This window comes from Hesperophylax consimilis, chromosome 1 (assembly GCF_061612785.1).
Source record: "Hesperophylax consimilis isolate HC1 chromosome 1, BYU_Hcon_1.0, whole genome shotgun sequence".
NCBI lineage: Eukaryota > Metazoa > Arthropoda > Insecta > Trichoptera > Limnephilidae > Hesperophylax > Hesperophylax consimilis.
In genome coordinates this window covers 6,039,096-6,280,381 of record NC_142836.1, presented here as the reverse complement: position 1 = coordinate 6,280,381, position 241,286 = coordinate 6,039,096, and the positions used below count along the sequence as shown (strand labels likewise).

The window sequence follows — 241,286 nt, the reverse complement described above, 5'->3', positions numbered from 1 at the left end:
CGATAGTATTGCCCATTGTAAAAATAGTGAGAATAATAATTTATTTGCGAAAACATTTTGCTTATAGATATGAAATCCATCTCGCAATGAATGAAAAAAGTTCACAATAATTAAATCCAATCGAATGGTGTAATTATTGAAGATTGAAATTCTTTAAATGTAATTTATTTTCGGCATTTAAGAAGTGGTATCGTGGTGCCTATCGAGTGGCAACACTATCGATCCGCCAGAGGGCGGGGTCTGACGAGCTGCTCGGAGCGCGAGGCACTTTCAAGCCGGGAACCGCGACGGCATTATCCGCGTCCCTGAAGCGTGTAGTGTTTACGTTCATCGAGTGGTGTATGCAGTATAATAATTTATATATCCAGTGAAAAGTGAATATCGATTCAACGAGTGACGCTTTGTGAAAATAACTCGGTGTAAATGAAGTGTTGTTAAAATGTGTTATTCAAAGTTGAGTGCAAAATTGATTTTTGCCACGTAGTGACGCGGAACGAGTAAATAATTCCTAATGTGGAGTTCACAGCAAGATGGTTAGAGAGACTCGGCACCTGTGGGTCGGAAATTTGCCCGATAATATTCGTGAGGATCGAATAAGAGAACATTTTAAACGGTAATTATACGGCGAGGTTCGGCTTGAGTTCGATCCCGCTCTTTTGCATTTTACTATATTTTCTTTCAGGTACTAAAGTTACTCTAAGTTTGATTCGTTGACAATATTATGTAAGCAGAATTAACATGTTTTGAAAAAGTTGGAAGAATTTTTGGTTGCTCGAGTGTCGTGTCCAATCGATGGAAACTTCGCTCTAACGTTGCCAAGCTAGCTTTCGACGAAATCCAATACATATACCGACGTTGGACTTTATTTTAGTTTGGGTCTTGCAGAACCTTCACTCATAAACTGTATTCATAATGCTAACATGTTTAATTTCATCGAACATTTCTTCATTTATGTGCCATTAAAAACAACACTGAATAATAAATACGTAGGACAGAGTAACAAAATTACAGGTTTTATTCATTAATAAATAACGTATTCGATATCGAAACTCTGCATTGAATTTGAATATTAATCTATCTATCATCTCATAACGAATCTCACTACTGAATTGGAATTCTCGCCCCAAGTAAGAATATTATATTATTAGTATGTAAGAAGGCAACATTGTAGCGCACAAGTACATGATCTGTACAGCGTTGCAAGTTCTGAGTCTGGTCCGTAGAGCTGAAGCCAAGCTGCTTGCCTCTCGGCGTGGAACTAGCTAGCGTTCTGCCTGACGCCCGCCATACTAAATTTACTGAATTTTTTCATCATCCGCTCTGTTAAATAATTTGAAAGAGTTCGCCTTCTGGCACAAAAAATCTCGAATAAAATGCACAACAATTATTTCAGAAACAAAAGCGCTAAAGTGCTCGAAATTTTCGCTCACCTTTCTATATAGCGTTGCCATCGTATGTGGTTTTGTGTTTGACGTATTCGCAATAAATCGTAGTGTAATATTCTTTATCTACATTGATTGACGTATATTCTGTTTTTTTACTCGCACGGAATCTCGAAATTCGACTGGTTTTGTAAACCCGCTATCGATTGAAACAAATCGATGTTGCCAGTGGAAAATTTAATTAATTTTCGTTACATGCATTTTGAAATTGGGACCTAATGATAACCTACGTTGTCGTAATGTAGTCGAGTAAGTCAAGTAAAATAGTATGGACGTTGCCAAGCGTACGCACAACAATGTCTCGGAAGCCATACAAGGATTCGTCATTTCTACGAAAACAGAACCTTGGCTTTAAACGTGGTAACTTCTACCTACTACTGCTTACTTCGACCACGTTTGAAAGCACTATGTAGGGTAAATACCATTTTCGTAGTTAAACTAGATCCGTGTCAAAGCCAAAGCACAATTTGATTGACATATTTTTTCGATTTACGAAAATATCGTTCGAATTACAAAATGTTGATAACTTCCCTTGCGTTGTTGTGTATTTTCGTGTCATTGTCTCCCTTTGAATTGCGAACTCCCCTCATATTAAACTGCCATCAATATTTCCGAGGGAAGGGCTAAATAAACCCTAGGTCTGCTGGTCGCAAACAACAATAATATTACACGAACAAAATACAACCGACACGTAGGTACTAACCACGTAGGTACTAACCACCAGAATATATAGACTTGGGTATTCAAGAGAAGTTGAGCTCTGAACTTTGGATGAAAATAAGAATACAAGCGATTTCGTTTGAAAGCGTAAATGTTTCGTATTATAATATTTTCTTTCGTATTCTATCTACCTTCACTTAAAAATAATAAAAATCTTTTGAAATTCGAGTACACGAACACGATTTCGTTAGTCATCTTATTTATAATCGTCAGAATTCACAAAAAATGTCTCGCTATTAAATTTGGAACAAAGAACATGAAACGATACTTCTCCAGTTTCCAATGTACCGTTTATCCATCCAGTTTTTCTCCATTCAAATTCGCTCTGTAAAAAAATATTGATTGACTCTGTACTAGGTTTTACAGGCGTTTGGGCTGCAAAACAGTTTAAATTGAAAATATAAAACGCCTGTAGATAGACACGGAAATGTTATTGTTGACTGCTTTTATTGCGATGAAATCAATCATAAAATCATCTTAAATTAAGAACCTAGGTATTTTTGTGCGAATCCAATCGAACATAAATCGAATTCTGAAATAGAAAAATAAAGAAATGAAAATTTTAAAAGAAGCTAACCGTTGAAAAGTACCTACCTACATACATAAATCTTGTTCTAAATTTGAAAGTTTATTTACAAGTACATACGTACCTCCGCACATACTAAATAGGTTATGAAATCCAGCAAATATAATTTATGTATTCCGTCTGTGGTAATTTATTCTCCCTTCGATCTGTTCATTGTCCCTGTTGAAGGTTATTTATTGCTTACTCTGCGAGCGTTGGAACTTGAGACGAATTAACTGCCTCAGCTTCAGATCTATGCCAAGGCAGATCGAAATCGTAATTCACGATTATCATTATCGAACTAAACCCGTCGTCGCACGGGTCTGTAAACTTACCGACCCGCGTGACGACAGGCTCACTCTGTCACTAATTGAAACATCTAATAGTGATAGATTTTGCAATCATTTAAAGGACGTACAAGGAATACCCCACGCACTTTTAATTTGACTACTGACAGTGAAAGCGAGAGACGCGTGGTTGGTTATTTCTCTTATTCGTTACTAGCTGATGTCTACCCGGCGTTGCTCTATTCTTCTCTACTTTCAATTAATATAATATCCATGAATTATATGTATATACATATAAACCTCCCCGAAGAAATTCTCCAAATGATCCTATCGAACTCCGTTGCATAGTTTAGAAGAACTAAGCGCACAAACAGGCAGACGCGGATAGTGACTTTGTTTTATACTATTTATACATCGAAAAACAACACAGCTTTGTTTAGAAATCAAATAAATTTGTCCTCTTCCCTTCCTTTTGTAAAAATCTGATCAGAAAGTGTTGGTAGGGACCGTTATTAGTTTTTAGTATCGGGTAATCTAACTTCCTCGTAGCGGTGAAACTAAACCGCATTCAATCGAATAAAGACCTCGCGCTTATTTGTTTTGATTGTATATTTTGTTTATTTCCTCGGGTTTTAAAAATTGTATTTTGAAGGTAAGCAAGTAAGTACATTCGTAATAAAATAAATTATAAATGGATTATAGATAGCGCCTTTTTAGGGGAAAATCACCCCGTGGGCCTTGCAAAGGTTTTGCAATAATTTTGAATGACGAAAATCGGAAGAAACAACACGAGAAGTCGTAATTTTCACATAAGGTAGGTGACACATTACGCTATACGCATTATGGCTTAGCCTTTTTCCGCATATCGCTCGCCATACACTATCAATGGGAATGTATGGCGAGCAATATGCTGAATTAGGCCACGCCACAAAAAAATATAGCGTGTTCTGTCACAGGCTTAATGTAGACCGGTGTTAGTCCGTGTTTTTTTTAAATATTTAGTACAGGATATTATATACATTTGAAAAATGTTTTGTCTGTCCAAACCAGGAGAAATTCCCGTTTTAGGACAACAAAATTTAAATAAATTGACTTACATATTTTGTACAGCTAAAGATTTTTAAAAAGAGAAGAAAGGGAGAGAAATAATAAAAAAAATTAAAACATAAAGAGTTGATGTTTGAATATTATCAGTCTATTTTGGTGTATTTATCTTGTGTAATTGATTTCCCCGTTATTTTTACACATTTCCATGTTTTTACAGTGTCCACGTAACATTTGTATGACCACGTAACGTTCTTATTATTCAACGGATTCTGTAGATGAATTTGTCAAGCATTTGTCCAAAATAAAAACGTATATTATTTCCTTACCAACATTTACCTGCTAACACAACATGGTGGTATTCACCTCATTCAACATGGCGGGGCATTACGTAATGGCTTCTCGAATATTTGCATAGATAAACTGAAAAGAATGCAATAATTAGTCACAGGCACGCCTGCCAAAGAAACCTTTTATGCATAATAATATCCCCCATTTTTGTGTTTTAAATTCTTCCATAACGTGTTAAGACTTGAATTTATTCTACGGCTTTTAAATGCCTCAGTGTTTTTTTTTTCTCAGGATAATAAAAATAGCCTCGTACTTTTAGGCGCCATTACTTTTTTTTTAAATTTTATACTGATTTGAACGAAAACTGTCATGTCAAAAATGTCGCCAAATTACTTAAGACTTTCGTATTTGACAATGTTGATCAATTTCTCTAAAACGAAGGAAAACTTCGGACAAACAGACGCGCCCGTTACACACTATCGGCTTATGAATTCAATTATTCACGTAATCAATAAAATGTATTTTTTGTAGCGATATCACACGAAACGTTCGTGATTCGTAGTCTTCAAAATACACTTACAAGTAGGTACTTAGTTTAAAAATACAAGAGATTTTTTATTTGTGGTTATTTTTTCACGTTTCAGAATTTTGAATGAATACGTATTCTTTTCCATGTGACTGACCCTCGTGGTCGCATAACAGAATTTTGCACTATTGTTTTGAAGGTAATCGCCGAGTTGCATCGAAATCCGTGTTCTGAAGTTGAAGTACCTATTTCGTAGAACAAATGCCGCTAACGGTAATTCACACAGACCGGTACTCGTATGCTGCTCCACAGTTATGTAACAAGTAATAATAATATTATTTTGCCATCCCAAGTTATCCGGTTTCAACGAGGCGAAATAATGGAGTGTTTTACGCAAACATCGGAATTTTCCCTGGAAATTGGAGCAAAAAATTATTAGTGTTTTTTTTTTCTTGTTCATCTCAAGGGCACTTTTCTGTAGATAGAGACACGTTATTTGTTTTGGAAAAAGCGATGCTATTTTTAAAGAAATTTCGTAAATTGTACAAGTTTTGCATTTGTTAAAATGCCTTTATAAAGTGTTTATTCTGACTGAATTATATCATTGGTAAATGTTTCCCTACGACTTCCGTTTTTAATCGCATTTTTCTGACTGAATTATATCATTGGTAATTTTTTCCCTTCGACTACCGTTTTTAATACGCATTTAAAAAAGAAACATTTGATTCAAATTAATAATAACCATATTATTTATAAATATAATTATTTAAAATTGCCAGCGTAACAAAATATTGTGGCTTAAATAACAAACTAACAGTCACGCCGTTTCCCCGCAGGGGTAGGTAGAGAGGACGGACCGCCAAACAATTCGGTCTTGGCACACACTTCTTGCCTTATTCACATTCATACATACTCTTCTATTATTCTGACATAAGTATGTGATTAACTTGGTCGTGCCATGTCTTCCTCGGGCGTCCCCGATTTCTGCTACCATTAACATTTGGTTTCACTGTTAATTTTAACGTGAAGCGGTACCCGTTCGTGTAATTATAAATGTTGCTTGAAAATGTTGTTTTGAAAAAGATTCGGATATTAATTAATTATCGGCTTTAATTTGTACAAATTATTTATAAAGAAATAAAGAATGAACGAAATGGTCTATAGGTATTTCATAATATCGAAAAAACACAATGTAATTCTTAATCTCTTGACAGGGCTGCATGACGTAAGTTTATTATTTTGTTAATTAGGAGATTGTTATGAATTTGGCAGTAGTACATAAATACTATAATACAGCGTCGTGGATTATAAAGTAGGCTCAAACACTCAGCCACTTGGTCCGCGCGGCCAGAGAGCTCAACAAACACGACACAGGTCCACTCCAGCACAGGGGGCCTGGGGGGCAAGCGAGTAAACACACCATCCGTACACCGCCCGTCAGCCCGTCGTGAGGTGTGTGCATTGACTGCTTCTACATCAACTTTAGAACCAAACTCTGCAGTAAACAACGTAGGATAAGCGATTGTATATTCAACGCATATTTTAAGTAAGTACATTCCTTGATTTTTCCTAATCAGAGAACCTTTTTAATCCATGGTCCCAGCCCAAAATAAATGGCCACTATTGGGTACAGAATGTGGGCTGCCCGCAGCGCCTACCCTTTTCACGGGGTAGCGTTCTACAGTGCATACCTTTCGCTGGGTCCAGCAAAACTGAGTGGACCCGTTTTACACGGCAGCTGATATCTCTGTTTGCGTCACTTTCAGTGAAAATTCATCAAAATTATCGACTTGCAGGGTAGGAACTGACTAGAATAAACTTATTACTTTACTAATTCCGTGAGTGAAAGTGAGTTCGCCTGAATATAAACACGGTTTACACTCACGGAAAATATCTGTGATCTCATGGTGGGAAAACCTACTTTCCATGGACGTGTAAGATCAATATTTTCCTCGCTCTGCAAGTTCTAATCGAATTATCCTTATTCTTCGTTGGCTCTCTTCGTTCTCTCCTTATTCTGGTCGGCCCGTTGAGAAGGTGAAGTCGTTTTTTGTTTTTACAGAAACGTAAAACTACCAAAAACATATTACAAGCAAGTAAAATTCTAACCTTTTCTTTTTTACCTAGTAGTAAAGTTACCCCTCAGGTGCTGATTTGGTATTCAATTTTATAATTTAGGCTTAACTATATAAATGTACGAAGATCGTCCTCAGCTTTATTTTGTATTTGATATTTTTCATAATAATTTGTACAAATTAGCGATACCACGATTGCCTCAAATAATATTGTATAAAATTGGAATCTCGCCTCCGTATTTTTTATGAGCTAATTTTGACGAAAATTAACGACCAGTATATTTTTTTAGGATTGTTTATCCTTTTAAAACAGATATTATTTCGTTAGTTTTTTTTACGCATTGTATAATATAATGTAGTAGCGTATCTATGTATACATTTAAATATTCCAATCGTAAAAATATTTTCGCGTTTGATGTAGCCGTGTCTGCCCTCGAGGCGTGGATGTCTGAGGTGCTGCAATTTCTAGAGGTGGTGTAGAGACTGTGAAGTGGAGATGTTTTAGCATTCGAGTCTTCGTGTGCTTTGTGAAGGAGTGTTAGGTATCGATAGAAGGCGGGGGAGTGGGGGGGTTGAGACGAGACCCGGTATAATAATAACGTGTAGGTACCTAGGATATATAGGCATAGATCGTCCGTAATAAACTAGAGTGAAGCCGAAGCTACAAGCCTGCTACGTGAGCACCTTGTTCGGCAACACCGCCCCCTACCACCCACCTCCCGTTCCTCTCTCCGTCTCTTTTTCCCTCGCCACTCAACTCTCCCGTCTCCTCTGAACCGAAATTTAACCGGTCCACCTCGCCGTACTCTCGGGCCTTTAATTTCACAGAATCATTTTCCCCCGTCATTATGTAGGTACCTAAGTTTTTTCCTTTCTTTCGAGATAAATAGACTTTACCTGAAGTTATTTTCATCTCTCTGTTTCACGGATTTATCCTTAGTAACACGAAAATCGTTGCCTTGTACAATAGAACTTCAAATTTAATAAGCATTTTGCTGGCTTGGTCGACCGAATAGCCAGAGTTTTGTTTCTACAGGTTCATGACTTGATTCAGCATCTTAAATTGAAATTCTGTGTATGTGCTATACATCATAATTAATAATATGTTACTATCAACGACATTAAGACGTGATCCAAATAAATGTACAAAAAAACCACCTCGATATACAGGAGTAGCTCCTCGCCTCTTTCCTCTCGCGAGATGCGATCTTTGGCCGCCAGTCTCCTCTCAGTACTCTTGTTCTGTAGCACAATGCCATTGAAATGTTCAATTGCACAATGGAGTATCTTCTTCGACCATTGAATTATTCTCGGTTGGACTTTGAACATTCATCTATTTCGTTTTGCCTGAGATAGGTAGAATTCTTATTTTATGTCTTCGTAAATTGCTGGATTGATATTTCTTTTGAAGAATGCTAATATTGGCAGAGCCTTAGAATAACACTAGGTAAACATCATTTTTCCTTCATGACGTACATCATACAAATGTTCGTCTCTTCCTCGATCATTAAAATCATGGACAATTAAAACGCATTGCTTAATTTGTAATTATTTAGACTATTATGCTGCGTATACATCCGCGAGCGGAACTGCCGAACTGAACCTCAACTTATGGGAAAGAAACGAAGCAACCGCAAATGGTGGGAAACGCCGCTTGCAGTCGATTCGTTCTTTTCCCGTAATTCGTGGTACGGTTCGCAAATGTATACGTCAAATGTTGTGATATCTTGAACCTACCTTAGAAAAAAGGTATCAGATTTTTTCTTTTGGAATATTATTATAAATTATTTCACTCACGAATACATTGCCCCTCTGGGAAATCTAAAGATGTATTACCAGTAAACAGTATATTTTAATTACTTTTCTTTTGTGATGTGGGGATGTCTCCTTGAATCTTATAACGTTTTTGTCTCCATGCAGTGCTTGTCTTAGCTTTTTATCAATTTTAATTCTAAGAAAACGCATGATTGCAGTGTTATCAAAGTGCGCAACGTGGTTCGTGGTCGCCGACTGCTGCCTGGCTTGCTGTATCACCATCTTGTCGGATAGGAGCTCGCTATCTGCACACTTGCCTTGTGACCTGTTATGTAAATGTATTCAGCGGTGGCACTTGCCCGCCACATTATGCCATCTGCCCCGGGTCTACCTTTGTCGTGACGCCTGTATTTCAATTCTTGGCGGGCCACGACACTATTGCTATTGAGTATTCACTGATGCGGAGTGCGGACACCTCATCTCATCAGGCATGCATTCGCCGGGCTCAGACCTCGTCACGTGTCGGGATTTAACAGTTTCATCGTGTCCAAAAGAGATATACATTATACATTCTAACGATCACACATTCAGAAATTTCTAGATGCAAAGTTTGTAATTTGGGATATGTTTCTTATTGTATCGTCTTCCAATAAGTGGAGTTCTAACAATATAATATTATGCACAGCGTGTAAAGGATGATCCATTGGATATGCTGGATTTAATTTTGTAATTAAATTTGTAATGTGTTTTAACATTAACAAGACATTGTTCTTTTGTAAAAACCTCAAAACCAGCAGATGACAACTGTCAAACATTAGAGTGGCCAAATTATATACAAAAAAAAAATGGAGGGAAATTTAAATCCGGCGTTCCCGGTGAACCACCCTTTACTGTGGTTCAACTCTAATTACTAGTGTATCTGTACATTACATTTATAATTTATTTGTTCTTGTAGAACTACATTAACTGTAAACCTGAGCACCATTAAATTGTAACTTAGTGGACTTAAAGCAATCACGAGCTATTCCATTTGACTTACGTGAAGAGAACATAAGTATGTAACACATATTTAGCGACTCACTGAGGCCTTTATACAGACCACAAGTTGAACCGTTTGAAATTCGATGAGTTGTTGTTTGCGGTTGTTTCCAGCCTATCTCGCCAAGCTCTATGGAGCGAACGAAGCTCGAAGATTCGCCACGCAGCTGTTTCTCGTAACTTCCATCCAGAACAGAGAAGAGGACGTGCCATTTGGTGTCGGTTTTGACGCCGCCCTATCTCTTTGTGTACCGCCTGGCAACACCAGGCGGCGAATTATTTATTAATAGTTTATCCTCTGAACCTATCCGTCCAGACTGTAACCAAATCATCTCAAACAATCCACACAGTAACATCATGCACTTGCTTACATAATATTATTAACTAGGCTCGTCGTACGTCCAGATTGTCCGAACTTTGATTTTTGATGTACCTTATTTAATACATTTTTTTTTCTTAATCTTATCCCAATTTCAAGCATTTTATTCCCTGTGGGAGTATCGTTATTCAGATTATACGTAATATATTTATGTTTTAGCGTATAGTACTATTTTATCTAGAGACTTCAGAATAAATTAATGCAAATCTTGCAAGCGGGAATTAACCCACTTCCCGACATCCCATCGAGCTAAAATTCATCAGATAGGCTCGTCGTCGATGAAAGTGCATTCTCTGAAATCGAATGAAATTACAGCAGTTAATACACAAAATAATTGTTGGACCTACCCGATCGGTATTTGGCGAGGCTGGTAGAATTTTCGAGTCCAGTTCCAGGATAAGAAGATTCAATACTCATTCAAACCATTTTAAGGTATAAAAGACATTTTAAAATATATGTATTCTACTAAAAATAACTGTTTTTTTTACGAGATTATTATTTTTATCATCAATATTGACATATATGTTTCTCTTGTTAATTATTTAACAATACGTATATATCAATCCCTTAACTTAAAACAAAATATGAGTCATTCCACTCACTGAATTAAATAAGGAATGCCTTCTTCTTATTTACAGCGTCACATTATATACTGTAATATTTCTGTAGCTCATGTCGATTCAATGTCTTCAATAAAAGATCTTCACTTCTCGAAAGAAGTGCCCACTTTTGTAGGTAATAAACCACTCCAAGACGCGTCCAATAAATCCAGGTCAAAAGCCAGTTCACTACATAACTTCTGCGACTAAAGTCACTTGAGCATCGGTTTATATTATTTCCAACCTGGAGCGACCTCTGGTATATAAACTAAGATACGCCGAACATGAAATGTATCGACATTTCATTGTAAAGACGCATAGGTGACTTTGTATTGTTTGCTGTGTATTCTATCGCCTGATCCCAAGGTTAGATAATAATAATAATAATTGGATAATTTGTAGAGCGCCGTTTTTGTGAAAAATCACCTCAAGGGCGCTACAATGACTCCTAAATAACGTGAAATACCAACGGTCGCTTCAAGGTTCTGTTTTAAGTTTGACATCTGAACAATTCGCTGGCAATGCTTACGCGTAATGTAAAGTATTTTAATTTTGAACTCCTTGCTATATTTACTAAAATATTTCGTACTTATACATTTTCATCTGACTTTTAGTTAAATGGCGATTTGATCTGACGTTTGTCGAAATTTCAAAATATTGTCTAACGTAGTTCCGGAAATAATCGTGATGTAAACAAAGTCTATACAAATATCCAATCGCGTTAATAATATTTATCCCATCACACTTTTATAATATACAGAGTAAATAATATCCTAGGTCTGTTTCTATTTTACGTCTGAAGTACACGTAAGTACTAGCAACATGCATACATGATATTATGGAATCTTTGTTTGATTTTGGAAGGACCTTATTTTTATTGAAATAAATTTACCTCGCAATGACAACACCACCACACAGGCTTTAGAACAATTCGGTCCATAATTATTTATCTGTATGTCTTGCCTGTGCCCAGATCGTGGGAGGACTGGTCTACGTGGGCCGTGTGGATGTGGATAGGTTCCGAGAGGCGTTTCCGTACAGCACGCGTCGGTATACGCAAATTATTGTTATTGTAAATTTTCCTCGGCATATAAAACATGAGTATTATGTGTGATTCACACAGCTGAATTTGCGATCATTTCATCCGTAGGTATCTTTCTATAATTTGATCTTCGAAGATTTTTTTTATTCATATGATCATTCACCGTGAATGGTGTCCATATATAATTTAATTGCTGCTTGTACGTGGTGTTTGAATAATCGGAAGTTGTCTTGTTGAATTTTGGTTCAACCGTTCCATTTGCAGACTGGTCCGCTCCTTGAAGTCATTATTCATCGCTTCCTACTCCCTTTCTTCTTTCTCTTCTTCCACCCGAAAACCACCTAGTAAACTCTTATTAATCTAATTCCGCTGTAAAGCGGGTTGCAGACCAAGAGCTAAGCTAAGTTAGTTTAGCTTAGCTCGCGTAGCTGAGGTGATTCTCCATACTTGTGTGCTTACCGCAAACTATGTAAGCTAAGCTATGTGAACTACCCGAAATATGCGAAGCTAAGTTAGTTGTGTATGCCGGCCGATGCTAACTGAGCTAAGCTGGCTCGCCCGCCTCACCCCTCGCGCTCCCCTTTGGCTCCTTTCGTTAGTGTTGTCCATCCGCTAAATCAACACTACAAGATGATAGTGATACCTTTCATAATTTTAATTATCAATAACTTCGCTTTTTATTTTTTAATATTAAGTTACAAAATACACATCTCTCATAAATAAACGTAACATATTGTTTTACTGACCTCAAACAAATGGCCAACCTTTCTTCAGGAGTTATAGCTTTTCGATAGTTAATATCTTGTTTTATAATATCCCCGATAATCAATGATAACAACTCATAAAACTGTGCTCTAGAAACACGATAATACATCTGAAAGTGTTCATCATCCAATTCGTAAAATAAAGTTCCAAACTCTCCACTTGTTGGCCGACATTCGATGTGTTGACTTATATAAAGTCTGGAATTGTGTCTCTTCTTTAGGTAAGAATACGTCAATATTAACATTCTTTTCCTATGTTCAATATAATCATCATCAGAACTTTCTCCGTCGATCATTTTAACTTCCCGTAGTGACACGTCCGTCGGGCTGAACTACTTGCACAACACTGACTTAGCTTTCGCTTAGTTGTTGATGTGCACGCGAACAAATTTCTAGTTAACTATAGCTGGCTTAGCTTAGCTGACTTAGCTTAGCTCCACCATAGCTTAGCTTTTGGTCTGCAACCGGCTTAAGCGTCCGACGCAAACCTTATAATAAAACATTTTTTCCTGCATTTTACACCCAACTGTGTATTCTTGATATTAAAAAGCTTAAACTTGATAAAAACAATGTGTTCAGTGTTCATCACCCCACTCATTGGCCTTCGATGTTTTTTTTTGTTGTTGTCCATCTATAAACTGTATATCTTTATAACGTTATTTAACAATACGAGTTTCCGAGAGCTGAGCAATCAAATTGAAGTCATTCAATAAACTAATTTCCAAGAAATTTTCTTAAAAATATATCCATCACGTTGCCATATCTCCTTGTTCCCACCATTTCACTTAATCTCCTGTTAGTTTTCAACAATAAGATATACAAAATAAAATATCGTCTAAAAATCTGTTAATCGGTGCAAATAATGACGACCATTATATTCAGTGAGTTGCAGAAAATAAAATTCACATGGACATCAGTTAGCGCTGGCAATATTTTACATAAGTCAGCTACGCTCTAAGTTGTTATTGATCTATTTTATCTCAGTGTCAGCCATCGCAAAGGTTCCCAAAAACTCCTACTGCGCATTACGCTGTCGATAATAATCGGATAAAGGTTTTACTGGCCGTAATACCAAAAGGCTATGCGTGGGTGCCGGTTATATGCCTTCTCGACCTACCGATGTTACAACTGCCTGCTTTGTGTGTACAGTATACGGTATAGGGACTACGGGAGCAGGCACCAGATACCCAATACATATACATATTGTGTGTTATACGAATACTTTCTATAGCGAAGGTTCACGTTTCAATTGAAATTGGGATCCGGGCAGAAGGCAAAGCCGGCTTATAATACCGATGAAAAAGAAGAAACGAGTGTATAAAACAATATCGGTCCAATTCTATAAGCATCCATTCGACGTTCAAAGATTAATTTAGATTTGGTATAAAATATATTTTATTTTGAATGTAAATTATTATACTGGGCCGAAATATAACGTTTCAGTATTTGATGTGATTGATAGAAATGTCGTAATGAGACGATATGTACGTGTGGTAAAACCACGAATATTCGAAAGGAAAACGCTATGAACAAGGTTATGAAAGGGACGCTAGATGGTTTAAACGTGTTGAGAAAATGGACGGAGTTCTGCGTAAATAAAATAATATGACAATGCAGACATGATACGGAGTGAATCGGTTGGGTCAGTATAAAAAACTATGTAGGAATGTGAATAAAGCAAGTAATGCTTACCGAAGTAAGTTCTGACATTTCATTATCTGCCCTGTGGAAAATTGTGTAATGATGTTGATAAGTTGTGGAATGATTTGCTGGTCCCTGTTTCCTCCCACTCTTAACCCAGGTCCACTACATCCTTTCCTCAAAAAACCCTCCACACGGCATCTAGACCCTGAGAAAAATTATTACCCTCGGGTTCTGCCTTGTGGAGTTAATTTAAAAAAATAGTTCAGTTAGTAAATTTAAAAGGTGGTATCCAGTTTTCTCCCGTCTTTGTGGTTTGTATTGATTTATCTGTACTTAAAAAAATCCCACATTTCCCAAGTATTCTGAATTCCCCTTCTGTGTTTTTTTATCTCAATTCAAATCGATCAATCTTATCTTATCGCGCGGCTCAGAGTCTAATCAATATTGTAACTTTTTGCTGCTTGAATGGCGACTGGTTTGACGATAGTGGAATACTTGTGTGTGTTGGTGCACCACGTAATCCTTCCAATCTCCAATCTCCCCGAAACTTTCCAGTAAACCCTGCTACAGCTAGGTGCTAGTGCCGAGGAGACTCCCCATCTGCGAGCGTCCCCTCCCGCCCACGCAAAAAGAGAACCGATTCCAATATGAGAAGTAAAAAGTAAAGATAAGCCTTAGTATATAGCAGAAATCTGTTCTCTAAAACAGCAAAAACTCTAGAATGGAGCGCTTTGACGCCATCCAATTCGCATAGCTTTTTCATCGACGTAACTCTAAACCTTGCACGTCATTTCCATTTTGTGTTATGGAGTTGAACAAAGTTCACTCGAATGCAAAAATATGACCAAGTATATAGCAGAAATCTGTTCTCTAAAACAGCAAAAACTCTAGAATGGAGCGCTTTGACGCCATCCAATTCGCATAGCTTTTTCATCGACGTAACTCTAAACCTTGCACGTCATTTCCATTTTGTGTTATGGAGTTGAACAAAGTTCACTCGAATGCAAAAATATGACCAACTGTTTATTTTAAATAAAAAAATATTTTTACTTTGATTAAAAATGTGGTGAATAAAAAGTTATTTATTTAATTTAAATTAAAAGAAGTTATTTTGCAGTTATTGAAGAAGTAATTATTTATTGTTTATCTCATATTTTTCAAAAAGAGTTTATACACTCTGGCAAAGCCGACAAAAGCTAGAGTCTGAAATACAATCCATGTCATCCCGGTGAGAGTTCACCATTAGAACCAAAACATGTGACTAGATATAAATAGCTAGGCTAGATGTATATCTTTCCCACTTTATCATCACAACTATCCTCAAAAAGAGGTTGCCATAGTCCGCCTGGCTTTGGGAAGTTCGGTCAAAAGTATTCAACGAAAGCGACATAAAATAATATCGAAGTATGTAGGTATACCGTATTTATTTATACGCCTAAAAAGGCTTTTACATGAAATCATAAGTTTATAAATGCACATGAGAACATTTGTACTATATAGGAATTAATAATAATGTAAGTAGGAAAAAAATAAGTATATTAATTAACATTCAAATGTGATGCTAAAATGATACAAATGAGATTATAAAAAAATAAGAATTCATTCAAAAATAATAAAATAAAAATACAACAGAAATACTAATGTAATAGTAAGATTCATTGTATAAGTTCAATAATTTCAACTTTTTATTTCAGTAATCCTGCGAGTTAATACCTGCATTCCCAATTTCTACCCATTTATAATTAAGTTCATAAAAACCGACATAGTTTTTAAGTTCCTAAAAATGAAATGTTATTTTTGAATATAATATTTATACATGTGTAATGCCGAAACAATTAATTATATGAAATTCCGTCGATAGAAATAAATCGCTAAGCTCCGAAAAATATTAAAAACACCTTTTGTTCTGTTATTAATATGTTATAGGTATGAAAAAATTCATAGTGTATCTTTAAATACAACTATATTTTTGCTCTATTTCAAACGAGTCTTGTTTTATTGAATATTATCACCATTTTCGCTTAATTATTATCGTTTTTTTATATTAGCGCTCTCCCTCTAACATTCGTATTTAAATATCTCCTTTTCAAACCATCTTTGAACGCTTACTACGCAGCCTTAAGGGAAAATATTCTTTAATGTTAAGCCTCTAACAAACCACGCGAATAGGCTTGGCCTATTTCAGCATATCGCTTAATAAATTCCCATTGGTAGTGTATGGCAAGCGATATGCTGAAATTATTATTTCTCCTTTCGAACCGTTTCGTACAGCTTCTGTTATAATAATAACGTTGTTTCAGGAACAGATTCACCTTCTAATACACAATCATCATTTACCAACATTGGTTGGTGAGATTATTCTAATATATCTTCGTGTCTGTACCACATGAAACACGAATTAAGTCTGAAATTTAAGATGTTAGCCTTGCCTTGATGTTTGCCGTCTAAAAGTTACATGAACGACGCTCTGAAGCGATTGTAACGTATAGATCTGATTTGCTTTTTCCAAGTTTGTTTGAATATTTATTGTTCGACATTGAAGTATTACATATACCTAGATCCGTTCTGCTTATAGGTACCAAGGCTGTAAGTCTGTAAAGCTAGGATGAGGCATCAGGTCTATTGTGGGATATAGCTCCACGGGAGATAATAAAGTGAACAGAGGCCGTGAACTATTACATATTACATATTACACTATTACCGTGTGCATAGTGCTTGCTGATTGCTCATTTTACTTGCAACTCCTTATAAAAAGTTTTTAGTCGTTCGTGTCTTGAAATCATTAACTGGTAAAAAGCTATGTTGTGACGTAATCATATATTATATTTTGTTTGACTTGCTAGCTAAATTCATTGATACATTGATTGTGAAATTTATAAATTGCAACAGCATATATTCGTAATCTATTTAATGGTTCATGGGGTGATGTGTGTTCAGGATACGCCTACCCACCAGTTGCGTGGCGTGCCAGAACGGGAGAGGCCTTTTTGGTCAGACCCTTTGACCACTCCAACTGGTCTCAAACCCATCGCCTTGCGCCGCAGTGGGGGATATATTTATACGTCAGTCACTCCTGGACACACTGATTCCTTCCCACCTCATACCCTTTTCCTTTCCAGAACTTCCTCTCCTTCTTTTCCTTAAAAAATACCCTCTAAACAGCATCCCTAAAGATGATATAGGCCCTGAGGAAAATAATTTCCCTCAGGGTCTAAGTCATCTTTGTGGATGATCCTGTGTGGGGTTAATGTAAAAAAACGGTTATTTTACATAGTCAGGATTAAATAAATCACAGTCGTCATAACTGTCAATACGAATTGATCTTTAGGGCAAGTCAGGTAAGAACTAGCGCTATAATAATGTGAGGCTAGGGTAAGGTTTATACGTTATAGCAAATTAGTTAACTTGCGTGTAATGTATTTACTCCTTTTACACGAATTGTATTAGCTAGTTTGAAAAAGTTGAACTCTCTGCAAATATGCTTTTTGTTTTTAAAAAATCCTTCATTTTCAAAAGTATAATCGTGTGAAATTTCAACCGATTTAATTATACTGCTGTCTCCCACACCGTGATACTGGTTAAACATAATATATAGATCAGCAGGTACACGCAGGTCGCAGGGTTGTCACTTTCTCCTTGGGGGCGTGCTGCTCGCGTCCGCCCGCACCCTGGGCAGCCCCCGCCGCGCGCCCATGGATCGATCCGCCCTCCCCCGCTCTCCGCCCGCGGTCCGGGCACCAGTCCTCCGCCCTCCACCCAGAGCGCCCTCCGCAGCAAGCTATAAGACCTACGTCCCTTCTATATTTGGAACGGGCTATGCGATGGTACTTGCTACTTCTGTTGTGGCAGTATAGCAGACAGTACGGTGTACGTGCATCGAGAAACTCCCAACTCGATGCTGCTATTTGAGATCTTCGTGGCTTTCGGCATTATTAGTAGAATGTAGCCAATAAACATATTTAGGACTAGACTGAGTAGAATGTAGCCAATAAACATATTTAGGACTAGACTGAGTAGAATGTAGCCAATAAACATATTTAGGACACAATTTACGCGTTTTAAACGCTATAAATGTGTTCACGTGAAAATTACAAAAAAATAGTAAGTTTTGTTGAGCAGAAATTATTTTGGAAAAAAACTAATAACTCTCGTTCATGTCATATCTAACAAAAAAATCATTTTCATTATCATTAAAATAAGAGTAATTAGAAAATCTAAAATAGCTTTAAATTTATACAGGCCAAATAATAAGATTTTCGATTTATTTTTTGTTGAACAAGAAAGATAAATGATAAAGCTAAAAATCTTCAAACGAAGTGCATTCTACGACTATTGTATGTACTGCTGTAAAGCAGCGCGCTTGAAATGGATCAATGAAGTTCGTTTAAAAATTGCCAATTATTTTATTATGATTGTCCGATAGTTTAATGTTCATGGCTTTCCTCGTATGTTTCTTCTATAATGTGTTTTTATATTTGTCTGTGATAAAAACTCAAGCCGTCTTACCCATAATAGGGGATAAGTACGGGTTAGTATAAAACGTTACTCAAAATAAAAGAAAAACTTTTAAAAAATATATATCAGAAAGATTAAAAACTATTCATATTGATTACAAAAAAAATGATTGACACCACTGATATGTGTCTTGTACTAGAGAGTCGCTGTAGAATTTGTTGAGAAAATATAGTGAAAAAAATTGTTCTCTCTAAAACTCTAATATTTCAAATCGTATTTCAAACAAGAATTTATACTAAAATTGGTGAATAATAATATATCTTTCTCTAAAATATTTACATCTCTTAGTTTTTCCTTAAATATGTTTTCTTCTTTTTTTATCTTTCTTATTTCTTATGTTTTATTACACATATTATTATAGTTTGTTTTACAACATGCTATTTTTCTACATCTTAATATTGTTAGTAAATTTGTATGTTTTATTTTGTATTTATTTAATTACATTTCGTTTTACAAAATGCTATTTCTGTACATCTTAAGGCGATGCACTACGTAGTAATGCAAAATCATGTGTTTTTGGTTTGAAAATTTGGTCACCTAGAAATGTTTCAGATGCTTTAATTAAATACTGCGAGTAGAATACATATTGGCCTTTAAAATAATCGAGTATTTTTTAGATAAGTCTTTTTATAAGCCCAGAAAAAAATAATGTATAAGGCCTATGAAAACTGCTTTAAAGTTCAAAATCTCCTACTTACGAACCCATTTTCGGTTATGATTTTATTTTATAATGTTGCAAATTAAGTTATTTATAAAATGATCGGATAAAAAAATATTTATGCCTGAACATCCACAAAATAAAATAAAAGGCACTTTTTGGCCATGTTTTTTTCTTGCATAAATCAAAACAGGCGGATGGTATTAAACGGGAATTTAAACCTTATCGCCATCTACGTAAGGGGTGTTATATGACAGCGGCTCGTTTTAAAATATTACATGACGTGGTGCATCGCCTTAACATTGTAATTTATAGAATTATGACTACCATAATACTGGCATGAGCCCCTAGTACGGTGATTGTAACGAACACAAAAAAATGTAATCAATTAAATTTTATGAATAAAGAAACAAAAAAATACACAGGAATAGGTACTTATTATGATAGCAGTAAGACGGTAATGGTTTAACACTTGCCAGATACGCAGTATTTTTACGACCAACGCGTCCGTCCTGCCTTCAGTATTATTATAATGTTTATATTGTTATATGGATTTAACGATCTCGTGCAGTTTGCATAGTGCAATCTTTACCTGGTGAAGCTGCAATCTGCAATTCTTCACTATTCGTGCTGTTTACTCGGCACGTCATGAATCATGACGAGCTGCAGTAAATAATATTTCTATCACCTGACTTAGAATAAACCTACACTATTGACATGCCGATAACCGGTCGCCGGAAAACTATCAATATTACGACAATCAGGAAAAAAACTATACAAATCTGTAAGTATGTATGTAATATTATTATTAGTTATGCCACGATTCCTTTCAGACGATTACGGATTCGATTATTCAATCAACAACATTACGATTATGTGAATTTTGTAGAATAAAACGTCGATTTGTTTTATTAATAAAAACATCAGTGAAATTATGTACTGATATTATGAAAATATTTTCAAATCCCTGGAGGGATAACAGAGAATTCCATGTAGGTATTAGGTTTCTGTTGCAATTTTTTAATTCCGCAACAATATTTTTCGGCTTGAAGTAGATACTGTGCGTGTACAGGACAGAAACACTCGTAGGAAAAAAAATCACGTTTGTAACATCATTTTAATATTATTTTTTAGAATACGTTGAGATCGGCGATTGTGATAAAACCGTGTTTTACAATGCATCCTTACCGCTATCTTGTCTCTATAGTTATCGATAGATATATCACTAATTAGTAACGCCTTAAAACTGATAAACAACCATTTATATATGACAAGAGAGAGAGGGGTAAACGGTTGTTTATTAGTTGATTAAAATTTAAAACACATTTATTAGTAAGGCCCTTTGTTTCGAATTTTTTATTCTGCCTTCGTCATAAATCGAGTACAAAGTGCTTACATGATAAATTACAAAATATTCCCACTCCCTCCTTTTGAATGTATGACTTGATTATAGAAGAAAATAGCTGATGTTTATGCACTTTGTTTTTCCGACGAATACGCTGCGGTATTTAGTGGTGAGTTGAGTTGTGAGCGAGTGCCGGTGTGTTGTGTTGATGTTCGGCGCTCGTGTACGAGATGTTTTTAGTTCATGGAATGAACTATAGACCCATAGAAAAGTGACCAGTCCAGCCAGGCGTGCGGATATAATGCTACGTGCTGTGTCCTCGGTACTGCACTGTACTGCCCAATTATCGACGTCAGTTCGCTCCCTTAGCACCAGTACTCCTGTTCATTAGAGACCGTGGCTCTTTATTCAATCCAATTTAAAGGAAAATGAAACGCGAGGCGTCCGTGTGCGGACAAGTGTCGCGTTGTTCCAATCACAAATCGGTAGAGTCGGCTCGCTGTCTCAGGTGTGTGGGCACAGGTGCCAGTGTGATGAAGTCATGAAATAATGATGAAATCTAGGGGCAATTTAACAGTGTGATAAAGATGACGTTGAAATCTTTTACAGCTAGAAAATAAATATTAAAGATAGATAGCGATAGATATCATTTCGATGAAAAAAAGAAAAACGGATTCATCGAGTTCTTGACAGTGCGATGAAATGTTAAATTTGTGTAATTTTGATTGTGGCTCCAGACAAACAAAAAGTAAAATAATGTAAGGTTGCATCAATTTTAATTTTTTACTCTCAAACGTGATAAATTTACTACACTATGTATTACCCTTCTCATAAGAATGATCTTTTTTATGTGTAATACCGCACTGAAGTTCCAACCCCCTCGAGGCAATGAGACTATGGCATCCCCAATTGAGGTATGTTGTGAGGCTGAAGGCAGCGGGGAGGGGAAGAGGAAGGTGGGGAATTTACCTGCCTGTTCAGATATGGTTACCAAAGACGGCTAAAGCTTATTTAAGCAACGTTTCAATTCTGAATGGTGGTCTTTTAAAGAAGAATAACTTTGTGGATAATGGTTTAAATACTCTTGCAACACACATATTCACATGCAATGATAATACTTCGTTTCGCGAATCTCGTTCTATTCGCGATTCTAATTTAGGTAGAACTAAATGAACGTTTTAATTAAAAGTAAACACTTTTTATTACGTAATAGGTACACAGTGAAACAGTACATTTTTCTCACCCACGCATTATTTTATTCCCTACGAATGTATGTGAACTGTGTTAGGCGGTATTTACCTTTTTCTGTCGTCAAAGACCAGAGTCCAAAGTTCAAATGACTACTTAGCAGGTGTTCAAGTAATCACGCTGTTTTGTCGAATATCTCATCACATTGCTGTATATTATAAGGCGGTAAAAACATAAATTCGTCAAATAGCTGGCCAGGTGAACCATGAACTATTTAACTGAACTACTAAGACGTTGTCGGAACTATAAGTATAACTATGCATATTAATTAAATTATTTTGTCGTTTGTGTAATGTTCATCAGCAGGCTTTCCAAACATGCGCGTATTTCAGATCGTCTTCACTTACTCGAGTGTCACTTTAAATTCAAGGTGTTTATACGCAATGCAATATTCATTTTCCAATTATTTTTGCCGCGTTCATAAAACTTGCTGTAGTCGAAAAAGTATGGAATGTATCGGGAGCATCTCCTATCCTTATCCTATATTCCTCCTCCTAAGTTCGCCGGTTAAATCTCGGCGTGCGCAAGTAAATTTTATTTGATGAATTTATGTTATTACATTTTTGTTATTTGTCTTTGAGGTGTTATGCCGTGTTGCGCTAACTCCTTATTTAGCCAACGTCTGCACACATCTGCCCTGATGATGGACACTGTAACGTTGGCTAAAGAAGGAGTTAGCACAACACAGCATAATACCCCAAAAAACAAATAACAAAAATACTTTTGGCCGTGAAAATCTCAAATCATATTTTATGTTAATACAATTTATTAATTAAACATAACATTCGGTATACTTTCGGCACGTTCCGGAATGGATGATACTCTCAGTATTCTGAATTGAAACGTGTTTGGTGATCAGATCTGAAAAAGGTACTCCCTCACCTTCCTCTTCTCCATCTCCTTCCCCTCCCCACTACCGTGAACCTTACAACATACCCCAATTGGGGATGCCATACGGTTGGGTTCATTTGGGACTTGTGCGGTATTCACATAAAAAAATCAGAAACTTTTTAGCTTAACTTGACTGATTAACTTCGTATGCAAAGATCTTTGTTTTTCTAACAAACCAATTATACATATAATTGGTTTGTTTCTTACAAATAAATAAGTCATTATATTAAACATTCATTAGTATATCATAATATCATTTTGCTGAAACTGATAACGCAGGAGGTAAATAAATACGTAAATAATGTTTATTTTTCATTCCTACCCGTGTAAAGTTGTTCATCGCGAATAATGAAAATTATATAACCAGTTTGTTTCTTTGTGAGATTTCTCCTCGCCATGTAATTCGATAATGTCAATCCAGTCAGTGGGATTTGATTAAAAATGTTGGTAAGTCGAACTACCTACTTCGGGTCAGGTGTCTCGTGCATTTTGCTTTGCAGTGTGCGGTGGAAACTCGGAATAGCAATGCAATCATAGTCAGTTTCAAAACCAATTGATGCAAGTGCTTCAGAACATTGCTAACAATAGATGTTGTATGAACGCGGAACTTTTACTTCGATTGTTCATCCCCAATAATTGGATTATTTCAAGCTGAGGCGGCTGTAATGAGAATGTTGCGTCAGATCGCAAGACATGTGGCCACAGGTATCTGCGTTCTTATAAATGGAAAAATTGTTGATGCTTTGTTTATCGACGGTATCTCGAATCCCCGTGTGATAATAGCGTAGATTATATAACTTATATTCCATACATATTTTAGTAATCTGTATTAAAAAGAAACTGAAAACTATAGAAACACTTTTTTTAAATATTTAGCTTAAGGCGATGCCATCGTAGTAATGCAAAATCATGTGTTTTTGGTTTGAAAATTTGGTCCCCTAGAAATGTTTCAGATGCTTTAATTAAATACTGCGAGTAGAATACATCTTGGCCTTTGAAATAATCGAGTATTTTTTCGATAAGTCTTTTTATAAGCCCAGAAAAAATAATGTAAAGGCCTATGAAAACTCCTTTAAAGTTAAAAATCTCCTACTTACGAACCCATTTTCGGTTATGATTTTATTGAATAATGTGGCAAATTAAGTTATTTATAAAATGATCGAAAAAAAATAAATATTTACGCCTGAACATCCACAAAATAAAATAAAAGGCACTTTTTGTTCATGTTTTTTTCTTGCATAAATCAAAACAGGCGGATGGTGTTAAGCGGGAATTTAAACCATATCGCCATCTACGTAAGGGTTGTTATTGATAGCGGCTCAATTTAAAATATTACACGACGTAGTACATCGCCTTAACTAAACTCGTGCACAACACATTACTTATATTTTATTGCTTTATGTTTAAAATGTTTATTTTCATGTGGGTATCGGCCGTCAAAAATTAGACAGGAATAACAAACCCATTTATTACAAAATATACACATCTTGGCGAGCAAAAATAAACGCTTAAGTACATAAATGTGATTTAATGATTTTTCTTATTGAATATTTTTATTTAAAAACTCACTTCAGTCAAAAACGAGTTAAACCCCTAGAACCATAGAGATAGATACAATATTAAAAATAATTATGTGCATTTAGCGGTAAGACTAAAAGACAACTCAGAATCCGCGTCGATAGTTAGTAAGTATGTATGTAGAGTTTTGTCATCGCATTTAAATTTCAATAAACCATCGACATTCAAATTGATCAGGGAAAGGGAAACAAACCAAGTTCACATAGCGCGGGAGGCGGCGTGACCATCTTGCTTTCTGTGATTTGTCAAGAAATGAATCTGACAGTATACAGGCAACTCGCATTTTAATATTACTATTCAGTCCTCGAAAATAAAATCTGCTTATGAATTACTAGTCCTTTTTACAATGGCGCACACATTGCGTAAAAAAACTTAACACCGAGTAAACGATAGTTCAGGCTAGTTCCAAAATTGTGCTGTGCAGTAAAAGTTTGCTTTATGTTATCGAACTTTACTTTTCTACACAGGGCATGGTTATTTCGATGTGCATTCTCGGCTGTCAATATACGACTGACGTCGTAGTTTATTCAATGTTGGTGCCAAAAATATGGTCACGTGGTTTGCCTCCAGCTCGTCGAAATTATAAATATTTATTGTTAGAGCAAAACTAACAATTTGGATGCTTATGAATAAATGTGATGTATTAATTCTGCCTTTCGTAGTCGGTTTAGTAGGTTCACCTTTAAACTCGTTAAAATATTATGTTTACATACATTTATTAGGATTCACATATAGAATATTTTCTCACAATTTAACCAAAGTTTCAGCTCTTCCACCTCAACAATATTTATTTTCTCTAGATAGAATGTACACGATCCGCTATTTGTTTTGTTTGTAAATTACCCTAATAGGGACACGGCTTACGGTCGCAATTAATTTGCACATTTATTTCTACACCAACGGGCACTCGCTAACAATCGCTGGAGTCGCACTATCTCTCAAAAGCAGCAACTGTAGTATCTTATTGCATGTAGAGATTGAAATGTGCTTATTTAAAAGTAATAAGAACAGCGTATACACACTTATTCTTCTTTCGTATGGTGGGGGGTCAGAGGAGAACATCTAGCTTAATGAGCCAGTCTAGGGCCTCTGGGGTCGCCTAGTGGATCTCATTAATCCCGCCGGGGAATGAATGCAGCGGGCATTCTTTGACCAAATGTTTGGTGGTCTTCACCGCACCGCTTTCACACGGCGCCGACTCTTGAAGGCCCCACATGCAGATCATATGGTTACAACCCCAGTGGGAGGACCTTATCCTATAGGTGGCGTACCACAGTTTACGAGGAAGTGAAAATCCAGGCGGTCTCTCAGTGGGGTGGTGCACGAGATGGTACACGTCGGCCGATTGCCACTTAGGTTTCGATCTATCTTCTGGAGTGAGAGGTATTCGGAAGAGCCCCTCTCCTTCCATCGAGAAGGGTTTTCGGGACTACATCATTGTGCAAAGGTATTGCGTTTTTTTGTATCGCCTTGTATTCCCTCAGTGTTGCAATCTCTCGTCTGATATTTGGCGGGTTATAATTTGCAGGGAGTACAGGGAGCCAAAGGAGTGGTGTAGATTTGATATTCCCGCTGATGGTTCGCATTGTGGCATTAAGTCGACCATGGAAGTGACGGCGCTTCTAGCCCATACTCGATCACAGCTGTTGAGAAAACCAGGGCAATGGATGCGTTTCTTAGGGTTGCAACCCCAGCTAGTTCCAGCGAGCTTATTGACTAATTTGAGCCTTATCCTGTTTTTTTTTTGCTCGCTGGTTGCATGTGTTGGCGGTAGTCAGGCTCCTGTCCAAAGTAACTCCCAGAGTACTCCCAAAAATAATAATTTAACGTAGGGCAGTTAAATTATTATTTTTTAAATTTAGAAATACGTTTAGCATTATTTATTATTTCAAATTCCGTATACACGAAGGTTTTAATTATACGTATTATATTATTTATTGTATTCAGCGTAATGTTAAATTCAGTTTAATATTATCGTAAGTAATTACCGATTATTTTGTGTTCTCTTTTATGGAAAAAAGGGGTTCGCAGAAAAAACGAAATATTAAACTTAATTTCTATTCCGTTATTTTGTGGGCGTAATATCGCTTGATAAATACTTCCAAAAGTAGAAAAAATCGGACGGTAGTCAATTACAAGGTGACATTATAAAATACATGAAAACATCTCTCAAATTATTTTGCTGTCGTATCATCAAAAAAATATAAACACTGAGGAATGTTAATTCATTTATAAATTCACACTAAAGCATGGACAGATTTTTTGTATTTCGGTATTATGCACCTATATTAGATAATTATCATGTTCAATTTCTCCTGGTGAGTAATGGAATGTTTGTCTCTTGCATTCATGTTTTCACCTTGGTTAGAATTATATCCAAATAATATTCCTCTCTGACGCTACGTAGCCCTTTGAATCAATATCCTTCCGAAGTACCGGCTGAGTAGTGAGTAGCCTTCCAGCCTACCGGGCACCTGCACAGCTGTATCGAGTGTGTTGAGCGCCAACCTACGGCCCGGCGAGTTGATATAGTTGCGAGGGCTCGCAACTCGCAAGGAGTGACTCACCCGTCCTTGTGAACCATATTGATCTACGCCGGTTCCCGCTTTTTCATTATCACCACTGATTAGCTCCACCAGCGGCCGGCGGTTTTTGCCACAGCCGGATACCGTAAACACGGAACAATTGCTTTTTTAAATTCAAGTTCGACTCTCGGTCTGATCGCCACTTCTTGTCGCCAACTTCGTCTGGTAACTGCCATTTCTTAGTTTTTTTAGATTCGACTAATAAGCGTGGCGGTTTGTAGTTTGTACTGCGTCAATAATAACAACTAACAGCACTTCAAGACTGGAAGTCGATTAGAACCGAATCGTGAACTAGTGATGGGCAAAATCGAGACAACCATTACGAAATAAACGATTAAAGTGAATTTGATTACTAATTTTATTTCGAAACATTTCTAAATATTCCAAATTCAAACGTGTTTCGTTATTGACCCCCTCGCAAGATTCCAAGTGGAGTATTCGAAGAATGTTTGAATGATTCGAAAACAATCGACCGTAGTCCTCGCTATCGTCAATCGCCGATAAAGTCGCATTATCGCGATGCTTTTAGTAAACTTAACACCTTGATTGTGTACTTGGTCCACAAATTATCTATTGTTAACTTGGTGCTTATCTGTCGATAAATTTTTTACTCAATATTCTTGCCTTATGTGAATTTGCTTCGCATCACAGATAACAATGCCCATTTATATTTTATTATTTTTCTGACTTGCAATCTTTACTCATTTTTTAAAAGTTTTAAAGACGAATTGAACTATTCCCTTACGGTAATTATTTGTATTACGATATTGGTAAAATTTTGTGTTTAATTTGTAAAAATTCAATAGTATAAATATATTCCCACGTCTGGACTAAAACTACTGATACTACCCGTAAATCAACTTTTATTGAATTAAATTGCACTACCCAAGCAATATTCTTTACGATTACACAACTCGCAAAACTGACTGTCGTTTCTACATTGAAAATCATCAACACCAAATCTCGTTTCTCCTCCGATGTCAAGTAGGTATTGTCGTTAAAATAACCCGCCCAATATGCACGCAACATCATCGGCATTGTAATGGCCGCATTTTTAATACCCGAATATACTTTCGCCGGCGCGTAATGACTACTTACCAAACACCCTTTTGAACATGTCCATTGTTTCTCCCCCTGCTATTTGGGTACCACGGCTGTCTGAGTGCCCCCCCTCACGAGACATGCCCGTCACACGAGTGATGTAGTTGCAACAGACACCATCGCACCGAGCGATCCCTGCACCCGGAGACTCCCCTGAATACCCTCGCTTGGTATGCTGTTATCAGCCGGGTGTCTTCCATAATAACTGCGTGTTACATCACGGTATAATTTTTGTTTACGTGCAGCTTTGCACATATTTTCGTATACATACTATCTTATAGTTTCCTTCGATTTGTGTTAGATGCAAATCGCAGACGTTGTTGAAATGATAGATGCCTGCGTATTCTGACGTGTATTTGTTTTGAGCAGATATCCCAGACGTAGCTCTTCCTAAAACCCACAAGATTCACCCTTGGATTTATAATAGTATAGACCATTTCGTTGCATACAAAGTAGTCTAATAATTATTAGGGGGATAAATCGATGCCCGAAGAAAGACAAGAATATGAGTCATGCGTCCTTTCCACTGGACTATCAACCAACGACTAGAATACATTGTTGCTTTTATTGGTACGAAAAGTATGCTTGGTTGCACTAACTTGCCTTACGGTCTGAATGCAGCTTTAGTTGGTTTATTTCTAGTTTTAAACATTTCAAGTGTATCGGCGCCGGTTTTGATCCTAAGAAGTCCTTTATGCGTTATTTTGAAGTTGTCGTGTTTCAGTTCCGAGAATGTTCCCTTCCCTTTGCGTGCTTTTGTTTCAGAAAAAGAACCATTAAATTTAAAATGAAGCTTGACATTTTAGGTTCAGGCGTGGCTAAAGTCTCTCCGACTTGGTCAGCCAAGCGTGAACCTCGCAGGAACGACTTTTTACAACATTTTATACCTACTTATATTTTTACATTATAATGAACTTTCAGTAAATTTTTGACATTAATCCTTGTGGTGATTGACAAATCCCACGAAGAAGAATGCTTCCAGAACACATTTTTTCATTTTGTTGATTTTTTTTTCTTTTGGCGCTCTTTTATGTTTTATTTTTATGGCGGGAAGTTCAGTTCACAGGCCTTTCTTTCGTTTGTGATGTCTCTTTTCAACGCGATGTAAACTATAATATCGTATGAAAATGGCAGAAGGTATTCATTATTTTCACTTATAGGTTATACAAAGGGAAATGTTTGGTTAACAATGGTTTTAAGTAAATTTTCTTCTTAAAAAAATCGAAACCGTGAAATTGTTTTTGTAAGAAAATTTACAAACTGGGTTCTTTACGTTTGCAACACTTAGAAATGAATTAGACTTATTTCTAAATTAGTCTACAACAATAACCCGATAGGATAAAGGGGATATCTCTCCATATTAAATTGTATTATCAAAATATATTAAAGAAAACTCTCAATTATATTTATTTATTTTTTTCATGTTCTCCATAAAACGGTTATACACCAATATATCATGGAGAAGATTACAAATTAAAAAGTTTACAGAGGCAGTTTTACTATTTTGTGACATGTGTTAAAAGATAGTTACTGAATTGTCTGTAGGTGAATAGTAGGTATGAATACCTACACATAAAATATCGTTGTCTTTTTTGTCCCTCGTAAAATTTGATGTGTGTGGTTTATGTATTCCCTTTTCACCTGATATTTTACTCCTTCAAGAGAATTGAAAGCCTTGATGAATTAATTTACGACCTGTTTGTTGGCTTTTTGTGTTCGTGTCCATTGTAGGTACGTCCTGTAGGAAATGTATAGAATATTGTAGAATAGCGCTTGGTTAGGTTGGTTGGTTGGAACTCGCCCTTTAGCAGGTATCCCTTGCAAAATGCCTTTCTTAGATCACGTATCGGCTAAAATTACCAACCTGTTCCGATACAAATGTTTCATTATCAACTTTCAGGTAAAATCGTATGTTTCCACAAGTTGTATGCCCTTGAAGAGAATTTATAAACATAATACGTACGTGTTATTTTATTGTAACATTTATGCCTCATGTGTGTTCGTATACTCCGTATTAGAATTATTTCTTAGAAAAAAACTTTGAATATGTGAAGAACTTCTAACTTTGCGTCGAGCAATATGTTTATTTGTGTACCCCGTCTCATTTCGTAAATATTCATAACATTTTTGTGTCGATTTAAGAAATTTCTATTTGTAAGGCGCCATCTAATAATAAACCATAACGGAATGCTTCTATTTTGATTAATCGAATTAAGCGTAGTTTGAAGAAAGTTTGCACAAACTCCAACTGAACAGCGGTGTTTTAGTGTATAAAACATTTTACATAACTTCCTTGCATAAAAACGTCAGCCGGCGATCAATCCACCGTGGCGTCGTTTCGGCAACGTCGCCCGCAATCCGCGCTGGAGGTTTGTTTGAAGCGCGGCCGGCAACGCCGCATCGACCTATACCTAGCGCCGTGTTTATATAACGCGAATACACTGGCGAGGCTGACGCACACTGCCACACCAACACCAACACCAACACTCGGCTGATAGTAAATAGCCGGGGTGCCCGCCAGCCAGGTCCGTGGAGCGACCTCACCTACACTATCACAATCTTCTATGCTACAGGGTCATCCAAACAAATGTGGTGCTTTATTTATAAGTATTATAACCTACCGTACCTAGTTTTATGCTCGTTCCGATATAACTCTGTTGATGTGAACGCTATAGTATACTGCAGAACATTTCGTTTGTATGTGTTCCTGGGTAATTATATACACTTTTTTCAGCTTTTGAGAATACGTAGGTGCTTACTATGTAATGTGTTGGTATAAGATGATTCTGGCGTTCGGACGTCTGCGCCGTTGTCAGATGAGTTTTTTGTTGTATATTATTCATTATTTATTTCGGTTGGCCGCCGCAGTTTCTGGTCCGACGAGAAGAGCCATCTCGGAACAGTCAACAGCCACTGACGAATACCATCTATTCTCTCTTCTGTCTGCTTTATCAGCAGATCAGCACAAACAAACAAACCATAAATATACCGCTTTTGTTGTTTTCCCGCTTTTCCCCCAATCTCATTTCTTTACAGTATTATTTGTTTGGCACTTGTTATACTGATGGAATGCGATAGCGCTACAATTCTGTTATGTTCCTGCAATTACGTACCTACATATTTTAAAAGGATTTCTATACCATGTATTTATTAACATAGCGTATTTAATCATTCTCAGCCTCGGGTAGGTAACTATTTAAACAGTTAATAATAATAAAAAAATATATGAAACTTTTCACATTCTCTACAATTTTTGTTTTATTAATTTTCATAATAATAATATTTGTATGATATGTATAGCACAGTTTTTGAGCAAAATCGCCCCAAGGGCGCTATACAATTATATAATACATTTGTACAATGATCTAAAATAATAATTGGCTAATTTATATAGCGCCGTTTTCGTTAAAAATCACCCCAGGGCGCTGGTTATTACTAACTATACTATTTTAATACATATGTATATTGTATTCGATAAATCGTAATATTTCGTGGTTGCCACAGTAAAGGTGTATTATATTATAATCTATATGTTATTATAACGATTTCAACTTTGTATTTCTGAGAGACCATTTTATAACTTTCCCCTATTAGAATCTCTTATGTTTGCTACGATATGTTTTTATTGAACATTTTGATGTTGATATGTTTCTAAAATGGTTTTTTTGTTGTTTGTTCGAGTCTATCGCTTACCACTTACTACATTTTCCTATCAATAATACCATTGCCCAGAAATGTCCAAAATTAGTTCTGCGCACAGTGACAAATTTGAAGCCGACTGGCGCACAGTAATAATTTTTACTTAACGGTCCCGAGTCTAATCTCCGAATGGCAACGTGGCATTACAACTTGTCCTCACACACACTACGGCAGACTTACACAACACATACAGCTTCTCAATTGGGCTCACTACTCGAACGTACACCAGCGAGGTTTTTACCACCCGACGGACGCACACACTCCCACATTATTCACGCCGCTGTACCGGGTGAAACCGACTATCGATAAAATGTTTTCATTATAAACATTCTCATACAACGCACTCGATTTAGTTTATAATTAATGTTTATTGCAATAACTGATTAGATAGTTATATGTAATGTGCATTTTAGTGTAAGTTTATCTTAATATTATGAGTTTGATAGCTAATATTATATTTCATAAATTATTTTTTAAATTATTATCATTTGTAAAAGCTCTTAGATCGTTTCCCCTCGATCTATGCAATCAATAATTTATTGTTCAATTCCCGTCAGCGGCATGTTTTTTTTCTCGGAAGATTTTTCAATATTTATATAGGTGTTTCAAGCTAATAATTTTTGCTTAAAAATAAAATACTATCCTTTGTACAATACATAAAAAAACCTTGTCTCTTAAAACAGTAGTTTATCAGTTAAATTAATAATTTTCTTTTTACTTTTAATTTTTATTTGTTTATTTATCTTCGTTATATCAAATAAACTATGTAGGTATCTATTGGTGAAGAATTGTCTATTTTCGAACCACCCATCTTGGGCCTGTGAAAGTTTACTTTACTTTCCTAATTTATAAATTTTAAAATTTAATAACTTAAAGATAATCTATATGAATTAATCTACTAATCTGAATAGGTACGTATAATGCTTTAGTAAACAAAATCTTACAAAATTTAAAGTGTAACTCCATTCTTCAGATCAGCGGATAAATACTTAACACAGTATAGTAGAAATCCAGTAATAATTATTGATTCAGAATGGTACTCCTTATGTAAAACGGCGCTAATATTATCATTATCATTAAAAGTACAAATAGATGGTAGGTTGTTTACGTTTCGCAGGTTTGTGATCGCCGTGTATTTAGTGACTGCGGGTTGTAGCGTATTGTATACACACACTAGCGATGTGCCTCATACTAGTGTGAGTGTCCCGCTGCTTCGGCCTAAGGAAATCTGGCAACGTCGCGGGCCTGGGATCGATGCTCACAGTGCTGTACCCAACGAGTATAATAATAATATTACATAGGAACCTACCTACCTACTCGTAAATTATTATTATTTTGTACATAAGTACTTATATGGTTTATTTTCTAGCGGGAAAAACATGGCATTACACCAGTGATGTTTGAGGTTATATTATTATATTGTAATATGCGGACGCTTTTTTATCGTCATAAAATACCATTATTTTTGTTCGGCCCGGCGTCGTTGGGGCGATTATGTAACGAATTATTTTACATTTGCAACTAATTATACCACAATCTCCATGTTGTTCGTTTTTTATGGACACGCTATTAGCTTGTTTCGTCCAAATTAGATGAGTGGAACGGCCAGATATTTAGATGAATTCTATGTATAGACCCTCGGCGCATTAACTTATTTCTTAACTTTGAGCACAAGGACTAAAGCGATAGGAATCTTCTTATTTCGAGTCCTAAGTCACTGCTTACCGAAATCAGATTATCATAAATTTTGATATTAATCTTAAGTTAGCTCACATCGTCGTGTGTGCCTAATAATTTTAAATATGTATATACATATATATATAACATTATTTGGCATACGTAATATATCATTAAATATATATTTTTTTAACTTTAAACATTAACGTAAAAAACATCAATATTTGAGGTAGACATGATTTTTTAATTCCTTTTTAAATTAATATTTTCAATCTCATTTATTTCATTCGGGATTTGGTTGAAGTTGGACGGCCTGGTACAAAGAGATTTCAGGGTACTTGATTTCTTCTGTTGTTGGCAATCTAATTTTCTTTGCATTTCTTCTCGTTTCCGTGTATCTATGTGATTGTAATTTATTTTTCTTTTCATTTCCTCAGACATCAGATCAGCCCTATGTTAATTTTATGTATAAATAAATTCATTCAAGTGTATAGTTTGCTTCACTATCATAAAATTTAGCTCTTTTAACAAATAATTATGTCTTATCTATATGTATACGGGTACGAATATATTTATATTCCCCGTTTCTAATGATTCGTTTATTGTTCTCCTATTACAGGGAATGCATCTTTTAAAATTTGAATAGTGATTCCATTTTGGCTGGGCTTGATTTGTGATGTTGGACAGTATGTTTTTGATGAAATATTCACTTTTTGTAACCTTTATAAGTTTTGAGTACTGTGTTTCGGACTAAATCTATTTCAATGGTCGATATCCTTCGTAATTTTTGGTATTTTATATGACATATCTCGTTCTTATTGTATTTGTCCTATTTTTTGGAATACCATTGATTATTGGTTTTAACTACTAGACTTTGTTCCGGTATTATTTTATTCATTGCATATTTCATATTGTTTACTTTTTTGTAAAATTCTAAGTTATTTACTTCTTTCCAACCTTGAATCAATAATTCCTGAATCATTTTTACGTTCATCGTATCTTTTCAGATTTTTTCTGTTTACCACTTTTTGTATTTTTGTTATTTTCATTTTTGCCATAACTACTAGACATTAATGATCTGTTATTTTAGGTGTAATAATATTTTTACATTTAAATAATGTTCATTTGATAAAACAAGATGTATGAGGTACAGGTTTGTGTTATCCTGATTTATTGTTTCAGTCCTATAATGTTAATGATGTTTTTTTTTCATACAAGTTTCTTTTACATTTCATATATTAAAGTCTCCAATAATTACATTGAGATCAATTTCTTTTAGGTAATTTGAACACCAATTTTCAAAATAATTCAGCAACGTTTACTTGCTAAGGGAGTGATAAATAATACCTTTTTTTTTACTTCAAAATGGTTTTATGAATTTAGTGAACTGGTGTAATGTTTTCTTTTATTTGATCAATTTGTAAACAAGTTTAGCAATGTTATTATGACGAATAAAATGACCTAGACACTTTCCAATTACATTGAAAGACGCACAACATCCGTCTCAGTCTGAACGTAGTTTGATTTTGGTTGGCTGGTCTGAATTCTGTATGTCATCTATCCAGACTTAGCGCTTTGCTTTGATAACCTTCTGTCTGGCTGCAGTTGGATGACATTCTAGACATTTTAATTTATTTGTTGCGTTGCTGTTTCCATACAAAACGACAGTTTAATATTTTATCCAAAATAAACGCTCGTAAAGAGTTATGGATAATTCAAACGCAATGTACCTACCGATATCTGACGTCTTTTAAGTTTTTATTTACGAATTTAAAATATACCATTCAATTCAATTTGCGTCATATATTCTCCTTACACTCCTTTCTGTATTATAGAAAAAAAATATGTAGATGGTATTTTGTGGCTAATTTTTGGAAAGAATTTTCCATCGTATTTCTTTCTGTGCATTCATTATTACTTAACATTTAATAAAAGAACCTAAGTTATGCAATCTGTAATAACATAAATAAGTGAAGTTATTATTTGAGTCTGCATTGCGAACAAATAAAAAAGCAAAGCAATCTAACGATGCCCCTAAACGTTTATTTGATTAATTTGCCTTTGCTTCACCGTAGTTTTCTAAATTACTTTTTTAGATTGTAGATTAAGGCTGACAAATGACTCGCGATGTTCTGCTCTCTTCTGGTCTTCCTCGTCTGCTTCCCACTTCTCTTTTTCTCTGCCCGTTTTAACCATGAAACCAGTTTTTACTGCCCCCGCCGTCACCCTCCTCTTCCTGCCTCTGTTCCCCTGGTACTCCGGTATGGGTACTGGTACAGTCGTGACTCGTGACGGCAGTTCACGGATTGTCCGAACCCGCCGATCTATCACGACTGATCTATTGACATTTCCGAGTGATCAGGAAGACTGGAGAATAGAATGACCTTACTCTAATTTGCCGGCCATTTGTTTTCTTGCAATCTTAATGCCATTGTGAGCAACAAACATTACAATGTACAATCTTACAAAACTTACGAAAACCATTGCATAACCAACAATGAAACACAAAATTACAGCAAAAGGAACCATTATATTATATATAGAAATTACCTTAATACTCTTATAAAAAAATGCAAACAACAGTACTATTCTGAACAACTCCAAAAAGCACAAAACGACTCACGAAAAACATGGAACATCATAAATGAGATCTCAAACAGGAAACAAAAGGATCACAAAATTCCCCAAAAAATTGTAACCGAACATAATATAATCTTAGAGAATGCTGAAGATATTGCAAACAATTTCAATCACTTTTTCACAAACATTGCATCTACCCTAATAGACAATAACCCTTCTCTTAGCTTACACTCTCAGAATGTATTCTCAGACTATTTAGAGACTAAAAATTCTACCTCTGAACTATCTGAATTCATGGAAATTACAGAAGTTGAAATCTCAAACCATATTGATAACATAAGCGTTAGGTCTGCAAATGGTCCTGATAACTTAAGTAATGCTACAATTAAATCCATAAAACAACATATAATCAAACCACTACATCTTATATTTAACGCATGTATCACTAAGAGTATTTTCCCGGATTTATTTAAATTTGCGAATATCATTCCAATACACAAATCAGGACCTCGATGTAAAACAGACAACTACAGACCAATCACCTTAACTTCTCAATTGTCCAAGATATTAGAAAAATGTATAAAAAAACGAATCATCGATTTTCTGGAATCTCATGCACTCCTATCAGCTAACCAATATGGCTTTAGAACCAAACTCGGCACTGACGATGCTATATTTAATTTAACCAATAGAATTTATTCTAACCTAGACTCAAATATTAAAACCCTAACAATTTTTTTAGATTTGAAGAAAGCCTTTGACACAGTCAACCATAGTACTCTCTTAAATAAAATATCCAACATTGGAATTAAAAATAAATGTCTCATGCTTTTACAAAATTACATTTCGAATCGACAACAATGTACAAAAATTGGAATGTGTTTGAGCAATTTTGATACAGTAAAACACGGTGTTCCACAAGGGACTGTATTAGGGCCGCTACTATTTTTAATCTATATAAATGATTTATGTAACATTGTTATACCTGGTAATATTTTCTCATTTGCTGACGATACTGCAATAACAGTCCAAGGAAATACATGGGAAGACACAACTAATAAGGCTAACAAATGTATTACTATTGTCAAAGAGTGGCTAGATAGAAACCTTCTTACTTTAAATTATGAAAAAACTCTCTGTATTCCTTTCTATAACACACTGAAGTCAGCTCCCAAAACTAATCTTAATTTAAGATTTCATAATGTAAATTGTAACCCTAACGCATGCTCAAACTGTAAAGAGATGAAATCAGGAAAAAATATTAAGTACTTAGGTGTAACCATAGATTCTCAACTAAAATGGACCAGCCATATAGAAAAAACTGTTAACAAACTGAGATATTTAAATTATATTTTTAAAAGAATGTGTAATATAGTTAATATAAAAACCATAAAATTAGTTTATGATGCACTAGTTCATTCATCTATTTCCTATGGAATAATTGGTTGGGGAGGAAGTTACAATAATCATCTCAAACCATTAGAAATTGCCCAAAAATCAATAATTAAGATTATGTACCAGAAAAGTAAATCTTATCCCTCCAAACAATTGTTTAGGGAAACCGATATTTTGGACCTTAGACAAACCTATAGTTTTCAATGTCTTAAATTTATCTACAAGCACCCAAACAATTTTATTAAAAATTCTAATCGTTCCAGTCGAAGATGTGGCGCCTGTGAGTATGTTGTACCCCACTGTAAAACTAGACAGGCCCAGAGACACATTAGTTTTATTGCTCCAAAAATCTATAATTCAGTATGTTCAACCCTTAAAGAGACCACTCGTCAAAATCTTCATTCATATAAAAAATATATCAAAACTTGGCTCAAAACAGCCAAAATAGAATTTTTTTTCTTATAAGTTATTAACAAAGCCATTAATTATACTTACAACTAATTAGCTTTAAGAGTAGATATATAATAAAGTCTGCTATGTGTTTGTTGTATCAATTAATACTTGTTGTACCAATTAATATTCATTGAGCACTTAAATATTTTTGGAATTTTAGTAAAAGTAACTGAAATTACGGTAAAATCAATCACCATGTACAATATTTTATTTTTATTTAAACCACTGTTTTAAATATCCACATACAAATAATAATGCCCACGCACAGGCCTCGCCTTTGTGGGATTTTTTTTGTTACTCTCTTTTATTTTTTGTTATTATGTATGTACCTGTATATATATGTATCAAAAAAAAATTTCAATAAAAAAAATAAAAAAAATGTCACTGTGGTACGATTTCTAATAATGTATTATGTTACAAAAGCTTTTTCTGATGTATGTTCGTACCCACACGCTTTTTTCCATCTGCTCGGTCAATATTTCCTGCTGTGATGTTGTTCATTTCATTCCATCATTTCGTATTCAACGATTATCTCTTGCGAGCGACTTGTAAATGGATATATTCTAGTTTCTTCACAGTGAATTGCAATTCTTTATTCTCAATTAATCGATTCCACATATTGTTCAATCTATTACGATTGTGTCAGGAATCAATTGAAAGGTAATAATCTACAAATATTTTAATGTCCTAGACACAGTATGGATGTTATAGTGTCACAATTTTAATAATGGCTACATTTCAAATCTATTTAATGGCTTCGAAAATATTATGCTTATATTATACTTATACTCATATATCGTACTCGGTGCGCATAAAGCCTTATTGTCTTGTTTTGAAAGCCGCAACAAATTGTGTTTGGTGGAAGTTAGATAGAGTTTTGACAAGTTTTAGGATATATTATTATATTATGTAAATAGTGAAACAATCAATTTGAACCACTTTTACTAAAAAAATACTACATTAGATTATTTTAGATTTTTTCCTCGCCATCATTGACACACTTTCAATTACGGAAATGGTTAGTAACGAATATTCTTATTTTAAGTTTTACTAGTTCTTAATGTTGGCATTTTTCGTTAATAGTCGCCATCAATATCGATATGTATGAAGACCTACTTTGCGAATACGTGTCATTTCTTAGAATATGTCTAAGAAATGACACGTATTCGCTTATTTTAAATTTCGTTAGTTCTTAATGTTGGCATTTTTCGTTAATAGTCGCCATCAATATCGATATGTATGAAGACCTACTTTGCGAATATGTGTCATTTCTTAGAATATGTCTCAAAATTGGTCGAGATTACTTGACGAGGTCTTTAATAATGAGAAATTTGTACCTACTCCCTTTTCCCATGGCCCGGAGGATTTCCAAGCCTTTAAGCTCAGAAACACTCCCCGGATTTATTTAGTATTTTTTTCTGAATATTCTCAGTCCCTTAGCATCTGCCTAATGACATGTTTTGTCGGTCGTTAGGCCCTAACTTCGGTATTCTTCTGCGTTATTATTTTGTGTTATTCCGGTATTCTTGTTGTTTGTGTATCTTTCCATCATCAGATTTTTTAAAAAAACAACAACTATGCGGCAAGTGCCAAGTGTACTTTAGACCTGCCATGTTATTACGATCATTCCAAGAATACTCGGATGACTATTGAAAAGTGCTCACACCAGGTAATAATAATTTAGATTAAACTGTTTTTTAAAAACTCCCACCTGTCGTCTTTATGGATACTATGATAACTAGGCGACCACATAAATATTCAGACAAGTTTTGTTTTGTTAGTCCCCGAAGGGATTCTTTTGGATTTCAGAATTGCAGCGCCACGGTAGCCTTTCTGCTCTCGCGTTCTTACAATCGACCTCCTTTTGTGGTGGCACGTAAATAAAAAAAAATAGGCCATTTGACCTGGCCCCTACCGTAGCGCGTAAACCGCAAAATGTATTTTCTAGTTGTTTCTTAACATTTGCAATTTCACGCACCACAATAATTGTATTTGTTATTTTATATTCATTTTTCAACGTGTGTCCTCTTTATTATTATCTGTTATCCCAAATTGTACTAAATTGTATAGAAAATGAATGGAACTTAATTGGCTTATCATATGTTAATTTCACAATGTAATTATATTACAAATAACTGTTAGATTCCTATTTAGGAAAATATGAATAATTTATATAATAATACACGGTGTCCGGAAACTCGTAGTACAAGCGGGAAACTGGAGAATCTACACCACATGGGGAACCCAAAAAAACATAAAGTTTTTTGATTTGAGCATTTTCAAAAAAAAAAAAAAAAACCAAAAAAAAATATTTTTCGGCTATTTTAGGGTTAAAGTTTTTTCTGGTGTTTAGGGTTGAATAACAGATGTTTTAACCCTGCAGAGCAGAAATATTTTATGATTACACCGGGTTAAATGAAGGGTGATTTCAAAATAATGCTTCAAATCCGAGTTTCTTCATTTGTTTTGCTTTCAAATAGTTTTAATTAGTTGGGTACTTTGATCTTCAGTAATAATTTATAAGAATTTGATTGAAAAAAAAAAAAAAAAAAATCAACTTCAAACTCGATTTACTCGATAACGAAAGCACAAATAAAAAAAAATATACTACAAAATCGACTCCAAATGTGATGTAGATTCACCAGTTTCCCCCTTGTACTACGAGTTTCCGGACACCCTGTATATATACTAATTTATATTTATTATAAAATAAAAATTAAATAACACCGATCCAGTATTTCAAATGTATGCATTTTTATATTTTATTAAGATAACACTAATCGGAAATTTCTGCATTGTACCGCAATGTTCATGACACCTATCCCATATTTCTTCATTGTATCACAATTTTGATGATACCTTTCCTAATTGTCTTACCATCTTAATGACTTCCAGCCCACATTTTTCTGCATTGTTGTACCATTGATGACATCTATCCTAAATTTCTGCATTTTATCATCTTGATGATAACACATACCCTATCCATAATTTCAGTACTGTACCGTGTTGTAAGTTGTATTTTTGAAATATTCGGGCACCCGCTGAGGACGCCCCCGCGAGGAATAATTTAGCAAGTGCCCTGATTCAGCACGTGCCACTCCACCCGTCCCTTTCCTGAATGTTTGGATCTCTGGAATTGAATATGAAATCTACCCACTCGCATAATAGAAAACACGACTGGACGCCCGAGGGTTGCTAGAGCAAGAGAGAACGAAAAAGGGTTATTGGGGTCGCGGAAAACTAATTTATTTCAAAGCATCAACAGAAAACATACTATTTTTTGTACCTTAGTAAGCTTTCTTGAGATGGGTTCTCACAAAAGGGCGCTGTATAAATTGTGCATTTATTTAGTAATTTATTTTCTCATCTTGATTTACTAGGATTTATTTTTTTGAAAGTTTGAAAATAAAGCACCAAAAGCATCTTTAAATGAACCTCTACATACGATGTATTATACCGAATGTCTTTTTCTATCCAGTAAAATGTATCAGTTTCCCTTTAAAATGTTCTTACAAATAAACTGTTAGTTCGATGACACCGTGATAGACTATTTATTCCCATATCCGACAGCCCTGCGAGTAAGACGTTAGTGGTAATCGGAAGGATTGAGCTCGAAACTCACATTTGTTACCGCTACTCCCCTTTTCCGGAAGAATTTATTAAGAGAGGTGTCATGATAATATGTCAGTAATCTTATCGATTAGAGTACAGCTACTTAACGAAAAAAATATTATCAATGTAAAATTGGTTAGAATATGTTTTGGGTCTTTATATGCTTTATTGTATTAACAATAGTGTAGTTTTGTGAAGTTTTTAACAGTCAATGTGCACTTCAGTTCACCTTGGGTCACAGTGTCACAGACCAACTCATACAATATTGACTTTTGAGAGATGACGTGTGTGTTTATCCATTTATCCAAATACTTACTCAGCGGAGACATTCGAGGTTTCCTAGCAACCAACCCGGATCACATTATCAGTACCGGATCTAGGGGGTGCAAAAAGGTTTTACGTCCCTGGCGGCAACTTCAACCTTGAAATTTTCCAAACCTAAAATAAAAAATATATACATAGAGGGGGGTGATTCTACATGGTTTTAGAAGTAAAGATGATAACTTTTTTCGAAATTCCAATGTTTTTAAGTTTAAAAGTTGAATTATTTGTATGAGAAAATAAATATTCTTTCATGGAAAAACATTTTTGTATGGTAAAATAAACATTAAAATTTCTAATTACTCCTATCATCATTTAGAATCACCTCCCGCAGTCAGCGGACTTTATCCCCGGACACCCAAATATTGGGCAACTTTATTCCAATTTTTTTTACCTAAATTCATCCACCGATTATTATTCATGATTGGTTACCACCATCGCCATCGTCCCGCTTCTATACTTCTATGTTTGTATATTCATGCAATGCAATTGTTCGTGTAGTGGTGAAACACGAGGCTACTTCAGGTTGTACCGCTATACTATCTACATGACCCATCTGACAATGGCTATTTACTGAGGATAGCGCGGTGCATGAGAGTCGAAGAAGCGGGATGGTAATGTGTTATTTAACCACTTGACCATGTTTATAGTAAGTAGTACTTATGTAGTAGATGTTCAGTATCATCCTGGTGGAAGGGCACCATTCGGAATTAACATAGTCTTTATCTAGGGCCCATATCTGAACTGTACTGAATACTAGAGGCTAGACCAAAGGATTCTTTGCCCCCACCGCGTATAAAGAGAGCAGTCGAAATTTTTAATACGCCCAAGTTCAACCCAATTATTGCTATTAATTTTGTACGAAATCTTTTGGAGTTTTATGAAACGGGAACCTTTCTATTGTAGCAAATGTATATCTCAATAACAAAATCGCTGAATTATCTATAGTGTTTATAATAAAGCAAATACGCTTATCGCCCAAAATCATATTAAAAACGCCCCCTAAGGACTTGTAACTTAAATCTACCACAGACTGGTATTTTGCCCGGGTTGGGAATCACATGGCTAGACCGTTCTAAGTTCATTTTATCAAATATCCCCGCAAAGACAGCGTTTTTAAAATAAATTTCCGGGCTTTACGCAGAGTTTTTAGAAATCAGATATTAATTTTCCTTTATTTTTGGCCGTCGAATGTCCAAAATTTTATCGAGAAATTAAAAAATCTGCTTTAAGGGTTGGGGAAAGAGGGTGGGGATGGTTTTCGAAATCTCTTGTAGACTTTCCCCCATTTTGAAGGTCAAATGTCCAAAATATTTAATCAATTTCTGAATCAAACTATAGGTTTGTATTCTCTCGACTATCATACTAGTCTCTTGCCCGTATCAAGGTACTCGCACATAAGTTGTTTTTTTATTTAGATAATGCTAATATGGAGATATGCAATATTGATAAGCGCCTTCATAAATGAATTTCTGATATGATAAGACGAGTAATAGAGTGAGTAGAGGAATGTGGATTGTTACGTTATTGTCGATATTATACAGGATGTTAAGGGACGTATTTGACTTACCAGTGATTCCTGACATTATTTGGAGTAAAAAATGGGAATGAAATTTTGGTCTCCGGTGACTTTGTTATGTTTTTTTTCTAAAAAAATCAGTAGGAATTGGACAGCTAGGGTCAAAGTGAGGGGTTGCACTGTTACTCGGCCGAGTGACCAGTGTCGACATGTGGAAGAATTAAAAAAAAGTTTTTTAAATAAAAAAACTTGAAATATTTAAAAAAAAAACCTCAAAAAAGTCACCGGAGACCAAAATTTCATTTGCATTTATTACTCCAAATAATGTCAGGAATCACTGCAAGCAAGCAAGTACGTAAAGTATCGTACCTAACGAAACATACTGGTTTCGATTTTTTTCCATCTTTCTAAAAACACGAATATTTGTGGATGCGACGTTATTTCGGTCGATAGCTCAATTATTGACTACCTTCTAAAGTTGTTGGGAGCTTCGTTACAGCCTCTTCAGTTCTGTGTAATTCATTCGAAACATCGTTCGTATGTCCAACACAATTTGAAAAATAATTTTATATCGTATATCGACTTCCAGGTATCTGCATTTAGCATGCTCGACAACGCGTTGAAAGGTGTCAACGACAATTACCATTCTAGCGAACCCTTTGCAGCTCAACATGAGGTGGACATTGACAGTAATGCCAGTAATTTATCAATTATATAGGTGTTCTTTGTTGTGATTACTTTATAGCGTTGGCATTTCAATTTCCGTCAGTGACAGAGAGGATATTATAATAATGGCCCATAGGCGTCAGATATATTTTATTTTCTGATTGAAATTACTTGCTGTGGTCATGTTTATATAATTTGCTGCTTGCGGTCCATGCACGATGCTACACGACATTCATAATGTCCTGGTATCGTAAAAGACCGTTCTGAATATTGAAAATATTCTATCATAGGTATAATGCATATGGCTTGCAATAGAATTGCACTAATGCGTAGGATTTAACTTACAAAAACGACGTTGTATGTTAACTCGCGGTCAGAATTATGTAAATATTAGAGGTTTTTAGGTGTATTAAATAATTAAACACAGCAAAGAGTGACTATGCAAATTTGATTGAGATCGGTCAAAGGATTGTATTTAGAAACAGCGGGAACGGCGGAGATAAATACATTCGATTTTATACAGATGATATAGGTAGGTAATGCCGTTGTCGTTCGCGCCCACATTGCTTGCACCTGATGAGTCGGTGCCCGTTGAGGCGGGTGAATGGACAAATTTTACAAGTATAATTATTATTTCCCCAACCGCTTGGCCTCGATTGAGAATCTATTAATCATGTTCTAATAATACGGTTAAAACCTTTGACGTCGAATGACACGAATAGGCACCATTGCGTTTTAATAATAATTGAGAGCACAATTTATAAATTTTAAAACAACATCTCGTCTATTTTAAAGCAAACTTGCGGATAAACATCTTTTTTTAATTATTTACGAGGCCGATAAATTTGATTTTTTTATAAAGCTTTTCTGGAATTACTTTCAAATCGTTCAAAAATTTAGATAATGCATTCATAACGTGTATTCATATTAAATTAGGTAGAAATTCCACTCTTCAAGCGGCCTCGGCTCTTTGTTGCTTTCAACGAATCTTTCTAATTTAGGCAATTTTGATATCTTGATACCTTTTGGCTTGGACATCGACTTGGGACGGGCTAATCCCTAGGTTCACACAATGATCAATGATTAACAGTATTTAAACTGATAATTCCTTCACAAATTTTAATTGGATATATTTTTTTACGATACTGGTTTTACAGTTTTGCATTCTTTGTGACTACTTTAAACCCGTTTCTGTGCTCTGAAGAGTCAATCTAGCAAATTTTAATTAGTTACTGGAAGAGTTTCATTATTATTACTTTACGGTGTGATCGACACTTCGAAGTATTTGCTCTAACTGCTTGCAACTGACAGGTGCCCGTTATGTCCGAAATGTCGATATTTGGACAGCGTCTGCGTCTGTATATCGTCCTATCCCATAAATTATGTTCACATACGCTGCACATGTGCTGAAAGCCTATCGTAATTTTTCAATATTTTTGTGACGAGCTCTCAATTATGGCCGTCATTAATTAGTTAACTGTGGCGGCTGGTGAATTTACATTTTTTCAAGTCTTGTTGCGCGCCTCCTGGTTCCCGAAAATCTTCTTTCATGTTTATGAAAGTGATTATTTGTCGGTTATTACGGTTGATATTATAATTGTTCTTTAGTTGTGCAGTTGCTGCCGCAATTTGTGTGAGCAACGCAGCGCGACTGGTTTCTACGCTCGCCCCCATTTTGGTTGGAATCGAACAAAAACACAGGAAATTTCTTTGTTTCCAGCCTTATGCACTTCGTCGGTCGCTTCAGGCTTCATCCCAACCACAAACCATTTTATTCCACTCCATTCCGTAAAAAAATATGTGTGGTATTAGTGTACTTTATGTTCTGATTAGAATTCTTTCACTGAGGCTGAGAGTATTTTCCACTCTTGATTTTCCGGGTTTTGAAACCGTGATCTCTGGACCCGGAGGCAAGCAACTCTCTTTACGGAGGTCACCAATTACTATTTATCTTAAAAGATAAGAAGTTAATGTAGGGCATGTTTCTTCTATCTTTCCTTAGTGTGGAACGCACCAATAAATTATCGTATAGCAATCTAATTTCCTACAATGTTGGCCTCCGGGAAGTGATCCTATAGCAAACGGAAATCGTAAAATATGTTTGCATTCTAGTCCTGCCCCCCCAGATACCCCTGTTTTTTTTCAGACGCATTTGTATTTCCAATAAACATTATTATTTTTAGAACAACTTGTGGACCTTGGCCCGTGCATGGATCCATGGTTATCGCCCAATAACATTAATCTAATAACACTCATTGCTGAACTTGATGAATTGTGTCTGTAAGTAAACACAGTTTGCAGTCCGCTACCAGGACAGGCATTTAACACAAGCAGGTGCACTGGAAGTAAAGATTATTTACCGATGCTTGTTATGTTTGAACATGAACTATAGCATTTTCTGCCTATAAATGTAATATTAGTGGCACTGCCACCTTGCTCATATTATTATTAATATATTTTGCATACGTCTACCATATACGAAAAGCTCATAACTTTTGTTGAAGAACTACTAGTACTTATAATGTTCCAGATGCGAGGCAGTTGCCGGAAGCTTTCAGAATATTCATTTGAATAACCTAGTTATAAGTTAGGATGTTTATGCTATGTAAACACCACTGTATAAGTTTTTTGTAGAAGAGCATCCCAGAATATGCATGTATCTAATTAGCGTTATATAAATTAATGGTTTTTATTATCTGGCAACATAGTATAAATTTCATCAATGCCTTCAAGTAAAATGAATAATAACATTTATGTACCTGTTCATATTTCATGATTTAAACCGTAACTATCCTAACCTAACGGAATTTCATCACAAATTTCCGTATATATCCAAACCTTATTGATGTAAGCGTTTTAATACATTTTAGTTGATACATTAAATCGAAATACAGTAGTATTATTACGTTTCCTAATATGTATGTATGCAATAAACAATAACTGTCAGATTGTGAAGTGTTGCTAATTGCTGATAACTTGTGACAATGGTCTAGTAGCTGGAGATTAAACACGCCAGAACCTATTTATAATTACATTATGTACTTGTTCCTAATCGTATTGGCCTTAATATTTTTTATTGCAATTCCAGTTGTGTGCCTGTCCTTTTCTTATATATGTTTAATATACGTTTTCATAATAATTATAGCGGTCCCAGCTGCATTTAACGAATATTTCAAATATGTATTAATAAATCACCGTTATTTAATCTGCTTCTCCTTACGTTTTATTGCTTAGGACGGGTTGTTTCGGAGAATCTGAACAATTCATCAAATTTCAACGTTCATTTTCAAGTTCTGTGAAAGACTTTTTCAAGTTCTGTTTTTATTTCAGTTTTGTCAAGCAACTAGCCTACAATGATATAAAAACAGAACTTGAATAAGTCTTTCACAGAACCCGGAAATGAATGTTGAAATTTGTTGAATTGTTCAAATTTTCCGAAACAACCCGTCCTTAGTCTCATTGTCTGCTCATTCTACCTACCGCATTGAAACTTAGTTATTGCAATTGGCGTGAAATGAACACACTTTACGATTAAATTATCATCACGATTTCTGCTTAAATCTGCTACTACTTCCCAGAACGGTGACCCAAGTAGAAAATATTATGTTTTATTAATGCAAAAAAAAGACATGATTTTTTTCCTTTGTAGTCAAATTTTCGAGGAAACAATGTTTATTTTTTTTTTTTCATTACAGAAACCACCAAATTAAGTGCTTTGACAGTTCAACTTTTCGTTTTAGGACAGCCAAATTTGAATATTAATGAAATAAGAAGTTGATTAATTATTATAACATACAAAAAATCAATCAATACTTAATTTGACCACTTTAATTGTTTAAAAAACCAACATGCTTTGTAAGCAATACTCACTTTTTCCTGGTAAACATAAAAGTTTTTTTACTTTACCTACTTAAAAAAAAGTTTTAAGAAGTTAGCAATGCTTACGAAACAAGTTGATTTTTAAATAATAAAAGTATTTTTTCCAAGGTTTGGATTAATTTGTAACTAAAATAAGTTTGCTGTGTTTGAAGAAATATTATAATATAAATGTTACAGGATAGATTTAAACCTTAATATAAAATTTTTATATCATTTTATCTATAAACGTATTACTCTCTTATACTGAGAATCGACTACTTGGAAATACCCCTGAAGGGCAAAAGCCAAATTATGATAATTATATTCTGTTAAAATCTATTGCTATACCATTGGCTGCGTATTGTAAGTTTGTGTCTCTGTTGATCTAATTGAGTGTAGGCGGCTGGCAGATAAGCCTCGGCGGCGTGACTCGTCCCCGCAAGGTTGGTCCACGAGAGATCAACGCCTGAACTCATTGCCTGAGATCACAACGCAGCCTCACTCATCTCGCATCGTTTATTTATCTCGCTTCTATTCACGCGGAGCGGTGCAATGTTCAGTGTTCGCCAGACTGTGATGCGGTCAGACTTTGAGGGTTTCCGAGAATGAAGACTTTGTGGAGTAATTGGTGCTCCGCCCTTTGAGCTGCATAAAGGGATTATTTTCTTGAAGGAATTTATCGGGCGTGGTCAACACAGAAGCACGACAATTATATTATACAGTGCTATCAGCAAATTTCTACAGCTCTGCACGATTGATTTTCTTCATTGTTTCAAGCGCAGAAAAAGTATAATGTTTGTAACAAATTCGTACTTTGCTGGTTGAGGGACAGTCTTATTTTCACCCATAGGCAAAAAACTTTCGATCAATACTAAACTTGTGTCTAACAGACTGTTAGGTTGTTGGTTTATTATAGTTAGTCGTCCCTATGTATTGAGACTGTCCCGACAAAACCCGTCCTGATTTAAAATCCAGCACAGTGCAGCAATGCTGTTTACTAACGAATAGTCGAAAGCTATTGCGCCTGTTTTACTTCCGTATTTTGGGATTTTAATAAATTTCAGTTTAATTTCAGTTTAATTTAATCACTCCCTAGTCACTTACTACAACTCTGTTAATATAGTAAGGGCGTGATAATAATGATACATATTCTACACGTTCTTGATCACAATATGGCTGTTTAGATACGGGAACTTGTAAAGATACCGCATGTGGGGAAACAACGTGCGCCTTGACTTGTTAAGTTTTTTGTTTTCAGTATGTAAGGATTCCGCATCCTGTTAGTTCAACCGAATGCACTGTAATGCGTTACTGCAGATACAAACATTTTTAGCGTCTGGTTCACACAACAAAGACAAGAATGTCGAGATTTCAATCCATATTTGCCATTGTTATTGCCGGTTCAATATCCTCAGTTGAATGTATCACGTTATTGGCCTTCTTTGGCTGAGAGGTATACCAGCGTCTTTTCGAACTTTGGCCGCACAGACATAGCTAAATCGTCTCATTTCTACATATTAATGCATTACGTCACCTAGAACCAAGCAAGAAGGTGGCGTGTTCTTGAAATAATGCTAGCAAATTATCTCTTGAATCTCAACTATTTAGAAGAGCTCCTCCAAATCTAACCGTTTATCTTTTGTCCACTGACGCATGTTATTCCGGCGTGTAATTTTCCTTATTCATTCAATCTTTCACTGTTCCTTCGTGACCAATCTGATAACGTTCATAGGCTGTTAAGTTTCCTTCAGCTTATGCACGCCGCCTTGATTTGAGTCTCATTCTCAAAGTATTACTGCCGAGTAACTGCTGCAGTTTAAAAACGGAAAATATATTAGCAGATTGTGGTAATATCTTCGTCTGCGCGAAACTCAAAGATAAAAATGCTTCCATCATACTCCTAATAAGAAATTTAAAACGCGCTCAGCTCTCCGCTATGGTTGCGAACCTCCCGTGTCGAAAATACTCTAAAAACGCCAAACATTTTACTCTTATAAATAAGGCTTTAAAAGAAGGCAGAGGGAATAAAGCTCACCCAAAAATATGTCTACATATTTAGTTTCCGATACAGAAGTTTTCTTTCCCTAAAGCGGCGCTGCTTATGATTTACGTTATTTTTATATATATTTTTACTTTTTATTATTTTTATAAGCAGGTAATTAATGATATTTCTAGTAATGTTAAGCTTTGTGACACGTTCGTTTAGTTTCAAAAGTTTTGGTATCCCTTTGTGCTACCACCTTCCTGCCAACAGAAAGGAGACCGCCTTTGTCTTGATTCATTCTGTAGTCTGGTTGTGGTTGTCGTTTGTGGATTCAGCATTACATTACACGTAGAAAATAATATGTATACCGAGGCCACAGTGGTTAAGTTACCCGGGGACGTGGGCGGGTGAACGCTGTATGATAGAGCCAGCTTTGGCGTTCGAAGTATGGGCCACGCATATCGGATCATTGTCCGATGTCAGATATCACGGACATCAGTCGGTTACAAGCGCTCGCCGGGCACAGGTCTCCGGCGATAACTTAAAAATGCCGACATGCACGCTAAGTTGTACAAGTCGTACTGGAAAATATAGAGAAAGCAATGGTATAACCTTTCTTCGGTAAGTAGGGTTTTGCCGTAATCAGTAGTCGTGTAAATTGACTAATTAATGTTAAAAACTCGTGGAACATTTGAATGGCGGCGCGCGCCCGCAGCACAGTGGGCTGAAAATAGCCTTTCATAGACATAGAGACTTGAATTTTCAAGGGTATTTTTTTTGGCTAGAAATGGATTCTGCTGATCATTACTATGCTATAAAATTTCGTACGAAGCAATTGCGTGTACAAATGAAGGAGTTATCATTTTTTTAAGAAAAATTTGTATGGCACTGACATTAAAAATGAGGCTATCTCTGGAATCACAAGGTTGGCCATTCTATCCTTACACACAGATATACTACTATTTATTTGTATTTTTTTGACATACTTCGTATTGTGGCGCAACTTGCGATTTTTTTTTTAATCCTTAAAGTTCCGGAGAGGCTATCGGGAAATAACTCCCTTCAGGACCTAAGCCATCTTTGGGGATGTTGTGTGGAGAGTCTTTAGGAAACTAAGGAGAGGAAGTTCTGGGAAGGAAAAAGGTATGAGGGGTGGGTAGGAATCTGGGATTCAGTATGAATCCATTCCTCCCACTGCAGTGCAAGCGATGATCAGAGAGAGTCCTGCTGGAGAAGTCAAAGGGTCTCCCTCAACCAGTCCACGCAGTTAGTGGACAGTCACATCTGTCTTCAAGACCCGGACAAACCTCTCCCCATGAACCCGGACACCCCTGCTAAGTCACCAAACATAGCGAACCACTTGGGGTGGCCTATGGCAGAGGTGTTGGTTATCCAATAAATCGTTCCCGGGCGGCGCTACCCACACCCTCCTCCCAAATTGAATAGTATCTAAATGGATTTCGTTGAGTTTACCCGTTGTCTAATTTGAAAGCTGTTTTGTTTTCTAAAACTTTTTATGCGATGTGATTGTGGTGCATGGTAGACCGGTTGTAATCATTTTACTGCCTTCGCTATATATTTGTATGCAATTGCTATACCAACGCAAGTCAACACAACTTTTTGAGTTAATTAAATAAACACCAGTTTTACGCTTTCTTTACGTTCAATTCGAACAATGAATGAAATAAAAATTGTATGTATGCGTGCGTGAATTCATCTTTAACTTCAACATAAAGGGAAAAAAACACCCTGATCCCTAGCACCATCTCAAAGCTTATAGAATTTACTCTCGTTGGAGGCACAAAGAAAAATATTCCGAGCTGTGTTTGTTTTGTTCAAATCGACATCTGGAATTTTCACTGAGATACATTGATTACAATGAGATTATTGACAAGTTGGCAGTCAATTTGTTAGTATTTATCAAAATATCAATAAAATTTGAACAGCACCGAGGGAAATAAATCTACCCTCTGTATACGTTAAATAAATGTCATTGGACCGTCCCATCATGTATATGTTCGTAAAAATCCTACCATTTAATAATCTGTTTGTTATTCTTAACAGCAGCCAAATTTGGCAGCAGTGAGTATTAAAACGCTTCATGTGCAGCCTGATAATATAGAATTGTGCTCGTTAATCCAGCGACTGGGTGGCCATATGAATCGGGAAATAGTACATCAGGCTATTTTTTATTTTGGTCCTGTGAATGTCTGTTAAATAGAAAAGCGCTAATTTTAGTATTATTATTTTTACCAATGGACAGAAAAATATAACCCCCTTTTTCAAGTAATAGAGAAACTTATTCATATACAATACCCAGCATTCATTTCAAAATATCGGGCCAAAGTGTAGAATACTTTTAAAATCTGTTTTCATCGCGGAATTTGAATTTGTTTTCATTTGCCAGCCAGCCCACCTTCAATAAACTTTTGATTTAGATGACTTAAACAACTGCTGTATGAACCTTAAAATGTTTTTTTAAACCTTTCCTCTCCGCTCGACGTTGAGAAACATCAATCAAACCCAGTGTTTTCATTATGGAGGTCATTAAACCACACACGACTCTTGCGTTGGTCGGCGTTTCTTCACATATGATTTATTTGGTGTTGGTATAATATTTTATCGTAATTGATCATTGGACCTTGGACCCTGTTGACTAAATCGACGATTGCAACATGCAGTTATGCGAGATGACAATGTCGCCGAGATGTTGTTAGCGATGTTGTAATTTGTTTACTTAGATAAAGCTATAGCATAATTATTAGTTTCATCAAGCTTTTAAGATTAAATACATGCAACTCTAGTTCTCCGCATTAAAGTCAATTAAAGTTACCTCTGGGCAGTCTTAAATCAAGGTCTATCGATGAATGTTGCTCTCAGATCCTCGTGCCATTTAAACAATCGTACAAAATCATGCTATTTAAAGTACAATTTAACAAACGTAGACAATATTGCAAATAGACTGGTTATAAAGTTATACATGTAAATGTGCGGAATTTATGGATACTGAATAAACAAAATTATACAGTACTAAAGGTTTGAAGTCGATAAATAAAATAAAAATTGATTTCTGCAAAATAAACATGAAAACAACGAATTTCTGTACCGAAAACTCTTGGAGGTTTATAAGTCTGTAACGGCTAATTTTAAGATAATTACGATTAAAATCGAGGTGTATATTTTGAGGGTCTTTCTATGCAGCTTTTTCCAGTCACAGTCAACTCACTTGTAATGAATCATACCAACTTGTATGATTCAAACAAACACTGAACCGTATTTAAAAAAATAAAATGTTTTTTCGTTCTTGACGTGTTAGTTTTATATCGTCGCGAGAAGTGCATTTATTCTCACAGTTCGGAGTGGAGTAAGATTTGTGCTAAAGAAAACCATTATTTTCGCATTAACGTCCATTTCGTCTCGCTTATGGGATTCTGAGATTCGTTATGTAAGATATTCTAGGGAAAGCTAAGAAGAACAACGATGCAATTTTCTGCATGTTTCGTCGTTATCACCATCATCATTATTATCTATCGGTTCCGATGAGGATTGTTGCTGAAGAGCCTGATCGTGGCTTCCTTCCTAATTCTTTTGTCTTTTTCCGCCTCTTCCTTTCTGTAGCTCCTGTGGTGTCCCTTTCATTCTTCCATGAGCTCCACCACCTGAGACATGTATATTGGTTGCTGCTTGTTCCCAAGAGTCGACATTTTTATTTAATATTTGGACGTTAACCGTTATTATATACACGAGTTATGTTTCTTTTGGCTGCCGTTTGAGCGTTATCGCCCGATTCAGTTTTGAGTACAATTTCCGCTTTGGCAATCCATTTTTAAGCATTTTGATAACCTGCCCAGCCCAACACGTGATAGTTAGTAGCTTCAACTCTCAGATTGATTCAATGTGTAGATTGGCTTTGTGCTAGTTTATTTTCTCTTTTACTCTTTGGACAGCATCATATTTTTTTTGTAACACGGTACAGTATTTCGCAAACTACAAAAAACATAATGAACGTTGATCAAGTCGTATTTATGTGTGTTGGTAGTAGTAGACTAGTAGGTACGTCCAGAATTCACAATACAGTGTTGGTAATACGCCTCGAGTCGTTGCGAGCAGATGCATTGAGGCAATACGAGTGCAGTGTACAGTTCGCGGTATATTGTGTTCACGAAGGCCGTTTTACCGTTACCAAGTAGTCGTCAAGACTCGAGACTATTAACTCTTGCGAAGATATGGCACAACTCTACACATTATACATACATACATACTGGCTAAGGATAATCGTATGCAGACAGGCTTGGAACAGATGTACGCTTTTAAACATTTAAATGATAATAAATTTTACATGTCGCTATATAAGTAAATATTAATTATTGAAGTAGTGATTAATAATATAATCAAATAATGTTTCTACCAAGTCACTCTAAAAGTACCAAACAATGCAGCCATGTTTAAGTTACATTTTTATTTTTTTATTATTCCGACTTTATCCTCCTAACCCTTCCACACACTTTTCCAAAAATGATCATCTAGTCAGTCCACATTATGCAAGTGCATTATACAAGAACAGCACGTCAAATCATCAGGAAATGGGAAAATAATTCACCGACTCCAGATATTTTCATATCAGAGGGTTCGGATCGGTAGAACTTCTAATTAGACCTATAAATCCTACTGATCCATCAATATAAATATAAAAAAAATCTTTAGTAATCCTACATGTATTTAAAATGACTGATTTTTGCATTTTAAATATAAATTCTTTGACAGATCTAATACGCCTAAATTTTGAATGAGAGAGCTAGGTATAATGCCATTAGCCGAAACAGAAGGTAATATTTTTATAGTCTGAGAATGCCAAATTCTTTTAATCTCATTCCCTAAATCTGTGTATTTTCTTATTTATTCAGAAACAATTTTTTTAATATTACAGGAATTTGGAATAGCGATATCAACGATATAAGTTATTTTTTTTAATTTTGCCAAGTAAAACTATATCGGGTCTATTATGACAATTTTAATTTTATTATTCATCAATATTTACAAGGTACAATAACTTTTATTTTAATATAGTATTTCTGATTAAAATAATTATATTTTCATTTACGAGTAATTACAGTATTTACGAGTAATTAAATTTACAGTAATTAACACAATAATAAACATTTTCCCGGGAAGAGACAGGAAAGACGAACATTGATTTTTTAACGTCCTCTAAATTCCAGATAGCAAAGCTGTGTAAATTTCATGTCGCCAGAGTTCAACAGAGCTTTTTTCTGTGTCAGACGAACGGATTTCTGCTTTGTAGATAACTTAGTTTTACCTACAGACTAGACCGAGGAAGACATGGCACGACCAAGTGAATCAGATCTTGAGTCGGGCCATGTCAAGAGTCGGAACAATAGAAGAGTATATTATATTATATATTCTCCTGATATTCAACTCTATAACAAAATCCCGAAGGAAATTGCTGTGATAGAAAATATTAATAAGTTCAAAAATGAATTAAGAAAATATGTCTATCTCAATTATTAATGTTTCTTTTTTTGTGAATTTATTGAAATATTTAAAGAAAGATTATGTTTGCCAAACAATGTACATGTTTATATGTTTATAAAACTATTAGCACACACGAAGATGTGAGCTAACTTAAGATTAATAAATAAAATAAGTATGTATGAGTCGATGTATGAATGTGAATGAGGCAAGGAGTGTGTGCCAAGACCGAGTTGTTTGGCGGTCCGTCCTCTCTGCCTACCCCTGCGGGGAAACGGCGTGATGGTTAGTTAGTTAGTTAGTTAAGACCTGTACAAGAAAAAGTCTATTTCTGTCGCAGTTTAACAGCATTATTTAGATTGCTTCTTTGACGTTTAATTTCCGATAAATAATAATGTTTTTGGGTTGAGATTAGATCACAATTATCTCTAGTCAGTAGCTAACGTACATTACACCGGACACTGTGACCAGTGACTGGTAACTGGTCACTGGTAACTAGCAACTAGCACTGGTGACGGGTGACCCGACCCGACTTGGAGGTTATCTCGGCACACCAGATACTACAAACACTTTCTGCTGTTCTGCATGCATACTCCCAACTCAAGTCTGAGTTAAGTTTTAATGAAATATTTTAGGTGTCGTTGAAATATGCTCGACAATGGCAAGGGCATTGTTTAAAATATAATGGTCTTTAACGGTTTTATTTTATTAACAATTTATAGACCGAGTACCCTGAGATTGAACGATAATAGATGAAATATATAATTTCATGATCGTATTCATAATTTCTCATTGTCATCTATTTGTTTATTTATTGCATCTCACTACACATAAATCACGTTTTTTTCTCATATAAATATATATATCACTGGGACTAATCCTGTATCGAGGTTAACAATTTACATTTGAGTTAAGCTAACATAGAGTAATCACAAACATAGAGTAATCACAAACATAAAGTAATACAACATACAAATACAAAATATTTTAAAAAAAAGATGAGTTACCAGATGTGTAATTTGACAGTATATTGTAACAATATTTGAAACTTAACTACTTATTAATCATTATTCCCAAGAAGAAACAAGTAGATAATAAAGATAGCTAGGGTGACGTTCAGTTTTTAGCAAATGGGACTTATATAAAATCTTATTATTTAAGAAAGTACAAGGATGAAAAAATATTAAGACAATTGTCTGTCAATACAAAAATTTTAATTAAGTTTTTAAAATTTAACTAAGGAATTGGTAGACTTAATATGATTTGGTAGAATCAATTAGAATTAATAAGTGGTGCCTGATATAAATATTTCCTTTGACCAAGATAAGTTTTAGTATGTACCGCCTCAAAGTTCAATGTAGAGCCAATTCTAGTTGCACGCGTTTTTTATGTTCTTTCAGCAAATTTAATATTGATAAAAAATCGACAAAGTATTTGAGTGATATATAGCTATTTTATACACATAACATTACATTCCTTATAATGTAGGTTGGATGGACGAAAGATTTTTTTTGTACATAACTTGGATCAATTTTTGAGTAACATTTTGTGGTTCAACATTGGACTTGAACTTGATCCCCAGCATACTATGTTATAAGAAATTCGAGATTGGACTAAGGCAAAAGACAGTTTTTAATTTTTCTTTGTCCAATTGTGTCGAAGATCTTTAAAAATAAATGTAAGTCTCCTGATATTCTTCTAGTGGTCATTTATATATTATAATATACAAAAAATAGTGTCCGTAGTTGTTTTTTTTGTATTAGGTGCTAATCTACGGATTATTTCAGAGATTGCTAAAATTTTGCACACTTGACCTTCACAACAAGAGGAAGGTCAATGTGTACATGCTATTTTGAAAACCCATCCCCTTTTCCCACCACTTAAGGCAGAATTTTGGCACTCCTTGATGAAATTTTGCACGCTCGGCGACGCCGGGAGTTAGTCGTTCATAAAAGTGCTTTCAAACACCGGTGGTCTAAAGATTTAAAAGACGCAGATTCTACGCATTTATTGATACTCGTAGGTACCTACAGTCTTGGAAAAGATTTTGTACTGTCGGCGATTGGGTACATAAAATAAGATTTTATATTCACTTGCAATATATGAATTTATCATTGGTGTTTATGAAATCAAAATCAGGCTTTAGAAATGCTAAAATGTATCGTATGTTTAAGATTGTTGTAACTTTCGGTTACGGTGCATCGTAATCCACTGTAAATCACTGCAAGCATTAAATTGGAACGGACTTTTTAATCGTTCTTTTTGTCGTTTGACAACAACACGACAAAGAAATTTAGTTTATCGGGGTCAGAACAACAACAAATAACGATTTCCTGCTCGTGCTAACTGCTCGCCAGACGGGCCACCGAATAATGTATCTCTCGATTCACCATGTCGGTTAGTTGTTGAGTAAAGTGAGCCCCGAGCAGGGTCCGCCCACCACCGCACAGCGTGAAGTGTAGAAAGTTCGGCACAACGCACTCACTGGGCTTGACATCATTTCCATGCTGAGGCCTGCTTCTCTGTTTGACTCGGACGATCTTCAGATCTGCTAGTTTTATGGTGTTTACGATATCGTCAAAGATCTCAGATATGAAAACCACACTCAAGGTGATGAGATAACTAGTAAACTGCGTATTATAATAACTTGCGTCTTCAAACAAACTGTGCACAAAATTGGTGTATTCTTTTAATCTCTCTTGAATCTTTAGAAAATGTACTTAGATAGGATCGACATGGTTTGCTGCTAACGTCTGAACAAAGACTAGCATTTTCCTTGAAATAATCTTTAGAGACTATTCTTTTACCCTATTTTAAGAAGTGTTTGTGTATCTCCAAGGTAAAAAAGACAACGAATCGTGGAAGAAAGACTTTATCGTATTATTTTTGCTTTTGTATTTCGTTGCATCAAACAATTCACATGTTATGTGCAATTCTTCGTGCAATCTTTTATTGTCTAGGTGCAGTATTAGGCATTAGGGTTGGCAGACGACAAACACGATTGACCTGACATTTAGCACGAATGGCAAAGTCGTGCTAACCTTTCGTACCAACCTGCCATTTTCGATTTAAGTCGCTTACGAAATTTGCTAAATCTTCTTAGTGGTGTGATTGTGTACCTACCCAAAGACCGTAACTATTCTTTGTTCTTCGACTACTTACCTGCCTTTCGATCGCCCCGGGCTGCGCGTTGTCCTCCTTGGTCTTTTTTGTTATTGCTAATTCACGATAGGTATTAATTTATTGCCCAATCTAAAAGCATTTGAATTGAGACGTTGCTTCCGCCAGAGTATATTACGTTGTGTCAAGTAACTGTGTCTCTACTAACAACTGACCGCTGGCCAAACGAGTTCTATCTCATATTAATATTTTCACAGCATCTATCATTAGTCCGACGCTAGGCTTAGCGATTTGGAAACGAGCACCTACGAATGTACGAGTATTCGCGAGGTTGGTGAGCGTGGTACGTACGCATGTGTGTAACCTAGAAAAGCCAGTAAAACTTCGAGGTTCGATGTACTCTGGGCGAAATTGTTTTCCCCGACCGTACCTACCGCGACTCAACGCTCACAACAAACCGAGAGACAGATATTGCGTCATATTCCACTTCTTGGCCTTATAGGAGCAGAGCTGCCGTGTCTAACACTATTCTTATGTATTATGATAATACGTTGTGTGGAGTGTGGATCAGAGTGCAGACTGTTGAGAACAGAGAGCGGGGAACAACACAAACCAGTCTTCATTTTTATCAACCAGTTTCGAGTGTTTTTACTCGACTTTGTATCGGCTCCGCTGTGCACGCTGGTATCTATAAGATAATATGGTCTGGTGACCATACTCCGGGAACATTGGGACATGATTTATATAGAGCCGTTTTGGATTTTGTCGGCTCCTATTGAACATGATACTATTCGTGTTTAATGGTTGATGAGTAATATAGATTGTGACAGGACAGAAGGAATGCTTTTTCAGAAATAACGGATTTTATTGCATTTGCTGTGACATTCAAGCGTGTTTCCAAGTTTACATAAATTGCTTTCCATTTTCAAATTCATCATATTTTCGATACTCAATCCCGATAAGGCAATAAGAAGTTAAATGCTAATTGAATTATAATTTGGCAGTTTTGTCGCAAAAGGCACTAGGCCAGAGATCTGCCAAAAGTTATTATAATTTTAATTTTTTATTAACGGATTACTGTCCAATTATACAATTCATATACTGATGATAAAAAATAAAGTTACAGAAGAGGAACAGTACATACATAATAAATTAATCAAATTATTCCTTAGAACTGGCAATAGGCCTAGCTAGGATCTAATGTCGACCTGACAAGACATTATAACACTTGTACACATTTTACTAAAAACAATATAAAATTCATTTTCCACGATATTGAAAAATTGTTCCGTTTGATTGAAACATTATAATATTTACTATATAACTACTTTTGTATATAGCCTTACCGTCATCAGTTCTGGGCCTCAATTCGAGTGGTTCGACCCACTCGTTATTCGAGTGCAATGACTTTCGACGATTGGCGTATGCAAGTATGCACATTCGAAGAGAGTCGAGAATAAGAAAATCTATGTACTTTCGACGGCGACCGCGAGCGGCCTGGATTGGAGAATTGATACCCGGGTCTATACTGTAACTAAGAAAAAACTTATGTTGTTGCTCAAATCATATATTCGATCAGAAATTGCTTCTCTATCGGCTCGACAATTACTGATGTATGTTTTTGTGCAATTTGTCCTAGCTATAATATTCAGGTAAGTTAGTTTTTCCTCCTTACCATTCTCTTCTTACATTTCTACTCATTCTCAGTTCACGTTATAATATTCTGTATACCGTGTTATTATTGGATTATGGTCTAAGTCTAAACAAATGTAATTTAAAAAAAAAGCAAAGAGTAAAGTAAAAATTGTAGATTATTCTTTCTTCGATCGATTCAATACAATAGAAAATATTTATGGAACTGGTTAGGATCCTCTTCAATTATATTTTGTTTTCCTTATTTATGTATACCTAGACCAAACTCAAGAACTAGTTCTCTTCATTGGTGTAGAAATACAAAAAAAAATTTTTTTTTTACTATTTTGTTATTATGCCATTCACTATGTATAATAGGTATATTTTAATCATTACACGGGAAGCACGCATAATAAAATAAATACATTTCTAGATACTTTTAATGTTTTTATTTGATTTCCGCTTCAGTTTATTTGTGGTTTCCTTTCAATTCGTCCGTGAACTCGGCTAAACAAACCCAAAAGAAACCTACTATGATAATCTCAGAATGAATGATATAAAGCTGTGCGAGAGATTGATAAGAATTAGTTGGTCACCCGATTGAAAACACCGCCAACTTGCTATACATCGGTAGTTTTATACAATCGAGCACGTTATTCGATTTATACGAAGTTTAAATGAAACGTAACATCGTGTTTTCCTATTGGCGTCTCGTTCTCTCCCACTGAATAGCAGTCGGCCCCGCTCTGGCGGTTAGTCTTTTCTTGTTACATTCGGTTCAGCAACTTTCAAACAGGGAAGGCATATTCTGATCGCATGGGTTTTGTTTTTGATGTGATCTTATTTTTCTCGGAACAAGTGAAGGAAGGGCTGTCTCAGAAGAACGGCTTTTTATTTAAATTATCAATAATTAAAAGAGCATAATATATGCATGGCAATATTGGTTATAGGTTGCCTCGGTAGATTAGTAGAAGGTCGGCTATAACCATTTTTGTTGTGATTTCGCAAGCTATTTCATATTTTGTGTTGTTATGTTTTTTTCTTATAATATGATTCGTTTTAGCCCGTTTTTACTGGGTTTAGTGAGATACGCCTTGCGTCGCGCGCTTTGCAGTCAATTTTGATATTTATCTAAGCGATGTGCAGAAATCAAGGTTCCGCTAAATGATTCTGCATTCAATCCGCGTACTCGCTCCTCTATAATGCTTTTAGTAATGTTTAAATTCACGTAATGACCATCTTTCCGTCTTCGTCTTTTGCGTTGGTTGCGCAACCGGCAGGAGGCATACGTATGTCGCTAGCTCGCCTGCCGCTTGTCGAGCAACTTTCCAGAGTAGTAATAAAATATGGGCGACTCCGGTTTTTTGGCCGGCGGCCAACCAACACACTAGCCGGGCTGCGCAGGGCGGCGAACGACTGCCAAGGCGGGACGATTACACAGAAAGGTGCGATTAACTTCACAGCATCCAGGTTGTGTACGAGCGGGGGAAGTGAACAGTTTATCAAAGTGTCGAGATAGCAGATACTGCTGGCTGGATTCTGAAACGCTGCGGCGCTAAAGGTAGGAGGGATACAGGACAGGTATATACAATTGCGCAGCGGTCTGTGGAAACCTGGCGACACTTCGTTACTTGGATGCTCGGCTTCCTGAACACGGTCTTTTCAGTCGTATTCGGATACTCGTTGGCTCCTCTTCTGGTGAACGCACCACACGGTCCTCGATTCACGCTCTGGCCGTTTGAGATGCCTTCGAGTTACAGAGCTAATGATTTCATAACTTAGAAACTTAAGCTTTGATGGGCAATCTGAGCCTGCACGGTGCGACATTAACATAGTATCTGTTTCATCACATTGTATTGAATACTACTTATCTGGTTCCATCGTCGGAACGCCTATTGTGAACATCGAACATAAAGAAACTGTTGTAACCTCGATTCACCGCTACTTGGCCATAACCGACCTTATTCTTAAAGATTTTAACTTATGTATGAATAATTTATGCCCAAAACGTTTTTTGTTTGTTCATGCAAGTGGGTCGTTTCATTATTGAACAAAAGGCCTTTGGCCACGACGTTAGGTAAATATTGAAATAACGACACGTTTCCAATACAGACTTCATAAAGTTCATACAAGCACACAAAAGTTTGTTCCAATGGTTTCGAATCGTCAAATTTTCATAAATCGTCTACGGAATATGCTTATTCTGCTTTTACGTTACATCAACGTGCAGATGGTTATACAAAAAAATGATAAGCTATGAATATCACATTATATTCAAGTCTAATGTAAGCAAGAATACATAACATGTTATCCTTCTTCACCTGAAGTGCGTAGAACGTAGATAACCTTCACATACGTATTTTATAGCAGTCACCGATCTACGGAGACACCGGTTTCTTGGCACACGAGTAAAGAAAGATTATCATGGCATACTAAAGATCATTCACATTAAATGAAACTTTTAATTTTATACTCCTGGCTCAATCTTACTCATCTGGCTTCAAGCTCATCAATGATCGACTGTTAGACCAGTTCTTTGGGCACCAGTAGATAAAGGTTGATCATTGTGCCCAAAAGATGAATGCTGATGAAGGAATGCTCTAACCTTTTCTACCTGACTATTGTGTCGTTCCATGGCCTGTATATAGACAAGGTGTGTTGTGTGGTAGTGCTGAGTGCTATGTTTGGTGGTGTGGGGTTGTCCTTGATAAGGTGAAATCCGAGGGCGAACTGTCCAACAGACAGCCAGCCGTAGTCTTCATCCTACAATAATAATTACGTGCCTCGCTCCGAGATAATAATGTAACCACAATGAATCTGCGTGCTGTTATAGCCGCTGCTACATCGTACCTACGTATTGCTGTACCTGCGTGCGCTATTACAACGTTGTCGCTTTTAAATTAATCTTACAACTGATTACTATTATCATTTGATTAAAACACAAAGTTAGGTTGATGTTCTCCATCTATATTCAACGGTTAAATATCACAATTTGAGGTTTCTCTCAGTAAGTTATTGCACCGTATTTAGTTGAATATTGTGAGTGTTTTAGTACTCTATACAGGCAGGTGAAACCTCCCCATACAGAGTACGCCGTACGGTGGAAGTACCCGTGCACTGCGCACTGTGCACTGCGAGGTGAAAGCTGCCATACTCTACGTACTACACGTCATGTAGAGCTTCCCAGTCCTTTGGGCGAGGTGAAATTTCACTGACTCACCATTTCTTTGCTGTAGGTACAACAAAAAAAAGAAATGTTTTTAAGACAAGTATTATGCGAAGGTAGCCAAACAGGTATGTAAATAAACAGCCAAGATTAAAAATATAATTACATATTGATAAAAAAAGCCCACAGATAAGCATGAAAATTATGTTTGAATGATAATAATTAGAGATAAAGAAGTATTTTGATATTTTTTCTAGTGATTTCAACCGAAGCAGACTCTTCCCATTTAAATAATTTATTTTCAAAACTAAGTAACCATGACGCCGTTTCTCTGCTGGGGTAGACAGAGAGGACGGACCGCTAACCAACTCTCTTGACACACACTCCTTGCCTCATTCACATTCATACAGTTTCTTCTATTATTCTTGATATGGCCCGTCTCAAGCATCTGATTCATTTGATCGTGCCATGTCTTCCTCTGGCGTCCCCCACTTCTTCTACCACTCACATTTGCGTCATATATCCTCCTTACACCCCGTTCTTCGTTCATTCGCTCTACATGCCCAAACCATCTAAGCGTCCTTTTCTCAATCTTATTCATTACGCTTATATCAGCCTTGCATTATTTGCGGATCTCTCACATTTCTCACACGATCATACATGGATGTACCGCACATACGCTATTTATTTTAATAACAATTCTATTTGGTACGATTCATTTTACTGTCCATCGCATTCATTAAATGGCTATAAGGTGGAATGGTGTAATTAATCGAAATATAATACAGAGGAGAATCGTATTATTTGAATAGCAATTGGCGAGCATAAGGTGTATATTCCATTGTACATTGTAGTATGCAAGGCAATCTGCTCCTAATTTGTTTTTGAAAATGGTTTCTTTTCGATAGCTCGATATTTTTGACGATGATTTAGCAAAAAATGTATGTATAATTATTTTTTTTGTAGTTTTCGAAAGAACATATTTCTACTAGATATGATTACTAATTCATACATACATTCACACATACAACAGACGCATTGTTTATTTGTTCTAATAATCTCGTTAATAACTGCAGTTTTGGGCTCTGTTAAGTTTATCCTGCTATTTATTACTTTATTTTGGCTATGTGTGTTTTAAATACACAACTGATAAACAACACTCGTATCGTAAATTGTGGTTTATCAGTTGTGTAAAATAAGTTATCTGAAATTTAAAACTACTACAAGCTTTATAAATTTGACACGGTTTGATTCATATTCATATTTAGGTACCTATGTAGAGTTGTTCATAATTGTAGATAAACCTACAAATAATAATTTTAGAGTGGAAGTGCGCTTGCTTCTAATAATTGACTACCTATTACCCACCAGGTAGCTATGCTTATACACACTTTTATGTTTTCTCTTGGCAGGCAATTTAATTCTACCATTCCTCATTTAGAAGATCCATATTTACAAAGCCACCGGTAAAAGACCAGACAAGGTTAATAATAACATGGCATTTATATATAGAGCAGTTTAGTGTCATTTCACTTCAAGTGCGCATAACTCAGACATTTTACTATGCATAAAAGTGATAAATTGAGTGAGGGGTTAGTTTTAGTACTACCAACTTTAATTTTAATTGAGATTGAGTCGGTGTTTTAATTTTTCTAGAAATATATAGGTATAATACGACTCGGTTTCAGTTTGTATGCATCCTTTTTTCGTGGTCCGGAGCGCTCAGCGCTCGCCCGGTTCGCCTTTCTCAGTTCCCAAGTTCCCAGGGCTATGGATTGTCCGTGTAATTTAGTTGGTTGGGCGGCCCGAAGCCCCGTAGGCATGGCTGCTGACGTCATCCGTTACTAGCGCCCTCCCGCTCGCACTCGCACTCCCCCGTCCGCCTAAGCTCCCCCCGTCTCTCTCTAAAACCCGAAATCCACTGGTGTGTGTCGCGTGATGTGTATCGCTCGGAGATCTCTCGATTGTGGCCCGAAACGCAAAAGTATGAGTGGGCCTTATTGTATCGTATGACTGTGGGTGTGTGTGTATGATGTGTATGGCTGAATTTGTATGCATATGTGTGTATATGTATGTATAGTAATGCGCACTTTCGTGTATATTTTTACTCAAATCCGCAATAGTTGACTAGCTTATTTTTAAAGAATGTTGTTTTAGTCTTTGAGAGACAGCCATCAACAGTATTTAACTTGTCACATAACACAGTAGACAGTTCTGTCCAACACAAACACTATTCACTGTTCAGAATTACACCAGCTTTGGCCATAAATACATCAAATTCATTTGTCTTGACAGGGTTTACAGGATCACGTGTATTTCATTATACTTATATCTACATACACTCGAAAAATATCACAGGGCAGGTAGGCACACGTTAAAGCCATACCTACATACTAAAACATATTTGGAGTTCTAGCGTTAAGTGTTCATTTATATCAACTTGTGTTCAGTGAAACTTAGTAAGGGAAATGTTATATAGGTATCTATCTATATTTGCCGCATCAGATGTTATGAACGAATTCCATTTCCTCTCCTCTATCTCGCAAATCCTAAATAACAACTACCGCGTATTAGTAAACCCAAATGAATGCCTCACTTAAACAAACTTTTCGACAGGAAACATTTATAGAAATGAATTATATTCATATATTATGTGATTAATGGAAATAATGTTACGAACAAATGGTTCAAATGGAAGGGCACTGTTCGGTTTGGTATAGAGATTGAGTCATTTGTGCATAATACAGAGGTACCTACTAGTTTTTTTTATAAATTGTGATGTCAAGTTGCTGTTTTTCAATAAATCTTTAAATGTTGACTCAGTACCCGGACTTAGTTCGCTAAGGCATTCAAACAACGACATGTTTGACGATAATAGTTAGAAACGCGTCATAGTAATATAAATATTCACTAATTTCGTGAACAAACAATGCATTTTCAACTAAGCTACTTACCTATAATGAATTGCGAATTCGATTACCGAATAACTTTTAGGGAAAGCTATTTTTTATGTGAATTTTATTACTTTCGATTTTTTACATCCAATGTATGTATAAAATTTGAAATACCTCCATTATACATATAGAATTCCGTTCACACTGTCGATATTTTAGAAAATAAGTATGTAGGTACTACGATAAATTGCATTCTACGTGTGCACATTCGTCAGGTCAACAAGGTACACGAAATAATTAGTGTAATTTCACATTCTGTCTGGCTGTATTTTAAAATGGAAATTAGTTTTTTTTTTAGTGCGCTGTTGCCTTTGTACGTAATAATAATATGCACATCTGTGTATATGTACCCAGTGAGCGCTTACAACGTTGTACAGGCTACTATTATAGGTAGGTACACGCTTACAGCTAGCAGCCTGCTGCTACCAGGCTCGCATACATTCGGGGAGGTTGGTTGGTTGGCTGGTTGCTGGCGGCCGCGGGCACACACACTTCAACAGCGGCGCGGCACGTACACTCACCACCACCGCACCACTCACTCCGGCAGACGGGAGACCCGGCAACGCCGCGGGCCTAGCTCACTCAGACCAGGGGAAAACTGGGAAGCCTGGCAATTATAATCAAATTATTGCTTTTTACCGCACGTACGATGAGCGCTATTAGGTGAAACGCTCGTTATTTCGAGTGTTTGATAATCGTCGCAACCAACCAAAATGATAATCCCATCCGTGTGTGAATTGTAATGAAATGATCCATCTTCAGCCGTGGAGCACAACGAATACAATACGTCCGATGCGATGGGCGGCGTTCTATGTTCCATGTTTTTGGCAGGTCGCACGGGTCCAAATGCGTAGTTTTGTCGATAAGTCCAGGTACTTGACGGCGATAAGATGATAAATCGATATATTTCACATTGAGGTATAGCTTAATAACCATTTAAGATTCGTTTTTCACTCAGCCGTGCCCAGAGACGTTAGCGCGGCCGCCGCGCAGTCGGCAATATGGCGGCCCGCTCCCGGCCCCTGCCCCCTGTACCCCCTCTCCTATTTTTAGTGTTGGCCGACCTGTTTCCCCCCCCGGCGCCCCGCGATGGCAGATAGATGTACCTCCCTCCCCGACCCCCGACACTCGGTGGATGTACTATGTACTGCGGCCACCTATTTACTAATGTACAGTGTACACTGTACAGCTCTACTCTCTAGCTATCTGCTATAGCTATAGTAATAGTAGTATGTATACTGTACTGCCGAGTTGGTTGCTCGCTGCCGACGCAGACTGCGACGTTGCCTCGCTACCAATGGCCGACGTGAAATCGGCATTTTATCATTTTTGACACGGCGGATGTACGTTTTACGACGGTCGATGGAATTGAGTAGTTGTGAAACTCGCTGAAATGTTTATACCTTTTCGTACGTCAATAAAATTGTGCTGTTATTTTGCCCTTGTAATATATTATTATTTTACCATTAACTATAATAATGATTCGTACATTCAGATCTCCGAGACGAGAGCCTGGATTAGCAGTTGCTGCTCGACACGTTATGAGAAGTATTTTTTGATTTTGTGGTCCTAGATTTTCGGGATGGTTATAGGTATATAATAATGTAAAATACAATCAATCATTGTTTATAATCCTCATGTACAGTTTCACAAAGGGTATCAGAATGTTCGAATTTCGTATTCCCCTAATATTTTGAGAATCGACATGTTCATATAAATAATAATAATAATATTTGGCTAATTTATAGAGCACCTTTTTCGTGAAAAATCATCTCAAGGGCCCTATACAATAATATTTATTAAATAATTAATACTAGAACTACTGACTTCTGTATACATAATTAAGTTTCCATTTCGATATGAACGATGTCAATTAGGATGAATACAATGTAAATTAGGATGTGTACAGAAAAATATGTCTTTAATAAACCAATTCGAAATGTTTTAATTAGATACTTACTATGTACCCTTATTAACGTGATTTATTTCGATTGCTTATTAATCAATCATCGCGAACGTCGATTATAACTTATAATCATCGATAATTATTAGGAACCATAAAGGAGTTTTGTAAAATTTAAAGCAGAGTTAAGTTTGCAGTTCTCGGCAATATGACAGGTTGCCTACTTACTGAATATAAACTAAAGAAGAATACAAGAAATGTGATGTTGGCGTGTTTCGTAACCTAAATTTCCATAAAAACTGTGTTACATTATGAAATTCAAATGGGATGTCTATATACGATGTTAGGCAAATGTAAGAGTACAGCGCATGCGAAATGGGCTAGAACCATAAGGTTCTAAGTCAGCGGTGACACCGGTTGTCATTCAAATCTACATGGAAGACATTTCTAGATAGCGTGAATTATCTATTCAGTGGGTGCTAGTGTTTGGAAACGTGACGACTTCAATGAACCCTTCCCGCCGCGCTCCGCTCGCAGCGCACAACACTTCCAGGGATTCTCGGTATTATTTTACGTAATGAAATTGTTTGAGAGCGTAACCGACCACGTGACCGTAGATAGTGCCTACCTAGAATAATGAAGGTTTGTTTTTTTAAATACGAATGTTACGGAAAGTCGGTGTTTGTTGCCAATTGCCAGGCCGGCGGCGGCGGCTTTGGGCGGCGTTGACGTCATCCCCGCCAATCCATCACTTTCACGTAGGCGCTCACCGCCTAGCGCCTAATCCAACCGGCCTTCTGAACTAGGAGGAAGTGAGGAATGGCTTCACAATGCCGCAAGGCCAACTCAGATGTTGTGTTTGGAAATGAAACGAGTTGACCATGGCAGCAAACAGTTAGAAAATCAACGGAAATCCTACTAAAACATTGCCATCAACAATTTCACAAACAAACATGACATGCGTTTGTTTCATTGTAGCAGAACTACATAATAATATCGACACCGGAAAGACAAAGGGGCGTAAGCGGCAATTAAGTCGAAAATGAGTTAAATATACAGTTTTCATCAGAAAAAAAGTTCTAATCAAAACAGTATGATTAACTCATTTTTGCCTAAATTGTCGCTTAAGCCCTTTTTCCTTTCCTTTTTGTCTATTAGTTTTAAACAATTGTATTTTACTTTTGAAAGGCCTGACGATTTTTAAAAGATTTTTACCCACAAAAGATGGAATAAATTATAAAAATAAATATAAAATCATCTATTTTATTTATTTAATTTATTCTTATTTAGGTATATTAATTCACCCTTATTATAATTTTTTTTTGATTTACCGCTATTGTAATAAATTATTGGTACCCTTTATTTTCTTTATTTTTATAATTTATTTTATTTATTCAAAAAATAGTTTTTAACATAAAAAACATAATCTGTACATCTCCCTAGGGCATTCCTGTGTCAAAATGTGCGGCTTTACAATTACATCATTTTAAAAAATACATATAGGTAAACATAATATAATAATTAAATTAAATTTAAACCCACAAAAGAAAAGTTAATGACACTGTTGTGTCGAGACCGGTAGCAAAAATAAACAAAAATGTTAGTAACAAATGTACGAAAAATAAAACATAATGTCTACAAAAGAAACATTGGGAAGTACGTTTATAGTAAGTTGGCAACAATAATATTCTTCTGTAAACTAAAGTACAAGGTACCTGTGCTGGCTTATCTGACACAAGCATAGGTTAACATGCTAAAGATTACAAGATGGATTGTAATAAATAATAAGAAAAAAAAAACTTTTTTTTGTTAAATAGATAAATAATAACAGATAGGTATATAAGTAAATGACAATAATAAATAGTATGTAAGTAAATAAATAAATTAGGTAGATAATAATTAAAGTAAATAATAATAACAATCACCATTTGATCTCTGGTGAGTTGACATATTGTTTTGTATTTATTATGCTTATATAGGGTTTTCCAATAAGAGGTGTCATTTTATTATGTATATGTATAAATTAAATTTTTATTTATTTTATATACATAAACACACACTTGCCACAAACTACACATCACTTCTTTTATTTTATTATGTATATAAATTAAAAATGACAGCTTCAATTCAAAATAACACCTCTTATTGGAAAACCCTATATAATGCACTTGCATAATGTGGATTGACTAGATGATCATTTGTGGAAAAGTGTGTGGAAGGGTTTAGTTTTTCCTTTGGGGGATATTTAACCCGGACATAAAGTCGGAAAAAAAGTAATGACAACAAAAAGTAAATAATAATAACAGAAAGAAATTTAACAAGTATATAAGTACATATGTAATAACTTAATATGGATTGTATCGAAACAGAGCTTCCACACGGATTTATGATATAAGCGACAATATGGGTGATCCAAAATCATTACTCTCAGCTAGTACAGAGATTTTGACCATTTTCTTGAATAAATTTAACGTACCTATAGTTTTTATATTTTCACCAAGCATATTATATAGCAACGGAGCTTTATATGAAAAACTCCTTTGTCCAAAGAATGTTCTGGTATATACCGGCTGATACATTAAAGAACAATTGAAAATTTATGATTTACTATGACTTCATAATATCTTAAATTGTGTTTAATTTTACATCACGTGTTTATAAACAAGTAGGTAATTAAATATGATAAATGATAAGTCAAGTTTATGATTATTGATTTAATCATAATTAATTATAAGAAATGTATTGTTGAATTGCAGGCTACTGATAAGTTGCTGATATGATGATGACTCATTGATAAAATAATTTGATATGTATGCCCAAGTACTTGTTAAGAACATACCCTTTGGAACTATATATTGGATAAGGATAACCAACACCCCTGCCATAGGTCGCCCTAAGTGGTTCGTAACGTTTGGTGACTTAGCAGGGGTGCTCGGGTTCACAGGGTGAGGTTTGTCTAGGTCTTTGTGGCGGATGCTACCCACCCCTCATTCATTTTTCCTTACCAGAACTTCCTTTCCATAAAAAGACCCTCCACACAGCATCCCCAAATATGACATAGCCCCCGAGGGAATGCTAATGTGAAAAAAAAGAATTGTTAGTTATTATAATGTAATAAAGGTGCGGATACATTTGCGACCAGAAACGCGAACTATCGGAAGATTGCTTTGAAATATTTATTTATTTATTTATTTGGTACATTATTTTGTTACAATTTACGTTTTCCAGTAATGTAGGCCTCACTGGGTGGCTTGCCCGTGCTAAGGCCTTAATTTTATAATATGAAAATCTAATCTACATATTACATTTAAAGAGAAGATAGTAAATTTGAAAAGAAAATAATAAATTTAAAATTAAAAATACGAAATACATAATAATACATTTAAAATTAAAAAATAATACAACGAAAATAATCTTGTGTGTTTGTGAGTGATGTGTGTTTATGTTGGTTTTGTGTGTTACGTGTAGGTTTTATTTTTATTTTATGCTATGACATTTTGGTAATATGGTCTTTTTTGTTCTTTAATCCATTTTGTAATTTTGTGTGTGAATTTATTTTTATTTTCCTCAATTTTAATTTCAAGTTTTAAACTGTTGAAAGCTTTTATAGCATGGTATTGGTAGTGTCTTTGTCCAAAGCTTGAATTTACTGTCGGAGTTTTTATGTTTTCTTTGTACGCTTGTCTAACTGGTCTGTTAGTGCTATTTTGTGTATGTTGAAATTATTTTTTTTTGTCAAAATTGTAGTTTAGTAGTGTTTTAACGTATAATTGGCGTATATCTAGTACGTCACAGCTGTTGAATATTTGGTCTGTATCAGTCAGTCTATGTTTTTTGAGTATTACCTTTAAGATCGTTTTCTGTGCGGTTTCTATGTAATTGATAGCCGAGTTTGTTGCTCCTCCCCAAGCAATAATTCCATATTCTATTATTGATTGGCAAAGTGCAAAATATATTGTTTTCAATTGTTTTATTTTATATATGTTTCTTATGTTTAGGAAAATGTGTATTGTTTTGAGAAGTTTATTTGTGATTTGTTTGATGTGAGGTATCCGTCTAAGGTTATGGTCAATTACGATTCCTAGATACTTTATTTGTTCTGTTTTTTCTAGAGGAGGGCAATCGCAGATGTTGGTGTTTAAACTTTCGTGTATTTTTATGGTGTTTGTGTTGTTTTTTGGCTGTCCCGTGCTATTTATACTGTATGTTGTGAATTTTGTCTTTGATATGTTAAGTGTAAGTATGTTTGAGTCTAGCCATATTGACACAACGTTGCATTCAAATATGCGTGTGTTTTATCTTAGCTACAACACTCTTGAGGTGATTTTGCGCCAAAACGGCGCTATACAAATACAAACATTATTATTATATGGATGACAAGTCACACCTGTGACAGGTAAAAACATGTTTTTTTTTTCAAAACAGTACCATCTGTTGGAAGTAAAAGCAAGACGCGCTATTTCTCTCTATCTGCACAGACAGACTGAGCCACAGCAATGCGGTCACGTGGTGCAGCTACTTTTGAAATACGAATTAAATTAACATGCTAGACGGGACTAACCCCGTGTATTAGCTAACGAAGCTTATATAAGTTCTCGTTTTTGATTATGCTCATCTCATAGAACAAATTAATATATTACGACGTAATTATTATTATTATTGTTTGTCTCGTCCTACGCAAATAATATATGAAAACTAGATAGAAAATGGTTGCGAATCGAGGTCAACAAGAACTTCACAGATAGTTTTATTATAATATTTTAATATAACGTCTGAATATAACGTCTGAATATCTACGTATGTACATGAATATTGTTTATTCTAGAAAGAAGATTAAATTTCTGTTCTGATGTTTTGAATAACGAACGTTCAAGAACCCCACTCTCTGATGATAATTCCGCTGAACTATGGTCGTATGGCGAACTAGAGATAAACGTTTGGACGTTGGCAGTGTTGCCAATGCAAATCATTATATTTGTATTGTCTCGTGGAGATAAGAGCAATTTAATATCATAATCCCCCTACTTAACTGTGAATGTCACATTCAAAAATTTATTTCACTATCACAGACGTGTCGTCTTTGTTTTCATTTCACTTCTACAAGTGGCAGTGTTTTTGTGCGGGAGAAAAACGTTAAAAATTTATCTTTTTCAGAAATTACATATACTTGGACACGTATGAAACTTTTATTTAGATAATTGGGGCAACCCACCACATTTAGAAATTTTGGTTAAATAATAATTGAACGTTCTTCTGAATGCTCTGATCGGAATATTCCGTTAGTATTCAAGCAAAATTCACGTTGGGAGTTCACAGTGATTAGTAACAACGTTTTCCTTTGGACATCAAAATCGACATTGTCCGATACCCGATAAATTAATTTAAATAAGATTATTTGAAGTATTTTTCGACTATTAGATTCAGATGCGTAATCAAGCAGAACTCACAGGGGGACTGAATTAAAAAGTTATATATTAAAAATATATTCGACGTTGTCAGTATCTGAGTGATTAATTCGAAAAATCATTCGATTAAAATGTTTAGAATACTTTCTTTCGATAATGCCCATCACGAACTAATTAATTCCTTGAGTTGGAGGTAGAATAACATCTACAGTGCGCACTCACAATCTAATCGATTTCTTACTGATTTGTTACTGATTGCTTACAATTGTAATGGGCGTACCTAAGTCACAAAAGTCAAGGAATACTATCAGAGAACTTACTACTGTTCCGATTTCCGACAACAATCCCTCACTGAAAACAATCAATGACCTCATCTGTGTTGCGTATGTATAAAAGTTGTATAGGTTTTATATGAACGACTGTACGTAGAGTCAAAACTAAACAACTTACAACCCGACTCCTCAAAATATCGACAGAAAGGCTACCGTATAGGATATTGGTAAGTAATTCTTAAAAGAATACATAAAATTGTCCGAATTACACAGGGCTGGTAAAACGCATTTAATGCAAGTATGGGGAAGAGACTGGGTTTGCAATGAACCTCAGCCATCGCGATCGACGAACGCAAGATATAGTAGCCTGTTGTAGGCGTGTTGAAGGGCACGATGATTATGTGGAGCGAAAATGTCAGTTGTTTTGGTCAGAAATCATTAATAAATACATTTTCAACAGGTTTGTATGTCATCATAATCATCAACGACTGTTTATACCTACTTTTCTACACCCGGAGAAAACTTACTGATTAAAATATTGCTAATTTATTAAGAATCTCTTCAAATTATTCGTAATCCGGTTAAAAATGTGATTGCAGGCCTTTATCGGATGATTTGATAGGTTTTCTAACAAACTTTCAGTAAAACAAGAATGTGTTATTGTGCATGAACATGTGTTTAGATATATTAGGAATGTAGTAAAAGTTTAATAGGAAACAGCCTGCAATCCCGTTTTGAAACGGATTTTAATAAATCAGCAATACTCACTTTTGTCCGTGCAGTCACAACTATTCATTGGCCTCTAGTAGGCTGTGAATAACCTTATATTAATTGAATTTATTTCCATTAAGTCATCTTACATTATAACAGTGCCTAGAGATGCCTGTCGTTAGGCAATGCCAAATTAAATAATTGTCATAAATAGGTTGAGGTCATTACTGGCAAAAATCTGGTTTATGATTATTGTCATTTTAATGATTAGGACGATATTTTTCAGAATTATTGTAATTTTAAAGATTAGGATATAGTTATGAATTATGACCAATCTACGGGATTTGATGTTCTAAGACGTATGAAAACAACATTTAATGATGACGCGATGAAAACTTATTTGTACCAGCAAATCGTTAAGAGGACACGTTTGAATGTGTTTGTTCACATCAATAGTATCGAAAGTTTTTTTGACTAGTCTGGAACTCCCGCCCGCTGTCCCCTCTTACCCCGTAAATGCATAAATAAAATAATGTAAATGTATAAACATAATCAATGAATAAATAAAAGCCAATGTACTGGGTGCACAGCGATGTTTATTAATTCCTTTTAAATTTAGATTCGCGATTCAATTCACCAACGTTCTTTTTATGTTTTTTATTCTTTAGCTTCCAAAAAAATAAGTTATTATTAATTTTTTTTTGATCCATACATTTTTGATACACCACTACACAATCGATGGTCTCTTTAAAATCATTTGCCTGCACACGACGATAATGTTTGTATTTGTAAAAAGCTGGCACGTCATAATTTACAATATAAACACTAAACTTTATGGTTGTATTGTGGATATTTTTCGTATTTAATTACTTGACACTTTTAACTGCTACAGTAGCTTGCCAACAGTTAATTAATGTTTTTTTATGCATATTATTCTCTTTAAGAGCATCAAACCCACTGTACACGTACTTGCAATATCCGAAACCTGGTTGGAAGATGGTGAGGAGTGCTTCTTCAACATCGACGGCTACCAAAGTACATTTGCGTCTCGCACCAATGAAAGAGGAGGAGGGGTGATTCTCTACACACACCATTCACTAAATGCTACAACTATCGAAAAACATTGTAGTGAAAATTCTTTCTTAGGAATTAATATCCGTAATAGAAATTTTAAACCGTTAAATATTTATGTTATATACAGAAAGCCTACCTCAAACATTAACGAATTCTTAATGTATCTTGAATCTATTTTAAATAACTGTAGAAATGATACCCTTATCTTTGGTGACTTCAACATTGACATTCTTCAAAAAAATAATACATCTCTTAAGTACATCAACACGCTAGACTCATACAACTGTTTCATATGTAACACATCCTATCCTACACGAGTAACAGATACCTCTACTTCTCTAATAGACCATATCATCTCAAACAGACAAAATATTTCCTCAACTACTGCAAATATAGATGCCTACCTAAGTGATCATAACATTTTGATATTAGATTACCAAAACAGCTTGAAACATCACACTAATAATAGAATACATTCTTTTTCAAACAACACCAAAACCGATAAAAACATGTTAAAAACATATTTAGAATCCCACAACTTTCCACACGAAACCACCAGTAATGCCAATGAAAACTATAATAATTTTAATGAATACATCAAAACAGTAATAAAATCATCCCAACATAAATCTGAGTTACGCATAGGAGACCAACGGAGGGGTAATACTCCATGGTTTGATGCAAAATTAAATGCACTTATCAAACAGCGCAACAATGCGTTTAAACTCTGGAAAAAAAATCAGCAAAGTGATATATTCACAGCACTGAGAAATAAAACAAGAAATCAAGTTACCAACTATAGAAGATATGCTAAAACCAAATACTACACGACTATATTTAAAGAAAACCTGCGTAATCCGCGACAGACATGGAAAATAATAAATGCAATTCTAACAAATAGCTCGACACCCCAGAAAGATGAAATTGAATGTCTTCTCATTAAGAATGAAGAAATAACATGCCCAACACAGATAGCTTCAACTTTTAACAACTTCTTTATATCATTATTTTTCGGAATAACTTATTGAGTAAAACCTCAAATTATAATATTTAAATATTGAAGACAATATTAGTGATTTTTAAACGCAAATCTGAAACAGAAAAATCAGAAAAGGAAACGGTCACATCTGGGACACGAACCCAGGACCCTTGTCTTTCCGGGACAATACTCTACCAACTGCGCTAATGGGACCCTATCCTCATCGGTCACTTTTAACTGTATCATACTTCGAATAAGAACTACCAACGTTGTCTTCATTTTCCCAGATGTGACCGTTTCCTTTTCTGATTTTTCTGTTTCAGATTTGCGTTTAAAAATCACTAATATTGTCTTCAATATTCTTCTTTATATCAGTTGGGGAAAACTTAGCAGCCACAATTGCATCATATCCAGATGATTCTATCACTATAAACACGGATCAAAAAGCAATCCAGTCCTTATACATGGCCAAAACAAATAAAACAGAAGTTCTCAGTATCATCTCTCAACTAAAGTCTAATGCATCTCCAGGTTTAGATGGAATTACACCAGTGTACCTGAACTTTTGCAAAGATATATTAGCTGACCACCTTGTTTTTCTTATTAATCAATCCCTGGATAGTGGAATCTTCCCAGATCAACTAAAGATAGCAAAAATAATTCCGATTTACAAAGATGATTGCAAAAAAAATCCTTCTAATTATCGTCCTATATCCATCCTATCTGTCGTCTCTAAAGTTTTTGAAAAGGTTATTAAGCTTAGGCTCACTAAATATCTCTTATCAAACAATTTACTCGCATCCCAACAGTATGGATTCAGAAACCAATCTAACACAAAATGTGCTGCCTTCGATTTTGTATACGCCCTCCAAAAGCATATAGACCAGGGTAAGCATGCTGCAGGCTTATTTATAGATTTAAAAAAGGCATTCGATACGGTTGACCATGGGATACTACTAAAGAAGCTAGAACACCTAGGCATAGTAGGCACTCCCCTGAAGTTACTGTGTAGCTACCTCTCTAATCGACACTGTCAGACCTTTGTTGGAAAAGGGACAAGCAACATGGGAACGATAAAATGTGGCGTGCCTCAGGGCTCCGTACTTGGACCATTGCTATTTTTAATATACATAAATGATATTGCTAAATGGGGACTTAAGGGTACAATACAACTCTATGCAGATGACACAGTGATTCTTTATCACAATAATGATTTAAACGAACTTGAAAAGGAAATGGAAAGGGATATAGCTTGCCTGGCAAACTGGCTGCGATTAAACAAACTTAGCCTAAACATAAAAAAAACACATTACATACTGTTTGCAAATAAAAAAAATGTAAGTCTTAATATAAGTCTTGATAATAACCGCCTTGAAAGGGTTGATGTTACAAAATATCTTGGCCTTTTCATTGATTCACAACTCTCATGGAATCACCAATTTAAACATGTTCTATCCAAAATTACTCCTATAACTGGTGTTTTATATAGACTTCGCGGGTTACTTCCTCCCTCTCTATTAAAATCGATTTACCATGCTATGATTCACTCACATCTAATATATCTCGCCGGAATCTGGGGATTTGCTACAAAAAAAATGATTTCAGAAGTCCAAGTCGTCCAAAATAGAGCCCTGCGAAATATTTTCAGTCTACCTTGGGACACACATGTCAAAGACATCTACAGAAACACCCAAATACTTCCTTTTAATACCATTCCCACTTTTGAAATAACGAAAACTATATTACAAGTAATTCAACACTCGGCACATTCCAACACTACACTCTATTACAATTGCGACGTACACCAACACAACACAAGAAATCACAACAAACTTCATATACCAAAAATCAAATCAACAAAATATGGACTAAGATCCCTAGAATACATAGCTCACACAAAATATAATCAACTACCCAACGAGATCAAATGTGCAAGTCAATGTAAAAAGACCCAAACTAACATGCTCAAACTTCAACTTATTAATGACTATCTGAAATAATAATGTTGTGTATGTCCCATCATATGTCCATTTAATACATACAACTATATGTTTCATGTAATGCGTATCATTCCCGCAATGAGTTTATTAACTCCTGGGAGTACAATGCTTTATATAATATACTATATTCTGTATTGTATACTTTTAATAAATAAATAAAAAAATACCAGGGTTTAATTTCCGAAGCTAGTATTAGAAATAAAGTGAGTACAACAAGAATATTCTATTAAATGGGAAATTAATAGTTTAACCGTCCTAATACCGCATACCAAGAACGAAATAACCAAATACCTAAATTTAATTTTTATTTTATTGGAAATTGACATCTCGTTTTTATTTTAAAAATTGATTTGAATTTGATTTTTAGTTGTATTCGTAATAATATGGTATATTGTGGTGTTTTAAGTTACATCGAAAACCCGTCAATTATCGTGTTGGTGTATTAGGTACTGTAATAAATTATTTTATACAATTTCAAACGTTTGTACATAGTAGGGTAATCGCTTGAAGTTATCGTAAGTGTCAAACTAACAGTCAAACGTCAATCAATAATTTATTATTATTTAAGTTTGTTTTCGCATTATTTTAGGTAATATTTTTACTAAATTAATTCTGTACCTAATATTATGTTAATACCGAATAAAAAACTACAAATATGATATCACATTCTTTTAGCAAATCAGGGTTGATTTGTTTTAAAAGAATTGATAAAATGTATAAGACGCCGCTCGTCTAACTCTGGTGGAAGTACAACCAGATGTGTTAGTAAGACAAGAGGTCGAATTCTCGAGTAGGTATCTTTTTAGTGATTTCTCATTTCCACGGCCGTTCCACTGGGCTGGTGATGGATCGAGGACTCCAATTTCCTGATGAATATCGCATTTCATGCACTGCGTAGATAAAGGCACACCGATACGTAGTTTCTTCTTCGAGACCTACTCGATCTATGATTTCCATAATAAATGGTAACTCAACGTTTATGTTACTGCATTACGATATTTTAGCCCAAGTGCCCTTTACTCTAAAAGCCCGCCCTACAAATATCTATAACTTCTTTTCCTGTGTGCTTTATTTAACATTAAGATGTTTACGGTATGTTATTAATACGTTAATCAAACCATGCACCATCGTTCATTTTATATAAGGGGCTAAATGCTAAAAGTGTCCATGTCAAATTTGTAGATTGCACTGGAAAGAAAATTGTTAATCGATTTCTTGACGTCAAAAACATCGAAAAAATATTTTAATTTCTATTTGATAGTTTGAAATTTCATCAATTTAAAGCACCAGACAGTATTCATAGCATTCAAATAAGGGAAGTTTTAGAGAACTGTTTGGTACCTAAATCAAGTAACCAAATACTGACGTAGGCACTTCTAGATTTGCAAAACTGTATTTTTACCAAGAATATAGTTTTGACTCTGCTGTATGATTTTTGAGCATGATGTGCTGCGAGTTATTGAAGACATTATATTCAAGGCGTGTGTGTTTATAACCCCTTACAACTTGTCGTGTAAGTTTAATGAAAACGATTGTGGAAAGAATGATTAGATCGTTCCGGTTGCCTACAGTGGATGGACATGGACGAAGAAAGTTAACTCGCAGGAAATAAATATGATGACGTGGTTATTTAAGATAATCTATTATTTGAGGTGGTCCATATAAAGACAGTCAAATATTTGAGATATTTAAAAAAAAATACTGGTGTATTATGCCAGCACAGGGTGTGTGGATATCTTTCTACACCCCACCCTTCAATGATAAGGTGCCAGGGTTTTAATAGTTAGTCATTTTTAGACGATCGCATCATTTTTCTAGTTGGGAGGGTTTAATAATTACATTTAGTAATGTATTTGGTATTACCAAACTGATGGTTATTGCAGGTACTTACCTAAAATCAGACTAATGGCCACTAGCCAGTCTGCCGAACCTTCTAGCGCCAACCGCATATTGCCGTGGGCGTGTCAGTCGTTAATACACACAACTAAGGGGCCAACCACAACACCGCATAACTTCATAGACATTATGCGCTCACCGTGCAAAAATTCGCGTAAAGTTTTCATTTTAGGGTGTGGTTTGGTGGTTTTTATACTTGGTAAATAAAGTATATTTCGTATCCCAACTACTTTGGCTCCAATCACAAAACGATGCCCAAGGAAGAATTCAGTCTCAAGACTGAAATATCTGTCAAGTGTGGAGCTGAGGTCATAAGATTGAGGAGTGAATGGTTTTGTAGCATCGGCAGCACACTCGCCAGGTTGATTTTACACATTCACAATAATGTCCCAATTGATGCTGGTCGATGTGAATACTCTGAATAGTAACACTAATAGTGCTGAAAGAATTGTTTCTTGATTCGTGATCTGGACCAATTGCTGATACATAATTTGGTTTTTAATAATCGCCGATTGTCGAGATTTGTATTAATAAATTATTATTAATTGAGATTCGTTTCTTCAGATTGGTACTCCTTTCACATACCAAAAGGCATGTGAATAGATTATACGCACTAGAAATGCCTGCCATGTAGATTTTAATGGAAACCAATGTCGCCACTGACTCATTACCTTTTGGTTCTAGCGTGTTTACCACCGCGGTCTTACGCCATTTGCGGTTGATTCGTTCCTTTCCCATAATTCGAGGCTCGTGTTTCTGCTTGCAAATGTATTAGCGCCATAACAAACACTTGCCTTAAATCGGATATCGCCATCCCATCTGATTATAAAACATAGTTTCATATTGAAAATTTAAGGCCCGATTGTGTTCTTCTTTATTCTGTAGTTGTATTATGAATTAATAATAATCCTTGAACCCTCTGAAGCGTGGTCCATGTTCCGTCAATCACAATCTGGCCTCCGAATAAGACAGCAAACTAATCGATCTAAAACACATGTTATTCTGTGATTTTTTTCGTTATTCATTACACGTCCCGCCAACACCTTGTCCAATGTTCAAAATATATTACGAAACACCTACACGAATTTATTTTCGTAATTACGTATCCGTCAAAAACACCACATTGCATCATCTAGAGTGATCAGGTGTACATAAGTTTTTTCGTCGGAGCGTTAGTTGCACGGTTCTGTGTTGAATGTGAATGGACGGCGATCATTTTTATTTTTCTGTCGGCACTAGATAAATTATTTTAGCATTAGTGTTTTGTATACTGCCGTACAAACCACAGAGGGGGTATCTAAATATTCGATAATACTGAGATCTTGAATAGATTTTTAACAGCAATTTGTAACATTTTTGTGTCACTAATTATTTTTATAAAAAGGTCTTTTTTTAATTTTTGCTATTAAAAAAAGTTTTTTTCCACTCTTTTAATGTAAAGCATTATAACAGTATCTATTGAACAATAATTGATAAATTTAACGAATACTATAATATACATAATATGAATGATAACTTACGTGATTTAAAAAAAAAATATAGGATAGTATGGCGTACAAATGTACAGAATTCTTAACTCAAGATACACATCAGAACAAAAACTATGCTTTCTGGAGGCATATCAAACCAAATCACACCATTAGCGATAACTGTAGTAATAGTCATTTTGGATATTGATTTAGTAAATTAACTGTACAAATCACAACTGCGCCCCAATGTTGAATCGGGTAGCCACCTCTGGTCTGGTTCCCCGAAATACCTGAAATACCCTCCTGTCACGTAGATCGTTTCTGAGAAAGGTTGTAACTGAGGTGTCGGAATGTCAAAATTATTTGTCTATTAAAACAAAACCTCAAAAATATCTACTGAAGGTTGACCACTATAGTGCTAATCAAAGCAGTGTGTGAGTCACACCCATAGGTATTACATGATGATTAACGAGCTCAGGTTCGCTTCGGTGCCGTGTCAAAATGCACCACATTGTAATGTATCATGCATGTAGTTTGTACATTTCTTTTATAGTGCTGTATTGTATGCTCGGCGAGGCACTCCGTCTTGCGGACTCTATTTGTAACAGAGTTACGTTGATTAATAATGCTCCACAGTTGTAAGAATCCTAGTTCAAGCGAGTTCACCCGTGAACTAAAAAAAGTGCAACACAAAAACCAACGGTACACTATATTATTTTATTAATAATAATAATTCTAATAAAAAACACGTCTTTAAAACGATACAAGAGGCTTCTGTAGCTGGACAGAAAGCCTTCATGACGAATGCCTTTGGTGGCTTTAGGATGTGTATAATGAACTGAAGGGAAACTTTAGGGAGGCGATTTTTTTGCCATCCTTGCTCTAAAATGATTCACAATGTTTCTCATTTGAATTATATTTATTCAGTGGATTCAAAATCAAGTAAAACATTTACATCCGATCTCAGTTTAAAGCTCTGTGCACAAATACTATTTAGAACGAGACTGCATCCTCGTATATACACCACTTTAATAAGACCTGTTCGCATGATAAAGTACATAAAATTTTACATTTAATAATGTTCCACCGCAAAGTAACTAATTTCCTAAACACAAATATTTTGTTTTTTGCTCTGTGCAATGTGAATACATTTCCATTGCGACACAATCCGCAGAATAATTGAATAATTCGCCGCTTACAAGTGGGTAAGTTTGTGCAACCAAGTTTCAGCATGCAATTAGTAATTAGATGATTATCTTTGGGCATAATAATGCACGGTGTGGTTGGTTGCTAATCATGGGCAGGTGATATAAATCTTCATGTTATCCCATTTCCGCATCCGAGTGACGGCGTTGTCTCGAGGTTAATTATTATTTTACAGTTTATTACCGGTTTATTCGTTCGCGACAAAACACACAGCTAATACGCTTTTATTTCACGGGTTGCATCTGATGCCCCGCGCTATGCCTGCCTTATCGGTTCTTTAAAACGCTTAAATTTATGTACAAGCCTTAGTGGTACTTCGAAACATCGAAATGCTTAAATTTATGTACAAGCCTTAGTGGTGCTTCGAAGCATCGAAATGCTTAAATTTATGTACAAGCCTTAGTGGTGCTTCGAAGCATCGAAATGCTTAAATTTATGTACAAGCCTTAGTGGTGCTTCAAAACATCGAAATGCTTAAATTTATGTACAAGCCTTAGTGGTGCTTCAAAACATCGAAATGCTTAAATTTATGTACAAGCCTTAGTGGTGCTTCAAAACATCGAAATGCTTAAATTTATGTACAAGCCTCAGTGGTTAAATTTATGTGCATTTATACCATTTCTAATCATCTGAACAATAATCATTTCAGTTGATTAGAATGGCATTTGAATAATTAAATGTTTCGTTTATCTGTAAAAAAAGTATTAAAAAGTTGCTTATTTTATGTACATAGAGAAAACTAAGAACCAAGGCAGGTTGAATAGATTTTATCTTAGTAACTTGTAGGTATTATTAGCTACAAGAGTAAAGCGCACCTGTAGTAGAACATCACTTATAATAAATGGATGATTATCCATTTATTATAATTGTGGCATTATAGAAATAATATTTTCTAAATAGCGTCGTGTTTGTGAAATTAACCTGGAAGATATAACCTACATTAGTAGTTGTTGTTATTGCGGGATCTTTAATTTGTATATTATGTGTGCTTTTCAGACACTTAGCGTCCATGTTTTATTGTATTCGCTTTTTTAATTACTAATAAATCACCCCCGAAAAACGAATCTGTACTGACTTCGCTATAAGAATCCATTCTGCATGATGGAGCAACTTATTTTCCTATATTTTATTTTCTCATATTTTGTTGGGTCATGTTTGATAATAATATATCTTTATGAAATTTGCAATTAGAACTATAACTAAGAATACGTGTTAAGTGTCCTTAGTGTACATTTGTTTATAAACTAGGTAGCAAATAGAATTAACAACAGAAAATAATAATATAAAAACAATAGGTAGTATGTAACAAATTGAAAAATTTGAGGTTTCTCATAACTGCCTCATCAGGCTAGCCTGTGTTGAGGCAGTCATTTTAAAAGTTAATTTAGATACATATGAATATACCTACACTTATATTATAATATAATCGCTCAGTATTTTTGTGATTAATCATTTCGAATTTGGATGAGGGCACCGGTAAAGGCCCTATTATTACTTTTGATCCAAATTATTATGTTCTTTTTGAAATTTGTTTGAGTATCACATTTTTTAATGTTCTTTGGAAGAGTATTGTACAATCTTGTTGCAATGTACCTATAAATTCTTTGATCGAAAGTAGTATGCATTACAGGAATTTGTAGTAAATCTTTGTTATTGTTTCGAGTACAGTGAGTATTTAAACTTTTTGTGTAGTATGTTTGTGTATAGGTGCGTGAGTTATCTTTACACACTCATATCCATTCTCGTGTTGGTCATCTTTTAATGTCTCATACTAAGTATACGATGTTGTTTGTTCCCAGGTATGGCCGAGTCCAGAACGTCAAACTGCTGGCGAAGGGCTTGGCGGGCGGCGCGACGGGGGCGGGCGCCATGGGTGGCGAGGCCGGGGGCGGGGGCAGCTCGGGGTCGGGGCTGTGCGCGGCCGTGGCCTTCATGGACATCAAGTCCGCCGCCAAGGCGCACATGGCCGAGCACACGCTGGACGAGCGGCCGCTCACCACGGTGTACTACGAGCCCGCGGCCATACCATCGTCCGCCTCGGCTGGCAGCTCTCCGGCTGGCTCGGGCTACTCGGCCAGCTCGGGCTCCGTGAACTCGGCGCCGCAGCCTCGCTTCGCGGCCCACGGGTGAGGATATATTCATTTAACAACCGACTTCCTCTACCCTTACCCTTGCCTTATCCTGAACCCAACCGTGGACACACATTTTCATACCAATGTCAAAATGCCTCTTGCGCTTTCTACTGGCTCCATTACTGTTTTGGCCGTTAAACACCAATTACATAATATTATGTTGAATTTCACCGAGTCCCAAGAAACGGCAAGTATTTTACGTTTTCCTCAGTTTAGTCAAATCTCTCATCTAGAAACGATATTAAATTTAATGTTACACTCGTATTTACCTTATTTTTCTTAGAAAATTTTGGGTTGACATTATTTCTCACACGTTGCGGTGTCATCTCAAGTCTCCTTATTTGACACTTTTGTTCTTTAAATTTCTGAAAGATTACTTATTCCATCACTCCAAATGAACAAAAATTATCTCTTGAAATCCGCTTCTAGAATCAAATCAACCGACAAACATCGTTCTCCATTCTTTACTCCCGAAGAATGATGGAAGAATTTCTTTCCATATTATTTCCGTTCAAACATAAAATACGATACGAATGAGGTTCTGTGCATTCGTTTTTTGGACTCCGGGAAATGGAAACCAATTTTCAGTCCCGCTTCCTGAATAGAAAATCGCTTTTCACACATCTCTAAAGTAGAAAACCATTTTATTTTAATCCTCATCGAAAACTTATGTTACCTGCTTCTCTGGAGAGGTACCTTCAAGGGGACTTTTCGTCGTATAATAAATATAAGGAAAAAATATTTTAAATTTATTCTGAAAAACATTTTTCGATAAGTTAGAAACCCGCCGACCTCTTTTTTTAGTTCCATCAATTTAAAAAAATATATTTTTAAGGATTCCTCATTAAATGGCTAATTTAATTAGCTTTCTCTTCTTTTAATTAATTATTGGGTATGTATTTTATTTTTCTGAAACACTGGTCAAAGTAACGTTTCCGTAATCGGAATGTTCAGGATATTTTTTTTATCTTTTCATGAGCCATCTAATTGGCTATAGAATGTTCAGCAAACCACCTTTATTTAGTACATAGAATCTGTCGCCCAAGAATTAATGTCAACCTTCAATTTATTTTAAGTATCGCATTTGACTGTTGATTATGTCAAATTTCGTCTTATTTTAAAATATTTGGTCAAAATGGCATTGGATATGTGTTGTTCCTGTTTGGTATTTTTATAATATATGTTTTTTATGTATGTGTGCAAAATTAAAGCAATCAAGTGTTCTAGCAATGGGAAAACAGTTTTTAATAAGTGTTTCGGATAAACGTATTGTGATCTACGATGAAAAACAAAACGATGAAAAGAAGTAAAAAGAAGTGCTGTGCGATAATGTTAATTAATGAACCGTGTTTAATTGAAAAGACGAGTATGGGGTTTGGGGTGAGAGGGTTGTGATAGGGGTGCGGGTGCGGGTGCGGGTGGGGAGTGAGGGGTGTAGGGATGGGCGGGGGCGGGCGGTGCGCCGGTGCACCGGGCGGCCGATCGATGCAACCAGCTCCCGCCGCCCTAGGATATGCAGTGTGCCTTGGATTGCAGTGCCTGTCGGATTACTTCCTCGCTCGTGCTTAAAGCATTCTATGCAACAATTCTAGAGTCAGTGGTTAATGGTGATGGCGATGGCAGTAAGCCCGCCAGCCCGCCAGCCCGCCAGCCCGCCCGGCCTACTACGGATGATACGTGGATGAGTGTTTAGGCGGATAGTGCGAGTGCTAGTGCTAGTGGTAGGCTAAAGGCTAGGGTAGGTAGGCAGCTAGGCGCTGTGAATGTCGACGGCCTAACAAGTGGGGGTAGTGATTCATAAATAATACCCCGGTGCCGTGAACCGTACACCATCAACCGCGAAGTGCCGTGTTTTCCCATTGCGCGTAAATATACAGTGATTTTAACACCAAGTGATTGCTAAATAAAGCCTTTGGATAACAAGGCAAGGTAGGTGGCATGATTATTTACAATAAACCATCGAGGAAACGTTCCGAGACTATTCTATTTCTTAACCATTTTTTCCACAGGTAGTTTACTTGATGTTTAATTACTTGCACCATAACATATATTGATATTTTTTCGACAAACATCTGTTAGACAAACATTTTCATCAATATGTTTTTATACATTTACTTGTTTCTTTAAGTTTTAGGTAAATTATGCAAGACGATATTATCTCAATGTTTGTGTTCCTATAACATAATGTGGCCGATACCTCAACATGATATTATTATGTAAGGAGAGCCTTACGGACTACGTTCCTAGGAAGGTTTATGTAATTCAATCGATACGTCTCTGAATAATTGAACTCCTCTTTGGAGCTCATTCCACACGTAGTCCATACCACGGATACGCCATTTATTTAGACTAGTAACTATGATAAATTCATTTTTCTGTCAAATAAAAATAATATTAACTTGAATTTTTTTTAAATTCGATAAATAGTATTTAGTAACATAGTACAAAAATAGTATTTAGTTCATACATTTTTGGTTTTTTCATATATCTTTAATCTCAAGTGACCTACCAGGTTAATATTGTACTGTATATTATTTCCATGTATAGTTAGTAATAACATAGTAGAAATGTATTATATACTTGTACAGCGCCCTTGAGGTGATTTTGCACAAAAACGGCGCTATAAAAATCATCCAAATACTAAATATTATATATATTAATACTATTTATTATCTTTACATATAAGGCATCTTTTTTAAAGTGGAGACGTTAATAAAATCCCCTTTTCTATAGTTGTAAGATATTATACAAAAGTATATATATATATATATTTTTTTTTCAAATTGTATAGAATTTGATGCATGAAAGCTGTTTCATGTTGATGAATATTGTATATTTATCTATTTTTTTACCTATGGTAGAACATATTAAGTTGTATAATGATTATAAGTTAAATACACAATTTGATGTATGGAATTTGGGTATACTTAGAAATATGAAAATATTTTCTCTATTCGGTAGATCATTATCGAGGAACTCGTTTATTTCCCCCCGTCAATAAGGGTTTCAAAACTATTCTATTTATTTTTATTATAAAAAAATGATATTACTAGAATTTTATTAGTTAACTATTCGCAAACGTATTGACGCAAAATATTTCTGGAAATGCCAGCAATGCAGCTTGTCCGCATGTTCTACCATATTCTCTTTGAATATGTAAGTGCGTTCATTTCCTCACGTAATAACGAATATAATTTTGATTATGTAATATTTATGAGTTTGGTGGTTTTTATTATATTAGGTATTGTAGTAAGCGTAATGAGTAAGATTAAGAAAGGGACGCTTAGATGGTTTGGGCATGTAGAGCGAATGAGCGAAGATAGGAGTGTAAGGAGGATATATGATGCAAATGTGAATGGTAGCAGAAGTCGGGGACGCCCGAGTAAGACATGGCACGATCAAGTGAATCAGATACTCGAGTCGGGCCATGTCAAGAGTCAGAATAATAGAAGAGTATGTATGAGACGATGTATGAATGTGAATGAGGCAAGAAGTGTGTGCCAATACCGAGTTGTTTGGCGGTCCGTCCTCTCTGCCTACCCCTGCGGGGAAACGGCGTGATGGTTAGTTAGTATTGTAAAAAAAAGGTGTTTCTGAAAATTTCGTAACAACTTGTGCCAGCGCCCAACGTCTGTATTGAATCACTAATCAGATATTAATAATATTTTTTAAAAGTATATTCCTAGAGCTTCGTTTTCCAGAAATATTTTCCACCAGTTCAATACGTAATATAATTATTTTACCGTCTGCCTTCTGACGTCAATCGAATACGCTTCACGATATTCTTTAATATATACCGTGGCATAATCATAAATCTTAAAAATATATATCGAAACTCCAGTTTCAGTCGGGCGCGCCAGATGTGATTGAAATTGAATTCAAATAGGCCTACTCTAAACACGGGATGTTGTTGGTCGCACTGATTGATAATTGAAAGCATAACATGCTAATTTAATAATACATCATGGATAAGGGACATATCACTTTTACCTTACATGTTCACAATTTTTGGACTAATTACTATTAAATGACTAATTATCATGCTTAGAGTGCCACTGTTGCATGATATAGGATACAGAGCTAGAAAATAACTTAGGACGGTTTGTTTCACAGACTTTTAATCGAATTCATCAAATTTCCATGTTAACTTTCAAGTTCTGTAAAAGTTCTATTTAATTAATTTAATTCTGTTATTATTTCAGTTTTGTGAAGCAACTGGCCCATAATGATATATATTTCGAAGTTAATTTTCAAGTTCTAATCAAATTTTGTTTTTATATATACATATAGAATATAGAACTTGAATATTAACTTTGAAAATTCGATGAATTGTTTAATTTCTTTGAAACAACTGGACCTTTAAGTTAATATACCTTAAATTTATTTACTTACATTAAACGGAGCGTTACATATTTATAACTTTTATCACATGTTTACAATTAAAGTCGCGAGGTGTGAAAAGGTTTAGATATGTGGGGTAAATTATCTACGTAGATTGAAAAATGAAATTTCCACGACAATATAAAAGCACATGAATTTGCTGAAATCTTCGACCATCAATCAACCTTTCCGCGTTGAGCTGTGGATTGCTAATTGGCGGCCCTTGTCCACCCGAATCCGATAATTCTCCATAATACACTATGTCATCAACCCATTTTGTTTGTGAGTGGCCTCTCTGTATCTATCATTAGAACATAGTCCCTCCGAGATAGTCCCTTGAGTGGCGATTATGCACTTATACTGGCGTATATTCCTCGTTTTTGGTTTTAAGAATGTGGTTAGTGGAAAGTCTAGCAAAAGCGACACGCCCTGAAGGTTCAGAGTTGAAGGTTCGGAAAATATAGCTGCTTACTATCGGATGGGCGTAAGTTTATAATCGGTGCTGGTGTTTGGAGCAAATTTAAATTACGTAATAAGAATTTATAGTACAATTCTAACCTGCGAATTAACTACGTAATGTGTAAACTTTTATTTATACGGATTTTCTCGAATACGTTTTACCGTTGAAAATTGCAGTCGATCTTGTTACGTAAATAAATAAACCTTCACAATGTCGGATTATCGACTGCGTTACTAGTATTTGTTCCTATCCGGAGTTGAAGCTATGATATTCCTTCGCGTGATATCATGCTGGCCACTGACCGCTAGAGATAGAAAACCCGGGAATCATCGGGGTTTTGATTCAATTGTTATTATCTGGGTCAGGCAAAATGTCAAGGATTTTATAAGATCTATTTTTTCTAATTTTTATTTTGCGATTTTCAGTAAAATAATACATTTTCATGTCTCGAAATTGATTTTCGTCTGAAATTCTACATACCCATATTTCTCATACTGTTCATTCGTAATAAGTTTTCACCGATTTTGAAAATAAACTATCCTTAATCCTATTGACACTGTTGTACCTAAAGGTGGGTACTTAATTACGCCTAATTTAAATCCCTTCTTTGGTGAATTTCACAGACATATGAATATATAGACTAGAAATTAAAGGTGAGGGGTAAAATCAACTGTTGAAGAACGAAGGGGGTAAAGCTGACTGTGATTCGTCAATAAATCAATCTGACAGTATATAGGCATCTCGCATTTTAATATCACCATTTAGTTCTTAAAAGTAAAATCTGCTTTTGAATGAATAGACATTTTTACATGGGAGCGCAAATTACTCGCCACGTTATGAACAAATTTGCGAAGTCTAAATTCGGCAAAAAAAATTCTTCTATTTTCAGAGTCGAATATTTTGTTTGCGTATTTAGTTAAGACACTTTTATAAGTGTTCATAATTTACTTCCCAGTAACAACGATGCGCACACTTGGGAATCGCTATATTCGACCAATGTTGGAGGGTTGTCACAACCGCTATGCTCCTATTAATAATAAAATATTGAAATCTTTAAGAAAGAAAAGTAAAACAACTAAAAAAACAAATGAAATTATATACACACAGTTTTTACCAGCGATTCCTAAGAGTATTTGGAGTAAAAATTTGGACATCATTTTGCCTTCTGATGACATTTTTTCAATTAAAAACAAAAAACATGACTTTCTATCACACATCGCTACTCCGTATAACCTAGCGCATTACGTGATATGCACTCCTTCTCGTTCCAGCAGTACCGTACAAACGAAACAAGCGCGTACCTAACATGTGGTACCTAAAGCGCAAAAGGCAAAGGCACATCCCTGATTCTTATGCAAACGGCTTTGTATTTTGCGTCCAGATGTATCTCGATGTGATAGTATATGTTTCTACAACTGATCCATATTATACGATGTGAATAAGCTTAAAATAATGCTTACATATGGAATGTAATACGACAATTGGGTTTATTCTCTTTTTCACATCTATTTTTACAAGTTTTCATATCACAAGCCACCATTTTGCCGTGTTATTTCGTAAAATGCCTCGACCATAGCTCGACGCTAGTTCGAACAAGAATGATGACGTCACATTCTCAAGATTCACGGGAAGCCATACGCGAGCCCAGCCGGCTCCAATGGAACCGGTATGGGGAGTGGGGAATAATACGCTTTTAATCACTTAGGGCAGGTCTACTAATATTCATATGTCTATGGTAAATTTGTATGTACCTACATACCTGTAGAATGTTATATAAAAGGGCCAACATATAAATGAAAAAGGAGTACTGGCACAGCCCTCCTGGGCGGAGTGAGTCGCAGGTTGACCTGGTTTCTCCCACGTGTATCGATCTCCTGCATTGTATCGTTCCGCTTCCTCTTCTCGCTTCTATTTTTATATTCGGAATTTATATTTAATGGCGGGCAGCAGCCACGTCTAGTGACAACCTGATACTAAGACACCCACGATTAAAACAAAACGATCGAGTGTTACCTAAATCGTGTGTGCTTAGTGCTCTTTACTTTGTAAATAAATAATGATTGATTGAACTGGAAAAAACCTATAAGAAATGTAGGAATTTTTATTTATTTTATATTAAAATTATTCAATTTAGCACGTTCCATTATATTGTGGATTTCTTTAGAACTGTGAAATTGTTAGAACTTAATTATTTGATTCTGGGTTAGTTATATCGTCAAACTCGTTTCCAACATAATGTTTTATGACATTAGTGCACGACAGATGAAAATCTACTTTATTTATCGAAAACATATTTCAACTCGATCGCTCAATATTTGAGCATTCACTTGCTCCCAAGTTTCTAGTAAGTATAAAAATGGGTCACGATATGTTAAGGTTTTATTATTTAATTAATGCGTTTGGGTATTCGGATTGAAAATGATAGTTTCGTAATTAATGGACTTAATTTCGACTGAAAAGGCAGAAGGAGCCAACCCACGATTAGAATCTTTTTCAGTAGTCTTCCCCTGCTTATTGCTTTAAAACGCATCGAGGTAAATATAATGAATATCATGTCATTAAATATTCCCGCTTGACATTCAATTCCAAATAGATTTAGCTGTGTTTGAACGTATCCCAAAGTGAAATACTGCTTTTGAAAGCAAATAAAAAATTAATATTACAAACGGACATTTGCAGTTATTTTTTTAATTTTGATCTTAAACATAGCTAAAGTTTTAAAATTCGCTTACCGATAGTTTTTTCTTGTGAACTTTATTTACCACTTTATACGAAACAAAAAAAAAACATTCACTCAGACGTAGGTTATTGTCACTTCAGTTTTTATGTTTTGTATAAAAATAATTTTTCACTTGTAGCAAACACTTTGTGGGTATGCATAATTATAATAATTAAAATAAAATAACTTTGTTTGAGTACCACTTTATTGTATATATTTATAACCAACCGGTTTCAGTTCAACCCGAACTTCAACCAAAGACCAGTTCAACCATCAGCATATATTATTAACCATCATATTAACCCTGATGAAGATGCTTGGCGGTTTTCTGTTTTTAGAATTTTCAAAGAAAAAACTTGGTGTTCTCTCTTTCTAAATCTGTTAAAATACGCGTGACCATAATAGAAAGGGAGATAGAACTAGTTTTATGAGGAAGTGTCATTTGGTGACATATATTATAGAACTACATAACCCTGTGGTTAAATAGAAAATCTCCTCGAGAACTTTTAATAAAATTAGATTATAGTTTAGATGAAGCAATAAATAATATGAATAGAAACTAATAAGTTACATATACATAATTAGTATTTTTATATAATAATTTGTGCATTAAGAGTTACAAACGGCAGTTAGTTAATAAATGGGATAGTTACATTCTCTCCTTCCTGATAATTTGACAGCTGCTTGAGAATGCTTATTATTTCTCAACGACTATTAAAAACTATTGAGTTTTGTGAGCTGTATGATTATGTATAATACCTTGGTGTAAAATGCACTTAAAATATTTCAAGCATCGATGTATTATGAATTATAAAACCTTAACCCCCCTATTTAATTATATAAAAAAATATTTAATATTTACGCGTTTTTGAGATTTTTTTTAAAAATAGATGTTTGTTCTTCCTCCCTTCTCACACGGCAATGACTAAATAATTTTATTGCGTAAAAATGAATATTTTGTTATCTTTTCGTTATGTACTTCGAAGTAATACCCTCGCACTAAGCGATAAGCGATAACATTTTTTTCCACAAACCGGAATGGCCTTCCCATTACCGTGATGTGTTGTTATCTTTATCGAACGCTACTGTAATATTATTTCATGTTTGTTGGCGTTTATTTTTAACAATTGATTTTTTCTAAAATGGCTTTTTGGCCTGCTTAAATCAATTCATTAAAAATACAATTTTTAATTGATTTATTTTTTGCGCTATTTTATTAGATTAAAAGAACATAATTTCGGTAATCGTTTCAAATGACAGCTCTGAAAGATTTGTAAGTTCCTGAACGATTGGAGATTACGGTTAACATAACTGTATTAAACGGGAGTCCGCACAAGACTTTAGATTTGGGCGCCGGTTCCAAACCGTGTCTTCAACCGATGAGAATGCTCCTTTACGGCCGATGATGATGATAGTAGTGTAAATTGATGAAAAATCTGCCTCCCGCACCCAGTGCTTGGTGAATGTTGGGTACTGGGTGTGCTTTCGTCTCTGCTCGCTCCTGGCGTTGGCGGTTTTCCAGAGTAGCCGGCTGATCTTGAGGAGGTAACGCCAGAAGGTTTGGAACAGAAGACTTGGCGAGGTGAGGCAGATGGTGGGCAGGAGTCACTTGTAGATAATAAAACGCTTGGTTTCGGTGGTAAAGATGAACTAATTTTTATTTTTTATGTGGCTGCTTATATGCAATAAGCATGACTCGCACCCGACATTGGGCTGTGAGTCAAAAAGTGGTGGGGGATTCTATCCGCGCCAGTAATGTGTTTATATGCCCCGGCAAAATGTCGCATATTCATTTTGCCGGTAGCATAGCCGAAGGTAGACGCTTAAATTTGCGAGTTTGAAAATATTTTGAAGGCTTACATGAATAACAATTACATAGTTTAAATGCATAGTAGTTATAAGAATGTGTATCTTGACAACTAGATTTTTAGTTTGCCAAGATACGACAAAAATAAGAAAAGTTTGTAAATAAAAGTGTAAAAATGATCTTGAAGCGATCAAATTTGTAAAATATTGTTAAGTTGGTATTTTTCTCAGGTCCCCTGTAACATAGCGCTCAGAAAGAGATAAGATTCACTATGCTACGAGTTTCCTGGATTTTTGTACACGCAAAAAAGGTAAAAAAATATTGTACAAACATGGTTATACATATATGTGAAAAACAGCTTTTTTTTAATATCTCCTCAGTGGCAGCACAAAGCAAATTGTGTTTATTTAACTACCGCTGAGGAGATGTACAAGTAAAATATAGACATTTGCAACATTTAAAAATTGATTTTTCCTAGTAAATTTTACATAGTAAAATGTTGAACATCGATCCGCTCGGCACAGATAAACGCGCGATGCGGTATCGACGCCGTTCGGAGACAAACTTTTCAGGCCGCCTTGGCCGAAAATTGGAACAAAATGACCAGTGGCGGGGAGTGGTGATTTCGCCAGTGGCGTGGGGTAGGCACATTTTATAAATGTAAAACATATTTTTATGAAATTAAATGATTTGGCCAACTACGTCCGTTACAATAACGATTACTAAATCAATAATCTCACATCTACGATAATTCTGTATATGTTTCGGAAAATTAGAAAATAATTCAAATTTTTTTTATTGTATTTTTTTAGGTTCCCGTCTTACGTTTTCATGTTTTTCCCCCAATTTTTCACCTCTGATTCGCTGAGGGACATGGTATTCTTTTATTTCTGTGGGTGTGGCTGATATATTTAGTTTCCCTGTTACCAAAATAAGCAGTTATCTGGTCCTGACAGTTCATGACAAACATTTCTTAGCAGGACATATAACACACAAGTATGTACCTACTGATTACAAAAAATTGAGTGTATCGCGCGTTTATTATGGTTAAACTCTGTACTACATATCCGAATTTACTTATAAATTATTTAAAAACAAAAGTTTATTTTTGAGAGTGTGAAGATTGTTTTGCTTTTCGAAAAAATATCAACCGTCTTCCAAATAAGCTTCAATAATCAATTTAATTAAAAATGCAGGTACGAATCTTTAAATAGTATAGAACAAATTCGCTACCCGCGTCTGTCTATGCGCTTAGTTCTTCTAAACTACGCAACGGATTTTGACAAGGTTTTCACTATCATTTAGAGAATTTCATGAATACTATATTTATAGAATGTAGAGAAAAGTCGATGTTTTGTAATTAAGTCGTAAACATAATTTTCGGGCGCTTACTTTGCTAACATAACTTTGCTAACATAACTTTGCTACCCCAAACCATGCATAAGTCTTCGACCAACGCCGGGTCCATATCAGCTAGTTTTAACATAATTCTGACAAAATTAAGATGTAAGGATAAATTAGGATCGTAAATATATTTTAGTGTTTTTTTTTTAAATAAAGTAAACAATGAAGTGATTTGGGGCAAGTTACTGACATTTCACCCCGTGTGCTTTTTTATATTAGTTAAACCTATTTTGTTTAATTCATACATTTGCCTAACTAACTTAGGAGTGCTCTGCTTGCTTTAATTTACACGTAATTTATGTAATTACATAATATTAATATTCACCAAACCACGCAGATGTCTTAGAGATATTGTAAACACCACGAGACTAGATTAAAATAATGAATTTACAAACAATAGCGAAATAAGCCCAAGCCCAGTAAATATTGAAGTTTAACTTGGGTAATATGAACACAGTCTCATTATTATTTTTTTATATGAAGAATAGCGGTTCTTCCAACGAACATTAAAAAAGTGAACATTGAAGAAAATAACGAGATTTAGCTCTATTTGATTCGGCTATTATGGAAAAAAAAATAAGGCTACAAGAGACGGCTTAGGAATTCTAAGTAAGAATTATAATGTACATTTGAGTAGGCAGTAAGAGCATTATTGAAAATGATACGCCCATGGAGAAATACGATCCTTGTTAGTACTTCGCGGAGATTGGGCTTATTATTTACGCGATGTTACATTCTATCAGTAAATAAGATTCGGTTTAGACGGATGAATTTTGGTTGCCAACAGGTTTGTGAGCAGTCTATCCCATGTTTAAAGTTAATTATGTCATTATTATTTTGTATTACTAAAAGAAGCACGTATTATAATTATTAACCCGAAGATTTATATTATAGACATTTTCACTAGGTAAGCATAGTATATTTCTACCATTCTGCTAACGATAGCACTATTTCATTCTAGCCAGATATGTTCGACTAATTGGTTAGCAGAGTTATGGAGATCTGCTGTCCTCAAAAGTAAAGGTGTCGTTAACTCTTGTCGGCCTCAATATAATAGTACATGTATTATACTGTTCCCGAAGCAATTCTCTGCAGTTCTTTGAATTTGATTCTTTCGGGACAAGCCCGTAACAGCTGTCCCTTTTCATGTTTCTCTTCAAGAAGTAAATGGTTTTTGTGACTTTATTATTTTATATTTTTTTATCCTGTCTGGAACCCACATTATAATACAGATATATAAGCTGTTGAAAGAATACAAAACAAATTCTCACGTTTTATTAATTTTAAAATGGGTATTCCTTCAATTATGTTGAACTACAACACTCTGTTAAATTATATGAATATGCTCAAATTGTCAGAGAGAAGAATTTTAACTGACTTGGTATTTCTATATAAAATGCTAAATGATTTAGTTGATAGTTCGGTATTGCTAGAATTGATAAGCTCCCGGATTCCACAACGTCAGAGTCCGAGACATCTTCCATTTATCTTTAAACAAATTTAAAATGTTGTTAATGAAGCTATTCAATTATGTACAATAAATAATGTATATTTCTTAATATTCATATGTAAAAGCCCCGAAAAAGGGTGTTAATTAATTAATAAATAAATATGAGAAATTAACTAAACATCACGCCATTTCCCTGTAGGGGTTAAGCGAGAGGATGAAACGCCACACCCGTATCCGGGCATTTGTCCTTTATTTGTCCACATCATTACATATTTTCTTTATATATTATTCACATTATTAAGTATTCTCACAGATGACTCAAGGACCATATTTCTACTGCGTTAATTATACTTTCGTTTCTCTCCCCAATTACATTTATTCCATGATTCCACAGCCTTTCATTAGGGTTAGTATCGGAACTCCGTTGAGGTTTGCTAGTCTCGCCTTTTTTAACAAATTTTCGCTCGTGACTCAGTCGCAATGCCAAACCTTTCAAGTCCACGCTGTCGATTCAAATTCATTAAAACAACGAGCAAAAGACCTTTGAACGCTGCGGCGTAAGGCTTCGCACCGAAGGTTGTTGGCTGAATACTCGTTCATTAAAATTATTTGTTTCGTTTCTCAATCAACAAGAGTGTGTGGGAACATTGTTATGTTTAGGTAGCTATTATTTTTTTAGCAGAACGTCACTATGTCGGTGGGCCGAGCTTGTGATTTGTTTACTGCTCACTGTGTACTGATCGCTGCTCGGTAGCCCGGGGTATTGACGCTCTTACTTGGCTGTTGCATAATGAATTCTGTGTGAATCATGCACCTAAACAGGTTTCTCTTACAATGAGATTAAAAGCCCACGCGGTTTTATGCATAATGTAAAAGTATTGAAAGGTATTAATGGACGATTTATTTTATATGACTTATTCATTTGATGCCACACAAAAGTTTCAACTGCCCGTATCCAGTGGGTTTATGGCTTCCACAGTTTTTTAAGATCCACGGGATAAACGGCGAAATCTAGGTGGATTCATCGACTTTAAACCGCAGTAAGCAGTTTCCGTGTTAATATTTTCAGGAATGATATTAATTAAATAATGTATACGTATACAATCAATCGCTCGAGTGATTGTGAATGAAGTGGGAAACATGAAAAAAAACTTTATTTACGAATAACTAAATATTTGACGTCACCCATTAGTTACTCCTATAATTAAAAACGGAAAATGGTGCCTGTGCAATGATGGAGGACATAGCTCTGAACTTACCTAGCAAGGATTATATTATAATGTGAAATTTGTCCAATTAAGGAATAATGTGCATCAATTTAAGAATGATGATTGATGAATACGTCGAGTATTGGCATAATATTTACCTGGATAGAAAAGCTTCCGAAGTTCATGTTTTCTCTTAAGATTAGCTAATAAGCTGTAAGTAACTGTAATTTTTACTAAACGTTTTTCGTAGTAATTATTATCTAATGTTGTATGCTTTTATGATCTTTTCCACAAAAACAGTTTTCCTTCACTTTAAAATTTTCTTACTAGGGTAATTTTATGTAAGTTTGAAGTTCTCACCTATTTATAGCATTACCAGTTTAAAAAAACTGTCAAATATTTATCCAGTTCTTACCTCTTTATTTAATTAAATAAGTACTAGTATTCGGGATTTTATCCCTTTTATCGTTCTTTCGTCGACATATTCCCACTTCCAACATGTTAACAAATGACAGCCCTTCTTCATTAATGTTGACATTTGTAATTTGATCGCTCTTCATGAAATAAAACGATAAGGAAATATCACAACTCACAACAATACAGAGAAGATAAATGTTTATAAAAATTAACTGTTGATTTGAACTTCATCAAAAAATGCGGGTGGTCTGTTAAACAAGACAGCATAATACAATATGTTATACAGTCAGCTTCATTTATTATTATTTATTACTTGGATATAAGAAATATCTGTCTGACGATCTAACTTCTGTTCAAATGTTTTGAATTTGACTCTTGTCTAGCCAAATGAATGCCCCTATTTAGGCTAACAACGAATTATAATTAAAGTATCATCAAATCTGTGTAATTCGTAAAACATGATTTTGATTAATAACCCTTTGTGTATGAATATACTCGTATCACGGAATTAGAGCAAATCAATTACTTTTTCTTTGCTTCAGTTCCAATTCGACATTTTTGAATGGATATTTTTCAAAATGTTTAAAAATACCCCCAGAATATTCTGGAACATAGTAATTTCTGAAATAACGCAGTTTTGTAAGCCGACACTTATGATGCCCAGCGTTAAACATACAACTTTGTGTTATGAAAACTTATTGAATAAACTTGAAGCAGTGAACCTTGTTTGAACACTTGTTTTTTTTTCTATGCAAACTGGTCTGGTTTGCGCTCCAGAGCTCCGATGAATGTTAATAACGTATGTAACGAACTGCTGGGCTGGACAACGACTTATGGGAAAGGAACAAAGCAACTGCAAATGACACGAAACTCCGCTTGCAGTCGCTTTGTTCCTTTCCTGTAATTCGTTGTTCGGCTCGCACGTTTTTTCTCGTATACGCAGCCTAAATCCATAATACATACCTTTGAAATCAGTTTTATGATTTATTGTTAAAATGCGAAAATAGTTTTCTTATTTTAGCTGTGTATCTGGAGGAACTTATGTGTATAAACGTTAAACGTAACGTACGTTATAATTTACGCGTTCATAGATGGCGTTAATTTAATTATTTTATTAAAATACACCTTGCAAATTATGCTTTATGATATTAAGACGAATTATTTGTTTGCGCCCGTACATAAGTAATATGAATACATATTATTATAAGCAATAATTATTCGCCCCAAATACCCAAACTATGTATTAAAAAAAAATAACGTGTTTGATTTATAATGCATATGTATGTTTTGTGAGAGCTTTATACTATGTAGGTTTATGTATATAAATTCTAATAAACCTATTTTGGATATAACGAGTAATGGCTATAAGGAGCAAATTTAGTCGGTCCCCTCGTGCTCGTTATAACCAAGTTTGACTGTATATTAAAACGATCAATTAATTAATATTAAATTTATTAGAAGATTAGTGGCAAAAATACAGTTGATTTTATTTTTAAAACACTTGAGAATTTAGGACTGAAGAAGTTTTATGAAATGATCTCATAAAGTTTACAAATTTTTAGTTGATTAAATTTATTTTACACATTTAGTTATTTACAATATCGCGGACTGTGAAGGTTTCTGATTTTATGGATATGAAATGGCTGAAAAGATGAGTTTTAAGTTTAGCTCTAAATTCTGTCGAGTCTGTGATCATACTTAAATCATGTGGTAGTTAATTCCTGAAACGCCGAAAGCACGCTCACCGAGCTTAGAATCTGATGTGCTTTTTGGTTCCTTCAACCTTCCGGTAGCTGATGACGCTGTTGACCTAAGGTTTGACTGTTGTGAATTGGCATTTTCCGCAATGCACATTCTTTATATCTAATCTAATCTATTAATGCCTTAATTAATAACCGCACCTACCTGAAATAGACTCATGTACCCACGCTTCTCCTTGCTCCAGAACTTAAGTTATTCGCCGCGGTAAAGAGCAATGACTAACAAGAACATAATTAATTCCTTATTGGTTTACAGTTGTTAAAGTACGACTGTTTATCTTCGTCGCTGTCAAGAAGCGATGGCTGTTCACGATAAAATCGTGACAAAGCTGGAAACGTTCATCATGCGACAGTGGATAATGAACGGCAATTAGAGCTAATTGAATGTCTGACCTACGCAAGCGACACAAGTAGGTCTCGCCGGTTGACAGAAGTACTAGTTTACTGGTAGAATACTTGATACACACGGGACCGAGGCAACAATCTAATTATAATGATCTCACCCCATCATAAAATAAAGGCGTTGGTTCTCCTTAACTACACTTAATTATGGAAAGGCATACGGGTCTACTAACTGACAATGAAATTTATACAACTGCATAATATGATCATTCTTGTCGTAGTTTTGTGAGTGCCTGTTTACTTTCGCATCGCGAAATGTGTTCGTACGAAGATTTTTGCCCTAACGATAAATTAACAGTCACAATTAATAAAACACCTATTTAAGGGTATTATATCGATTTGTTATAATATATTACCTCGTTACCAAGAAAATACACTTCAACAATTTTATGAACGTACACAATTTGATGACTAATAATTTATTCTGACAATGGTTCCGTGGCAACTCAGGACAGTGGCAATTCAAAATACTTTTGAAAAGTGATATGATAAAAGTTATGAAAAAAACTGTCCTATAAACCTAACCCAACGTAACCTATTTAAACAAGGTTTTTTTTCACCTCTTTACGTGACTTAATATCACTTTTCATAAGTGTGTTGAATTACCACTGTCCTGAGTGGTCCGGTTACCGTGACAGTAATGCTAGTTACCTCGTGTTGCTTCTAATCCACTCGTTAGTTTTTCCGTATCACAAGACGACAGGCGACAGGCGACATCATGGCTTTGCATATTTGTATTTGACGGTCATATCTGTCACTGACATCCCTATGGATTCCATGTTTGCGCTTCAAACTTCTGCGCTGCTAATAAGAATACACATTAATCGAACATAAATGATCGGAGATACTTTGGCATCTTTGTTGTTTTTATTATTACACAATTTACCGGCATTTCAACCTCCAGATCCATTAATCTTGTATGACTCTCAACTTTATTCATATATAAGAAGATTGTCCCGGTGTGGATTTGTTTTCAAACAAATCTACAGTTTTATTCCGAGATTGACGAAATTTTGCACACTTGACCTTCAGAACAAGAGGAAGGTCACTGTCTAAATTATATTTCGACTACCACCCCGTCCCCTTTCCCCACCACTTAAAGCAGTATTTTGATACGTCTTGATAAAATTTTGCACACTTAACTTTCAAAATGAGAGGAAAATTACTCTCTACATTTCGAAAAACTGCGTGTAAAGCCCGGGCAACGCCTACGTTAAAATTATTCTAAACCGGTAAATGTACTTATCATTTTTTCCTTAAAATACAGTGTTTACAGGTATTCTCTTCCTCTCCTTTTATTCAAAATACACTTATATATTACTGTAATCTCCCGTTTTCGTCTCGTTTTCCATTTTACAATATGTTTTCCGGAAAAACTCCTTTGCTTTTGTAGGCCTTCATAATGAAACATTTAGGAAATCTTCAAATACAGTACACCTACCCCATTAGCGTTTTATTAGTGTGGGTGGAAGGCTTTTATGTTTATTTATGGTTTTCGTGTTTATTATGTAGATTTTCCACCTAGATTATTAGTTTATTTAAGATCCCTTTTGTTGTGAGTGCCTCGTTACCTCGTTTGGTATCTACAGAACCTTTCTATGTATAATCTTTTTCCGTTCCCATTTTTCATCGATGAAAATAAACCAATTTGAGTGTTCTATCTCCATCATACGGGTTTGTCACACTCACTTATAATTGGACACCTAAAATCTCAATGTCCTTCTGTCTGACAAGCGTCACTCAATGCCAACAGGAGACTTATCGAGGGAACATTCCTATGACTTTCGATTTCGTTACAAATCCGTTGATTTCCGGAGTTTTTCTCTCAGTTGGCACTCGGCTTTATAATAATAATAATAATAATAACATGGAATTTATATAGCGCAGTTTAGTGTCATTTCACTTCAAGTGCGCTTAACTACTCGTTTAACAAACTTTAAAAAAATGGTAATTCAGTATTAATGGTTCTTAAAATTATTCCTACAGTATGCCTTACCCAATACAGATCTAATATTATAACACTAAATACACTGTTTATACAAAGTGATGACAAAACTTAGAATAACAATAACAGTAGGACAGGACAAAACACGAATATCAAAACTAAAACATAACATAAAACAGGAGGCACGACTTATGACTCGAAAAATATTTTTTAATGTTTATAATAATATCACGTCTTTCATCAAATCTATGAACATCGATTGATTTTATGGTATAGTATATATTTGATCGTATGTGTTTATTCTCTAATTTTACTTAGTTTTTCACCATTTGAAGGCGTTTATTGAACTGTTAAATAGTTTAACTCTAATTAGGTAGGTACCGAAACATAAAATATATATGATGATAGATCACTATATATTCTACGATATCTGTCGCCTGCCCACCAGCTGCGTGGCCTGCCAAATCGAGAAAGGCTGGTTTGGGGAGACCCTTTGACCTCTCCAACTGGTTTCTCTTGACCCATCGCCTTGCGCCGCAGTGGGTGGGACAGGTTCATAAGTCCGTCACTCCTGGACACACTGATCCCTAGATTCCTACCCACCCCTCGTACCATTTTCCTCCACACAGAAATTTTTTTCTGAATCTCTCTTTGTTTCGGTGAAATTAGCGCCCCAGGCCCCGGAGAAACGAAAGAAAGTCGAACATTAAAGCGTCACGAATAACCTGACTATTTTAATTCTTCCCACCTCCATCATAAAAAAAACACTTGCTAGAAGAGGACCGACGCTGCACAGTGTTTCGTTTCATACAAGCTAGACGGAAAAAACTCTTTTATAATTATAAAGTGTTTGGAACCCTCTTGTGGGGAATATTTAATCTGAATGTATAGAAAATTTGGGTTGAAAGTGATTAATTTAATTTTTTTCTTAAAAAAAAAATCGGAAAAAAAATCTTTTAAATAATGAATACAATATTAATACCGTATTTGAGGTTTTTAAAGAAAACAAATTTAAACAGTAAAAAATTGTGTATTTTGAGAATAATAAATAGGTAAAAGCACAGTCAGAAAATATAATACAAATCACGAAACAATTGCGAAAGTATAAATAAATGATAAAAAATAGCTAAAAAATAATCAAAACAATCACTATTACTAATCTAGGAAAACAATTTTCGTCATATTTAGCAACAGAACCTAATAAAAACAAGCATTAGTTGCAGAAAGTACAATCAGAAAATAAAATAATAATATCAAAAGTTATACAAGAACAGTAACGAAACAAAAAAATATTACTTATCTAATAAAGAGCTATCTGAGTCATTTGCGGCGAGAGAAATTAACTGCACATAAACATCTTTAATTTTTTTAAGACTGAGTACAGGACCAATAGATTTGTGAGAAAATGCTTAAACATAATGCTTATTGAAACTAGATGCTATCTGAGTTACGTTCAGAGGAGTCATAAGATCGCAAATATTGTGTTCTTGACTCGGAATTTGGTGGAACAAGTAAATTTAACACTTCAGAGGGAAGTGAGCTCAATTTTTTTCTTGGAACCTCTCTAAAACTATTTATGATAACATGCGGAAATGTTTTTGTATGTTTAGTTTTTATGAAAAAAAAACCAAAAAATCAGGAATCACTGGTTAAATTAAGTCAGATACGTTCCTTAACACCCTGTATGGTTACCACACTTCATTGTTACCCTTATCTTATTACTAATCAATTCAATAGAAATGCCATTCTTTATTTTGTTTGCTCTTCGCTTTTATTTATTTTTCTCATCTTTATAAATTGGTATACGTACTAATTAATAGATAATTGTAAAAATACTAGTAACAAACTATACTTTTGCGCAATATGATTTGTTTTTTTAGAAACATCTGCATAGTTTGAATCTAATGTTAACTGGGCCATAATGTATTTATCGGTGACCGGATAAATCATCAAAATGATAATCCATCACATCTTTAAAAAGTTATATAAAGTCATGGAAAGTGATGAAATAAAAACTTTATTAACTGGGTTAGTAGGTTAGGTTTGATTTAGTTAAAAAAAAATTTTCATCGTTTTTAATGACTTTATATCACTTTTTAAAGGTGTGTTGAATAGTCACTGTGTTGAGTTATCATTGAAGCGTATTTATCCAGCTTGTCCTCAAAGCACGTATATCCATTATATTATACTCTACATTATGCATATGGAATATCGAAGTTTACATTCGGCTTAATTGTGTGTAGTTTCTGTTTGTATCAAAATATATTCAATTACACCGTCCATGTTACACAGCCTTATGAGAGTGGCTTATTACAACTTTGCCTGGGGTTTCCCGCTGAAAGTCTTCCCCCTGGAATCGAAATCAGTATTTTCGGTGGAAGTCGGTCTTGTGGCGTTCTTGATACATAACAAAGCCATTATTATGAACAGATGAGATGATAATTTATTCAAAATCGATAAGTACCTTCATATCTTTAAGATGAGATAATATTCAACTGTGTAACGGACGTTCTAATATAATAAAGTTACATGAATGTACATTATGATTTGTCGAAATATTAACGTACAATGGAAATATTTCAATCGGAACATATTGTGTTAGAAATTTATTAATAATAATTATTACGGTAACGTAAATGGGTACGAATGATTGTATATTATGCACGAGTATGTTTCCCAGTTGTAATGAAACGTGGACTTAGTATTTTATTTACTCCGATCGTAATGTAAACTGTACATGAACTTCGTTCAAATTTTTGCTTGACCGTGACCTTGACACACATTCAGTACAACGTTACTATTATTATTTAGCTTCGTCGGCTATTTAGTCCCGAGCACAAATAATAGTAAATAAATCTTGCGTAATACTATAATATCAACGCTCGTCTCAACTCATCTCGTACAACTTGTACTGTTTTAAATAATGACCTTTTTGGAAATCCAAAACACCTATGTTTTATTTATTCTTATTATCAGCGTCGCATAATCATGATTTTTGAATTTTCAGCTTGATTGAATCATGACTTGATGACATATTCTGTTTTCAAAGAAGACCTTGTCATTTTAATATTTTCAAAGCGGAATGAATTCCAACATAACTTTAAAAATAATCCTTAGCTTTTTACCGTTGCGTCATTTTTGTGTAATATCATCTTAAGTGCCTTACTAATACTAGAAAAAAATAAAACTCTACTTAAATTTGTATAAATTTAACAGGCTTGGCTGTGAAGTAGGTACGTTAGATTTGTAGGATTTTATCGTATCGATTATTTAAAATTTATTTAATGATTAATTATTGCTTATTCAATAATTTTTAAATTACTTTGTGGCAACAGTTCACGTATGTAAATGATAATAAATAACTTCGAAGAAAAATTAAGGAACGGTGTTTCCGATACCGGTCGGATAAATAATCTAAGTTGTTGCACGTGAAAAATAAAAATTCTTTAAATATTTTTCTTTTCTTTATTGAGATATATGTATAGGTCGACCGGAATACATCAATGTCGACCGGTTACGGTTGCACTCAACCTTCTTCAGGATAATGGAAATATAAAATACAGGAAGGTCGAGTGTAACCGAAACCGGTCGACTTATATCACTAAATAGTGTACAACTAAGTCGCTATCCGCGCCATTCTGTTTGTGCGCTTAGGTGTTCTTCCGGAAGGTTTATATGTATTTAATACATGCATATTATATTTTTAAAAATAGAGAAAAAAAATAATGTTTTATAATCATATGTCCATCTCCCAAGGATAAACCACAGCAGCGCCGGGTACACGTCAGCTGTTTTTTTTTCATTTATGTCAAACCACAAAGTGTTTGCTTTCTTTGATAATGAAATTCTTTTATTTTTATAATGAACAACCACAAAGTATTATCTGAATACAAAATTATAAATAACCAAATCACTATTTTAATAAATTCCAAATTAAGTATAAAAGTTTATACAAAGATTTAATTTATTCTATACACATTAATATAATAATAGCTTTATGAAGATAATTGAATCATTTAGAGACGGAATCCCACTTAAAAAGACATAAGATAATATCTCATTACTCATTACCAAATATTTTTATAAGCTCCAGTAATAAGTCGTCCGGCCTTAACTAGGAATTTAAAAAAACCGTTTTAAATGGGAGTTTTTGTTTTCTCTATTTATTCAAAACAATCTTTCCAAGAAAGGCACTTTTTGCGGATTTCCCGATAAGCCGTTTCTTTTTCATTTCATATAATTAATCTGCCTTAAAGAAGCTTTAGATATGTATTAATGAGAAATATTTTTATGCGAAATTTCTAACTATATTTTGATTATTTATTCATTAATTACACAATTTATTTATCTGTGACTAAGAAACTTTGGCTGGTCCAATTAGGAATAATGGAGTATTTTGCTTAACACACATTATGTATAATATGTTCACTTCCTGGACCAGAGAGGCCATTCAAGTAAGAATTTTTCTTTGATTTTTATTATCATTCTCCAAACTAAAAAAATAATCCACTGTCTAAGTACTAAAAATATTTTTTGAAAGGGACAAAGTATACGAAAATATGTATATAATAAAAGTTAGTTGACATAAATGAAAATAATTTACATTGACACAGGTTTCTGAAGTCCCCATTAATAAAAATTAATAAATAGTTAAAAATTATCTCTCCAAACAGAGTAGTTATAAAAACTAATTTCCCGCAAATATCTGCTGCTGAAAATTTGCAACCTCTTACTGCGATAGTTATCATTATTACTTATTATCTATATATTTGTTTCCTGGAGGATGCAGGTGGATAAACTATATTTTAGGTTAAAAAATAATGAAATATAAATTTATAAAAAGTACATATAATTCTTTAAAAAATAATAATAAAAGACAAAAGACGTATTACTTATAAAACAAATAATATTAACGATACCGCCGTCGAAATCAACCAAAAAACCTATCAACATTACTTCAAATCACATCAAGATAATTCACAAAACTATGTATTTTCAATCAATACAGGGTGTCCGGGGGTAAAGTGCGCTAACTTCGGGGGGTGGTGATTCCACATGATTTTAGAATCATAAAAGATACATAACTTTTTTAGAAATTCAATCTGTAATCATTATTCAAATGAATAATTATTAATAATAACTCAATTATTATATATAATTAAGTTGAACCGCACTGAGACATTCTCCATAAAAAGAAATTGACGTATTTTTTCAATGTAATGTTACTTACTGGTCCTTTTCAATACTGTCAATTCAAAGAATGTGTTAAGACGTATACATTTGCGAACCGAGTCACAAATTACGGGAAAGGAACGAAGCATCTTCAAGCGGCATTTCGCGCCATTTGCGGTTTCTTAGTTTCTTTCCCATAAGTTGAGGTTCAGTTCGGCAGTTCGGCTCGCGTATGTATACGTAGCATAATACAGGAACGTCAGTTTAATTGGTATACTCGTATATACTTGATATCCGGTGGTAAAGTGCACAAACTTCGGTAGGTGATTCTACAGATGGTAGAAATAAAAAAATATTAATAACTTTTTTCGTAATTTCCTTGTTTTTTTCCATATTAAAATATTTTCCACAGAGAAATATAGTTTTTCCCATACAAACAATTTAACTTTTGTACCTGGAAACTACTTTAAAAAGTTGAAATTTCGCAAAAAGGTATGATCCTTTTTTAATTGTACTATCACGTAGAATCACCTCCCGAAGTTTGTGCATTTTACCCTCGGACATTCTGTGTTTTTTTTTTTATATGAGAATAAATAAATTTAGTTGGGGAAATGGAAGACAAAAGCTGGGAAATAGCGGGCTATTCCTTTCTGGTTTCTAAATATAGCTTAAGCCATTTCCAGTTAATAGCATCTCGATTCCGAATGGCCGTTTTGCGCCTGGGTAATATCCTGTGTTCATTTCTAATTTGATATCGATATTCGAAGTTGCGATATTCCTATCGTTATTGAATTATTTGTCTGAGATATTTTTTGATTATAGAAATTTAAATGATCGGTGCGGAGATTAATTAATTTCAAATTGATTTGTAGGTTTTGCTTTTTGATGTAAATTACATTAAGTACTCGAGACTTCGGATTAAATACATTTACTAATTAGCAATTAAAGTACGTATTATAAACCTGTGCTTAAAAATGGGAATTTAATTATGCATTACATTAACACGTTTTAAATACAGAAACATTATTGCTGTCAATAATTGTTTTAAAAAAGGTAAAAACCTGTGCTTTAGGCAGACCGCTATTCACAGTGGGATAGTACTAATATTGCCGTTAAAATAATAAGCCTCGAAAACATCCGCTTCTCCAAGTCCAGTCCTCTTCGTATACTTACATCTTTCTCCTCCTGAACTCTCAGGGTTGTCTCAAAGTCACCGTTGATCGATACTTGGGTTGAAGACGGTGTGAATGATATTTTATTTCATATTTGTAATAAGCATTTACTTTGTGGCTCGTCATAATTTACAATAAAAGATATAAATTTGTTTTAGACCGCTTATATTTTAATTGTACTCTACCGGTTTCGGAAGCACCCTTCCTTCGTAAACTCAGTTTTAATATTCTCCTGACGAAGGAAGGGTGCTTCCGAAACCGGTAGAGTACAATTAAAATTAAAGTGGTCTAAAACAAATTTATATCTTTTATTGTAAGATATTTTATATGCTCATATTTCCACAGCGATTGGTTCAAGTTGATCTTTCTTCAGTCAGAAAATGATTTTATTCAGGAAGTTTTTGATATGATTTTCTGCCAATTACTGTCATATTATTCGCTTTTTACGATGGTCTATTTTATGCTTACTGTATTTATTGCTGATTGAATACATTGTTCGCTTAGGAGCTAAGAAGATATGAAAAGGTCGTCCAAATAATTAAGTCCATTAATATTTGGTACTATTCATCCTTTTATTTTGAAACCTATCCGTTCATGTTAAGCACAGGTCGATTTATTTCCCCTAAAGTTCAACTGAAAAATTATCATTTTTTCTCTTCGTATGGTTGAGGATACTTGGTGGAGACCATAATGGGATTATAATATTCACCAGTCGACAGCATCCGAGAGTCACTTGATTTTGTATACACTCATACATTATATGCCTCCCGGGAAACTGATAAAGTGGACAATTGTTCGTCTGCGATGTTCTGTGATTTAATTATCCATTATTAAAATGCTTAGCTATCTGCTGAAGTTTTAGATACTTAATGTCAAGAAAATAATAAATTTAAAATGCATTTTTCAACGATTGACGAATATAATTATTAGCGCCTCTGGCGAAGATTTTGTGTTGCTTTGTTTTTGCTACATTTTAATATTTTGGCATGGTATGGTATAAATAAGATACTAGGTAGTTAGTATGTACAGGGCCGGCCCTGAGCCAAACGGCACCTGGCGCTGTGTTAGTCGTTAGGTATTATCCGCGCCTTGGATCCTTTGACCGACGCCCTGGCAAGTAAGCGCACGGAGCGGACTGCTCCAATTGCGCCTGCACTAGGCCGACCCTGCGTATGTAGATGTAGGGACACAGTCCAAGTCCAGATGTCGGACTGTCAGACGCTGTTCACGTCTCTGAGTATGTAATAACGGTGACCGGATAAATCATCACATCTTTAAAAAGTTATATAAAGTCATGGAAAGTGATGAAACAAAAACTTTATTAACTGGGTTAAGTAGGTTAGGTTAGTTAAAAAAAATTCACCTTTTCTAATGACTTTATATCAATTTTTAAAAGTGTGTTGAATCGTCACTGTGTTGAGTTATCATGGAACCGTAATAACAATTAATACTTGGATAACTTTAATAGCGCTATTTTTCTAAAATATATCCTGATAAAAAAAGAGTAGATAAACGTTCAATTGAACCGTGGTACGGTTTAGAGGGAGACGTAAGAATACGGCTCATCAAAAAAAGAGCTCAATTCTGCGGCTCTTTCATGAACGACTCATCGCTACAAGATAGTCGCTATTCTACTTTGTTATTTGATGCTAGCACCTCCAAAACAAAATATTTTTGGGAACTCATAACTTTTGTACTAGTCATTGAAAACTACAACTCGTTAATTTATTTTTATGTTTATTTGTTAAGTAATTTTATTTTTAATATTAGTAAATTTAATGGCGCACTTTGAATGCAAAACTTTATTATTTGTTCTGCTACTATTTAATTATTTTATTGAACAATGACGATTTATTTTGTGGTGCATTCACATTCACGTTTGTGGTGCATTCATACAACAAACATGATGTGAGCGTTTGAGGTGTGGACATTTTTAATTAGTAAATTTTGATCAATTGAGTTGGTCGTCAAATCTTCCAGAGCAGTTTTTTACGCAATCGAAGAAGTGAATTCGTATTTTTACCGTGTTGTTTTATTTGGATAAACGCTGCTCGAAGCTGTTCAATATTATTTATTGCATCAACAAATTTTGGTTTATTGTCAAAACATGGCTTCTCACATTCAAACTCATCAGAACCATCAGAATGTTCAAATTTGTTCTTGGTAATACAAGATATAAACTCAGAAAACATTTACAAAATAATACTTTATTTCTGTAATGTCAGAATTAAATAAATATATTTATGTTTTTTTTAAATTCCATGGTATAATTGTTTAAATTTGAATAATACGGGCGTTTCATAATTATCAGAGTCTTGTAGGAAATCATTTTAATTTGGCGAGGCGGATATAAGTACCGCCGCCCTGGGAATCATTCGTTGTATAACAAACACCTCTGCCATACTACGTTTCGTGATTTAGCAGCGGTGGCCGGGGTTTTGGGGTGAGGTTGGGCCAGGTCTTGGTGGCGGATGCTTGTGCCCACCACCGCGTGGCAGGCCGCATCGGAAGAGGCCGGTTGAGGGATACCCTTGACCTCTCCATCCGGACTCTCGTCCTATCGCCTTGCAGCGCAGTGTGAGGGATGGATTTAAATGTCCTTCACTCCACCACTAAATTCCTACCGTCCCCTCATACGTTTTTCTTTTCAAGAACTTCCTCTGCTCCCTTTACTTAAAAAGACCCTCCACACGGTGTCCCCAAAGATGACATGGGCCCCTATGGAAATTATTTCCCGTGGAGCTAATGTAAAAAAATCAGTTTGTTATTAAAACATTATTTTACCTTGCTGGTGTTGTTATCTAATATTTGTAGCAGGGTTCGAAAAATATCGTGAGATTTACAATATCAAAATATACGTTATATTCTCAAAATTTGATATTTATTTTCTTAGGAAAGACATTAAAAATATAGTTTGAAGAAAAGTATCTCGCTTGAGCATTTAATAATTGTTTAAAGTTTTTTTTGATTTTGTTTCCCCCCTCCCTAAATAAATGCTAACAGTTTTCATCAATAACAGAGATTTCCAGTGGTACAAACTGGTTTGACAAATTCCAGTAAAATCGGTCGGTAGGGGGTAAATATCATGTCTTTTAATGTATTTTAAAATGCGTCGAAGTGAAGATTGGGCCCAATCATAGACATGAATATTAGTAGACCTGCCCTAAGTGATTAAAAGCGTATTATTCCCCACTCCCCATACCGGTTCCATTGGAGCCGGCTGGGCTCGCGTATGGCTTCCCGTGAATCTTGAGAATGTGACGTCATCATTCTTGGTCGAACTAGCGTCGAGCTATGGTCGAGGCATTTTATGAAATAACACGGCAAAATGTGGCTTAGCTATGAAAACTTGTAAAAATAGATGTGAAAAAGAGAATAAACCCAATTGTCGTATTACATTCCATATGTAAGCATCATTTTAAGCTTATTCACATCGTATAATATGAATCAGTTGTAGAAACATATACTATCACATCGAGATACATCTGGTCGAATGTAGCGATTCTCAAGTATGCGCATCGTTGTTACTGGGAGGTAAATTATGAACGCTTATAAAAGTGTCTTAACTAAATACGTAAACAAAATATTCGACTCTGAAAATAGAAGAATTTTTTTTTTACCGAATTTGGACTTCGCTAATTTGTTCATAACGTGGCGAGTAATTTGCGCTCCCATGTAAAAATGTCTATTCATTCAAAAGCAGATTTTACTTTTACGAACTAAATGGTGATATTATAATGCGAGATGCCTATATACTGTCAGATTGATTTATTGACGAATCACAGTCAGCTTTACCCCCTTCGTTCTTCAACAGTTGATTTTACCCCTCACCTTTAATTTCTAGTCTATATACTCATATGTCTGTGGGCCCAATACAAAATATCTTTAATCCTCTTGTCGGAAAAAAGTCAAAATGCTTAAATCGGAAAAATGTTATTTTCTGTTTTCTAGTGTAAATTCACCAGTTTCGCTTGTACGACGATTTTCCGGACACCGTGCAAGTCGGCAGTAAATATCACGATTTATATCAACATAATATGTATTTATAATAAAAATAAATATATATTAAATATGTATGTTCCTCTGAGCTTTTAAATCATCAATATAAGTGTTAAGAAAATACGATCAGCAACCAGTGAGGATCTCATTAAATCTATTTGTTACAAAAAAAGGAAGATAATAAAACAGTTATTATTATTACCTTTACAAACCTATGTATATAATTTTTTTTAGTAATTTTATCTTTACATTAAATAGTATAAAATAAAGTCGTTATCCTTGTTTGTGTGCTTAGTTTTTCTAAACTACGGAACGGTTTTTGATAGCGTTTTTGCTATCGTTTAGAGAATTTCTTCCGGAAAGTTTATATGTACATAATACATGCAAATTATATTTATAAAAAGTAGGTAAAAGTCTATGTTTCGTAATTAAGTCCGCGGTGGTATATGCCTATCTCCTAAGGATCACCCCCAGAAACACCGGGTATACATCAGCTGGTCTAGTAACTAACCAACCACCACCACGCTGTTTCCCCGTAGGTGTGGCCAGAATGGATGGGCCGCCAAACAACTCAACCAGCAGTCTTAAGCTGCTGCCACACGCAAAGCTCACATCAAAAGTTAATGTACAGCGCATCATCTTTTCTACCGACACACGACGCTATCAAATATTTCTTCCTATGGTAGGAGAGGGGGTCAGTTGAATTCGAGAGCGGCCGAGGAACATAATTTCATCTGTCAAAGTGACAACTTTACTTACTGACAGCTTGAGCACGTTTTCGAAATGGATGATACTTGTCGCCTATTGCTGGATCTGTTGGACAGCTCATCCTCAGATGATGATGCCGCCAACTATATAATTATAAATGCTATTTATAAACTTTTTAGATTTTAAACAATCTGCGCGTAAATAGCGCATTTTCACATAACCTGACATAACCTCTCCGTCGAATCAGGAAATTCGCAGTTCGCACGCCGATCGACGAAAGCGACATATAATAAATTATTGTAAAATAAGCTCACGTCGATTTCCAAAAATGTCGAAGGCAAAGGCGGCAAGGACCAACACCAGGGCAGGGAACGAGAAGAGAGCACGAGAGCTGACGAAAGCAAACCAGATTACCCAGGAAAACAATTGAAAACAATCAACAAACTAGAAGCTTCTCTATGTAGGTATCATGCCGTCCAACTTTATCAAAAAACCGAATGATATTACCATATAAACATACTGAGTTAAAATATGATTAATTTTGAAAGGGCGAAAATTTGTTTACTTCAAATTCAAATATTGATTATATTTATATTTTAAATATATGTTAATTATGTTTGCCAAATAAGGTTTTTTTTATGTTTCTAAATTTATTAGCACACATGACGATATGAGCTAACATAATAAATAAGAAATGCATTATTAGGCTGCTTATGTCATGGCTGTCAAAGGGAACACGGAACTTAGTTGGTAGCTCCGTAATTAAAATGACCCCCTCTCCTTTTTACGACGGAGAGGGGGACGCATAACTTTTCAAATATCGCGTCGGGAGCGGTTACGTAAAATAAATTCGGTTAGCGAAGTTCAGAACCACACTTATAGCGCGTTATCTTTTTACGTGTGTCGGGTCTGTATGGGATTGTATGGCGAGCTCTATTGTGCTTTATATTATCTGTTGATGTGAGCTTTGCGTGTGGCAGCAGCTTTATACACACCGTTCGGTTATTCCGAATCTTGACATGACCCTTCTAAGTATTCGGTTCAGTGTTTGGCTTGGACCGACTTCTTCTATCCTATCCGCCATATTAGCAGCGGGCGAGAATTCGTAGTCGTCCTACCGCCAGCCTCGGTCGGTCGTCAGTCGTACGGCCGTTGTCTCGCGTAATACTTGAAATAATGTGCCATGTAACTCAATTACTCAATATCGATTTTATTTCATACAAAAATAGCTATAATATGTACTCGTACTTACATTTAAAATTCAAAAGCATGAAACTACTAATTTTGGTTGATAATTCTGCAATATAGCATATTTTTAAAATATAATATGCTATATTGTATTGATATTATGATCATAATATACATATTTAAAATGTTCGTATGTTTTTGGTTTATATCCGTTCTAAATTATTCTATTTGATTGGTCACACTTCACACGTATAATAAGTATGCATATGTATCCCACGTATTTATTTATTTTTAATTTTAAACAGTTTCATTAAAAAAAAAAAAAAAAAACATATATATTCAATACAGGGTTTTCCAATAATAGGTGTTATTTCGATATTCAATCGTAAAAGATCAATGGTTTCGTTGCTTGTGTGGCACGTAGCGCCGTCTTGTTGAAAGTAAACGTTGTCCAGATCAATACCATCCAATTCCGGCCATAAAAAAACATTAATCATCTCTCGATAGCGCAATCCATTCACCGTAACTGTTGCTCTAGCCTCATTTTCGAAAAAGTAAGGTCCAATGACTCCGCCGGACCATAAACCGCACCAAACAGTCACACGTCGAGGATAGAGAGGCTTTTCAACAATAACTCTTGTTATTGTAGAAAGCAATCACTTTGTGGTTTGACATATTTAATAAAATAAAATACTTTTTTGTTTTAAAACCACGATATTTATTAATTTAAGAACCGACCGGTTTCGCTTTACTTAAGCATCATCAGGGTACAAATTAATACTAAACAAGAAGTACATAATGTGTGTATATATATAACAAAATATAGAGGGAGACAACATGATACAAATATAAGCAACACAAATACGGTCATAAAATACATTAACATAAGTGCACAAGTAATGGAAAAACCGCTAGATAATTATGTAGACTAATGGGTTATATCAATAAATCGGGAGAAACAAAGCATCAACTGGCATGGTGGTAAGGAGGTAAGGAGAACTGGGATTTTTTTTTTATTTTTTTTTTTATGGGTTTATTGGAAACAGACCTAATATTGGACTACTTGATATGTCTAATTGATTATTAAGTATCTGACTTTTGGTTTTTACAGCTTTTTTAATTTCTAGTGCCTCTAAGTTGTTTAGTCTGTTACCATGCCCGTTTTTATGTAAGATGTTAGCACCGGTGCTATGACAGAATGTATGATCTTTATCGATCAAATGATTTGCGAATTCGGAAAACCCGTTATTATTGAGGCAACGAAGATGCTCCTTTATCCTAATATTAACATTACGTGATGTCTTACCGATATAGAAAGCCGAACAATTATTGCAATTTAATTTATAAATCCCCGAATGACTTAATTTATCGTCCTTATCTTTAGAATTAATTAGAAATTTACCTATATTGTTATTAGTATAAAAGGCCGGTTTGACTTCAGAAGGAAGGTTTTTTACACTTAAGGTAGAAAAGTGATTAATAAATAAAATTCGCCGCCATTGAAAATTAATATTATTATCATTGATTTGAGGACAAGGACTAGCAAAGAGGAAGCGATTAATGGCTATTTGTTTTAGCTTTTGATTTAAGATTAAATCTATAAAATTTGATTCATAGCCATTATTTACTGCTAAGTTTTTAATTAGTTTTAGTTCACTATCAAAATTACTATCGGACATTGGAATTGTGACTAAACGATGGACCATTGAATGGAATGCGGAGTGCTTATGTGAAATAGGGTGATTGGAGGTGCTGTGTATGACAACGTCAGTATAGGAGGGTTTACGAAAAATGTTAAAATTAATTCTGTTATTAACGATCGATAAGGTAAGGTCCAAAAAATTTAAGTTTGAATTTATGCCTATTTCTAATGTGAATTTAATCTTATTATGAAAGGAGTTTATAAGTTTGAGGAAGGAATTCAGTTGACGCTTAGTCCCTGTCCATATACACAAAACATCATCAACGTATCTTTTCCAGTACAAGACATTTTTAATAAGATGTGAGGTACTAGATAAAATTTTATTTTCTAAGTTATCCATGAATATATCAGCAATCAGAGGACTGGTAGGGCTCCCCATAGCTAGGCCGTCACGTTGCTGATATATAACATTATTAAATTGAAAATAATTTTGATTCAGGCATATATTAAACAAGGAAGTTAAATCTTTTATCAAATCTATAGAGAGATCGGAACTATTTAATAAATCAGAAATTAAACATTTACTCTCTTCTATGGGAACATTGGGGAACAAATTTACAACGTCAAAAGAAATTAGTGTAGAATTACTAGGGAGAATCATATCTTTCAATTCTTCTACTAATGAAAAAGAGTTTTTAAGGGTATGTTTAGGTGAAAAAACATTGGTATTTTGAAACACATTAGTAATAACGGATGATATTTTAAAATTTGGGGCGTTACAACATGAAACCACTGGCCTGACGGGGCAATTATTCTTGTGTATTTTAAGGAACCCATATAATTTAGGAGTTTTGGGATTTTTAGTTAAAAATTTAACTTTGTGATATGATTCATCTTTGAATATTTTAGTTTTACATGCTTGAAGTGTTTGTTTCACATTTTCTTGGAACTTATTGGTTGGGTCTTTCGCAAGTATTGCGAAATTGTCACTGTCAATGAAGTCCGCCACTTTAGAATTATATTCATTTCGAGGGAGTATGATCACTGTATTCCCCTTGTCCGCTTTCGTGAGGATCAAATCTTCATCTGTTAGTTTGGCACGAATATTCTTCACTATAGTCAACTCAGGATTTGGGTTAGGTTTAAATTTAGGTATTATTTTTTGTAAAGTTTCAGCACTTTTGTAACAGAATTTTTTCGGTTTACCACATAGAGCTGTGTCTATATCCACTGCTACCTCTTCTATTGCCGCATTAAAATTATTATTCGAGTATTTAAGGTTATATTTTAATCCCTTTGCCAATAGGGATATCTCCTCAGGAAGAAAATGTACAGAAGACAGGTTCTGTACACGGTCAAAAAATGTATGGACCGACTCCGGGTTACTAATATCAATATCTGGATTATTTATACGGCACAAGTTCTTGAGTTTTTTATTTACTGTATTAAGTTTATTAAAAGATTTAACTGACACTAGGTATCTCACTAGGTATCTCCCAAAACTCCTAAATTATATGGGTTCCTTAAAATACACAAGAATAATTGCCCCGTCAGGCCAGTGGTTTCATGTTGTAACGCCCCAAATTTTAAAATATCATCCGTTATTACTAATGTGTTTCAAAATACCAATGTTTTTTCACCTAAACATACCCTTAAAAACTCTTTTTCATTAGTAGAAGAATTGAAAGATATGATTCTCCCTAGTAATTCTACACTAATTTCTTTTGACGTTGTAAATTTGTTCCCCAATGTTCCCATAGAAGAGAGTAAATGTTTAATTTCTGATTTATTAAATAGTTCCGATCTCTCTATAGATTTGATAAAAGATTTAACTTCCTTGTTTAATATATGCCTGAATCAAAATTATTTTCAATTTAATAATGTTATATATCAGCAACGTGACGGCCTAGCTATGGGGAGCCCTACCAGTCCTCTGATTGCTGATATATTCATGGATAACTTAGAAAATAAAATTTTATCTAGTACCTCACATCTTATTAAAAATGTCTTGTACTGGAAAAGATACGTTGATGATGTTTTGTGTATATGGACAGGGACTAAGCGTCAACTGAATTCCTTCCTCAAACTTATAAACTCCTTTCATAATAAGATTAAATTCACATTAGAAATAGGCATAAATTGAAACTTAAATTTTTTGGACCTTACCTTATCGATCGTTAATAACAGAATTAATTTTAACATTTTTCGTAAACCCTCCTATACTGACGTTGTCATACACAGCACCTCCAATCACCCTATTTCACATAAGCACTCCGCATTCCATTCAATGGTCCATCGTTTAGTCACAATTCCAATGTCCGATAGTAATTTTGATAGTGAACTAAAACTAATTAAAAACTTAGCAGTAAATAATGGCTATGAATCAAATTTTATAGATTTAATCTTAAATCAAAAGCTAAAACAAATAGCCATTAATCGCTTCCTCTTTGCTAGTCCTTGTCCTCAAATCAATGATAATAATATTAATTTTCAATGGCGGCGAATTTTATTTATTAATCACTTTTCTACCTTAAGTGTAAAAAACCTTCCTTCTGAAGTCAAACCGGCCTTTTATACTAATAACAATATAGGTAAATTTCTAATTAATTCTAAAGATAAGGACGATAAATTAAGTCATTCGGGGATTTATAAATTAAATTGCAATAATTGTTCGGCTTTCTATATCGGTAAGACATCACGTAATGTTAATATTAGGATAAAGGAGCATCTTCGTTGCCTCAATAATAACGGGTTTTCCGAATTCGCAAATCATTTGATCGATAAAGATCATACATTCTGTCATAGCACCGGTGCTAACATCTTACATAAAAACGGGCATGGTAACAGACTAAACAACTTAGAGGCACTAGAAATTAAAAAAGCTGTAAAAACCAAAAGTCAGATACTTAATAATCAATTAGACATATCAAGTAGTCCAATATTAGGTCTGTTTCCAATAAACCCATAAAAAAAAAATAAAAAAAAAATCCCAGTTCTCCTTACCTCCTTACCACCATGCCAGTTGATGCTTTGTTTCTCCCGATTTATTGATATAACCCATTAGTCTACATAATTATCTAGCGGTTTTTCCATTACTTGTGCACTTATGTTAATGTATTTTATGACCGTATTTGTGTTGCTTATATTTGTATCATGTTGTCTCCCTCTATATTTTGTTATATATATACACACATTATGTACTTCTTGTTTAGTATTAATTTGTACCCTGATGATGCTTAAGTAAAGCGAAACCGGTCGGTTCTTAAATTAATAAATATCGTGGTTTTAAAACAAAAAAGTATTTTATTTTATTAATAACTCTTGTGTTTTCCGAGCCCCAGATGCGACAATTTTGCTTGTTGACGAAGCCACCGAGGTGGAAATGGGCCTCATCACTCAAGATGATTTGCATTTGATTCACTCAAGGGAAATTTAATAATTTCAATGCGTTGTTGAAGCGTGTATCGTTCCATTTTTATTAATGGCGTAGTTTCTACTTGTCAAATGTCAACAAATGACAGCTTCAAAAGTAACATCTACCGAAATAGCGGGCTATTCAAAATAACACCTTTTATTGGAAAACCCTATATTATTAGATTCTGTTTTTCTCATACGCGGAAATCTAATTCTATTACTTTTCTACTTTAATAATTATTTATATTTTGATTAAATAATAAGTGGCAATGCTTCGCTATAGCTAATGTCATACTCGGGCTTCTCCGACTTCTTCCACCATTCACTTCTGTATACAACAATGTTACTGTTCACAAACTACATTACATCGACGCCGTATTTCATTCCGGTGCATACATATTGCTTTAAGTATTCCTCGGGCGTCCTCGACCGTCGATACTCTTCAAAACACTCCTGGCACTAATAAAAACAAACTCCGAAATGTTCAGCGATATCGGTCGATTACTTTTCGTGTTTTCAAGCACAAACATAGGCAGGCTGAATTTTTGTACATTAAAATTTCATCCTTGTATTTAGGCATTTGGTTATACATAATTGGTTATTCATAATTTTATGCATAAAAATTAACACATTATTTAGCGGTCTCTTTTTTATTTGCCTTTCCTTAGTATACATCTCATTGCTGTATTTTGGAAAACTTCCAGCTTGTTCAGGTGTCCTTCATTGGCCAAATATAGTACCGTGGAGCAGTAGTATACATGCGGAGCAACTATGTTTTTAAAGATGTGCTCTGTAGTGTTCCTATTTAATTTATTTCTTAGTCTTCTAAGAAAATTTACTTTTTTGATATCTTCTTTAGCACATTATCAAAATTTCCTGCGAAATTTAGTTTTGAATTCAATATTAAACCTAGATATTTGAATTAATTTACTTTTTCATAATTAATTTTCAAATTTAACCCTACGTTGTGCGTTTTATTGCCTCTTCCACTGGTCTTCATTTATTGCGTCTATGTGTACTCTTCACATGAAGCATAGATTAACGTTCGTCTGTGAATAGTCTAATTTTGCAGTCTATGTACTCTTCACACGAAACATAGATTAACGTTCGTCTGCTAATAGTCTAATTTTGCAGTCTATGTACTCTTCACACGAAACATAGATTAACGTTCGTCTGTGAATAGTCTAATTTTGCAGTCTATGTACTCTTCACACGAAACATAGATTAACGTTCGTCTGCTAATAGTCTAATTTTGCAGTCTATGTACTCTTCACACGAAACATAGATTAACGTTCGTCTGTGAATAGTCTAATTTTGCAGTCTATGTACTCTTCACACGAAACATAGATTAACGTTCGTCTGCTAATAGTCTAATTTTGCAATGTTTTATGGTTTTAATTATATCATTTAATTATATTATTAAATTAAAATATTCTCAGTAAATTAAGAATAAAATTTGGGCTAGTACCGACCCTTGCGAAATTCCTAGTTGTCTGTGTGAAATTTCTAGTGAAATTTCTGTCGGTTCGGATACTGAATTTTCAACTTTTGTTACCTGTTTTCTTTCCTGGAGATATTCTTTGAATAGGTTATGGCTACGTCAAAAAGACCTATATCTTCTAATTTCTTTTTATCGTTTCAAGGCTCTTTTGAAATCTAAGAATGCTGCAATGGTGACTTTTATGTCCATTTCTTTCTTACATGTATCAATCACTACGTTTATAGCCCCTTCGTATGAGTTATTTATTGTTCCGGAATCCTGATTGCTCGTCAGATAATTTTTTTTTTTTCCAAATATTCAATTGGTTGTCTTTTTACTACAAATCCTAGTACCTATCATGTTATTTTGGTAATTTTGACATAAGTTTTAACATGTATACACGGTGTCCGGAAACTCGTAATACAAGTGGTGAATCTACATCACATTTGGAATCGATTTTGTGTTATAACTTTTTTAATTTGAGTTTTCGTTTTTGAGTAAGTCGAGTCCGAGGATGGAATTTTTGTGGAAATTTCAAAATAATCGGTCACTAGGGGGATAGTAAATATCAGCTGTTTAATGTATTTTATAATGCGTCGAGGCGTAGACTGCCCAAACAACGAGTAAAAAATAAACAAAATTCTCAGATCTAAAAAAAAATATTTTTTTCTCTATAGATATATATTTATTTCTTTATTATTTTTGAACATTTAAGCAGATACACACTATATACGAAGATACGCAGACACTTGTGAGGGCGAAAACAAGGGTCCCATTCGCGAAAATGGATGTTGCTTTAACCCTAGAAGCCTTATCTACGCCTGCGAGGCGTACACACAATCTTAAATTCTATTTCTCTTTCTAACGGTTGAAGTTAGCGCCTTGTGCTCTTTAACCAACCTAGTGGCCGACAGGAACTCGCCGATGTTACCTGCATCACTAAGGTAAGTCCAGCCATTTTAGAGTTTTTGAGGTATAGTACGCCTGCGAGACGTATGTTTAGGCTTTGTGTAACTTTTAACTAAGATTATATGTTTTTACTTTCGTTAATTTTTCATACATTTTATGTTTATTTTGGCATTGTTTCAGATACCAATATGTCATGGTATAATATATTAAACAGTAACGATATTTTGAAAATCTTAGACTAAAAAGATAGTCTTTCTCTGTAAGAATCAGCTCCCGAAGACGAGGACAGCCACTTTGGACGACATTCAAAGTGAAGATGAGAATAACTATGTTACTGAAGAGGCTTTCCCTTTACTGCTCCCTTTAATCTGCTCCCACTGAAGAAGCCGACTCAAAATTTCAAAAGCTGACCTAGCATTTGATGCTGCTCACGCTTTGCAATCTGCCAACTTAGGGCGAAATTATCGTGTTCCTGAAAATACTCTTCGCGGTAAGAATGGACGCGGGATGTTTGGTCAGAAAATAGGGGTCAATCATCTCACAGAACTTCAGCTATGAATGAAGTCCGCACCTCTCGAGGACCAGCTCAAATTACAAATTAAATCTACTGGGCACTATTCTATCAAATAAGCGGGAAATTCACGAAAAATTGAAGAACTCGAGATCTCGACCTGTTGGCAATTCTACGTTTTGTTTTGATGGCTCTCTGACACTTCTATCGTACAAACCACATGCAAATATGATTTACCTTTTATCTTGTGATGAAAATGCAATAACTAATAATTCAAGTGGCAAACCATACATTATTCATTTCAAGAACCAAACAAAAGGAGGAGTACATAAATTTGATCAAATGTGCTCCTCAATGTGGTGCAGCCGCAAAACTAATAGATGGTCAATGACTGTATTCTATGGCATTTTGAACATGGCTTTTGTCAATTCTGCTGTAATTTATGGCCGCAAAATGATCAAATAAACCATCAAACAAAAGAGAATTGATTAAACAACTCAGCACAGATTCGGTTAAGCCTTGGATGGAGATGAGACTTGAAACTCCGACTTATATAGACAAAAAGACAAAATATAAGCCAAATTCTCGCAAAACCTACTGATTCAGGTAATAAACTTCAGGCACGAGACCCAAAGGCCAAACAAACATAAACACTGAGCTTTTTGCTGCTAAAAAAAATAGAATCTCGAAATTAGTGTGCTGTAAGTGCAAAAAGTCAGTATTTTCTGAGCACAAAGTTGATGTCTATGTAGATTGCTCTAAAATTAAAGCTAGTAATTAAAAGCATGATATCTTTTAATGTTTACCCTATGAATAAGAAATTAATGTTAAAAAAATATAAGTTTATTTGAAAAAAACATATGTTCAAGTTGATTTTTAAGAAGATGATTTTTTTGTTTGAATATAAACTTAATGATTTAATTCGTTGTATTAAATACCTGTGATAGTAGTTTTCATTGATAAAACTGTGTTTAATCATTAGGTTATATACCAACCTTAACTTTCCATCAAAGAATAGAGCACAAGTAGGTATATTTTGACCTACAGGCTGTCATTTACGTGTGCACGCCTCTGAGACGTATGTTAAGGCTTTATGTACCTATAAAATAGATTAGGCTTCTAGGGTTAAACAGATTTGAAAATAATACATATATTTTTATGATTTTTTTTACATAGTTACTCACCACAGACCAACTATAAAATTATATATGATTTAACTGCAGTATTTTATTACATTATAATTTTTCTTTACATTTCTAATAATAATAATTGCTCTGAGTGTTAGGGTGTATTTAGATACCCATTCTACGGGTTTAAATATAGTTTCTCATTGATAAAATATTCTTCCAAACAAAATACAAGAATTTGAAGATTAGGAAACTTGAGTCTATTTTTAAATACATATAGTTAGGACCCTTACAAAGATTGATAAAAAATTATCGGAAAGCAATGCCTTTGCCGTCATACAAGTAATAAATTGTAGACAACAGGTTAAATCATTAATCGATAATGTAGATCAATGGAATTATACCTTGAATAATTTAATCTACGGCATCACAATACGTACGGTAGGATCCTACCGGAATACGGATACGGTCTATTAAGACGAAGCTTAATGCCAATTCACTATTTTGATTAATCTTTATAACGAATTAGTGTACATTATGAATACCAAAAAATATGTTAAATATAATAATGATAAATTGAAGGTTTTCCTAACGCTTTGCTTGATTAGAATACAAATAAAAAAATAAATTGCTCGATAAAAAATATAAATTCAAACTACTAAAAAAAATATTTTTTCAATAGAAATGTATGAACGCATAATGAAAACAACTTTTAAAAATACAGTATTATAGCTAAGATCTGTCTCTCTATCTATCTGTGACAGTTTCACTTGATTAACTTTTTTGATTTCTTATAAAATTATTTACAAAATAAATAAAAACCAGTTTTGTACTTGAAATCGAACGTTTCTAGGCTCCGTTTGTCAAGCGATTTTAATGCCTATTACCAACAATATAAGGTATACCAAGATAATACAAATTTTTGGCTTGTAGCTTCCTCTTAAGGTTGTTACAAATAAGAGATTCGTACCAGTTGTTTGGCCACAATCACGGGTCCTATTTTTGGTTCGAGAGTAATCTGGATATTTTACGATGCCAAGAATAATGACAACTCGGCCTTTTGGTCTCGATTGAGAAATGAGAGCCGAAAACTGATAAATCAGCTACTATCACTAGCTTGCTAATATCAGATAAACAATATATTCAAATCTGCCAATTCTCCACCACAACAATGACAATTTCAATGTCGTAGTTCTCGTTTGTTCCTCGGGAAGAGGCGCGCTTAGCCCCTCCTTCTGTTACGAGTCCCTTACGGTTGAGAGCGAGATATCAAACCACTAGCTCAGACAATGAAACATTCAGCCACAGCAGTTTTTTCCATAGACATTGAGAGTTTTTCATCGGTGGATGAGGGTAGATCAATGTGTAACGTCAAAGACCATAGAGATTACTGTGTCCTTTCTTCGGTCACAAATTTAGATCGGAGTATCGGCGCGGAATGGATTTTGATAAGCAGCGACTTCAGGTTTTACGTTAGCGATAAAAATGGTCACGCGCAAGATAGTAGACTTATTAAAATTATTTTTTCAATAATGTCTTAGTAAAATAAGAGTGTTAAAAATACTGAAACATATTAGTTTTCCAGTTTTGCATTAGTAAGTCCATAAATAAATAGTCAAACAGTAGGATTTTCGTCACAAAACAAGTTCAAAAATTATTTATTCTATTTCACTGAAACTAAAATAATTAAAATTACTTTTACTAGATAAAGTATTGATTTATAATACTGTATGATTATAAGATTTAAAATATGTATGTGTTGTATAATACAACATTTCGCTTGAAAATATAACAAATCTGCGAAACGACCAACGGCATAACTTTATTTTACTATGGTATCCCCAGTTGGGGTATGTTGTGAGGCTGAAGGCAGTGGGGGAAGGAGGAGGAATGTGGGGAAGTACCTGGCTATTCAGATATGGTCGCCAAATAAGACCAAAGCCATTTAGAGCAACGTTTCAGTTCTGAAAAGTGGTCTTATACCAGGGCGATACTGAACTCTGGAACGTGCTGCAAATATACTATAAAAATACTTTATGCACAACAAATTTGTATTCTTACGTAAATTTGTCATTTGTTATTTAAATTTAAGCTTATCAAAAAGCTTTTTTTATAGTTTTATTTTTTTACATTACCCCGCATAGGAGGTCCTGAGGAAAATAATTTTCCTTTGCCATCTTTGGGGATGCTGTGAGGAGGATCTTTCAAAGGAAAGAAATGAGAGGAAGTTCTGGGAAGAAAAAAGGTAAGAGGGGTTGGTAGGAACCTAGGGTTCAGTGTGTCCCTATGTTTTATTATTTTAAATTTCGTTATACTTACATAGTAGTTAGAGCAACAATGTTACTTTTGATAATTATTTATTGACTTACAAATAATTGCCAAAGTTTCCTCTAAAATCACGAAAAGTCGAATACTTTAATAATCTATATTTTATAATTTAATACACAAATCAATAAAATAGCACATATCCTTACTTAGATATTTGCTATTATAACTCTCGATCCAAAAAATGTTATTCAGTTTGGTTAGGTATTTTGGTATCGAATCTAAATTTATGTCATGTGTGAAAAAACCTTAATAACTCTTTTTTCTCCGTGCACGCATTTCGCAGGAATATTTTATATTACTTACTCACCCATACACCAAAAACGAATTAGTATGTTTACATTTTTAGAATTAACTACATATGTCTTTGAATTCCTACTATGTAAGTAAACACATTAATGCTAGATTTACCTCATCCCTTCTCACAACACCTGTCTAAACGGCAGAAAAATCACCTGTCAGGTGTGTGAGAAGCATTCGGCTTTGCCAGGTTTTAATAACTTTGAAACGACTAATGCGAATTTTGGATTTCGTGGAACGATGGCATTTTCAATTTTATTATAAATATATCTTGGAATAGTTGAATAAGACATTTTATTTTACCACCTCTTGTCGAAGTTTTCTCATTTTAAATATCAGGGAAGCTAAATGCTAAATTCCTTTTAAATTTTACTCAAATTGATAAACAACCATTTATAGATTGTTTATCAGTTGTGCGAAATTTAAAATACGGTTATTGGTAAGGGGGGTGTAGGTATATAAAGCAGAACTATAAGTATAACATGAACTTAAAAAGCTTCTAGTACTATACTCGCAGCAGCTAGGTTTGCCGTTTAGAAGCAGCCTCACTGATGCTATATATGTCGATATCCGAATTGATTCTGTTCAACAACAAGACCATTCCAACGACATGACTAGTTGGCAGGTTTCTAGAAGTAGTCTATGCTGTCGGCGACTTAGATAACCACCGGGAACATAGAAATGAATGTTTTACACTCTACATGATAGCCGAGTGAACCATATAAATGTTGTGTGACAAGCAGGCACTCATATGGCGGACTCGGATCCAGCAAGTGGTGCTTCCTTTTCCTTGCTAGCTTTTTGTTTCCCCCAACGCCTTTATGTCCTGGTACCCAGATCAGGGTTACATACGAGTATTTCAAACGACAGCTCGTTTTCCTGTCCATCGCCAGTTTGAAGTCACATCGGTTAATTTCCAGTGCCAATCCGATCATTATTATATAACTAGTTTTTCCTGCGACTTCGTTTGCGTTTTCTTAGGGAGAAATATACAATACAAAGAATTTTCCCACGGGAATTATATGTTTTTCTGGGATGAAATTTAGGCTATGTCACTTTCCAGTCCTCCAACTATCCCTATGCAAAATCATGTTGATTGGTCGCTTCGTTGCGCCGTGAAAGGTAAATAAAAAAACACACTTTCAAATTTATAGTATTAAATATAGATTATGATGATACTATTTTGTTTCCTGTGCCTAAGGTAGGTGACACATTACGGTATACGCATCATGGCTTACCCTATTTCAGCATATCGCTCGCCATACACTACCAATGGTAATGCATGGCGAGCGATATGCTGAAATAGGCCAAGACACGAAAATATAACGCGCTTATAGCGTGGTCTGTCACATGCTTAATACGCATATTTCCTGTGCAATAGCTTTCACTTCAACTTGGAACAGTGTGTGTATCCCAAGGGGTACATAGAGTTTCCTCTTGCATCCAGAACCGGCCGTGACCTAAACGGCGCGCGCCTGGCGCCAGTAAAAGACTCAAGGGCGCTGTTTCAGGTGTTAGGAATTGTCAGCGCCTTGGCTCCTTGGCGCCTTAGTGAGTCGGTGCCTGTAGCGGACCGCTCCAAGGGCGCCTGCACAGGGCCTTGCTTGCATCCATGCAGACACCGACACTCCCCGTCCCCAGTTCGTTTCTCCAACTTGGATCCGTCTGTAAATCAGATTAGGTCATGTCTGAAGGTTGGCCCAGGAACCGTGTCTTGCTGGAATCATTCTGTTAATTTCATTGCCTTGATCGAACTTATAGTGTACAACCTGATTCACAATTAATAGTTTAAATACACATTGAAATAAACATCACTTCTGTGGATGCTGCAGGTTGGATTTCAACGATGTATGTTTTTATTTAGTTTTAAAAAATTACATTTTTATACGACATTAAGAACACTTTAGAATACATCTAAAACTTATTCTATATAGTATTTAGGAATAACCCACGAAAAGCAGCAGCAAGGCTTTTAGCTTCTTTAACATCTGCATTATAATAATTATGGCAATTATTATAATGCCAAAGCTATCCCCTCGTCATTATTTACTCGTATTTGGAACTATATCTTTGCTTCGAACTTACCAACTATTCTGTAGATTCGTAATTTATTTTGGAACTGTCTTGAAACCGTTAGATAATTCCGTACATTTTTCCTTAAACTAAATAAACTTTCACTATTAATTGTAATTATTTACGTTGTTAGCGATCTCGCTGCCACGATGGATTCATCGGAATTTCCGGTACACAAAAAGCCATGTCTCTTTATTCTTATTCGGGGAATTGTGGACAAATCACAAGGACTGGTTTCGGGGGACCGATTTCTAGAATATTGTATTGTTAATTTAAAAGGGAAGAATATTTTCTGGAATAAATTGTATGATGTTAATTACTTGAAAACTCAGACAACGGAATGGAATCGACAATAGAGCTCATGTAGCGTAATTCGTTTGATGGCTTTTGAAACCGGGATACTTTTCAAAAAATCTCCAAAAATGTATGATGTTTAATCACACTGGCTTCGGGGATCTAATTTTCAGTGCATTTTTAATTAATGTGTTGTAATGGCGCGTATACAAATACGAGCCATTTGGTTAATTTTTTTACATGATTCGTGGTTCGGCTTGCAAGTATATACGCGCCGTAATATTATTTATTGCACAGACTTTCTCGGAACATGTTCTAGAAAGGGTACATATAAGCCGGTACCCTCTGTCGGTTTGCAACACGATCCTGCCGAAAGCAAGTCGAGTGTGCTACCCACTCTGATTACCTTTTTATTATTCGTTTGTTGGTTTTTCACATAATATGTAGGGGCGTTCGGTGGTAGGTTATTGTCATACCGAATACAATGTAATTAAAATAAATGAAAAGTTGGATATTTTCCACAGCAATCGTTAAACTTTTATTGCCTGGATATTGGTCGAACAAAAACAAGGCACCTGTGCATTTATTGTGCAATGCAACAAAATCACAAGTAAACATAAACACGTGCTGTCGAAGGACATACAAAATATAACATTGAAATGTAATTATTTTTCCGCCAATATCAAGTCACATTGTCCCGTTACTGGGCAATAAAACTGTCTCAATTCCAATCATAGTTTTGATTGAAATGCAATTATTTGTAGGCAATAAAATAAAATTTCATTTTATTTCAGGGCTACCCAACAATACACGTTTTGATAATATACAGCGATGTATAACTTTCAACACAAATACGTACATTTAGAGCTTCCAAAAATATTTTTCAGTTAATAATTTTTTTAGCCAACTTTTTTCGTGATAAAACTGTTCACATCTCGTTGATTTGTTACACAATGGGCAATATGCAAATTATATATTGCAAATTATGTATTGTTACAAATTATAAATTATACATTAAAAATATATATTGTATTAATATCTCGAATATTATATCGATTTTTAAAAAAATTGAGCATAACGTTTAAAATCTGATTCCCACATTGATTTTGCATTAACAGATAGATATGACAAATAAGTTGTATTCTTAGAAAAATCCAGATATTCAGATTATACAATGTGTCGAATGCTCGCTAAAAATATGAAGCTGAAAGTCATTATACTACAAATAGTAATTACGTTTCTGTTCAAGCTTCATTGGTATCGTTTTTTTAATATTTATTTATTATATGTTTTTTACGCAAAGCCGGGCTTTTGTATAGTAATTAGTTAGTAATTGATTTTCTGGAAAATACCATATTTACGAAATATTGACCATTATTATTTTTTTTTGGTAAACTAATGTTTTTAAGACAAGATTTTTTATGCATAGCACAAAGGGTAACAATTATTTTACAAGCAATAATTATTCGCCTGAAACACTCATCCACATTGAAAAATCTCCTGATAAAAGATACATGACGCCAACGGGACTCGAACCCGTGTCCCTTCGATTTCCGGTCGACAGCTCTGACCACTGAGCTATGGCGGCTTATCTCTTACCCGCGAAATAATTCAATATATACTAGTGTTTCATTCAACAATTACTGCTTGTTACATTTTTTCACCTGAAAACAACCAACTTTATTTTATATGAGAAAGGCATTGTAAGTGCTAACTCTCTCACTAGATGGCGTCGAGACAAATTGTCTACATTTTTTGGTGAAATACTTGAACTTGTCAAATATTAATTATTATTTTTTTTGGTAAACTAATGTTTTTAAGACAAGATTTTTTATGCATAGCACAAAGGGTAACAATTATTTTACAAGTTATTTTACATCTAGTGAGAGAGTTAGCACTTACAATGCCTTTCTCATATAAAATAAAGTTGGTTGTTTTCAGGTGAAAAAATGTAACAAGCAGTAATTGTTGAATGAAACACTAGTATATATTGAATTATTTCGCGGGTAAGAGATAAGCCGCCATAGCTCAGTGGTCAGAGCTGTCGACCGGAAATCGAAGGGACACGGGTTCGAGTCCCGTTGGCGTCATGTATCTTTTATCAGGAGATTTTTCAATGTGGATGAGTGTTTCAGGCGAATAATTATTGCTTGTAAAATAATTGAAATATTGACCCTTAAATGACGATAAAAAAATCACTGTAAGGTTAGTTATATCTAGAAATAAGTAGTAAAAAAGGTGGTGTTCTATAATATTTGTTATAAGTTTTTATTTTTATGATAACATTAAATTGTTACATTCAATACCCATTTTAATTATTAGATTCAATGAATTATTCTGGATTTTTTTGTTATTTGTTTTTGGGGTATTATGCCGTGTTGCGCTAACTCCTTCTTTAGCCAACGTTTCGGACAGCATTGCAGTGTCCATCATCAGGGCAGATGTGTTTATTGTAAATAGATGTGTTTTTAATAAACACATCTGCCCTGATGATGGACACTGCAATGCTGTCCGAAACGTTGGCTAAAGAAGGAGTTAGCGCAACACGGCATAATACCCCAAAAACAAATAACAAAAATACTTTTGGCCGTGAAAATCTCAAATCATATTCTGGATTTATTTTCATGTGGAATGATTGGAATTTTTCATTTGTTTAGATATTTATGAATGCATAAATAATTAGATAAAATTATTCCCTTTATAAATCTTTTTTCATGCAATTTATGTGATTCTACGTACATTATAAAGATATATTATAAAATACTGATTTTTTTTGTTTTATTGTTTATAACACTTACATAATTGAGATACATAATATTATATATTTAAAAGTTATTTTTAAGGATAAATCACCAGTTAAAATTCTATCATGATATTTATACTGCCTTCGTCGTACATCCATTTCTACAAATAATAATGTGATCAGTGATCTTAAATCAATTTTAAGTTTTGAAATTAGTTTGGAACGCGGCGATCATGATCGAACTTGTCAAACGATGCGTATAACTAACGCGCATAATTCACACACGGATCTGTCCGTCGAGCAAATCCGCCGTCGGCAACACAGACGCGGACATCCGAGTATCGAGCATCTAGTAGTGGGAGTTTTCCCTATTTCTAGTGAAAAAAAACTTTTTAGTGAAAGGGGAACTCACACTAAATTTTCAATTGTTGGTTTTGTTGACAAAATTCTCAAGCCAATCTTACGAAATTTTGAAAAAAAATGGGCATTCCATCGTGATCATCGACTGCGAATGAGGTCATGCTCGGCGAGCCGATTCGTTCCGTACATTCACGCATGGATCAGCAGGATGGACAGCTGACAGCGGACCGATGGACCGAGCCGATCTGTCCGTTGCAGTTACACACGGCGGACCCGTGTGTGAATTCTGCCCATTAAGTTATGTCCCGGACATCGAAGTCATTCAGACATCGATGGACTCAGACGTTACTAGGCCCGAGGACAATACTCGGGTGAATTCTGCGCAATAAGTTCGGTCCCGGACATTGACGCAATTTAAAGCCCAGAGGTTCCCCACCCTTTTGGGCCGTTTGTCACCTTTTAAGTATATTTTACTAGGCCCGATGACAATCCAATACATGTTGATTCTTATCGTTCGGAATGTTAAATTCCATATAAAAAATGCTACGACATCTTTATGAAACCTTTAAATTGCATAAACGTTAAGTGCACCAAATCTTATAAAATCACTTTAACTCTTGATCGCCCCAAAAGCCACTTAAATCGACCACTGGTAGGCGATATTGCCTACGTTGGGGATCGCAGGGTTAACCGAACCTAATCAGGAGTCATTGAATTTATCCATTCATTTATTAATAGATGTATTTGAAATTTACGAGTCCGTTACTCCTCTGACTTTATTCCCCGCCACTCTGGTTGCTGCTTTTATTTTGAATTCTGAATGATGTAGATATTTATTAGCCATCCGGTAGCCCCGGCCGTAAGGGCCCGAGCTGTTGGGCCGGGGCCAACGTGGGTTATGACCCGGTTCGTGTGGGATAGGCCCAGAATGTATAAACAAACGCCCTCATCTCTATTTTCGGCCCTCCCAGACAAGAATGTGGTTTCTGGCTGTTTGGCTCGCACGTAAATCGTCTGTTCTACGCTCGTTCATTAATGTGTTGTGTTGCTTGACTTACGTTCAATGCTAACAGGAATTTGATTGTCCATTTCGATGTTTTCCTTTGCCCGGAGTGTTGTTCCTTGCACACAGTACAGGCAGATCTCGACTCTCGTACTTAGTTGGTTTCTGTAAATACGAACGAATGTTAATTGCACCAAAGTACAGCGATGTTATAAAGAAGACGTGGAAAATCGTGTTTTTTTTACATTTATTTATCATATCAAATACAGGTTAAATATATTCATCAGCTGGAGATATAATCATGAAACTGGTATTGAAACGGAATATTAATAAAGGTTATGAGGCGTTTTAGTACAACAATCGGGAAGTAATTGAATTCTACCCTTCTTTTATTGAATGCCAATCCTCTTATCAATTGCCGACAATTTAACCTTCTCTACTGTGAGAAGAAATAGTTGGGTTCTAAATAATAGTACTAGGTTCTAAAATCAACGAGTTATACTATAAGTACGATTTCTACTACTACTATGTTGTCAACTCAGTCTCTTTTTGTATACTTTTAATACCCTTTTGCCACTTGATTATTTTAATCTGATAATCTCTTAATGCTTTCAATATCTGCCTGAAATCTTTAATAGGTGTTGCGTGGTTTGTTTAATAATCATATTTAATTACATACTCGTAACTACATAGATAGATTGCTCACATTACGAAAACACTAACAATGTGAGTAATTTAAAGTAAGAAAAGTACCCCGAAGCATCGATGTTATGTTCGATACCCTATGAGGGTAATTCAACTATCGTAGAGTATTATGGTAGTAATAACGTATCACAATATGTTAGAATATTGATTGAAAAGGTAAGAATGGAAACTAAGGATAAAATACGGATGTGCAAGGTGCTTTTATAAGTGGAAGGGGGTGCATGGATCAGATTTTCTTATTGCCATGCCCACTAAGAAGTTTCTGGTAAAAAAACCCAAAACATTTCTGGCCTGCGATTCTGGAGTTAAACGATCAATCGTTTTCGTATGCGCCGTCTTCGAGTAAAAAACTACTAGTCGCCGCGACTAACTTTTTCGAATGTTTCAATTTTACGTATTCTTGAGCGTCGAACGGTCGAAGTTGGTAGAAGAGATGATTATATTGGCACCCCTGTGAATATTGTCTATGTTCCTGATGTTTTTGGGATTTCTATGGTGTGACTGTCAAACAGACAACAGTTATTCGTTATTCAAAACAGAAATGGCTGCGGGACATATTACAAATTGCCAAAAGCAACTCTTAATTAAGCTTGTAAGCTCCGATAAAGACTTAGTAAGTGGGAAATTTTCACCCACTTTTACATTTGCGGAATCCGCGCGGTAAAAGAAAAATTGACAGCTAGACTAGATTTTGACAGCCAATTCCATAGAAACGCCAACAACCTACCACTCGCTGCCCTGTTTCTACTGGTTGCACCCAGTAGATGTTGTGTGGAATGACTTTTGACGTTTGGCGTCAAAGTATGTACCTTCGACCAATTTCGGGAATAGCAACGACGACCAACGTACGTACTTTCGACGGCGATTACGAGCGCCCTCGATTCAGGAATAGAGCCCCTGTGCCTTTGTAGATCTACAAAAAGCATACGACTGAGAAAATTGGGTAATCTGAAAGTATGTTGCCTGTTGTATGCTAATGATGCGGTGTTCATTTCTAACACTATGACAGTCTCTCGTGTCTAGGATGAACGAAGTAAGTATGAAGAATGAGTTGATGATGAATGTAAAAGTAAGTCTCAAGTCATGGTGTTTGTAAGTGAGAGTACGAAAACAGCATGCGATATAGTGGTGAATGATGAATAGTTGGAACAGGTGGATGATGAGTTTGTGTATTTGGGAAGTATTGTTATGATATATGCAAAGGCTGAAAGAGATATTGAAAGAAGTGTAAATCCAGGAAACTCCATTAATGTAGGACTGAACACGGTTGCTCTAACAAAAAATTGTCCATATGAGAAATACGAGCAGTCAAACAGTATATTTACTTGTTGCCACCCAGAAGCCCTGATCTAACTCCTTTTGACTTTTTTCTCTTGGGAAAATATTGTTTACGCAGAAAAAATCCGTAATCTGCCACGAAATAGAGAATCCGTGCGTCTGTGACCCCTAATAGTAAGGTCGATTTTCGCTTAGATGTTTGTCCTGCATCTGTGGGAAGGCATATCGAAATTGTAAGCATGTAAGTAATGTAAAAAAAATTGTGTTTAAAAATTTATATACACCAAAACGTGTTTTGGTGTATAAATTAATAGTTAACCTTTTACACATTTAGTTATTTGATTTTAAAATCATCCGTATGAAATTGTATGCATTATGAATTATGGCATACGTATCAATACATTTTCAATATACTAATATTCGGATCGATGATGTAATCATGATAACAAATTGGTATGTAGGTTCTTTACTATTTGAAATCAATACATTGTTAATATTGTAATATTTCTATTATATAATTGTGATAACAATTTTGTAAGTTATTTACTATTTGATAGATATGTTACGTGAATAAATAAAAATAATATATAATTTTCAATTATTCAATACTTGGACGAAATGAATGAAGATAAAAAATGTAAACAGATAAAGTAATGTGTTATACGAAGAATAACAGAAGTCGGAAGTAAAGTTACATCTTATCGATGTAAAATAATTATGTAAGAAAAAAATTACAATAGTAGAAGGTTTTGACAAAGTATTTTAGCAGGAGAACCAAATTTATCCCTTTTCAAAGTGTTCGCGGGCCGCAGGGGATAAGGTTTACTGTGTAGGGATAGGCCTACAGCTTGACATGCTTAACTTTGTAGTCGATGTGTCGGTAACCTTTACATATTTTTAAGACGGGGTAATTCAAGGTGAAGCTTAATGCTAAATTACTATTTTCGATTATTCTTTACTACGAATCGGTTTACAACATACTAAAAAATATACTTTCGTTAAATTCAAGCTATTCCTATATTTTAAAATTGTTAATTAATGTACAATAAATATAAGCATAAACTATTAAAACTAGAAGTGTACGAACGCGTACAAGAAACAACTTAAAAAAATATTTAGCTGTGTAAAATATTATCTGTGACAGTTTCCCTTGATCACTTTTTTCTCACTTAAGAAATTATTCACTGAATAATTAAAAACAAATTTTGCGCTTGATACCGAGCGTTTTTAGACTCCGTTTGCCAAACGGTTTTTATGCGTATTGCCTATATTCCTGTCGATACACACACTGGTAGAACACACACTAAGGTAGAACACACACTAAGGTAGAACACACACTAAGGTAGAACACGTTGACCTGGCCACGTGACATGTGGTATCTAGTTCTTATGTACAGTTGATTCAACGATTTTTTGTAGGTTATGTTTATGTGTTTCACTCGTCACTTTGTCATGTCTTGCATTTCAGAGAGCGAATTTGAGGACAATTTACTTAGTTTATTATTTCACTAAGACAACTGTCCAAACAAACAACTATAAATGTATCAAACATAACGGTAGATGCATAGATAATACCACTCATAGATGTGAAATAAACTCGTTGGAGGCGTGACGCCACCCTCTCCATCTTTACACATCTCCATCTTTTCACAAAATGGACAGCCCAGATGGAATGGTTTTGCGTGTTACAAGTGTGTTTCCAAAACATCTATTTCCATAGAGAACGTATGGATTGTAATTAGTCCAGATATCTTAGTGCTTTGCTTACGTAGCGTACGTCGAACCAGTGTGGTTACCAGAGATGTGCAAAATGGGTACCCAAAACCATTTGAAATGCAAAATGGAAATGGGTCAAAACTTTTCCATTTGAAAATGCAAAATGGTTTTTAGAAAAGCATTTTAAATGCAAAATACCTATTTTCAAAATGCATTGAAAATGCAAAATGGTTTCTCAGGTCAAACAATCAAAATAATTACTTATAGAATTTTTAAACAATTTTGTTATTTAATTATGGACATCAATGTAGAACAAACATATTACACGATGGTAAATCCAAAAACACCACGACTACAGATTATGAAACCACAAAAAATTTGCGCGGGACTAATGTTGCCAACGTAAAAACATAGAAACTGCTATCTAACATTTAATATTACAGCGTCATGGCCCAATGTTCAGTATTTTTTGTAATGGTATCACTCAATTGCCAGGGCTCCTACCAGGGATCAACTTGACAAATGTAAATTATCTCTCATAGCGAGGTTGAGGACCGACTGATATTTGGGGCTTATGAAAAAAAGATGAGTGGAGATAGTAGGAAGAATGTTGCAAAAAAGCATTGAAAATGGAAAATGCATTGAGAAAAGCATTTAAAATGCAAAATGGTTTTTAGAAAAGCATTTAAAATGCAAAATGGAATATACCCATTTTGCATTCTGGATTTCCATTTGAAATGGATTTATTTGAAATAAAGTACATCTCTGGTGGTTACACAGTTTTGGCTTGTGGCTTTCCTCATAATAAAGAATCATAGAAACACAAAATTCATCTCCGACGTCGAACCAAACAAATCCAATCTATTTTTCGTTATTCTTGTCATTTCGGCAGCTGAACTCAAACATTGAAAACAAATAAGTTTGTCGCGATTTCCTTTCGTATTTAGCAGAACGGAGCCGTTAAATATTCTGATAAGAGCACCCGGAAATCCGAACGATTGAAATTAAATAAGAAATATCAAAAATCACGAAAGTTACACCTGTGCATTTGACGGCCTCCGTTGTCGGGGGGTAAGGCTCTCAAATAGCAAGCTGGAGGTCGCAGGTTCAAATCCCGGCGTGCGCAAGTAAATTATATTTAATTGATATGTGTTATTTCACGATTTACTCATTTAAAATGATATATATTTGCGGCGGTACTCTCAGTATTATACCACCGTTCAGAATTGAGTTGCTTGAAATAGATTTGTCTTTGGTGACCAGATCTGAATAGCCAGGTAATTCCCCCCTTCGTCTTCCCCGTCTCCTTCTCCCACTACCTCCAGCCTCACAACATACCTCAATTGGGGATGCCATAGTCTCACTGGCTCCAGATGGTCGGGAGCAGTTGGGATTGTGCGGTTTCACGTAAAAAATGTATGTTTTAATAAAATTTGGTCGTGAACTACAAATCTGAACCGATTCAAATATGATTATGAGGAGCACAGGGAAACCCCGGCAGACTACACTTTGCTATTCCCAAAGTCAAACCAATAAATTAACCCTTTTTAGTCCCAACTGCTCCTTGCTAAAAGAGGGGAAATAATAGTGGATAGAGGCGGGAAAGTGGCAGGCTATTCTGATCCGATCACCAAACACGACGTTTAAATTCTGAATGGTGGTCTCTCAAAAGGGCGATATTGCGAGTATGTTCGTCTCTATATGTATATAATTTGAACAACTTGCTTGCGATTGCTTCGTTCGTTCCCCTTTTCGTGGCTCGGCTTGCGCTTTGGTTCGCACATTCACGTATGCGTAGCATTACAAATTTGTTGTAATAAATCTCTCACTTTTACATAACATTTATTTGATTACTGTGTAGAAATTAGTTTATTAAGTAGGTTTTTTTCTAAATATTTTACATTTAGCATTTACTCGGTACTACGTCCGATATAAATAATAGAGGTTTTAATTCTAATGTATTCGTTTTTATACATATATGACCCGACTTTCGTTTTTATTTTCGAAAGGTTCTTTTGTTTAAAAAAAATTGAAGTACAAAAATTGAAATGTCTTTATTTTAGTAATTAAGTAGGTTTTTTTAATCACTTCATAATCTTTTTTGTGTAACAATAATTGCGATGTGACTATTGATTAAAAAGCATTCTTTAAATTTTCAGTTTGTTTATTAGAATTACTTGTTTAAAATTAAATTGAAATAAAATTTGTCTTTTTTTTGTTTCGAAAAGTATTTTCAAATACATAATATACAGGGTGTATCGGCACTAACCCGACAAACTTTAACCAGCTATTCCTTAGCACATTTGGAGTAAAAAATGTTATGGGCACTTTGCTGTCCGGTAGCATTTTTTTTTCAATTAAAAACAAAAAAATTTAAAATTTCCACACTACATCACTGTCATTGGCATTGCGTTTCGTGTTAAACAGCTGTTATAAGCAAGTATGTCAAAAAGCGTCTTCGCTCTTTCGCACACACTAAATAATAATAGTTAAAAATGAGACGAATGGTGCCGTGCTATTTCGTTGTGACTGTAAACGTGCGCCAATATAGGTACACACGTGCATTATTCAACGGAATTCGAATAAAATATTTGCCAGATGGGTTTTCGAACTTTGTCAAAGGATAAAACAGTGGTGACATGTGGTGAAAATATGAATAATAAAATTTTTATTAAAAAAAAACGTTACCGGACAGCAAAGTGCACATAAGATTTTTTACTCCAAATATGCTAAGGAATAGCTGGTTAAAGTTTGTCGGGTACGTGCCGATACACCCAAATTAAAATATTTTTTCAAAAATTATAATATTTTTTCAAAAATACATAGTGAATGGCATTAGAGCAAAACAGTGAAAAAATATAAAGGTTTTTTTTTATCAAAACAGTTGTATTAATAGTGGAATTTCACTTTCAATTAACTGTTTCAAAATTAGTAATAACAAACACTACGTCTGTGTATTTTAATATTTGTTAGATTAGTTACAAATAGATTTATCGTAACTTGGACTTAATATTGGAGCACCTAAAATCTTGTACTTCACCCTACCCATACCCATTGAATGTAGAATAAGTTTTTTTTATTATAATCATTGACCTTACCCACGTGCTGGCAATGCCTGTGTATAATATTATAATTATTGAGTAAGAATTAAGCAGCTACCCACTACCCATGTATCTACGATAAAACAGTATACGTCGGTACGAGTTAGTGACCTAGTTCCTGGATTATACAAGCGATATCATTATGTTTCCCCATTTTGATGGTTCTTTATATAAAAGTATGGAGTACAAGCTATCACTTGTCAAGCTGTAATGTTATGTAACTGTGACCCGAATCAGTCTTTTATCTGCTCTCTTGTTCTCCATTCGTTCATCACCCTTTTGTGGTCAGCGGCCTCGACAGTTCTCCGTTGTCGTCGACTGTGGCGGGGCGCACTAACTAGGCTGTGGGACGTGGGCCCTGGGCACTGGGCACTGGGCCCTGGGCCCTGGGCCCTGGGCACTGGGCACTGGGCACTGGGCACTGGGCACTGGGCACTGAGCACTGAGCACTGAGCACTGGTAAGGCCTAATCGAAACATTTTGATAATCGATAGGCATGTTCGTTTCCGAAACATTTTAATAACCGAATATCTCGGACACTAACGACGACGAATTTTTTTTTTAATAGCGCTATCTTTTGGACGTAAAGCAACACGCGCTATTGTTTCTCTATCTGCACAGACAGACTGAGTCACAACAAACTCGTCCCACCACTCGGTACAATTAGTTATTAATAAAATACTTGTGACCCAAATCACACTAATCGATAACTCACGTATTATTATTATTTTTATTATTCAGTTCAGTCAATTTCCCAGTTGAAAGTTTTACTTATAACCTACTAATAATAAGAATTAGGTCATCATCAGAATTTTCTGTTCGTTTTCCTTATCGAGTCGAAGGCCCATTTTACAAGTTGCCTTTCTGTGATATTTTGGTGGAGTTCCATTGCAAGCTCAAGTCTTCCTCGCACTGCCACTGCATCCTTTTGGTTTTCCCAGATTTTGGATCTTTCCTTTGGAAATTCCAATAGATTTCTATATCTTTAGCACACGACTGAACCATCTCATCTGGATATTTTTTTAAAAGTGTAGCGGGGGCTCGATGTCGAGGACTTGTTGAATAGTGAGACTCCCGCTACGACTCTCAAGATGCAATATACTCATCGTCAAATGTCCACAGAAGTGTGTACATAATAAGTGAGGGTGTGGCCATACACTGATATAAAATGTTTAACTTTTATGTTTTTTTTTCCACTATCATCGAGCTTTATGAGGAACATAGCACTCCATTTGATGCACTTATTCTACGGTCGACCTCTTCATTCTGCTGAATATTGCCGGTAAAACTCCATTCACTGTCTTGAATATTCTATTTTGCCACTGCGGGGTAGAAACCCGATTAAATTGGTATCCAGGGCGGGTGGGAATATCGATCTCCGCAATAGGTGAAGAATATAATTCTAATCCTCCTACTTAAACAGTCAAACCATTCAACAAATTTATAATATGTACATCCTGTACTAAATAAATACCCGGCATGAATGATCAGTATGAAGAGTTCTAGTGGTTTTAATTTATCTTAATATACATCATTTCACGTTTCATATATATTCTCTAGCAGCGATCTCCATTGAATTCTAACTATTGGAGTTTTAATTTATGTATAATGGCAATATAATAATAATTATTTTTTATTTGTTTATGAAATGAATATATAAACAATGTCTATCTTGGATAGGGCTTCTTGTAAATCATAGCGGCTTTTCAATGGCATCACCATAACAATAAAATTGAACAGTAAAGCTGGAAATATCTTTTCGAAAAGACGAAACCACAAAAACTGCCATTACGCCCATTCAGAAAGTAATAATATTTTCACCTCGAAACTTTTCCGAACAAGGCCGCTACAAAAATAATGTGACAAAAGGCTTTATGTGTTTCATACGAACAAACACATTACTTCGTTACGTATTCAGAAAAAAAATATTATTGGATGCTGGGTCCAAAAGAATATAATCAACGGCAGTGCGCGTTGTCTTTGAAGTCTTCGGGTGTCTTTCATCTGTGGTCTCCTTTGACAGTGTCTTCCAAAGATGAAAGAAAAGAAATCGTTTTCATTGTTCTTACCCGGTATTAATAGACCGCTTTTCATTTTCTGTTAGCTTTCTTTTGAGACGTTCGAGATCCGAATAAAACCACATGATTATCCTAGTCTCCATAGTTTTGCATTGTATATACTCTGGAACTTGGGGTTGTGTACGTTTGTACCTACATGTAAATTACCTTTTCCCTGTCCACACTTTTAACACTGTTTTCCCCCTTAACTGACCTATTTTTAAAATAGTACCTTTGCCAGTGATTTTTCTATTAGCTTAGTAGCTGCATAACATTGTTCTGCGCTTCGTAGTTTTCGTTGTTTCCAGTTTCGTGACATAAAGAAGCTTAGTATCTAATTAATTATATTATATTATACAGGGTTTTCCAATAAGAGGTGTTATTTTGATATTCAATCGTAAAAGATCAATGGTTTCGATGCTTGTGTGGCACGTAGCGCCGTCTTGTTGAAAGTAAACGTTGTCCAGATCAATACCATCCAATTCCGGCCCTAAAAAAATCATTAATCATCTCTCGATAGCGCAATCCATTCACCATAACTGTTGCTCAAATGAATGGTTAGTTTTTAAAACGGTTAGTTGATAAAACCTCTGGGACTACAATATTACATAAAAATGGAATTGGAATTAGGTTAAACAATTTAGAAGCCCTCGAAATTAAAAAAAAGCCGTCAATAATAAATTAAATTTAATCAACAATCAAATCAATTTAACTGATAGTCCAATATTTAATTTATTCCGTTAACCTGTTAATAAATGTAAACCTGTAAATAAAACGTAAATCTGTTTCCTCCCTTCCCCCTCCCTTCCTACCCATCCTGTAATCAGTCTGCATCCTTTCTCGTTCTAGCACTAATAAGGTGTCTGCTCTTTTATTTCTATCTCTTTCACTCGTGTATTTTATATCTATCTCTTTCACTCATTGTTTTATTTTCTTCTATATACATATATGTTTCTGTATGAAAATAACTTTAGTTGATATAATAAGCCCTGATGAAGCTTGAGCTAAGCGAAACCTGGTTGGCTGTTAATATTAATTCAAAATAAAAGTGGTGTTTTACAAAGTGTATTTTTTCATTTAATATATAATGTCACATCACAAAGTGTTTGCTTTCTTCGATAAAAATAACTCTTGGGTTTTCCGAGCCCCAGATGCTACAATTTTGTTTGTTGACGAAGCCACCGAGATGGAAATGGGCCTCATCACTCAATATGATTTGCATTTGATTCACTCAAGTGAATTTTAATCATTTCAATGCGTTTTTGAAGCGTGTATTATCCATTTTTATTAATGGCGTAGTTTCTACTTGTCAAATGTCAAAATGACAGCTTCAAAAGTAACATCTACCGAAATAGCGGGCTATTCAAAATAACACCTCTAATTGGAAAACCCTGTACTTTATACCTGTATCATGTACAAACTTTGCAATTGCAACTAATAAAAAACAATAAAAAAATCATTACAATCTATTCTTGCATTCAGAACAGAAAGTTAAAACTGGTCTGAGTGAATATCGGACCGGACGTTCCCTACTCTGACAGGGAGTTGCAGTGTGCAGTAATTCATTAAGTTTAACCTAGTACAGTTTATTTGTTTCGATACCCTCCAATCGCAGCAGTATTTTGGTTTACGCGGGTTTCTGGGGCCAGCTCGTAGTCTCCAAGGAGGGCTATTCTTGTCTATCTGATGTCCTAGAGTCGAGCAATGTGCCTAGCCCCAGGCCATTATCGCTCTATGGCCCAGGCTCACTTGAGTTTGAACGAATACAGACTCGGAAACAGCCCGAATGGAATTATATCTGTTTAAATCTATTCAGATATTTTTACATTTCCTGTGTTTTTAACTTTTGACTCTATTGCATTCACTCACAATGAAACTACTATCAATTTGTTTTATTTTGTGATAACATAACAATAAATTTATAGAGCGCAATTTAATTATTAATATTTCACACTAATTACGTTTAACCATTTCAGACTAATTTGTTTTCGGAAATCTAAAATCTCCTCAGCTTCTCGTCGGGTAGCTATTAGTCAAGCGTTTCGAAATTGAAATTTACATTCTTAAACATGTATTTCGGGAGCATCTTATTCTTGAGCAAATATTAAGGTATTGTAAATTATACGCCGTTTCACACTTAACATACATAGTTTTTTTTATTATTAATTATCTTAGAATACCCAGTACAATTCAATACTGCTCGCATGCCCCTACTTTGAATTATTTGCAATTGTTATCTATGTTTGATTGCACAAGAAAAGAACACTAGAGCAGTAATTTAAATGAGATGCTACTATACCACATGGTAATTAATGTACATCCAGTTTATTTATTATTCTTCTTAAAAAAAATCCTTTTTGTCATTTTCTTAGCTAATAATTAAAAGTTGGAGTTAAATTTGAGATGATTGTCTATTGTAATGCCTGTAAAGTATTTGATTTCCTCTACTTCCTCTATTTCTTCGTTGTCTATGATAAATTTATTGAGTCTGTTGATTTTTTTTACCTATTACCATCTATTTAATTTTTATTAATTTAGTTTGAGTAACACTTTCATTCAATTTAATTACTATTAACGACTTACTATGTTTACATCGAGGAGATTAAAAATACTGCTTTAAAGTTCCTTTTTTACAATCGAAGTTCACATGTTTTGACTGTTTCGACATCCACGTTTTTGGTCTGATGTTTGTCGTAGGTTAAGTTTGAAGTAAATTATTGGAAGAACCCAAACTAAGAACCTATTTTGCGCATTTCTTTTCGTCTCCCCCGATATAAATAATAGTAATGTAGCTGAAACCTAGTGTTATTTTTTGCGTATAAAGCGGATTCTGAAAAATTACGAAATTTGTTTGGTAAAGTTTTCTTTTTTATTTCGATACCTACTTTAGAGCTTATTGCTACGTTCATTTGAAAGAATCTTAGATCTAACAGGTCGTGTTTCTCTTAATCAACTTATACTATTATGTTTATGCCATCTGCGTGTACTTTTAGGCTGGCCGCATACATACGTTTTTTGTATTCGATTTCCGAATTCGTTTTCCGTATTCGGACATCCGAATGCACGGAATCAGTAGAAAATACATTAACTGCCGCACACGTTCGTTTTAGTTCCGAACGGAACAAATTCCTTACGCACGTTCCGAATGCGAGCCGGCGCGTTCGGAGAAACCTAATGACGTCATGTGGAACGCAGCTATTGCATACAGTTTGTTTGTGCCGACGCAAACGTACGGAAATTTCCGTTCGTAATTCAGTGTTGCCAACGGATCTTGACCTAATATCGCCGTTTCTCATACATAAAGTAGCGTAAAGTAGCCGAATTTGCTGTTAGGTGGGACATGTTTAAAATTGATGTTTTTACGTGAAAATAAAAATTTCGTGGGGGGGGGGGGGGGGGGGTGGCTAGAGGATTTCAAAAAAATAAAATTTGTCCCCAGAAAATAAAAAAAATTCATGGGGAGGGTGGCTAAATAAATGATAAATTTATTGATAAATTTCATGGGGGGGGGGGGGGTGGCTAGAGAATTTCGGGACATGTTTAAAATTGATGTTTTTGAAGTAGCTTAATTGGCGATCAGTCGCCTTTTAGATTTTTTCGGCGCCGATTCTCGCTCTGAGTAGCCTAAATGGCGATATATCGCCCTTGTTGGCAACACTGGTACTGACGTTTATACATTCCGAATGAAGAAAAACGAACGTTTGCGCTAGTCTCGCGGAATTCCGAATACGGAAAACGAATTCGGAAATCGAATACGGAAAACGTATGTATGCGGCCAGCCTTAACCACAAGTTCCAACGACAGGGTAAAATTTCATGGACTTCTAAAAATATATACCATCTTCGAAACTAGATAAAATTATCCTTGAAATCTTTGTATTTGAAATAAACATTGATATAAAAATGTTAACAAAAAAACTTACCGAGACATTTTGACTAGAAGCGAGCATAATTTTGAAGGAATTCGATATTATAAAACACATTTTATGTAGGGAATTATTAAGAAAACTGCCACTTCGATTTATCCGTTTGTACAATAAAACATTTTTTCAACTTTCGAATGTCAATGAAAAAATCCCGCCAAAAAATTTGTAATCATAAACTTACAAATTATAGTATTTTATGTATGTAATCATGTATAAATATTTTAGACAAACTGAGTAGAATAATTATTTATCTTAATAAAAAGACAAATAACTTTGTTTGCTTTTTTTTTGTTATTTGTTTTTGGGATGTTATGCCGTGTTGCGCTAACTCCTTCTTTAGCCAACGTTTCGGACAGCGTTGCAGTGTCCATCATTAGGGCAGATGTGTTAGCAGTGTCCATCATCAGGGCAGATGTGTTATTATAATAACACATCTGCCCTGATGATGGACACTGCAATGCTGTCCGAAACGTTGGCTAAATAAGGAGTTAGCGCAACACGGCATAACATCCCAAAAACAAATAACAAAAATACTTTTGGCCGTGAAAATCTTAAATCATAACTTTGTTTGCATCACTTTATTTGCACACAATCAACATATTTCGTGAACAATGTTCACTTCTTCAGGATCAAACATATAGGTACATTATCGTTAAGTATACGTTTGATCCTGAAGAAGTGAACACTGTTCACGAAAGATGTTGATTGTGTACAAATAAAGTGATGTAAACAAAGTTATTTATCTTTTTATTAAAATAAATAGTGCCATCACAAAGTGAAAACCTTTCCGAAGAAGTTTTCTTCGAAAAATTAATTATTTATCTTTCAGTGACTAACAAATTACATGTATTATAGAAAAAAAAACATACAAACACTTTTGTAATGTATGGTCCCGGAAATTGAGATTAAACACGAGCGTCACCCTTCAATCATAAAAATGGCTACCGCCTGATCGAGTAGCTAGAATCGTACAAAGCCGGTCAATAATTGGTTAACGAAAACCCAATGACTCATAGACATATGAATATTAGTAGACCTGCCCTAAGTGATTAAAAGCGTATTATCCCCACTCCCCATACCGGTTCCATTGGAGCCGGCTGGGCTCGCGTATGGCCTCAAGTGAAATTTGAAAACGTGACGTCATCATTCTTGTGCGAACTATGGTCGAGGCATCATCGGTTCATTTTACGAAATAACACGGCAAAATGTTGACTTGTGATATGAAAACTTGTAAAAATAGATGTGAAAAAGAGAATAAACCCAATTGTCGTATTACATTCCATAAGTAAGCATTATTTTACTCTATTTTAAGCTTATTCACACCGTATTATATGGATCAGTTTTAGAAACATATACTATCACATCACAATGTAGCGATTCTCAGGTGTGCTCATCGTTGTTTACTGGGGTAAGTAAATTATGAAACATTTGTAAAAGTGTCTTAACTAAATACTCTGAAACTAACTACGACTCTGCAAACAGAAGAAATTTACTTTGCCGAATTTGGACTTCGCAAATTAGTTCATAACGTGGCGAGTAATTTGCGCTCCCATGTAAAAATGTCTATTCATTCAAAAGCAGATTTTACTTTTAAGAAGTAAATGGTGATATTATAATGCGAGAAGCCTATTTACTGTCAGATTGATTTATTGACGAATCACAGTCAGCTTCACCCCCTTCGTTCTTCAACAGTTGATATTACCCCTCGCCATTATCTTCTCGTCTATTAATTCCTATGTCTGTGCAATGACTACATAAAAACGAAAATCGCTAATTTAAATCTACGTATTTTCAAATATACGTAGGTGCCTACGGCACGAGAGAGTTAACTCTAATTTGTCTTTATTTCTCATTCTGGTACGTGTTTACAGAAAACCAAACTATTCGTTTGGTATACAATACATACTGATTTCGTCATAATAGGGAACTCCAGTGAAAAATATTATGGCTATAAAAAAATATATTCATATAGATCAACAAACGCTGGCTCTGAATATGAAAGTTATATAGTGGTAGAATTTATAAATCGGCATTTAAAAATGAATAAAACATCATCACATTAAAACCTCCGGTTTGGTTGGTACGACTGAATCTGATGATCCTGACTTCTCGAATCACATGTCATTCTGGTTTTGTGTTTTGAATTTGTGTGTATTTAAATATTTCCTTGGAGGAATGTTGTTGTTTTCAGTGTTGAGTGAATTGAAATATCATTTGGGCGCCCATATTAATTTATATTTTGGAAAATTAATGATAGTTTTGTATTATTTTATGGAAATTTTGAGGTTAGTGCCAAAATTAGTTAAGCGGCATTCAACACAATGATATAATAATAATATTTATATGGTATTTATGTAACTATCTAACTATCATATATTATTTTTTTTAATAATAAAGTATAATGTGGGTTAAGTTTGTAGCACACATTTATTAGATCATTTAAATTAACTATTGTACTTTCATAATAATGATCCCCCCAACAAAAAGCAGTTGACCAAAGTGATAAAGGAGCATTTTTCTTATTGTTTAGTTTGATGGCGTCACACCATTTTTTCGTTGTAATGGAGGTTTGGGAACACTGGTGAATTGTTTATCAGGTGCGGTCACGGATGTATATTTACACTTTGGTAGAATATAATAACAGTAACGAAGAGATGCTGAAATTTTACCTAGTGGACTTTTCAATATTAGAAATTAGACATTAAAATTGAACATAAAAAATACAGTGCCTGTTGAAATAAAACGAAGGCTTTTTGTGACTAGTGATGTGATTGACAAAACACAGATATTGGTGCGTTTTGGGGCACCACGAAAAAGGAAAACTTACTGAAAAAAAAAATTGGTATAGTAATTAGGTCATTATTGAATAAAAAGGATTGGAGTTCCTTATTAGCCATTTTTTGTTGGTTTTTATGTCCTAATGCGCAAAAGTCGCAACTGCTTGCAACCGTCTGGAGCCAGTGAGACTATGGCATCCCAAATTGTGGGTTTGTTGTAAGGCTGAAGGTAGTGGGGAGGGGAAGGAGATTAGAAAGAGGAAGGTGTGGAAGAACCTTGATATTCAGAACTGGTCGCCAAACCCGGCAAAGACATTTCAAGCAGCGTTTCCATTCTGAAAGGTCTTTCACCTGAAAAACCGAAACTGAAAGTACCTACTACTTGGCAACAGCCGCAAACATCGATATATTTACTGAAAATGATTCTTCAAAATCGGAATAATATATTGAAAACTGAGGTTTTTACATTTATGGAGTTGACTGACTGTTCTTAATCGGATTTAACATTATTTGTGACTTTAATGACAATGGATTCCAAAAATCATTGTGATAATTCCTTAAATTGTCATTTATTTGTGAGATCCCTGAGGCGTATGTGCGGTAAAACCATGTATGATCGTGTGAGAAATGTGGAGATCCGCAAAGAGTGCAAGGCTGATGTAAGCGTAATGGGTACGATTAAGAAAGGGACGCTTAGATGGTTTGGGCATGTAGAGCGAATGAGCGGAGAAAGGGGTGTAAGGAGAATATATGATGCGAATGCGAATGGTAGCAGAAGTCGGCGATTCTCGAGGACGACATGGCACGATCAAGTAAATCAGAGTCGGACCATGTCAAGAGTCAGAATAATAGAAAAGTATGTACTCGTATGAGACGATGTATGAATGTGAATGAGGCGAGAAGTGTGTGCCAAGACCGAGTTATTTGGCGGTCCACCCTCTCTGCCTACCCCTGCGAGAAAACGACATGATGGTTAGTTAATTTGTAGATATTGACTGTTTTCTCAACATCGTAAGAATTACTAGAAATATCATAATTTAAAATGACCATTTCCTCCAAACACGGCAATGATAGTCGGCTGCCAATGAAAGCTCCGTTGTTTTAAATTTAAAGCTATGTTTTTGATACAAGCGTTGTATATCGTCCATGAGAGAGGGTTGTTGGTTACAATGGACCTATCAGCGGTATGCCTATAAATATGTGTAATAGGTATAGGTAACAAGCTTAGCATTGAATAGCCACTTGTCTTGTTAACGCCTATTTACTGTCACTAACGGAAGAGGGACAGCGAGTGTTTATGATGGTTGTAAAAATATTATTAGGAAGCCTGCAGCGTGTCCTAATCAGATCGGTTCCAGTTCGATCGGGTGTATGATATTGCGAGTGAAATAATCCCAGTTTTCATAAGTTCTCATCGTTATTCATAGATTTATTTTCGTCAGTTTTTTCTGCTACGATTGGTTTATTTTACTTTTCATTTATTCATTTGGACTACGTACACTTCTAACAAATATAGGATAAGACAATGGATAAGATAATGGCTGATGCTGATAATACTTGCACATATCAAAGATATGTTTTCATAATATATAATATATATAATATATGAAAATATATATTCAGATATCTTTTCCGTAAACCCAATAATTTAGTATTTGAATAACGATTATACAACCAACTTCAACCCGCCTTGTAAGTTAAGCATCTGTGTGACTATTGTTATGAAGCCAACTGAGGTTGAGAAACATACATATACGCTGTACTGTGTACTGACTGTGTCCTGTTGTTCCAGCGGATTATCCGAGGAGCGCTGCCGGATTGCGTTGGGGCCGGGCGCGTTGGGGGTGGGCGCGGGGGTCGCGAGTGCCGTCGGGGCCTACGCTCCCCCAGCCGCGGAGCGGGCGCGCCCCCGAGAGAGGCTCTACCGGAACGGCCCCACCTCCTACACCAACTCCATCATCGAAAGGTAACAAACTTCAAACATTCATACATTACTAACGCAGACCCGTGAAAAATCACGAGATATAATACTTGTAGGATTTGTGAAGCTGGAATTATTTATAATTAAAAAAAATAATTGCCTCAGAATAATTGCCTTTCAAAAGAAGATTTTTTTATTTACCTTTATTAATTATATTTACATTGGTGATGTGTTGGGCCTGTCTTTCTAGGAACTACTGTGTTCAGAGCGGGCGCAATTTATAACTTTTCATTTCAAATAAAATCATAATGTTACCATAGAAATACATTCTTATACGTATATATGTTTTAAATAAAATTGTTGATGGTTGATCTGTCCTAGCTTATAATTCAAGATTTGGTGTCTGATATGTATTCAAAAAAAATGTGTCCTTACCAATGACAGTGCATTGTATAGCTTTGTTGAAAAGTATCTAAAATTTCTTTGGCCAAAAGTCGTTTTAGCGAAAGGGATAAGTAAGAGATTATGCCCCTTGGTTCTAGTATCGCGAGCAATTTGAAAATTGTCTATTTGAATAGGTCTGCTAGTATGTTTTAGGCATACAGTTGCCTGATGTCCAAAACACAGATTTTCCCAAAGATTCCACCCAAAGTGCTTGTTTTTAGTATAATATTTATAATTAGTTTCAGAGCTTTAAAGATCGTATGAATGGCGGCAGCGTTTTCTCCTCTCCACGCTATAATACCGTACTCGATTAAATATTCAAATAATGCTTAGAAAATTGTTTTGAGTTGATTCAAGGTAACAAAGTTGCGAGTATGTCTAAAGAAGTATATGGATTTTCTAAACTTGTTTGCTGTTGTGAATATGTTCTTTCCACTAAATTACTGTCAAAAATTACACCCAAGTATTTGATTTTAGTCACCCCGTTCTAAGTAAGGGCAATAACATATATTAGCATTTGTCAGGAGGCAAGCACATATTTTAGATTTTTTGAGATGCTATATTTAGTTTTTGTCAAATTCTGGTATCGTATTGTCAACTAAACTTACAATTTTGGCATCTGTAGGCAGATTGCACAATTAATTAATATAAATTAAGAATAAAGTGGGACCCAAAACGCTTCCTTTAGGCACGCCAAAGCTAATTGGCGATTGATTGCCGAGACTGTTGATTGATTTTTACATTTTGTTTACGGTTTGAGAGGTAATTTCTAATAATATTAAGTTCATTAACATTATTTATTCCAATGTTTAGTAGTTTTTGTTATAGTTTGGAATGTGGATTAATTTAATTTACCCTTCGAATATTAGTAAACTTGGAAAATGACGACATCCGTCCAACGACATTATAAAAATAAAATATATGTTATATTCATCTAATCGAGCCAAAAATTACACAAATGGTTACGAAAATGATAAGGCATGACTACCTAGGGCGTTGTCTCATACATTTCTTCACTCTGTTAATTCATCTGAGCAAGCACCTGTCAAGCATTGAAAAAAAAAACTTATTTCAAATAAAGGATTATTCATTCATGAAATAATTTTGTAACCTACTTTATTTAATGATAAGTAGTTCCAATATTTAAAATTATGTTTTTAACTTCTTGTAATCTCGACTATGGCTAGTAAGTAACAAATCAGAAGAAATTGGAGGAAACAAAGGTTATAAATGAAAAGTAAACATCGTAAGATTTTTGAAGAAACACCAAGTTCCATTAGTTAAATACACATCTTTATTTTGTATTGAATATATCCATTCAGCGTGCTTCACTTTTTATAATAATAATTATGCTTTCAAAGGACAGTTATAAAATGTTTTTATATTGTGAGTTTTTTCTTACCAAATAAGTCGTTCGATCTGGGAGTTCAGCACAGTCCTAAGGGTTGTTTGTTCGTTGGCGATCTTTAGTCGTACTCGGGAACATTAATTCGGTTGGCATTAATTATTATCATGAACTCATGAACCGACCCTATTTTGGCTCCATTAGATGAGTATAACCCTCCGATACCTTGATTCTATCATCTCGTATTTATATTTCCACTAAAGACAATATGTGAACTGACAGTATGTGTTGTGTTTAGGGGCTCCACCCGGCGCTGGTACGGCGGCTACCAGTCGCCCCCCGAGGGCGGCGCGGCGGGCGGCGGGGGCGTGGGCGCAGGCGGGGGCTACGCGGGCGCAGGGGCGCGGCGGGGGACGCGCGCTCGCTCAGGCTCCTCCTCGGCTGCCTCGGCCAGCTCCAGCCGCTCGGGCTCCACCAGCTCGGCACCCCGCTCGCCCTCTTCCGACAGCGACCGTGCTTCCAGCCCCGACCACCGGAGGAAGCACCAGGTAAATAACATCCTGTCACCCCTTCAAACATCTCTATACTCTGACGGTAGCCTCGACAAGAACAAGGTAAGGTTTTTGTGCACTTTTTACCAGCATTCTAGCAAATATGATGTGATTTTCAGACAAGAAGTTAAGCTTCAGTTTTTAAGACCTTAAATAAAATATTGGCAGGTAGGAACTAACAGGTTCATAATTACTAATAACTGCCATCATAAGTAAAAGTAAAGTAAAAACACAGTATCCTCCTTGGGAGTCTCAGGGATGATACTGTGTTTTTACTTAAGACAGGAGAATAAACTAATGATGCAACGATTACGATTCACTTTCTGTCTTTCGATTTCTTCTTGTGATCGCCGATTTTTTTTGTAACGTTATGCACGATAATTCAAAAAAATTAATCTACACATGCGCAATCTCCACATTCTGCTTCAATTGTACAGATTTCTTATTGAAATGGAAGCATTTTCGCATGAGTTTAGAATGTGTCAAATCAGTAAATGTGTTGAGAAATCAACATTAATAATGAAGCGTATGTAGCAACGAGACAAGTATTTTATCAATATGTAATTTTTTGGATTGAAATAGAGGACTTAATCTTCAAGGGAAATTATTTGTATTATTGCATTCCCCATGCTGTGTTTATATTCTAAACATTTCTATCTGTTTTTAATGGTTCGAAGAGCCCTTAGCAAAGCAGATAACTCGGATGTTGTCAGGTTGATGTTTTGCGTTTAATTGTGCTATAGGGAACACATGTTTGATTGAAAGGGAGATATGTAGGCACTCAGCACCGCATGCACACTACAGGAGTTAGTAGAAGTTGTGGCTCTCCAGTTGTCCAGCTCTCCAGCTCTTCAGTTCTCCAGCTCAGCATGCAGAAGAAATGAGGTAATTGGTTTCTGTCCAACAGTAAGTAAGTATGTTCGTAGAAGTAACCTGCCTCGACCACTGGTGGAAACAATTTGACATGCTCCTACTTTCTCGCAAGTCTTGAATCAACATCAGCTGCTTGATCATCTCTGTTTCTAGTAGCTTGGTCTTTGCATAAAACATTAAACTTCTTGGTTTATCTCAATCCTTTCCGTAAACATTTTGACTCTGATGTCATTGAAGCTCTGTCAGGTAACAATCCTTTTAATTCTGTTTGCTCTCAATTTCAACTCAATTCATTTCCTCTTTTCTGAGTTTTTTTCCCTACTTTCTGGTTCATATTGTTTCTAAATGCTCTCTGAGCCTAGTTTCCACTCGAACGAGTGCTTGAAAACGATGATGATCATAGCTCGGAGCTGTAGTTTTGCAATTAGTATCAGTAAAGTTTGAAAGTTCGTGTCATACCTGTTCATATAACTCACTTGGTTATTGTTTCCCCAGTGGTTGGGTGGGAGTGGCGGCCGGCCCTTGGCCATCTGTGTGCGGAATCTGCCCCAGCGATCCTCCGACTCTTCGCTCAAGGATGGACTCTTCCACGAATACAAGAAGCACGGCAAGGTCTCCTGTGTCAAGGTGGTCGGTCTCAACCAAGAAAGATATGCTGTGGTGAGGATTTGGAAACCATATTATAGTAGCACATAGCACATAACTACCCGTAGCTACCCGTTACTAACTAACCACTCACCAACTCACCCATTTGCCATAAAGGGTCGCTTGTAATTATTCTGTTTTCTCGCTATAGGTGTGTTTTAAGAAGCCTTCTGACGTGGATAAAGCTCTGGAGGTGTCTCAAGACAAGCTCTTTTTTGGCTGCAAGATTTCAGTGGGTCCCTACCAAGGCATGGATGTAGAAGACAACGAGTCCCGACCCTACGAGACAGATCTCGACGAGTTTCACCCTAAAGCCACCAGAACACTCTTCGTAGGAAATCTAGAGAAAGATGTCACCCCGGCCTTGCTGAGAGAAAAGTTCAAACACTTTGGGAAGATCATTGAAATAGACATTAAGAAACAGAGCGGTGGGTCTCCTGGGTACGCCTTCTGCCAGTACGCTAACATCTCCTCGGTGGTGGATGCCATTCGCAGCATGGATGGAGAGCACGTGGGTGGGAGCAGGGTGAAGCTGGGCTTCGGGAAGTCGATGGCCACTAACTGTGTGTGGATAGACGGAGTCAACGAGCACACCGAGAAGCAGGTCTTCACGCTCTGTGAGAACATAGGGCCTGTAGTACAGGTTAGTGCAGTACTTAATAACTTGACATTTGATTGTACCGATGTTCTTTAAATAATATATAACTATGACTAATATTATAACTGTGTATGTAGGTGACTGTAAGCAAAGCGGCCAGTCATGCACTGGTGGCGTTTGAGCAAGTGGCTGCAGCTCAGCAAGCTGTGATGGAGCTGCGGGGCCTGAGCATACGAGGCCGCAAGCTACAGGTTGACTTTGCATCCCGCGAGTGCCAGGTCAGATATTATTCAAGTCAGATATATATTCAAGTCAGATATATATTCAAGTCAGATATATATATTCAAGTCAGATGTAAAGATCGGGTCACTTAACTCCCGTCACTTGTGTTGTTGCTAACGTTAAGTGATATGTTTTGCAGGACGCCTTCTATGAGCAAGTGGAGAAGCAGTGCGCCGGTAGTGGATTCTCAGACATCGCCCTCCGAGGATTCGAACCCACCAATAATAGGTACAGCAGGTTTGTGTTGCGCTATCACAATCATGACACAGTTTGACGTAACGCTGGCATCGTGGTTTGTGACGTCCTAAACGTTAAATGTTTTCATTGTGTTCCATCACCAGTAAATACATCTTACTGATAACAATTATCGGTACCAATTATTGGTATCTAACAAATCTAGTGGACCAGCGCACACCTATCGCTTTCTCTCTTCCTCTTGAGTTAAGTGTTCCTAGACGATAGTGCAAGTACGTGAATGTTGGTACGGAATCATTACTTGTGGAACGACCATGCATTAATGTTACATCAACCCCCAGAACAATGATCCCCATTTTATGACTGTTTCCTTCATTGTATGTAATATATCATTATGTGCATTGCGGTGCATGCTTTTGGAGCTTTGATTAACATTACCTTTACCTGTATATAAACCTTTCTCAATTGCTTATGTCTGCTCTCGAAGAGTTCTTCTCTCTCCATTTTCCAACTTTCGTGTCCAAAGGTTGTGATTTCTGAAAACCAGTTTTAGTTTGAGTTCATTAACAGGATGGCAATGGACCAGAACTAGGGGCAATTGTCAGGGAATATTATGAGTTTTAAGGATTTGTGATTTAAAAAATAAATTAGAAGAAGACTTATAACCGTCTCTAAAAAGTAAAACCATTTTTCAGAATTTAATTAAAAAATATTAGGCAAAAAGTTTCTATTAATAAGAACGTTGAGAAGGCCATCTTAGTTAATGCGTTGTATTGGAAAAGGTTTATGTGCATAACTTAACCCAATTTTTTATTCAACAATGAACGGTTGAAATTTGACAAGCCTCACATACTTTCAGTAAGTCAATCAGTCTACTGAGTGGGCAAAAGTAGCGTCGGTCACGGTGAGGAGCATGCGTCATAGCGTCTAGTTTCCCGTAGCGTGTGAGGTTTGCGTAATTTCTCCCGTGGTGTGTGCGAGTAGTGTGTGGTGTGCGGTGTGAGGGGTGGGTGGAGTGTGTGGATGTGTTGCGTGAGGCGGACGTGATAGCCGGTGTTGTGTTGTGGCAGGTACGAGGGGGCGCGCCGGCCCGCGGCTCAGTACCCTCGCCCCGCCCGGGCTGCCCGCTTCCAGAACACCGCCCAACACTTTGACAACATCTCCGATTTTACCGACAGAAGGTTCAGGTATGTCAGCCGCCTTATGTAGATAGCCTAACCTAGCCGACCGAGGTAGCCGGATTTAGGATTTCTTTTGCTTCAAAATCGATTAAAGTATTGTTTTTGTATTAGTTAGAAAGTTTGTCCAGCTTGTTTTCTTTTGTAAATGTGTTTGATATTTCAAGTCTTACGACATTCTTAAGTCTTATGAAATTCTTAAGTCTTACGATATTCTTAAGTCTTACGACATTCTTAAGTCTTACGACATTCTTAAGTCTTCTGACATTCTTAAGTCTTTAGATATGGACTAGTACAGAGTACTAATCTCTTAGAATAAGTAGAAATTATACCGGCCACATTCTACCAGTCATCTTGTCGTCCCAACTCAAATAATACACAGAACTTATATTTAGTACTTATTATATATGTAGCAATAATTATAAGGTTGTTGTTGAATTAATATTAACAAATGTCTGGTGTGTTGTATTTCTTTGTCTTTCTTGCTTTATACACGATCATCTGCTGCTTTTAAATGTTATCATTTTATGTTATTCTTGATGTCTTGTACACAATGGAAAGATGAGCACCTTCTCCATAATGTCTTCCCATTGTTATTGTCTAGATGTAAACTGAATGTTGTGTTTTGTTCTTGAAAATATAATATGGTAAGTATCTGACTCTACTACATATTTAGTTAGATTGGAATGATATGAGCATTGTCCTTGTCTCAGGTACGAGGACTTCAGCGGTGGTTCGGGCTCAGAGGCTGGAGGGGCCTACGAGGCGGGGGCTGCGGGAGGTCCAGTGCTGCAGAGTGTGGTGGTGGTCTCCGGAGCCGCTGGAGGGCCTCCCCCACACCCCAACATGAGGCATCTGCAGAAGGAACGAGTTCACCTGCTAGAGCAACTGGAAGAATGCCCGAGTAGTGGGGATGAGCTTGTTAGTCCAAAGAAAAAATTTAAGGTAAGATTTTTTTTCTATGTGATACTTATTTTATAATAGTAGATAAACAAGAGGAATTAATTGAAAAAGTTTAATTGTTAATAGGCGGAACGATCATCCCTGGGGAGGAGACCTTCCGGTGAAACAGCAAGTAGCCGACACCACCGTGATATATCCCCCTGTGGGAAAAGAAGGCGAGGGAGTGAGGCTTCTCGTCATCACTGGCGTTCCCCCACACCGGTGTCCCGAGCGGGAACACCCCTGCGAGATGAGCGTCCTGACAGCCCACCCCCGGCCGAGCCCCGCCGGACTGTGCCCACTCGCCGCACCATGCCCATGTGCCTACCTCTACCCAGGTTTGCGGCGCAGGTGCTTGCGCGGGTACCCCCCTCCTCGCCGGTGCGTGCCCCTCCCGGCCCCCCTGCGCCCGCCTCTCCGCCCGCCCCGCCTGCCGCTCTGACCTCCCTTGCCCTGGTGCGGCCCCCGCCCTCGCCCGCATCTTCTCCCGGCTCTTCGCCTTCCCCGGCTGAGCCATCTCTGGATGAGAGGATCCGTAGCCTGGACGAGCGCTACGAGAAGTGGTCTGGATCTCGGCTGCCCTCTACCACAGAATGCACGGAACGGTCGAGGTTTCGGCCTCGATTGCTGGATTTGGACATCAATGAAGTGCAACCTTCGGAAGTCATGCGGTCAGTTCTGGCTAAACGATCAGTCTTCGATGAGGATACCAAGAGACTTGAGAACATCTGTGACAAGTATGATACCCCACCACGGCAAGCCTGCGCCTTCTCCAGCCCGTCGAGCACCCGCGTGAGTCCGTCACCGCTGAACTCTCCCCAGTCAGCGGGGCGCTCTCCCTTTGCAGGCTCTCCGTCCGTGTGCGTGCTGAAAGGGGCCGTGCTGGCCACGCCTCCTCCGGCCAAAGGCCTGCAGTACCCCTTCCCCTCGCACCCGCCCAGTGGCCCCCTGCCCGAGGGTGCGCCCCCGCCTCCTCCCGCGCCACCGCCGCCTGCCCCCAGTGAACCTGCCCCCGACACTGACAGCAAGCGGAACACCGACTGTGTTAACATTCCTCGGAACAATAGTAGTATACCTAGTTGTAGCGAACGTGTGCCAGTTAGTGTTAGCTGTAATACGGACATCATGTCGCCGGGCGCGAGTTCTGCCACCCTAAAGATACTTTCTCCGAGAATTGTCGGTTCCAGATTGGAAACTAAAGTTATCAAGAATAGCGAACTGAAATCTCCCACCGGCAAAGATGTTAGTATAGTGAATATTGGTGAATGTGAAACGACACTGAAAAGTGATGAAAAAACTAAAACTAGCCTTGTAAATAGTGATAATTTAGATAGAAGAAAGTGTGAAACTGTTGAAGTTCGGCAGGCTACCTCCGCTGATTCGGAAAAACCTGTCGATGAAACTAGAGACCAAAGCTTTAAAAATAAAATTGTTTCAGAAAAGTGTAATACTGAGTTAAAAAATTGCGATGTTAAACATCATGATAAATCATTTTCGTTAAGTTCTAATCTAGAGAGAAGAAACATTTGCGAGTCACCAAAATCTGAATCTAGATCAAAACGTAACAGTCAAGATAAATCATTAGAAACCAGTGAGAGAAGACGGCTATCCAAAGAAGAAAAAGAAAGAGCTAACGCTGAGAAGGATACTAGAAAAGCTGACGATAGGCGCAAGAAAGATAAAGAAGAATCGAAAGCTGATAATACTCCTAAACACCCATCAGAAAAGGTTCATGAAAAGCCTGAATATGATACCAGCAGTAAAAAATTAGATAAAGAAAAATCTGATGACAAATCTGAAAACGACAGAAGAGGAAAAGACCGATTGGAAAAGGAACGTCTAGAAAAGGAAAGATTAGAAAAGGAATCGTTGGAAAAAGCGAAACGTGAAAAAGAGAAGCTTGAAAGAGACAGACTTGACAAAGAACGACAAGAAAAGGAGCGGGAAAGACTACATAAAGAACGTCTAGAAAAAGAAAAAGTAGAAAAAGAAAGATTAGACCGTGAAAGAAGAGAAAAAGAAAAACAGGAGAGGGAAAAAGAAAAGGAAAAGGAAAGATTAGAAAAAGAGAGAATAGAAAAGGAAAAAGAGAAATTGGAGAAAGAGCGGGTCGAAAAAGAAAAACTAGAATATGAGAGACAACAGAAAGAAAAAGAAAGGTTAGAAAGAATAGAAAAAGAAAAACGTGAAAAGGAAAGAATAGAAAAAGAGCGTTTAGAAAAAATAGAAAATGACAAAAAAGAGAAGGAAAAGCTAGAGAAGGAGAAACAAGAAAAAGAGATACTAGAAAAGGAGAAATTAGAAAAGGAGAAACAAGAAAATGAGAGACAAGAAAAAGAGAGACAAGAAAAAGAGAGACAAGAAAAGGAGAGACAAGAAAAAGAGAGGGAAGAAAAAGAGAGACAAGAAAAAGAAAGACAAGAAAGGGAGAAATTAGAAAAAGAAAAGGCTTTCAAAGAAAAGCAGAGAGTAGAAAAAGAGCGTCTTGAAAAAATAGAGAAAGAACGTAGAGAAAAAGAAATTCTAGACAAAGAAAAATCTGACAGGGAGAAAATAGAGAAAGAAAAATCAGAAAGAATAGGTAACTGCAATGATACCAAATTTGATAAACATGATCGCAGGAAGGATAGATCTGAAAAAGAGTTGAAGAAAGAGAAGCATTCAGATAGAGAGCATGCTGATATTAATGATTCCAGTTTTTCAAGCAAAGACAAGAAGAGAGAGAAAGATGACAATTCCGAGAAATCTGAGATGAATCGTCATCGACATAGGGATGTTCATAAAAAAGATCACATGGATAGTAAAAAAGAAACTATGAGAATTCATGATAATGGCAAAATTAAGGATATCAGCAGAAAGTCTTCTAGGGATGAAACGGTCAGAGAAATAGTCCGAAAAGATTCCAGTGATTCAACAACTTCCCGTCACTCACATGATTCTAGTAGATCCAAGGAACATGACTCATTTGATATTAAAGAAGAGTCTCGCCATTCATCTAGTAAATCATATAAACACCCGCATGAGAATCATAGAAGTCGTCACCACGATAAAGAGTTTTCACCAAAAAGCATAAAAGAAGAGGTTGACACGTCAAGATCTGAGTCCTCTAAAACTAACTGTGTGGATAAGTCCCGGGACAGAAATGTCACCAATGACACAGACAAATCAAGTGTAACTGAAATCAGTTCTAAGGAAAAGCGCTTACTTTCTGATGATAAACAAAGACATTACTCATTGGATTCACACAGTGAACATCGTGGTCCAGAGGCTAAACGAAAAGAAAGATTAAACTCCAGCTGCAGCCTTCCTGCCAATGTCGGTTTGAAGAGAAGAATTAGTTCTCAAGATAGTACTGATTCTACTCAAGACGAAATTAAGAGGCCGAAAATGCACCTTGATAGCAAAAAGCTACCCGAGAGAAGAGACTCTAAAGACTCAATAAAACATTTAGATAAAAGTAAGCACTTCAAATCATTCAAAAATAACATATCAAAACAATTAGAAGACAAAATAAGAGATGACAGAAAAACAATCAGAGAATCTGAGGAGTGTCCAAAAATGAAGGATATCCGTGAAAAAGACAAGGAAATACGGGAAAAAGAAGTAAAAGAAAATGATTTTGTAGAAAAAGAATTAAGTGTTATTATAGAAAATATTGAAATTGACCAAAACAGTGTAGACCATAAAGAGAGTGAACACAGTCGAGTAAATCATGGGAAACTTCAATTATTCTATAAACACAAAAGTAAACATAGCCCCAAGGAATCAGAAGAAGAAATGATTAAAATTGAAGAACCAGTTGTACTATCAGAAGATGACAATAGAGAAAGCGATTTGTCTTTACACAAGGCATTTCTGGCACGTCTTGAGCTTCGGTCTAGTGAAGAAGATGAAAAACAAAGAGCTCTCAAGAAAGAGATGAAAGAGAAGAAACGGCTTCAGCAGTTACAGCAGATTCAGCAACTGCAACAGCAAAATGCTTTACATGATGGGAAGAAACAGAAAAATAATGACGAACGTAAAAAAGATATGAAGGAGAAAAGAATGTCAAATGAACGTAAAAGTCGAGAGGAATGTGGCAACTCTCTAAAACCAGAACTCATGCGCAAAAAACCCAGAAAACTTACAAACAGCACCGATACTTCTGATTCAGATGAACCAAAGAAACATTCAATATTTGACATTCCAGATGAGGGGCCCACCTATATTTCTATGTATGATAAAGTTAAGGCACGTTCCTGTAAAAATATGCAGAAGCAAGAGGAAGAAAAGCGACAGGAGAAGATCAAAGCCAAGTTCAGTCAGTTGAAGCAGAGTCGAGCAAAACGAGAAGAAAAGAAACGGTCTAACAGCTGGGATGAAGATAGTGACTCTGACAGAGAACATAAGAAGTCTTCTTCTAAATCAATGATTGCCAGCTCTTCAGAAGATGAATTCCGACGCCGCCATAGAGATCTTATGGTCAACCTAACAACAGATTCTGAAAATGATCATGACAGATTTAAATTCAATCAAAGGAAACTCATGGAGATGTGTGATGGGGAAAGCACTGATGACACTCGCAGCAAGATGATCCCGAGGAAAAATTCCCATTCTCGCATAATGTCCGATACCTCTGATGACGAGGCTTTCAGAAGGTCCATGGAATCAATGAAGAAGTACCCCGATCATCACGAAGTTAGGAAGCAATTGAAAACATTGAAAAAAGAAAAGGCCATGGACATCAAGGAAGAGCCAGATGACAGCGTTTATGATTCAAAGCCATACAACATGAAATCACTACATGAAAAGAATATTCAGTTATGCAACGCGATTCTTGAAGAGGAAAGTCAGATAAAGTCAATCGTTGACACCAAGCTTCTAATCTTAGCAGAAATTAAAAATGAACCTTTATTCAAATTGGAAAATAACTATGACATCACACCTCCAAAATATGAAGATATAAAGCCTGCCAAATACAGCGATAATATCAAAGAAACCAAATATGATGAAATTGCAAAGCCAATGAAATACGATGACTTGAAACCCTCCAAGTATGAAGAAATTAAACCAACCCATTGTGACATATCGTCAGAAGGTGAAGGGATAATTTCTGATTCAATGCATAAATTCAGTTATTCGGAAATTCGGAAAAAGCATAAGAAAAAACAAAAACGTCAAAAATGCTATCCTTCAGATGATGAGGCCAAAAGTGATTTCCATGAGAAAATGCAAATTATCAACAGTATCCAAATAGCAAACTTCAAAAGCAAAGATAATTCTGAAAAGCGTAAACATGCAAATAAAAAAGAAAAGAAACGTGAAAAACTTAAAAGTGATATGTCAGAATCACTCAGTGATAAAGATAAGTTAAAGAAACCAAAGAAATTGCTGGATCGTACAGAGCAACGTTCTGAAGTAATAATCAACATCAAGCGGGGAGAGAAAATGCAAGACATCTTCGGTCCCTTTTCTGATGAATCCGATGTATGCAACAAAGAATTCCCACCTACTCTGGATATTTCCAATTCAAGAGACAAAAGTAACCAGTTCTTTTCATCCAAAACCTTTCCATCTGATTCTGATAGTGTTTCTAATATGGATTCTAAATCCATTACAGAAGTTACAAAAATTATTACAGAAGTTACAAATAAAGACAAATTTAAAGAAGAAATCAAGCGCAGGAAAGAGAAAAAGCGTAAAGAACGGAAGATCTTTGTTAAAGATGATGAAAATAGCTTGGACATTGACGCAGCCAGCAAAGCAATTGAAGCAAACTTGTTTGCTGATACAATTCCTAATATAAGAAGGCCTCTTGACAAAGTGGACTTGTCGTCATCCATCAATACTTCCATGGATAGTGATGTGTTTAGGTTTACAGATGGTGATGACAGCAGAGAATCTTCTCTAATTCCTGCAGTACATAGAATAATCGACCACAATAAAAAAGAACTAAAAGAAAAGAAGAAGAAGAAGAAAAAGAATAAAGAAGATAGACAGAACCGCAAAGAACACCATCATTACCACCATCACTATGACAAAATTGACCTTAGTTTTGAGAAAGAAACGAAAATTCCCTCAGATATGTACAAGAATGATCTTGTTATTTCCACTGATGTTGAGAAACCTGAAGTAGAGCAAAAAGCAGAATGTACACCTGCATTGCCTTCTCCAAGTCTCCCAAGGTTACTGGACAGCCCTCCACCTATAAAAACTCCTTGCAACCCCATTGTATCCAGTATAGTAAGTACAGTACCAAAGGATACATCACTCACTCCTCCACCAACTATAACAGCCAACTGCAAACCTGCAGAAGCCAGACGCTTGTCTGAGAAATTTATCCCAGGATTCGGTGGAGATATAGACGAGACTATTAGTGAGAACGCAGTGAAGAGCATATCTGATTTCGAAAGCCCTATTATGGATAGAAAAGATAGCGTAAATGATTCCAGCATAAATTCATCCGTAGACTGTAATAATCAAAAAACAGAAGAAAAGGTGGATGAAAAGCCCAGAGCTATTATTTCACAAGAAGAAACAGAAGATGCTGTTGCGGCACTACTTGGTGAAAGTTTCGGTGGAAGAAGTGATGGATTCAGCGATTGCTACAGTGAGAATACCCAAAGTCCATCTGCACAAGCACCAACCATTTCTTCGGGAACTACAGATAACATTCCTGATGAAGAAGCTGAAGAAATGCGTCAAGCTGTCCAAAGTCTCAATGCAAGTGAGCTAGAAATTAAGCCTGATACACCCCTGTCTGAGAATGACTTACAGATAGATACTGACACTGATGATGGGGAAGAGTCGAGACACGAACAACGACCTAAAACCCCTGATGCAACTATTCCAAAGGAGGGCAATCCAACTCCTCCATTCATGCCAACATACCAACAGCAACAACCGGCTCCTTTACCTAGTAAATTAGCCCACCCATCTGAGACGCCAGTAATTGCTAATGTCTCATTACCAAAGCAACCATCTCCTATAGAAAAGTTACCCTCTAATGAAATTTCAAAGAACAAACTTGAAGAAAATATTGTGCCTCCTAAATTATCTGAGAAAGTTCAACAGATTCCTATTTCAACACCAACAGTTATTTCGAAAACCTGGACTTTAGGAGCTCATAAGATTAGTGAACAGCCAGTCTTAATAAGCACAACCCCTATTAGCAGAGAGGATAAACCTGTGCATATTGCTACTTCCATCTTACATCTGAAAAGTGTACCACAGCTGCATAACCAAGGCAGAGCAATTCTAGGAGCGCCCTCCAAGTTACCTCCATCCTTCCAAGTAATGAATTCAACCAGACCTGCCGGAAGCTTCCATGTCCAGCCTCCAACCATTAACATACCCGAACAACACATGTTCTACCAGAGGCAACCCGGCATACTTATATCTCCCAGGATGGCTACTGATATACGATTGCAATCACCTAAGTCTCAACATGGAGAAATGCCTCAAAAGTTAACAAACATGACTATTCTGACAACTGGATCACCTGGACTGAATTCTCCATCAGGTTTGAGTTCTCCTTCCGCCATGCAGCAGAGGTCGCCAAATCAAATAACTGTTGTCAGAATGCAGCAACCTCCTCTGAGTCCCATACAAACATCGCATTTACCAATGGGAAATCCAAATCGATCGATGCTCTCACCTGGCCAGCAAAACACTATTTTGTTCCAAAATCCTAATCACAACATGCAGCTTAATAGATTACCAATAACACCTGTTTTGGCACCAATTTCCAAACCACTGCACTCAAATAGTATGAGCATGCAACAACCCAAAAGTGCAACGACCAGTGGAAATTCGGCAATTCTACACCCTCCTAAACTGATAGCATCTACAGAGGTACGCAAGAATGATATGAGAGTGGGCCAAGATAATATCATTTTAGGTGGACCCAAAATAATTTACCCCTCATCGGCAATAATGCCAACACAGAATCAAACTATTTTGGCACAAAACAGACTTATGTCCGCAGCTGGTAATTTCGGTTCTCACGTCACTTCAGTTCCGATACTAGTCAATAAATCGGTGATTAATCAAGCTGTGTCTGCTGAGAAAGCTGCTAATGCATTTAATCATATGAATGGTCCTGAAACATCCAAGATGACATCTGTAGCAATTCAGGTGGCTCCTCTAGGACTTCATAACCAACCAACACTTCTGCAAATAAATCCTGCAAACCCTCAGCCTCCCACTGTGATGACAAATACTGTACCTACAAAAACTGATAAGCAGACACAATCTTTAATGACCATCACTCCACCAAATAACTTGCTGAAATTGGTGACTCCGACCATTGTTGACAGTTTGGCGCGTGTTGAACACAGAAAAGATTTGCCAAATCCATCCGCTTATTCACCTTCAATTACAAAATCAGCAACTATCGATACTACCAAGTTTACACACATTGCCTTTACGGCTGCCCAATCTACTTCTGTCAACATAAATACTAATACCACTCCAGTTGTTATTAAGTCTGATAGTCTACCTGCCCTTCAACTTATAACTCCTGCAACACCGGCTACTCCTGATTCAGTGGTCAAGATGTCTGTTCATGACAGCCTCAGCGAAAAGCTAACATCCCCTCAAGAAGTCAAGTCTCCTGTTGTATTATCAAAGACACCAGTTACACCACAAATCGAAAAATCTAAATGTGAAACTGATTTTGAAGAACTTCTAAAGCAAAGTGCATGTGAAACGAAAATAGAAAAACCACAACCAATTTCACCAATCAAACAATCTGTCAACCTTCTTATGGACCACAAAAAGGAGGTTGTTATTCCAGATTTCAAACATGTTGTCGATGTTAAACAAATTGATACACCAGCTATATCAGCCACTGAGGAAAAGGTTCTGCTTATTGATATCAACCACAAAGAAAATTCAGATTCTAAAGAGGATAGTGATAATTGGTCGGCAAAGGAAGTGAACATCGATTCTGTTATCAAAAAGGTTGATGCCTTATGCTCTGCAAGTGAATTATCTGATGACTCCGATGTAGCAAAAACAGATTGGCAATTGAAGAACGAGCCAGTGGACAAGGAAACTAAAGAAAATATGCTTGAAAATACACTTGTTATCAATTCTAAGCCTACAGATTTCATCAATCAAACCACAGGGAACATGGGTGCAAAGGTCAATGCTAAAAGGGGAGGGCGTAGTAGAGGGCGTAAAGTACCAGATGGAGTTTCGGAGCGAGTGCAAACCAGACAAGGCAACAAGCCCACCAGAGGGGGGTCTTCCACTTCACCTAGGAGGGGACGAGGCCGAGTCAAAGTGGACAGCAAATCTCGCTCTGTCACAGCTCCAGGTGTTCACTTGCCCGGGGATGTTTACGACTTCCATGAAGATTCTGGGGATGAAGCCGATGATACTCCTCAAAACAAGAATGAGGCTAGACCTCGTTTGATATTGACAATTAAGAGCCCCATGACTGGAAGTTTGCCTCCCACTGTCACACCAGCTGTTGCCACACTTGCAGTTCCACCCAAGGAGATTGCCCCACTTACACCTTTCAAGCCATCAACATCTCCTGGACAGACTTTGTCCAAAGAAGAAAAAGACGACTTCTTGTCACCAATGGCCAATACACGAAAATCAAGACGACTTTTGGAAAAGGATGTCACCAGAAATTCTGTTGATGATGTTATTGAGGATGTTGTTAAAAATTCTTCAATGCAAATTCGGCCACTCATTGGTGTCAAAGATTCAGGTCCAGTTCGTAGGTCCACTAGACAGAACCTAACCAAATCTCAAGGTTCTGATAAGGCTAACGATGTACGCAAATCTCCAAGGGCAAATAAGAAATCCAAAGATCGAAGAGGATCTGAGACATCAGTGGACAGCAGTGATGAGCGAACTGCTAAGAAAGATCCTCTGGAATTAATTGAGACTGATACTAAATCACCCAAGACATCAGAGAACCTTATTAAACCTGAAACTTCTGAAACAAAATCTGATACTGTTACTCCAGTTATTGTTACTCCAATTCAAAGCACTATTACAAAGCCACCAAAGAAGATGATAAGTGAAATTAATGCCAAACTGAATAATATTCAAGTAAATAAAATACCATCTACAGAAGTGAATGAGAAACCAGATGTTATTGCAAATGAGATAAAACCTGAACCACAAACCATAGTACCCCCACCACAAGTAGCAAGAGAAGAAATTCCTATAATTGAGAAGTGTTCAATTGCTGCTCCACCAACAATTATTATTCAAGATCCTAAAGTAAACATTGTGAAGCCTAATGAAGAGCCAAAGATGACGGGTGAAGCTGGAGAGGAGTTGATGTTAGACCCCGCTACAGGCGAGATGGTGTTCATGAAGAGGGGAACTGATGGAACCTTTGTTCCTATTTCGGGAGCTAGGTCCACTCCTGTGCTTGCTGCTAGTGGGCTACCGGCACCTGCCAGTGCTATCAAGTAAGTACATATATACTAAAATACATTCAACTGTAAATTGGTAAAACACCAAACCACATTTTTGGGAATGTTACTTTTTAGTGGTTTCATATTATTTTTTTATAGTCTTTAAATTAGGCATTTTTAAAACTGAAAATAAATGTTCAACTTTTCGGTTATTTTAAGAAAACTGTAGGTGAAATTACTCAACTGACAAATATCTCATAATAAATATAATTGTAATATTTTACATCAAACTTTAGAAAAATAAATAATCACTATCATAATAAACTATAAAATTTTAAATTAGCTTTACAAATCTGTAAATTGTCTATATTGTCTCAAAGTATTGGTTGTGTGGCTCGGAAGTATTTTACCTATTTACAGTCATGCAAAATTCGTACCTTGCATTCTTAACATTCCATTGAAAAGAGTAGGTTTTTGTACAAAACTAAACTGTTTTATTTTTTCAGAATTAATATTGATGCCAAGCCTCAAGTACCAAGTTTACCAATTCCCAAGCAACAGCCAACTTGCATTACTTCTGTGGCTTCTACCATTCAGAGCACCATTCAAGAGACTGCCTTCGCCACATCCGTTGTCAAGACTACCATCTCCAATATCCACCCGCCGAGGATACAGACTGCACCATTGCCAACACCTTACCCTCTGCCACCCAATGTCGTTGCACAAACCATCCGATCGGAAACAAAGATCAATATTCCGACTTCCACCATCATGTCGCCAATAGTTACCAACACTCAGAATGCAATGCCAGTTCAATCCATGCAGAATGTCGTGACTGCGAATCAAATAGGATATTTGGGGAAATCCTCAAATATTCATGTTCCTATTAGTCATATTGTCAATTCTACTCCGATAGTGATGTCAAAACCTCCAATGGTATCAGCAAAGGCTAATGTGATCCAGACGGGAGGGATGCAACCGCAACAGCAGATGATGGTACTGAAGACAGGACTGGGCGGGGTGAAGGTTGCCCAGGGCCCACTGTCTCCGAGACTGCAGCAGAGTCTGGCTTCTAAGGGACTGCCTCAGGGACAGATGAAGCCCACACCGATGCAACCGCAACTAGGGCATCTATCTCACAAGCTCCTTCGACCGGGCTGTGTGGGTGCAGGCCCTTTGGGGCCCAGCCTCCCGAGGGGGGCTCAGGGACAACATGCAAGCCCTCCTCTGCACAAGCACCATATCGCTCCTCAGCCTGTCATCGCAGGTTGGCATATACACATACCTAATTTGAAAACATACTTACTTAACACATTTTGCATGGCGTTTAGTAAAATTCATTGTACATAATTATATAATACTTAATATATTTGTGTTTTGTTACAGGAGCCAACAGTTCTCGAGTGGGTCTTACAGCTGTACCCGCCGTCAGCCCACAGGGACAGATAGCATTGGTAAGTTCAATTTTTCTTGGGTATTTACTAATAATTTTTAAGGAAGTGTTACATGCAACATTTTTACTATGAAGATCAGTTGATAATATTGTTGCCAGTCTAAAGATATAATAGTATCACTTAAAATATCTTCAGTGCTCTCCTGCAAAGTATGACCGAGATGAATGTAGATGGATTCATATTGTGTTCAGCTTGTTGTGTAAAATCATATAGTTAGATCTGCTAAAAACTAATGTTGAAATAGGAAAAGGACCTATCAATGTCAACATTGACTATTTTGACATCAGTAATATGGCGTTAGGAATATCAACATTGTTGTGGTTTTGTATTTCTTTAAATTGGTTAATATGAGGAGTTTTCTTCTTTTAATAATGAAATTTTGCTCTTTTTTAAGAACTTTGGTACACTTAATTCAGTTCTGGAAAATACTTCAAACTGGATATTCTATAGTGTTGACCTATATAGAATCTACAAACTTGGTTATTTTTTGCAGCAAGCCGAGGATAATCTTTGGTTTGATTCCTTGTTAAAATACAGTTGTATCCAATATATGCCTGTTATATTCACTATCATCAACTGTAACATCTGTTTGTGCACATTGAGTGGATGTGTTCTCATGATGTTTAATATTTTGGACGCAGCAGTCAGGAGATTTGATTGGGATTCCTCGTTCTCCCCCACCGGCTCACCAACAGACATCGCCCGTCACTCCGGTATACTAACACTCTCATATTATGCAATAATACTAACACCGCATCATATGTCCTGTACCATTGGCACTGTTTGTTTGTCTGGGTGTTTTGATATTGTTGGTTAAGTTTGATGAAGTTTCAACCCTCACTCAGCATCACAGCAGCCAGAGTAGCAGTCCCCTTAAGCCCTTCTTCCCCAGGGATACACAAGTATCCGATACTCTGCACAGAGGTTCATACACAGGCACACGTTGCCGACATTCTTCAGTCGACGCCAGTCTTCTACAACTGGCCGGTCCAAGTCGCTACCACTCACGTCGTCGAGACTTTAAACATGGCCAAGTAATTAATAAATATAGTAGTCTGGCAAAAATGATAGCCTCGTCGTCATTTGTGTCAGACATTTTGAAAAAATGCGCGTGCTTTATATAATGTTATGAAGAAAAGAGTCTACGCAGCAGTTATGAGTAAAATAACAGCTACAGCAGTTGTGAGTGAGGTTATGAAAGCTAGTTTTGACATTTCGATAGATGGTTGCGACGCTGGTCTTGTGATTACTTGTGTATTCCTGTGGAAGAAGGGTTTTAGATGAAATAATGACTTTACAATCAATGTTAATGTGCTTTTGTGCTGCGGTGGGAATCAATCCCACAACCTCTCAACCAACTTCCAACTTGTATACCATAATGCTACATGAAAATTTGTTACACATTATCAAGTATTGGTGATAGATATCAACAAAAAAATTTATATGTACAAGCTTACTGTTTTTTCTTGTTGCTTGAATTTGGCATTATCTGACCAGATCAAACTAAAAGGAATTATGAGAGTCGTATAACCAAGAATGACAGATAATCCGTAACTTAAGGAAACCAGTTGTTAACAGCGCCCTTGATGTGATTCTTAACAAAAACGGCGCTGTATAAATTATCCGATTATTATTGTTATTAAGTGCTGTAAAACAAAAATAAGATTGACTTTTTATTTAGAATGAATTAAAATTTTTATTTATATCTAGATATTCACAAAGTACTGTGAGTAAAAGTATAATAAATTATTGATTTTAAAAACAGTTCGAACTGGCTACAACGTCATTACTCTGTAGAAAGCTTTACTGGCTGGTAAGACAACTGTCACCGATGTTGGCTGCCATGAAGTCGCTAACACCATATTCACAAACAAAAATGAATGTGTCTTTTGGCGGCAAATCAAAAATGGCATATTTAAAAAAAAGTGAAAGTACCCTATTGGGACAGTGTCTATATTGACAGTGAAAAGTAGGCATAGATCTTGTTGCCTTTATACACCTTCACCATACTGAGCCTTAGCCTGTACTGAGCCACTGTTTTGCGTTTCATTTGACAGGGCGAAGGAGTATACCCCCACTTTGCGCACCAGCACTACCAACATTACTTCAGGGCTCACCAAGATGCCCGAGCCACTCCATCGCCATACGTCGCAAGGTAAACAAACAACCCTTCATTATATTATTGTTGTCCAAATGCTAGAAAATACAATCAAATACATACCAGCAAAGATGGCGGTACTCATCAATAAAAGCTAGTGAATGTAGTTGTGCATCTTTTGACCGTTACTCAATAAGTTTCGGCCATTTTGGACGTGCAGTTTTTAGTTGAGAGTCGTTTGAGTGAGTCGATGTGTGTGTTTTTGTGAAAATAGAATAAATTGAGTATTAAGCTTTTGTTAAATTTTTAGTTTTTGAAAGGCAATACGCCTACGCAAATCAAAAATGAGTTGGACTCTGTGTATGGTGACTCTGCACAATCATTTACCACAGTGAAATTTTGGGCAGCTGTATTTAAATGTGGCCGTAAGAGCTTGGGAGACGATGAACATTGGGGACGTCCAAAAACTGCAACTACTGACGATAACATTGATAAACTTCACTAAATAGTGTTTAGACGACCGCCGAATTAAAGTGAGATAGATATCAGAGGTTATGAAAATGTCCAAAGAACGTGTCTGTCACATATTAAATCAAGATTTAGACGTGAGAAAACTGTACGCGCGTTGGGTGCCGTGTTTGCTCACGTTAGACCAAAAACGTGTTCGAATGAACATTTCCAACGCTCTGTTGGCGCAGTTTAGGCGCAATAAATCGAGTTTTGGCGCTGATTAATTACTGTAGATGAAACTTGGATACACTATTATACACCCGAAACAAAAATACAGTCAAAACAGTGGACTGTAAAGGGGGAACCGGCTCCAAAAAAAACAAAAACTGCTTTCTCAGCTGAGAAAGTGATGGCGACAATTTTTTGGGATAGTCATGAAGTTATCTTAATTGATTATCTTCAAAAAGGAAAAACTATTACAGGAGCATACTACGTATCATTACTTTACAAGCTGAAGGCAGAAATTGCGGAAAAATGGCCACATTTGCAGAAAAAGAAAATCCTGTTTCACCAAGACAAAGCGCCGTCTCACACCTCAGCGGTTGCCATGGCAAAAATCCAAGAATTACGGTTTGAACTGCTTGACCATCCGCCTTACTCACCAGATCTAGCCCCAAGCGACTTCTTTTTGTTCCCTAATCTGAAAACTGCTCTCAGAGGACAGAGATTTTCGTCAAATGAGGAGGCAATCACCTTTGTGAACAATTTCCAGAGAAAAACGCCGAGTACTATTTGGACAGGTTAGAGAGATGGGAGCATCACTGGGAGAAGTGTGTAGAGTAACAAGGAGACAAAAAATTCTTTTTTTCATTGTTATGTCGGAAACTTTTCAGACCACCCTCGTATATAATATCTCATACCATCTACAAGACATACAAAGGCTTCACAAACATTTACTAGTCATTAAAGATTATACCATTTTTTGTTCTATATTGACGAGTGGAAATGGTCAATGTTTGGTTACTAGATTCCCAAAGAGCACTTTCCAACATAAAGTTGCCATAGTCTGAGCTCTGGTCAGTGATACTCTTCAAAAATAAGTTTCTATACAATAGTTGATACAAGTAATGGTAAGTATGCCTCATCCAATACCATATAAAAAAAACCACTAAAATAGGTTCTAAGGCTAGTTTTTTTTTTATTTCTAACTACATAAACCCAAACTAAGAACCTACTATACAAAATAGGTTCTTAAGTTATAAGTTTGGGTTTTATTAGAAAAGAAAGAAAAACTAAACAGTGTTTTTAAAAAAAATAATTTGTTCCTATTGTGCCGTGATGATGTACGTCTGTGCGTATTTACCCAAGTAATAGTTGTTTTAACTTCTTTTTTGTTGTAATCCAGGTCACCACTGGGAGCCGAGGGTTCTGAAGCTTCTAGTCCACCGCTGGAGCTGCGCCGGCCTCCATGTGCTCGGGTTCCACATCCCGCTCACTCACCATCTCTGAGCGACAGGAGCACCGGTATGTATTTTTATCCAAGTCTCTGCCATTGATTTGAGGATGTAAAAGAGCACCCCTTTATTCTAGGCAACTATGTCACCACCCAAATTTTACGCTAGCTAACATTCAAACCTAATGAAAATTTTTCAGGTCATTTTATAAAGGTTCTCTGATAGATTCTAATATTAAACAATAAAATATATATTTTATTTCTTGGAATATCTTAATGAGTAAAACCCAAATTTAATTATTGAAGACAATTAATTCGAACCCCGATAATTCGAAAAAACGCATAATTCGAAATTTATCCAAAAAAATATCCACAAAATTTTTTTTTCTTAAAAAATGGTTTTTTAATTCAAAATTCGAAATTTATTTTTGTCCGCGCACGAAAATTTGTTTGCGTGATTCGAAAAACTTCGATTTTTGCGAAAATAAATCATAAAATTTCGTAAATCTGATTCTAAAAGACAGCCATGACGGCGATTATTTAAAAGATCCAGCGCGACGGAAATTGGCCGCAAAATTTCGATTCACACGGAAATATGACGTATTTTTCCAAAATTTACTTAAATTATCTGAATTTAAAGGGTCGGCTGTGACCGAAATCGTATATACATAAATGTATCGTATTTTTCGAATATCCGAGTTTAAAGGACCGGCTGCGACATTAATCGGCCTCAAAAAATTTCATTTACGCGGAAATGTGTGGTATTTTTATGAATTTGCTTAGAATAACTGAACTTGAAGGGCAGATCGCGGCGAAAATCGGCTGCAAAAATTTGATTTAAACGGGAATAATTCTTATCAATACGAATTTACTCCAAAGATACCACCGAATTCGAAGGGGCGGCTGAGGAACTCGATTTTCGCTGTCTTTTTTTTTTTTTCATAAAATTTCGAATTACTTGAGAATTTGTTAATTCGAAATTTGATTTTTGATGTCGTTTTTGATGTTGTTTTTGATTTGGAGTTAACGAGGTTCTACTGTATTAGCGTAGACAATATAGGGTCCCATTAGCTCAGTTGGTAGAGCGGTGCCCCGGCAAGGCAAGGGTCCTGGGTTCAAGTCCCAGATGTGACCGTATGTTTTTCTGATTTTTTGTTTCAAATATTCATTTAGGAATTGCTAAAATTGTCTTCAATAATAAAATAAAATAAATATTAATATTTTAAATAAATATCACTAATTTTGCCACTAAACTTCTAATAAATTTTATATCAATTAATAGTAATGGAGGATAGTATTTTATTAGCAATAACAAAACGCTAAGTTAGGTTATGATGAACTATAATATTGTCTTGACGGTCTATGACAATAATAACATCCAATATTCAGTAAGGTTATATCACGCTGTTGGCAGTTTGCACGGTGGCTGCCTCCAGCTGCCTGGGTGTCCAGCAGGTCCAGTCAATCCCTCCTTTACCGGCCGATACGCACGGCAGCTGGAGTAGTTTCCCTGTTGGCTGACAGAGCGCACCTCTGGTGGCATAAGAACCAAATGACTGGTGCCAATATTTAAATATGCAGCTAACAGTATAGTATCTGTAAAATCATGCAATGTCCAGTGTTTTTCATTATAGTAGTGTTCTCAGCACGCAAAGTCCATCATTTCCATGTTTAAAAACTTGAGCCATAGCTACCCAAATTTGTAGTAGATTTTTTTCAATATTCTAGCTGACATGTACCGGCGTTGCTCGACTTTTCTCTACTTTCTATAAATAAAATATGCGTGTATTATATACATATAAACATTCCGGAAAAAATTCTCCGCATAGTTGCACAGTTTAGAAAAAAATAGTGAAAGATAAAAAGCAAAATAACAAGTCCAGGGCCATGCCAGAGGACTTCTGTAGCCCGTAACATACCAGGCGTAATTTGAACAATGTTGTTATTGTTCTTCAGACTCACCCCAAGTGGTTCCGCTGTACTCGGGTCTGGGGCGCTACGCCGACGAGACGGGGGCACGCTACTACGAGGCCCCTGCTCCTCCACCGGCGCACTCCGCCCATCGGGCTCCCTTGCTGCCACTGCATCACCACCGCATGCTCATGGACGCCAAGGGAGGAGCGCCTCACACTCTCACGCCATCTGTAAGTACCATTCTTTCTTATATTGTGTGTATTGTAGAAATGTCTAATCTTACTGTATAGTCTTACTTTAAACCTTGTTTCTAGTTCTTTCACAAACTATAAAAATATGTTCTTAAATATTCAGTAATATATACAATTTTAGACAATTTCTGTAAACATACAGAATTTAATTTTTAGAATGCACAAACGTGGGATAAATAAAGGATGAAATATAGGTGGATTCATTGGCTTTAAATCCCAGGAAGAAAATCAGTATATTTTCATATTAATATTCGGAGGTATGATTTTTTATTTGCGGGCGAATCCAAAATCGAATGCCCAGATACCTCCCGTTGCTCAAGGCATTTTTTTGTAAATACGCCATCGTTCGAGTGGTTAAATGGGTTAAACCGTACAAAAATTGACATTATTTTCAATCTTAGGTTCCTCCTTGGTTCCCTAAAGGCACCGGGATAGAAGAGGGTTGATACTTGAAGTTGTTTTTCTTTGAAGTTTGTACGTTGATGTATTTTGGTTTGTAGAGCAAACTTTCAGACAGGTTTTTTTTGTTTTTGTTTAGGGTTCATATTATTCATCATTGTTTACAGAAAGAAGGCATATAACTAACTAACTAACCATCACGCCGGTCTTGGCACACACTTCTTGCCTCATTCACATTCATACATCGTCTCATACATACTCTTCTATTATTTTGACTCTTGACATGGCCCGACTCGAGTATCTGATTCACTTGATCGTGCCATGTCTTCCTCAGGCGTCCCCGACTTCTGCTACCATTCGCATTTGCATCATATATCCTCCCCATTCGCATTTGCCCCCGACTTCTGCTACCATTGGCATTTGCATCATATATCCTCCCCATTCGCATTTGCCCCCGACTTCTGCTACCATTCGCATTTGCATCATATATCCTCCCCATTCGCATTTGCCCCCGACTTCTGCTACCATTCGCATTTGCATCATATATCCTCCCCATTCGCATTTGCCCCCGACTTCTGCTACCATTGGCATTTGCATCATATATCCTCCCCATTCGCATTTGCCCCTGACTTCTGCTACCATTCGCATTTGCATCATATATCTTCCCCATTCGCATTTGCCCCCGATTTCTGCTACCATTCGCATTTGCATCATATATCCTCCCCATTCGCATTTGCCCCCGACTTCTGCTACCATTCGCATTTGCATCATATATCCTCCCCATTCGCATTTGCCCCCGACTTCTGCTACCATTCGCATTTGCATCATATATCCTCCCCATTCGCATTTGCCCCCGACTTCTGCTACCATTGGCATTTGCATCATATATCCTCCCCATTCGCATTTGCCCCTGACTTCTGCTACCATTCGCATTTGCATCATATATCTTCCCCATTCGCATTTGCCCCCGATTTCTGCTACCATTCGCATTTGCATCATATATCCTCCCCATTCGCATTTGCCCCCGACTTCTGCTACCATTCGCATTTGCATCATATATCCTCCCCATTCGCATTTGCCCCCGACTTCTGCTACCATTCGCATTTGCATCATATATCCTCCCCATTCGCATTTGCCCCCGACTTCTGCTACCATTCGCATTTGCATCATATATCCTTCCCATTCGCATTTGCCCCCGACTTCTGCTACCATTCGCATTTGCATCATATATCCTCCCCATTCGCATTTGCATCATAATAACAAATAACATATTCAACCTGAAGGATTTTATTTTCTATTTAAAACTTTGTTTTTGCTATTTACAATAGACATTGAATATCGAATGAAATAAAAATATAGTATTATATTCATTCATTTAACTAAAATATTTTCATGTTCCTAACGCTTCTGTAATTGTAGTTACAGGTGGTGGGGATAGACGGAGGCAGTGCGGGCGAGGAGAGGGGCCCCAGCCGGGGCAGCGCCCCCGCCCAGGGAGGGGCTATCGTAGGGCGCACACCCCCGGGGCCCCCGCACGCCGCACACGCACCCCGAGAGGCTGACTCACTTATGATGCTGCTCAGGGTAAGGACAACAACAAGTCTAAGAAAGGTGGTAAATAAAAAGGATATGAAAAAGTCTGCTACGCATTATGTCATTCTCGAATCGAATATGGAATTATAGGATGGGGATATGCTACATCTAAGTATATACATCACCTGAATACAATTCAAAAAGGAATCATAAAGACCATACTGAAAGTACCCATAAAACGCCTTCGATTTAAATGTTCAAAAGTTTTGACGTACCAAATGTATAATATAAATATATATTATATTTTTTGTGTATGTGTGTTTTTATTTAGTTATAAAAAAATTACATTTTTATATCTGGTATAAACCTTTTAGCAACTTATTTCTATGACATTAAAAACACTTTACAATACATCTAAAACTTATTCTTCATAGTATTTAGGCATAACCCACGAAAAGCAGCAAGGCTTTTAGCTTCTTTAGCATCTGTCGGTAATTCATTGAAAATCTTAAATCCTTTAAATAGAGTTTATTTTGGGTTCCTGACAAATTTGTTTTTGGAAAAAAATAGACTTAAATAACTTTAGTCCGCCTCAGCACAGGACTTCCTAGTGAAGAGGAGTAATAAAAATTAATTCCCCATCATATAAGGTATATGTAATTGTAATCAATAAAATAAACTATTTCGTGGTTGGCTATCAATTTTGACCATCAAATACAACCTGTGTCTGATAAAACTTGCAATTCTTCTTAATAGTATTCCACGTAGTATGTGTACTAATCATTGTGTATTGTTATTGTTTGTTTAGCGCTACCCGGTGATGTGGCAGGGTCTGCTGGCGCTGAAGAACGACGCGGCGGCCGTGCAGATGCACTTTGTGCACGGCAACCCAGCCGTGGCGAGCCACACGCTGCCTAGCAACGGGGACGGCTCCACCCCCCCACTGAGGATTGCACAGCGCATGCGCCTCGAGCCCGTGCAGCTGGAGGCCGTGGCCAGGAAGATGCAGGTGATTACTTCCACTATTAAAATGAATGTTTCTTTATCTGATACAGTAATCTTCGTGTGACAACACAAGCAGCAAACCGCACAGGATCCCCAAAGATGACGTAGTCTGGGAGGAGTTAATGTGCTAAAAACACGCAAATTAAATGTGAAATAACTCCACAAAACAATACCTGCATTCATTTTCAATTCGAGATTAAAAACACAAATGCACAATTTACATCTAACAAAAAAAAACAACTTTTAGAATCACACCAAATATATACCATGTACAAGAAAAACATGTGACACACTAACACAGCTGCAGAAGATGCCTGCAGAAACTAGTACAGCCAAGAAGATATAAGTGAAGAATAGGAGAGCCAGGAAGAGGCAAGAAGAATAATAAGAAGAAGAAGACAAAGAAGAAGGAAGTTGAAGCTTGAAAAATCAGAAGATGGTACAATCACAAGGAGGAAATCCACGATTGGTTTTATTTTACAGTAGAACCCCGTTAATTCAAACCCCGATAATTTTCGATTTCCGATAATTTTCACCAAAAAAATATCTGCTGAAATTTTTTTCATACAAAATGTTTTTTTAATTCGAAATTCATTAATTCGTAATACGAAATTTATTTTTGTCCGTGCACCAAAATTTGTTTGTGTAATTCGAAAAAATTCGAATTCGAATTGCGAAATCTCGATTTACGCGGAAATATATTGTATATTTACTAAATTTACTTCAAATATCTGAGTTAAAAGATCTGGCCCCGACGAAAAACTGCAGAGAAAATTGGATTTATGCGAAAATATATCATATTTTTACGAATTTACATCACATGAATTCAAAGTGTCGGCCGCGACGGAAATCGGCTGCGAAATCTCGATTTACGCAGATATATATAGTATTTTTACGAATTTATTTCGAATATCTGAATTTAAAGAGCCGGCTGCAACAGAAATCGGCCACGAACTCGATTTACGCGGATATATATCGTATTTTTACGAATATCTTAATGGGGTAGGCCGCAAAATCTCGATTTACGCGTAAATACATCACATTTTTAAGAATTTATTTGGAATATCTCAATTTAAAGGGCCGGCCGTGACGGTAATCGGCTACGAAAATAAAGGAATAATTCATATTAATATACTAAGATACTACCCGGATTTGAAGGGGCGACCGAGAAACTCAATTTTAGGTTTTTTTTTTTTTTGTTCCTAAAATTTCGAATTACGTGGGAATTCGTTAATTCGAAATTTTATTTTTGATGTCCCGTGGATTTCGAATTAACGAGGTTCTACTGTTCTACACATGTACAAACTGATATTTCCCGAAAAAAAAAAAAAAACAAATATATGTAATAAGCAAGAGGCTAGTAGAAAGCAATAAGATGCAAGCAGAGACTAGGAGATACTGAAATGGTCAAGAAAAAGAGCCAAGAGGAGATAAAGAATAGATCAGAAGAGGCAGTAAAATTAAAAAAGTGAGAAGCTGGAAACAAGAAGTGGGAATCAAAAAGAATCAGGAAGCTAGAAACCAACGCTCAAATCAATTCCTTTATTCCTGCCCACCCTAAATTCCAATATTACCGATTTACCCGTCAATTAAACTCCAACCTCCTTCCCATCCTCATAGCATTTCCGGACACCGTGTATAGTTCACTTACAAACCAGAATAGGGTATTGCTACTAAGTCTGCCTCTGGAGTTGTTTTACCGTTGAATCTAAATCTTTGTTTGTTGGCAGTTGGAGAACGAACACTGCATGCTGCTGGCCCTGCCTTGTGGGCGCGACCACCTGGACGTGCTGCAGCAGTCCACCCACCTGACGGGCGGCTTCATAACCTACCTGCGCCGCAAGCAGGCGGCCGGCATTGTCAACGTAGCGCCCCCTGGCCACCACCAGGTACTAATTATATTAAATATTCTTAATTTCACATTCAGATGTTTTTCACCATAGTTTATTGGAATCAGTTGTGGACAATGTTACTAATAAGTTATTTTGTCTTTCAGCCACTATACACAGTCCACATCTTCCCATCTTGTGACTTTGCCAATGAAAACCTGGAGAGGATAGCACCGGACCTTCTACACAGAGTGGCGGACATCGCACACCTGCTCATTGTTATAGCGACCGTCTAGGAGGCTGTCTCGCATCTCACATACCACCGTGGACCACCACCGCCACCGAGAACAGCCACGGCCGCCTCCGGCTGGTCGTTTGCCTTCTTTGTCAAGTGTTGTGAATTTAGGTTTAAGAAGAGCGACATTTACAATCAGAAATATATTTCATTCGCATCTTTACTAGATAATATGTACTGCCGTGATAGTTAAAAAAGTTGTCGCATAGAAAGAAACTATTTATTTTCTAGTTTTCTACCACAGTTAACTCGATTAGAAAGTGTTTAATGAGATGATGCGGCAGGCGTAATTCCCCATCACCACTATCCGTCATCCGTATTCGTATTCGTATCCGTATGGCCGCGGGCCCGCTGAACACTTCCACAGAGCCCGCGCTCTCCCGTTGGACGCATTCAAGCTTATGTACATGATAGTGAATCTTATTAAGTAAATAAATAGTAATACTAAACTATGGGTATTTAATTTGAGACGTGCTGCGGCGCCCGTCATTGGTGGCTCCCACCGTTGATAGCACCCGCCATTGCTGGTACCGAATAATGATTTTAAGATTCCAAAGGCTTCCAGACAAACTTGTTTGTAATAGATAATTTATATCCATGTTATCATTATTTGGAAAACTGTTATTGTGTGTACTGACTACTAACTAACTAATTGATGGAAGACCATCTGATAAAGTGAGCAATAATTAATGAACTTCACTAGTTTAGTGGAATAATGTCCCAAACACAGATCTCCTCACTCTAGCTTTATTATCATCCCACACATTGTTAAATATTATTTATATTCATGGCTTGGTACATTTTGTCATTCACTTTATTATAAAATCATTCTACATTTTAATTGAGAAACATTATACAAACCGAAACTAATAGAAAACACCACGAAATTCTAAATGTAGTAATAAACCTATTTGCGACTTAAAGATATGTAGATTGTTAGCAGTAAGCGTTGTGAAAATGATTTGCATTTGATAGAAATTTTATAAATTCTATTGTATCGCTAGTAGAACTGAAAACCTGAAAGTTTTCCACAAGAACCGAGGGAGTTGTGTGCGTTGAGATAGCTCTATGAATATCTAGAGATGTCTCTTCTTTATATGGAATATCTGTGACAATCATTGATTTAATTATAGAAATTAACAACTTTTAAGGCAAAGCGCCATGTAAATTACTATTCCTCTGTAATTGAGAGGTTTTAACACTTTCTAATAAGACATGATTGAAGTCTTGTATTACTAAACATCGTGATTTGTAGTTGTAGTAAACCGACGCATTTCAGGACTTTGACCCATAAACAAACAACTTCATGAAAATTAATTGTTATCCATTTGGATCGTTGTGGTAAATTGTCCTATAATAGTCAACTAAATGCTGTTTTCACAGAAATCTGGTTATGTTCAGAGTTATACCCCGGATTGAGAACGCTTCGATATGATTTAATTCCTGGTTTTCTAGAACCCTCAAAGAAAACAATCTCCTGGCACGGAGTTTACTGATCTCAAATTGTTATTGCGGAAAGTCCGGAATGAACTAAATGATTTGATATATTTTTTACTACACATTTAAATATTAATGCGGAAGAAACTAATATTATAAGAAGCCAAAATTGAATTTAAACACTGAAAAGATCACGCGAAACATTTTTATCATAATCATTTATATTTTTTTCTTCATTTCAAAGTGCAGGGTCATTAACTACTTAAATTTACGAAAAAAAAAAAAAATAAGAAAAAAATTCTTGTTAAGTTAATTTATGAAAATAAACTGTGATTCAGATTATAAAATAGATACTTTTAGAAAGCATTAATTATATACTAGAATAATACTTGTTAAGGAAAGTTTAAATAATTGTTTATTAATATATTGATTGATTATATTATTATGCGAGAAGGAAATTACATTAACAGTTGCATAGTTGGATAATGAATGCTAGGAACCGAGGGACGGGAAGTGGAAACTGTCCAGGAGTCAGGAGTAGGAGCTCCAGCCCTGGCCCTCGGTGGCTCCCGGCACGACTTCTTCAGCCAGTACTCCACTTGGCGGGGGAAGCCAGTGCTCGGACGTGTAGGCTAACTGGAGATCTCATGTAATGTTTAAAATACAACCTAATTTTAGATGTCTGTCTGTATGGGGTGGGAGGTATGAGTATGTATCGTTTTACACTTGCTTTGTGTAAATATAAAGTTATTTTATATGTCTCTTCCGCTGGGCAAAACTGTGGTACAGTAATACACTGTTTAACGAATTTTATAATATCCGCAATAATACGTGATTCAACAATGTTTTCATTAAATTTATAGTATCCGCAACAATATGTTATTCAACAATGTTTTCAATAAATTTATAGTATCCGCAACAATATGTGATTCAACAATGTTTTCAATAAATTTATAGTATCAACAACAATATTTCAACAATGTTTTCATTAAATTTTATTTAAAAAATATGTATCAGTTATGTTTTTTTAACAATTTCTTGAAAAATTGATTTTTTGCTATCTTTTCTTGTAAATTCACACTTTCTTCTCGACAGCTATGAATTTTTGTGTAGTGTTGGTTCGAGGCTTTGTTAACCGAGGTGTTATTGAAACCAATTGATTTGAAACAGAATTATTGTTTAATAAGCTTTATTACACACTGGAAGACTCAATGCTTCATTAGAGTTCAAATAGTAAATAGAAATTTTAATAGATTTTAAGAAATAAGTAACAACGGAAGTGACTTATGAAATACCTTTGTATAGTTATTTTTCTTTACAGTCATAAGCAGAAAAGATTTTATAAAATAAACCGCTTTCATATACATCAGTTCCAAGATTAATATAGACAGGAACCGACGTATGATAAACGCCGTTTGATTTAGTTATTTCTTATTCACTACATTTTAAATATAAAAATTCAGTGATCTTTTCCAAACTAAAACTATTTTACTACAGCCTTTAGCTTTAGCTATCTCCATAGGGGGAATTGTTTTATTTATATGGAAGTCGGGGATACACGCAATTCTTATATATTTACAATAAATTTTAGTTTGGAGGTGATGAAAGTTTTGTTTTTATTTTCTCTAGAAATTACCTAAATAAGTTCCATTTGACTAATTAAAGTGTTAAATTTAACAAAATTGTAACTTATTATTTATTGACTTTGACTCTGGCCTTGTAATCGGGGTTCAGTTTCCCAATATTACTTGCATCGGCTTTGAACTCAACTATTAAAGATTCTTCTGACGAAAATTAGTTGTCTCAACAAATTAAACTGTTAAAAGTATTATAGGTAAACGTAGATAAAATTAAAACGGTTAGCAAAACAATAAGAAAAATAACTTGAGTATATTTAGACGGGTCAAGTTTTTTGGTTGCTTTTGAAATTGGTCCATTTGTAAGGATCTCTTGGTCCGTATGCTTTTCATTAGGATTTACAAGCCCACTGATGGGTAATGCAGTTTGATCACCATTCTGGCCAAATTTTTCATCTGTTTGATTTTTTGGGAGTAAATATTATGTGAAATTTTCATCACAATTTGTATGCTAAATGAAATAATAATAAATTTTTCAAATCACTAAAATCAACCGGAATTATAATTTTTTTAAATTTAATTAAATGTCAATAGGATCTTTGAAGCTTGCTGTCTTTGTTGTGGGGAGTTTTTGTTTAACTTATATAAAAATTCTGTAAAGTCTTAAAATTTGATGTGTCCTTTTCAATATTATTTTGAAAATGATGCAGTACAAATTTTTGGATACGTAATATCAAATATTGTAACAGACAGTTTTCGTAGCTTTGGAGGTCTTGTAGACAAACTTTGTTTGTTTGTTTGTTTGTTTTTTTGTTTGTTTGTTGGTTCGTTTGTTTGGTTGAAGAGAAGTGAATATAATTTGGATGAATGTAGTAGATGTAACGATGCTGTATGTATAATGTCTGTTAGGTTTTGTGTAACATATGGGTGCGGGCGTAACACACACACGTGTGAAAAGTACAAATTATTATATAATCATATTAATACAATTTAAGGAAAAGTTAATAACGATACTTCACTTCGTCCATTTAAGGAAACATTAACTACACTCACACAAAGAAATAGTCTTTTTGAACAGTGTAATATAAAAATATTGTAAAAAGCTATTTAATGTATATTTGAATTATATATTGAACATATATAAATGTAAGAAATCTTTGCAATTCGTTTAGTTAAATTTTATTTCATAGCTTTTTTGTCATAATTTGCACTAGCGATGCAAAGGTAGTTCATCTACTTTACTGTTTGAGGCCCGAAGGAATATCCGTCATCTCACACTGTACAGTTGGTCCTTAGCGCAGAGCTGGTCGCTGGTCACTGGTCACTGGTCACTGGTCACTGGTCACTGGTCGCCAGGCCGGTGGCGTGGAACTTTTATATTCTTTATTTTGTCAATTTTATGTTAAGTCCGCGCTCGATGGACACTTGCCACTCGGCGCTTGCTAGTGGGGGATGAGTGCGCAACTGTCCACCGAGCGTATTGTTTTCCCATTTTGTCATGGTGTGAAGTGGGAGCACCTCTGCGAGGGGATCCATCGCTCACTTGATGGACGCAGAGGGTCTCGCTCTCGACACAATAACATTTTATTAATGTTAGGCTTATAATGACTGCTGGAATGAGAGTAATCATTATAACTGATAATTGTGATCATGATTTATCTTTTAAGTGTATCTTCTGTATATTTTGTACATATTGCAAATACTATTGTATGTTTACCTGTGTGTAATGTACCTCTACCTACCATTACTATTAAAACATTATTACCTAAAAATTTACATATTGAATTTTATTTATTACCTTTCCCCTATTTTTACGCATCGTGAAACAAAAATATTTAGTTTTTAGATTTAGTTCGTTAGAGCCACTGACTCAGAAGACATAGATACACGCCCTAATGCAAAATTTAAGTGTCATTTTGACAAGCTGGAGGCAAACCACGTGACAATCTTTTTGGCACCATGAGGGATCTAGCAAGTCTTATGAACTACGACATCAAAACCCTGAGTAGAAAATTAAAGTTTACTAAAGTAAGGTAACGGTTCCATTGTGGAACTTTTCTATGCCAGGCCTGAATATTTGTTTCTGGCCGGAGCACCTGAGCATTCACTCACCTTCTACGTGTTCATTACTGCAGTGAGTAAATTATACAACATTTGTAAAAGTATGAAAAAAAATATATCTCAGCAACAACAACCTATCCGGTCCAAAACTATCCCACGTTTCAAACTGGAACCAACCATACATATTCACAAAATTTCATTGAAATCGTTAAGACGGTTTCTGAGATTAGCATCTTTAGTTAAATATTAAGATATTTGACTAAAGAATTGAATTTTTCATGATTTTAAAGGCAAATTTGTCAATTATTTGTGAGTTAATGATAATTATTATAATTTTTTTTTTGCTCTTTTAATATAAAAACAGGATGAAATATAATTTTTTTTTTAAATGATGGAACTGCATTTTAATGGTATAAATTTAAATTACAAATAACCGATTCATGTTGGAACATAAATTTATCAAATATAAATTAAAATTTCTGCTCAAAAAACAATTTTTTTAAGATGTCTTATTTTTTTAATAACTTTTTTTTCATTATGTCAACACAGTAGGTAGCACAAGAACTTACTTGCAATTAACTCACAAAAAATGCCAAAGATTCCTTTAAAATCATGCAGAATTCATTTCTTTAATTTCCTGTATATAAATAAAGTGGCACCAATACGTACTAGATATTTTCTGCACCTTTTGGCTAAAAAATAATTATATTGTTTGGTTGGGTATTTTGTACTCGAATCCAAATTGTTTCGTATAAAAAATGCCGCGCAATCGTTCCTCTTTACGCAGGATTCTGAATATTTCACCTAAATAATAATAAGAGTTTATTCCAGAATGTACGCAAGGATAGTGCAATACATTCCATATGTTAAAAATAACAAACAAATAATAAGAATACACAGATAGGCAATGCGGAATAGAAGTGAAAAATGTGTCCAAGCAGCCGCTTATGGAGGATATTTGAACATCTATCCTAAAATGTCTGTTGAACTCTCAAATGATCCACTTCTACCTATAGATAATCATCATCCTCTCCTATACATTAAATTAAATATGACATGTGATAATGAAAGGAAACTTTCACAAAGCGTCCTAAACTTTAAACGAGCCGACTTCAACTCAATTAACTCCCATTTCTCAAATACAGACTGGTCTTTTTTATCCGATGAAAGCGTTGATGAATCGTTAGATAAACTTTATTTATATTTTTCTAATACTATTGAATCCTATGTACCTTTTTACACACCAAGAAGCTATACCTACCCGGTTTGGTTTTCATCAGAGCTTACAGCCTCTCTTCAGCAAAAAAAGAGTCAACACAAAAAATTCAAACAAAGTAAATCCATAAATGATTATATAATCTTTAGCGAAACTAGGAAAAAATGTAAAGATCTTTCCAAACAATGTTACAAAATGTACATAACCTCTGTCGAGGACACTGTCTTTAAATCCAAAAACCTTTGGAAATTTCTTAAAAAAATGAACAATGAAAACACAGACTACCCGCCAATAATGCATATGAATGGAATCAGTGCAAACAATACACAGGATATTGTAAACCTTTTTTCGGACTTCTTCAAAAATGTATATGATGAAGACACTCCAGATGATAAAATATCCGAATACAAATTTAATATGACCACAAACTTAACAAACTGCCAAATCACACAAAAGTGTTGCGAACAAAAATTACTTTCCTTAGACACTGACAAATCCGCTGGCCCAGACAACATTCCACCAATATTCCTCAAAACATGCTCTAATACATTATCTAAACCACTTACATTACTATTTAACCGTCTCTTGTCCCTTGGACATTTTCCAGACCGCTGGAAATCTAGCTTCATTACACCGATCTACAAAAAAGGAGACGATACTGACGTAGCTAATTATCGCCCCATTTGTATACAGTCAGTACTGCCAAAGCTTTTTGAATCATTGGTCCTTGATGAAATCTATCCCAAATTAATAAAATTAATTAATCAAAAACAGCACGGTTTTATCAAAGGAAGATCCACCGCAACTAACTTAACGGTATTTCAAAACTTCATTATACAATCATTTGCAGAAAATAAACAAGTCGACTGTATATATACAGACTTTTCGAAGGCATTCGACAAAGTATCCCATAAACTACTAATCCAATAACTATTTGCTCTAGGAATAAGGGATAACATGCTAAAATGGTTTAGTAGCTATTTGTCAAATCGTAAACTGTTCGTTAAAATAAAATCTTGGATGTCGAAAGCTTTCCGGGTTACCAGTGGCCTACCGCAAGGTAGTCACCTTGGCCCGGTTTTGTTCCTCATTTTCATCAATGATATAACCAATTGCTTCAACGATGTCGAGGTATTGCTCTTTGAAGATGACGTCAAACTATACAAGAAAATAACTGATATAAATCATTGTCATATACTACAGTCAAATATTATTAAGTTTAGAGATTGGTGCGTTCAAAATAATTTATTTTTAAATGTAGTAAAGTGCAAAACCTTGACTTTCTTCAGAAACAAAAATCCTGTTTTATTCGAATATTCCATCAATAACATAGCTTTAGAAAGAGTCACGGAAATGAGAGATCTTGGAATTATTTTGGACGAAAAACTAAGTTTCACCAATCATATCCATCAAATTGTGAACAAAGGTATGAAAACACTAGGCTTCGTATTAAGAACAACTAAAAACTTTAATTCTTTGAAATTGCAAATGCAAGCCATTAAACTATTATACGTATCTCTAGTAAGAAGTCTAATTGAATATAACTCAGTAGTTTGGTCTCCATCTTATACAATTCACATTAACAACATTGAGCGAATACAAAAAAAATTTCTACGTTTTATAAATTTTAAATTAAATATCCCTGTCGAAGACTTAAAATACAATTTCTTATTAAATACTCTAAAAATACATACATTAGAAGATAGACGTAAAATAAACGATTTAACGTTCTTATTCAAAATACTTAACTCTAAATTCGACTGTTGTGAACTCCTGCAACTTATAAACATACATACACCCACAGTAACAACACGACAAAATACAATATTCTACAGCAGCACACATAAGCGTAACTACATTGCCCACTCTCCGATACAACGACTTCACACCATGGGAAATCATTACTTGGGTAATGTTGACATATTCAATACCAACTTGGCAAGTTTTGTGGATCATTTAAAACATTTATTTCAACAATACTCCTAAACACATAATGTAAACCAACAAATAGCTGTAATTTTCTGTTTTTGTTTCTTGTGTTTGTATAACTTGTTACATAGCTTTTATCAAATGTAATTTTATTCTTATTTTTTATGTTTGAAAGTATTTGTCAAATTAAAATTATACTACCAACCATGTAAAAGCCCTCTGGGCGTTAAATAAATAAATAAATCTCCCGTCTTCGTACAATACCTAAAACCCAAATGATAGTGGAAAATTCCCTACTTCAATGGGTTCCACATATTAATCATAAAAACTATAAATGTACTCGATTAAGGACCTGTCCGACGTCTGCCGATCCCTGGTTAAAATATCTACTGACTACTCATGGTAGGTATGCCATGAAAAAACACAATTTTGTATGAAAATCGCTGAACTTCTAATTTAATATTTTAGCAGGAAAATGCCCACACTGACTGTACCGCAAATACCTATCGATCCAATTTAAAAATAAAACATACACATTTGATGATTTAGTTATAAAAAGCGCAAATAATAATTTGACAGAGTTAGCTACAATATCTCGGAGCAATCAGCACTAGGCAGGATGTGGCAGCAGGAGTTGGCACAGGCGGATGTTTAGTGGTCAACAGTCCGCATCCTTTGGTCATTTCACTTTGCTGGATATTGATAGTAGTGGATTAATTAAAGTATTTCAACATATCAGTTAGTGGACTAATCTTGCATGGTCGCCCGTCGGTTTCGTTTTATTTACCGGGAATACGTGTGCTTTTGTGAATTACTGTGATAGTGAATAAAGTATTAGCTGGTGTCATTTGTCGATTATTTAGACAGTACTTTTTAAATTATTTAGTGTGATAAGTGAGTTGTAAGTAGTAATTAGTAGTGGTTAATAGTAGTGCAAAAAAATAATTTCGTAAAAATAAAATAAATAAATAAATTCATATTCTTTTGAAAAAAACCTACTTACCAATGTAGGTACAGTAAGTTGGGTAGGTAATGCCCTCAGAAGTTCAAATTAACTTTGATTTACCGGACAGAGGGCACGAAATATTATTTAAACGCTGCGAACTAATACGTGTATTAATTAGTTCGAAGCGGTTTTATTAAATGAATATATTTTTATATTGATACCCTACACTATTTGCGATTATCTCCCAACAGTCTGCTAGTTTATACCTAAAGACATTCGATGGCGATGAAGTAAATAAGTAGTCGAACCAATTTTGAAGAGCAGCGTCGATTATTATTACTATTTTTTTTTATCTGACACCTCACAAGAGCACCTCTGTCTGTACAGTGTACAGGTAGGGGCGTTATGTCGTCACCCGGTTGGGCAGCGTTGTGAGGCGGGTTAAAGTAGGGGCTGCAGGAGGGATTTATTAATGCGGGTCTTGAAGAGATCCGGATTATATGAAGGAGGAAAAACAGATGCCGGTAACTCGTTCCACATACGAGCCGTCTTACACAAAAACGTGTTGAAGAAGAGGACCGTTTTCATGAAGCCAACATCAACTGTGAACGGGTGTTCCACTCGTGTATGTCGAGTTTCACGCACTTGCACCGGTGCACCGGGGATCAATGCTGCTAGCACCTTAGAGCGGGCTCCATTAATATACATGTAGAACAGACTCAGCATGCCCTCATTGCATATGTGCATTAGAGATGGCAATCCAATGGATTGTTAATCAGACGGACCGTCCTCCTTTGTACAGAATCAAGTAGGTTTATCAAGTATTGTGGGGCTCCAGCCCAGAGGTGGCTGATGAATGATTTTATTTTACGGTTTTATCTTTTATACATTCAATAGTATTATAATCCAACTAACAAAAAGCAGTTTAATATTAAACAAGTTATAATTATTATTATGCGTGACAGCTGTTTCGCCCTCTGAAGGCATTATCAAACTGTATGATAAAATGGATTATAAACAAATGAATCAATAAATAAATTATGAACGATTCTTTGTCAATCTGTCAATTTTGTAAATCTGATGGAACAATGCTAGTATAGAATAACTCCTACTCCTCAGTTAAAATCCTACAAACGGATGTCTGAAATGTTAGTTTTATTAACAGACACGCCATTTTCTTCCACAATATATATTTTTTTTATTTTTAGACAAACCTACGAGTAAAAATATATTTCAAAGCACTGTTGCTTCTGAAAACGCTAAGAACTTACTTATTGATCATTTTGTTTTATTTTCATACCATAACAAACAACTGTAGAAGCGTAACAGCATTTAATAGAGAAGAATAAGAAAAACCAATAAGTAAGTGAAGATTTAAAGATACAAAATCAGCCTTGCAGGGAAATGCATTTCTAAGTACCTACCTTTAGTGGAAAAAACATTATTTTAAAATCATAGCAAATATATGTAAATTAAAAAAGAAAGAAAATAAATTAAGAAAAGAAGGAAGAAATTAAGTTTTGAAAAGAAGGAAGAGATCTCGATCCATTGATGAGAAAACAGTATCAGCAATTATCCCCATCGAGCATGGAGCAGAAAGTGCGTTCGTCATCCCGCACCCGCTGCCTGTTCCTGGGCAAGCCGCACAAGCTGCCGAGCGATGGCAGCAGCGGGGGCAGTTCGCCCACCTCCCCGCTCAGCCCCAAGAGCTCGCTGTCGCCTCCGGCCTCGAGCGCCGACAGCCCCAAGTCCCCCTCCAGCAAGCTGCTCAGGTTCCGCCTGCAGAGGATGTTCAGCGTGAAGGGCGCGGAGCGGGGCGCGGCCAGCCAGCCCAGCAGCCCCACTTCGCCGCAGCGCCTTGTGGCCGGCAACCTCACGGGCAGCTTGGAGTCGCTGGGGCCCATCAAGAGACCCTCGTAAGTCCATTTGATTTCAACTGGTCTCATCTAGTTTCATTTGATTTCATCTGGTTTCATTTTGTTTCTCCAACTTTTTAATTAAATCAAAATGAATTCACTTTTCCAGACACAGGTAATATTTATTATGGCAGTTGGAATGCTCCGAATGTACATTATCGGAACGTATCTTTAGGAAGGTCATAATAAAGTAAAGTATATTTATTCAATTTTGGGATGCTTACCTACTGCTGTCTAATTGCAAACCAATGAGAATGGCCGTTTCCTAGTTCATAGTTAAGTTGTATACAACCATGAAAACGATAGGATTATGATTAGGCATTCCACCATCAGTTCAGTTACAAATTTGTAATAGATTAACCCTCCACCATCGATCGGAGTTATAAACTATGCCGGTATAAAATAAACACACATTTCCAAAATATATTCCGTTTCTCCTTGGAAAGGTGAAACCCCTAACATTTTAATATTAAGAAAAGGGTCTCTAGACCCAAACTTGGGAATAAGTATGTAGCATACGTTTTACGTTATGGTACCTAATAAAATATTATAACGTGAAAAGGCAAGGGGAAACACGTTTTGAAAATATCGCGGGAAGTTTTAATAACTTGTTTATTCACTTTTTTATAAAGGTGAGGCTGTACGCTATTTCTTCCAACCCCCAAAACATTGATGTACTCGCCTAGCGTTTTACACGTTAATGTTATACATTTTTTATATCACGTAAATAAAATAAAACAGTGCTTTCCAAAATAAATTCAACTTCAAACGGAAAAGGAAATTAAAATAATGAAGGTGTATGTAAATAAATGGTAATTTAAGTGTTTACATTTATTATATTATTTAGTCATGAAACTGGAATTTGTAAACTACTCAGTAGGTACATCAGAGTACACCATTAAAAGTGATGAAACAAAAACTAGGTTTAATAGTTACCTATGTAACCTATTTAACATAGTTTTTGTTTCATCACTTTTCATGACTTTGGTTCCATGATAACTCAACACACCTTTAAAAAGTGATATAAAGTCATTAGAAACGATGAAAAAAAATAATTAAACCTCACCTAACATAAACTAAACTAACCTACTTAACCCAGTTAATAAAGTTTTTGTTTCGTCACTTTCCATGACTTTATATAACTTTTTAAAGATGTGATGAGTTATCATTGTGATGATTTATCCGGTCACCATTACCCATAATCCTTAAAAAATGATATAATTTTGAAATGAGGCGTTACAATCTTCTTATGGTAAAAATCGGTCGGATTGATAAAAAAGACAGACATCCTGTCCAAAATATTATTTATTTACAGGAGAAGATATCCGAATTCTTGACAAATTGCTTTTCCCTATCTCTCCCCCGCGTCTCGTAGAGAATTTATGGGCTCAGTATCTTTCCCCAACCTCTGACCTTTATAAATAATAATAATTCTGGGCATATTTCAGGAGTTTCGTGGCCCCCACCGCTTCCGGCCTGACGAGAGCTTCCGCCCCGCTGAGCCTGGCGCCACCTGACAGGTAACGTCTCATCTGTACTCATTTACCTTTTCAGATTTTATTATTATATCTGGGAAGGAGGGAAGATCTTATTGTGTTTATAATCTTGAACTAAAGAACTTGAAGCATTAATTGAACTAAAGGTGACTTTGAATGCTAATAAATATGTTCGCTAAAAAGTAATGCCTTAAACTTTGTTCAAATATGTGTCCATGTTTAATGATATCATCGCCATGATTTGTCTGATTCTACGTACATATAAACAGGGTTGTGATTGCTAGAGTGAAGTAAATAAATACTTAGATGTGAATTTTCCATCGCAGGTACCCTAAATATGGTACCTACGTACCCACGCAGTTTCACTTCAGTTGTAAACTTAAACACCACATTCTAATCAATTTTTAAAACCAATATATTACCATATCTAGGGTTAACTCTTTTGGCATATACAACCTTATTTTTGGGGCTTAATGCTAGAAGTGCCTATATCAAATTTGTGCATCACTCAGGAACGAAGACTGGCGTAATAAACACTGAAACAATATTTTGACTTCCACATTACATAGGCTACGATTTCACGAATCTAGAGCCATTATTTGCCATTGGTATTCATAGCATTCAAATAAGGAACGTTTAAGAGTACTTTTTGGTACATAAATCAAGTTACAATATAAAGCAGTTCTAGCATTACCTAACCTCAAGATATAATTCGGATGTTAAAATTACTAAACGGAGTAATTTTCGTTATATTATTCCGTTCGTTTAATATTTATTCAAATAAAATAAACGATCACTCACCAATTAATTAAATTGTTTGTTTATCAGTTTCGCTTGTAGATACATATATAATATTATTGTGTATTATCGCTGCGGTAATTCTGCAGAATAATTATCGCTGTGAATAAGAATAATTGTAATCAATGCACATCGTCCACGAGGAAGAAATGCAGTGAAGGATTGTAACATTCTACCTTTTATGGCTATCTTCTTTAAATATTTTCTGCATTATTTATAAAGAAGAGTATCCCTCTCGCTGTGGGTTTGTTTTTTAGATAAATCTACAGTTTTATTCCGAGATTGATGAAATTTTGCACACTTGACATTAAAAACAAGAAGAAGGTAACTGTATGCATGAGATTTCGAAAAACCACCCGTCCCCATTTTCCACCACATTGATGACATTTGGCACACTTGACTTTCAAAATAAAAAGTAAAATTACCGTCTACATCAGATATCGAAAAAACTCTGCGTAAAGCCCGGGCAACGCCGGGAACTTCAGGTAGTTATCTAAAGGTGGTTCTCCTGCGACGCGTTTCTACCAACGTTACCTCAAACATTGAACCAAATGTGTTCACAAACATTGCGTCTGCATACAAAAATATGCATAGAAACACCCTTTTCCAATATTATTTTAAAAGAACTTGTTTTAAAGTTTCAAGTTTGAAGAGTTTATAATTTGATAATTAACGAAGATATAATCGTACATTTTGTTATTATCTAAGAAAAACAGGCTGATTAATTTTCTAAGATCTTTTGTAATTTCTTTAAAGAAAGCTTTTAAGAACTGTTACATAACAACAAAGTGAAAAGCGCTAAAAGTGAACCAATTGTGTCTTTTATTTCATTGTAAATTTTAGCGAACACTAACATGACAAGTTTATCAATAAACAATGCCTAATTTCGGGGTCTAGAGTGTTTTAACTTATTTTCGGGCTCGGCCGAAACAAGAACAGAATCCGAAATTCGGTCTCAGTTTCGGCCGGTTCATGTAATTTCGGTCGGTCACTGCATTGTGTATATGTTTTACGGATTTCATAATCGTCACTTTTTTATTGTGAAACCAGCAACACCCATTTTTCGGATACGTTTCGTTTTTCCACCTGGTTCATGATAATATTCGTTGGCTTTACTACGGACGAATGTTTTATTTTGTTTGTCACGCTATCAGAAAAGTTGTTAATTTTTTGGCCCTTGCAGTAGATAAGGGACAATACCGATTACAGTAATACTAAACATTTCTATCAGCGAGGTCTAATTAATAATGTTTTGTATTTACAATTTAGCTCTAGGCCAACTGGTTATCACTTAATCTACAATTTAAATGAATTAATTACCAACATATTCACGTTAAGTAGGAAGCTTGTTGATGAATTTAAATTTTGAACTGAACAGACATGTTATTGCTAAATAATAATAATAATAATTATTATGTATCTATGCATTAATTACTGTTCTTTAAACAGGTTTTAATTATTAAAGCAAGAATTTATAATTAAAAGACGCAATAAATGTAATTGATTGTAATGCTTAATGGATTATATAACAGATATTAAAAAAGGACCTCCTAAAAGAAGTATTGCCAATTTATTAATAATCTCTTTAAATTATTGGTAACCCGGTAAAATCCGGTTTCCTGATAATTTTTTTGTAAATTCCTAATATATCAGAACACGTGTTCGTGCACCTGCATTTGCCTTGATAATATATAATGATGAAATACGAAAATATAAGGATTTTTTTGAACACGTGTTCCGACATCGCGATAATATATTCTTATGTTATTAAAAGTTTATCAAATTCATTCGTTAAGGGCATACAATCCCGAATAATTTGAAGAAATTCTTAATAAATTAACAATACTAATTTTTCTCCGTGCATTATTGGGAAATGCTATGAAGCTATAGAAATAATGGAGGGGAAAATAGAAGAGGAGGTTTGAGATATGTTTAGCTCTTAATATTAAAATCTAGCCACCAAACATAGCCAAACTCATTACAGAGAGGTGTATGATCTTTAACGGTAGCCTCTAATATAATGACGAAATGCGAAAATATTAAGATTTTTATGAACACGTATTTTGTCAGCTTGATAATACATTCATATTTTACTAAAAGTTTTTCAGGAAACCTATCAATTCATTTGTTAAGAGTCTGCAATCCCGTTTTTAATAATTTGAAGAGATTCTTAATAAATTAGCAATACTTATTTTTCTCCGTATATAGAAAATCTATTATAACAACTTAGGGATAATAGGAATCCACCAGTTCATCGACCATTGCGTTAAATTGTACATATTATTTGTATTATGCGCAAGAAGATAATAAACAGAACCACATAGATTTATTACAAATGGCTTAGAACTAAAATTTATAACTTGTGACATACAACTCAAACTTATAGCGAGCGACTAACTATGAAGCCTATAAAAATGATTTACATCACATTCAGGAGGTATTGTAACATCCTCTCGATAACTATCCATTATAATAAAAATAAATAAAAATTCGCAATCGGTAGAAAACTCGGCAAATTTATCCGATGTAAGTGTAGCAACTATTCATACGTTCGAGTAGACGGACTTTATAAATAAATAAAATATTAAATCGTGTATGGAAAATAATTCGTTATCCCTTGGATAGTGCTTATCGAGAGGATGGTGAAATACTCCATTATTCTATTTGTAGATTTATTTATTCCAAACGAAAAAAAATATTGTAACTAAGACTTGAATTTGAACAATTTATCAAATTACAAAGTTAAAAGTTGAAGTTTTGTAATTATTTCACAATGCTCAAAAGAATCGGAACTTGTATAGGACTTTCACAGAACTTGAACGTTAATTTTGAGATTTGATGAATTGTTCCAATTCTGTGAAACAATCTGTCCTTAATATTATGTCGAATGAGTTTGAAGATTACAAAGGGTGCTAAAGAACGTAGGTAATTGATCTACTTTAACCAGTGATTTCTGAAATTATTTTTAGAAATTAAAAGAAATTAAATTTAAATTTTGAAAGTGACTTTTTAGATTTATTTCTCAAAACCAAACAATTTTATTTTCTGTGCATGTCGTCACTGGTCTATCAACTGACTAACCGTTAAACCCCTCACCCAAACACTAACTGTCCAATACCTACAGATTTCTTAATGTTTTTAATGAAAAAAAAAACCTCAAAAATGTCAGCAGAGACCAAAATTTTATTAGTTTTTTACTCCTAATAATGTCGGAATCACTAAAAAGTAAGTCAAGTACGTCCCTATATACAAACATAGCACTTTTCTAAATCTAATGGTTGCTTGACAATACTGTATTATGTTTTAAATAAATTGATCTGAATATCCAGGTAGGTACCAAACACGCTACGACTCTCTCTCTCCACCGATTTATAAATTTGATCTTATAATATAATAGTTCCACTTGCTTACAGTAGAGAAAACTTCTATGGTATGTGAAATATGTAGGTACCTATCTTAACCTACCCTGTCTTCCGACATTCTAAAAATACCACTAAAGGTATTAACGGCGATGCACCAAGTAGTGTAACATTTGGAAGCGGGCTGCTAACAATAACACTCCTTAATTATGTAGATGGCGAAACAGACGCCCGTTTTGATTTATATAAGATGGGGCAAAAGTAATCACCCTATTGGAAAACGCTACATCTTTTGCAAATGGGGCCAAATATCAATTCAGTTTTGACATTTGTAAAGTAAACAAACCCAGAATACAAATTGACAAGATTTGAATCGGTTTACTCCAATAAAAAAATTTCACAAGCAGTACCAAAGTTATTAAAAAAAAAATAAAACAGCAAAAGAACATCGGGTGATTACTTTTGCCCCACCACATCTCTAAAATTTGGCAATCAGGACAAGAGGCGTGAAAACCCCGGATTTTAGAGCCCATAACCCGGACATGTCAACAGGTTTTTTTAAACACAATCAGTGTAATAAAAACAGTTTAAAATGTCATAAATCACCTTTTTATTTATTTTCAGACCTTAAAATTGAATTTTGTCATCTTTTATCATCATTTTAAATGTACCTAACAAAACAGAATCTTATTACAGTTTGTTACAAATTGTTTTAATAATCAGTTAGAATTTTGTCATTCTTAAAATAAAACAAAAATTATTAATATACTGTTATGAAAACTAAGCCTTATTAAAATATTAAACTTAACAAAATTCAATTAAATTTTTAAACAAAAATCATAAAAATACTGAGACCATTTTAGTATTCAGTCTTACAATTTTTGAGGTAACTCTTTTAACTGAATAATAATTATCTTCTTTAAATTTGTATCAGCAGCCATTTACACAACAAAATACCTCTTAACATAATATGAACTAAATTCAATCTTCTTAAATCTTAAGCAACAAAACTGACCCTTTTTAAAGTTTAGACTTACTGGAATGTAAGTTACATTATTAATTTTAAAAAACATATAATATCCAAAACTATTCTCATATATATCACCTTAAATTTTAATCAACAGCCATATTACCTTAACACGGGCATTAGCCTAGTATGGTTGTAAAAAAACATAACAATTGTAATTTCAAGAAATCTATGAAATAATAAAAAAATAAAATTAAAATTCTACATTTCTTTTACGTAATAAAAACAATCATTACTTTAACTACAAAAATGAATAGAAATTATCTAGCTATTAAAGATTTTTCCTCAGCCTCTTGCCTTTTTACTTTTCAGTTTTTTTGTATTTATCACTCTTTCCGATAGCTTTTAGAATATCTCCCCTTTTTAAAAGGAATTTGTAAAAATCAATGCAGCTGTATTCTTTGAAATTGAATTTAATTTTAATTACTGGCGAGATTGTTTCTAAGTTTAGTAAATTTCTTTCTTTTGTCCATTGTTGTGAAATCAATGAGAATATTCTCTCCACGTTGGCAAACCATTGGCAAACCCGGACTACAAATGAAACCCCGCCCGGACGCTCCCCGGACGCCTTCTAAACTAGGACAAATCCGGGGAAACCCGGACGGATGGCAACCCTAGCCCCACCTGTACAAGAAAAAACATCGCAAAAATTTGTGTTTTATTTAATTTTGCGCAGTTCAGGCACAAATATTAAAAATTTTTACGAATTTTAACTTTATTTGCCACATTGTACAATAAAACTGTAACGGAAAAGGGTTTCGTAAGATGGAGATTTTGAACTTTAAAGCATTTTTTACAGGCCTGATACTTTATTTTTTCTCGGCTCATAAAAAGACTTGTCAAAAAATAGCTCGATTGTTTTAAAGAAAAAGATGTGTTCTACTCGCATTATTTAATTAACACTTTTATAATATTTCTAAGTGATCAAATATTCAAACAATAAATACATGATTTTGCATTGCTCCGTTGTGCTTCGCCTTAATTTTAGCACTAGAAAAAGCACATTGCACCCAGCGATAACATTTTACGATTATGTGTTTGCCATTTTAAGACGCTAGAGTTATGAAATACCTTATCCCCGCTCGAAAGTATCTGCTCATAAAAATAAAATAAAAACTGAAGCTTTGATTGTCTTTTTCAAAACAGACATCAGCTGTTCTACAATTCCACAGTCTACAGTAATGTTCTACTGTTTCATTTCCACAAAGCGCACGCGCGTATCTATTGATCAATTTTCATTTCGGCGTATTTACTTTCTTTATCTGTGGGACTAAATTCTCCGATGCGGTAAAAATCGTTTCTACCGAAATGATACATTTATTTCATTTCATGATATATTTTGAGGAAATCAATAAAACTCTTCTAGTTGCTATGCTTGATCTGGAATTTTGTGGGCATACAATCACAAATAATTTGAAGATTTCTTAATAAATTAGCAATATTAATTTTTATTCGTGCATTATTCGGAAATGCTATGAAGCTGAAGAAAGAATAGAAGGAAAAAAATAGAAGAGGAGGTTTGAGATGTGTCTAACTCTGGCTATTAAAATCTAGCCACCAAACATAGATAAAGTCATTTCAGGTAGCTGTATGATCTTGAACGGTAGTCTCTCCCCGTGGCAATGCTGAAAGAATCTACAACTCTTGAACAAAGTAGGCCTATGTGCATCAAGTATGGGCCCTAGGCCTTTTTTAAACATAAGGAGAAGTAAAGAAACAAAAGTGTACTATATAAGTCGACTGACTGCAACTGAGCCATAGTTTGGTATGCCATTGAATTACGATACGGTTGGCACGTGTAATCAAACAATATAATTTCGCCTGTGATGTGATGTACGTAACATTCTAAAGTTTCAAAAATGCATATAATTCTTATATTTTCGATACGTATTATGATTTTATGCCGCCGTTCTTAAAATAGTAAATAGTTGGTATAATGGTCAGATTGGTCAGTATCGTTGCTGGAAGGCTTGTAAACTGTTTGCAAAGAAGTTGATCGGGGTTAGATTTTCGGCTGTGGCAATTTTGTTTACTTTCTATTTAAATTTTTAATACATATATTTTATTTATAATTTTATTAAAAAATATATAAATCCCGTAATTTTTCACGGGTAGTACAATAATATAACACAGCTGAACTTTATAATACAAATGGAAGCTTTTTTAGAACTTTCAGATAACCTACTTAGTAATTACTGACACATTAAGAATTTAACGTTACGACAGAGGATAATACAACGTAGGTTGTTTTTATTTTTTCTTGTTTATGAAAAAAATCTTCATTAATGTGTTTCAATTTATTTATAAAAATAACATCGATTTAATTTTGTTTTTACCGTTCACAATTTTGTTATTTATAAAATATTTGGGCTTCGCCTTATTATTAAAATAAGGGTTCACTGGAAAAACAATTTCTTTCACAGATTTTCTTTCAGTGGAAAATGAGGAGCGAATTTTAGCCATTTTATCAAAGCGAGATTGCGCAATGCATTAGAAAACTGGTATGCAAATGAGCGAATTAATTTGTTCCGAGACATCATATTATAATATCTCAAATACCACGCTGATAATACCAGAGCCATTCGAAATATTAGGACGTAAACATCGCGCTTGCGTTGACCGTTTTTACTTTCGATGTGTTTCGAACGGCTAAACTGGGTCAGATACAAACTATATTATACAAATACGTGTAGAGCGCATAGAGTTTGGCGTGAGATATGGATCGTGTGGCCATCTCTCTCTCTCAGGTGGCGTAAGATGGCGCTAGTTTTTTTACGTTTGTCGTCTCCTTATGTAACAAATGTCGAACAGTGAGCAGCAGGGGGGTATAACTCCGAGAAAAAGGTGGGTCAGAAAAAAAGACACGGTAATCTCTATGGGTGACTTGTGACGTATATTTTCCACATTCCAATACGAACTTCATGCATGTTTATAGGCCGCTGTCACGAACTTCATGCATGTTTATAGGCCGCTGTCATTGGCCGATTTTAGGCTAGCCAATGGGTTGGCTCCGAATGAGAATTATATTGTCTATGGTTACGCCTTTTTTATAGTTTCTATCCTAGTCGATGGTGAGTATGTGTAGTAGTGACGTATATTTTTCAGTTACAGACTTTTATCTATGGCAAACATTAGGACCCATGGGCTCAGTACTAAAAACCCGAAGATATTGATCTAGTGAGTGGTTCATTTATGGTGAGCAGTGAGCAGTGAGCAATGAGCACGCCATCCAGTGTATCCATAGTATCCGCGCCAGCTCCAGTTAGTTCACTAGACCGCCGCAGCTGGAGCAGAGCGCTCCTCAGCCGGGAAACTGGAAAGTGCCATTTCGAGGGAAAACAAACGCAGTGCACTACCTGTCAAACAGCGCAACCCTCGTTCCAAATTCAAAATATTTGGAGTTCGTCCATTTTGAGTGAAAAAAATTTCCTGAAATTTTGGAGGTCATTTAATCCGACGACAGCAGTTTGGAATTCGATTGCTGACAGCTGACTTGAAGTAAGTACACTTTTATATATATATTTTTTTTCTTTCAGCTTTTTAATTCCTATTTTATTAAAATGTGTGTTAAATAGAGTTGTGAAAGAAATTATTTATTACGAACATATAATATACAAAAAAAGTATTTACAAAATGCCTTAATATTTAAATGCGCACTTCGTGAATATAATAGGCATTATTACGAGTGTATTCCAAATCGAATACAATAAACCTCGTAATATCTCGGAGTTGAATAAGAACTTTTTCTCTGAAATACAAAAATCTTATAAAATTGACTTTTTTAAACATTTATTTATTTTTATTTGATTTTTTAATGCAGCAACATAAATTGTTTAACGATTTTAAAATAATTCAATTATTTATTCCTGATGTTGTACTAACCAATAACTAAATCAATTTAATATATGTGGTGATTTTAAAACCTTGATTTAATTGGATTAATTAATTAATGGTACGCTTTTGAAATATTTTTTTATTCATCGAATGTAAAAACGTAAATGAAGGCTGGTTTATTGTTTTCCAATAATTTAATGTTCAATGTTATAATTTAGCCTATGCCACCAGCATAATATTTTATCGTTGGAATAGAAACTACATACGTTATACGTCCTAGATTTAAAGTTACATATACTTAGCCATTTGAGAGTATTTTTGTCACCTTGTATTGTGTGTGTAAGCTGGTACTTATCTAATTTCTTCTAATACCATTACATCTACCAGGAATGGACTAGTTTTTTAAACTATATAATATTAATACCACAAATTCAAAAGTCACATAATAAAATCCACCAATAGGCGCTATAGCTCTTATATCAGAGTATTATCTCGTATTCAAACTATTATTCGTGGAGAAATTCCACTGTAATAACGCCGTGATTAAAACACAACTTAAAAAAAAAAAGTGAAAGTGCTAATGTTTTAAATCATAAATATTATTTTGTTTGCCTGATGCTGACTATTTACATTAAAAAAATACCTACAGCCTACTTATTTATACATAATTAAACCTAACCTAACTTATGAGATATCGTGGTAAAAAATCAGGAGACTTAGACGAATTAAAAGGGAAGATCTGTTACTGAGAAAACACGCATGGTTTCACTGAACTGCGTCCAGTGGACAAACTTTTAATCTACTGGGTTGAGTATCGCACATAAGCCCATCGGTCAGACAAGCTGTCACCGGCTGCAACAAACATCTCTCTCTGGGCTTTGATATGTGCACAAATTATTCTCGAGCAAAAACTGAATTTGAATTTCTTTCCATGCGCATGTACTCAAAAATCATTTATTATTTCAATAAATAGAATTATTCACAATGCTTTTTGTGACCCGAAAACGTTAAACGTTAAATAAAATAAATTGAAACAGCTAACGCAGAAACACATAAGCGTATGAGGGACAACCTAGTGACAGTACGTATATCGTATTCTACTACTCTGATCGCTCGTTTGTTCGTCGAGGTTATGGATCTGAATGTGATTGATATCGATATGAATGATGTTATTTGTAGCCATTTCATTCATTCATACATATTCGTTGTAGTTATTATTTTCTTATGCGTTTCGTTATTCGCTTTTAATCTAGAAACAGAAACGTGCCTTATTTATTGTTCGATTAGTATAAACGTAACGCGTCTTTGTATTTATGTCAATGGCCTGCCCTTTTTGGTCTCCCCACTTTAAAGCGGGAAAGAATCTCTTTCACTTCAATAGAGTAAGAGAAATATAAATATATTCATTAAACAACACGGTGAAATAAATCTGGGAAAGAATCTCTTTCATTCTATTGTCGGAATATATCTCTCTATCCTAAATATTGGTAACACCGCTTATAAAATTGTATGAAAGATAATTTCAATATTCCCGGGATATTATTTTAGCCCAGTTCGCTCATGTTGTCATCGCCAGCATTACATCCGGGTTACGGATGAATGGAGATCAAACCTGGAAAACGCGCAGTGTGGTTTTGTTTTTCCTTTGTTAGCCAGTTTTCGGAGACTTGCAAATCCGGCGAGAATGCATAGAAAAAGGTATTAAAGTGAAATATGTTTTGCCACATATTCAATTTGAATAAATTTAAATTTGAATATTTTCCTGCCGTTCCAGAGAAATATTCTTATTTGCTTTTCGTTAAATAACGAAATTATGTGCGTGCTATCAAAATTGTCTAAAGTAAAGACAGCGTTTTAACCATATTTTTTTTATCGATCTTACAAGCTTCATATCTCAATTTACTAGCTTCGTGCTTTGCATCTTGGTCACGTAGCATCTATAATTTGTAGTAATCCATCCATAAATTGTAATTTTTTCCATGGTTAAAAAAATCCCAGGGTGTTGGCCCCGGTATTGAGGGAACAAAACCAAATCATTTATATCAATCGTTCGAGACGTACAGCGATGAAGGAATTCGCTGGGATATGTGAAATTTGTGATGAAAAATTTTCTGCTCCGGCGCTCCAATCATCAATCATTCTGCCCTGACAAACTCCCAGAGAAGTGTGTCATAGCACGACTGAACTATTCATAATAATAAACATTGCGTCATCGATAGAATTTTAAGTTATTTAATATTGAATGAAAAATCTGCCAAGTTAAGCGCGCCTGGGTTGAAATATTTGTCCAATGATTGATGACTAATCCATGGGAAAATAAAGTAATACACGTATGTAGGTACTTCTTATTTTGACATTTTATTATTTATTACTAGCGCAGATCCTTGAAAACCAACGAAATCACACTTTATTGTCAAGATTAATCGTAAGAAATTTAAACAAATGAAATACACATTTCAAATACGGAAATAAAATAATTTTCTGATTCTAATATATTATAAGTACAATATAGCTTGTTTGAATTCTTGAGAAAATCAAACATTCTATTTAGGTTGTGGGTCTGTTTGTGCGATTGTAACTCCGGTTCAATGAACTCGGATTTGCTGTGAATAAGTATTGGTTTTCAAAATTGAAACTGAGTGTTTCAAGAATTCAGACAAGCGTTAGACTACTTACTACCTATAATAAAATACTTTAACAGAAATTTTTTAAAATTGAGCCATTTTCAAAATTGGAACTGATTTTTATAAGAATTTTGACTACTCTGTGATGTTTCACGGGTCTGCGCTAGTACCAATAAAATAATAATACCTAACATAAAATAGTTTCCATGTCTCAGTTTAAGTGAAAATATAATCTCAAAGGCGCTTAAAATACCCGGGGAGCTTTTTAATAAATAAAATAAGTTGTTAATTCAATGTGGGTGTTGTAAATATGAAAATTTCATAAAGCCACATGCGGAAGACCGTATTACGACAAATTCCCATCATTTGTCTCTTTCCGAGTTAAATGGAACAAAGCGTCCCGAATGACGTTCTCTTTGATTTCGGGAGGAACGAAATAGTTAAATGTTTATTTTGGTAGAGACTCGGGATACTTCTCCAGCGAGTTATCAAGCTCTCCAATCAGATGGAAACCTGACAGTTCGAGGCGGAAATTCTCAAATAACTTCAGCCGGAAGTTACTTCTTATTTGAATTTTCTGAGAATCTAAAAAAATCTACCCTTATGATAATGAATCAGAAGAAACCGGAAAACCGTGTATCAAAGTCATGTCGCATGGCTCGAATTTCGATTCTTTATCCCATAAAAACGCCAGTATTTTGAGAACACCCTTCATACAATGAATGATGATTAAATTTTTTAATAATTTTTTTATGTGAGTCCCAATTGTTCCCCAACTGAGGAATGTTACAGGCTGAGCGACACTTAAATTATCTATCACTCTGTATCAAGTAAATATTATTTTTAATTAATTAATTGCGAAATAACACAAATTAATTGCGCACGCCGGGACTTAAACCCGCGACCTCCGAATTCGTAGCCATGGATCGTAACCACTCAACCAATAAAGCTGTCGTGAATCGTGAAAATTTTCATTTTGGTATTTTGCTGCACGATACAGCCCTTGGAGAGCTTTCAAATTCTATATGATGTCATTAAGCTTTTTGCTTTTCACAATCATTCTCTTCTGTACTCCAGCCCTTTGACCATGAGTCCTATCTTGGTCTTCAAAGGCCTGGTACCAGATGGCCTCGCTTCGTACTTTTAATAATTTTGGCCTCCCTCAATCCACGTCAGTTAACAGAGTCTCACGATGCTGGTAAGTGGACCTACTTTTCTACTTTGACAAAAAGTAAATATATAACAGCTTAGATAGAAAAGGTCACGCCAAAGAGTACTAGCATGTTGTAAATACGGTAAGATCTAAACACAATGATATGTCGTTTAAAGTTACTGTCAATATATTATTTTCAGGGGGTCTAGAATAGTGAAATCGATAACTTTACAATACCGAATCGATAGGCGTAACTACCGATGATTTTATACTGATTTCCCGAGACGGTCTCACTGTTGATAGCCAGATCGATGTTGACAATGGAAATCGATATACGCTGGCAACACTGGTGCATCTGTATATGAATTGACATTCCTAAACGTCCGACGGCCATGTAAAAGTGAAAAATATTAATAAATTAAGAATGAATTGAAATAATAACTTTAATACACATTGACAGTCCGCATGTACTTCTTGACACTAAAAAGAGAGTTAATTAGTTCATGAGTTCATATCATAAGTCAAAACTAATACCTTTTGTTTCTTCAAGTTGGAACGGAATCAATTGGTCGCTTCTTAGATGAATTAATTAAGTCTAAAAGCTTAGTTAGTTAACCTCCACTCATTAATAAGCCAGTTATTTTGTATAAAGAACAACATTATCTAAAAAGTTGTGCATATTGACAGCGTATCCGACACCTTCGATTCCGCGCTAAAAGCAGCGGCTTTTGTCTACGGACTGTCGGAATAGTATTCTGACCGTGGTCGCAAATATCGCTAACTGACCATAGATGACGGATTTCGTAACTACCGTATTGAAATTAGATCTCCTGCCCGTGAGATGGACGAATTACGCACTTAAAAGCATGTTGTAATTAGTTCAATGCCGACATCGGTCAAATTATGAAGCGGATGTGGTACCCACGCTTCTTGTACGGCATGGGAACACGTAACTCCCACCAGAGTATTGATGGAAAATGAAGGTAACATGGTTAGCTTTTAAAATCTGAATCATTTAAAATTGTGCTTTATATAAGCAATAAAAATACTATAAAAATATTGTGTATTCACTGGTATTCATGTCATTTGAGAGTGATAAATTTGAGCCAGTGAGATTATGACGTTTTCAATTGGGGTACGTTGTGAGGCTGCAGGTAGCGAGAGGGTAAGGAGGCGGGTAAGAGGAGTTGGGGAAGTACCTTGCTATTCAGATCTGGTCACCAAACACGGCTAAAGACATTTCAAGCAAAGTTGAAATTTTGAATGAGTATATTGAAAGAATTTATCATTCTGAAAGATGCTAAACATTATTTTTGATTTATGAATTATGATATAACACAAATAAAATTTACTTATGCTCGCCGGAATTTGAACCCGCGACTACCAGATTGCAAGTCGGAAATAATCTAATATATGTAACTGTAATAAAAAAGTAAGTGCAATAAATATCTCCAAACAGACTGGTTTTTCGCCCAGCTGGAATTTAACATATTTAAATTACACTATCTCCAAACAGACTGGTTTTTCGCCCAGCTGGAATTTAACATATTTAAATTACACTATCTCCAAAAAGACTGGTTTTTCGCCCAGCTGGAATTTTACAAATTTATATTACATCTCTAAACAGACTGAGCCCCCTTGCATTCAAATTTCAAATGAAACTGTTAAATTACTTCAAATGAGGTTTCAATTTTCTTATAACTTTTCATTCTGACAACGTTTTACGGGGGTAATCTTGATCTACGTAAAAATCACAGTAAAAACATGCACTTTGCATTGATTGAATTGTTCTTACAATTTGCAAATACTGAAATGCTCTACTGCCTTAGGTTCTCAACGTATTACGAAACTACCCGCATGCGATTAAATAATTATTACATACACTTTCGAATTCGCCCGATGTTAAATAATAATAACGGTAAAGTATTCCCGTGTGTCTGTAACGGCAGTTAATAAATGCCAATAAATAAAAACCCATATCGAGTGTTTCGTATTAAAACTGAGCAGCGGTTGCACAACTCTTATCACGAAGTAAACCACTGGAGACTGAATACCGCACAGAGTTAGTATATTACTAAACGTGACCTATAATTACAATCATGTATTTATATTTTAGGATAAAAATCTTTAAAACCAAAAGTAAACTCTTGAAATTTAAAAAAATAGTCATTTTGTTGACTGCTCATAGAGCTCATATTTTAAAATTGTTGTCTCCGAGGTTTCTCACAAGCTCTCTGATTAAATAAAACTTCGGCTTCAACAAAACACTTGGACATTTTTTGTGACACTTCAATAGAGCGCCCCTGTCTGTACAGTGTAGAGGTACAGGAGAAATGTCGCCTCCCGGTTGGGCAGCGTTGTGAGGCGGGTTAAGGTAGGGGCTATAGGAAAGGATTTATTAATGCGGGTCTTGAAAATGCCCGGATTATATGAAGGAGGATAAACAGATGCCAGTAGCTTGTTCGACATACTAGCCGTCTTACACAAAAACGAGTCGAAGAAGCAACCCGTTCTCATGAAGCCAACATTAAATCATCTGTGAACGGGTACTCCGCTCGTGTACGTCGAGTATCACGCACGTGCACCGGTGCACCAGGGATCAATGCTGATAGCTCCTTAGAGCAGACTCCATTAAAATACCTACATTAGAACAGACTCAGAACAAACCGATTTGCTAGGACGATACATTTTTGTCTATAGCGGAATGATGCACTTCTGTAGCTTCTATCATACTTGCAGGTAGATGCACTTTACGTAATACAATGTGTTTATAATCTTAAAAAATATCCAGTTTACTTTGTTTATTCAGCTTATCAAACCCTAAGCTGATAAAGTCGACTCTCTTGAAATATGCAGCCGTATTCCTAAGCGTACTAAGCTATTACGTAATCCTAAATATAATTAGGTAGGAGAGTTTTTCTTTCATATCTCCATTATTAGGTAGGAGAGTTTTTCTTTCATATCTCCATTATTATGTAGGAGAGTTTTTCTTTCATATCTCCATTATTAGGTAGGAGAGTTTTTCTTTCATATCTCCATTATTAGGTAGGAGAGTTTTTCTTTCATATCTCCATTATTATGTAGGAGAGTTTTTCTTTCATATCTCCATTATTAGGTAGGAGAGTTTTTCTTTCATATCTCCATTATTATGTAGGAGAGTTTTTCTTTCATATCTCCATTGTAAGGTAGGAGAGTTTTTCTTTCATATCTCCATTATTAGGTAGGAGAGTTTTTCTTTCATATCTCCATTATTAGGTAGAAGAGTTTTTCTTTCATATCTCCATTATATCCAATACTCTTTTGAGACTTTTTGCACCCATTCTTATGCATCTAATTAGTTTAATCTCTTTTTTACCATTTGAAATTAATTCTATTATCATTAAATATAATATGCAATGTTAAACCTGAATAATCGTGTGATCTATGCATTAGCATTGAGGCCGGTAACATTTTACTAATAATATAGAGAACATGTTTTCCTTTTTTAGACCACGTAATATAATTATGTACGAAATATTCTAAATTCGCTTCCACATGGCTTACTTTCATAATATGCCATTGTTTGTACGAAACCGCCTTGGGAGTTGAGTTCTTCCATTACTACCAGCACTGCGGTCTGATTCCTCTAATTAGATAGTATAAAGTTATAGACCCCCTTTGGTGGTAGTGAAACCCCCTTGTTTGGTAGTGAAATGATACAATATTATTTGAAAGCGTTCACATAAATTTAACAAACCCTTTATTTTGGAATTCTCCAGGAAACTCGCTAATTTTACAAGTGAAAATACATTATTTAAACGTTATAGTAAGTTATATGACATTTCCATTTTACCCTTTAAAACTAAGGTTTAGTCCGTTCCGAAACGTTGTCAGGACTGAAAAGTTATTTTAATTCATTACGTATCCGTACATCTTGAGTGAATTAATATTTTACTCCAATGCTCATTATGCATCAGTTCCGATATTTAGATATGATGTCGGGTGTGCTTGGAAGATATAATATTTATAATCAGTATTTTATTAGCTTTAAACCAAAATTTTATTGAATTGTCTGTCACATCCTTTTGTCATTCCTTTTAAATTTTATTGAATTGTATGTCACATCAAACAAATTCATCAGCTTCCTTTTGAATTTTATTGAATTGTCTGTCACATCAAACAAATTCATCAGCTTCCTTTTAAATTTTATTGAATTGTCTGTCACATCAAACAAATTCATCAGCTTCCTTTTAAATTTTATTGAATTGTATGTCACGTCTAACAAATTCATCAGCTTCCTTTTAAATTTTATTGAATTGTCTGTCACATCAAACAAATTCATCAGCTTCCTTTTAAATTTTATTGAATTGTATGTCACATCTAACAAATTCATCAGCTTCCTTTTAAATTTTATTGAATTGTCTGTCACATCAAACAAATTCATCAGCTTCCTTTTAAATTTTGGTTACGAATTAAGCGTTAGGCTCAAAAGCTGGGTTTATATTAGAATTATAGAAAAATATAAAATAATCACTTTCGTATGTTCAATTCATAGGCCATATAGTAGAAATACATTTCAACACGAATTAATAATAACCCTACAAATTGAAACAACGTGATCTATCCAAGCGGAGTGTTACGGTTTAAAGTTCAGAGTTCAAAGAAACTAAGTTGAAAGCCATAATTAATATAACTGCTTTAATGATGATTGCTTCCCTTTGATGGCAACTCAAAAGCGACCAGAGGCAGAGGCAGGTGCACTGAAAATATCGCCACAGATTAAGTACCATTATTACTGCTATTTATTTGTTGGCGTTGGTACAAATTAGCGTGATTATTTGATTAGTCTGAGTTCTGATTTTCGCATTGTAGTACTACTATTAAAAGACTTTAGTTCTTTTTCGTGCACAAATTATACAAGAGAAACGAAAGAAAAAATTGGGACTTATTCTGTTTTCAGTTTTTAACTTTCTTTCATAAAATGATCGTGTTTCTTAAATAATGTATATGCGAATAATAACAAAGCTTTGAGAGTACCTAGCAATTTTTTCGAGCTTTTTCAAACCAAGTGGTCAATATTAGCTATAATGGAGATTTTTTAATGTAGCTAAAACTCATGATCAACCCGGGGTAGGGTTTGGTCTTTTCTACCAATCGCTGCCTTTGTGGCCAACATAATCATGGATTGAAATGAATTCTCGAATTTACTATTCATCAACTTTACGTAAAACTGTATTTTATAATTATTTCCGTTAGAAAGTTACAAAGAAATGAATTGAAAATCATTTAAATTGTGTACTGTAAGCTTCAACTGACAGATCGCTTATATCGAAAAGCATTCCCATGCCTAAAATTATCTGCACCGAGCTTTTAAAAGATATGAAAATAGATGAATCGGCCATCATCATTAGCTGGAATTTGAAAGGCAGAAAGACTGCATTTAATACTTAAGGTTACCTTGATAAAAAAGTAATAAAAATTAATACAAAGCACGTGCCTTTGAAATTTTAACTGCATTACAACAGCGGAGTGAATACACGTGTTATGTAATACTGTTTAGCCTTCCTGTCATAAACACGGGAAGAGTCAACGAGCCTGTAACATTATTATCTAATCATGATCATGTCACTTTATCACACGTGTCAGTTCTAGATGCACGAGATACCTCGACTTATACCCGTTTTACTCCATGTTTTTTTCATACAGTTTATCTATTCGGGATGAAAAAAGAGACGTATTCCTGATAGTTTGTACATTATGTAATGTGTGTTGGTATTACCGATTTTCGCACACTTTAAGATGGCGGACCTTATTCGACATCTGCCATCTCACATTGTTTTACGTAACTATATTACGTGAAAATGATGATTCTGTTTTACATTTAAAGTGTTAATAAAAAATACTACAAAAGTGTTTATTACTGATTGCGAAATTGTATTACTTTTAGGTATTGTTAATTTCGCAGGTATGTTTATTGACTTGACATTTTGTTTTGAGGAAATAATACACGAGAACTTTGCATATGTATTGTTAACTCATAGAATAAATGTGTTAATTTAGATAACTTCATATAAACATATGAAGTATACATATGACAGTTATGGCTGTTATGCTATTATGCTATTATGCTACTCGTATTATGCTATTATGACAGTTATGGCTTTGGCATCTGCGCTACCGTGTTTGGGTAGTTTCACTTCATATATTATACGAATATCGTATCGATCAAGCTACGGTGATCAGGTAGGCAATTTCGCAATGGCTAAGTACTTATAAAAATCATTATGATAAAGGTTCAAAGACGAACTGGTAAACTAAAAAATCTATTGGATAATGACAAAGCACGTGACACAACTCGAAGACAGTGACAGATGCTTCCATGATTGTGATATATGGTTATGTTCTAGGTGTTTCCATTTTTTGACGATTTAGTCCCGTCTCAAAATATTATTTCTTTAATGGAAACTATCTGCATGAAATCAAAAGAATAAAAATAATAATTTTTGTACCGGTCACGATATAGGGATCGGTATGAAAAAAGTATCGCGTAATGCAGGTATTAGGCTTCTGGTCTGTCTACGGTCTACATATTTGATCAGGTGTTTTTTTTGTTCCATGGCATAGTAAAGTGCTGCAATGTCTCGTTCTACATTCTCCAGCTAAAGACTCCTTTGTGAGCCATTTCGTAATCAGAATCTGTATTGTCAAGATGCTGAACTTCTTGCGCTCGTAATAATGGGATGAACCCAAAGATATTAGAAGAACGAGATGTGCTATGAGCAGTTCGTACTGAGTGGAATTGTTTTGCCGAGTGTCGCCGGTTTTGTTCACCAATACTACTGCACACCTTCGCTTGCGCTAAGGTATCCGCACTAATACATAGAACAGATTTCTGTGCGTACACGTCCCGATACCGTTCAAAGTACCCTAATTAGGTAGTACTCCGGCTACGGTCCGGCGGCCAACATAGCATATCTCGTTCTTCCAATATCTTTGGATGAACCGAATGTCGCATGTACGGTACAGTCACAGTGTACGGAGTGTACACATTACATTAGAGACAGGCCTGTGGTACTAGTCGGAATGTGGAGAATATTTTGTGGTTTTATTGTTTGAATGCGGCTTTGAATAAATTTGTTTTCATTTGGTTAATCTCAGAGTCGAATGCAAACCACAAATTTCTGAGAAATATAAAAATAATTTATGCTGCTATTTGATGTTTCAACAAGGATAATAAATATTATTGTGTTCATTGTAAACTATAACAAAAAACATTGAGTGTTATGGTATAAAAACACAATCTTATGTAAAATTCAAACATAAAGAATTAAAATAATTCTCTGGTCAAAAATACTATGCAAAAATACTATTATAGGTAGGTACCTACCTAGGTACTTTATCGCTCTTCTGAATTTTGAAATCACATCAGTTCGAATTTTGAAAATGATACTACAAATTTTATATTACCAATAATTAATAATTATGGTAGATAATTTTGAAAATGACATTTAAATTCAGAACAAATCCGAGTTCATTACCAGCGAAATTAGTATGTCTGATGAAATATGTAAAATATTTATGCGTTAATATTTTACTCTTTTATGCGTCCATAGAGCTTATTGGGTACATAAAATGGTTATATTTTTTATACAAGTGTCAGTAATATACAATGGATACTTAATTTTTTTCTTACATCACAATGGTGTACAATTTTGGTGAACGAAAAATTATCAGTGATAATATTTTGACATAAAAACAATATTTACGTGTAACATCATTATGTTAAAAATGTCGATGGTTTATCGTTTGCATCGACGAATATGTCACTAAAAATACAAACGACAGGTATTAGTTTATTTTTGTAGTAAGTTTCATAAAAAACCTCCAATCTTTATAAAAAAAACTCCGTTAAGATATATTCCCTAGAAAGTTTCCGATTCCGCGTTTATTTATCTTTTCCCAGTAAAAGCATTTTCCATTTTGCGAACACTTGATTCCATTCTGGCTCCTCGATTCGGGAAATGGAACTGGCGATGAAGTTTTGATGTTGATCTTATCGCTTTTCAGCTCAGAAGGCTGATGGTGCAGATGGCTTTTATCTGAAGACTTTCATTGATTTCTTACTTCTTTTACTGATCCCCACAAACATAAATGAAAGTTAGATTAGTGAGACTTAACTCGAGATAGACGCTTGAGTAGATGTTATAAAAAGTAATAAAGTTAATTTGAAAAAAAAAACTGCTTCGATTTTTTCTGTATTTTTATAAGAAAGTTATTTAAATAGTTAAATCAGTTATCACATTCAGGCTGTGAGTATCTTCCTTTCTGGAATATGCCGTAAATATATAATTTATTATTTTAAATGAGTAATTTGTGAAATAACACAAATTAATCAATTCTAATTTGTTTGTGCACGCCGGTATTTGAACCCGCCACCTCCCTGCTTGCTAGTGGGGAGCCTCACCCCTCGACCACGAGGTAATTCTCCTTTCTCTAAAATATATAAAACATATTAAAAATTTAGATTTTATTTAAACTTTTAATAATTTATTGTTTTTTTTTTATTGAGGCTCTTCACATTATTTTCTCAAATACATTTAATTTTTCATTGGAAATATTGTTATAATGATCATTTTAATACTAATAGAGATAACACATTATTATTACTATTATTAAAAACTAAAGGAAAGAGGGATACCATGGAAAGTGGTAAAAATTCTCGAATCATGGCACCGTCAGCAAGAAAACCTTGTAAAGTGGAAAGACGGATTCTCAGAACCCTATTTCTTGAAAAGCGGGGTCAGACAGGGAGGATGTATGTCCCCAGTACTGTTTAATCTATACATGGACGAATTAACCCACAGATTAAACAATGCTGGAGTGGGCTGCCACATCGGAGGTCTATGTGTTAATAATATGAGCTACGCAGATGATTTGGTTCTGATGGCACCGTCAATACGGGGATTGAGAATTCTCCTGAAAATCTGTGAAGAATTTGCTCACGAAACCAACATGATCTATAATGCGAAAAAAACAGCACTGTTGGTCATAAAACACGGGGAAGGCCCAAAAAACATTCCCCCTGTCTTTTTGAATGGTGAGATTCTGAAAACAGTAGAAACCACAAAATATCTAGGACATGTCATCAACAACAAGTTAACGGATGATGAAGATATTGACAGGCAGAGGCGTGTACTGAGTATAAAATGTAACATGCTCAGTAGAAGATTTGGGCTCTGTAGTCCACGAGTGAAAAAGACGCTCTTCTTAGCCTTTTGCACCACCCTGTACACATGCGAGCTCTGGGCTAATTTCAAGAAAAGAACAATGGAAAGGCTTCGGGTGCAATATAACAACGCTTACCGATTGATGTTCGGACTCCCCAGGCACTGCAGTGCCTCCTCTATGTTTACAGAAGGGCGAGTTCCAGGATTTTCAGCTCTGTTAAGAACCAGGATTGCAGGACTGAGGGAAAGGATAAACCATTCCAGAAACATTCTTATCATAGAATCCCGTCTGACTCCAGGATCGAGCATTGAAGACCATTGGAGAAAGATACTTGCTCCCACAATCTTAGATCCGATGGATTCCCGTGTTTCTCTGGTTTAATTTCATCTTTTATTTAATTTTTAATTTTTAATCTTTTTTTTTATTTATTTTACTACATGTAAATATTATCGGTACTTATATCCTCTATGGGATGTGTGGGATTGCACTAACCTCCCCACATCCTGGAATAAAGAATTTATTATTATTATTATTATTACAATACCCTCGAGGTAACACAAACAAGGCGAGCTAGTTTTTGCATAATTACAATTTGGTTTGAAGGATTAACCCTATTGAACTATGACTGTAAGTTAACAGGTTCTATGAAGAATGACGCCATATTATTAAAAAAAACTCTTGTTATTAAACATGTTTTTCAAAGATGTGATCAATGCTCGTATTCATTTTTTTCCAACCGGAATAGCAAAGTTTAAAATGTTAAAAAAATATTCTGATTGGTTCTTCGTGGCTTTGATTTGTATACAAATCTACGGTTTGATTTCGAGATTGACGAATTCAAAATAAGAGAAAGGTCACTGTTTACATCTGATTTCGAAAAAAATGTGAATTCAGCTAGTCTATTTATATAATGAAGAGTGCCTGTGGCAGGGCGGGCGGCGTGAATTTGATTTTTACACAAATCTACAGTTTTATTCGAATATTGATGAAATTTTGCACACTTGATCTTTCACACGAGAGAAAGGTCACTGTCTTGTTTATATAAAAAGGATTCAATAAACTATCCTCATCCCCTTTTCACATCCCTTAGGGCAGAACTTTGATACTTCTTGATGAAATGTTGCACACTTGACGGTCAAAATAAGAAGAAAATTAGTGTTACATCAGAAGAGGATCGAAGGAATCTTGAAAATCAGATGAATACCGTTCCGGTTTGCTCCAGTTAGTCAAATTCAATTATTGCGCGGAAGATTAAATTTATATTTTATATCATTGTTGGAACGAGAACTTTAAAACATTCTTTCTCGAAAGGAATTTAATAAATCCTTTCACGGGTAGGTATATAATATAATATAAAGATTCTGAAATAAAGGTGCTATATCACAAAAATGCATTCAATGGGCGAATCTTTACTAGTCCAATCGACAAAACGGTTTTCCTATAGAAGGAACAACATTTTCCACACGGGTGAGTCCATTGACCGAAATAGCTGACCCGCCAGGAAATTAATGTCTCCGGCCCGAGGTAGATAAGGTAGGTACCGCTGGTGCTAGTGGTGGTATAGGTCTGATTCCACAATCAATAGTGTCAAGGCTCTGCCCAGCGGCCAACCTTCCGTCACTAATTAATGATTGCCAACTACTTACTGCATAGATAAAGAAGAATGAGGGCTTGTTTCGCCATCTAAAAGTCTGATCATTCTTTGCTTAAATTTCAAAAACAGAACTGTGTTTGATCATCATTATAAAATTTTATTTTTGATCAAATTGAATTGCAAGAGAGGCAGAGCGCGTGCTAAACGGGCTAGAACCAAGAGGTATTTAGTCAGTGGCGACATCGATTTCCATTAAAATTTACATGGAAGGCATTTCTAGTGTGTATTATCTTATTCAGCGACTTAACTGCAACGTTTTACTGGCAACCCTAAAATGACAGCATAAGGAATGACTGCGTTAAAAACTGCCAGTTTTAGGAACATCGCCGTTAAAAACTGACAGCCCCATTTCATGACACAAAATTCTTAAATTGTTGGCAATAAACTCCCCCAACTCGCGACACATTTTAATATAATGCGGGAAATTGAGGGGTGTCAGTTTAAGTACGCAATAAATAAAAGCTTCTCAGCGTGACATGGCGTTATCACATAAAACTATAATGAAAATAACTTTAACTATTCATTAAAACGATACATTTTACTACAGTTGCTCGGGGACTTCGTGATGAATTTATAAACAGAAGAAATAAATTACATCCTTTTTTATTTCTGCTTTGGCATTTAATTACAGTTGAACCCAACTAAACACAAACTGAAGCAATGTTCAGGACGAAGAAGACATGAACTTATTTATCGATTTCACAATTTAACCTCTCAGGCCTCTGGAATATTTTCCCTTTATATTTCTTATCTTTATACGCTGTAAGATGGTCAGAGAATTTGTTTGTATTTCCTCGTTGCAATAAAATCCAAATAAAGGGAATATATATCTGAACGTATCCGAAAACTAAATCGGTTTTTGAAAGGTTATGAAAAACGCTTTTAATAGCTCACCTTTTGTCTAAACATTAAACTAAAATTACTGATATAAAAAAACACATACATTTTACTAGAAAAAATTATTTTAAATATTGAAGAAAAATATTAGTGATTTCTAAACGAAAATCTGAAACAGAAAAATCAGAAAAGGAAACGGTTACATCTGGGACTCGAACCCAGGACCCTTGTCTTTCCGGGACAGTGCTCTACCAACTGAGCTAATGGGACCCTATTCCCATCGGTCACTTGTAACTGTATCATACTTCGAATAAGAACTACTAACATTGTCTTCATTTTTTCACCGCACATTTTTATTGGCAACTATCTTTATGTATGATCGCAAGATTCAACCCGAACTAAATGCAATCCAGACAGCGTATTTTTAGATAAACCTATCTTATTTTTTATTTTTAATGTGCGAAATCTGTTGACTTTTCTGCAAGTCTAGAATGAATATTTATTTTTCGGAATAACTTTATTGAGTAAAACCTCAAATTGTAATATTTTAAATATTGAAGACAATATTAGTGATTTCTAAACGAAGATCTGAAATAGAAAAATCGGAAAGGGAAACGGTCACATCTGGGACTCGAACCCAGGACCCTTGTCTTTCCGGGACAGTGCTCTACCAACTGAGCTAATGGGACCCTATTCCCCTCGGTCACTTTTAACTGTATCATACTTCGATTAAGAACTACTAACATTGTCTTCATTTTTAGAAAAAAATATTATAACCTCACTTTTTTGTCTTTTCATGCAAAAATAATTAATAAAAAAATCACAAAGTTTCATAATTTTTTTTCAAATTGCGGTAGGAATCATTAAGGTAATCACAAAGGTGTACGTACATATCAATTATTTTGTGGTTAACTTCTAGATTTGAATGTAAAGCATCATGTTTTCTCTTTCTAACACCGTTAAAATTATATTAATCGTCGTAACAGTAAGGGAGACACAACGATTTCTATAAAACCACCTGAGCTGTTCCCAAAAGCGAACAAATTGACTCAACGGACAATAGCTGTTTTTGTTTCCAAAACCGAACAAATTAGCCTGAGGGGTTAACAGTCTATTTATTGAGTTTTATATTTCTCCAAGTCTATCTCATATTACAAAATATATATACAGGGTGTATCGGCACGTACCCGACAAACTTTAACCAGCTATTCCTTAGCATATTTGGAGTAAAAAATCTTATGTGCACTTTGCTGTCCGGTAACGTTTTTTTTTAATAAAAATTTTATTATTCATATTTTCACCACATGTCACCACTGTTTTATCCTTTGACAAAGTTCGAAAACCCATCTGGCAAATATTTTATTCGAATTCCGTTGAATAATGCACGTGTGTACCTATATTGGCGCACGTTTACAGTCACAACGAAATAGCACGGCACCATTCGTCTCATTTTTAACTATTATTATTTAGTGTGTGCGAAAGAGCGAAGACGCTTTTTGACATACTTGCTTATAACAGCTGTTTAACACGAAACGCAATGCCAATGACAGTGATGTAGTGTGGAAATTTTAAATTTTTTTGTTTTTAATTGAAAAAAAAATGCTACCGGACAGCAAAGTGCCCATAACATTTTTTACTCCAAATGTGCTAAGGAATAGCTGGTTAAAGTTTGTCGGGTTAGTGCCGATACACCCTGTATATATATATATATATATATATATATATATATATTTATTTTTTTTGAGTTATTTGAATTAGTTATCCTGAGGAAAATAATTTTCTTTTACATTCATAGTAATTTTTACATTACATTTTATATTGTTTAAAAACCTTTGAAAAAATAGCTCATTTGACATTATTTCATAGCTTTTGTAATTAAATTAGTAATTGCAGTTATTAGTAATGATCCACGTGTAGAATAGGCGAAAACTAACATATGCTATAGATTAATTTACGATTTACGTTCATAAACCGAAATCATGTGAAGCGGTCTATTTTATTTTTAATTGTGCTTAGTTGAGAAAGAACGTTGAGGAAAATATTCTTAAAATTTTTTTCTAAAATAACACTGAAACTAAGGGAACAAAAGAAAAACCTCTGCAAGGTTCATAGGAGATACAATTATTGAGGCCAAGTCTATGAATTATAACTGAACTCAATTCACTTTAAATGAATAGCACTTGCGCTCGGCGAGTATCTGAATGTCAACTCTATTCATAGAAATATTTCTAGCCGCGACGGACTTTTATTCGAAACATTTTAATATTAAATTTGGAAATTGTTTCGAATTGATTGCTTAATTTTTTTGATATCTTCCTCTCTGATAATGCCGACAGAAACACGCGTTTGTTAACTTCCTCCCCCAGTAGTGGCATAAGAAATTCCTCCCCTCACTCCACGGCTATGTCTTCCTTTAGGGGGGGTTACCATTAAATTCGAACAAAACTTTTTTTATATTATCGACGAAAGCAAACACTTTGTGGCTTAACATTATGTGAATGATTTTTTTTTAAACTTTTTTTTAAACCATTTGAAGTCACTTGATTATCCTGAAGAAGGTTGAGTAGAACCGAAACCGGTTGACCTTATAACTCAATAAAGTGGTTAAAAATAAAGTGACAGTTTTTTCATTCATCATAGGCGACAATCTATATAGGCCCTGTGTCTTTACGATTATTCTATATAACTGGTATAAACCACAATGCTGGCCATAACATAATATATATTTATAAACCATTTGACAAAATCTTTCGAAATAAAATATACCTCGAAATGATTTTTTTACATTTCGTAATGTTTCGATTACTTATTAATAAGAATAAAACTGATTCGATTATTTAAGTAATCGAAATGCCATTGCATGATCAATGAAACAATCATTAAGAATTTGATATTTCGATAATGCCAAACGCTAGTTCTCAGTAGGTATTAAAGACGATGCTGCAATAACTATTATCACATAGGTACTACTACTTCAGCATTATTCAATGAATAATTCAAGCGGTTAAAGAGCAAGCGTCATTTTACCAGAGTGACCTAACTTTTAGAACAGGTTTTCAAGATTTATTGTGTACATAAACAATATTTTCCAACCTTTTGAATTGCTCTCTCCGAATTACAATATTGACTTGACTTCCATGAAGTGTTCTTCAGCAAAATAAATATACAACTCCCGAAAACAGAACTCTTTGTTTTGTTCGAATATTGTTCATTTTCAAATGTTACTACAAACCAGTAGTAGGTGAGTGTTGACATTGTATTTGACATTTAATACAGTACCCGCTACAAAGCCTTTTGTGGACTTTAAATGCCTCGATCATTCCTAGGAAATCGTGATGCATATTGTGTACTTAATTAATGCAGGTAGGCGCCATGTTCCATATTCACGTGTCTTGTGATCTGTTCGCGCAAGTCCATATTGGGAATAAGATGAATCCCAAAAAGGGAATCTGTACTTCTGGTGGCTCTGAGCGTGATACAATGATGCTGCAGATAAGGTTTAAAAAAATGTCTATCGAAGAAAACAGATCAAGATCAGAGAAGCGAACCACTAATTAATAATAAATTGAGTCATTGAGTAATTGAGGCCCCTAGAAACAAAGACGGAAGTGTCCACTTTGTTAAATTGTTGGCAATCTAAAAAAAACGTTTAATCAGTCCGTTATTCATCAATATGCAAGGAAATTTTAATAATATGATAGTAAACCGGTTTAAGAATACTATTTTAAATCATCTATGTATCTAAATGCCCCAGTTTCTTTAAAAAATGAATTTTTTTGATGGACACTTCCGTTTTTGTTTCAATCATTTTGACCATTTTGGACACTTGCTGTTTTGTTTCACAAACAGTTGGAAACTGCCGGTTTTGATGTAAATGACAATTTCAAAGATGTTGCAGTCAATGTAAGAAAACAATATTTTTAGGAAGATTTTTTTTATTGAAAAAGTTGCAGTTGAGTTCCTCTTGAAGATATTATTGAAAGTTGATAGGTCACTTCTATCTTAGAAATTTTCATAAATTCTGGATAACAGAAAATAGATTTAAAAAAGGTAAAATAGATTTAATTAAAGGTAAAAATAGATTTAAAGAAAAGTTAACTAAATTATAAAATAATACAAAAATTAACTAAATCATTAATAAGTCTGACACGATTTCTGCCGATACCTCATTACATTCTATGTGAACATAATCATCTTCTTCTTCTTGAGGTACAAGAGAAGTAGTTGGACATAATTTCGAGTAGAAATTCAATTCGGGAATATTTCTCCAGTCACCGCCAAAGTGGATATTTAGCAGTTTTGCAACATCTCGTAATTTTAAAGGATTAACCGAAATTTGATTAGCCTCAATTAAACTGGGATTTATCATATTTGCAGTTAAATTCCTCTTGCAGATATTATGGAAAGTTGATAGGTCACATCTATAATTTGTTTCTCCTTTTAAAAGAATAGTAGTTTTATTCTTGTTTCTTTTCAAAATGAACCTTTTCGTCTCCGAAAATCGAGATGCCCATGATGATGTAGGCTTCAGAATAAGTTGCGAAGCATTTTTCCATTCGCTTACTTCTACCTCGGTACCCAACTTTATAACTGTAGCAAAATTGGATACAATATTGTAGTATTCTTCCGGTTGGATAATTTGTTCGTGTTTTTTATTTCTTTTTCTATATTACCAAATACTCTATCGGCTGGCATAAAAGAGTGTCCAGTTACCGGAAAAATCAACTCAATTTTTTTAAGACTAGCTGGAGCCTCAGAAAACCATCGCATACACATGCCTATAATGATGGAATTTTTGTTTTGGCCTGGACACCCGTCAACCATCAGTCTTACTGTTTTGATCCCATCTAAGGGGAGATTCTTCAATCTATGGTATACTGCAGATGCTATCTCATTGGATCCCTTTACATGAGTATTTTCCAACCAACAGTAACTGAATACATTTTCTTTAGTTAACGGTTCTTTTGATGAACCAACTACAGTCGTAAAGTTATAAAAATATAACTGCCGACTATAGTAGGCTTGCTGGTCAGGCACTTTTGGTAACACCAGATTTTTTTCGCAGTCGAAGGAAACTGTTACCAAATCACTTCTCCTTTCCTTTAGATATTTGAAAAACTCGTCATATTTTTTTTTATGTATTCGTTTTTTTATCATCAGATCTACTTTTTCACGTTCGTCCGAAGTTTGTTTTATTTTTTCCGACAATTGCAAACAAGTCGAACAAACATCAGTGCGAGGAGTTCCAAACCCCAAATTAAATTTTTTATTGAACACACTCCTGAAGTATGATTGACTGATGGTAATTCCTTTATCTTCTTGTGCTTTTTTCTTGCACATTAAATACATCTTCCGAATGCTGAGGTTAGAAGGTAAATATCTTCGAAGGTTTGAAGCATTTCGACAGTAATGTGCTTCAGTGCACTTGAACTTCTTTATAAAATTCATGGTGAATTCTAACCTTTCCACGAAATGACGACTCCGATGATCGCCACCACGATTTTCCGTAGCAATTTTGCCAGTTTTATAAAAACATTCCATTATGTGTTGCACCCTTTGTTTTGAAATATTTATGCTCTTTAGAAATGTTTGTTGACACACTGGAATTATGGAGCCGTCGGACAATCTAAATGAAAATTTTGTTTGAAATTGTTTTGTTTTGTAAGTGCCTTTCCTAGGTCGCTGACGTTTAATGGATACTGGTTTACAAAATTTTAAAATTAGTGCATCTTGATATTTTTTGTCCTTACGTGAGTAAAAAATCTTGTGAAAACGTATCAAATCTGTCATTTTAATGCTACTGCATTGAAAACTTTTTGAAGTTTTGTGGTTGCAAGCGGGAGCAGATGGTAAACACGTTGGAGAATATCTGTGAATAATATTAAAACGATTAGTTACTATTATTTAGTAGACATCTCCCCTTACTTGATTAATTGTGAAAAAAAATTGTGAACAAATTCAGATAAATCTAAAAATGTCATATTTTGACATTTGCCTACAACATGATGACGGTTTACCTTTTTTTCTTGGCGATGTTTGCCTTCCATTTATGCGGTTGTTTGACACGTTTTCTCACTGATTCCGGTGGCAATATATCGGGGAAAGTTTCCATTCTTGGAATATTTGACGTCCACTAACAATAAATGGTTATTTCCACAAAAAATAACAACTTTTCACTACACGATTCACTCACGCTTCCGCACGAGTTTGTATGAATTCAAGTACGGCCGCCATTATGAATAAAGGCTCCTGATTGGCTATTTGAAAAACTGCCGCTTTTGTTTCGGAAGGAGGTGGACACTGCCGTATTTGTTACAACAACAAAACTTTAAAGCCAAAATACTATGGTTTAATGACAATTATATTAAAATCAGATATATTCTCGAGATAGAATGAACCTTTCTCTATAAAACTGCATATTCAACTCATTTTTGACGTTTGGTGGACACTTCCGTCTTTGTTTCTAGAGGCCTCAATTTATCGTAATTATTAACGTCAGTATTTCAACCCATGCATCCCTCTCGATTCGCCAATCAATCCTGTCAGTCAGCTGTTAAGTTGTCCTAATACGCCTTGAACCTGTTGCTTTTCCATCTGATGATAGACCAGTGGTCTCTGATCATCCCGAGTTTCGTAGGCTATCATAGGTCTCCACTCGAGCACTTCTTATCTTTCAGTGTCATCTTACGTTTTATGTTACTTTAGTTTGGTAATCAATTATTTGTTTTGTAGTCCCACTATAATAATATACTTAGCACGCTTATATCGATTGCTCTCTGTATCAAGTCTTCGCTCTTGTTAGATAAAGTTCCGCTTCCTAATCTTCAGTTCATCATCTTCTTCTATAACCTTGGTCTACCCACCGTTAGGTATAGAGACCCTTCCCGTCTTAAAAATAGTTGTAATTCGGGCCAGCGACTACAACGATTTTCTAAGAGAAAAATAATAATACATTTTTGTTATTGTGTTTTACTGATGCAGTTCTGCAAGAGTTTTGCAGTGGATTGGCATTCAAAGAGGCCGCTCTAAGAAGGCGATAACGTGCCTCACGAATGGCGGCACTTCTACTTCTAGGTATCAGAAGATATTTACAAATGTGGTCGAAACCACCAATTAAACTTTAGCTATTTGGGTTAGTTTGTTGTTGCGAGATTTGCGTACTTTCATTCGAATACAGCAGTTGTTAATGCTCGACTCACGCTGTAATTCAATTCACAGTCTAATTCTGTTTGTACCTAACTATCAGAGGCGGATTTGCCCTTAGGCCTATGTAGGCCCGGGCCTAGGGCGGCCAGATATTAGGGGCGGCCAATCGTGACAAAAAAGTCACAGATGATAACAAGAAATTACTTCCTAAGTACCTAAATATTTTACGTACGAAATAGCGATATGCAAGAGCGTGTTCACACACAGCACACAGCGCGCCCCCACGCCCCGCAGCCGCCCTCGCCACACCTATCATGCTCCGTCGCTCGCCCGCTCGCGTATTTCCAATCCCTACCGTGATTCAGTTGCGCTAGTGACTGAACCGCGTTAGGTATTGTTATGCATAATAGCGTGTTCACACACAGAGCTATAATATGCGTGGGATGGCGTATTTCAGCATATCGCTCGCCATACTTTCCAATTTGGAATGTACGGCGAGCGATATGATGCGATATGAATGTTGGTGATGCTGTGTGGAGGGTCTTTTTAAGGAAGGGAAGGATAGGAAGTTCTGAAAAGGAAAATGTATGAGGGGTGGGTAGGAATCTGGGGATTAGTGTGTCCAGGAGTGACATAAGTATGAATACATCCCTCCAACTGCGGTGCAAGGCGATGGGTCAAGATAGTCCGGCTGGAAAGGTCAAAAGGCCTCCCTCACCAATTCTCTCTCGATCCGGCCCGCCACGCAGCAGGTGGGCAGACGAATCCGCCACCAATACCTGGACAAATCTCACCCTATGAACCATGAATGATAATGGCAGGAAAATTAAAACGGTTTTGACCCTAGGAACTTACTGAAAAGTTTGGATACTCCTGGTCAATATGATGGGTACTGAGAAAGGGGCGGCTACATGGTCTGGGGCCTAGGGCGGCCAAGACTGCAAATCCGCCTCTGCTAACTATTGTTTCGTTCTTTTGTCAGAATTTCCCGGAAGAGTTGCACTAGTATCACTGGTCATTCTCCTTTAATTGGGTGTCAGTTACTATCATCACATTTCTCCGTGACTAATGCTTGTATATTTACGTTAATATATAAAGTTAGTGCAATTTCAATAAGCGTACATTTACGATATTCGAGATTTTCCAAAACATTTGTATTTACTTGTTTATTTTACATAATATTCTCTACATGACAGACTGTTTCTAATATGTGATTAGGTCTGATTAATTATAGGAATATTAATCAAATCACTTTAATTCCATAATATAATATTAATCTATATCCCTACTTATCATCGCTGTCGAATATTTCTGGACTCATCTTTTACTTGGGTAAAAATTATTAATATTATTTTGTGTTTTTTATGATACATGAATTACAATGAACTCCCGTTAAAGTGCTAGACAGTAGGGTTAAAAAATTACTAACTATTAACTACTTTGTATTTTATAATTTACGATGTATACATATATTATCTAGCATTATTATAATGTGAATCCTAGATATAATATATTTTTAGTAAAGAAAAATATTATTTTTGTACATATTTCACACAATTCACAGAAATATAGGCTTTTAATCTTAGCTACTTTACTGTTTTCACAAAAAAAATTACATTCCTCGTTACTTTGATTCCAGTTTAATCCGTTGATAATGACCGCCTCACCGCAACTCAGCAAGCCGGAGAAGAAGCAGAACGGCGACAAGAAGTCCCCGGCCAAGGACAAGGGGGCCGAGCGCGCCCCCTCGCGCGCCTCCAAGGGGTCGGGGGACGCGGGGGGCGTGGAGCCCGAGCCGCGCGCGCAGGACCTCTTCGGCTGGCTCCGGGTCTTCAGGATGGCCGACATGATGTTACGCCAAGGGTGTTAAAGGGATGGATACGACGGGTGTACTACTGCCGTGATTTTATGATTTTCTAGATTATCAGATTTTTATGATTTTATTCACGATTTACATGATTTAGAATTTCCCAGTTTTCGAGAATTTCACGACTTTCTAGAATTTTGTAACGAGTTCGTAATTTTAATAAATTTCATGATTTTATTTCACATTACCTTTCACGATTTTCGTGATTATTTTCCAAATTCAGATTACTCAAGATTCGTAATATTTTCGAAATTAAGATTTTTCTAATTTCGTGATTCTTACAAAATTCTAATTTCATGATTATTCACTGATTTCGTGATACTTACAAAATTCTAATTTCATGATAATCACTAATTTCGTGATTCCCTTCAATATGTTAACATGGGCAACATCCCTTACGGTGGTTCCAGTATCAAATAATTACATTAATAAACCAATATTTTTTCTTTTGGATATCAATGAATATTGTATTTTGGAACCTAGAAAGGAACTGTGATGTAATTTTGTGTATTTCATCAGAACAGGCATGAATATAGTAATTATATCTGCCCCGACGAAGTGATTATTTTATGTTTGAATGATAATAATTTACGTTTGTCTCAAAATATAGTAGAAAAAATCGGATAGCTTGTTCAGGGGGTTTTATGCATCCTTCGTAAGTTTTGACGTGAAAATGGAAAATCAAAATAACGCCAAATAGAAATTATAATGAATTTACTATTCAGTAAATTATAGAGAATTATCACAAACACTTCCAAAGCACTTCGAAAGTTGAAATTCAGTAATAATTATAGTATAAATCACCTCTTCACATCTTGTGCACCGTTTGGTAAAATAATAAAGCAATAAATTTACTTATAATATAAGAAATAGAACAATAAATTAAATCAGTGCCATTTTACTAATGTTGTATTGTTAACATATAAAACATTTAATATCTTCTGTATGTTTATGTTGATATATTTATTTATAATGGTACTTTGCCATGCAAATATCAAACTTTTTTCTTAATACCTAAGTGCATTTCAAACATAATTGTTACATTGTTGAAATTAGTTTACAGCGTTCCTTAAAGTAAATTAATATAGAAATTTATAGTTAATTCATTAATAGAATGAAAAATTACGGTTTTAGCAGAGCGAAAAACTCAATTACAAATGTCGGACATAAATCATAAAAATCTCATAGTATTTTTCCTCATCTAGGTACAATTTAAAACAAAATAAAAATACTATTTTAACATCTCCTTCCATATCGAAAGAGGCTATATGAATCGAATAATTGAAATGGTATTAGTTTAGTATTCCTAGATCTGGATGGCCAGGTACTTCCTGACCTTCATTTTCATTCTCTTCCCCCCATGTTCTTCTCCATCACAATCTCCAATTTGGTGTACCATAGCCCTACTGGTTTCGAACAGCTGGGATTCTTGTGTGGCATTCACACAAAACAGGAAATAATTATGTGTTTTTTATCAATTTCTGTTGGGAAATTATATTTTTAATAAATAATATCAATTAATATATTTTTTGAATAATTCAGCGCCAAAACTCTTGTGATTAATTTGATGAAATAAAATATCGGTAAATGATTAATTAAATTCGTTGGGTTGAGTTATTGATACTATTCTCCCAGATGGGAAATCACCAAACGAATTCTTGTCCAACCTGCGGACGTCTATCAAACAAAGACTAAAGAATATTCCATAATCGGAAATGCATGATAATAAGTAGGATTAATTAATAATTAGAAGTTTGGTATATTATTTTGATAATAGTTTTGTCAATTAAATACTTACGTAAGTCTTGTTTTATGTTGGATGTTGTCTTAGGAAACTTGTACGAATGTCTGTAGTTGTGTGGTGAAACAGTGATTTTTGTGAATCAACGATTTTTACAATCAATAATCGTTCGATATTTTCATCAGTTTATATGTCGCTGCATCACCAAAGTATTCATTGAATTTCTTTCACGAGTGAATTTATATGAACATTATTTATTTTTTGTTGCATTTCTAAAATTATATTGTAATGATATATTTATTTTATTTCGCTTTTGCAGAAATAAAACATTTTCAGAAATGTGTCATTGATCGTTTGTTTTTTTTTTTTAAATTTATTATTATAACTTTATGTTTTTTTTGTATTCGTATTTAAAATCTTCAGTTTGTTTTGTTTTAAATCCAGCATTCGTGAAAATACTTTTTTTTATCATGGATTATAAAATTTGTATACTTTATTATCAACGAATCCGGAAAAAATGATCTAAATCAAACGAATTGTATCTGTGTAGAATATAAGAGTCTTTATGTATACTGTCTGTTGATTAAATATATAGTTCAAGTTGAAACATAAAAAGTATTTTTTATATTAATCTTATCCCAATAATTGTGCCTACCCTTTAAAGTTCTTGCACTCTTTCGGTCAAAGCAAAATGAATGATTGATTTTGGTACTAACATAGCTCATTAGATAAAAGGTAAGTGGGCCTTAGACTACTTATAATTATATCGTTATTTAAGGGGCCGAAGACCGAGAGGAATCATAAAATATCGGGGAACGATTAAAATATTGTTCCTGAATATTGAGGGAACTTCTCTCTCAAAAGTGGATTTCTTATTAAAACCACAATACGAAAATAAATGCTTACCTACACTTCCTTTTGCTGTGGGGAATGATAAGTTTGTGGTATTTTGAAACTGCTGGTTTGGTTTTAGGCTCCATATGTATTGTAATACTTGTAGTGATTCGGTATTGGGCTTATTTCTCATATGTATTTGTTACCAAATATAATATGTGAATATGTGGCGTATCTATTTGTTACCAAATATAATATGTGGCGTATCTATTTGTTACCAAATATAATATGTGAATATGTGGCATATGTATTTGTTACCACATATAATATATGAATACCAATAAGTTGAGCAGTAATTAGTAGGTTATATTTATCACAAAGTAATATTTTGGTAATCTGGATGAAGCTTGTTCACGTGGTGGGGATTGTCTAGGACTTGGTGGAGTATGCGTCTGCCCACTACTGTATGGCGGGCAGGATTTGGAGAAACTCGTTGGGGAGATTTTATCTTTCCAGCAGGACTCTCTCGACCGCTGTGGGAGGGATGAATTCATGCGTCCGTCTGACCCCCAGATTCCTACCTAACTATCTACTAACCCTCGTACCTTTTTCCTTCCCAGATCTTCCTCTCCTTCCTCTCCTTAAAAAAACCCTTCCACTCAACATCTCCAAAAATGGGCCTACGCCACGAGGGAAATAATTTTCCTTCGGACCTTCTGTGTGGAGCTAATTTAAAATAAAAGCTTTAACTTTAAATATAAAGATATTTCTACAATAATAAGGAATAACAGTAATAACCTATTCATAACAATATTATATCCCCCCTTAACATTTCATACCTTTTATCTCTTAACAATTCTCGTGTTCATACAGCTTTATGTAAGTTTATTAACCTGAATGAATTCAACATTTAATTTGTTTTAGTGATCTAAATAAGTCCAATATTTAATTTGTTTTATTATTCTCCCAATAGATTAACCGAATTTTTTTATCCACTTTAACTGTTGCCGGCACAAAGCACTATTTTCAGGGTGAAATGCCTAAAACCCAAAATAAACAATATTATAAATACTTAGGTAGGTATTTATTTCTAATCTATTATTGTTTATTTTACAAAACCATATTATAAGAGTAAGAGAAATATGGAAATGAAAATGTTTGATAAAGGAATCGATGATAATTTATATAAGTAGGAATCATCGAAAAAATATATAGGTAGGTAGATATATGACGTCATGTCATATAAATAATCAATAAATCATAGTCAAAATTGTTATTCAGCTATCTCTGATGACCATTATAGTGTTCTAGTACTGTTATTTTGATATCTAAATATTATTTGCAAATGTAAATATCCAAAAATACTTTGGTGCACATTTACCTAAATAATTTGGAAAACGCGGTTTCTGAACTAGCCGCCACATGAACGAAAACCACAAATAAATCTATATGGTGACCTTTAATTATTTGCAACAGGGAACAATAAATTATTTTATCAGTCATTACGTCATTAGCATTCACTTAAAAAGATAGAAAGTAAGTTTTAACTCGACTGTTTTTGCATTTCGTCTGTCTGTATTTTTATTTGTACGTTCCGTTTAAACGGCTCAGTAAAGATTATTTTTTCTTTCTTGTGCGTTTTTTTACCTTTATGGTACCAGTCTGAAGGAAGCTTGAATTAAGAAGAAATTTTCCCTGAGATAATGACGTTTATTTGAGCAAATTGTATAATTACTTAATAAAAAGTTTTATAATAAAGTAGGTAGGTATTTAAGTACCTATTAACAAATCTTGTGTTTTCTGAGTAAATTTTGGTTTAGATTTATTAAATTAAAGGAAATTATAAACACCCTTCGCTGGACGCGAGGTCCGAAGAATTTCTAGTTATCTCGTTCACAACGTGCATGAAATATCTTCCAGAAATGACATAAAAATACGTTGTACATACTTACGCTTCTTTTCAAATAATTCATTTTCTTTATGATCATGATTATTCTTAGAAATTTATGTTTAAAAATATTAAGATTAAGGTTCAAACAAATGGCGATAGATGTCAGTTAACTTAAGAATTTTCCTCTAAAAAGGTGATTTTATTTTGTCAGCCTCTCAATAGATGTCTCTCATCAAATCCATTCAATTAAAATTTACATCTTTCGTGCTCGGCTAGTGGAAACATAAACCTGATAATATATTTCCCGAGTCGTCAATTAATTGCTTCTTCAATTTGGTCAAAGATGTCAGTTCACTTGTTGAATTATGAAAGAAAAATAATGCGATTCTTGCGCCCAAACAGGAATGTCACTGCTACTTGGAGGAATAATACATTCATAACAAATTACGAGTTGCACCCACCTAATAAATAATAAAATTATTTTAATAACACCAAAAAAACCGATTAAATACCTTTATTAATCCCGAATTTCCTGTAGTTTACATGGTTTCTACTATCAGAGTATATAATAATAATAATTTTTATTCCAGGATGTGGGGACGTTAGTGCAATCCCACATGTCCCATTTTGATATAAACATTGATTGTACCATAGATATGTGAACATACCGATTTTTTTTGGAAGTACAAGAAAGTCTGAAAATTATAAATATAAACAGTAATTATGTGAACAAAGCAATTATTTGAGACATACACGAGATCTAAAAATAAATAAAAAATAAACATGTTAATTAGGTGAATACAATGAAATTTAAGAGTTAGAACTATGTAGGACGTGGTCTTGAATGAGCTTGGACCCGGCCACGGCCCTGCGCTCACTCTAGAGGTGAGTCCCATGAGTACTTTTCGTTACTGGGTACTATGAGTACAGGTACACAGAAATACCTGGTAAAAATACTGGTGACAAAATACTCAAAAGTATTTAATACCGACATGAGGATTGATTCAGAATAAGTAATTTCTAAACTGGTGGGGGGGGGGTGGCTACGGAATTCCCCGTCAAAAAAACCCCACATTTTTCCGGTCAAAAGAAAATAATACCCATCAAAAATACCTATTCAAAATACTCACCAAAAATACCGATCAGGAATACCCATCAAAAATACCCATCAAAAATACCGATCAGGAATACCCATCAAAAATACCCATCGAAATACCCATCAAAAATACCCATCAAAATACCCACGAAAAATACTCATCAAAAATACCTGAACAAGTCACAAGTACAAAGTATCGCATGAAAATACCCGGAACTTTTACTGGTTACGATAAATTCGCCTCACCTCTAGCCCACTCAGGAGTGGCGGTTTAACTCATGTTGAAAGAGAAAGGGGCCTTATTGGCCCGGAGCTCTGTATGCCATTTATTCAAAAAAGTGGCGCTTGGTGCTGGTAGGCTGCGGTCACCACCGTGTTGTGCGGAGGCCATCAGGCCGGCAAATCCATTCAGTCCTAGTTCCGTGAACATTGTCGATGAGCTGCTGTATCTTCTGTATCCAAATATGATTTTACAGGCGTTTTTGGATCCGGAGTCGTAACATCGAGCAAGTTCGATTGTAACACCATGTCTCACACGTATACAGGCCGGTACAAAATGCATTGAACAATGAAAATGAACAAAAAAAATCAGCGAGCAATCGTATTAGACACTATGCTGAGGCTTCTACTTTGTCGTTCGATATGGTCATCGTCCGATAAGTTTTTATTGATAATGTGCCTCAAGTACATGTATTTATTCTTGTCTCGTTAAGGTGTACGGGGAGCATCTTACTTGTATTTCCGTGGTGGAACGCAATCAATTCCGTCTTCTTCGGGTTGTACATCATATTGTGCTGTTTTCAATTTTCTTCACAGTAATCTCAATCCCTTGATCGACGGTGCTAGGAGGATCATGTCATCCGCGTAGCTTATATGGTTTATGAATTCATCCTTAATGACAGCCTGCTCTGATGATTATACATTATGGGTAATGTAAATGTTTATGAAAGTATGTTTTGAGCCAAGAAGGACAATGTTACAATTGAGTAAAAAATGGTAATGATAATTATTTATTTATTAATTAATTAACGGACTTAAATTCAATATATTACAAAGCGCCACGAGATTTGGGACAATGTACAGTGCAAGAGTAAAGGATGGTATATAAAAGCAGAAACCAACAGGGAAAACATAAGAAAATAGACATGCAATAGAAGTGTCGACTCAAGTCAAGACCTTGCTAAAACTAAAGTGATACAAAATATCCTCAATTGCATAGTGAGCGACAAAAAGCATTGTGACTTATAACTAAAGTTAGTTGTAGGACGTGAGTTGACCATTCTACATATTCTGGACAATGATGAATTATAAGTATAATTAGTCGAGTGTTGATTGAGGAAGAGCAGTTCTTTATTTCTGAGTCTACGAGAAGTTATATTGAATGAGATGAGTTCTAGTAATGTAGGTGAGTTAATAATATTGTTGATAATTATAAAGAAACAAATGAGATCAGATTTTATAACACACATACAGTTTTACGACGTCCATTATCATAGAGCTACATAAAAGTGTTTCACTATTAGAACGCGATAAGCAGTCCGCGTAGACCGGAATCGGTAGTTTTAGTTTTTTAAAAACGGAGGCGGGTCCCGTTTTAAAATCGGATGCCCTAGCGGCTGTAGTGGATGTATGGAGCTGTTCACACTTGTTCGACATGATTTTAAAACGGATCGGGCATTTTTTGTCGGATAGATCGCCAGCGCAGCGCGTCCGTTTTAAAATCGTGTCGGAACTCGCTCGCTCATAGTTTTGTATGGAGCAGGGACCCAATTTTCATTTCAGTAGACAATTGCTCGCATGCGAGGATCGCGCACGATAAATTATCTACTGTTTCGATAAATGCGTATTTTCAACCGTCGTAGATAATGTAAAACAACCGATATTAATACCAACATAAAAATGTACCAATTTTATTTTTTTATATTGTAACCCGTGTATTTAACTTCATAGATTTGATAAATTTTTCTATATACATCAGTTTACGACTGTCAATTTTCAATTCACTTTGTTGTTCGTTGAAGAAGTAGGCGACAATAGATCAATTAATTTGAGCACCAATTGTTTAGTAGTCGAAAAATTTTTATGAACAGTTCATTACTCAGACTAAATGCATCATTTCTTGAAAAAAAATTTCTTGGTGGCCTTTCAGTTAAATATTCGGCCTGTTCCATGTCTTCGATCGCTTGTATATGCGTCAAATCTTCAAAACTCACCATTTTTATAATAATTAACAAAAATACGACACACGCAACCGTACAAGTAACACTTTTTGACAGTTGAACTACTACTAAAACCAATAGTCCAATTATGTACTGCCTTGTAATAGATAATTATCTATTAGAAATTCCAAAATACGCTTTCTATCGAAAATAGTAGATAATTACTCGATGATAGAAAAACCATAGACAACGTAGATAATTATCGCATGCGAGCAGTTGTCTACTGAAATAAAAATTGGGTCCCAGTTCACACTTGCCGCCTAGTCGTTCCGGCAGAGTCCCCGCCACGCCCCGACCCCTCCCCGCCCGCTCTCAGTCGTAAGGAAGCAGGCACGCTGCGTGGTTGTATTTGGTTATTTTGATAAGTAAATAAATTAAAACTATAATAATGGATAAGGAAATAAATCCCGAAAATTTAATCTCATTGGTCGAAGAAAGAGTTGTGCTGTGGGATAAAACGAAGGGTATAAAAATAATTCATTAAAATTATCGGCTAGGCGAGAAGTTTTCTGTTTATTAATAAAAACATAATAAAAAAATATTTGAGTTGTTATTGTTTTCTTACCTTAAAAATATCGATAGCCTTTCTGCAGGACAAATGCACTCTCTCAATTTTGTATTTTTATATGTTAAGCTCTCTGAAACTCGTTCCAGTAGATGGTTAAAGGAAATGATAGATATTCTAAAATAATTAAAGAACTTTAGTTTATCACTTCTCAACTCACCAATTAACACTTGGAAAGTTCCTACAGAAAATCTTTCAGCTATGATTGGGTGAACCCAAAATATATTTTTCACTTTTTTCCTTCTTTTTATTAAGTACCACATGACAACAAGAGCTTAATCGTCGTCCATTGCGCACGGTCGTCTACTGAAGAATGAGCAAATATTTTTTTTTGGTGGAATCGACAATTTTTTTTTTCGTAGAGTAGAATCCGATTTTAAAACGGATCCGTTTTTAAAGCGGAGGTGTGAACAGGGCCATAGGGCATCCGATTTTAAAACGGAAGTGGGAACGGGCCCTCAGAGCGTTGGTAGAGTTGGAGGTCAGTTGGAGGTCAAAAAGTGGAACTTATTTTTCTAAATCTCATCTAAATATAATACATCAATGCCCATTATCTGATGAGGAAATTCGGGATTAAAGTAGTACATAAACGGTTTTATGGTATTATGTACTTAATTAATATTATCATGTGCCAAATTCACCCAGGAAGCTTTAACCTAGTTCTCGAAAATTTAAAACTATGCGTTGTGATAGTACTAAAACCTCTATCTCTATCACACTATTTGGCTAACACGAATATTATAATGTAATTTTCGAAAATTGTTTCCAGTAATTCACAAACCAGAACCGGAATCTTTGACCATCACAAATACTCATAATTTTTTTGAATAAGTAGTTACTATTTACTTTGCAGCTTTTTTAATGAAATGAGACAAAATATTTAATACATAAGTACCTACTCTATAATTGAATTAAAAGTGCTATTCGTATCAGGCGTGTTTTTAAGCGCTTGTTTTTTGTTTTGTGTTTGCCAAAAAGATGATTATATTATTTTGTTACAGAGATTTTGAAAAAGTTAACTCTTTTATGGATTGTGTCAACAATCTTTAAAGGACGACTTTTATTTAATTCAATTAATTTTTAATATGGAAAATGAAACCAAACAATTATGTTACTGAGCAAACCAATAATAATATGATATAACTAACTATTGTGTCAAAAACAGAAATGTTGAGCGCGATATTCTATGTAAATTTTTTCAGTAATAATAATACCCATGGCGATGCAATAATTTCGGATATGTTTATATTACGTATATATATTTTTAAAAATCCTAATTAGATGGCATGATTTTATACATCTATTAGTAAAAATTCAAAATAACAATAAAAATACAGTTTGAGAATTACATATTTTGTGTGATTATCCATCTTTCTTTAGAAAAATAAATTCTCAATTTCTCCGTTATTTTTTCGGTGTATGACTAGTACAACGGTTCCCAACAATATATTTTTGCCTTGCGTAGTTTAATATCTATTTTAATTTCACTTTTGTTTTCGATAGTGAAAGAATGCTTATTTTTGAAGCGGAAATTAACCCACTTCCTAACATCCGATCAAGCTGAAACTCAGCAGATAGAATATGACAATGTATTCTATCAACTTCTGATGGCAATCACTAAAATCTGATGACTTTACAGCAGTTAAGATACGAAACAAATATCGGTCCTACCCGATCGGCATTGGCGAAGATGGTAGAGTTGCCGAATGCAGATGTATTACAGTAAAAAAACAAGGTTGATTTTTCCCTTAATTGTTCCTCTAAACTGTATTTACAAACATTAAATAATATCGTACGTACATCCGCCATTATTGATTTTATTTTGCGTTCGCCCCTAGCTACCGGTAGTGGTACTCCGGATTGGGAATCGATTGACTAGAAACTATGTTGATTTTTGCTGTTACTTTTTATTTAGAAAAGTATTGCGGCCCTGTACAGTGTTCAACCGGCAATAGATAGTCATACTAAAATGTGCGATTTGCATACTGCGTCACTGTTTCCTGTAGTTGGTTTGGCTAAGGCTAGATATTTGTGCAGGAAGCTTATGAACCCGGCCCCAAACAGTTCACTTTATATTCATATCAATATATTTTTTTTAAAATTATTTATATTTTTATTGAAACTGTATATAAAATACCTAAAAGGTAAAATAAAAAAGTACGTAAAAGAAAAAAAATCGTAATAAATAATTTTTATCACATTTTTTGTGGTTTAAGAATAAAACCATAATTAGAGGCGCTACTGCATGCTAATATCTTGTCGAAACTTGTTCTACTATTAGAACGCGATAAGCGGTGCACTTAGACCGGAATCGGTTTTAGTTAAAGCGTTGGGAGAGTTGGAGGTCAGTTGGAGGTCAAAGAGCGGGACCTGTTTTTTTTTCTCCATCTCTCAACTAATGGACTTATGGTCTAAGAATACTGAAAGTCTAAGAATTTAATATGAAATGAAGATATTAATTTTCTTTTCATAATTATTTTCACTTAAAATATCCGTACCTCGCTTACTTCTAGATACGCCCAAATTATTGAAATAACACTTCGATTCAACTTACTTATTACGTCGGGGGAGATAGAAAGACATGTACAAAATAGGTTATTGGGTTCTTAGTTTTGGATATTCAAAAAAAATTGTGCGTAGATTGATGCCGAAGTAACGTAATACGTAATACGTCATACACGGAAAAAATGACTAATATTGAATATTTTAAATTTATTAAGAATATCTTCAAATTATTCTTAATCCGGTCAAAAACGGGATTGCAGGCCCTTAACGAATGAATTCAAAGTTTTCATAATAAACTTTTAGTAAAATACGTAATGTATTATCGCGATGTCGAAACACGTGTTCATAATTTTTTTTGCTTTTCTTTTTTCCAATTTTTATATCATCAAGGCAAATGCAGGTGCATGAATACGTGTTCCGATATATAAGAAATTTCCTAAAAGTTTATAAGGAAATGGCCTGCAATCCCGTTTTAAACCTTATATTTACCTAGGTAAGATACAGATACTGTAACATGTAACTAAAAAATGTTTTTAAATCATAAAATCGATAACTCAACACAATGACAATTCAACGCAACTTTAATAAGTCATTAGGTTATTAAAGGCGATGAAAATAAACTAACCTATAAACCTAACGTGAGTAACCTATTTTACCTAGTTTTCGTTTCATCAATTTTTATGACTTAATATCACTTTTTAAATGTGTGTTGAATCTGTAATTTTGATGTGTTATCCGGTCATCCACAAAATCTAATATTTCCAGGTTTTAAACTCAGTTTTCTCTATATATTTTTTTATGAAGATACAATATTTTAACTCTAACCAATCGAAATAAGAATTTTCCACTAAACATTCGTTGCACCAAAAAGCCACTCGAACGTGAATAACCAACAACCTCTCTGGATAATAATGATACTACTCGTACAGAAGATCTTGAATCATAATAATTTGTTATTGATTTCTGAACAATTGACGTCTTTGTATGCAGGTACCAAAGTGCCAACCCACTAATATTAAGGCGATACACTACGTCGTGTAATATTTTAAATTGAGCCGCTATCAATAAAAACCCTTACGTAGATGGCGATAAGGTTTAAATTCCCACTTAACACCATCCGCCTGTTTTGATTTATGCAAGAAAAAAACATGGCCAAAAGTGGCCTTTTATTTTATTTTGTGGATGTTCAGGAATAAATATTTAATTTTTTTTCGATAATTTTATAAATAACTTAATTTTCCACATTATTCAATAAAATCATAACCGAAAATGGGTTCGTAAGTAGGAGATTTTGAACTTTAAAGCAGTTTTGATAGCCTTAACATTATTTTTTTTCTGGGCTTATAAAAAGATTTATCTAAAAAATACTCGATTATTTCAAAGGCCAAGATGTATTCTATTCGCAGTATTTAATTAAAGCATCTGAAAAATTTCTAGGCGACCAAATTTTCAAACCAAAAACACATGATTTTGAATTACTACGTATGGCATCGCCTTAATATCACTTTTTAAATGTGTGTTGAATCTGTAATTTTGATGAGTTATCCGGTCATCCACAAAATCTAATGTTTCCAGGTTTTAAATTCAGTTTTCTCTATAATTTTTTTTTATGGAGATACAATATTTTAACTCTAAGGGCCCGTTCCCACTTTCGTTTTCAAATCGGAGGCGGGTCCCGTTTTAAAAACGGATGGCCAATGGCCCTGTTCACACTACCGTTTTAAAAACGGATCCGTTTTAAAAACGGACCATACTCTACGAAAAAAAATAATTGTCGATTCAACAAAAACATGTTATTTGCTCATTCTTCAGTAATGGTGCGCAATGGACGACGATGAAGCTCTTGTTGTCATGTTGTACTTATTAAAAAGAAGGAAAAAAGTGGAAAGAAAATTTTGGGTACACCCAATCATAGCCGAATGATTTTCTGTAGGAATTTTCCAAGTGTTAATTGGTGAGTTGAGAAGTGATGAACTAAAGTTCTTTAATTATTTTAGAATAATAATGATTGGATTATTTATATAGCGCCGTTTTCACCATGAAAAACCACCTCAAGGGCGCTTAATGGCTTAAGAGAATGTCTATCACTTCCTTTAACCATCTACTGGAATGAGTTTCAGAGAGCTTAACATATCAAAATACAAAATTGAGAAAGTGCATTTGTCCTGAAGAAAGGCTATCGATATTTTAAAGTAAGAAAGGCTATCGATATTTTAAAGTAAGAAAACAATAACAACTCAAATATTTTTTATTATGTGTTTATTAAACTAATACGCTCTTCCGTGCATCTCATTACAGCTTTAAAATTTAAAAAAATTAAACTTAAAAAAATAAAAATAAAAATTTTGATGTACAAAAGTTGTGTACACCAAGTGTTTTGTTTTTATTTAGTTAAAGATAAAATATTACCATACTCTTTCTTCGACCAGTGGTATTAAATTTTCGGGATTTATATCTTTATCCATTATTGTAGTTTTGATTTATTTACTTAACAAAATAACCAAATACAAGCCCGCAGCGTGCCTGCTAGGGAGCGGGCGGGGAGGGGTCGGGGTTTGGCGGGGACTCTGCCGGAACGACTGGACGACAAGTGTGAACAGCTCCATACAACACTATGAGCGAGCGTGTTCCGACACGATTTGAAAACGGACGCGCTGCGTAGGCGAGCCATCCGACAAAAAATGTCGGATCCGTTTTCAAATCGTGTCTGACAAGTGTGAACAGCTCCATACATCCACTACAGCCACTAGGGCATCCGTTTTTAAAACGGGACCCGCCTCCGATTTGAAAACGGAAGTGGGAACGGGCCCTAAGCCATCTAAATATCAATGTTCCACTAAACATTCGGTGCACCAAGAAGCCACTCGAACGTGAATAACCAATAACCACTCTGGATAATAATGATACTCGTACATAAGTTCTTGAATCATAATAATTTGTTATTGATTTTTGAACAATTGACGTCTTTGTATGCAGGTACCAAAGTACCAACCCACTAATGTTGAATGTCAATTTTACTCGCTTCATTGGTCATTTTGTAGACAGACTCAGCTTTCCAATTATTATGTCGAAGATATTTCTAGTTCGCACTGGTGAGAATTACATTCGATATCGCTATAGCAGTGTTTCGTTACTGG

At 35.2% G+C, this 241,286-nt stretch overlaps 3 protein-coding genes across 5 annotated transcripts; all 3 read left to right on the top strand.

The window, feature by feature from the left end:
- The first annotated feature begins 282 nt into the window (after nucleotides 1–282).
- On the top strand, nucleotides 283–185,998 carry spen (spen family transcriptional repressor split ends). Of its 3 annotated transcripts, XM_089641690.1 has the most exons (20): nucleotides 283–613; nucleotides 84,933–85,259; nucleotides 150,988–151,161; nucleotides 153,204–153,453; nucleotides 154,825–154,989; nucleotides 155,126–155,617; nucleotides 155,710–155,850; nucleotides 155,994–156,082; nucleotides 157,941–158,172; nucleotides 158,257–168,587; nucleotides 169,040–169,800; nucleotides 169,920–169,987; nucleotides 170,629–170,700; nucleotides 172,045–172,142; nucleotides 173,941–174,059; nucleotides 175,945–176,132; nucleotides 177,972–178,136; nucleotides 178,894–179,094; nucleotides 180,821–180,979; nucleotides 181,087–185,998. In XM_089641690.1, exons 1-20 carry the CDS (start codon nucleotides 531–533, stop codon nucleotides 181,213–181,215), a joined length of 14,244 nt encoding a protein of 4,747 aa, XP_089497816.1. In that variant the 5' UTR covers nucleotides 283–530; the 3' UTR covers nucleotides 181,216–185,998. The 3 variants fall into 3 exon arrangements, with proteins under 3 accessions (XP_089497816.1, XP_089497923.1, XP_089497878.1); XM_089641797.1 differs by lacking the exon at nucleotides 154,825–154,989; XM_089641752.1 differs by lacking the exon at nucleotides 170,629–170,700.
- A 4,196-nt stretch (nucleotides 185,999–190,194) lies between these two features.
- Nucleotides 190,195–193,820, top strand: LOC149426190 (uncharacterized). The gene is made up of 3 exons (XM_089635329.1): nucleotides 190,195–190,335; nucleotides 191,699–192,296; nucleotides 193,745–193,820. The coding sequence occupies exons 2-3, from the start codon at nucleotides 191,932–191,934 to the stop codon at nucleotides 193,818–193,820; spliced, it is 441 nt and encodes a 146-aa protein (XP_089491455.1). The 5' UTR covers nucleotides 190,195–190,335; nucleotides 191,699–191,931.
- Nucleotides 193,821–202,195: 8,375 nt separating this feature from the next.
- Nucleotides 202,196–229,609, top strand: LOC149426189 (uncharacterized). Its single transcript, XM_089635972.1, has 2 exons — nucleotides 202,196–202,474; nucleotides 227,071–229,609. Exon 2 carries the CDS (start codon nucleotides 227,086–227,088, stop codon nucleotides 227,299–227,301), a length of 216 nt encoding a protein of 71 aa, XP_089492098.1. The 5' UTR covers nucleotides 202,196–202,474; nucleotides 227,071–227,085; the 3' UTR covers nucleotides 227,302–229,609.
- The last annotated feature ends 11,677 nt before the right edge of the window (nucleotides 229,610–241,286 follow it).

What these genes read in the sequence shown, in the direction of transcription:
- spen (XM_089641690.1), top strand. Translation starts at nt 531, where the DNA reads ATGGTTAGAGAGACTCGGCACCTGTGGGTCGGAAATTTGCCCGATAAT. An exon ending in ATAAGAGAACATTTTAAACG is followed by an intron (nt 614 to 84,932) that starts GTAATTATACGG and finishes GTTTGTTCCCAG; the next exon opens with GTATGGCCGAGTCCAGAACG. An exon ending in ACCAACTCCATCATCGAAAG is followed by an intron (nt 151,162 to 153,203) that starts GTAACAAACTTC and finishes TGTTGTGTTTAG; the next exon opens with GGGCTCCACCCGGCGCTGGT.
- LOC149426190 (XM_089635329.1), top strand. Translation starts at nt 191,932, where the DNA reads ATGAGAAAACAGTATCAGCAATTATCCCCATCGAGCATGGAGCAGAAA. An exon ending in GGGCCCATCAAGAGACCCTC is followed by an intron (nt 192,297 to 193,744) that starts GTAAGTCCATTT and finishes GGCATATTTCAG; the next exon opens with GAGTTTCGTGGCCCCCACCG.
- LOC149426189 (XM_089635972.1), top strand. Translation starts at nt 227,086, where the DNA reads ATGACCGCCTCACCGCAACTCAGCAAGCCGGAGAAGAAGCAGAACGGC.